Raw genomic sequence first — 288,358 nt, 5'->3', positions numbered from 1 at the left:
TTAGTTACATACTATAAGTTAAATTAAATGGCTCAAACTTTCAAGTCATTTAAAGCGATTCATTTGATATAATTAATTAATTTCAGCCCTACTAGGAAGGCAGAGCAGATCATATATTATTTAGTAAACTTTTTACAAATGCAATTCTATACATGTTACATTGAGTTCAATGGAACTCCCAGGTTGAGTATGTATACTATTCAATAAAGACTGGTCACACCCACTTTTGCACCATGGGCCTCAGCACACTTACCATGGGCTAATGCGGAATGCATCCCAAAAAAGGTTAGCTATCCCTAATGGGCTACTAACATGAGTTTGATCAAACTGCAGGAGGCAGGAGTGCCTGGCGTACTTTGGTCCATGGGGTCACGAAGAGTCAGACACAACTAAACAACAACAACAACCCCCTAATGGATCAGACTGCCATGTTCTGAACCCTGTAAACTGCCCTCATCTCAACTTGAAACAAAAGCAAGTACAGTGGTACCCCGCAAGACGAATGCCTCGCTAAACGAAAAACCCGCAAGACAAAAGGGTTTTCCGATTTTTAGAGGCTTCGCAAGACGAATTTCCCTATGGGCTTGCTTCGCAAGACGAAAGCCCATAGGGAAATCTCCCAGACCTGTCCTGAAGGCTTGTGGTGGGAGGTCCGGGAACAGAGGGGAAGGCGCGCAGCGCTTCTCCTCTGTTCCCGGACCTGTTTTGAAGATTTGCGGTGGGAGGAAGGTTTTCCTCCCCACCGCCAACATTCAGAAGGCTGTTCTGAAGGCTGGCGGTGGGAAGAAAAGCCCTTCTCCCCCGCCAGCGTTCAGAAGAGTTCCCGGAGGGCTGCCTAGGCTGCGGATAGCAGCATGCTGCCCCGCGCAAGGGGCGCTCTTAAACAGAGCGCCCCTCGCGCGGGGCAGACATTCGCAGCTTGGGGAGCCCTGCAGGACTTCCCCGCAGGGCTCTCTAAGCTGCGGATAGCAGCCTGCTGCCCCGCACGAGGGGCGCTCTTTAGCAGAGCGCCCTTCGCGCGGGGCAGACACCTGCAGCTTGGGGAGCCCTGCAGGACTTCCCTGCAGGGCTCTCCAAGCTGCGGATAGCAGCCTGCTGCCCCGCACGAGGGGCGCTCTTTAGCAGAGCGCCCCTCGCGCGGGGCAGACATTCACAGCTTGGGGAGCCCTGCAGGACTTCCCTGCAGGGCTCTCCAAGCTGCGGATAGCAGCCTGCTGCCCCGCACGAGGGGCGCTCTTTAGCAGAGCGCCCTTCGCGCGGGGCAGACACCTGTAGCTTGGGGAGCCCTGCAGGACTTCCCCGCAGGGCTCTCCAAGCTGCGGATAGCAGCCTGCTGCCCCGCACGAGGGGCGCTCTTTAGCAGAGCGCCCCTCGTGCGGGGCAGACATTCACAGCTTGGGGAGCCCTGCAGGACTTCCCCGCAGGGCTCTGCAAGCTGCGGATAGCAGCCTGCTGCCCCTCGCGTGGGGCAGACATTCGCAGCTTGGGGAGCCCTGCAGGACTTCCCCGCAGGGCTCTCCAAGCTGCAGATAGCAGCCTGCTGCGCCTATCCGCAGCTTGCAGAGCCCTGCGGGGAAGTCCTGCAGGGCTCCCCAAGCTGTGAATGTCTGCCCCGCGCGAGGGGCGCTCTGCTAAAGAGCGCCCCTCGTGCGGGGCAGCAGGCTGCTATCCGCAGCTTGGAGAGCCCTGCGGGGAACTCCTGCAGGGCTCCCCAAGCTGCGAATGTCTGCCCCGCGCGAGGGGCGCTCTGCTTAAGAGCGCCCCTCGTGCGGGGCAGCAGGCTGCTATCCGCAGCTTGGAGAGCCCTGCGGGGAAGTCCTGCAGGGCACCCCAAGCTGCAGATGTCTGCCTCGCACCGGGCAGCAGGCTGCTATCCGCAGCCTAGGCAGCCCTCCGGGAACTCTTCTGAAGGCTGGCGGCGGGACAAGGGCTTTTCTTCCCACCGCCAGCCTTCAGAAGGCTGTTCTGAAGGCTGGCGGTGGGGAGAAAAGTCCTTCTTCCCCCGCCAGCCTTCAGAAGAGGTCTGGGGACAGACTGTCCCTGGACCTGGTCTGAAGGCGGTCTCCATAGGAACGCTTTAATTGATTTTCAATGCATTCCTATGGGAAACCGTGCTTCGCAAGACGAAAAACTCGCAAGAAGAAAAAACTTGCGGAACGAATTAATTTCGTCTTGCGAGGCACCACTGTAACTGCATTTGCTCACATTCATTTTTGCCTCTCCTCTTCCTCTTCTCTCACAGTTTGTTTTCTAGTTACAGATAGGTAGCCGTGTTGGTCTGCCATAGTCAAAATAAAAAAATTCCTTCCAGTAGCACCTTAAAGACCAACTAAGTTAGTTCACGAAAGCTCATACCAAGAACTAACTTAGTTGGTCTTTAAGGTGCTACTGGAAGGAATTTTTTTAGTTTGTTTTCTATGCATCTGTGACTGATAAAGATACGTATGTGTAATTTGTGATAGAGAGTCGGGAGAGATTTGTGGTGTTTATGTTGGATGGAAACAGAGCAAGTTAAAGAAGACAGTGGTACCTCAGGGTAATAACTTAATTCGTTCTGGAGGTCCATTCTTAACCTGAAACTGTTCTTAACCTGAGGTAGCACTTTAGCTAATGGGGTTTTCCACTGCTACCACGCCGCTGCCGCGTGATTTTTGTTCTCATCCTGAAGCAAAGTTCTTAACTCTACTATTTCTGGGTTAGCGGAGTCTGTAATCTGAAGCGTCTGTAACCCGAGGTACCACTGTACATCTATTTAGGACAATATATATATATACTGGGGAGATAATATCAAACCAAAGAATAAAGTGGAGGGGGGAGGAAATAATAATGGGCCACCTTTGGAAAACTCAGCTTCATAATGAAAAATGAAAATGTCTCCTCAGATCTGAAAGCTATGCACGCATTCATTATGTGTATATTACCCGTAGTGTGTTATGGAGCAGAGAACTGGACCATGACACAAAGAAACATAAAAAGTTTAAGAACAATGAAACATGCCCTGGAATGAGCAATGTTAGGCACATCATTAAAATAAAGAAAAACTAATAATTGGACCCAACAAAGATAAAAAGTTACAGAGCAAGTGAGAAAGACTGCAAAGTTGAAACGGACACATGCAGGGCATGCGGCAAGAGAAAGCTCAGGTTGATGGAGCAAAAGCAGTGCTGGTGTGGAAACCCTACAATATTAACAGACCATGACGACAGAAATCTATGTGATGGATGGACTACTAAAACTAACAGCAGGGTTTGTGTGGATGCAGCAAGCAAACAACAGAGAGCACTGGAAACAACTTGAAGAGGTGTATACCCAAATATACAGGTGAGATGCTATAGAAGATGTTTGATGGAGGGAAATATATGCCGTATTTTTTGCTCCATAAGATGCACTTTTTCCCTCTTAAAATCTAAGGGGAAATGTCTGTGTGTCTTATGGAGCGAATATGTGGTCCCTGGGGATGGGGGGGAGGGGAAACCGGGCTTTCCTCGCCAGCCCCGACAAGCTCGGGGAGCAGCGGGAAGGCTGCACGCAGCCTTTCCGCTGCTCCCCAACCTGCTCTTTGGGTCGAGCAGCTCTGGGGTAGCCCGTGAAGCCTTCGCAGGGCAGCGGGGAGCCTTCATCCTGCTGCCCTGGGGAGGCTTCACGCAGCTATCCCTGGCTTTTGCAGGAGGTGGGGGAAGGGACAGAGCGAGGCTCTCTCACTTCCCCCACCTCCTGCAAAAGCCTCCAAAAGCCACATATGTATTTTTTCTTGAATCCCCCCCCCCAAAAAAGTAGGTGCGATTTATGGAGTGAGAAATACGGTATATGTTTTCTGTGTACATGTGAAACAAAGGGGTGTGCATGTATGTGTAGTCTGATGCAGTCAGATGTAGTTGGGCAGAGAGGGAGTATGGGGTGTGTTTGTTTGAGAGAGAGAGGAAGAGGAGGTTTATGTGCATGGGCGGTGCGTGTGAGAGAGGAAGACATGTACCTGAGGAAATAGAGACATATTTGTGTGGTTGTGTGTATCTGAAATTGCTTGGTGTGAGAGACAGACATATACACCGAGAGATGCATGTGTGACTGCATGTGCATGCAAGAGTGTGGGGTGTGGCTGCCTCGTACATTTTCCCTGGTGCAGGGAAGGCTGCTTTTTGCTATTCGACAACAGCATCATTGTGTGTGCAAAATCAGTATCCTTTCATCTCCACAATCGGGACCAGCAGGACATAGCTGACTTCCCATGGAGTCCCTATGAAGTAGGGCTGGGGGTAGCAAAGGGGCAATGATTGTACTGTAATCTAATTTATTCCTATGCCACCCCCCCCCCATGGTTTTAATAAAATCTTGTCTATAAGGTGTTGAACACTGTTATTTTATTATGTGTATTGTTACAAATTTTATTTTATTTTTAATTGTTCATAACAAATTCAGTAGGAAAGGGAAGAAGGGGCTTGGAAGAGGCTTTTTAAATTTTATCAAGATACGAGTAGTACTAAGGTACAAAATACATGCAACATCAAAATTGCATGTGCAGATTTTTGTTGAAAATTTGTATTTCAAAAAGAAGCCACATTAACAACTGGCCACTCCAGAATCTGTTAAAACCACTGAAAACTGCCTAGCATGCAAACAAACGTAAGCCATGAACTATGAAATCTGATTAAAACATGAAGCCAAATAAGTTTTAAAAGCTCACAAGTGTAGAACTCTAAGCCGCCAGATTCATGTTTAAATCAAGACCTCAGGCACTATGTAGTACCAGAACAACACTTCCTAGGTAAACAATTTTAGCCTGCCTAAGACCACATTTAAACTGTTCTTCAGTGATATTTTAAAAGGTATTCACTTTAAACCATTTCTCACTCCAGATTCAGCACCAAACCCAAGTACAGGTGCTGTTCAGAAAAAAATCAACACCAAGGCAAAAAAAAGGTAAAGGTAAATGATCCCTGGATAGTTAAGTCAAATGCAACTATGGGGTTGCGGCAGTGGCGTAGCGTGGGGGGTGCAGGGGGGGCCGGCCGCACCGGGCGCAACATCTGGGGAGGGGCGCTCGCACTCGCAGCTCTCTGCCCCTACCTGGCTCACTCACTCTCTCTCACTGCAGTGCTGGCTGTGCGAATCCGATCCGAGCCGCTGGGTCGCCGCCCACTGTGGAGGGGGTGGGTGTCAGGCGTGCGGTGCGGAGAGAGAGCGAGGGACTATCTGGGGGAGGGACAGTGCAGCGGCCGCCCAGCGCAGCGCTGAGCGCGGGAGAGAACCACACCAGACCAGACCAGGCAGCAGCAAGAAGAAGCTGACAGCAGCGGCAGGTTAGGGGTTAGGGGTCACAAATTACTTGCCTTGCCCCGGGTGCTGACAACCCATGCTACGCCGCTGGGTTGCAGCACTCATCTCGCTCTCAGGCTGAGGGAGCTGGCGTTTGTCTGCAGACAGCTTTCCAGGTCATGTGGCCAGTATGACTAAACCGCTTCTGGCACAATGGGACACCATGACGGAAACCAGAGTGCACAGAAACACTGTTTACCTTCCCACCGCAGCGGTACCTATTTATCTACTTGCACTGGTGTGCTTTCGAACTGCTAGATTGGCAGGAGCTGGGACAGAGCAATGGGAGCTCACCCCATCGCAGGGATTTGAACCACTGACCTTCTGATCGGTAAGCCCAAGAGACTCAGTGGTTTACCTTTACCTCACCAACATCACACTCTAAATTGTGTAGACTACCAGAGGGGTCTATAATCCCCATTTATCATACCTGGTGGCAAAGGGACTATGACATATTTTGCTTGTAAGAATGAGATGTGATGAAGGGAAACAGATTCAGGTAAGTCATGTTTCTTGCATCTATGCATATTATTAACACTCAGTATGAGGACACACTTCTTCTAGTGTGTGGAATGGTGGGAGATTCTGTTCAAGACTATGTTTTGGACATTAACCACTGGGAACACAATAAGGTCATAGTTTCTTTACACATAGCCCTGACATCTGATCTACTTAAAAAACTGCCAAGTACCAGGGTGGGATGGGGGCAGAAAACTACACACAGATGTGTTCTTACAAAATTATGAAGAAAGCCTAATATGTATCTGTAGCATCCTGTAAGAAAGGTGAATAGAGATTGATTTCACATGTCAACTATGCAGTAGCAATACAAGAGGCTAGATAATGATGTAAGTCAAGTAATCTTCTTACAAGAGTTATTCAGAAAGGATTTGTAGATAATATGAAGTGATATTCAACAGAAAAAATAGCTTTAGATTGGCATATATGTTGAAAGCAATTTTGTAACATGGAATTCAGAAAACATGCAGATCTCTGAAGACAAGGAAGCAGTGAGCTCTGGAGTTTAACATTACACTATTCTTTTCTTGAACTCCTGCTTCCCAAATCTATCTCAGAACTTCCAAAATAGGTGATCTGAAGATTGAAGTAAATATTCTAAGAATTTTATTTACCACCTTTGTTCATAAAAAGCTACGTCTTACACAAAGTAACACTCCACATACCTGAATGATCAGATATAGCTTGCAAAAAGGTAGCAGTTGCCCATCTTGTGTAAGGGGAGGGAGACTATTAGACAGTATAAAAAGTGTGCGTGTTCGAGTGTGCAGGTAAGAACATTGCTGTTTTCACTTCACTTGGTAGCATTAATGTTAGATATTTTAAACTGCTGTCATCTGCCCTTTGTGACGTTAGGTTTATACTGTATGACTCAATAAATTAGACTTAGTCGAAACTGCCATCTTCCCAAAGAATGCTGCTGTTCCCAAACCACAGCAGCTGCCTGATCAGATTCTTGCTTATCTCTTACCACCAGCTACTGCTTCTAAAGTAGTTTGTAACCATTCAAAGATAAGTAATAGAATTGTGCCCAAATGGGACTTCTCCTGTTTTGCTAAAACTTTAATCAGAATGTTAAAAAAGCACACCACATTTGGGCAGTTTTTTCAGGAATTGTGTCAAAAGGACAGCAGAAATATTAGTTCTGTGATCCATGATTGTGACCTGAATAGGAAGCCTTGCTTCTCTGTAAATGGACTTGATCTGCTCTTAGTGCAGTAAGCAGCCAAGTCTGAATGGATGCACAGGATTGTAGCATCATCACATCCAGTGATCTGATTAGGTGGGATCACATGAGGAGAGTGAAAGGGGGGGCAGCTACTGAGGCAGCAAAAGGCTGATAAACTGCATATACTGTATTTTTCGCCCCATAGGACGCACCGGCCCATAGGACGCACCAAGGTTTTTTGGGGGGGAAATAAAGAAAAAAAAAATATTTCCCCCCCAGGCGCTTGTGGGGCCGGCAGCGGGGGAAAGCACTCTTCTCCCCGCCACCCGCCTTCAGACCAGGTCCGGGGACAGCGGGAAGACGCGCTGCGCCTCCCAGCTGTCCCCGGACCTTGTGGGGCTGGCACTGGGGCTCTCCTGAAGCCTGCATTCGCCCCATAGGACGCACACACATTTCCCCTTCATTTTTGGAGGGGGAAAAGTGTGTCCTATAGGGCAAAAAATACGGTACCAACCCAGCCATGGAGGCTAAAGGTAAAAACGATAGATTTTCAGGGTCTCCCAAATCACTACAGTACTTTTGAGATTAGAAATGAGAAATATTCAGCTCAGCTTTTATAACCACAACAGCAATTATATCTTTGTACAACAGCTATGTGGTGAAATACAGTACGTACACGAGCTCTTAAAAGAGACATAGTAAAAGGAGCAGCTAAGTACAGGCCTAATTAGGTAACACATACATTACAACTTGCAGCAGTGGAGCTTTTAGTAACTGTAAAGTGACAAGCAACTTTTTAAATGTTACATTAGCCAAATCCCCTTCAATCAGATCACTCAAAAAACTCAAAACAGGTTAGTGCTTGCACAGGAGCTCTAAAAGCAATCAAGCTTCTATAGAAAGAAGGATGAATGCAAATGTATTCCATTTACAACAGTAAAAAGAAAACAGTTCTAAATGGGGTGTATTCAGGTTAAACCAAGTACTGCTGTCAATGACAAGTATTTGGTTCACCCATGTGCCTCTCTCATTTTTCAGGTAGAAATCAAACCCTCTCTTCTCCAGGCCAGGGGTAGGGAACCTTTTTTGATCCTGAAGGTCAGATTCTATTGTCGCCATCAATCCAAGAGGAGGCCAGTGATGGGTGGGGTCCAAAAGTTGGTTGGGACCAAAGTTTGCCACACAGATGAACCACAGGCAGACACTCGCACATCTGCACACACACACTCACACACACCCCATCAGCAAAATCTCCAAATGGGCAATGCAGTTGAGGAGGGTTAATCTTCTATTATTATTATTATTATTATTATTATTATTATTATTATTATTACATTTATATCCAGCCTTTCCTCCAAAGAGCTCAAGATATACACTTTCCCCCTTTACATTTTATCAACAAAAAAGTCCCACTGCCAAGAGCGGAACAGATCCCAATTTTAGATGCCCACACAAGCTTAGCTACCAGCGCTGCTTTATCTCTGATCTTCAACTCAGATCCACATTAACTTCCTGCTGCCCTCTCCTCTAAGATAGTGACCCAATGATAGATGTCTCTTGAGCAGGAGATGGCTCCAAGTCTTTCCACCTTGCAAACAAGCAAACATGTGCACTTACATACACACACCCATAATTAACAGTACAGTTAATACTGCTTCTTAGCATCCCAGCCAGAGCATGAACTGCAACAGGGAATTTTGGTGCATCCTTAGCACGTTCCTTACTGCCCATATATTGAGAGAGAAGGATTAAAAGCTGCATGAGCTTCTTCTCTCTAAGTGACAAGGTACAGTGGATGGATTCAACAAGCCGGCATATACTCAACTCAAACACCACCTCAGCTTGAACCTTCTCGTGTATGAACAAGCAAACCATGATTTAGAATTGCTCTGTACTTTCATTTTCATCTGCTGGCTCACCACTCAACTTTGAAAGTTCATTTCCATCCCCATAGTACAACAGCCTCTGGAGGCAATTCTGGGAAGTACTGTATAATGAATACAACATTTTTTCAGTCACTTACAGGAACGGAACAAAAGATACTGTTTCAGACATCGCAGAAATCAGCCCACGTATGGCCCAATGTCTAAGCAATCACGGCCAACCCTCCATGGCTGCCCAGCTGTTAATCATATGACATCAGGGGGCTACAATCCCAAGCAAACCAAAGCAGCTTGCATTCAGCACCCAATTTAACAGTACCAAAGGCAAACCATGCTTGCTAAGGAACAATCAAGAGTGAGAGCCCCACACTTACAGAGGGACAATCAGGAGCCTTCACTCCGAATTGAAGCAGCAATAGGCAACCTTTCGTCTGTTGATGGCTGCCTTTCTTCAGGAGTAGTATGTTGGGGACCACATGCTGTGGGCAGGAGGAAAGCCAGCAGTGGATGAACCAGAACCAAAAGTGAATCAGGTCACCCCATCTCTTTCTGCTCCTTAAAGCCCAGCAGGCTGCTGAGGAAGCAACCAGGAGATCTGATCTGAGTGCTTGTAGAAGACTTTTGAAATTGGGTCAAAGGCTGCATGTTTTCAACCCTTGCTCAAAAGCAGAGAAACAGTAACAATAATTAAGTCAGGGAACTGTAAGATAGCACTGAGTCAGGGAACTGTAAGATAGCACTGAATGGCATTTCAGGACAACCTTGAATGAAGCCTATATAAGGCAAACCTTGCAGGTCTGGGGTTGTTTTGTTGACTAGCTGAACAAACAAACCGTACTTGTCAGGGATTTGTAACATTTTGCAATGCTGATTAATATCAGCTAAAAATGGCAGCTTCTGTACAACTATGAAGAAATAAAGCAAGTCTCTGCTAGCAGACTTCATTCCAAACTGGTCTAAGACTTTGGTCCAACACATTGGTAGAGCCCTCTCATGTGCCTATACCACCACTGAAAAACATCAAAACCTCCATTCATGTGGAAATCAAGGTGGCATGCTACCTTTATACATAGAGAAGCTTATAAAGTGATGTGGGGTGTTTTCAAACACCCAGTACCTGAATACTGAGTTGGTACAAAGCCTTGAGAAGACTGTATTACGTGCTGAAAGTTGCATGTTTGAATTAGCTCTCAGCCAGTAGAATAGGTGTAAGAACAAATCGTAATTTCAAAACAAAAGGAGTCCAACTACTCTACAATTTCATTCTGTCTTACACATTTCTTTTAGTAGGGGCTAGTTAAGGGCTTTTTTTAAAGGCAAGGGCTGCAGCTGAGTGATGGAGCATCTGCTTTGCAGACAGAAGGTCCCAGATTCGTTCCTCGGCCTCTCCAGGTAGGGCTCGGAAAGATCCCTGTCCAAAATTCTAGACAGCCACTGCCAATTAATGAAGAGAACATTGAAGCTTGATGGATCACTGGTCTGACTTAGTATAAGGCAGTTTTGTATATACCCAGGTATGATATATATGGCAGGACATGGGCTATGTGACCCTCTAGATCAGGCTTCCTCAACCTCGGCCCTCCAGATGTTTTTAGCCTACAACTCCCATGATCCCTAGATAGCAGGACCAGTGGTCAGGGATGATGGGAATTGTAGTCTCAACACATCTGGAAGGCTGAGGAAGCCTGCTCTAGATATAGTCAGACACCAACTCCCATCAACTCCAGCCAGCATAACCAGTGAGCAAGGGTGATGGATGTTGTAGTCCAGGAATTTCTGGACTTCCTCATCCCTCACATACGGACAATCCATAAAGTCATTCTTTTTTAAAAAAAATCTACCCAACATGTATATTTTAAAAGGAGATTCAACTCCAGCCGAGAGGGTTTTAGCAAAAGAAGTTGACAACACAATATACTTCTACAGCAGCCATGAACATTTCATGAAGATCTAAAAGCTTAAGACAACAGCAGTGACAGGTTATAGAAAACGGGTTGTGCAAAAGTATGAGATGCTGGTTGCATTTGTACGTAACAATGAACCAGAGCTGACTATCGTTTTTTGGCTTGAAGGCCACACACACACACAGACACACACACACAGTCACTCATGTACACACACATGTGCATCCATGTCCTCATGACACACACAAACACTAAGGCACGCAGGCAGCACTGTTGCTCCTCCCCATTACAGCTGAACCTCTCCTCCCAGCTTACTGTTGCATTGGGAAGAAAGCCCTCCATTTATCCTTTCCTTCTTTTCCCTCTGGTGCAACATCATTGCAAGATATTACAGCTCAGTAAACAGAAAAGAGAGCCAATTTTTGGAGAGGTAGCAGGTCACCGGCCAGATATTATCCATGGGCTTGCCACCCCTGTGAAAAACCAAGAATCTTGGCTTTTAAAAACCATACTGGACTTGAGTTGCAGGCTAATGCATGCAACACAATTGCTCCCACTTCCCTTCTTTTGAATGTGTGGGTAAACAAACCAGGAAGGGTATAATTTAGTGTTACATCCAAACCTGGGAATCCTAGTTTGTTTCTCCCTAACAAGCTGGGGGGGGAGGGGTAGCCAGCCTTGAACCAAGGTTTGTTGTTGGCTTACAAATCTTGGGTTGTTAATGGAAAACAAACCATGATTCTTTTTCCTGAAAGAGGAAAGTGGGAGCATAGACTGCATATTAAGTATGGTTTATTAAGCCAAGGCTCTTGATTTATCATTATGTACAAACATGTACCTTCCCTTTTATAACTTAACAAGTTAATGGCTCATAAAACAGGGACTGAAGCTCATTGCAAACCTATTCTAAACAGCAATCTTTTGTTAAGTGTAATACAGTACAGTACACATTACAATTAAGCTTGCTGTAGTGTATAGTAACTTTGGCTGAGTTTGTTGCTGAGAAGACCACTAAGGCAAATGCAGGGCTAGTTCACACAGTATGCTCACCACTTGATGGTGGTAAACATAATGTGCACATGTGAATGACCCATCAGTGATCACACACAACAGGTAGAACTTCCATATAATCCAAGACACCATGATTTCTCTTTTAAATAGCATCAGTGAACACACTCATTTGTGAGTTACCAAGTGTTCTGTTCTCCACTGATATGCATGTCTGGATTCCCCCAGTCTCATTAATCTTAGCAGATCTGAATACCCACAAGTGCTTTAAAAATGCAAAAAATATTCAAGGTGAGTGAGCATGATGTAGCAAGCAATACAATGCCAGGCAGAGGTTAACAGTTTCTTTGACCTCAGGACTCAGCTGAAAATACCTCAGGGCCTGAAGGGTTCCAGACAATTTGCATTCACCTGCTTCTAATCTTCCATCAGATACTTATTTTCATACTGCACTGTACACTTAACTCTGAAATTCTTACCTGCAAATTTGAGCCAGTTGTTGAAAAACTTAATAGGAGATTTTTCTACACCATGATAGGAGAAATCTCCACACATGTTTTTATTTACTTTTTTATAGGAGTCCAAACCACAATCTATTTTTTAAAACACTGTAGCTTTAGGAAATGCTTTCTGATTCATGGTGTGTGTGTGTGTTTACTCTTTCTTGAAACTTTCTGTGCCATTTAAACATTTCAAATTTATCTAAGCCACTACAACAGAAAGCAAGCCTTGTAGAATCTGCACACTGGAATAGTCAGGAACCCAGAAGCATACACTGGTCACACCAGTGGTTTGATGACTACCAGGGAGCCTCTGGGCCATGTCCCAATACAATTTTGCTACAAAAACTGTAAGAAAATAAATCAGAAAATAAGTCCTATTAACATGAGAGCTAATACTATTGTAGGATATAGATGCTCCACAACAAACTAAGTACTGTTTGAAAAACAAATGGATGTGTGCACCAAGTAGTGCAATAGATAGGCGGTGAAGGATGGGGGAAAGGACCACAGTATCCCCCTAATTTTTAGAAGCCTCAATAGTGTACAAGTTGCAAAGGGAGCAAATCCCACTCCTCCTCCTCTCATGCTCGCCCACTCGCCCACTCTCTCTACACACTCTTTTTGAAACATGCCAGCTTGAGGAAGAGGAGCCAAAGTCTGGGAACATATCCTTATTGAGATGCAAAAATAGCCATCCTTTACACACATGCACTATCAAACCTCATCCAAATCTGTCCTATATTTAGCACAAACTATCGGATTGCTATATTTCATCACTAGTGGGCATTGTGCCAAAAGCTACTCCTGGTGACTGCAAATTTTCTTATTTTGTTTTCCTGAAAGGGCACTAATAATAACAACTGTAGACAGCAGTTATTGTGCCCATCACTGTAGTAGGCAGAAGAAGCAATGCACAAATTCTTCCTATTTCCTTCAAACTCCTAGACATGTATTCAACACAGGTCCTGCTCAGAGAAGACCCAGTGAAATGCAGTTAATTATGTCCATTTATTTCAGTGGCTCTACTCTAAATAAAACCAGCGCTGAATATCAACCCTATTCTTAATGTTTTAAGCATGCAAATAACCATGTCTGGGTGCAGAAGTTTTACATCACTAATTTGCAAACTTTTATTCATTGGTCTAATAGTTCTGTTTCTTTTTACACACACCCTTGGACCAAAGCAATCCAAGCACCCACCGGTACCTTTCCAAAGAAGAAAATTCACCTACAAAATAGGCATCCCATTCCACTCAAACCTGAAGTACTCACAATGCAATATTATTATGGGCACCCAGGGAAAGGTCAGGGAGAAGAGAAAGCAATAGTTCCTGTTCATTACAGATGGTGGTAGGTAAGTATAGAGAGATCAATGGCACAGTGGCAGCTGGGCCACACATCAGTCCTGCTGCAGAAATAGGAGTTATTTAATCAATCACTTGTTCCCAGCAATTCAAACCATGGTACAATGAGGTCAGCTGGCCAAAAAGGCTCAGCAACCTGGCTAAAGCTTGAGGATCAACACCAATCGCTCAGAATCGAGGGCATGTTCAGAGTGGTCAGCTAGGTATGCACACTTGGTAATCATGGACAGGATCTTTATTTATACAAAAATTTCTACCCTGCCCTATTAATACAAATAATTTCTATTTTGCCCTTCTAATGCTTATTCAGCATTCACTGTCTAACCTAGTTACTCGGCACCTAATATATTTAATAACAGTAATGCAGATGACTGGGGCTTCTCTCTCCCATGCCTCAGGTAACAGATACTGATGGGCAGGGACGCCCATGATGGTGAGAGAGTCAGGACTAAACGCATGGACACGGGACTATCTACCGACCAGTCTTACTAACAAACAGCACCCCAGCATTTGCACATTTCTTTCAACAGAACCAAACGATTCCGGCTGTGTTAAAACAAAGGCCAGCTGCCTAAAACTGCAGGCCTCAGAAGCGGGGTGCGCACGTGTACAGCATGCCTAGTAGATGTTAGGCCACTTCCCCGCATCTCCCAACTTCACACACACACACACACACACACACACAGTCTTGCACGAGGATGACTCAAATCCATTCATGGTGAGTCCGGCACCTCGGGCCCAGCAGTGTCTCAGTACGCCACGCCGGGCACGGGAACCGAAAAGGCAGGCCACCCTACTTTCGGTTCCAAGCGTCAAGCGCAAGCTTTTGCAAATAAATAGGGGCGGAGGGTGGCCAAGATAGGGACCCTTACAATTAAGGGAGGGAGGCACGGTCTCCCAGTGCACGCTTCGGAGCCATGTGCATTTGCAAGCGAGGCGAGCGCGGGCAGGCAGGCCGCGCACGCACTTGCGGCCGCCCTCGGAGCACCGGAGCAGGGCCCTTCGCTCGCCCCCCCCCCGGTCTTTCTTTCTTTCTTTTTTAAACATCCTCGGACTGCTGCGCCATCGAAGGCCCGGGCAGCTTCGCAACTACTAGGGCGCCGCCAGTCAGAGTCCGCCCGCCCTGCCCATCCGCAGGAGCAGGAAGGAAGCGAGCGAGATGGTGCGCGCAAGAGGGAGAGCGAGAGAGTGGGAGAAGTTGCGCGGCCGCCCGCGCCGCCCCCCTCTCGGCCTCCCCGGGTACTTACCGTTCTTAGAGTCTCCCGGCGCCGAGCCCGCGGCGGCCGCCGCTCCTCCGGAGCCTCCGGCGCTGCCTGCGGCCGCCGCCGGCCCGCTGGCTCCCCCCGCCGCCACCACGGCGGCCAGCGCTGCTCCTCCGCCCGCCGCCCCCGCCGCCGCCAGGGCTCCATTTTCCTGCTCGTCCCCGCTGCTGTTGGCGCGCTTGTTCTTCTTGCCCTTGCTACTCTTCTGGTTCGGCATCGCCGAGGGAGGAGGAGGAGGAGGAGCGGGTCGCGGCAGCGGGAAGGCGGAGAAGGCGACGGTGGCGGAGGCGGCTGCTGCTGCTGCTGCTGCTGCTGCCTCCTCTCTCGCTGTTGCTACTGCTCGGCTGCTGGGCTCCGCCACCGACCGCGGCTTATTGCAGCTCCATTGTCAGGCGGAGGAGCAAAGGCGCCCTCCCGCGCGCTCTCCACGGCCCCGCCGCATGCACACCCACCCCAGCCGCCGGGCCACGGCAAGACGCGCGAGCGAGGGAGCGAGCGGGAAAGGCGTGTCTCGCTTGTTTTGATTCTGCTGCTCCCCCCGCCTGCTCCGCGGCGCTCCTTTCCCCGCCCGCCGCTGCCTCCTCTTTCTCCTCCTCCTCCTGCTTCTCTCTCGCCTGCCAGGCCTTGGTGACAGGGGAAAGCAAAGAGCAAGTGAAAGGGGAGGGAGGGAGGACGGAGGAAGGCGCGGCTCAGAGGCCGGGCTTAGCGGCAGCGGGGAGGCGCTTCGGCTTGCCCCCCTCCTCTCCAAAGCCCGGAGCTGACTTGAGGGTTGTGCTCGCTGCCCGTGGGGAAAGGGGTTCCTCCTTCGAGTCGGGACGCCAAGGTCTCATGATCACTGTGGGGATATGGTTTGGTTGTGGGCACCCTTCGTGGTGTGGACTTGATGTTCACTCCGGATGCCTCCACACCGACCCCCAGTCCACATTTTGGGGTAAAAGCAGAACTAGAGCCCTGCGGGATCAGTCCAAAGGCCTATCTAGTCCCGCATCCTCTGCTCTCGCAGGGACCCCCAATCGGGTGGAGATTCTGATTGCTTTGTGAGAACAGGACCAGGAGGCGTCAGTCCAGATTAGCGGAGGGCTTTAGAAGTGCGATCTTAGGTGTGCGAAAGAGGCGTTTCCTTCTCCCTGCACAGGTGAATACCAACAGAATATGTCAGAGATTGCCCCAAGCCCAGCTGGAAGCAACCAAGGCAGAATGTGCCAGCATCTAGGGAGGCACGTGGGTCAATGTCTCCGCTACATGAATGCCTAGACGGAGGTGACATGGGCACACTGAAAGCAGGACAAGTAAGACATGTGAACAGTGGGAATGAACATTGATAGAAGGAAGAGTCCTAATTGATCATTCAAATGCTTTAAAATCAGTAGGATAGAGAGCCTGAAGTTCAAAATGTTGTCTATTCTTCAAAATAACTGGTTAGAAAGCCCGCTGCCAAGTCAGTTTCTATTCCCACAAATTTATTATTTTTGAAGCTGTTAGGATTGCTTGCCATAATCATAGCATTTCAGAGGCGTTGCTTGTTCCTAGCCCTCTGGGAAATTGTTGTGGGGACTGAGGTGGGTTTTCTCAGAAATATGCAAAACCTTTTCCTGGATCTGGATCTCAACTTTGCTTCCAGTATTTCAACCTTTGGAATATCTGGGAAGATCTCTTGATGTGCTGCGTGTTAAGGCAAGGGTTGAGATGGGTTTCCACTCTTGTAACCCAAACTGTGCATGCCAATCTTACAATCTGATACCAGTCTTGCAAGGAGGTGTAGGACTTGAGTTGTGTTTTGCTTTATCGTCTTTCAAAAAACCTGGTATGGTAGTCTAGCTGAGCAGTCAGACTTCAAATGTAGAATCAACATGTGTTCCAGATTTCATTCTGATATCTCAGTGTTCAGTGACTTGTCATGCTACAAAGAGACAAAAAGCCACATGGCCAGTGGTACGGGTAAAGAGAGCTGGCTGTCATCTGCATACGGATGTCATAGCTCTCCAAATCCCCAGAAAGCAACACCCACTTTCATATAAATGTTAAGTAGTGTGGGGCACAGAATGGAAAACTGTGGTATCCACCAGGCCAGAAGCTAATGGCCAAGCAGAAATTCCTTAATGCTACTGTTTGGCAGCAGTCCTGCAGATAGAAGGAGAAACAATATAACTTTATACCTCCAATTCTCAATCTGAAGAGCTGTTCCAGGAGGATACCATGGTTGATGGTATCAAAAGCCACTGATATAAATGAAAATGAATAGAGTTGCACTCTCCTCATCTCCCACTCGGTATAGGTAACCAACCAGGATGACCAAAGCCATTTCACTGCTAGCCAGGAGTTGTCAAACACCTTAGGGTTCAGAGGAGGATGTCTTGAGAAGGAACTGCACCACCATCGCTTTCATAAAGGTTGCATCTCAACCACTCACACAAAGAGGTCTCTACTAGCCTCCAGACCCAGGCAGCCAAGTATCACTGGCTAGTTCTTGTTCAAGAAAGACAAGGATCAGGAAGGCAAATAGTCAAGAAACTGATCCCAGTAAACCTGACAAAATATCTTGGACCAGTTCTATGGACAACCAGCTATTTGCTGCTGCTAAACCTCAGTGATGCTAAGTGAATCACTGGTCTGGGCTGTCTAGAAAGAGGCAAGCCCAGAGTAGTGAGTCATGCAGAGAGACACAACAGTTCCTTCTAGAGTGGGTGACTCTGTCGTTTCTTTGCACTAGGAATGATTAAATAGCCCAGTCATTCCCTCTATTTCCAACCTTCAACGGGAGAGTACTGTTGCTTACACAAGGATAACACCTTGTGTAAAAAAACTGTGAAGGAAAGCAGAAGCCACCCAGTGGTGGAGGCTCATAGTGCAATCTTTTGGGGGGAAATTGTGAAGAGTTTGCCAGTCACACACATAATGCATGAACAAAACCAGTGTAAATACAAACAGTTTATGGAGGTAAAAAAATCATGCAACAGGCAATTGCTTGTGATGCAGAAAAAGACGGTGCTTCACGTACACCACACCCTGATCGCTAAGCTCACATAGTCCTGAAGATAATGTGAGCAAGCTGTTGTGTGGGTTGATTGATGCCAGCTGTGAATTGGTGCTGCTGACATGCTGCTCAACCCTTCATTTGGATATTCGCCACTGTCCAGGCACAAAAGCTCTTCTAGGGTTGCCATACATCCTCTTTTTCCAGGATACGTCCTCCTTTTCCAGGACACGTCCTCTTTTTCATGTGTATGTAAAATGAGAGTTGTCATAGCAATCCATAGTTAAAAGTAGAAGCCAACAAATATGTACTATTTTTTGCTCTTCAAAATATGGCAACCCTATAAGTAGTCAATGTCTTGCTGTTTCTTTCCATTTGGGCATCCCCAGCACGTTCAGAGATAACTGGTAGATATGGAAAGCACCCTGTCATCTTGCCTACATGTCAATAACACATGGCTATCTGGTGTTTTGAGTCCATAGCTTGGGTCACAGTTGCAGGAATCCATGTAGCACAAGGGCCATAGTTTCTAACATCCACAAGGTCGTCCAGGGCAAACATGTGCAGGTCTTTGGACTGCACCTGACGCTGATTGTCAGGGCCCTACAATCAAGCAGAGTTGTTAGCCTCCTGTTCTTTAATAGCTCGGCAAGTTTCCTTCCAGTTGTGGAATGTGGTGTGATGTGTTCTGTCAGGAGAAAACTTGCAAGGCAACAGTCTCAGTCACCCTAAAAAAATCAGCTTGAATGCATCCTTTGTTGTCCTGACCATCTGCTGAGACTGGCAATTCAATGCTGAATGAAAAGGGGCTGCTGAAGTGACCTGTCGGATCAGTCCAATGGACAGAATTCCACAAATGTGAACTGGGCCCCGTTGACTGCGACAATGGTGTTTGGCAGCCTGTGTGTTATGAAGAGTCTGCATAATGCCTTGACAACAACACAGGATGTCATTGATGAAACAGAAACCACTTCCAACCATTTGAAGTATGAGTCAACAACAATCAAGAAGGTCTACCCTTGGAAGGGGCATGAAAAGCTAATATGAAGTCATTGAGCATGGCATTTTTGTTGATTCCCATTGTTTCACTGGAGCATGTAGTGGCAGCAGTCTTGAAGCCTGACACCTGTCACACCTCTTCATGCATTCTTTAGCCTCCCTGTCCATCTTAGCTATGTCCAAAAGCCATAGGGAATTAACTGAGACAGTTCCAAGGCTGGCATAGTTTGGGCCCTGCTTGGAGGGGATCAAAGGATTCTGCAGTTCCATAGACTCTGTCATGTCCTAGTGAGAGACTCTATTTCAGCTCCACAACCTGCAGAACACCACTAGCAGGAGAGGAATGGAGAAGGAGCTTTCCACCACCATGCTAGGAGGTTTCTCCAGTGGCTGGCCTCCCTCTCTGAGGGTGGGGCAACCCTTCCACTACTTCCTATGTGGCCCCCATCTGCCCTCTCAGGGAGCATAGGATTACTTTTTGTTTAGAATTAGTATAACACTTAAATTTTGCATCTCTTGCCTTTCCTTGTAGATCTTTGGCTCCACTGTCTGCATTTATTATTTTTTCAATTTCTCTTGCAAATACCGGTAAACGGGTCTCTGTTTGTTGTTGCTGTGGTTCTTATTGGTGCTTGCTGCCAAAGGCAGTGAACAAAACTCAGTTATCATGAAGCCCATAAAATATGCAGCTCAAAATGGGTTATAGCCTGAAATGCAAGAAGATTCTGTGTCTTCTCTTTGATCTACATGTTTATAATTTGCTTTTTCAATAAAAGATTCTTTTTGCTGTTTCACCTGAGCCATATGTGGACTCAAAATCTTTTGAGATTAGTAGAGGGGTTGGTTGCACAATACAGCTCTATATTTTTCATTACACCTTAAAATATATGTACTGTGGTTTTCAACTAGAATAATTAGTTTTATGTGCTGGTATTAAACAACAACCTACCCTTGTTTACCCCTGCGATTGTCTTTTTTTCAATTATCTGTTTAAAACTGCTGCCCAGTTGTAATGCCAATAAAGAAGTTTTATTTCTTTAGCACTGCTACTCTGTGTTTTTTATATCCAAACAACGCCACCTGTACCCTATCGATGGCAGGAAAAAAGCAGTTCTAGCTGCTGCTGAGAAATGATCTTTGAGAGCTAATCCAGGCTAATCTTTCTGAAAATGCACAACGCATTTAGGGGCCTACATGTCTGTGCAGATACTCAGCTAAAGCCTTAAATCTGTTGCAGACAAGCTTGCAAAGCATTTTTGACATATTTCCATATTAGAAGACCAGGGAAGAGATCTAGAAGATAGAGGCCCGTTTTTACTGTGTGTTTGCAGTGGCAGAGACTTGCATTATTGTGAGCATACAATAATTGAGTTTAAAATAAATCCTTGCATCCCTGATCCTATGAATCTACTTCAGCTGTATATCCACTGTTAGGGCTTGTACAAATCTTATCTTTCTAGAGATGTGGAAGCACTAATCCTTTGAAGCAGGCTTTTCTTTCACTAAACTTGCCAGGGCTTACATCTGAGTAGACACTCACAGCAGGGAATGGCTAACGGGTGGTCCTCTAAATGTTAGATTTCAACTCCCAAGGGTGGGATGTGTGAAAGCAGTTCCCGATCTAAAAAAAAATTGCCATAGGAGGCAAAAGTCTGCACTGCCAACACACACACACCACTTTGTGAATGCCAAGGGTCTAAAGTCTTTCTATTTATTTGAATATTTATAATATGTAAAATATATCAATAGCAGGTTGTTTGTTCCCAACTCCTGCTCTCCCACTCACACCCCACCCCCCACCCCAACCATCTAAGCAGCAGCAGCAAGTTAGCTATGTCAGGGATAATGGAAAAGAACGGAGACTTTGAGGATGAACACACACATGAACAAAATGATCCTTGACAAGTTGCAAAAATGTTTCAAAGGAGAAAGACATGAAAGAATCCTACTGAACCTGGTCAATTCAGTTCAAGGGCCGAGGAGTAAATAAAGATGATTACCTGAAAAATAGTTTTGCCATTTGCAGGCTGGCGCGAGTGGGCTGTGTTGAAAAGCAACTGGAGAACCGAGCCACCTGCTTAGCCATTTGGAGTAAGTCTCACCCTAATCAAACCAGCAAGGAACGATTTTGTGAAAGCTTCCATCCAGTAGTAAAGTTGCCTTTGTATCTCCTTTCACATTTTGATCTGTCGTCCTGCAATGTATATGAAAGTTCTGCAACATCTGTGTCCTGTAAATCTCAGCAATCAAATAAACTTGTTTTTTGTTTTTTAAAAAAATTCTTTGGTGTATGCTCTGTAGTCTCTCCCTGGTGGAAGGCAGGGGAAAGAAAGGTTCCAGGCTAGTCATTTTTAAAGACAAGCCCCTCCACAGTGCTTATTTTTTTTAAAAAAAGATGAAAAGCGAAGTCAAGTCTTACTGATTTGAAGGCTCATCTCTTTCCCAGCAACCAACCCAGCTACCTCAGCAGCAAGAAAGGGGCATTCTGCACATGCTCAAAGGCACTATTTTTATATTGACATCACACATTTCAGGGCTGAACATTTAACACAGGTTGTGGAGGAGCTGGTCTTTAACAGGTGTCCCACAGTCACCCACTCAGTCTATAAATTAGATGAATGGGTCATAATTAAATTGAATGGTCATGGCTAGTTTGGCCTCTCTTATCAAAAGGCTTCCCCCCCCCCATTCCCTGGCACAGTGTCAGTAATGATTAAAGTGCAGTAAAGACCACCCATAACCTGTCCAGGGCAAATGCCCTTACAACAACAACAACTATCCTATCCTATCCTATCCAGGCCTGCATGAAAGAACAATACTATTCCAAAATGTAAAGTTTTCTTCTGGAAAAAACATTAAATATTAAGTGTAAACAAAATAAGAAATAAAAATGTAATTATATTTGTCCTTGCATACATCAATTTCAGATCTTGAAATGTCCTCCTTTCTATTTATTAGACATACTCCCAATTAAAAGCTGCCTATTAAAAACACACCTTTTACAACATAGAATTATATTATATTAGTCACTACGGTTAATAATGATGATGAAAGGGATAAAACCTTTTTCCCCCTCTGGTCTAATTTTGGCTAATGTATTCTCAAGAGGAATTCCCATATGCGTCCCTGAAAATTCAGTTTATTTCCTTCCTGCTGTGGAAGGAAATATAAGCCTCTGAATTCCAAGAGAGTGATTGTTTTTAACATTCCCTAATGTGGCGGTTTATTTCTGCTTTCTTTAACACCAGACTCTGCATACCTTGTTAACAAAACAGCAGTAGAGATACCTAGCACATTTTTTCAGGTGACATTGCTGGATGAGATTCTGGAGATACATACCTCTCCCACAAATGCTTCTCAGCAGTCATGTAGGGTAGCCTACTAGGAGCTCGATATTTATTCTGCCCACCCAAAACTGGCACCACAGGGAAATTTAGAGCACCTGTCATGTCACAATACATAGTTGGTGTGTCACATATTGTGCAGACTTGTGTAGCGGGGAAGGGCGGTGCTATAGATCTAGCACCCTGATGGTGGTGTCACTGCATATCAGGACAGTGTAGGAGCAGAGCAGAGCAACAACAAGCCAATCCAGAATTTCCACTGCTGTACCCGAACTGTCCCAACCTCACCAGCGCCCTGCCACGTCCCTGCACCATCTCGGTCTGGGGCAGCAATGCTTCTGCTCAGAGCACTGGTCCATGGTGTCGCCATTCCCTGCCAGCTGCTCCTGTTCAGATACCACTGAGGGAAGAACTAGATTCTATGAAGGCATCAGGGCTGGGATGTGGGTAGCAGTCTGAGGCAAACTAGGAGCCATGGGTTGAGCCAGGAGTCAGGAACGAGTAAGTCAGAACCAACAGGCAAACCAAGAGGCAGAATCAAAGAGCAAACCAGAAGTCAGGGATACACCAAAGCTCAGGAAGACCACATGGCTCAAGGAAGGCTCAACTTGGAACAGGAAGCACTTTATACTACTTCCTGCCTGCTCCAGATGATCCATTTGGCCAGCTTGGGTGGGCAGAGTCCATAACCTGCAGGTATTTCTCCAACAACCTGCAGGTATTTCTCCAACAAGCTGCCACCTGCTGTTTGGCAGTTCACCACACCAAGGAGCACACACAAATTCAGCAACTCCTGATGGAAGGAAACAAGGGGTCCCTGTGTCTCTTCTCATGATGTTATGCAAAGGCTGGGGAGCATTTACAGGGAAGAAACTGAGCCAAGCTCATTGGCTGTGGGGGGGTGGGGAAGTGGTTTGTGGCCAGTGCTATTTTTCGAGACTCCTGAAGGGGAGTGAAAGGCGGGATATCAAATCCAAACTCTTCTTCTTCTTCTAGAAAAAGAGGTGCCAGAACTCACCATGAATGCGTCCCTTATTCTTTTATAATGGCCATGGCACCCACCTGAAAGATGCAGGAACTGAGTTCCTGTGAGTTCTGGCTGGGAAAAATCCCTGTTTGTGGCCCAAGAATGGACAGGCATGGAAGGGGTTCAATGGCCATACTGCTTGCTTGCTTGCTTGCTTGCTTGCTTGCTTGCTTGCTTGCGAATGTTACCCTGGAAGAGCATCCTACTCCTGCATTAACAACAACAACATAATATAGAAAGAAATGTGGGTTGAGGCTGTATGTTTGTTTGTGTAATGACTTGTGTGTCCCTGAAATATGACAGAAATAACTGAAGGGATTCTTGGTTGGGCAAAACAGTATAAGGTGAATACAATGGAAATCAACATTCTTGGAAGAGCTAACTGTGAAAAGGCCAGATAAAACACTTCCTGGGATTGTCAACTGTGAAACAGCACCATTCAGGAAATGTAAGCAGAGACTACAGAGCACAGGACATTACAGCACCATCTGGCTTATTTGTTTTTATTTATTTATTTATTTATTTATTTATTTATTTATTTATTTATTTATTTATTTATTTAAACAACGTATAAACCATTTAACACCATAGTTTCTAAACCATGTACAATGTGGTGACAAAAGAGATACAAAGAATAAAATCACTTAAAATTAAATTTCTTAAATGAGAAACGTTTACCTATAATCCCTGCTGAAATAAAGTAAAAGGCATATTTCATGAAGTCTTTGATTAAGGCAGGTAGATTTTGTTCCATTTCAGTCATCCCCAGCACTGACAGGGGGGCTTTTCTTAGCCAAAAATGAGGGAGGCAGGCAGAATAAATGCTCTTGGCTGGTTTCAAAGCAGCATTTAAGAATGTAGGGGGTTATTCGTTAACCACTATTTTAAAACACACAAAATCTTTCCTGTGCTCAGAGATTTTCCAAATAGATTCTATTAACCACATTTCCTGTGCTCGGAACTTTTCCAAACAGATTTCAGCAGACCTCCAAGAGCATTTTTCACATCTTAGCTGAGGCTTGAATCGATTGAAATGAGCACGGCTTTAGCCTCATGTGTGAAAACACCCCAAGTCTCCACTGTGCGTACTTCCTTCAGTAATTTCATTGCATTTATGTTCTCCAGGGACTACCTGCCAACCCACAAGACTGCTAGCAGTGAAACAATAAGAGAACACAAGGATGGGGGAACAAACATTGCATATACCAGCTAAAACAAGATGTTTCAGACAACTAAAGGCCTCTCAAGGGACTGCAATTGATTTACCCTACATGCGCACCGATAGCTCCTTGCTTTCTGGCAGTTCTTCTTATTTGCTCCCGCGGGTTTTCTACTAGCGAGGTTCAGCTCAACAAGATTTGAAGTCAAGTTATTGTTTATTTATGGAGTAGGGAACTAGAATTTATGAAGGCTTCTTTAGAGCAACTCTGACAAACACATGACTAACACCATAGCCTTCCCCACCCCTGCAATTACACCTTCGCAATATCTATACTTTCTTACTGCTTCTCAAGGCTGGAACATTGTCTATGTGTTCCACTTCCATTGCACATGTTTATTAAATCCAGAAGGCAATAGCTGATTAAAAACTGCTAATCATAGGACATACATATCCTTGTTACCCTGCTCATGTCATCCTTACCACCATGCACCTTTCCCTTTCTCCTTCTCTTCTTATTTCTCTTTCTCAGCAAAGAGATGGAGCCTTTGAAAGTCTCTAACAGCTCAGATGAAACTCAGGGTAGATCCACACCATACATTTAAAGCACATCCAACACACGTTTGACACCCATGACTTCCCCCAAAGACTCCTGGAAGCTGTAGTTTGTTGTGGGTGCTGAGAATTGTAGCTCTGTGGGTGGGAAACTACAGTTCCCAGGATGCTTTGGGGGAAGTCATGGACTTGAAGTGTGCACTGGATGTGCTTTAAATGTATTGTTATGAGTTTGGGGGGATTAGGTTGAATGCCTGGGCCCCCTTCTCATTATTGGACTAGCCAGGCCAACTTCCTGGTGAGTTGATAGCCTGAGTGAACAAAGGGGAACAAAATAAAGGGCAACAAAGGTCTGTGTGAGACAGCAAATGGGTGCGGCTCCTCTCCCTCAATTTGCAGGTAGTTGGAAGGACAAGGGCAGAGTTGGGAGCAGAGAATTGGAGTGATGTGAGCTAGAAGCAAAGCAGAAAGCTAGGAAGCAAGAGAGAGATAGAGCAATGTTTGATTGATGTTTGAATCCAAGGCTGTGGCTGTGGGGGAAGCAAGGCCCCCTTGGGGTATTAATGCTGTGAACGCCTCCATTGTAGGCTGTGTTTGTATATATTATATATACTATATACGCATAAACCATATATCCTAAAGACACCACAGTCTCTGCTGTGCCTCATTTCCAAAAGAAACACAAACCCTGAGTAAAGTGTATACCAGTAAATGCCTAGAATCCCTGGACTCTTGTACTGCTCAGAGACTGGGATGGTATTCAATAGTGTGGTGTAGATCTGCTATTTGGAGTACCGGTACTTGCTAGCTCCCAGTGACCAGCTCAAGTTCCTGCCAGCCCCAGGTCTAGCCTTTCTTGCATTCCAGCCTTGAGATCTCACTCCCACCTGTGGACATGTATGCACAGTACAGATCTGGGGCTGGAAGCACCACAAAAAACACTGACCCAAGGCACAGATCCTCATGGACCTTCATTATTCTTACACAGGATGGCAACAAAAGCACCAACAAATCAGACGAAACATGTAGGCCATAGAGGTAGCCTATGATCAGATGATGGTTTTGAAGGAATTTCTTAGAACAACTACAACAAGCCACACCAGGGATCCTTCCCCGCCCCCCCATCCCAGTGTTGTAACATACTAGATCTGTGGTTTTTACAGTTCAGTTAATGAAAACTCATGTGACTGGTAATTTAATTGGAGGGTGACACTTTTTAAAAAATGTATTTTTATGTGAATGTTTTACCAGATTCAGCCTTCACTCTGGTGTTCCAGCCCCTCCCTGTCTCTGACAATTCCATACACTCTATCTCCCCTGACTCCTGAAGCAGCCCTCTTTCTTCCCTCTACCTGCCACCCTTGGTAGCTCCATTTCTCTCCCCCTCATTTTTCCAGCTGCTCCACTCATGTCACCTAACATGGAGAGACAATATTCCTCAAAGGAAGGAAACGGCATTTTCAACTTCATGTGTGAATCAGCCCTGAGGCTGTTAATATGTGTGTAGAATAGGAGAGGAGGATCTATATAAAACAGAACAAGGTTCCTGTGCTCAAGTGTCTTCCAGTACTGAAAGAAATACATGAATACTGCTGAGATTTGTAGACTTGAAAATATTTATCGTAGAGCAGGGGGAAAGTTGAAACTTTTATTGAACCAAATTCTGCTGGTGCAAACATACAAAGTAAAGTCTCTCGAGTCAAAGCGAAATTATTTACACAGAGAAAGGATGGCAAAAAATAACTATCATGTTTTTATTTTATTTTTTACTATTCTAGCTGGAGCTTTCAGGACTGTTGGAAAGCTTTCACAGAAGACCACTTTGCCACTGATTCAGTAGAGAAAGAAAGTGCAAAACCAACAGACTCATCAGTGCATTTCAAGTTCATGACGGAACTATGGAGAGAAGTTCACCACAGACTTAGAAGGTAAGTAGCAAAATATGGGTGGTTATTGTACTGCCACTTCCTTAAAGCTATTGGATATTCCCCCTGAATGTTTATTGGGACAGAAATGTCATATTAGTTCTCTGAACAAATGACACACGTTTGAAGAACAGTTCAGTTATCCTGAGCAGAGAAGTGGAAGATCATGGAATGTGCTTGTAGAAGAGTTTGGTTTGGTTTGGTTTGTTTGTTTTGGCTGATTCTCCAGTACAACACTTTCTTCTTTCATGAGATGCTCCTCCCATCATTCAAAGCACATTTAAAGCGCACACACCCTCCCAAAGAATCACATAGCATATCCTTCTCAAATCTACAATTCCATGCACCCTTAAGAAACTACAATCTCCACAGAGGCTTCAAGTTAGAAAGAGGGAGCCCTTTCTTCCTTATACACTCATTGGTGTTCTCAAATGGACCAAGGGCTGGACCTCCAGGAACCTGCAGCCTATAGGAGTTCACTCAATTTCCCTGGGGGAAAACAGGTGTGAGTTGCCCATTTTCCCAGACGGGAAGCACCATCAAGTTCTATAGAGGAATCGGGCTCTCTAATAACCGTCCTACACAGCGGTCATTCAAAATGAAAGCGTCATGCAGTTATCTTGTTTATCAGGTCTCTAAGACATTTTCTATCCCTTGCACAACCCCTCTGAAGTGCTACAGACCAGAAAGAGATACATCACATAAGACTACTGTGTTGTGCCTCTCAAATGTCACATGGGAAGAGTCTATTAAATACAGACTTTTTCAAGCTTCTTTGTGTGTCTCTGTCCTTCTGTTCTATTACTTTGTTTTGCCTAGAGTAATTGATGCTGGTTTGAAGGCCTCCTCCATTTGAAGGCCTTGTCCAAGCCTGGCTTCAAGATAAAGGACCATTAAAAATAAAGAACAGGAAGTGCCCTGAAGTTGCCCTTCAGGGCTTAGCACCTAGATAACAGACTGGGCAGTCTTCACTCCCCACTGTGGTGAAAGTTATTGTATTTCTACTTAAATTACAGTAATTATTTCTAAATCTGCAGCTTTGTTTATTTACTTGCTCATACACATCTGTGTCCGGGGGAGGGGGCAATATCTTAGTGGCTACCCTAGTTACAAAGATAAAAAAGCAAAACAAAAAAAGAAACCAACATAAGCATGGCCACTGAGGATTCGTGCCTTTAGCTAGTAAACACAGCTAAATTATTTGTAAAATCTCCTGTTCAAACATTAATAACCATTTGGACAGTTTAAAAATGCAATACCTGAGACAAAAGAAAAAGGGAGATCATTATATCATTTTATCCAACACTCATTTGCAGCAATGCATTCACAAAATGATAGAAGGGAAAGGAAAGGCTTAGGTCCCCAAAGAAGTACATTCATTTTCATTATAATGATATATAACAAAATACACGTTCATGCAAACTTGGCCTTGGTCTGAGAATTCTGTATATTCATTTGTCTGAAAAAATAACGAACGTAGAAAGCTATGCTATTCTTGCAGTAACAAAATGTCAACGTTGTCATGAACACCTTGCAGAAGCAGCTCTCCAGGGTAACTAACAATCTTCCTTCGTTTTGCAGCTTTAAGAGTCCCCACCAAAGCTTCAAAAAGGTTGGCACATTTGTCATCAGCAAAGAGCACACCAAACTTCACACTCAGTGTCCCATCAGGATCTAGACAAAAGAAATAATTACATTGTGATTATAGACAATATTTTTATTTCATCGAGCATTAATTCATTGTCTTTTACATTATTTTCATGCATGATTTTACACTTTTGGTCTTATTATTTTAGTTGTCCTGGTGTTTTTTTGTGCTTTGTATGAATTGCTTTTACTTAGGTTTTTAGAATTGCTGTAAAGTGCCTTGTGAACAGTTTTCAGTTAAAAGCAGATCTGAAAAATACTTTTATGACTTTGGGATGTTAGACTACATGCAGAGACCTTTCTAAGGATACAGCAAGTGTTAAAATCCAATAAAGGCTTCTAATTATTGGAATAGTCAGGCCAGCCTCCTGATGAGGTGATCGCCTGGGTGATGGGCCATTAAGGGGAACAAAAAAAGTGGATCTGTGTGAGATGGCAAATTGGTGAAGCCTCTCCCCCCTCAACTCGCAGGAAGTTAGAAGGACAAAAGCAGATTCGAACTCATGGTCCCTTCCAACACTTCAATTCTATGATTCTATATTGAGTACTATTAATACAACCCAAAATCATTTAGGCCTAGTTAAGCTAAAGTAACTCAGGGGTAACTGTAAAAATTATTGTCACACCTTAAAAACTAAAAAAAAAAGTTATTATGGTATAAAGCAGGCATGGCCAAACTTGGCCCTCCAGATTTTTTGGGACTACAACTCCCATCATCCCTAGCTAACAGGACCAGTGGTCAGGGATGATGGGAATTGTAGTCCAAAACATCTGGAGGGCCGAAGGTTGAGGGTGCCTGGTGTATATCATCCGTCAAAGTTGAAGGACTTTTGTCTTCTGGGTTTCTGGGGGTTTTCCTGTTGTTATTCTGTCTCTCACAGCTACAATAAACCTACCATTAAAATTATGGACTGGTCATTTCTTCGTCAGAGGGCAAACGGGAAAATTTAGCAGGGGATCAAATACTTTTCCCCCTCACTGTAAACTCCACATTTAGGTAGCACAGAAGCCAATGCAGAGCAGAGCTGCCTTTGCCAGTGAAAGCCAAACACACATACTCTGCTAGTCTTCTTAGCATAGCTAGCTAGGAATTTGCTAGATCAGAGCCCAGGAAAATGGCAGCTGGACAAACATTAACTGGAAATGGGGAGTTCTGAAGACACTTCCTACAGTACGTAAGTCATAGGTGAACCCCAAAACAGAGGTGCTAAAGATAATTCTCCAGACTGGAACAAATTTTGTAACCGTATCCTATCACATTTGAATTGTTCTCAGAAAGTTAAGAACAGAAATCTTGACTGATGTGCATCCAGTCTCCCACGGTTTGAGAGTGAGGTAGATGCCTAAACCGTTACCGTCTTTCTTTCTTTCTTAACCACTGAGTTCCAGATACTTACTTTTGGTCCCCAGTCTCCGAATCTCTTCAACTAAAAGGCCGATTTCATGTTCAATGTTCATTGTTGCCTACAAATAAATTATTTAATGGGTTACAACTTGTTCCATTCAGTTTTCTTTCTTTTCTTTTCCAGATCACACCACACTGGATTATTGTGGACTCAGTGCCAGCGGCGGAGAGTGTCTCCATGCCACAAGGGTGCATGTGTGCATGTGCCCACAAACAGAGTCCACTGTGCCCGCCCAGGCCCTACCGCCACTGGAGCAACACCAGTGCTGAGTGACATGGCTGCTGTGCCCTCTTCGTGCCACCCTCTGTGGAGCCGAGCCTTGCAAGGCTTCTTGGAGAGGGCAGTGTGGGGATGCGGCAGCCATGCTTCCCGCGATCCCAGTCTCATGCACAGCCTCAATTACAGCTGCATATTCCTGCATTGCAGGGGGTTGGACTAGTTCAGGCTTCCTCAATGTTTTTGGCCTACAACTAGGGATTGTTGGAACTCCCTATAGCTAGGGACCCCATGATCCCTAGCTAGCGGGACCAGTGGTCAGGGATGATGGGAATTGTAGTCTCAACACATCTGGAGGGCTGAGGTTCAGGAAGCCTGGAGTAGTTGATCCTCAGGGTCCCTTCCAATGCTATGATTCTGTGATTCACCATCTTTTTACATTTTATTTTTTTTAAATTGGCCACCATTAACTCACTTAAATCCATTAATATCAGTGGGTCTACTTGGAGTATGACTTGAGCTGGATACAACCCGCAGGATTTAAATCATTACTTTCCTCAACAAAACACAAGGAAAAACTGGCAGAGTCTTCTCTGATTACTGGTTCTAGATATTTTATGGTCCATGTGCATTTTGTGCTCAGGTTATTGGAATAAGCATTGTTAATTTTGAGACCACAGGTGGTTCAGCTCTGGTCTAAATTGGAGAGACGTGACATATTTAATTCCAGCATGGCTAATTAAAGGATTGTATTCCATATGCTTTCAGAAAGGGCATGTGTGTGTGAACATGCATGTGTGGCACCCAAAGTGCAACAGGTTGTAATACTGCAGGGGTGAAGGTCAGGATGACCAATAGAGAGCCAGGCTAAGAACCTCTGAAGCCATATTATAGGGCCATCTAAAAGCTAAAAGCACAAAGCCATTTTAGAAAGCTAAAGACTATTTCTCTTTCTCATGTTTGTCACTTTGCCACCTTTTGCAGAGGCAGCAAGCATGCAAGCTTGCAAGGATGTGGTTAGGGTAGCTTGCACCTGAGGTTAAGCCATTTCTGAGAAACGACCCCTGACAAAGGCAAGTAGCAGGATGTTTGCTGACCGCCAGGCTCCAGAGATAACGCTTAGGTGTGAAGTGGCTAAACCACAAGGACATTTCTTGGAAGTGGGGGGTTCAGGGGCACTTCCTGGAACTAGTACAGAGGTTAAGTAGATTATAAGCCAGTAGCGCCACCTAGTGGAATAGGCAACTTGGAACCGAAAGGACACACCAAATTTATTCATTGGTTGAGCTTTAATGAATATGTATCAATGACCATAGGAAATTGTCAATCATTGGCTAAAGGGATGCCAAGGGGCTAAACTGTACTTTGCAGAAAGATATATAAGTTGACTGCCCCAAAGGGGGGGCGGGCATTCTTCATTTTCCTGAATGCACCCTATTTGCTTTTTGTCGGACAAAAATCCAAATAAAAACTTTTTCTTTAAGAAACTTTGCTGCCTGATTTTTACATTCCTGGTCTGAATACCGATGTCCCTTTCATTTCTGGTGCCAAAAGTGACTCGGATCAGAAGGACTTTAAGTGTCCTCAGAGACCAGGAGGCAGCTCCCTTGCCCTCTGGGCAGAGGCAGGGGAGGGTCAACAGACCTCCTGGCTTCCACGTGCACACCGAACCTTTTCTTCGGAGGGGGACAGAAGGCAACTTGACCCTCTTGCTGTATCCTGGGACAGAGGACAACGGATTTGAAGAGTCGAGGTTGGGAGGACAGGGCAGAGAAAAGCCGGCTGGGGTGAGTACATGGCAATAACCCCTGAGGGGATAGGAAATCCTCCTTTTAATTAAGGAGAAGGGAGATCCTGATCAAATCTCCAGCGTGGATAGTGGCATTAAGGAGAAGGATTGATTCCTGACAACCACCCACGCTTTGGTATTAGGAAGGAGAAAAGGGGGGGGGCACAGGGTGGATAGTGTGTCGTGCAAGTGTCCAACGAGAGAGGCATTTTGTGCATGTATGTGTGTTACCCCGGGGCATTCCCCTGGGGTCGTAGCAACAAGTACTCCATTTCCCAGTCGGGCGACTGCACCTGGGTGAGAAAAGTTGCGAAATGAATGTGTGAGTGATTGGTGTGGGGACGCTGTACAGGGCCATACTGAAAATGGGAGGGGGGAGGCTTGAAAGGCTTGAAAGGTCCAGTAATCCCCCTTCAATGTATGTTAAACAACTTCAAGGAAGGACCAAAATCAGCATAGACCAGGGGGGACATCCTGACCAGATTCCCTATATAGACAACTGGCTGAAGGTGGTAGATGACAATCACCCCCCCCCCCCCGGTTGAAGAAATGCAGGACTGAACATTGCAAAGTCACTCCCTCATGTCAGGTTTTGGAGAGGGAAGATGTCCAGAAGAAGTGCAGTGTTTATGGAGAAGAGTGTACAGAACAGTAAGCAGTTATTACTGCATTAACAGAGGAAAATAAAAGAAAAGAGCATGAAACAGGATGCTGCTATAGAATTAATGTAACAGGATCTTGAACAGACAAATGAAGGACTTAATAGATTAAACACAAGTCATTTAGAAGAGAGGTCTCAACTAATTCAAGACCTCCAGAGGCATGGAAGAGAATTTGACAACCTCAGAGAGGTTTTAGTTGAGAAAGACAAAGAAATTTCTGCTATTATTTCAAATATAAATGTGTATTCTGAGCAGATTAATATTCTGAAATGTCAGATCAAGTGCAAAGAGGATGAAATGCAAGACAGGGAAATAGTGTTGTCTAAGGCTGAAAGGGAAGTCCAGTTACTGAAAGATCTACAAACCAAAGGTGTGAACAGTGGAGGCAGAAAGCTTTCAGAACTTTCTGAACAGTTAAGTGCAATAAAATCAGAACTGGCTGAGGAAAATAAAAAATTTGAAAAACGCTAGTAAAACAAAAGAGAATGAAGAATTTGTTAGGCAAAACAAAGAGACTAGCCAACCAGTTAAAGATCTTCATTCTGCAATTAAGACTTGTGATGTTACTTACAACAACAAACTCATGGAGTGTGACTCACAAATTAAATTGTTTAAAGAACAAATAAGTAAATCAGCTACAAAATTGCAAGAAACAGGAATAGAATGTAAGGAGGAACAGACCATTTTAAATCCCAGGTCGATGAACATATCTCTGTAAAGGAGAAATTGAACAAGTTACTAAAATTAAAAGAAAAACAAAGAACAAAGTTTTGTGAATGAGCTGAAATCAGTGAAAGATTCATACAACCAGCTCACTTTACAAAATGCAAAAAAGGGATGAAGATTTAGCTAATTTATCCAGACAACTTGCTGAACATACTGACCATCTAGAAATTGTCAAAAGGTCACTGCAAGGAAAGGCAGAGATTGTGATATCCCTAAAAGACAAGCTTAAAGTTGTGGAACAGCAGGCTTTTGCAGAATCCTGATCCAAGGCTTCAGTATTTTAGCAAAACCTCTAAATGAGAGTACCAGAGGAAGAGAAAGAGACCCCTTTGAGTGGGGACCGGCCCAACAAGAAGCCTTTGAGACTATCAAGCAATTAGATTCCACAGCGAAAGGCTGGCCACCCTGTCTGCGCGCTGTCACTGCCACCGCCACACTAGTGGAAGAAGCAGACAAGTTCATGTTTGGCCAGGAGATGCATGTGAATGTGCCCCATTCGGTTCTCACCCTTATGGAATATAAGGGGTACACAGGCTGAAACAGGCTTTGCCCAACCCATTGAGAAGTCTGCAGGCGCAGTGGAAGCTTGTGAAGCAGACGTGCCTGATGTTCTAGAGAGACCAAAGGGTCCTAGTCATTTTAAGGGCCAGCGTTGATTCTTGGCTGTTGGCAATACTCCAAGGGAGGAAGTCCTGGGTAGCGTGGCAGTCACTGAAGACAGCATGTCAGGCCACAGTGGCAGCCAGACCAGAAGGGGCTGTGGGACGCCCAGAAAGCCCAGAGGGGGCTAGAGGATGCCCAGAAAAAGTACCGAGCCCAGAGGGGGCTGAGGCTGTTTTGGGAAGCTGTTTCTACGCTTCAATAAGTTGTTCCTCAGGCAGCAGAGCACCCAGAAGTGGGGGTGCAAGGCAGGCAAGCCGTTCCAAGAGCTCTAAGAAAGCCAAAGTCTCCAAGAGTTGTTTGTGTTTTGAGGCGAAGTCCAACAGCAAAAGGCATTGCCCTGCAATTGGCAGCAGGATGCAAGGCTAATGTCCAGAAGTTGAGACGTTACTGGAAGCAGTATGGGTCCCGAAGAGATTGCCGTGATGCACTGCAAAGCCCATGGGAGAGGCCGGGACATGGTCACTAGGGGCAACCGGAAGGCAGACAACGCAGCTCGTGAAGCAGCTTTGAAACCTCCACCAGCACTCAACGCAGCCCTCATCCCACAACTCACTCCAGACGATGTGGAACCACGCTACACACCGGAGGAGCAACAGTGGGCACGCCAGGAAGGAGCAACACTCCAGGAGGGATGGTTCCGTCTACCAGAAAACCGTGTTTTTGTGCCCCAACATCTGGCTACCGTGATTGTGAAGAATTACCACAAGTCCACTCATCTAGGGGGTCCAGCTGCCAGAGCACACCTTGGGAGACTTTTCTATATCACTAACCTTTCTCAACTAGTTGCTGCTATATCCCAGGGGTGTGTCCTGTGCGCCAAGAACACCCCCAGACAAGGCCACCTCCCCCCACCGGGTGTACAACACGTGGGCTTTACCCCTATGGAAAGCCTGATTGTGGACTTCACTGAACTACCACCAACTAGGGGCATCAAATACCTGCTTGTGTTTGTCTGCACCCTCACGGGCTGGACAGAAGCGTACCCCACTAGAACAGAGAAAGCCCGGGAGGTGACCAAGAAACTGTTGCATGAACTCATACCCCGTTTTGGCCTCCCCAGAAGTATTGGCAGTGACAATGGCCCTGCCTTCATTGATAAAGTTGTGCAAGAAGTGTGCAAGGCGCTGCAGATAAACTGGAGGCTACACGCAGCCTACAGACCCCAGAGTTTGGGGAAACCTGAGCGTATGAATCGCACCTTGAAGACCCACTTGGCCAAGCTGACCCAGGAGTCGGGACTACACTGGATAGATGTCCTGCCCATTGCCTTGTTTCAGATTCGGAGCGCTCCAACCAAGAGACTGAGACTATCACCCTTTGAACTTTTGTATGGCAGGCCACCCCTTTCGTCCGAGACATCCCCGCCAGTTTGGGGCGGGTGGGAGATCACATCACTCAGGAACAAGTGCAATTCCTGTCCCCGTGTGTGTTTGCTTCCCTTTCCAGGTACTACCTCGAGCCTACACCATGCAGTCTCGCTGAGCCAGTCCACCAGTTCCAGCCGGGTGACAGTGTGGAAGCGCAGCCCCCTCATCCCTAAGTGGCGAGGCCCATATACCGTCCTCCTCTCCATCCCGACTGCGGTGAGAGTAGCCGACGTGACTCCCTGGGTGCATCACACGCGTCTGATCATCACCTTGTGTCTGACGCTACCGGAAACGCGTTGGGCCACGGGCAACGTGATCCTGCGACTGATCATCACAAGGACTTTCACAAGGACTTTCCCCTTTTCTCTATTATGTTCTGTATTGATTTGCTCTATGTCCTACTGCCCTTTTTGCTCTATGTCCTATTGTCCTGACCCCACTGAGCCATACCAACCCTATTGGCCTGCGGACCTCTGCTATGACTGGTTCGTCTTGCCAGTGGTAAGAAATGGCGTGCTCATTGGCTATTGGGAACAGGGGTTTGATGAGGTTGCCGTATTGAAACATCCCACTACCCCACTGTGGCTTCTCTTCCACACCACTGTCCAGCGCACATGGGTACTGGTCCTACGGGAAATTGCAGAGACGGTCGAAATCTATCGAGTTCTGGACCGCTCTTGCTGTTGTGAAGGGGGGGAACCAACTGTCACTCAGGGGGTAGAGCACTGTACCAACCCCATCTGGTAGACCAGGTCCTAATCTTAATCCAGGTGTTGCATGGGACGGAGCCTATCTTAATGCAAATATTGCAGGGGAGGGAGCCTGAACCAGGTGCACATTGAAATTGCTGAACAAGTGCCAGTAAATCCTGCAGCCCCACCTGTGGTTGTCGTGGTGGCTCGAGCCTCCCAAAAATCCCAGAATACTGCCTGAACTACTGGGCCTGGTAACTCCACATCTAATACCCTTGAATGTGGTAGGGTATTCTTGTGGCTGCATAAGGGTTGCCACCCCAGGCTTCAGCCTCCATAGGCCCTGGTCAGAGACCACGTAGGTGACCGCTACCCAGTAGGACCAGCCTTTGAACTTTACAGAGTCTATTGCCATCCCTATAGCTCCCGAGGCCTAACAGTGTATCAGTGCCAGGCGGCCACTTTTCCCTGTGTAGAGTGGGAACGTTTTGTGGGTAGACGCTGTTCACGCCGTAGCAGGGCCAGGAGTTAGAGGCCCCATGACCTGGCCTTCGTGGGCCACCATCCCTTTGGCTTGTGGTATTACCCTTTTTGTGGTATTTCTGTGTTGGTGGTACAGTTCTTCGTTCTGGGCCACCGAACATTCCTCGAATCAGGATGTGGATCATACCCTGCCTCCTGATGGTTCTCACCTCTCAAATGGCCACAGGGTGGAAGGAAAACACCTTCCTGAATATGACAACAGCTGTAGCTAAGAGCCTGAACAGGTCTGAGTGTTACAGGCTGATTTGTACCACAAAATTAGTCTAGATGGTGCAGGTCTCCCCAGTGTATGTAGTTGAATTAGTTCTTAACTCCCAGGTTGGTCATGGTTAAAAGAGATTTTGCTTGTGATTTTACTTCTCTTCGTTACCATTTTACTCTTATCATGCTTTTTGCCTTGCCTTATTCAGATTGTACGCCAAATGGTGAGCCGCTCAGTTAATGCAGCAACACGTACCTATATCCTGGCTCTCTATGATGTTGCACCTATAGGTCCATCAAGCGAAAATGGAGAACCGTGACCGGTCAGCATTTTCGTGATGGAAAGGGGGGAATGCAGGGGTGAAGGTCAGGATGACCAATAGAGAGCCAGGCTAAGAACCTCTGAAGCCATATTATAGGGCCATCTAAAAGCTAAAAGCACAAAGCCATTTTAGAAAGCTAAAGACTATTTCTCTTTCTCATGTTTGTCACTTTGCCACCTTTTGCAGAGGCAGCAAGCATGCAAGCTTGCAAGGATGTGGTTAGGGTAGCTTGCACCTGAGGTTAAGCCATTTCTGAGAAACGACCCCTGACAAAGGCAAGTAGCAGGATGTTTGCTGACCGCCAGGCTCCAGAGATAACGCTTAGGTGTGAAGTGGCTAAACCACAAGGACATTTCTTGGAAGTGGGGGGTTCAGGGGCACTTCCTGGAACTAGTACAGAGGTTAAGTAGATTATAAGCCAGTAGCGCCACCTAGTGGAATAGGCAACTTGGAACCGAAAGGACACACCAAATTTATTCATTGGTTGAGCTTTAATGAATATGTATCAATGACCATAGGAAATTGTCAATCATTGGCTAAAGGGATGCCAAGGGGCTAAACTGTACTTTGCAGAAAGATATATAAGTTGACTGCCCCAAAGGGGGGGCGGGCATTCTTCATTTTCCTGAATGCACCCTATTTGCTTTTTGTCGGACAAAAATCCAAATAAAAACTTTTTCTTTAAGAAACTTTGCTGCCTGATTTTTACATTCCTGGTCTGAATACCGATGTCCCTTTCATTTCATAGAACAGAATAGCTGTAATATGTAGCAGAATATCTGCCCATAGGCTGAGAAAAGGTTTAAGCGTTGCTGCTGACACATTACTGTCACTTTAACGTGCTCCACATAGCACATAAAACAACACTAGAGGAGTTTACCATGTGCATCAGGCAGTGCTTATCATGCTACCACGTCAAACTTTGATGATAATTTGCTCTGCGTTAGAGAAATGACCCAATCTGTGTAGTAAGCCCTGAACACAAGTGTTTCATTATATAGTAACGGTAGTCACATGAAGCAATGCAAAGTGAACATGTGGAGGCCAGCCATTAGTTTTATCTTTTTTGTTCCTCTGGTAGGAAAAGAGAAGTTGTTGTTTTTCCAAAAACAATGAAGTTACAGTTGATGGTGGAATTGTGTAAGCTGGTAGCGTGCCATGAGGATTATGCCACACATTACACAGCAGTAAACTAGGATTTGCCACTGGGCATACATTCAGCAGAGAACTGCAGTCAATGCTGTCTCTCTGATTTGTATACTTGTGGAATATAAGTGTTTCCATACATATTTGTCTCATTGGGTATACATTTTTAAAAGAAACATTGCACATGAAGTGGTTTCACAGTTCCTCTGAAAAAAAAAGTGGAAGAGTAAAACGGCCAAACACCAAAAACATAATTTTATCATAGATAGGCAGGTGGTCACAGACCACAGCATCCTGACAACATATGCTGTAACATTACCATCTCCAATGATACTGACCCGCTGAAGCAAATTACTTCTTAAGCCAACCAATGGCATTTTTACTGGATAAAATTATTGTTTCTGTATATGAACCGCATATCTGGATACCGCCCTAACATGTCCTGTCAGCACAAGCATTTCTGCTTACACAGCAGAACTTTCCCTCTGTCTTCTCTCCTGCCCACATACCCCACATCCATCCAAAATCTGTACTGAAGAGCTGGGGGAAAATCCCAAAACAGATTTAGGGGCTGGGGGATTGAGTTTCATTGTGCCAGCAGAAATCCTTGTGCCGATGGGACAAATTAGCTGGATATCTCCCACAGAATGTCCAGAACTAAACCCTTGAACAGGAGTTGACAGACATGCAAGTTCTTCTTCAAGAATCAGTTCACAAACTATTACTGCCCCCAGATGATGTTTCAATAGAGACATTCACCTTATCACTTTTAACACAGAACACAGAACATATTAGAAGCAGGACAGAGACTTTAGCAGACTGTCTCTTAATTTCCTGTCTGTTCACCATAACCATGATGGCTAAGAAATTGCCATATTTTCAGTTAAGAAGTAGAATCCTAAACATGTCTACTCAGAAGAAACATTGAGTTCAATGAGACTTACTGCCCAGCAAGTGAGTAAATGACTGTAGCTGCTACACACATTTAGCACTGTCATGATCCTGCTTCCACAATTACATGAAATGCAACAACTTGGAACAAGTATATTCCCAGTTGAAGACTGGAATACTTGAAATAGAATAAATGTGGCAGGAAGTGGCCAATGTCTCCTTGAATATGTTTCTGTTCACACATTATTCCAAGGTGTTGAAAGGATATATTTATCTCCAAATTTTCACAGAATGCTAAGGCATGAAGTTGGATCCCAATAGATCAAGAGGCTGTAGAATTGCAACTCCCATCTCCCCTGACCAGTGGCCATGCTATCTGGAAAAAGTGGAAACTGGAGCCTGGGGAACCAGAGATTCCTCACCCCTGCAACAGCTAAATGTTAGTGGGGGAGTTGACTTAGGATGCTGGTCCTAGGAGTGCAGGAGAGGCAGGAAATGGGTTGGTTGTGTTTAGGACCACAAATTCCTTTCGTGTGGGTTAGTTCAGCGCTCTGCAAACCAGTCGCTGAGTAACTTCCTTCCTGATGCTTTGCACACCCTAATTTGGCAATGTTGCCTCTGGGTTCAGATCACGCCAAGGGAGCCTTCCTTGCTGCTGCTGCTGCTGCTGCTGCTGCTGCTTCCCTGGGCTCCCACAAACCCTCCTTTCCCAGGCTACCTCGGCAAAACAGCTTTTTGCCTGTGTGCGTCCCCCACCCCACAGGTCACACGCTGCTTTCTTCGTCATTTGCTTCCAAGAGCAGCAGCAAGCCCAGAAGGCGCGCCGCGCGTCAGCTCTTCCGTGAGGAAACCTGTGCTGGAGACTCAATGAGGAGACGGAGGCGGGGCGGACACGGGGAAGTGGGAACTGTTGGCGTGGAAACAACTCGCAGGCGCCGATTGGAGGAAAGCAGACGGCGGCGCACGTACCGCCCCGGGAGCGAGCCTTGCAGCCCCGACCCCAGGCTTTTTTGCTTGGAAGCCAGCCCCACTCCGCCCACCCAAAATGAGCTTGCTTAGGAATGCCACCCTGGTGCTGCCATTATGCTGAGCATTAAGTCCCGCAAAGCATGTTGATTTATTTTATTTTACTAGGGAGAAGATCAGCCCTGATTCCATATGAAACCAGCGCGCCCTTCCGAGCGCTGCTGTTGCCTTATAGGGGTGAGAGCCCATCACAAACCCTTAGCAGTAGCAAAGAATCCGGATTTTTTAATTGTTTAATTTAAGAAAAGGAGGGAAGGAGTCTTTAGACCCCTTCCCCACCCCTTTTTCTTAAAATAAAAAATAATACGTGACGCGCACCGGCGGCTTCTTCCTTTCAGTCCCCAACCGCGTGCAGTAGGTCACGTGGGGGACCCCGGTGCGGAAGTACTGCAGGTTGACACGCCGCCTCCTTCCTAAGCAGGGCCAGGGCGAGAGATCCCCGGGCTCCCCAAAATCGCCACCGGCTTGGATCTCAGCGCCAAAAACGCAGGTTTTACTTAATGGCTGCATGCATTCGCCTGTTCCCCCCATCCATGAGCCCCAGCTCTGAGTCGGCTGGCCAACCACCGAGCCCCTCCATGCCGCCGCCGCCGCCGCCCACCACCGGTTGCCCACCCTCGTGGTGCGCCCCCATCTCCACGCTCACCTTGATCAGATTCCCCTGCGCAGGATTCCTTCTCCTTCCTCCGGTTCCTTTGAATGGTTAGAAAGGAGCCGCCTTCGGAAGCAAAGTACAGGAGGAAGTGTGGCTCTCGGAGGGAGTGTCAGAAGGAGGGAAGCTGCTGCCAAAAAAAAGGCACGAGAATAGGGTAGGTGCCGCCCACAGAAAGGAACAGAAGCTCTCTTGGGAGAGGGAGAGGAGGTGGGGCGAGCGAAACAGGTACAGAAGCCCTGTCCTCTGTTGTTAGTGTTGCGTGGGCAGACTCCATACTTGCGGGATCTGTTTTGGCCCCGCCAGAACCTGGAGATGCCCCAACCTGATTCAAAAGAATTTAAAGAATTGTAAGCCCAGGAATTCATTTTGAATACCAGAACTGAACCAAGCCCACAGTCCTTCCACTCCTGCTTAACCTATAGAGATATATATATATTTTCTCTATATAGTGTAAAGCAGGGGGAACTCATTTTGTTGCTGCCATCGTTAAACTGGTGGGAGTCACATAGAGACCTACTAGTTGATCCAGATCTGCCTTCTGCCCAATGTAAAAGAGGGGATTTCAGCAAAAAAGCTGCTTCTACACAACTGTTCAGCGCACAGAAACCCTTTCATGATTTGTCTCTGGCCACTCTGCTTCTATAATGGGCTTTGGTACAGGATTCACTTCTACAGAGTTCTCCTGGGGAAAGGGTTTGTGGAGTTTTCACAAGTGATGTGTAGACCTACTTTAGGTAAGGTGAGGAACCATCGATCCTGCAGATGTTACTGAACTACAACTGCGTTAGCACCAGTAAGCATGGTCAGTGGCCAGGGATGATGGGAGCTGTAGTTCAGCAACGGGGGGGGGGGGTTAGCAAAGGTTCTCCACACTTGATATAACGGCTGATTTGCACCTGTATATTCATTATATGCTATGGCAGCATCAGTCAATGGTTTGTATGTACAAATTAAAAACTTTATAGATCCAAAAATCATCAACAGCCTGGTGGACTAGCCCCCCTCCCACTTTCCCAGGGCAGGGGTTCCAACTTGAATAAAATATTGGGGGGATAGGTAAGCCCCACCCTGCATAACTGATCACATGATGTGGTGTGCACACACTATTTGAATGGCAATGCCCATCAACTTTGGGGAGGGGACCTGGCCCCCTCAAATAATTTATGGAAGGTGAAGACCCCTTGGGCCCCAGGAGTTGGCTCCTATGTCCAGTGACTTCAGAAGTTACTGTGTGCTCTGAGAGAAGGTAGAAGTGTGGAAGCCCAGACCAGGAAGCCTGTGCCACCAGCTCTTGAAGTTGGCCTGAGAATATTTTGTACTACTTGTTTATTCTAAAAGTTTAAATTGTAATTATCATATTTTAAATTAGTGATGCATACCACCCCAATCTTTGAACAGTGTGGGATTCCAAGGGTTTGGTTTCCTTGGAATGAAGGACAGCAGAGACTGTGGTGTCTTTCTGATAAATGATTTATTTACACATACAGTAGTACCTTGGGTTAAGTACTTAATTCGTTCCGGAGGTCCGTACTTAACCTGAAACTGTTCTTAACCTGAAGCACCACTTTAGCTAATGGGGCCTCCTGCTGCTGTTATCGCGCCGCCGGAGCGCGATTTCTGTTCTCAACCTGAAGCAAAGTTCTTAACCTGAAGCACTGTTTCTGGGCTAGCGGAGTATGTAACCTGAAGCGTATGTAACCTGAGGTACCACTGTATATGCAACTTGAGCCTATGGTGGAGGGGCTCACAGCATTAACAACCTAGAAGGTCTTGCTTCTCCTGTAGTCACAGCCTTGGATTCAAGCAGAAATCAAGCATGGCTGTCACTTGCTGGATTCTGCCAGTAGCCTGCTTTTAACCCAGCTCTAGCTCACACACAATTTGGTTTTTGTCTTTCTCACTATCAGTCAGGTAAGGGAGAGGTCCCTCCCATTTGCAAATTCTTTTCTTATACCAATGACCAATATTTAGGGTCATTACCTCACCAAGAAATCTGTCTGGTTTCATCAACAATGGAATCCCCCAAACTCACAACATCTTAGGTGCCTTAGAAGAAAGGCAACAAATAGATAAATTAACCCAGGCAGACCTTTGATATTGTCTCAGCTACAAAACTTTTCAAAAGGCTATTCCCAGATTCAGCTATGACTTATCAGTTGCTGGGCCTTCCTGTGGCAACAAGCAAGTTATTGACATCCAGAGGACGAAAAAACTTAAACACATTGCAGAGTTCCCAAAAATAGACCAGAGGCAATTGTACTTCATCCAGCAGAGCTTTACTGCTACTGAAGGCAAATGAGCATAATGGTCACAGATCCAATACACTCAGGATTGGCACGGTCCATAAGAAATCCAGTTGCAGCAGACTTAACCTTAACAACTTATAATAAGACTAAACCTTCACACCATAGCATACAGAAAAGAACACCACACGAACAGATAGATAGAAAGAGAAAGTGAAACCCAAGGCTTCTTCTAGCCGTATTTTTATAGTCAGCATGACCTTGACAGAAAGAGATAAGAGAACCAGTTTAAACCAGCTGAAGCTATAACCCAAACAATAACCCAAACATCATGAACTTTCTGTCACACAGAGAAGCTTCTAAAACCCTCTTGAATTAATAATAATAATAGCAATAATAATTTATATCCTGTCCATCTGGCTGGGATTCCCCAGCCACTTTGGGCGGCTTCCAACAAAATATTAAAATACAGTAATCCATCAAACATTAAAAGCTTCCCTAAACAGGGCTGCAGAACAGGAAAGATCTCTACACATCAGATCAATACTTTCTATACTAAGAAATGCAAACTGACAGTTATAGCCCACTTAAATTCTAAATGCAGTTGAGACTAACCATGAACTCCTATGTAAGTCAACTCAGAAGTAACCCCATTGAGTTCAATTAGACTTACTCCCAAGTAAGAGGGTATGGCATTGCCACCTAAGCCCCACTGATCCCAGGACTACTGATTAGACATCCGTAGGACTGCATTGGAAGTGTGTTTTCTGTAGCTCATTCTTCATCATATCACTTAAAAGTTATTAGCCAGTTTCCCTCCTCTTCTGTTTGGCCGAAATAGTACATTTAGGATCAGGGAGAAGTGGAGGGAGGCCTTTGGGTTGACTCTTAACAGCTTTCAGTCTATAGAGAAACATACAGTGGTACAGTGGTGCCTCGCAAGACGAAAATAATTCGTTCCGCGAGTCTTTTCGTCTTGTGATGTTTTTCATCTTGCGAAGCACGGTCCGTCGCAACTGCACCTCTTCAAGCAGCTTTAAGAAAAAAGCGCAAGACGTTTTCGTCTTGCGAAGCAAGCCCATAGGGAAATTCGTCTAGCGAAGCAACGCAAAACCGAAAAGCCCTTTCGTCTAGCGAGTTTTTCGTCTTGCGAGGCATTCGTCTTGCGGGGCACCACTGTACCTCGGGCTACAGACTCCGCTAACCCAGAAATAGTACCTCGGGTTAAGAACTTTGCTTCAGGATGAGAACAGAAATCGCGCAGCGGCAGCAGGAGGCCCCATTAGCTAAAGTGGTACCTCAGGGTAAGAACAGTTTCAGGTTAAGAACGGACCTCCAGCACAAATCGAGTCCTTAACCTGAGGTACCACTGTACATGTCCGAGTGAAGGATTCACACTATCATAGTTTCTTCTCCTAACATTCAAGCATGCAGGTTGGAGGAGTGATAGGGTCCAAAAGTCTCTGTCATGTGATGATTCTTGACACATAGATTGGCTCTAAAAACACCTAGCCTAACTAACTAGCATTCAGCATCTTCCCTAGTCCAAAATCCTCTCTCATTTTTCATCTCACCTGCTTTGCCTTATTCTGAGCATGCTGGGCAAAGCAGCCTACTCAGTTTCAGAAAAAAGCCAGGTGATCAAAGTGTCTTCCTTCCTTCCTTTCTTTTTGATTTGACCAGTGAAGGATCTTTGGTGCCTGAAGTGTGAGTCATCATTTTTAAGTTTATATTATATATTACCATTGCATTTGGGGAATTGAGCATAGGGGTGGGGGTGACTCTATCTCCGGGTTTAGATAGCTTTCTCTGTTTACTTACTCAGACTTAGTATAAGGCAGCTTCCTATGTTCTTTTGCAGAGCTCTTTGTACTGCAGCATAGTAATCAATGGCCTTTTCTAATTCTTTATTTCTACATTCTGCAGGATTAGATCAGGACAGTAAAAGAGATGAAATGCTGTGATCCCTTTTAACAAGACTGGCAAACTGACAGCCCAAAAGGCAGATATCACCCCCAAAACACATTTAACATCTTTGCTCAGTTTCATTTGTAAGAAAAATAGGCAATGAATCACCATATGCATTCTACTGCCAATCTGCTGCTTGAAGATACAGTGGTACCTCTACTTACAGACGCGATCCATTCCGGGGTGCTCTTCGCACCCCGCAAAGTCCATAAATAGAGCGCTGCTTCTGCGTATGTCATGATAGAGCGCTCCTGCGCATGCATGAAGCACGCAGACTGGGTTTGCCGCGTTCGTAACCTGAAAAAAACGCAACGTAAAGCAAACACAACTCGAGGTATGACTGTATATGTTTTAAGGAAGCATATATCCCCTCCTTCGTTCCTTCCATGTCCTCATGCCCCCAAAGTGCAGGGGCTTCATAGTTATAAAGCCTTGATCATAGGTTGTGGTAAGTTGTTTTGTTCTGGAACAATATAATGTCTGGACAATATAATGGCTGCCTGGAATATAGCAGCTGGACTCCCTTGGGATGAAAGTCAGGATATAAATTTAATAAATAAATCTGCCTTGTAGAAAGAGATGTAGCTTTTAGTAGTCTGAAGCTGCATTCCTGTACACACTTACATAGGAGGAGGCCTCACTGAACACAACAGAACTTACTTCCAAGGAAATATGTATATGATTGTGCTGTCAGAAGTTTATGTTAAAAAGAAATAAACAGGGAGAAACACTGTAACAGTGTCTAACTACATGAAGCTGCACAGTATGGCTAACAGTTTTTCGTTTCTCTCTCACACATCAAACCTCACTGTGAAGGAAGTTTGCAGTGCATTTTTCAGAAAACAATAGTTAGAAGTCAACAAAAAAGTTTCTCCCACAACCCAATGCAACATTTACACTTTGGCTGCAATAAATGGCTGGAGGAAAATATTTCACAAGACTCCAAGAGGGCTTCCACCTATGTACGTTATTGACAATGGGTTTATATGGGCGGAGGTTTTGCTTAAAACAGGAGCACAAATCCTAAATGATAGGGCCTAGACATGGGTGTAGCCAAGGGGGACCACCGGGGCAGGTGCCCCCCTAAACCAAGTAAATCAATAAAAACAATTAACTGAGGTTCTCCCCCCCCCAACATAAACCCTGGCTATGCACATGGGTCTAGACCAGGGGTCAGCAAACTTTTTCAGCAGGGGGCCAGTCCACTGTCCCTCAGACCTTGGGGAGGGCTGGACTATATTTTGTTTTTGGGGGGGGGAATGAATGAATTCCTATGCCCCACAAATACCCAGAGATGCATTTTAAATAAAAGCACACATTCTACTCCTATAAAAACACCCGGCAGGCCCCACAAATAACCCATAGATGAATTTTAAATAAAAGGACACATTCTACTCATGTAAAAACATGCTGATTCCTGGACCATCCACGGGCCGGATTTAGAAGGCAATTGGGCTGGATCTGGCCCCTGGGCCTTAGTTTGCCTACCCATGGTCTAGACTAGAACAATAATACAGTAGCTTCTAAATCTGCATGTTGTTTCCCTAAATGTAAATAAGAGCCAACTAGTATTAAAAGGGCGGCAATGGGGATTTTGAGTTCACTGCAGCGGAATTCATGAAAGGCAATTCCTAGGTGACAATCCAGAGAAAACAAACAGAAACCAATTTGATTTTTGTTTTCCCCAAATGTGAACCAGAGCCAAGCAGAATTTAAAGGAAGGGGGCGGGAATTTGAGTTCGCTGGGGACAAATTCACAAGGGGCAGGAATTTCCTCCACACTTTATATGTTCAAAGGATGCGCAGGTCACAGGCTTGCAAATAAGCTACATTCCCGCACTTTGCTCTGCTCTCTTCGCTTCAAAAATCACCAGGGCTCCAGCGCTGCTTCCGCTTCTCAAACGGCACGGCGGCAAAAAAAAAAACACCGGCCCTTATCGGTGCTAGGGAAAGTGGAAAGAGGCTGCAGTTGTCCCTCCACACCGCCAGGTGGGGGTGGGGAGAGAGAAACGCAGGAGCAGATTTATCAGCAAGCTGGAGGGGAACCATGCATGACACACTACGCGCGTCAGCCTATTTTCGCATCCGGGTCCCACGGGCGGCTTCTGGAGGCGTTTCCCCCCCCCCTTTTTTTTCAGCAACAGAGTTAAGACGGGTCCGTAGTTGCGCGCGAGTTCCGCCAGGCCGAGAGAGCGTGGCTACGTCCAAGGAGAGACGTCCGTAAAACTTTTTTTAACGGGAGTCCCTCACACACACACATGCGCGCGCACACACCCCTTCTCTTCTTCTTCCTCCCTTTTGAACGCCACGCCCCCTTCCCCCTGGTGTCGCGGCGCTTCCTCCGCCTTGCCCTCCCCAACTCCTTTAAGGAAGGCTCCGCGAGATCAACAAGCAACAGCTGAGGCGGCGCGCGCGCGCAAGCGAGAGAGCGCACGCGCCCCCTCTCTCTCCTTCCGCCCCCCTCCCGACCCCTCCCCCTCACGGCCGTTTCCTCACGGAGCCGCCGCCGCCGCTGCCAGCGGTGGCTCCCGCGCGTGCGAGCGCGGCCCCGCGTCCGTCCGTTTGTTTCCCCTGCCGTCCGTCGTCCGTCCCTCCGCCCCGCCCAGTGGCAGGATCGATTCCCGGGGCAGGGCCGGGGCCGGGCCGGGCTGGCGTAAGATGGAGGGTCTGACGCTGAGCGAGACCGAGCAGCGCTACTACTGCGACCTCTTCTCGTACTGCGACACCGAGAGCACCAAGAAAGTGGCGTCCAACGGGAGGGTCCTCGAGCTCTTCCGCGCCGCGCAGCTGCCCAGCGAGGTGGTCCTGCAGGTAAACCCGCCGCCGTCGCCGCCTCTCCCTCCCGTGACCCCCTCGATCCCAGGGGCGGCAGGCTCCGTCCTCAAGGGGGCGGCGAAGGGGGTGGGTGGGGGTGGAGAGCGAGGTACGTGCCCAGCTCCCCCCACACCACCGACACGTTCCGTCCCCCACCCTTCCCACGTCCACACACCCACCCTGGGCCCCCTACTCGGGGGTGGCTGCGGAGGGTTTCCTGCCCCGCGATGGGTTGCGCTGAGGGTATTAGCTATGGCGGAATAGGAGGGAATATTTATTTATTTTTTTAAAAAAAGGGGCATACAGAAAAACGTGGTGTAGTGGGGGACTTAGACTCTGGCACCCTCGGGTGCAGGGGATGTTCCCCTTGGAGGTATTCCTTATTTCACTTATTACAACGCATAGCATAGGTATGTACATAACACAGTGTATCCAAGAGGGTTTTGTCAATGGGTGTGTGTGTGTGTGTATCCCATATTTTTAAGTAGCAAGGGGAAAATGAGTGGTAAAACTTGTAAAGTTCAAGGTACGTGATTGCTGCTTGGTTTGTTCTCTGGGAATTTAGATTTCTAGTGGGTGGACTAGATGGCCCTTGTGGTGCCTTCCAGCTCTACAGTTCTAGGTAGTTTGGGCACTGCACAGGAAACAACCTTGTTTGTACATCTTGGGAGGAAGTATTGAAGTGACCCTGGCCTGAAGAAAGTATGGAAATTTGCTTTTACATACATGTGCTACTAGGTCAGTTTAATATTATTACTGTACTGCCCAATTTGGACAACACTAATTTTGTTGTATCAGTTCTCTGAACTCCAGAGCCTTGATACTTTGCTGTTGTGAAATTAAGTTTAGTGCAGCAGTTCTGTTTCCTGTTTTCTAGGAGCTTCCCTGATGGCCCAAAGAACTATGTGGTGCATGCTGAACTATAGTTGCTTCTTATTTTCACTTATGTGACTGATTCACTTTAATGACTTGGACCAGAGTGCTCAGTTGCAATAGCCGCTGTGGTTTCATGGTTAGAGGGTTGGACTATGGCCTATGAGCCTAGGGTTCGAAACCCCACTTGGCCCTGAAGCTCACAGGGTGACCTTGGGCCAGCCACTACGTATCTCTCACAGTTGTTAGGATAAAATGCAGAGGGGAAAGCCATGCACACCAACTTGAGCTCCTTAAAAGAAAGGATGATGTAGGAAATAAATAATAAGAATCATAATATAAGTTATTGGGGTAGTCTATGACTCACATAAGTGTCCAGACACAGAAATGTGTGACTTGGTTACCATTCTAATATTAAACCCTAAATTGCAACAAGCAGGTTATTCTGAGACACTGGCCCCTCTCAAATGTTTCAGTTTGTCATTAATTTGCAATACACATGTTAACAGACATTTAGTAAAGTTCTTTAAAATGTATAGATTTAAAATGTGAGCATGTAGTGGCAGGGTTCTCATGAGGAATACTGAGTTCTAGCTGGGAAGTAATGGCTGTGTTACATTGTTTGAGTATCGTTAAGTCTGCCCTGTGTATTACAAAGCTGTTGGCAAAAAGCACATACAGAGAAGCTATCATGTTTGTAGTGCTTCAGCTTGTAAAATATGGAGAAGGCCTTGAAGCTTGACGTAATTGGAGTTCATCTAATAGATAACTTATCTGGCAAACTATTGCCTGTTTGTCTCTGGACACAGATGCTATGTCCAAAGGGAGTCAGTCTTTAGTTACAGTTGAATGAGACCCACAACTACTATAGTCTGCAAAATGAGTACACTTGTGTATAATCTTCGTATAAAGCACTTCACGTTCATTAGGAGCATTAAGTGCTTTGCTGTCTGGCTAAAAACAATATGCTGGAGGTGGAATTAAAAATCTTTATATTATTAAAACTAGCATGCCGTACTTGGCATGTTCATCACTGTTCTTTATAAGCTTTCATTTGTCAGTGTCTTGAAATGACAATTGTCAACATGGAGAGGTTTTACTAGAATAACTACTTTAGATCATACTGCTAACACCATCTCCTATGTTTCTTGATAATGATAAAACTGTTCACCCAGTGCTCTCAGCTGCCACACTGCTCTATGGAGCCTTAAAAGTTAATATTTCTGTGAAGCACTACTCGTACGTTAGAGAATCTTGGTCTGGATATACATAAAAAGAAATTCATGGGTCCGTAGAGGATGTAACTCCATGCTGTACATCTTACAACACAATCCTGAGCATATTTACTAGAAAGAAAATTCCACTGACATAAATAGGTCTTATTTCAAAGCATGTGTACATAGGATTTTAGCCATGGCAAAACTGGCGACTTTAAGGTCTCTATGTCAGATTAAATTTGGTTTCCAGTATCTGGCCAAGTATCCCTGTATCTCTCCTTTCTCTGGTTTAAAAAAGTAAGACAAGGAATAGCTGACATTGAATGCTAGATACATCCTATCAGTTTAACCATGTGTACAAGAAAGTAACTACTTTGCAATGTATACACATATATGAACATTCTTGTATTAGAGCTGTGCATTTACAGCAAAACTTACACTGCCATCAATTTCACACAGTGTATATGCAGCTTAAAATCTGTTGTAAAAGGTCATATGTGCAGTGACCCTTAAAAGTGTGTGGAGGGTAATAACCTTGTCTTATAGGAAACAGAAGTGGAACATCATAGGATCATTTGTGTGCCTGGCAACAGGATTGCATCAGCAGTTGTACTAGTTTTAAGTCAAGACATTCTGGTTCAGCCTCTCTGCAGTCGGGTGTATGTTGTGAAGCTCATCTAAGTAGAATAGCAAATTAAACAGCTGATATCCAACTGCCCCACCAATTTTAGCAGGCCCAAGTGCTGCCTTAGTGACTCTAACTGTGAGGATCCGTGTCTTAACTTAGCTGGCTGATAACTTTAGTCTCTCTGTATTTCTCTATATTTTTCTCTGAATAGCAAATGTTGTTTTACATTTTGCTGTTAAATTCATGTGTGATGATGTTCCATTGTTTGTATTTTTGTTGTTGGTTAAGCTATTTTAAATGTTAAGTGATTTTAAAATGCTGTTAAATAAATAAGCGAAATGTTCAGTTATCTGTCAGGATCAAGCTCCAAAGGAGGAAGCCCATTATCAGTAAAAATGTAAATCAAGTTACATTGAGAGACAATTGGTGCAGAGCAGCATAAGAGTAAGTAGAATAATCTAGGAAAACTTTGGCCATGATTCTGTTTCAACAGGAGTTGTAGGAAGTTGGTAAGTAAGGAAGTTAAGAAAATAAGAGGAATCCTGCTGGATCGGGCCAAAGGAGAGGCGATTAAAAACCTACTTAGGCTGCTACTCTGGGCTTTCTTTGATCAGGCAGTTGAGCACATTCTCATAGAGCGCAAGAGCTGGTTGTGCCTGCAATTCTTTGACATTTAACAGTGAATTGTAAATAACTAGAAAAGAAATACCAAATACTACGTATTTTTAAATGAGTACAAATAAGTTCTGAATTTCAGTAAGTTCAGTAAGTGAGCTCTTCCTTTAATTTTTAACTTTTGAACCAGCTTATCTTTGACAGTATTTTTAGAAAACTATGTTACTTGTAGAAAGGTGGAATGCAGGTACATCTGGTGCAGCAAGATTGTTTTGTTTTTAAAGGTGGGTCATGTTTAGCTGCTATTCATTGAACTGGAACGTTGATCCATATGTAAATGTATGTGGGTTATCTGCTATTGTAAGCAATAGTTCAAGCATTCTACTAATTCAAGTGACTCAATTAAGCATTTTTAAAAAGTCTAGAAAACATTTGCATTATAGAGGATGGCTGTTAGCATGCATGCTTTACATACCTACAAAACAAAATCCAGAATGTGGAAAACCGAGTTGTCTCAAAGTTTATTCCCCTAAAGGAACTAGGATTACCATAACTAATGGACACTAGACCTGGGCAATTTTTCAATATATCATTCAGAATCGGTTATGAAGTCCACATAACGATAACGGTTTCATAAAATGTTATCTGGCAAACATTGCAATTTTGAGAAAACCGTGTAGGCTTCTTAGTGCTTCTGCTGCCTCCTGCAGCAACTCACAAGAGCAGCTGTAGCAGTCACTATATTTCTTTCCGCGTCCTCTGCAAAAGCAGGTGACTACAGTGGTACCTCGGGTTAAGAACTTAATTCGTTCTGGAGGTCCGTTCTTAACCTGAAACTGTTCTTAGCCTGAGGTACCACTTTAGCTAATGGGGCCTTGCGCTGCCGCCATGTGATTTCTGTTCTTATCTTGAAGCAGAGTTCTTAACCCGAGGTACCATTTCTGGGTTAGCGGAGTCTGTAACCTGAAGTGTCTGTAACCCAAGGTACCACTATGTTACGAACGTAGCTGGGAAAGCAGCAGGCAGCCAGCCAGCAGCAGAAACTTAAAAGACTGGCCATTAGCTTCTGCTTGCTTAAAGTAGGCTAGTAGCCAGCTTGTCAGGCTGGTAGGTGTGATTTACAGAGATGTTGGTCTGAGATGGCTCAGGGCTTTTTACTGCGAGCTCCCTTTCCCCTTCCCCCTTCCCTACCCCCAGGAAAGAAAAAACGGGGGTTATTTTCTTCAGCATAAGAACAAAAAATATTGTCCTGTTATTTAACTCTTTTTTTCTTTACTCCAGTCTTCCCTTCTGCCTGTGTGTATATGTGTGTGTGTGTGTGTGTGTGTGTGTGTGTGCTTGCGAATCGCTTCTCTCTCTCTCCTGCCTGTCCTCCTTCCTTTTGATAAAAAGGGAGAGGTTGGTGGGATGGGGGATTTTGGGGGGCCGGCTTCTGTGTCATAATAGGGAGAAATAAAGGGGGGGAGATTTAACAGTTGCTGCCTTATGCTGAATGGGAGATTGCGTGGTTGTTGTGAGGTGAGAGTGATGGTGAGGGTGGGTGCTTGTCATTAAGCAGTGCAAGCAAATGCCTGTCTACTCAGAAGTAAGCCCTACTGAATTCAGTGGGGCTTATTCCCAGGAAAGTAGAAGTAGGTTTAGTTGAACTGAGTGGAGCTTGCTTACTCATGCATAGAATTGCAGTTGGCCCTCTGAGTGGAGGAGATGCAACTTGACATTAGTAAATTACATAAATTACTCTTAAATTAGTAGAAAACAGATTACATTGTTAATCATAATCAAGTTTAATTAATATTGTTACTAAACCTACTACTTTTGTAAATTTTAAATTTGCCCCTAAAACTGCATAGAACATTAATAGATTCTTCAGAAATATTTCATGGTTTAGTTGAAGCATGCCATCATTGAGTTAATTTTCATATAATTATATATATCAAATTTATTTTTGTTGTTGTTGTTTTCTCATATTTGTATTCTCTGTGACTCACCACTGTATTTTGGATTGTACCATTTGGCATCCAAGCTCAAAACCAAAGTCTTGTTTGGATGCATTTTGGCTTGCCTGCTGATGAAAGTGATGGTTTCATCAGTATGTGGTGATTTAGACATGTAACTTGGTAGCAGTTGCCAGGACATTACCATGTTCGCCTCTATGTAGCTCCATCTTATTTCAGATATCATGATATATTGGTATATCACAATGTTAGCTGGTGATATATCGCAATATTGAAAACCAGATATTGCCCAGCCCTAATGAACACCATAGATGGCACCTGTCATGCTTTATCTATGTTCTGCTGGGGTATTGCTAAGGCTGTCAAAATAATAGGGAAATGTACTGTAATATCTTTCACAGAACAACATGCTCATTGTGTTTGTAGAAAACTATGGGAGGTATCAAGTTGGTAGTGTATTGATAGAATGTATCCATCTGCAGAAGAAGGCGCGCGCGCGCACACACACACACACACACACACACACAATTACCCTTCCAAAACCTGCTCCAGATGATAACTCTCGCAGTGCAGCTTTCAGTCAGCAAATATTGGGGAAAGTTGTGACTGGTTGGTTGCTCATTCTCGATTGTTTCTCCTGTCAAATCCAATAAAACCAGATCCTACATATGTCCTTCCAGTGTTATTATACAAGTACACTTGCTCATAGCATCAGTAAAGATTTATATAGGTGCTAGTGCTAGTAGTAGAATAAAATTAGTTGTAGGTTTACAGTCATACCTTGGAAGTCGAATGGAATCCGTTCCGGAAGGCCTTCCAAAATGTTTGGAAACCAAAGTGCGTCTTCCGATTGGCTGCAGGAAGCTCCTGCAGCCAATTGGAAGCCATGCCAGATGTTCGGCTTCCGAAAATCATTCATACACTAGAACACCCATTTCTGGAATTTGATCATTCGGGATCCGATTTGTTCAGGAGCCAACGTGTTTGGGAGCCAAGGTAGACGGTATTTTAATTTACTGCTTTATGGTTGGTAGAGATGGCAGTATTCAGAGGTACAGTTATGGTTGTGGAACTTCTAGGATCCTAATGCTATTGCAGTTCTAGAGAGTGTGTGTGGTACACAGACCCATGACAGTCTCAAAAAATCCTTTATTTCAGGCCACAGCATACACTTAACTAATTTGCATGGTTACTGTTGCACACAATAGCTTTGTGAAGTGTAAGTTTTGAAGTATAAGCTATAGCTTGCGTACGTGACAATGTAATAAAATACTGTTGTGCGTGTTGTCAAAAATACATCTTCCCATTTACACTGTGGTATGTTATATAGTACAACAAATGGTAATTGGGTGGCATTTTTAATGTGTGTGTTTTTTTAAAAATCAGTCTTCTTATATTGTGTCTGGGACACCATTTTTCTGTCATATTGCATTAAATTTAACTTTTTTGTACCTTACATAGCAGGGGTTTTGTTAGTTATGTTTATATTAAACAGACAATGGCTACAGTCACATATAATGATGCCAGCAAACCATGAGTTGCATGCTGGTGCAGACAGCTTAAGCAGTCCCTGATTTGCTCCTCTATCTCTAGGAGTGAAGGGCTGCTTGAGTTGTGCGTACAGCCTAATTTAATTCACTGTGATTTGTTGGCAGCATTTTGTATGGCTTATGACCCTTTTGTTTCAATATTCCAGTGGGGCAGCTCAGCAGTGAGAACACTCTACAGTATATAACTAATTTAAGTTTATGCTGACTTTTTAAGAGCCTCATCAAGCTACATTTGTCCCTAGCAAACATCATTATGCTGCATACAGACAAACATTTAACATTGTAAATAAAAAATAACTCTTCCTCCCCCACATTTTTTAAAAAATAAAAGCAGAATTGATTCTTAGGAGTTGAACTTTGCACAAGTCATACTTTGATTACAATTGGGTAGAGCAGTAAGATAAATTTGTTCTGAGGAGCAGTTATGGGTTGCTGACTGAAACAAATATTCATATTGGTATTGGGATAGTGTCAGGAAGGAAAAAAACAAGATTTAAGAGGAATATGTGAACAAGGACATGAAAAGCTAGGTGTTCAGTTTAATTTAAATATTGGCCACAGATTGCAATTAAAATGCAATAATACAGTACATCAGATGTTTAATAAGGGAACTGGTATTTGTTATAGTGGGCAAGAGAGAGATCAACCAAAATTATTTGCCATTATAGCAAACATAGTGAAGGTATTGGGAATGAGACCAGTGGAATTGAAGTGAATCACTGTGCAGGAGAATGAGAACATTTTTTCCCCTACCATAGTTTAATAGAAAACTACTGCATTTATGATATTATAGCATAGTATTTATTGGCAAGCATATATAGAGTACAGTGAACTAATGTTTCTACTTCACCAAATTTATTATATTCATTTTGCTGGATGTTTCGGTTTTCTCTAGATCATGGAACTTTGTGGTGCAACAAGACTTGGATACTTTGGAAGAAGCCAATTCTACATTGCTTTGAAACTGGTTGCAGTGGCTCAGTCTGGGTTTCCACTGCGAATGGAAAGCTTGAATTCTGGTAAGCCTTGAAATAAGTATTGAAATATAATTGACTAGGTTATTAAAATATGGCTCTTGTCTGATACTCCTCTACCAGCATATACCACTGACATGATTCCTCTGATGTTTTCTTAAACATCTCTTCCTCTAAAGGAAGTTTCCTCTAATAAGAACTTTTCTTGCATGACTGTTTTTAATGCCATTGCAAGCAGCTCTACTCTAAGGATAAAAAAAAATGATATTCCCAAAGTGGAAAAAACACCAATGTCCCAATTCATTGACAATTTTGGACTTTAAATGTCAGACTATATGCTTTCCTTCAAATAATAGTTAGGTTTTAAACCTATGGTTATATTCTAGGAGGTTTAGACTTCTGATTGAAAGTTAAAAATGAGAAGCTCTTAGTTGGATGTCATCAGAAATTTCGGCTACTTAGGTCTGCCTATTATTTTCACTTGATCCAGTCTGCAGACTGTGTTAACTTAGTGTGTTTATGTCATGTGTAAAGGTAAAAATGAGATAAAGGAACTGAGGCAGAAATAAAGTAATGATGGCTGGTGGCCTTTATACTCATTTTTTGTATCTGTTGGGACAGAAAAAAATGAACTGGGTAATACCCAGGTTAGCACTCATAACACACTCTTTTTTATTGGTGTCAAAAATGTGTCTATTTACCAGAACAAAGAGCTTTGCGATAGGTAGCGTATACCAAGGGGCATTTGAATTTGTGTTTCCTCAACAACAGGACTTAAGTCTGAATAGCTAACTGCTTTTGAAACTTGAAAAGATGGCAAAAAGGTCTGCTATTCTAATAAGTTTTTTTAAAAAACCCAGTTAGCGTAAACAAGCTCTTTTCTTTGCTTAGAATGATCTTTTTTTAATCCTCCTCATGAGGAATAGTATGCTTTTACAACTCTGTATCTGTTTAATAATAATAATAATAATAATAATAATAATAATAATAATAATAATAATAATTTATTTATACCCCGCCCATCTGGCTGGGCTTCCCCAGCCACTCTGGGCGGCTTCCAAAAGAATATTAAAATACTATAATACATCAAACATTAAAAGCTTCCCGAAACAGGGCTGCCTTCAGATGTCTTCTAAAAGCCTGGTAGTTGTTGTTCTCTTTGACATCTGGTGGGAGGGCGTTCCACAGGGCGGGCGCCACTACCGAGAAGGCCCTCTGCCTGGTTCCCTGTAACTTGGCTTCTCGCAGTGAGGGAACCGCCAGAAGGCCCTCGGTGCTGGACCTCAGTGTCCGGGTAGAACGATGGGGGTGGAGACGCTCCTTCAGATATACTGGACCAAGGCCATTTAGGGCTTTAAAGGTCAGCACCAACACTTTGAATTGTGCTCGGAAACGTACTGGGAGCCAATGTAGGTCTTTCAAGACCGGTGTTATGTGGTCTCTGCGGCCGCTCCCAGTCACCAGTCTAGCTGCCGCGTTCTGGATTAGTTGTAGTTTCCGGGTCACCTTCAAAGGTAGCCCCACGTAGAGCGCATTGCAGTAATCCAAGCGGGAGATAACCAGAGCATGCACCACTCTGGTGAGGCAGTCCGCAGGCAGATAGGGTCTCATCCTGCGTACCAGATGGAGCTGGTAAACAGCTGCCCTGGATACAGATTTGACCTGTGCCTCCATGGACAGCTGTGAGTCCAAAATGACTCCCAGGCTGCGCACCTGGTCCTTCAGGGGCACAGTTACCCCATTCAGGACCAGGGAATCCTCCACACCTGCCCGCCTCCTGTCCCCCAAAAACAGTAGTTCTGTCTTGTCAGGATTCAACCTCAATCTGTTAGCCGCCATCCAACCTCCAACCGCCTCCAGGCACTCACACAGGACCTTCACTGCCTTCACTGGTTCTGATTTGAAAGAGAGGTAGAGCTGGGTATCATCCGAAGATGTAAGTCTTCTGCTTGTCAAACAGAGTTGGTGTTCCTCTCTTTGTTACCTCACAATTAAGTTATTATAGTACAGTGGTGCCCCGAATGCCTCGCAAGACAAAAAACACGCTAGACGAAAGAGTTTTCCGTTTTTTGAGTCGTTCCGCAAGACGAATTTGCCTATGGGCTTGCTTCGCAAGACGAGAGTTCTTGCAAGTTTGTTTCCTTTTCTTAAAGCCGCTAAGCCGCTAATAGCCGTGCTTCGCAAGACGAAAAAACCGCAAGACGAAGAGACTCGCGGAACGGATTAATTTCGTCTTGCGAGGCACCACTGTATTTGATGTTGAGGTACCACATATTAGTAGAAGCAAATGCTGAAAACTGCTGCCTTCTCTTATAGAAGTTGCCCACCTTGAACCTCTTAGTGCATTTGACCCATAGAACTTCAAGTGGTTTGGAGCTTGACATATATAAGATGAGCTGCAATTCAGATCAGTACATAACTTTTATTTACTTCCTATTTCAGTAATTTATAACTGACAGTTGCTTTTCAGAACTTTCTGCACAACTGTTAAGATATTTTTTTTAAAGTGAAAACAAGTGAAAACAAGTGGTCAGCATTGCCATGGTCCTGGTGATCACATAAAACAAGTTGGTTTTTTTTAGGGGGGCAGCTCTTGGCTTTCAGGTTGTATGCTCTCATTGCTTGGAGGGAGGTGTATTAAAGAGAAATATAAAAGGTTTCTGTGGGTGTTGAAAAATATCTGTCTATGAAATATTTAGCATGCTAATGTCCATCTGTAGTCACTAAGGTGGAAAATTCAAGTTGGCTTCAAAGTTTGAGCTGTTAATTCTTTCTTAAACTGAATTGTCAGAATCTTGATTGTAATTTTGAATTATTTGAATACTCTATTGGTTTTATATGGTTAATACAGGGATGGGGAATCTTTTTATTTTCAGGGACCAAGCCTTTAGCTGGCCCCACCCCATAGGCCAACTTTGACAAATGGGTGTGGCAAGCTACCAGTCAATCACACAACATAGTTATGTTGTCACATGATTGGCAGGTGAGTTACCCTGCCCACCTGTCAAAACCCTTTGCCACTTACAAAGCCTGCCATGCAATCAGAGCTTGAAAGGATGGGCAGGAAGGCTTGGAAATGCAGGAAAGCATTTTCCAACCCTTTAAAGATCGTTCCGACAGAATAAGCACCTGTTTCTTCATCATTGTGTGATGGAGCAGCTCCTGTCAAAGCCAGTGCCTGCATAGAACAGACATTGGCTGTAGCAGGAACTGTTCCAGCTTGCAACAATCTTGATAGCAACTCTCAAGAAAATAATATTTTAATGGGGAATCAAAACATTTTGTAACTTAAGTGTCTTATAATAATCATGTGTGGTGTTGTTTTAACAGTCAAGGACCTCCCCCTGCCCAGATTTGTCATGTCAAAGAATGAGCAGGAACTGAGGCATTCATCGTTGTATTCTTCAGATCCTGATAACCCATCCTCCTATTCAGGTGCGATTCCTCCCCCACCAGGTAGAATACAAGTTAAAAAAGGCTCTGTGAGCCATGATGTCGTCCAGCAACGTCCAACAACAGATCAACAGGTAATGAAATATAAAGACTGACTAATGTTTTTATGTATCCTTAATGGTTTTTATATTGTGATTCTGTAATTATGTTAAAATACAAAGGGCAGTGCAAGTTTAGCAGTGATTTATTTGTTTTATAAATCTGGCTGTGAAAGCTTAGGGGAAGAAGCTCCAGAACAAAGTGTGTGTGCAGAGGGAGGCAGAAGCCCCATTGTACAAATGAACCTCATTCCCCACATGTGTACCCCATTTAGTGCTATGTTGAATTCCATCCCTGGTGCCAAACAGAATAGAATCACTTATTATACCTTGTAACTTTGCATGCAGGTCAAAAACTAAATTTGCTGCTACAGATTGTGTTGTCAAACTAGTCTTACAATTTTGGCTGCAAGCTGATTTCGCAAGCACGCTAGTTTGAGTATATTGCTCCCCCCCCCTTTATTTAAGAGAAATTACACTATATTGCTCATACTATTGCAGCTAAGTTACAACTAAAGCTCCTTGAGAGGTCTTTGTTAGTGCTTTAGGTCTTTGTACATCTTTTTTTCTTTACATGATGCACCCATATTCTAGAAAAAGGCTAGGATAAGCCAGTCTGGCCACTGCATTATGGACCAATTGAAGTTTCAAAGTCATCTTCAAAGGCATCCCCATGTAGGGGATATGAAACATCCTTGCAAGAGTGGCCTTCTTTGGATTCAGCTCTCTATCCTGTCATTTTTTTCCAGACACTTGCATGCAATTCTGTCTAGGTACTCTTATTTGGAGAGCGAGATGAGATTTCGTTACAATCTTCATGATCATTTTTATAACCAGTACTATATTTTACCAGTAGCATTTTAGTTTGGTGGCAATCATGGGTAGGTACAGTCATACCTCGGGTTGAAGTTGCTTCAGGTTGAGCCTTTTCAGGTTGCACTCCACGGTGACGGTTTCGCCGTTCGTGCATGTGCAGACGGTCAAAATGACGTCTCGTGCATGCACAGAAGCGGCAAATCATGACCTGCGCAGACGTGGGTTGCGTTCGCTTCAGGATGTGAATGGGGCTCCAGAACAGATCCCGTTCATATCCAGAGGTACCACTGTGTTGACTAACAATTTACCATGGCATCCAAAGTCTGCAAGTAAGGCCTGTTTTTCTAAATCTTTTATTTGTTTCCTAGTAATAGGAGCTTTAGCAATAATGAAACGGTTTCACTTTTGGAGATGATATAACAAGCTGAAAATGAGTCCAGTGAATTACACAACTGGTTCTGATAACATACCATAAGTAAAAATAAGTGGCAAAATCTAATATGGCTAAATTACAAGAACTGGCTATTTATTTTCAATATTCATTTGAATGCATGACAAGTTTTAATGTGCCCACTAAGTTTTATTATTTGCCGTGCCCTTGATCTTTTTGTTAGTATTAAAATCCCACCTGTTCTTAAGAAAGAATTTGTTCTTAAAGAAAGTGGTTTTTAGAAGATTGTTTTAGGTACATAGTATAACATTTTTAAAACTTCCTTTGTTTTATTAGGAGTCCACATCTCCCGTTGTTTCACCGCAGCAATCTCCACCAACCTCTCCGCACACATGGAGGAAGCACAGCCGCCATCCCAGCGGAGGAAATAATGAGCGAGCAGGGCCTTTTTGGGCTCCCTTTAGCGAAGCACAAGCAGGTATAAATAAATGTCTTGTGTTACGCTTCAAGTGTTGCCTGAGATTGTGGATTTCTTAATATAGCCTAGTAGTGCCCCATGTATGAGGCAGGCCACTCTAGGGAGGTACAGACTTGAACCAGGGAGACAAAAGTAATCCTCTGGCCCACCTCATTATGTCCTGATCAGTATGTTCCTTTCACGCTAGTAAAAAGTCAACTAGGAATGTGCACCCTTGCCTTTTACCTACCATCTTGCCCCAGTACAACATCCCATCCTTTATTTTGGTCTAAGGAATCATTGGTACAATCCTGTTTTTTGAAAACTCTTAATTTCCATAAGATTTATCTTTGTGAGAATGCATCTGGCCCTGCAATATTATTTTGATCAGTTTTTGTTTGCTTTTGAGGGAGATAACTTAAGTGTTTCAGCTTCACACAAGACTGTTTTCTTTCTGGTCACTTGTACACTAGAGGAGGCCCAAACATTTTATTGTGATAAGGAAATTCAGTAGTAAAAAGTTGCAAAGGCTTGTTAGAATATTTCAGGCAACAACAAGAAGGACATAAAATAGAATGCGTGTTCTGTTTAATGACGCTTCACATTAAAGCTTTAAATTGTGAATTGCATTGAAGAAGGCAATTTTAGGCTAACACTCTAAAGTTGGAATCTTAACCACATTTTTATAGCATCCAGTGCTGTAGGTTACACATGATCTGTTTGGAGGAGACAAGCCCTAAGCCCAACTTCCCATGACTTAGCAGCAGCAGGACCAGGGGAAGAGTAAAGCAGCCACAGTTTTTGCTCTCTGTATCCGCCTGCTTGCTCACTTGTGGTTAACGATAATTTAACTTAATGTTACATGCTAGGTGTGCTTATATGAACATTATTTGGTTTAGACAGTGACCAGAGGAGTAAGAGAGATGTTAAAATAGAGTGTAAACGCTATACTAAAAATAGCACACTATGTAGTGCTTTCAAAAATAGCTGAACCTTGAAAAAGAAAAGTAGCTAAGTGTTCAAAGCATTAGAAAATAAAGGGTATTTCAATAGACTTTTTAATGGAACCCAAATCAATAAAAACTACTTCTTAGACTGTTTTGTGATGTTGGACAATGTCAGGTAATATAGCATCACAGCCAGGAAGGACAAACTGACTAGCATCTAATGTGGTGAGCATCTTTGAGGAGGCCCAGAAGAAAACCAAACCTCCAAATAAAACTATTTTTGGTAGGCAGATACCAAGCAAGACCATGTATATTCTGCACTAAAAATAAATCTGCAACCTGCCTAAATTATGTACTGTTAGTAAGCAATTTGTCTTATTTTGTGTATTTTTTGCACATTTTCTCTTTGCATTATTTTTATCCATATTTTCCTAGCCTGGGTATGGGCAAGTACATTGAAAACTTGCATCTAGCCTCCTAAAAAGCTTATTCTGTCACATTGTGTGCTTCCGAGTTTTCAGCAGATGTTGCCCATACATTGTCAGGTCTAGCTTATGGGCACAAGAGCTGCATTTTATTTTTATTTTTTTAAAAAAGGAGGTTGAACTCTGTGCTTAGTACTATGTTTCATTAAATTATGTCATACTTATATCCCTCGTACTGCTTCCGTATTTGCCATCATTAGGATAAACCTTGGAGCTTGATCAGAATTGTTTCTTGATTTCTGCTTGAGAGTCCAGCTCTACTGTTCCAAAGTATCTTTGCTCAGTTTTCCAGTCTTTGCATGCCTCACTTTTTATTGCAATTAGGCCTAAGTCTTAGGCAAGACCACCTTGAACTCTGATAACTTTATGGACAAATTTAATAATCTATCTTTTTGTTGTTGACTGTTGTAGGATAATGAGGTTTTTATTTCTGCCAGAAAGTGTATATAGTTTCAGTAATCAGTTGCTATTTGGTTGTACCGAGAAAGTCATAAGTAGCGGGCAGTTGAGAACTGCAGCTTGCTTGTGCTCCTGTTCAAATTTGCATTGAATAATTGTTGGGTTGATTTCTTAGGGCAGGATTCAACTAATGGGTCCCATCGGCGCAAGCGCTGTGCAAGGACTTCTCCCTCACTTATCCCCTGAAATTGACTTGGCACGGGGGTCAGGAGAACCTCTGGAACAGCACACAGCGAGAGCAGAGGAGAGTGGGAGATTGTTCCACCTGGCAAGCCAATGCTTGCCTTGACAGAACAGTCGCCTTATTGCAACATTGAATTCCCCATTTTAGGGTGATTTATCATTTGTGACATTCAAATTAGACAGTTTGGCAACGTGTTATACAAATAATCTAGAAAGTTCAAAGAAAGGTATTTAAGGCAGCCAGAACAAGAATATAAAGCGTTCTAATAAAGTGTTCCTTGTTGGAAATAGAACTTCTGGGGCATGTTGGGACATCAGTTGTTAACAGGGAACCAAAGGGCATTGCTTGTCTTGAGAGCTGGCAGTGAATCATGTCACCTCATCATTTGTCCATCGCTACTACTTCACCACTTGCTCCATCTGAACCATCATTATTTCCATACTACTTAGATAGAAGCCAGAGCTTTTTCAGGGGTGTGTGTGTGTGTGTGTGTGTCGGGGAATATTGTTTATACATAAACAACCCAGGCCCTACAGATTGGCAGCCGTGTCAAAGAGTTTCAGATCAGCTGTGGTGAAGAGAGAGAAAAGTTAGCAACAGCAGGGAAGCTGGACAGTAGTGACCATAAGGAAGACTACTATTAGGCCATACTTGAAGTAATAGGGGAAAAGGCTTTTTCTGAGGAAGAAGTCTCCTTTGTCCACTTAGCAGCTGTTGCTGCTTTGCTACAGACTAGATCATTGATAAACAGAGCCGTTTTGAAAAGAATGGACAAGGTCAACTGTCAAATTTTGAGGTAGCGCTTCAGCTTTTTAAAATACTTTAAACAATCTAATTACTTCAATCTAGCGAGTTCATTTGCAAAAAGGTGTTATCATTAAATAGTCCAGAGTACCTCACCCCCGAAAAACTTCAGTAGAACAGGATTTACTTTTGTTAGATTTATTAATAGCACTCTTGTGAATTTAATAATAAAAACTGTTCCAATTCTTCCTGTGCTGGTTCTAAAGAGGAAAAGGAGCTTCACATCTTTCCTTCCTCTACCAAAATAGACTCGTATTTATTAAAGAGGGATTAATTTTCCTTTGCACTGAAAAGCGTGACCTTTCCTAGCAAAAGAATAGTAATCTGTAAGGTATTAATCTAGGAGAATTCTGCTTTTCAAAGCCTTTCCCCTATTAAAATAGTTTTAGTGCTCTGTGTATAGTCCTGCTAAGTATATGCATGAGAATGCTAAACTTTCACTTGTGATACACAGAGATTTAAGTTCCTGATTTTTTTGATATACTACAGTTAGTATTTGTCATCCTTTTCTGGGAAGGGCACAAGTGCTCTTTGAGTGTGGTAGTGGCCTCCTGAATTAAGGAGCAGGCAACAATGCAGCACAGAACAAGAAGCAGACCATAGTCAGGTTCCAGCTCCAATCTAGAATTGTGAAAACCCACTTTAGAGGTCTTTTATTGCATAAGCGGTATATGATATTTGTTATATAATTTTTTTCTGTGATATCCTGTAGATATTGGTCTGTTACAGGGCATCATAGCCACACCATGGTTTGACCATTAGAACCATGCCTTTTGCTCAGTTGCTCATTCCTCAAATGCTTGTATCAAATTCCTTGCATCCTAGTGTGATGGCCAGTTTGTTGCATTCAGATCAGGCAAACAAGTTTGTCACATGGAGTAGTTTGTTTACTGAGTGGAAAGAAAACAGTCATTTGAACTGGGTTTCTAATCCTTCTTTGGAGATAAACTTTGGTTTGTGATAGCCCTAATTTACCTAATTAAGTTGCATGGGTCAGTGGGTTACCATAAACCAGGGAGTAAGAAGGGTAATGGGAGTATTTGTGCCTGATTTATTTCCCAGTTTACCAAGCCCTCATTTGGCCTCATTGTCAGAATTAAATTATAAACCAGGGACCAAAGGGATGCATAGGTTCCTGTGTGGACCTTGTTCTGGTCTGGGGAATTGTTTGTTTTCCTAGGTAAAGGTAAAACCAACCACAGGCTGGTTAAGTTCAGCCAAAGGCGACTATGGGATGTGGCGCTCATCTCACTTCAGGCTGAGGGAGCCAGTGTTTGTCCACAGACAGCTTTCCGGGTACCGCTTCTGTCCCCTGTTTTCCTAGGAACAGCACCCCACTCATCAGTTTTAGGAACATTTTGCAATGTGGCACTGCATTGAATCTAGAATCATGTGATCTCACATAATTTGTCCCATGGTTCCTGGTTATGACTTTTCTTGAATAGACTGTGTGGCAGTCTTGAAATTGAACTGTTTTGGTTTTCAGGCTCCTGTAATACTGGTGATCCCATGTGGTCTGGCCATTCACCACCACCGCACCAAGAAAACTGGGTCAGTTTTGCTGATAACACACCAACCAGTACTATTTTAGCCATGCATCCTGCTTCTGTCCAGGTGTGACATTTTATTGGTATTCTTTTGATTTGCTTCATTCCAATTAATGTCAGTCATTTTCATATTGTCACCAAAGATTCATGCCGTGACTCTAAATGTGAGTGTGTTTAAGATCAGTCTCTGATCTATTCTTCTTTACATAAAATAACCTCTTTCACTGAAGATTCTTGATCAAGCAAATCTTTTAAGTTAACCTGCCAGCATATGCAAAACTAACTTTCAGCTTTACTTTGTCCTTATAATTATTTTAAACTATTCTTTGCATAGTTTTCATAGCTTTGTGTTGCTTACATGAATGTTGCTACTTCTATCTTAAGTATATTTTCAAAATACTTTCTTTAGAATCCCACCTAACCAGCACAAACTGGAAGACTTCTAAAGCTACTTCAATAAATAACTTTCATTTCCTTTCTTAGGTCAATATACAAAATGGTAGGCTATTGATACATTTATATAATGCTGAAGAAAAATGTTTCCTTTCAGGACCAGACAACAGTCCGAACTGTAGCATCAGTTACTACAACAAATGAAATTCGTAGGCAATCAAGTAGTTATGATGATCCTTGGAAAATAACAGATGAACAAAGGCAATATTACATAAATCAGTTTAAAACCATTCAACCTGATCTAAACGGATATATTCCAGGTGAGTTCTTTTAAATACATAAGTTACAAAAGTACATATTTCAATTTCCTACTAGTAAAGACACTGGGTTGATTTCTAAGATTCTATAAGCAGAGTTGCATTCCTGGTTCTTGCTAATGGAAGGGAGAGGCAGGTTTTGTTGATTTCCCATGTGCCCTCCAAAATCTGTTCTAGTGGGTCGAAAGATCCTCTGGAACAGTGAGGCAAGCAGTGTAAGTAATCCTTTAATTTAAAGAATCCTCTGATTTATAGAAAGGAATCTTAGGCACCAACCTCATATTTTCTTGGACTTTATATACAATTTATATGCCATTAAAGTTTTGTGATGAGTGCTACAGTTATATTATTGCATACAGTATGATTCCAGATAATTTTTAAAACTAACGTTAGAAAATAGAACTCTCTTTAGAACCTCACTATTTTCAGTATTTCTGCAATACACTTACATATTTTTTCTTGCAATACACTTATAATCCTTCCAAGTTATAATTTTACAATCAAAGTTAAACGTCATTGTTTTAATATTTCAGGTTCTGCAGCTAAAGAATTTTTTACAAAATCAAAACTTCCTATTCTTGAACTTTCGCACATTTGGTAAGTGTGAAATATAGCTAGGTTGGGGAAGTTCCTTTGTTTCAAATCATATTTCTTTGGTTGTGGAGCTGAAATGCCTAGCATTTAAATTACCTTTCATAATTTACATTAAAACATATCCCCTGCACTGTCAGTGTAACTTTTGCTGCAATCCTATACATGCATACTTGGCAGGAGGTATCACTGAACTTATTTGCTTACATCTGAGTAGATGTGTAGGCTTGAACAGTTAGAAGTGAAATCCTATTCCCATGCAGATCAAATAATAAACTTTCATCTGACCTAATTTTGAAATATTGTGTTATAAATCGCCATATTGCTGAATACCATATTGAAATAATATCATGATAAGTTTCAGCAAGGCAATATACCAGTGAGCATTCAATCTGCATTCAAATATTTTGAATGATTCCTCATGTTTTACTTAAAAGGACATTTAAGAAGTCTAGGCTTAACCCATCTCTCAAAAAACTCACTTTTCTTGTATAGAATAGCAGCCAAACATTTGATTCAGCAACATTGTATATAGTGTCTTTGATCCCATGTTGCTTGCTCTTTCTTTTTTGTAACAGAAGGCTCCCATTGGCTGAAATGGGAAGAAGTGATTTTTGCCAATTCCACCTTCCCCTCTAGTTCCTTGTGCCTACCACCCATGCTATTACTTATGGTACTCCAGTTTTCTGGAGCAGATATTCAGGAAGCATAGTGGATTGTAGTGGGAAGGTGAAATTGCTGAACATTGACCTCGTTTTAGAAGCAGAGTGCCAGACTGTGTGGTGTGAGCTTAAAGCTTTCTCAGTAAAAGTGAAGTTCAATAGAAACATAGTTTAGAAGTAATACTTTCCCTCGCCTTTTCAGGGAGCTGTCGGATTTTGATAAAGATGGTGCATTAACACTGGATGAATTCTGTGCTGCTTTCCATCTAGTAGTTGCTAGGAAGAATGGCTATGACTTGCCTGAGAAACTGCCTGAAAGTTTAATGCCCAAACTGATTGATTTGGAGGACTCAGCAGGTATTTCCTTTCTTCTGTAGAGTTTTGTTCCTTTAAAACTACTGTTAAAAGTAGGATGTCATTAGGCAACATAAAATTTACAGTGTAAATTGTACTAATTTAAGGTTGACTCAGAATATATTCATTGAAATTAATGGACTTAAACTAGTCATGATCATTCATTTCAGTGGGTCTGCACTGAGTAAAAGTTAGTTGAATGCAACACAAAGGCCTGTTAACAAGGAAGCAATTTCTTATTCTTGGGGTGGTTTTGTGTATTGTGAGTCACTGTTTTAGAGTCACTATTGAAAATGTGGTGAGAGATGGTGAGAAAAGTTAGAATGGACTGAACTTGCAGTATGATCCCTCAAGCTAGCAACTACATTTTTGTAGCCAAGCTCCATTTCTTTGGAAACTATAAGTAAACAGATTCAAGGGTGTTTGATCTTAGCAAACTCATGTACCCAAAAGCAATATGTGAAATTCCTATGATTCCACAAATAAGTTAATAAAAACTATATTAATGTTCCTGTCTGAGACTTTAGTATGATTGCCGACATCCCAAGGGCTGCCCTTGAAGGTTGGGACCTTTTGGAATAGAATTTCCATGAGGGTCTGTTACTAGAAAAGACTCTAGCACCTCTCCCAACCTCTGTAGGAGAAGAGAGATTGGAACTTCCTCCAGTTTGTAAATCCCGTTTTCAAGCTTCTGGTTTCTTATTTCAGTATCTGTGTCTTATTAATTTAAATTGCAAGAGTGTTGCTAAGAAAACCTTTTAAAATAGAATAGTGTTACATTCCTTGAGCCCTATAATTTTTAAATTATCACTGCTGCAGTGTATATATTTTGAAAATGTGCATAGATAACCTTGCGTTACAAGCAAGCTTCTGTAATAAGTGAGGTTGATACACAGAACAAATTATGGCTAGTAAAGCTTTGAATTGAAACCTAATTAAGACGTTAACACACGATTGTGCTTGACTTTCATAGTGGTTCCTGTTTCAGAAGCAGGGGATCAGTCTGGTGAGGTAGGTTATGCAAGTTCACCAGCAGAAGCACCTCCAAGCAAATCACCGTCAATGCCATCACTAAATCAAACTTGGCCTGAGCTGAATCAAAGCAGTGAGGTTAGCAAACAGTATCTTACTTTGAAAGTTTCTTATTTTAAAATCTAATGTATGACACACTATGAACTAGATGCCACTGTGCCATAAAAGCTGGCTTATGTACCTCATTTTGAGTGTTCACTTCATAAACTGAGCAGAAATATATGGCCTTGATCCTAAGCCATAATACATAAGGGTATATTTTGAGATTGTCAACAGGTGCTCAAACATTTAATTATTAATCTATACTTCCGCTTAATCATTAAAGGTGGACTGTTCCATCGGTGATATGTCCTCTATTCAGCATTAGGCCTGTTGTTACCTCGGTGGCATAATTTCTTGACAGTAACAGTGCCTGTGCAGAAGACCAAGATTGGAACAAGTTGAATCAGTGTGAAAATATTTTCAGTAACATTACAGTACAATCTAATGTTCCTATATAAACTATTTCATTGTCCACTTAAAAAGGTGTAGCAGTTAATGACGAGACCTTATTAATTGTTACTCTACAAGTATCAGCAGTATCAGACAGGGTTAGGGCCTGAAAATGTAATACTGTACATACTAGAAGTCAGTACAAAATCCAGAATCAGGGTCAACAAGGGATGATGATGAGTGACAGAAGTGGCCCCACAGGTAATTCAAGTAACAGAGCTCCCCACTAGATTTCCCTTCTTAGGTATGAAACATTCTGGTTGTTGTTTTTTAGGTTCCTAATTTGATTGCCAGGTACTGACATAAGTCACAAGCAGGATGGGATGATGTTGTGGCATTTAGCAGCCATCAACAGAAAGCATTAAGATTTAAATCCCTGATACATCAGGCATTATCTTGGGTAGAATCGAAACAGCTGCTTAAGGTTCATTCCAAGGAATTCTGCTGGCCTGGTGGGAACTTCTAATCTCCATGCCATATCACAAACAGCCCACATGCAGTATGGGGAACTCCTTTTGAGGAAACATGTCTAGTTATAATGGATTAGTCATTATATCTAATATTCATATTCTTAGGGTATACAAGTTTTCATGAAGTGTGTTTTTCTAAATGGAGCATAATATTTCTGTATCTGGAAATACTATTTCTTAGGGAGTTTTTGATTTTCAGAGCTCTTACTAAGCAATATGTATAGCAAATCAATGCATATTAATTATTTCATGTGCCCCTTATACATTTTCCCAGCCACATGTGATCTGTTTATCCCTGAGCAGCTGTTTATAGATAAGTGGGCCCATATTACTGGGAAAAGATATAAAGACCACCTGAAAGAGGTTGCTGAAGTGTTTTGGTTTGACTAATAAGTTACTCACCATTCCACTAACGTGAGATACATTAACACCAATCTTCTACAAAGTAATCTGCCTTTCAAATCCTAGATCAAATCTTAATTTCTTTGATGCCTGGTTTTTGCTATTGTGTCCATGTCTTTTTTTTCTTTTCTTAGCATGAAAAACCGACTTGGCAGTTGTGTATTATGCCAGAGCATGTCCTGTATCTTGTTGAAATGATTGCCAAGGTGGACTTCCCTACTGATTTACCGAGTTTGAACTTCTAATCCTTAGCATTGTTTCAATTATAAATTAAATATTTCTACACTGGTATAAAATGTACTCAGATTAGAAACATTTTTGAGGATTGCTTCGGGGATTGCATTGGCAAGTTGTTGGTAATTTTGTAAAAGTGTTATCTGTAGCTTTTATTCCTGATGCATTTTGAGGTGAAAATTAAAACAATGTACAAAAATCCAGGAAAAATTGGAGTACACAGGGTTGTATCCAAAGTAGCACTATGTGAATATTCCATCAGTGCAGGGATTTTTGTTTGTGCAATGAAACATTCTCCCCCATCCCTCCACCAACTTGCCCCCCACATTTCCCAACCTTCTGTTGAATTTTTTAGGATGGCACGGGATGGGGAAGGGGGAGGGAATTCCCATTGCACAAGTGGAAATCATTGCACTGACATGGATATGTTAGCTGAATGCCGCCCATTGTATTTACACATACAGCATGATCAGACATTATAAGAGGTTTCTATTGTCAGTAGCTTGATTTTGTTGTTAAAACATACACACTTACTTTCACAGAAGGGAAATCTCTTGATTTGCTCATACCCTATGCAATACTTGACAGTTAAATTCTTGGTAGCATTGAGAAGCCGAAAGGATGAAGCTCAAAATACATTTTTAAAAATGTGTGTGTTGACAGTTTTTGCAAATAAAACAACTGCCATTGCAACCTCTGAACTACCTTAAATCTTCTCCAGGAAACCTTTACTCCATCTCTCATGCTGACTTGTCTCTCCTCTGTCTGTTCAGCAGTGGGAGACATTTAGCGAACGCTCCTCAAGCTCACAAACTCTGACCCAATTTGATTCTAACATTGCACCAGCTGATCCTGTAAGTCAATCACTTAGCTTGCTTGTTTGAAATTAATTTTATTAACTCTGAATTTTCATTAATTGTATCTTGCCTGTTAATGCATGATTCTACAAAGCTTGGTGGGAAATGGTGGCAGAAGTCATACATTTTATCTGCTTTAAAATTTATTGGAGGAATCATATGTCTGCAGTATGATTCAAGTTTAATTATAGAGCATTTTATGAGTTCAAGAAATAAAATGCAGTCTGTTCATTATTATTTTTTTGAAGTATCTTCAGTGTACCGAGTGTGTTGAAATTCTTATTCATTATGGCTGTGACACTTTTTAGCTGCCTTGTGCTGAAAAACAGGATTGAAATTAGAAAATAAGTATGGTAACTTGCCAAAGACCAGTTTGAACAAGGACAGCCAAAGTCACATGCAGATCCAGTCCTTTCATCCCAAAGCCCACACATAAAGCCCTTTTTTATAGATACCATGTAATCGCATTTGCTAATCTTCATTTTTCTACTTCTCCTAAGTACATGTCACTGCTTTCATGAACACAACCACTGTCCTCTATGGACAACACCATGGCAACAGGCGTTCCTTGTCTGTATAATGGCCCGTATGTGACAATTTGCCCAAGTCATATATACATCCTTCATTCTCCATAGTGTGGTGTTTCTCACAGTTTTTAATTTCAGGACCTCTAACAAACATACTCTGCCCTCATGTACCCCATCCCAATGAGAGCCATGTATTGGGCATGTGATGGTGCATAATCTTCATTCACTGCTTTGTGAATGACTCCCACACTGCCTGAGCAAAGCACTAGAAAGGAACATCTCTGGCTCTTCCTCAAACCAGCCAGGAGTGGGGAAGGGCTCCTGTATATTCTCTTGCTGTCTGCAGTTTCCGTAGTTGGTAAGTTAAATCTGATGAGAGGAAAATCAGTGTGTGCTGTAGGGTCTTCCCTCAGTAGAACTGCATTCTCTCATGTGACTTGTCATACTGTTTTAGAAACACAGTACTAAAGGCACAGACTTTTTTCTTTGAGAGTGCTAAAGCTGAGCAGTAGGTAATGCGGGGTGGGCTATGAAGCATCTTGGCAGGTGGCCTACAGCAAGTGGGTGGGATGACAGCTTTTGTAGAGCCATAGTTTTTCTTGGAGGGCCAGAAGTGAAGTGCTGTTGCACTTGCATCCTGCTTGCCAGTTTTTTATGGACATCAGGCTGGCCATAGCGAGAGTAAGATGATGGACCTTTGGAATCTTAACCAGCCCTGTGTTACACGTACTGCTGTACAACAGAAGCAGTGTGCAGCACAGTGTGGTCTAGCTGCCACTGTGCTGTGACCATATACTTTCATATATACTTCACCGTGTAAATTGCTACAAATTAAGGCACATGAGCTCCTGAACAACTTATTTAGAAACACATATAACCTTGTGCAAGCAGGATATTGTGTGCAAACTGCTTAAAGTGTTTGTTTAATGGGCAGCCAGTAAGCTTTGCTCCAGTGAGGATTTGCCCAATGCAGATAAGCAAATGATAGGCTTCCATGTACTTTGCTAGTGAAAGAGCTGTCATGTACTGTTTTGAGTATCACAACAAAGTTGCAACAGAGTTTGTTTTAGTATTCAACCTTTTTAATAAAACTTTTGATTAAGCTATCAACTTTAGACCAATTAATTCTACTAAGCTAAATTCAATTTATACTTCTTTGTCTTAGGATACTGCTATTGTTCATCCTGTTCCTATTAGAATGACTCCAAGCAAAATTCATTTGCAAGAAATGGAACTTAAAAGAACTGGAAATGGTAAGTTGTTAGGTGGTGCCTTTAGAATAACCTCTACGTAGCTAAACATTAATTTTCACAAGCACAAGCCTATCAAACAATGTATTCATTTTTGTATCCATTGATCTTGTCACTATGGGGTTCTTGAAGCCATTAATAGTTTTATCCTATTCAGTTATTACACTGTCACATTCACATGAAATGCTAAACCAAGAAACAAGCCATTCACTAGCCACATTTAATTGTGTGAATGAGGCTAGGGCTCATCAGCTCCCTCAGCTTCTTCTCTGGTATGGCCATGAGGAGATCAGAAGGTTCAGCTTCTGGTTTTAACTATCTGCAATTTGTTACTGTATTTTTCGCCCTATAGGACGCACTTTCCCCCCTCCAAAAATGAAGGGGAAATGTGTGTGCATCCTATGGGGCGAATGCAGGCTTTCGCTGAAGCCTGGAGCGCGAGAGGGGTCGGTGCGCACCGACCCCTCTCGCGCTCCAGGCTTCAGGAAGCTCTGCGCAACCCTCGGGAGACTGGCTCCGAGGGTTGCGCAGAGCTTCCTGCAGTCCCGGGCTCAGCGCAGTTCTGCGCGGCCATCGGTAGCCCGGCACGAAGTCGCACCCAGCTCCCGATGGCTGCGCAGAGCTGCCTCCAGTCCTGGGCTCAGCGCACTTCTCCCCATCGCCAGCCCCACAAGCTCGGGGGACAGCGGGGAGGCGGAGCGCGCCTTCCCGCTGTTCCCCGACCTGGTTCTTCCAGCCCCGCACCTGGGGGGGAAATAAAAATTATTTTCTTTATTCCCCCCCCCAAAAAAAAACTAGGTGCGTCCTATGGGGCGCAAAATACGGTACATCAGAATTGGGAAAAACTAGCTTGTTGAAACAAACCATCTCCAATCCGTGGTTTGTGAATCTGGCTTTCATAGTCAAAATTAAGCACAGTATAGGGACCCCACTGGAGAAGGAAAAGGGAGCAGGTTGTTGACAGGAACAAGGCTTGTTCATGTGCATCTGAGCCAGGCCACACTTTTCTAGCCTGATTTAGCTTGCACATTTATTGAGAAGCTAAAATTGCAAAGGGGGGTGGCATTGAGTAGAACTCTATATAGAAGTGGTAGTATAAAAATACTGTAAGACAATGCAGAGAACAACAAGTACATGGATTGAGGGTGCTTGAATTTTAAAAAAATGTAATTGTGGCTTCTTATGCCATTTTTCTATAATACAGACTTTTAAACCCCTACAAATAATAGATTGGAATGATATCATTTTATGTTGCATTTGAGCAATTTTGATGTTCTTAAAATTATCGTCTTGTATTTTAATATTGTGTATTATTTATTATTTTGTAAGCCACTCAAAAGCATGTTTTGATGAGTGGCCATTAATCTAGTAATAAAATAAAAAATGCTTTTTCTTTTTCTAAAAGGAACAGATATCCTGTTCATGTAATTTGGCTTTTCAGTCTTCCCTTTGCATTCCCCCAAAATCTGTTCCTGGGGATTGGTGTGTGATATGATGCACATGGAGAGGGGAGTTGATATCCACATATACACATGTGTGGCCAGAAATGCAAGTTATGATCTTAGCTGTTCAAAATTTTAATTTTGACATATTACTATGGTGTCAGACTTTGAGCATTAGGTGAAATTTGCCATAAGAAGAGAGGTAGACTAACTTACTGTTACTAAATATATATTTTATTCCTTTTTAGATCACACAAATCCCACGAGTCCTTTACTTGTAAAATCACCTGATCTTGTAGAAGAAAGTAAAATGAGTTCATCTGCAAAATTTGTAGGAGGAAATACAGTTGGCAAGTATCAATGTTTTCTTTCCTAGTAGGGTGTCAGCCTATTTCGTTTCATTTCATTTCACTGCAAATAGTTACCGTATTTTTCGCTCTATAACACGCACCCAACCATAACACGCACGTAGTTTTTAGAGGAGGAAAATCTGTAGGCATGCCACCCGTAGGCATTTCCTCCATAACACGCACAGACATTTCCCCTTACTTTCTAGGAGGAAAAAAGTGAGTGTTATGGTGCAAAAAATACGGTAAATGACTGTAGTGACTGTAGTGCATTCAGCAGCTACTCTGGCCATCTATGTGCAGTGGGAAACACTTTAAAATGCACATTTATTTTGTGTTTGAAAAAGGATGTGAAGCATCCTTCAGAGTTGGGGATTGAGATGTCTTATTCTTTAACACACTAGCCACTCTGATGCCCTCTTAGACCTCTTTACACATACTTTAAGGATTGTGTCTGGTAGCTGCTAGCCAGTTGGAATCCATTCAGACCTATATAATTTCTCAGATCTTCAGTCAAAGTAGTGGAAATTGTAAAGTACATTTTTGCAGTGCAGACCCCTGGGTTAGTAGGTATTGTTGATTATTCCAGAGTAAAGGGGTATGATCTAATATATGTGAAGAGGCCAGATCCATTGTAGATTCTGGTATGGAAACTTGTTTTGCTTATCAATTTTGTGTCACTTGTGACCAACATACCTTATTTATAGAAAAGTCACTTGTAAGTTTTATTCTGTAAGATTATTCTGTGGAATAATCAAAACATGATTAATCAGTAAGCAATGTATGATTTTCTTTTTCTTATATCAGCAGATGGTTACAGCAGCTCAGATTCCTTCACTTCTGACCCAGAACATATTGGAAGCACTGTAACAAGACAACGGTAATTAGATGCTTAAATATGAATGATGTTAAAGTAGCAACTCCTATCCAAGGGTAAAGTACTCAGCTCCTACTCCACAGTTTGTCCCCCCAGACACACAGCCTGGTAATCTCTAAAAGAAATTCATAATTCTAGAAGGAGTCAATTTCCTGATTGGTCTTTTTGTGTGTGTTTGTGTTGACATAAGAGCTGCTGCGTCACTTCCTAAGTCAGGCATGCCCAAACTTGGCTCTCCAGATGTTTTGGGACTACAACTCCCATCATCGCTAGCTAACAGGACCAGTGGTCAGGGATGATGAGAATTGTAGTCCCAAAATATCTGGAGGGCCAAGTTTGGCTATGCCTGTCCTAAGTGTTTATTGGTGGTATAGCAGTCCATAAGTTTAACAAGCACTTAGTGTTAAAACGCTCACAGAAAAGTGCACTGAGTTCCAGAATAAAAAGGGTGCAGGGTGGTGCTTCAGTGATGGTCTCATTCAGTGGTGGTGTTCTGTTATACATAATTATCGAATACAATGCCTCTTGACACAACTGTTTTTGTCTTGTGTCTTTTCCTGGCTCCAAGAATATATTCTCAAAGAATTTAAGCACTCCTGCAAGCTGTATTCACTTACCACCATTTTTAACTGTCTATTTGTCAGTCATAGAATAAGATTTCCTTTCCTCCATTCTGCAGCCTGAAGTGAGGATGGGCAACATAAAGCCCTCAGGTCAGATCCATGATCCATAGGGTGCTATTAGAACTTTGGAAATATGTGTGTGTGCTGTTTAGCAAACTTCTAGTTTCCAGCATTGTGATGCAAACCTGTAAATTGCAAGGGCAGTGAAGCTGAGTTTTCCAGAATGCAGAAAGATCTAATGATATAAAACTATTTCCCAGTATTGCCACATGTACACATTCTTAAGTATTTATACAAGGATGACTGTATTCTTTCCATTATTTTGGTGAAAAAGGAGCTTGTCTCATTTTAGAATAGAAATTGTTCTCTGGAAACAATAGGCTATCCATTTTCAAGCTGGTTTGATAGATCCATGCAGAAAACAGGCCCTATAATTTGAACAAGGTGACTTCCCCAGTCTAAACAAAATAAAAAAATTCCTTCCAGTAGCACCTTACAGACCAACTAAGTTTGTTCGTGGTATGAGCTTTCGTGTGCATGCACACTTCTTCAGATACACTGAAACAGAAGTCACCAGACCCTTATATATAGTGAGAGGGTGGAGATGGCTATTACTCAGAAGGGTGGTGGGAATGGGTGATTGGCTGATCGGTGTGGTAAACCTCTTGACTACTGTGACTGCAATTGGTCTTACAGGAAAAAGCAAGGGGTGAGATGGCTAAAAATAGCTTATTATGTATAATGAGATCAGAATCCAATGTCTCTATTCGAACCAGATCTCTCCATGGTTTTAAGTTTGGTAATAAGTTGCAAATCAGCAACTTCCCTTTCCAGTCTATTTCTGAAATTCTTTTGTAATAAGACAGCTACTTTGAGATCTAGCTGATCTTAATCTACAAGTGCAGGTCTCTTCATTGTATCACGGCTGGCAGATCACAACTCAGTACTTTTCAGTTATCTTCAGTAGTTAAAGTTTAGATGTCCAGCTTCTTAAAGAGCAAATTTTACTGGTAAGGAAACAGTTGCTGTGTTCTGATGAATATATGGGACTCATGAACTACAGTTTGCAATAGAATTTCTGTAGTTCCATTGTTTTTCAGATCACATTCAGGGACGTCTCCCGACAATATAGCTCCTCCACCACCACCACCAAGGCCTCACCCTTCGCACTCAAGATCATCATCTTTAGATATGAACAGAACCTTCACTATTACTCCAGGTGGGCATGGTTCAGATTCTTTTATAAAGTCAGTTTATTTTATTCATTCTTAAATCAGGGTCACTTGGGTAGTTCTCCTTTCTGTTTAGAACATTACTGAATGTTCATGATGTTGAGACAGTTGGGAGGAAAGGTTGTTTGTTTCAGTCATGTTTGCAATCTTGGGTGGAGGACGGTGTTAATATTTGTGTCCTAAAATATAATTATTAATGGGAACATGTTGCACAAGAGAAATTTTCACAATGCTTTTCAGCAGAAAGCCTACCTGAAGATTTAGATCTCCTGTCAGCTCCTGTCTTGCTTTGTTTGCGGGAATCATCTGGAGCTGCAGCCAGTTTGTTGAAGTGTGCCTTACTTTCTTCTTTCTGCTTGAGGCACGCCATCCTATACACGTTCACTCAGAAGTGAGACCCCTTGAGTTCAGTGGGGTTTACTGCTGAGTAAGCGTTCACAGGATTGCAGCCTGCGTGATCAAGATTACATAGGCTAATCTGTAGGAATTTTATGAGTCAAGAAACTTGCCCGAAGGCCTAGGTTTTGGAACGTGCTGAGCCCTTAAACCATGTAACAATTAAAATACAGCAGCAAGTGACTGCTGAAGCTTGACCCTGCTTACATCCAAACAACTGCTTGTTTTAAAGTACTTAGCCAAAAGTTGTTAACACAGCTGAAAACATATTTAGTGTTCTAAATATTACTGCCTTGTAGGTCAACAGCAAACTGGAGCGATTGCCTACCCCCCTGCAGTGCCTCCAAGACCTCCACCCACACAGGTTATTCTTCGATTTCTGTTGAAATTGTAAATTAATTGCATCTTTTCAGCGGTGGTACCGATTTCTGTTAATAATACTGTAATAATCTCTTCATTGAATAGTTCCATCTCAGAACAGGGAAAAATGAAATGAAAGAAATGTACAGGAAAACGATAATAAACAAAAACTACAGAATCCATAAAAATAAGTCCAATAAATATCCTGAACAATTCCATCATAAAACAGGGTAAGCTAAGCTGCAGTGAGGACAACTGTTAAAATTTTCAATTTAACCAAATATCTGGCTAAAGAAAATGGAACATCCAAGCATGTAAAATCACCTAATGACATTTTGGGATGAGGTGATTGGCAAAATTGACAAAATCTTCCCCCAACACATTACAAAGATCCCAGAATTAGCCTTACTGAATTTGTTTATAAACAAGAACCTGGAGCTGATCACAAACCTTTCTTTAAAAGGCTAGCTGCTGGTGACAGCATGTACGATCATCACTGCCTTTTGGAAATACCTTAAAGGAGCAAATTTAACATCTTGGTACAAGACATGGCAAATACCTCTCACTGAAAAATTAACAGATAAGTTGAGAATGGTGAGAGGAATTAAAGAGATACTTTTGTGAGAGAATGGTGGAAATGTATTGCCTTCACAAACATGCCAGAAAACAAAAGAAAGATATCGAGGGTATATACTAATTTATGGATATCATCATAATTATATTTTATCTGTAATACTGTCAATATTTTATGGGAATTGTCATCTATAGAACATAAGCAGGGGCCTCTCACTTGTTGAATTCTTAGTTTCTATTCATCTACATTCTGTCATGTTTTTATATTTCACAGGACATTATGTTCCAGGTATTCTGGAAAAAGGATTTTAATAATTACTTTAATAGTAATAAGAATTAAGCAATCAAATAACCTTTCCACCACAGCTTGCATCTGGGGCACCCCTTCGCTACCCCTTTGTGAGAGACAATGATGGCCTCACTATGTGCCAACAGACTCTCTCACTCTGTGGCTTCTGAGCAGCTTAACAACTTTTACCCCTGTTCTCCACCCTACCCAAGTTGTCACACTGAGTGGCATGAATCATTGTCTACATGCACCCACAGCAATAAAATATATTTTAAAAATGTTTTTCTCTTATATGTTTATATGGAAGAAAACAACTAGCAAAATAAACATATGTCACTTACATGGTGACAAATTATTCAGAATGTCTCCCCCTGTCATCTTATAAATATTTACCTGAATTCAAATATGCCTTGAATATTTAGGTCAGAAAAGAACTCTGTTTACTTGGTTAGTATCCAAGCAAACTTTCTTATCTGAGCGAGTTTTTACATTCGTAAACTTTTTAAAAGTACCAACATAATCTGTGACATTGGTTCTCTTCCTGTAGGCTGGAGCTCATGTTCACCGTTCATCAGATGCTGAAGGTCTAATAGCACACACCAGTACCTCACCTCAGCAAATACCAGAACAGCCAAACTTCGCAGATTTTAGCCAGTTTGAGGTTTTTGCTGCATCAGGTGTAAATGAAGAAGAGGATGATGAAACTGAGAAACAACCAGAGGTTTTGCAGGTTAGCATAGACATTATATCTTCTGGCTATATTATCTGAGAATCTGTTAATTGCTGTCCAGTTATATTCATGTGGTAGTGTTGAATGCCATTCCCCAGTAGACACTCGATAGTTTACAGAAAGGGCATAGCTGGCACTTGAAGAAATATAAAAGCCTCATACATTAGCGTTTCTGAGGATTCTGGTACTTCTCAGTGTGATTGGGCTGTTAAAGGCTTCACTTTTATGTGAGCTTTGAGAGTGTACATTTGGTCTCAGTTTAAGTATCTGATCTCATACTCTTTCCCAAACCTGAAGATTATTTGAAACATTGCTTGCTTGCCATGATGCATTTTTGAGTTATTTCTGTCTCTAGGTAGAAAAAACACCTGATTCTGCTGGGCCTCTTAGAGTTGCCAAAGGTGATGGAAGACTTGAAGACAAAACAGTTTCTAGTACGCCTGCAAATACGGTATGTAAAATGTGCAACATGAGAACAGGTATTTTCTGTGGTGGCTTCCCACTTGTGGAATGCTCACCTGGCACCTTCGTTACCTATGTTTAGGAACCAGGCAAAGACGTCTCTTTTCCCAAGCCTTTTACTAATAATATTCTTTAAATTGTTTTAATTAAAGTCTATGGCCTTTTAAACTGGGGGCAGGGTATTTGTTGTTGTGGCTGTAATGGTACGTATTTTTGTGGTTTTATTTTGTAAACTGCCCTGTGATCTTCAGATGAAGTATAGAAATTTAATTAATAGTGCTACTACTGATCATGGGTTTCAACCTCCATTTTACCTAAAAAGCACATGTTTCTTAAAGCAACTTGCATAGCAGCATGTTGTAGTGGCAAAATTTTAAAACTAAAATTGACTATAATGTTCCCATAGGGTCTTAACAGATGCTAGAGTTACCTGTAAAACTGGGATTGTTCTTCCTGTCATGGCTCAGTTCTTGAAAAGCAGTGGTTGCACAAAAGGTTTTGTATAATATTGCAGATTGCTGCTTGCTGATGCCATTTTTATGATATATTACTGCTGCTTATTTTGTCGTGGTGAATTTTTTATGTGTAATTTTTTTATGCCTTGGGTAGAAAGGTTGGAAATAGATGAAAAAATATAAGAAGAGTCAATGCTGTAGATTAAATCTACTTTCATTGGCTGAATAAAGCAAAATTCAGTTGATAACCGACTTTCATATTCATTCAGTGCTTTTGCTGTTTGATAGATACATAACTGTCTGCAGCCAAAGGTATCTCTCACAATAATGCACACCTTGCTGAATATGTGAACTAGCTCCATTGAAACAAGGGTCTGAGGTGATTAGAAACAAACTCTTTCTGTAATGGCTCAGCCACCATTGGTTAATGGTCATCATGCGAGGAGCAGGCATGTGTGCACTTTTGATTCTCACTATTGTGCTGGGTTGCAACTCCTATTCATGCTGTAGATTCCCCATCCATGGATGAAGCACACCAAAATCAGTTTCCTTTGGACCCGAGCCTTCACAACATGATGGTTTTAGTTTGAAAGCTATGGAGATCCCTTACAGACTCTTTAAGTCTTTTCAGTACAGAAGAAGAGGAACACAGCCCACACCATATGCCAGCCCTCATTCAATTTACTCTTCATTCTTCAGAGCACCTTTGGGTGCAAGTCTGATTCCTGTACTTGTTTGGAAATAGAGGGGTTGAGCTAGCAGAAGAACTTTGACATTCTCATTGAAACTTAACATTGACCCATTTGTCACATGCTGGGTCAACTTAGCCACAAATGTGGGTTATTTCCCACCACCACCCACTTTGTATTCATTCTGTTGCATTTTGGCAAAGATAAGTAAACTAAAGGGCAAAAACAGTAAGTCGCCCTGTCAACAGAAGCCCTGTGCAAAGACTTGTGTTGCCCATTGGGGATTCTCCTTTATCCTCCCCCCTGTGCCCTCCCAGTTTTCTCTAGGGGGGTTGGGAGAACCTCAGAACAGAATGCTGAGAGAGAAGGGGGTTCATACTGTCTGAAAAGCCGATATGCTTGCATTGATGGAACAATCAGAAGAGTGAAATGTTAAATTCCTCCCAGCATATTGGCATTCCTTTGAACGTTTTTACACTTTTAATGACACACAGGCAGGATTGATATACCTTAGACTTTTCCCCCACAAGTACCTTTGTTTTATGGGACGCGGGTGGTGCTGTGGGTTAAACCACAGGGCCTAGGACTTGCCGATCAGAAGTTCGGAGGTTCGAATCCCAACAACGGGGTGAGCTCCCGTTGCTCAGTCCCTGCTCCTGCCAACTTAGCAGTTTGAAAGCACGTCAAAGTGCAAGTAGGTAAATAGGTACCATCTGGCGGGAAAGTAAACGGCATTTCTGTGCGCTGCTCTGGTTTGCCAGAAGCGGTTTAGTCATGCTGGCCACATGACTCGGAAGCTATACACCGGCTCCCTCAGCCAATAAAGCGAGATGAGCGCCGCAACCCCAGAGTCGGTCACGACTGGACCTAATGGTCAGGTCAGGGGTCCCTTTACCTTTTTACCTTTGTTTTAAAAAAAGGTATCTGGAGATACTGCTGATCCTCCCTTACAACTTAATGTCACTTTCGGATGGTTTGTTATGCATCCAGTGTCAATCCAAGACAGGCAGAGGGTAAAGTCGAAGAAAGCTTAACAAACTGTGTCAGGTGTGCAGCTGACATTCATCTATAACCCAGATTAAATACACAGTTGAAAAGTTGTGGTTGTTTCTTCAATTACCCCAGATGGACAGAGTTTTACATCTGAATGCTGATGCCTTCAAATGTAACAGCATGCTTCCAGGCTATGGATTCCTCAGCTTCATATGCATGGTAGCCAGTTTAAGTATAACACTGAACATGCAGAATCCCAAATGGCCAGTGCTTGGAAGTTTTTTTATATACATTTAAAACAGGCCTAACCATTCTCTAGTGATGCTTCCAGGAGGCTTAAAATATTCCTACAAGTAACTGGCATCACATATCCTCACATATCTTAGTATACCTTCTTACAACACAATCCTATGCATGTTCACTCAGAACTACATTCCACCGTCTTCACTGGGACTTCTACTGAGGTAAGTGTTCATTGGTTGGGAACCTTGATTATGCTGTTGGTAGGTGATTAAAACTGGGGTTTTTAATTAACTAATCATTAGTAATGATTAAATCTGAGTGCTGGTGAAGTTTATTGCTGCATGTATTAAGACACCCTCTATAATCTTTCAGGGCAAAGGTACAACGCCTCTGGCACCGCCACCAAAGCCTATACGCAGAAGGCCAAAATCAGAAGATGAGCTGAGACCGGAAGCTGAGGAGCAAACACAGAAAACAGGTGTCATAGCTGCTGTTCTTGCTTCACAGCCATCTATTCCTAGGTAACCCAAGATGTGTATAAGTACCTCTGATAACAAGGCATTTTCATTTTAAATAGAAAATATAGCCGTTAGTAGCAAAGTATCTATGATATTTGAACCATTGAAATGCTAAGTAAAGCCACTGTGAACAAACTTGAATCCTAAACACAGTATAGAGTTTTAGAAAACTGATGCACAGTGTTTTGCATTATGTTACAATCTGCAAGAAATGTCTTTCCATGCATTTATTAAAATTGCATCAAGAATCTAATTTCAATATTAGGTGTACAGTTCAGTCTGTCACACTCTTGTTGTAAACATGGCTGCATGCACTTGACAATTTCATGGGTTTTCACTAAGCAAAAGAATTCAGCATTTTGCAGTGTTCATCAGAGACCCAAGGGGGACTAGTCAGGCTATTTTGCTGACCAAGGGCTTTGGATTTAATTCCTTATAAAGCTCCCTCTCCCTTCCCAAAGGGTGCTATTTATTGTTCTACTCCCAGGCTAGTCACCTTGTCCTTCTCTCTTCCCTTTTTGCTTCATAACCAGTCCATGCTAAAAATATTCAGAAGCCTTGCGTTTTAGAAATAGAAGAAGAAACCAGCGGCTACATTGCAGCAAAGAGGTTGCAATGTACCCCTGGTATGTGTATGATTCCTGAGCCTATGGCCGATGGGAGTGAAAAACATGAAAGCATCAAGTGAAAAAAAATGTTGCTTTAGTTCTTGAAGGCTTAAAAGTCCAACTAAATTGTATGCAATCAGTGAAGGCTGAGATTTCTGTATGCGGTGAGTATTTGATTTGACCTGGGAGGTGTTCTAAGGGAGTAATTTAAGTAGATGGAACTTTGCTGTATCATGAAAAGTGTGGTGCATTTTTGACTTGGAGTTTAAACCAGCCTCAGCTTATCTTTGACCTGCAGTATTAACATTGGACAACATGTGCAGGGCTATTGTAAACCTAGCATCTCAGCACAGCTCTGCAAACTGTAGGAGGCGTATATTACAGATCTCCAAAAGATTCAAAGCTTCCTCTGAATCTGGTGACACCCCTTTTGTGTGCATGGCTGTTTTGGCTCAGAAATAAAATAGAATATTGTGCAAACTAAATAGATGGTTATGCATTGCACACAAATTGAGTATTACCACTTTTTGTGAGGCCTGGGTCGCTTGGCAGAAAGAAATGTACAAATCTGGATACAAGCTTGAATTTGCAAGACAGCTTAATTCAGTTCAACCTGCGGTACAGGAAACATGCTAATTGATTCTAAACTAGTAAAGAAAGCCATGGACCTGCATAAAAGTATAGTCTTTGTATGCACTGCCTTAGTTTCAAATAGCTTTGAAACACAAGGAAACTTCAAAGGGAGTTTTGAGATGCAATGCAATGGAAAACCTGGGAAGTGTCACTAGGTTCATGCAACGTTTGTTGTAGCTCTGTAGGCTGTGGCTACTGACAGGAAAGGATGCCAGAATTCACATTTTTATTAATTGACGTGCAACTAAATAATACATTAAAGAAACTAAGGCATTGAGTAAAGTAATTAACTGATTTCAGAACAACTTTCTTGAGCCAATAATAAGCACTTTCTGAACGTTGTTTCATGAACTATCTCTTCAGATCGGTAGGAAAGGACAAGAAGGCTATTCAGGCATCAATCAGACGCAATAAAGAGACCAATACCGTTTTGGCCAGACTGAATAGTGAATTACAGCAGCAATTAAAGGTAAATGACATTTAAAAAAAATTAAACACACCTTTTTTCTGCACCAGATCTTTTGATTGGTTACCTTTTGAAGGCTGTAATCTTCAACTTTTCCAAAGTAAAAAACCTTTTATCCCAGCTTTCAACATAGGCCATATTTCTGATCACACCCCACCCCACTTTTTTGGCGATTCTGCAGCTTCCTTCATGAAGCAAAGGCAGGGTTTTTGTTTTTGTTACTGATATGAGTCAAATGTCTGCTATTTTAGTCTTCTCCCCCACCCCCCAGACACATGTGAACACTTCTCCCCTTAAAAATAGCAGAAAATAAGTTGATTTAGATTTAGAAGAATTCTCCAAGGCTGTTTATATAAAATTATTACATAGTATTGAGGATGTAATAGAGTTTTAACGTATTACAAACATTTGTGCTAGCCTATAGTAAAGATTACTGTAACCATTGCAACTAAATGTATGTTTGTTTATCGTGGTATCTCTTCATTTGTTTTATATAAATGGCAAATCTTTCCTTTGTAGGATGTTCTTGAAGAGAGAATTTCGCTGGAAGTTCAACTGGAGCAGCTTCGACCCTTCTCTCACTTATAAGCCAATTGCCATTAACTGTGAATTAATTAACTCTGAAAGGGGAAATTGGGTAAAAGGCCTAATTAAAGACCCATATGTTCAGCTCAGTGCACTCTTAACATTTTTTTGTGATTGTTTTGTCCTCTGTCCACAGTTGTATTTAAGTAACTTTTATAATTTTAATACAAAGAATGGAATAATTGTTTCCTTGAATGTTCTATATATTGGCACTGCCAACCTTCCCATTTTGTTGGGAGGACACATTTTTAATTTGGAGCGAAGTTTGTACAGCTTCAGTGGCCTAGATCCCAAACTGAACTTGATTACCTTATGAATTTTCTATATTTCATGTCAAAGATCATGACTAAAAAACATCCCAGATATCTACTTTTTAAACACAGAAGCACATGCTTTTACACACCTTTCTTTTGATTGTGTAAGAGAAGGTTAACCAGCTGTGGTCATCAGTTTTTCCTTTTCCGAGTCACACTTTGCAATCCATCTGAAATTGCAGGCAGCCATTTTGATTCATTTTGCGCCTTCCAAGTGCCACAAATACCTTTTTTTGTTTTCAGACTACCTTGCCATACCAAATGCATTTGGTTGTCTTTTCTTCTTTATGTACTTTGTATGTGGCCACAGCTTGACATTTGTTTCAATGTTTCCATTCATGACTGTCATTTTTCAGCATGCACGTAAGTGCATACCTTCTGTGAAAGGATTGGGTGTTGATCTCTCTGCCATGCACATTTCCTGAACACCAACCGTAGTTGCATGCTTTGCACATTTACCCTTTTATTAACTGCCACATCCAACAGACTTTACTGTAACACACTATGGTCAATAAATGTGTCAGTACCTCAACTCTTCTTTCCCAGTCCCCTGAAAAATATTTTTGTTCCTCAGAAGGTTCGCTTCATCTCTCCAAGCCTTATTCTTCTGGCTTGCAGACAGGCTTCATTAACACAGTTTCCTGAGTGTATCCTGCTATTCAGGTTGATGTACTGTATTAGGATTTGTTGTATATTGTATAATACACACCTTTTGATCTCATATGTAAATTTGCATTAATGCTGACTAACAGCAGATATTCTATTTAATGGCTTATTCTGGCTGTGGGATCATAGATGTTAAACTGCATGGATGTATCTCAGCAGAATCAGAACTAGCAATTGTGTGATTTTTACACCAATAAAACAGCACAATATTTTAACTTGGGTGAATCCTTTTAGTTTGGCTTAACACACTGAATTAGGTTGCTTTTCATGAGCCTGCAAATAGGATTTTGCACTGAGTATTTGGTTGTGAAGAAACCATAATGCTAAGACTACTTTGGCCACCATGTTGGCCAATTGGCTTGCCCAGCCAGCAGAACAAACTTAACACTCACACAACAGGATTTCTCCCCTTCCCCTCCAGAGTAGATTTTGGTGGGGTATGGAGCTGAGTAGAAAGGGAAGTCCACTCATGTGCTACGGGAGATTTATCGCCCTAAATCAAACATTAGGAATAAGTCAAATACAAAATTCATGGTATGGGTCAAAGCAGGAAAGAGACTCAAAGCAAAGAGTGAGAAAGAATAAACGTTTGTAACTGCATGCATTAATAGACATCTAACAACACACTAACAATTTCTATCTACTGTACAGCAAGAAGAGATACTAAGTCACAGCAAATGTGCTTTACTGTAGGCAGGGGCAGGGAACTAGGTCTAGCCATCTGGATCTCTGGCTTCCCCCATGCTACAAGCCTAAACAGGGTTTGAAGTTTCCACCAATCATCTGATCAGTGCTGACTTCAAGCTCCACTTTCTGCAAGGGGCAGCTACACAGCTGATCCCAGCAGCTTTGAAGTCATCACCTGTCACCTTTGTTTTCTACTGATGCACTACTATCTACAAAATTCTCAATGGGGGGAACTCAGTAGCACAACCAATCCCAGCTGGCTTGCTCTCGGCAAGCTTCCCTTACCAAGATGCAATCAGGAGTGCACTGTTAAGGCTCCGGATTGTGTGTTGGCAGTTTTGTGTCCATTTGGCCCTCACCAGACATCACCCATGACATGAAGTGTCAGGGAAACAGCCTCACTGGCCAAATGAGGCCCTTGGTCAGCCTGATTTCCCCATGTCTGTTGTAGACACTGAACGGTTACCTTTTTCTTTTGGGAGCTGCATGACAGTTACAAGCGGCAGGAAGGTGAGGTAGTAAAGAAAGCTGGGAAATTTTAATAACAATTTACATTATCTTCAATATTGCAGATAATTGCTCTTTGCAGTGCAGAAAGCCATGTAAACTTGTCATGGTCCTCTGTAGAACAAATCATTTGACACCTGGGACTTTGCAGAAGAAAAGCATTCTTGATATCTGTAATAATAATAATAATAATAATCTGATTTCTGAAAGATTATAAATGAGGATCAGTTTTCAAGCTAAGACAGGAGATCATGTAGCAATATGTGCAGTGGTGAAAGTTTGACCCATTTATGGTGTTCCATGCATTGCATTCCCTACAGAAATGGTGACCTGTAAAGCAGGCCTTGTTGCCTTTCAGTAACACCTTTCTTATCCCACTACTCAATTAGTATTGCACTATTTCTCATCCCTAGTTTTAGTCTGCATGCAGATACTGAAAATGAGAAGTTTGTACAAAGTGGTTTGTTTTTCAAAGTGCATCATTCATTGACCAGCAAATGCATCTTTCCACTGCAGCGAATAATGTGGAGATTTACAGAATTCTGTGTTATTTCTGACAGGCATTGCTATGTTACCTGTAATAACACAGTTTGTACTCTTGCATTGCCCTGAGTTCTTCTGATGGAAGGGTAATTCACCAGAGGCTCCTGGAGGGCACAGAGCACCTTTGGAATGGAGACCCCTACCATAGTCCACAGGCAGAGCCATGCAAATTTCCTTCCTCCTGCAGGAGGAGCCAACACCATCTCTCAGACCAGCTGTACCAGTGAGCCAGGGTCTGTTCACTTATTAAGAAAAAATTAAGCCCCTAATCGTTTTGCTAGCCCCTTCTGCCCTTTAAATATAGGGATTACTGGGGCCGCTCACCATCCGTTAGAATGGCAATAGCCTGTCCTTGCACAGAGTTTTGAGAAGTTTGCCTGGAGCAGCTGCTTCCACAGATAACTGCTGATTTCAAGGCATTCGGAAAGGTTGTCGTCTATACTTCTTGGTATAATAGTTCTTTCCCCTTGGATCTAAGGATTCTGAGTCTTTCCTAAACATGCGTTTGGATTGTGGACCTCACCATGCAACATTCTTGGGTATTTATTTTCTTGGTTTTAAAGTAAGCAAGCACTTGGAAAGCCTTAAGACAGTAATGGAGACTTTCCAGCAAAGGAATTCTGGAGCTTCTGTGGATCTCCTAGAAACATAAGATATATATTTTCCGTCTCCAGAAGCTCTGCAGAAAACTAGGATGGGTTTCTGAGGGCAACTGTCATTAACACAAGCTCCTATTGCAGAATTCATCTGCTGTTAGGCAATCAGCTTTGGCAGAAAAAAATATCATCTCATCTGCACTTGATACACATTAACCTCTATTTCCCTAACTATTGCAACTGGTTTTAATTTTAACAGAAGCTCAAGAATATCCAGGTGACCCTGCAATGCTAGCTAAGTATTTGGTATGAGGAGTCATTTTGTTACAATATTACAATTTTAATTTGAAATACATTTTTTAAAAATATCCTGACAGATTTTGTGCCATGTTTATATCATTTTAGGGTAGGGGAAAACTCACATTTGGAATCTGGAATATCTTCAACCAGGAGTTGATGAAGTGTTACCACTGCTAAGAATTGGTGAGTAACATGTGAGATACGTTCGAATGGCTTGTAAGAGATGCTGCACTGTGAGATAACAAGTATATCGTTGAAAAGGAAGAGGCTAAGATCATGGGTGTGCTCATACAGCCTGCCAAAATTGAAAACAAAGGATTAGTCTTCCATATTAGACTTCAGAGAAACTAACACAGATATTAATCAGTAGTATATTAAGCTTTTGAACATGTTTAATAAAAAAAGAAAAAAATCAGTAACCGTGTGCTTGTTAAAGTGTAACTCTTAATTCAGTGTGCTTATTTTAGTCTCAAGCTAATTTTTCTTCTAATTTTTCAGTTTTAAGCATTAGAACTTGTCCTGCAACACATTCCTGAAAGTAAGGGCTCTTTCTTAGAGGATCAATCAATAAGCCAATGGTTAATAAAAATATATTTTTTTCTGTTAGAAGGAATGATCTCTGGGCCACTGATACAATTAAAGCAATATCCAGAGGTATTTAGAAGGCATTAACCACAGAGTGTCCTGTCCTACCCAAAAGCTTAGACTTGATTGCCGGTTAGTTCATCATTAGCACTGTTCATTTCTGAGGAAAGCGTTCACCCAATTTTGTGCAAAGAAAGAAAGAAATCAATGCATCTAAGTGGTAGGTTCTTCTTTATTAACTGAATAATTCATGTGCAAACAATTCATAAACATAACAGTCCTCAGCTACAAATAATAAACTATGCAAAACAAATTTAGCAACCAGTCATTGAAAGGCATCCTTCATTTTTCTTCCTCTACCCTCCTATTATTTTATCTATTTACCTGAACGGCATATGGACTCTCTCTGAGCAGCAGTTTAGCTGGGCTACATCTTGCATCACAATTAGATACCTATTGGCTTTCAGTAACTTCTGTGGATTAAACATGAAAAGATTTAAAAATATTTAGATAAAGTTTGATTATTTTTGTTTAGTTTTCCTCGGTTGCTGATGTATGTTAAATCACACACTTCTGTTAAACATTGGGAGGAAGGTTATACATCTCCCTTTACCCTAATGATGTTCGTTGTATCCACGAAGGCACACAGTTTCACAGACAAAAATTGCCTATGCAGCATATTCAATCTCCTAGAATCAGCTCTTCCCAAATGCATTTGAGTTCACTATGCCATAGCCATGTGTTCTTTTACTACTTATCTTGTGCTTCATTTTTGAGGAAACTACTACTTTTACAAAGCAGTTACTTTTCCTTTGTTATTCACGAGCACAACCTACTCCATGGCAAATTATTCTGCCTTTATCACACAAATACATGCATTTCCTCTATATCACACTATGTTTGTCTATACAAAGTACTTACAGGACATCCTTGGATGCGTCTTTGTGTAGTTAATATCTGATCATCTCTGCCAACGTTCAGTTTTAGCTAGAAATTTAGTATGGTAAACATAAGGTGAGTTAGCTTCCCAAGGATGAGGATGAAAAGAGAGATCTTATCTGTAATGCTCTTATCCAAACATCCTTCAAGGGCGCTCCCATAGGTAGTTCCCCATTTGCAAAATGCCCTCTCTGGTGAGATGTGTCTTGCCTTACTCATCATTAACTTTCTGGAGGAACTTTTTTTAAAAAATAAATGTTTACTCAGGTATTTGATGGCTGAAAGATGCTTTTCCTGGCAACCTTGAAGTAATTAGTTGTGAGGGTGTGTGGATGTTTTTAATTGTATTATTTACGATTTTGGTGTTTGCTGCCCTGAGCCTCTCTGGGAGGGAGGACAGGATAAAAAACTTCCAGCATATCCTATATTCCTATTTGCAACATTTAAGGCGGAGAGAGGAAATTTACAGTGGTGCCCCGCAAGACAAATGCCTCGCAAGACGAAAAACCCACTAGACGAAAGGGTTTTCCGTTTTTGCGTTGCTTCGCTAGACGAATTTCCCTATGGGCTTGCTTCGCAAGACGAAAAAGTCTTGCGAGTCTTGCCATTTTTTTCGCTCCCCCCTTTTTCTAAGCCGCTAATAGCCTTTTAGCCGCTAAGCCTTTAATTGCCGTTAATAGGGTTGCTTCGCAAGACGAAAAAACCGCTAGACGAAGAGACTCGCGGAACGGATTATTTTCGTCTTGCGAGGCACCACTGTACGTCTTCAAGACTCCAAGACCCAGCAGCTCCAGCAGCTCCAGCAGCATCTGGAGGAGCCACAAGTTCCCCATCTATGCCGGCTGCCTTCATTACATACCTTTAGGTGCCAGATGAAAAAAATTCTATATAACCAGGCCTTGAGCTGAATTCTATGGCATTTTAAATGTGTTTGTGGGAGGGGGTTATTGGTTTGTTTTGGTCCTTTTTTATTATGTATTTTGTGTTCTCATTTTGTATTTTTATGTTGTGAACTGTCCTGTGATATTTGAATAGGGGTGGTATTTTAGTAGTAGTAGTAGTAGTAGTAGTAGTAGTAGTCCCAAATCAAAACTTGAATTGTGTTGGCTCTTCCCAATCACAGCTATCCCATGAGAGCGCTTGCTACTGAGTGCCTTAGTGATCCCTGCAAGGTCATCATGCTAAAACAAATGTAGTAGACAAACCTGATCTAAGTAATCCTTGAACTGTTTCATTTGCTTAATTGCAGGAGTCAGCTCTTCACGGTCAGTGTGTTCTGGAGGAGTGTGAAGCCTCAGAGCATACAGGAGCGTGACGTACTCTTCAATCCTCTTAGATGGGCACAACAGAAATTCTTGGAGGCTACGTGTTATATAGATGCACTTAATCCATGCTTTAATTAGAAAAGTAGCAAATTGCATTGCATGTCCCAAGACCAACAAAGGTATGTCAAGCCATATCTTAGGGGCCTAGTTTAGCAGGTAAGACATAGGTTCTGTGGGTAGGAGGTTCACAAGTCCAGGAAGTAAGCAGTTTGCCTGTTCTCGATGAGGTTGCACTCTTTTTGAAGGGACAGTTATGTTGAAGAAACGGGTGGCAGGGAACCCTTAGGCCGTGGGGTAAAATGCAGCCCTCAAGCCCTCCCTATCAGGCACTCTAAACTCTCCTCAGGCCATATCCCTCATGCGCCCTGCTTCACACCCTCAGTGTTTTTTGCATGGCTGGAATGTACCTTTGAACTCAGATAATGCCTCTTTGCTTGTCTAGATGGAGAATAGAGACAAGTGTGTACATAGTAACTAGCCTACTGCACAAAGGTAAAATGTGCATATGTTGCTCTGCCCATTTTTGCCTCTAGCATATACAAAACACCCATGCTTTGGCAGTGTCGTCCTTCCTATTTTAAACTACAAGACTTTACCTTCTCATAGTAGTAGCAACAGTCTTGTCATGTCTCTTCAGAAAGGCACGAAATACTGGAATAGTCTCCCTGCACTGTGAAAGCAAAAGATTTTGACCATCAGTGTGACGTAATCCATAAAACTATGGACCAAATAAGGAGCAAACAGCAGCATTTCCATAACCCAGTTCTGTGGGCTGCTGTGGCACACCTTGTCCTTTGCCTCCAGCACTGAGGCAGACTTGAACCTTAGACTCCAGCTAACAATGGTGTCAGCATCTGGCAAGTAGCTGCTCAGTAAATATGGGCAGCCCAAAGACATTTTGGTAAGGCTGTGAAGCTGCAGACACCTCTTGTGCTGTGGGGTTTAGTCAATGCTAGTTTTACACAACACAGACCCACTGAGATTAATGGACAAGCCTAATTTAGGCACTTAGTTTCCCTTTCAGTATTGAAAGTTGAGGCTGGTGAAGCCCTTTCCCACGATGCACCTTGAACCGTTGTGACACAAATCCTCAGGAGGATAGGGCTCTGAGATGCCAGATTGACAAGGCTGAGTGGGAAGGGAGCTTTCAAATTACATGCTTTATGCACAGATTACTAGGCTATTGCACTCCAGTATTCCCAACCCCATTATATCATACAGTAGAAGAACACAGCCTAGGATCATCATGGAAATTGCATCATGTTAAGACTATCTACAGGGCATGGTGGGCAGAAAGCAGTGAAACAAATACAGGCATGTAATCCAGTTTGCATAAGGTAACTTTATTATTTTCCTGATTGCATCTAATTTTTAATGATGGAAAATATACCAATTAATATAAAAATAAGAACTAAAATCACAGTAAAACAGGACTTACTCAAAATTCAGATCTCATTAATTTCTAATAAACAAACATTCTTATAACTGATTACTTGCTTACAGATCTAAGCTTTACTTTTTCTTTTAACAGAATATAGCATAAATATACTTTTCCAAAGATATTTAAATGCACTTTAATATTTAGTTACTTTTTGTTGTATGCTGCTTGGGATAGGGAGATAAGTGAGCATGGGAATTTAAAAAAATAAATGTTACAGTGGAAGGAGTGTCTGACTTAGAGTCATGAGAGTTTGGTGTGTTCTTACCTTGTCTATAGTTTTCAGAATTACTGCATAATTGTTGAAGAAGTTTGTGTATGTTTGAAGTTGCTGGCAAAATTGAATGAACAGGTCTCCTAATTTTTGGGCTGGGTTCCATTCATTAAGTCTTTGTGTTAACTCATCTGAAAACCACCTGTGTGAAACAGACAGAAGGGTGTTTCTCTCTTCCTATCAGGTTCCAGGCAAGTTCCAACAGATAGTGATGATGACAACATGTTTTCCTGCAAGCCGAGTGACATAAATATCAAGGCTGCAAAGTTACTGTGAAGTTATGCTGTTGTCTGGTCCACCCTAGGCATCCGGCATGAGTAACTTACTATATAGGTATGTTCTGTGGTAAGCTGGCCATCCATAACATCTTCCACCCACAACCACTGAGAAGAATTTCAGCAGACAATCAGAAATATGGGGAACAAGGTGAATGAATAGGATTTACATCACCACTTTAAAAGCTACAAAGCCCTTCTAAAAGTTCAATCCTATGCATGTATACTTAAGCATTCATTCCAATTTTTTAAATGGTGTGTTGCCCCAGGTAAGTGTGTAGGATTGCTTCCTGACCTCCCAAGTGGTTACAATCAGCTCTTGTTGGCCTAAAGTCTCATCATACCCTGCCATGGGTTAATGAAAATTAGAATCCAGCAAGAAAGACATGGAAAGTATAAGGTTCTTTACTCCCTCGGTTACATCAATACTGTCACATGCGGTGGCGCCATTTAGTCACTTCTGATAATATTTCTGTGTGTAATAATAATAATAATAATAATAATTTTTATTTATTCCCCGCCCTCCCCAGCCAAGGCCGGGCTCAGAGCGGCTTACAAGCAATAATAAAAACAAGTTGAATGATTACAACTTAAAAACAAAATTAAAATACAACATTAAAATATTGAAACATTAAAATATTAAAATGTAGCCTCATCGCAGGAGGAGAAGGAAAGGAAAAAAGAAAGAGAGGGAGGGAATCAAATTGGCTCCAAGCCAAAGGCCAGGCGGAACAACTCTGCCTTACAGGCCCTGTGGAAAGAAATCAGATCCTGCAGGGCCCTGGTCTCATGAGGCAGAGCGTTCCACCAGGCCGGAGCCAGAGTTGAAAAAGCCCTGGCTCTGGTTGAAGCCAATCTTACTTCCTTAGGGCCCGGGACCACTAGGGTGTTGCTATTTATGGACCTTGAGGCTCTCCGTGGGGCATACCGTGAGAGGCGGTCCTGTAGGTACAAGGGTCCTAGGCCGTGAAGGGCTTTAAAGGTCAAAAGCAGCACCTTAAATCTGACCCTGTACTCCACACCGGGAGCCAGTGCAGCTTGAAAAGCACTGGGTGAATATGCTCCCATGGCAGAGACCCCATGAGCATTCTGCACCCTCTGGAGTTTCTGGGTCAGCTTCAAGGGCAGCCCTGCATAGAACGAATTACAGTAGTCAAGCCTGGAGATGACCATCGCATGGATCACTGTGGCCAGGTCGGGGCGGGAAAGGTAAGGGACCAACTGCTTGATGCGGCGAAGGTGGAAAAATGTCGCCTTGGCTGTTGCTGTAGCTTGCACCTCCATGGAAAGGGAGGCGTCAAGGATTACACCCAAACTCTTAACGAAAGGCAATGGCACTAATTGGGCCCCCGCAAGAGAAGGGAGTTGGTCCCTCATCCCCATGCCATCCCGACCCAGCCATAGGATCTCTGTCTTCGAAGGATTTAGTTTCAATCGGCTCCCACGAAACCATCCAGCCACAGCTTCCAAGCATCTGGTCAGTGTGTTTGGGGCCGAGTCGGTGTGGCCATCCATCAGCAGATAGAGCTGAGTGTCATCAGCATATTGGTGACAGCCCAGCCCAAAGCTCCAGATAATCTGGGTAAGGGGGCGCATAAAGATGTTAAAAAGCATCGGGGAGAGAATTGCACCCTGCGGCACTCCACACACCAAGGAATGGCACGACGACATTTCCCTCCCTAGTGCCACCCTCTGTCCCCGACCAGAGATAAAAGAGCACAGCCAGTTACGGGCTATGCCCTGTATCCCCACGTCTGCGAGGTGGTGGTCCAGAAGATCATGATCGACCATGTCAAAGGCTGCTGACAAATCTAAAAGGATCAGCAGTCCTGATCCGCCTCGATCCAGTTGTCTACGGAGATCATCTGTTAGGACAACTAGTTCTGTGTTTGATTTTTGGGGAGCCTTCTGCATTAAATCAGCTGTAATAAACACACGTCCTCCTATAAACCCTCAACACATTTGATAACTTGCCTAACCAGCCATTTGTTAAGTCTTTAAATGTTCCAGGCAGACGCCTCGAGGAAATAAGTTACATCATATGTATAAACTGAGTCCTTGCCAATAGAAACTTGTCTTTAAGGGTGCAATTTTCCATTGGCCATGGGAAGCGCAATCAAGGAGATGCCAGTACAACGGGGACACGTGAGGTTGTTCTCATACTATCTTAGCAATGTTCTCATACTGTCTTATGCCTACAGCCATGTCCATCCTACAGATCCAAAGGTGGCTTACTGGGGTCTCTCCAGATGTGGCTGGAGTACAATTACCACCAGAGGTGTCACCATCTCTGGAGGATTGTGGGGACCAGACACAATGTTCTGACATTACACAGGGTTCCCTCTGAACATTGAGGGGGGGGACACAGTGCCTCAGCCCCCAGGAGCTGGCACCCTAGATTACCACCATCCCTGACCACTGGCCATGCTGATGGAAGTTGGACTCTATCAACATCATCAGTTGGTTAGGGAGTGGTGCTGATAACGCTAAGTTTGCCAATCTGATCCCCATATGGCAGAGGTTTTCAACCTTTCCAAGTCCACGGCTCCCTTGACCAACTGCATTCTTTCTGCAGCGCCCCTGTGGGGCTCAGCAGCCCAGTTGTGTCACCCCTTGCCTGCAGAGCTGGCAGCCCCTCACCCTTTTTCAAACACCCTCCCTTGTGGAGTGTTCCCTCAGCCTCCTCTCCTCTCCCCTCTCATTGGGAATCCTCCAGGCAGCTGCTGGTCTCTGAGCTGCTCCCCCTGCCCCCAGAGAGAGGTGCCTTCTCACACTGCCCCACAGGGGCCTGGGAGGCACCCCCTGGCCAGCCCTAGAGGCACCATTTGCCTGGGGAGCTTGTAGCCAGAGCTGCTGCAACAAACAGCTGTGCAAGCCTTTGGGAGGCAGAGACGTGAGAGGGAATCGGAGGAGGGAGGAAGGAAAGAAAGAGGGAGGGACAGAGGCCAGTGTTGCCTGAAGCACCCCTGACCATCATTCAAGGCACCCCAGGGTCCTTCAGTACACTGGTTGAAAACCACTGCCATGTGGGGCAACTGTATATTCCTGCATTGCAGAGGGTTGGATTAGATGATCCTTGGGGTCCCTTCCAAATCTGCAATTCTATAATCATCTGAAGAAGCCACAGGTTCCCCATTCTTGGCTTTCTCTCTCTTTTTTGGTATAAAGTTTTGTATTACTATTTTATAATGTATACAACAAAACAGACATCATCATAATAACCACAGACAAAAATTCAAAGGTGAAAATATACATGTAGAATGAGTAGTTTGCACACCAGCTAAAATACTGAAGTCCAAGTAAAGACTGTCAGCTTTATCAGATCATCAAGTATAGTTCCAGATTTGCAAGGCTTATGATGACCCCAGTCTTGTTTTTAGCTAAATAACATTAGTTCCAGTACTGAATGAAGCTCACAGCCTCTTATGGCTGCTTTTCTCTTGTTGATAATAATGAAATACTGTTAAATGTGTCTACACGTATGTCTGGTCACAGGTATATTAAATGATCCATATCTAATAATTTCAGAAATACTGCATCCCAAATCCCAATCACGTCTACTTTGTTTAGAATTCAGGCCTTAAGTGTTGGGATTTTTTTTTAAAGAATCTAAATGTGCTTCAGAACAATCAGTGAAACTTACCTATTCAGTTGTAGGATGTTCAAGATATCAGAGAAGATGGTCTGAACATTGGCATAGCTTAGGATGACTCGATGTGAGGCCAGCGCGGCCTTTAGCGGTTTAACATAAACATCTCGTACAATTTCCAGCATGTTCACATAGTTCCTCTCACTTAAGAGAAGTTCTCTGGCAAAGCTTTTGCGCTTCTCTGCTATCTCTTTATCAAGTTTTCTGGTCTGAAAGCCCAAGATACATTAGAAACAAATCAGTAACACTTTTTAAAGGGGTTTTGTTTTGTTTCAGTAGCTGGGATATGATCTGAGTATATTTAAAAGTTTTGATTATAATTTTCTAAGGGATCCCAGTTTGTTATTAAGGTAAGCTAAATATATAAATAAGCAAGCAAGCAGAAAAGAAGACCATAAAGGTTTGTGTTACCTGAAAAGCTTCTTAGTCTGTAGCGCTATAGCCATTCACCTGGAAACAAGCCCCATGAACTTGATGCAGCTTACTTCTAAGTAATGTATAAGACTGCGCTGTTACTTTGTTCTCACAGGTAATATCATTAAATCATCTTATGCTGCTACATAGATTTATTCTGGGAATATAAACTGAAGCTATTCTCAAACAGATTCAGAAATACACTTGCTTTATAGCTATAGAAACAGGCTTCATTTGTATTTCACCAGCTAAACAGCAGCCATTGCGGCTGTAAGTTTCTGTACTCAAAGGTCACTCATCACTCATCACGTTACCAATTAGAGCACAGAACCTAAGTGGGAACACTTTTTAAAAATACAAAATTGTACACTGTCTTTCTCCCAGTCGTGAGATATGAGGGAGTTAATAACATATATTAAAATAAAAAAATCGAAAAAACACTATGAACATCATTGCACACGTGAACTCAAACTACTTTATATGCATTGCTTCACTTATCCTAGAGCAAGCTGTTCAATCCTGTCCGAGAATAGTGTTCCAAAACAAAACGAGGAAATATTAAAAGAACTATGGAAGTTGCCCAAAGCTAACAAGCGGCTCTTTTGTACCTTAACTGACACACCAAGGTTTGCTTCTGGATTGCTTTCAGTTGTCAGAACCTGGCTTTTAAGTTCTTCCTTTTTATTACATTTCCTCATCAGGAAGCGTGATAGAAATTCAAAAGGGTTTTCCTAAGAAATCATAAAAGGTTAACGTATGGCAGTATGCATGCCACCCCTTTCCCAAGCATAGACAGTCAATGGTCATATCAGCTCATAAGAGAGAAACTGTAGTCCGTATATCACTTTTAAATTAAATTAGATTTGCACAGTCCCATAGCAATAAATGGAGGCTGCACAACAACAGTGTTTCATGGCCTGGTCTGATAAAGCAGCCTCCTGTGCTTCAGTTAATAGTCAAGAGGCTTTTTCAGTTCAGGAAACACTCAGGAGGCTGAATGCCACAAAATGGAAAGGAAAAACTGACACCCACACACCATCCTCAGCTATCTCTCAACAATAAGTTCAGTTCAACCCCACGCCCCACAAAATTGTAAAGAAATTCTACAGTGCCCCGAGAAAGAACCAGAAAATTGAAACTCACTTCTGCAGGGGAATAAAAGTTTGGAGAAACTGAAGGCCAGGTTTCAGCACAGCTAATAAAAGTTTTTAAAAAGAGGAGACCTCTTATCCATAAGCCTGCCAATTAGGGTCTTGGCAATGAGAATATTCTCTGCTCCCACCAATGTTACAGTCCATTAAATTGGCTTAAATACAGCACAATAGCCTCTGGAATGGCAAGCTTCAAAAATCAAAACTGAGGGCATAACCATTATACTTAAATAGAATAAGCTTATCTTACATCGTTTCCTCTTGAGAGTTCAACTAATCCTTCAACCAAAACCTCGGCTATTCTTTGCTTTTCTTGAACATCTGACCAGCTCACAGCATCAAACATAATTTGACCTGCACATAAATAGTTACACATTAGTCACTTTTAAGATGCAACAGACGTGCCATTAAAGATGGAGTCAATTTTATTTCATCTATTTATTTTGGACAGCTAAAGGGGATCCACAGCAAACTAGATTATCTGATGAGGTGTAGCATGCAATTGACAGCAAGGCCGATACAACTGCTCTGGCTAATCATCAGTTCCAAGGCATCAGCTCACTCCTCAAATACATTATGGCATTGGTGTTGCAGCTGATCATATGCTAGCCAGAGCTTTCCACATGGCCTAATTGCTGGTGGATCCCACCATGAAGTGATGCTAACCTTTCTTAGGTGAAATTGATTATCTTTCACTTTAGTACCCAAGGAATGAATATGACTACATCCAGCTTTAATTGCACTAGTCAATCAAGTAGCAGGAGTAGGTCAGGACCTTCAAGAACTTACAAGACTTAAATTCCACAAACTTCAGGAACACCCAGTGTATTCAGGCAAATTACGCTGCTGTGCAGTAATACAAGTAGGGGTCAATGACACAGTAAGTACACAAACTTACTTCAGCAAACAAGCCATGTGTCTTTATGCAGCAGAGGAAAAACACTGGATTGCTTTCATCCTCAAACAGATTACACTAAACCCTGCTGCTAAGGAGGGACATCTCATAATTTCTCATTAATCTATTTGACCAACTTGATCATATTTAGGAATGTAAGCAAGGTAACAAGAAACTTAAACATTTTGGCTGCCTTACTGACTCCACCTGATTATATGATACTGTATTTTGGTTAACAAAAAACAAAAAACCAAGAGTCAGCAGATGTGGATTAGTATCTTTGAACAAAAGGGTTTTTCCATCCTCTTGAGTGGACATTGCAGCCAAACATATAAGATGCATTTTAGGCTTAAGCTGTGTGCACTTATAAGCAGTGCACACAGGCAAGTTTCCTCCGAACAGAGGAAAATATATCATCCAGGCTACCCATGATCTAGGCCATAGCTGTCAACCTTCCCTTTTTTTGCGGGAAATTCCCTTATTCCAGCGCCGTTTCCCACTGCTTCCCACTGCTATCCCGGATTATTAGATATCCCGTAGACTGTCCCTGGGACAAGTGAGGCTGCTGATCCCTTATTTTCAAATCTGAAAGTTGATAGCTATGATCTAGGCTAACCACAAATACAAGCTCATTGTTCATGATTGGGACTTGACCGAATGGGACCACAATGAAAATTACATAGACGCTCCTCATACTTTGCTGTGTGCACATGAATTCTGTACTTGAGAACAGAACATCAAATAAGAATTGAGCCATGCATATATTATGGAATAGGAAGTGATCCTCAACAGTCTCATAAAAATGCTGAATTTCAGGTGCATGGTATAACCCTTTGCAATAATTCTAATATTTCTAATTTAAAAGTTACTTTGAAGGCAACAGAGAGAGAATTTACCAAGAATCTTGCCAGTCATGTTCTTCTGCAAATCACAAAAATGGGGTCTCAGGTTTTTCCTGACAGCCTTCAGTGCATCTTCCAGCAATTCTGTGAATCTTAGCCACAATTGCAGTTTTGCTTCAGTGAAGTAGATGGATGGGGGAGGAGGACTATCTTTCTGGTTTCCCAACCACTCACTGAGAACTATAACGACACAGCAAGTTATTCCCCATTCTTTGGGTTACTCTGCCACAGATTTCATATTTTTTCCCCTCTAGCAGGGAGTATAATGAGAACACAATTAGCCTCAGTTTTACAAGATAAAACCAGCTGTGTTAATGATACTCAACTGGACTTTTAAATCCCACAGATTTGTACAAACTAGAGCAGGGGCAGCCGGCATGGTGCCGTCCAGATGTTGTTAAGACTCCAACCCACATCAGCTCCAGTCAGCATTGCCAATGGGGTGGCGGAAGCTGGAGTCCAGCAAAATCTGGAGGGCACCATATTAGCTATATCTTAGAGGAACAGATTAGTCAATATGTCTGCTTTTTGTGAGCACAATGTATTTATCCAATATATTTAAGAATATAAACAGCTGCTAATTGTGTTTGAAAATCACACCAGTGCTGCATATACATTAAAATGGTGGCCCAATGTCTCTTCTCTCCAGTCCCCACTAAATCAGTTGTTGAGATACTCAACACTATAAATACAGTACTTGGCCAAGTGTCTAAACAGAGTTTTATCAATAGATGGGAGAGATACGCAGCCATTGCTTTTATATGCAGCATTTTTATTATAATACAATGTATGCTTTACACACAAGTTATTTCTGAAATGCCATTACTTAACAAGCAATAACAAGCAATTTAATGGCCTCCTTTAAATATGTGTGTGCGCGCCTAATATCATGTAAGGGAGAGGTGGTGGGTATTTACAACCATAGTCTAAATATATATCAATTTGCCTTCTGCCAAGTCAGAGCATAGGTGCATTTAGCCGTGCCATGCCTAATTGTGATTTACCCACAATGTGCAAGCTCTCAGTGGCCTCACCCTCCTAAAACCAAGGCAACATTGCTCCTTGCAAGAATCTCTGGCGGTGGAGATTACAAATGCATTTAAAAGTTCGCCCATCCTTGCTTGTGATGGGATGCCAGCATTTCTGCTACAGCCTCTGCTTGTGGCCAAGTGACCACATGGGGGATAGGATTGGCCCTAACATATCTAAAATATGCATTGAAATCAGATACTTTATGCAAACTCTGCATATGTATAGTAGTTTTCACTTACTGTGTTGATATGATCCGGTTGCTATTCCTGCAGGAGTTCGGAAAAACAGTCCAGTTAGATGAGACAGCTGGGAAAGGACCTCCATTCCTGCCTCTGCAAAATTACATATTTCATATTGGTCATGTAATATTCAAACATTTTAAAATTGCTTTTTGGCTCCACCAGCACCCCAGGGTGGTTTACAACACTAAACTTCAATATATTTAACAATGAAGAGTTGGATCTAGACTTCATCTTCCACAGACAGAAAGCCTCTTGTTCACCGAAGGCTTCTATTCTATTGCAGACATCCCTCTGTCAGAAAATGGAGGCGATTTTCACAAGCGCTTCTACCTCAGCCCAACCCACAGCACAATCTCCCATCCCAGGAGATGTCAATGCAGGAGATGTCAATGACTGCTACAGAGGGCAAGGGGAAATCAGCAAAAGTCACCTCCATTTGCGGCCTTGGTTTTAGGAGGGTGAGGCCACTGAGAGCTTGCACATTGTGGGTAAATCAGCAAAGTCTGCATCCAACCCATAGATTATATAAACCAGCATAAAACAATTTTTTAATAGTCACAGCTTACAATTTGAATGCACTAGAAGCCTGCCAGAATGAAACATATTAGCCACCCAGACAGATAAGGAACTAATCTAACCTTCCTTGGCAATTATACATCACCAACATATAAAACATTATAGGTTTTTACTAGTCCAGTGGCCATGAACATCTTAACTTTGTTAAAATCTTCAAGAGGGTAAAAATCTACCCATTTATCAGTCAGTAGTCAAGAAGTTGATTGTTAAAACTTACTCCAATATCAGTCTACATTGCCTAGTTGAAGAAGTGAGGCAAGATAGATTCATTGACCATTTACAGTTTTCTTAACTAACTGCTGCTATTACATTCAGGACATTATTTCTTCAAGTAAAATAGAGAACTGGGTTGCTGCCTCACTCCCCACTGGAGAATACACTTAAGGGACCTTGGGATGCTGTTTCAAAGTCTTGGCCAACTTAGGAGATGACACACCAGTAACACACCCAAGTATATCAGTTTGCGTCATGGTGGACAGGAGGTTCCTGCCACTCCTGTCTATGTTATTCCTTTACACAAGCTGGGAAAGTATCAGCCTGCATTTAGGCCAGCCAATGTCTAGATCCTCACCCACTGTCAAACTTTCTGAGCTGTAACCAACAAATACTTCAGCCATTTTAACTGCCAATTAATCCTACACATAGTTCTTGCTCCTACTCCGTGTGGTGGGAACAAATAATGCTGTGGCCACTAAATGAATATAATTATATGGATGTCAGAGAATTGGGTTTTCCTATTGACTAGACTTTTCATAAGTAACATAGAAGGACCAGCCATTGCCACCAACAGAACTGACCTGAAGCTGCCAGAGGGACAAAGATGTCTATATAACCACCTTCCTGATGCATCACACAGCTTCTTAAGTTTGCCCAAAATTCTTTCACCTCAGGTTTAAGAAGGTTCTTGGTACTGACGCTACAGCCTTAAAGAAATCAAATAAGTCAGCAAAGCGAACTATCTGTTAGGATTTTTTAAAAACACATCTATAATGTAATGTTATATATATCATGCAAAACATATCTCACCATTTTTGCTCACTTTTATAAACCTGCGAAAACCTTTTTAAGGTTTAATCAAGTCTATGTGGTCATATAAATCAGTCATGTATATTTTTAAATTCTGTTGAATTGCATTTTATTGATATTTTACTGTTTTATGCACACCACTTGGGACTTGCTGTTTTTATTAAGTAGTTTGTTTTTTTAAATAAATAAATAAATAGCATACCAATAGTATCAACAAATACCTCATATCATACATAAATACATCATAGATCATGCCATAAACAGTAAATATTACTTAATAATGAGGCACCAACCTTTTTGCAAGTTGGATACACTGTTGTGGCCACCACACACAAATGGCAATGTGCATGTATTCTATTACTTACAACACAATGCTTCATGCAAGCCTAATTTCAGTGGGGGGAGGGAGCCCTGAAGATACCAACCAATGAAGACCTCTGTGGGCAGATCTGTGCTAATGGGCAGAGTGTTGACAAGACTTATATATAACCAATAAATATAAAAGCAGCAAAGTGTATAGATAACAACCGTATTCCTATAATGACATCTTATTAAATGTATACATTGGTAAAATCTTAACCTGGAGGGCATTTGCAGGGGTGAAGTGCCAGTATTAATCATGTGAACTGTTCAGACTTCTCCTTTAACAGTTGTATTTCATATAGCACTAGCCACCTTCTCTCTGAAGGAACTATATTCTGCGAAAATCATTCTGCACATTCAGAACCATGTGCAGGTCAGACTTTCTTCACTGACTACAACATGTCTCAAAGCAGGCTCCTACTGCTAAAGGCTTATTAAAGGAAAGGAAACTTGCCTATTTCATTGATTTTCTCTCTGCAATACCAAATGTGATATGCTCAGTTCAAGTGTTTAACTACTTTAAGTGAATCCCACCTTGAAGCAGGTTAATCCCTCTGGAGTCTCCATCAGTAATAATCCCAATACTCTTTGCTGTTTGGCCATCCAAGGCCTTTCCTACATAATAAAGGAGGCTTTCCAAGGTTGTGCCACTATGATCATATACTATAGGAATCACTCCAGGCTTAATACTGTCCACAATCATCTAAAATAAGAATAAAGAAACATAATACTGAATAGAAAAGTAGCAGAAAAAGTGGAAAACATGGATGGAAATTGGTCTTTGAAAATTATACTAATGGTAAGGTACTGGGCTATTCTTGCATTATGCTATGTTTAAAAAACCCTGTTCCTGGTTATTTGAATATTGCGTTACTATTTTATGACTAAGCATTAAAGGAATTTAAATTATATTCAAAATATTATTCAGATTTTATGAATTGTTCAAAACTACTGTTTTACAAAGTCCTAACTTCACTTGCTGTAAATAAGACAATGAGAATACCTCATAAGCAGGAACATGGGATGATATCAAGATAAGATGTAGCTGAGGGGAATGTGTTTCATTAGGGTCCTTTTGTAAAACAGTCCAATGAACTCTGTGAGGTAAGACAGGATCAGAGCAGCTGCCAGCAGTCTTCTTTCTATAAGAATAGAAGTGAAACTTAAGGTTAAAGTGACATAAAGAATTACTGGTTTTTAATAATAAATACACAGAATGAAAACATGAGGTTACATATGCTAGACAGCCATGCAGACTGGTTGCAGAGGGAATAAGAAGGCACAAAGACCCATTGCCACCCTACATTTTAACAAGCCCTCAGTAGGACCATAACACACACACATTTTGGGGTCTGGCCTTCCTCAAATTTCTTACTTACAATTGTCTCTCAAATGTAAACACAGTCAAAAATTCACCAATATGCCTCTATCCAGGCAAGACAAAAAATATATGCATTTAGTTCGCATTTCGGGTTGCACTAACAGCTAGTTGCTGAATTAATTTGTGCCACGTGATTGGGACTTTTCTATTCTTAACATGTGATACCCCCCTTTTAAACATTTTTCTTTATTCAGTTTCAGTATGAACATAGATACAGATTATGTGATATTATTTTTAAAAAATTGTGTATTAAGACAGATATTCTGAAATCTCGAATCCTGCTTACCTTTTTGGAAGTATCTCAGCTTCCAGACCAATGCGTGGCACAGATTTAGCATCTGCAGAAATATGTTTGAAAGGCATTTCCTTCGGGGAAGGCGTTCCATTCTAAAATCATTGAGAGAAAATATTAAATGAGAAAGAGTAGTTGGTTGTGGTGGTACCTAGTTTAAGCATCAGGCTTCCATCCTCCATCATGGGTGATGAACATTCTGTTTATCAGGTACCTCCACATTCTTTCTGCCAGTTCAGATCCCATCAGTGTCTATGGGAAGCTGGGATTCTCTCTCCCACCCCAAGTGTATCACTTTACACTTAAAAAACTGCAATTGGATCTTTCTGCAGTTTATTTTTCAAGTACATGCAGCTGCAGAGGGATGCCAATTGTGTCAACAATTATTCTGCAGCAACATTGAACCTGGTTTTGGTGTTTTTATTGGAGACTCCCTTTTCCAACTCTGCAGTCAAGCTTGAAACTGACTGAGGAGATTCAGGAAAGTTAGTTTCTCTCGGTCTAACCAGCCAGGATTGCTAAGAGGTTGAAATCAAATATTATAATCTTCCCCTGACTGTGGTGTCTGTAGTCATATCAATCACTGAATCACAGAATTCTATGATTCTCTCATAGAATCGAATAAGAGGCCTTGTTAAAAGAAAAACAAAACCCCTGTATGCTAAACTGGGTTCCTCAAAACTGTAATTTGAATAGGATATGAAGCAATGCTTTGTGGTCATGGTAGTCACAATGGGGGAAATCATGTGAAATATTTACAGTCTCCAATTTATTGGGGAAGTGGTATTGTAATTTAATTGCAGAGACAACTCTTTTTTTAAATCATACATTCTAGATTTGCAACCTTTAAATACAGTGGTACCTCGGGTTAAGAACTTAATTCGTTCTGGAGGTCCGTTCTAAACCTGAAACTGTTCTTAACCTGAGGTACCACTTTAGCTAATAGGGCCTCCCGCTGCCGCCATGCTGCCACCGCGTGATTTCTGTTCTCATCCTGAAGCAAAGTTCTTAATCCAAGGTACTATTTCTGGGTTAGCGGAGTCTGTAACCTGTAACCTGAAGCATCTGTAACCTGAAGTGCCTGTAACCCGAGGTACCGCTGTATATATATTAGAGATACTGCCATGCTTTGAAAATTAAAGGAAATTCTGCTTCTCAGATTCCAGGGGCTAACTTGTGAAGAAGAAAAGGTACTTTGTAGAAGCTCATGGGGGTTTTTTTTTGGGGGGGGGGTTTGCTGGGCAAGATGCTATTACTGGTCTGCCCTCCATCTTTCCTGCTGCCTGGACTCTTCCTCTGCGTTAGATCAGCACAGATTCCTCCCAAAGGGGAGGGAAGGGCAAATCGAGCAGAGTCACTCTTCCTTGTGTTGCTCACTCAATGAGGGCAGATAAACAGGCAGCGTCAGCAAGGAGGATGAGCAGAAGGTCTGGAGCCTTGGCTGGTGCCTCCACCACTGGCCTTCCTGAAATACATTTTTCACCTATTCAAGCACTGAGCCTCATTCATGGGAACTGACAGAGACAAGACTCAAGTCACGTGTCACTGAAACAGAAACAACAATAGCAACACATGATGGAACAATAAATACCTTCATCAGAAACAATGCTGCTGCTGATCTAACTCGGTCATGGACAGTCTGGGGCAACTTTGGTTGAAATCCAGATTTGTAAAATCCCGAGTTCCAAGGCGGGCGAACTTTGATTAATTCCTCTGAAAAGGACCGTGGGGCAATGCTGTTTAATCCCAGATGTTTCAAAAGGCACAGAATATTCTGAAAGCTCCCTGTGTACATTTCCCCAGTTACTGGATGATTTCAATTGGTTCAAAAAGTTTTTATGTAGCCGGGTATAGATTGTAGCTAAGCTAACCTGAGTTGCTGCACACATTACAGACCTGAATAGAAGGTATGTACATGTTTGAATCCATGTGCCAACCTCATGTCACAAGCACATGCTTGTGTTTTTTTCATATATGCATGTCAGAAAGCCACATCTAACAAAACCAGAATTCCACATGTTCTCATATTTAATTTTCATATAAAAAGTCTAACAAATGAAGAATACTATTTATTAAATTATTCCTTCAATATTATTTTTTACTGTAATTGTTCTGACCATTTGCTTCTGTAGGGGTAAACCACTATTTAAACATTGCTTAGAAGGAACACCATTGTGGTTCAGGCACACCATTAAAAACTAAGGGTTGTAGCCAACAGTTGCATGAGTGGAAGGCAGCTTTTGGAAGTCATCTTGTCCTTCCTGTCTTTCCTGCTGTAGCCCTTCCCAGGGGGTCAAGAGGACCTGCTAAACATTGTAGGTCTGCAGAACAATTGTCCAAAACTGGATGGAGAAATATCACAGCAGAAGCTTTTCAGAGGAATGGGGGTTGCCACTCATGCAATCATTGGATGTTACTCTAAAGGACAATCTGACACCATCTACCCTGCAAGTCCCATGGAAGATAATGAGAACTGGTTGAGAATGCACCCACGCTCTTGTGCACAAGCCTTATTCATCACTGTGGTGCTGTAACTTTCTTAGCACTTTGCTGCATGCGTCAAGAAACAAGATCCATCACACAACCAAACATTCACTACTTTCCTGTGTAATATATTATTTTGCTGGTTTGCTTTGGGTTTTTTTAAAAAATATTAGTCCTTGGAGGATAGTTTTATGATGCAATCTTATGTCTACTCAGAAGTAAGTCCCATTAACTGAATCAAGTCACAATTTCATCCAACTTACTTTTGCATACAGTCAATCTCTCTCTCATAATTTTCCGCAGACATCTTTCACGTAGCTTTTCTTTTTGGTCTTCATTTTCTGGTTTAGGTTCACTCAGTGTTCCATAAGACCCAGCAACTCCCCTCGGAGTTAAGTAATCCAGGTCAGTTGCACAAGCAATATAATGTTGTTTCCAAGCACTATACTCATTTTTTTCAGGAAAGTATGGTAGAAACCATCCAAACAAAATGCATTTTGGCATCCACAGACAATCCTTTTGAGTAGGGAAGTAAAAAACAGAGGCTTGTTTTCCAAAGGAAAATGTTGTCTAAACATCCAAGAATCTTAAAGTGTGGCTTATTTAAAAGTGTGCTAAATCCACTTTTCAGGATGCACAACCCCCACAAGGTGATTTTCAATATTAAAATACTCTCACATACAAAAAAAGAGAAGCAGCTGAAGATTTTCTCCCCCAAGTACTGTAAGTACAATTCAGCCAAATGCTACCTTGACTAACCACATCTTCAGAGTTTATTCTGAAGTCCAGGATCATACAGAGAAGTCCTAACTTTCCAGGGACTACACATGTAGGGAGCCTACATGAGAAGAAGCAGGCTCCCCAAGTGGGGCAATTTCCCAACTTGCAGAGGGCAACAATGATAGGGGTCAGAGATCTGGCATGCTCATCCCCACAGCCCTCCCTCACATGTGCAATATCCCAGGTTTCCTAAATGCCCGAAGAGGCAAAATGTAGTTTTGGCTCTGGTGAAGATCATATATACCAAGGATGAGGACCACATTCCCTTCTGTGCAACTGTTTGGAGGCCACATGGAAGAGAGCAGAGCAATGGGTGTAAATGTTATCTAGGCTAGTTTCTCCAAACACTTATCCTTGAAGCAAGAAAAAGGCATTCACGTAGGTTAAGGACACATCGTAGCCAGGCAAAAAACAGGCAAAGAGGATGCAAAAGGGATGGCCAGGGAAGAGAGAGAGAGTGGCCAGGCAGAGTGCATGTATGGTGAGAGTCCCAAGCTTGGAGAGTTAGATTTGGCCACCAGGCCTGAGGTTCCCCCCAGTTGAGATACAGACCCAAAGCTTACCTGTTCACTTAAAAACTTCCAATGCCAGCTGACTTGGGCTACTGCACAAAGGTCCTTAGCGTTGAGAAAGGAGAATATGTACAAAGATATGAAACGTGGCAGTACAGTGGTGAAATCCACTTTGGTCACTGGGATATTCTCTACAAACCATCTTTCAGCAAACCTGTGAAACACGGCAAGCCTAAGTGGGCGGTTATTAATACCCTCTGCTGAGGTTCTGATTACAACCTTTCAGGAACTATGAAAAGATCCAGAAGAATTATTGCCAGGAGACTCAGAAGAATATAAATGTGATACTGGCCGTGTTTGCGTGGCACAGTAAGCCAAACGAAGCCAGACAACATCATAAGGTAAAGCAAATTTGTGGGCCAAGGCAGAAAAGGATTGAGGAGGAACAAAGCAGCTACAAGCTCCTCTTCAGGAAACTACATTTTACAGTGGTCCCAGTAAGTCATAGTTTGGCTTACCATGTCATGCACACTGGGATTTGGACTGGATTCTGATGTTGGGTGAAACTGTGGTTTTCAGCAAAAGACATAGCAGTGTCTGAACTTCCAGACATAACAGGCAAAGCATAGTTTTGATTTCTCTTGTCTGCTCAGCACTTAGTTTCATTAAGTTGCTTTCCATCTCTACAATGCTGCAGCCTCTTGAGGCAGAGCAATCACCTTAACTGTGGTTTGTCAATGGTCTCTGAACTGACACAACACCAGTCCACAGTTAGCACAAGCTGTAATTTACAAACTAACTTCAACACAGTGGTTTCAGGTTCTGGTTTGTCGTCTACAAATAAACCATGGATTGCGGGCAAGTTTGGGTTCAGACATAAAAGCAAACTACAGTTTGAAGTTATGGCACAACCCAGTCATTGCGGGTCACTGCAAAAACTCTGTAGGTATTTATGACACATACACCCCACTGTTCCCTTGAGAAGCTCAAAGCAGCTTCACTACATGCTTGTGGCTTTCTAAATTTAAGGCTGCTTCACAAGTTACAAATTCACAGAAGACCATTTCTGGAAGAATTAGCACTACTGTATGAAGCTTCATGGCCAAAGCCAAATGCAAGCTTTGGACTCCTGCTTAACCTAATCTCATAGAGAGGAGGGATTTCTAGCCTGCCAGAACTACAAACTCACATGCTGAACTACAAACTCACATCATCCCTTATTATTGGTGTTGCTTGGCTGAGGCTGATAGGAGTTGGAGTAAAGTTTCCCCAGCCCAGTCTTAGCAGCAGTTTTTCTGTCATGCAAAAAGAAAAGAAAAAGGTCCCATGTACTGGCCATCGTTATATCTCAATTCTCATATTTTACTGGCCATTTGAGAGAGACAGATTTCTCAAAGCATTAACAGAAATAAATAGGTATTTTGCATTGTTTAAGAAGGCTGCTATGCTTTATTGCAAAGTTGTTTTCTGTCAAAATGCATTTCACCAGGCAGTTTTGCTGTTGTAATACATAGGTCTTAATTTTAAGTACCCATCTTGCAAGAACACAATATGGTCACAGCTCCTGCATTTGGATGTGTACGGGTAAGTGTTTCGCCTTCTGTGAACACTGGACATTTAACTAACACCAACCCAACAAAAATGAAACAGAGGAACCAAAATTGGAACCATTGTCAGCCTGGCTTGAGTTAAAGATCCATTTTGCCGGAGGTGTTCTGTGGAGCCTATTTTTTCTTTTCACAAAACGCAGCCTGGGAAACAACGTGTGGCTTACTTACTTCAGTTGTGACTTATTGCACTTGATCAATATGCCATGGAGAAACTGCTTGCGCTGCTTGTCTGTCCACAGGTCAAACCAGTGACTTATCAGTCTGACTCTTTCCTGAAAGAGCTGGGGGGAAATCACAGGATTCTCTCAAAGGGCAGCTCCCACCATCACACAGTGTTTTCCCCGGCACTCATCTTTCACACCCTGACATAAAGTCATCTTTTGTAAACTTCCCTTTCACTGGGGATTTCTAGGAAGTGCAACTCTGTGGCAAGAAAACACCATTATGAAATCCCGTCAGTGTTACTGTCCCATTGCTTCGAACTCAAGGAGCATTCAGTCTCTTTTCTGAGGGAAGAAGAATGAGCCCAATCTAATTTGGACATTAAACATCTTTCCTTTGAGAGTGTGCCTGCAACTGCCACATAGACACAAAAAAGAGAAAATCAAATAGGCCTTTGTGTGGAGGTGATTGGGGGACTGGTGCAATTCCCAAAACAGGGCTCTCTTTCCCTCCAAAATGGAATGTATGAAATAAGGTACCAGAAAATACATATTGAGGCATCTTAAAGACTGGCAGATTTATTACTACATAATCTGTTATGGACTACTACTACTAATTTATTATTTATACCCCACTCATCTGACTGGGTTTCCTCAGCCACTCTGGGCAGCTTCCAACAAAAACACAGCAAAACATAAAACATTTAAAACTTCCCAATTCAGGGTTGCCTTCAGATATCTTTTAAAAGTTTTATCTCCTTGATATCTGAGGGGAGAGTGTCACTACCAAAAAGGCCCTCTGCCTGGTTCCCTGTAACCTCGCAGTGAGGGAACCAGAAGAAGACCCTTGGAGCTGGACCTCAGTGTCTGGGCTGAACAATGGGGGGTGGAGATGCTCCTTCAGGTATACTGGGCCGAGGTAGTTAAGGGCTTTAAAGGTCAGCACCAACACTCTGAATTGTGCTTGGAAATGTATTGGGAGCCAGTGTAGTTCTTTTAGGTCTCTTGAGCATGTGCTGCTTCAAAACGTTTAGCCTACCACAACAAAAAACGTTTTGGGAACTCTCAGCATTTTCAGTTACATATTTTAAAATCACTTCCCATTGTTTTTGCTCACTTCCTAAACTAGGTCCATCACCGATTGTCAGCCTAACCTACCTCGCATGATTATTGTGGGCAACTGGCTAAAATGCTTTAAAATGTTTTAAATGGTTCTAATTTTGGTTCCTCTGTTTCATTTTTGTTGGGTTGGTGTTAGTTAAATGTTTAGTTGGGGTTGGCGGTTACTTTAATTTGGGTATACAGTGGTACCTCGGGTTAAGAATTTAATTCGTTCTGGAGGTCCATTCTTAACCTGAAATTGTTCTTAACCTGAGGTACCACTTTAGCTAATGGGGCCTCCTTCTGTCACCGCGCCACCACTGTGCGATTTCTGTTCTGATCCTGAAGCAAAGTTCTTAACCCAAGGTACTATTTCTGGGTTAGCGGAGTCTGTAACCTGAAGCATCTGTAACTTGAAGTGTTTGTAACCTGAAGTGTCTGTAACCCGAGGTACCACTGTAACTGTAAACTGTTTATTATTGTTATTGTTATTGGTTTTATTGATTTATTGGTTTGTTTGTTGCTTGTATAGGATATATTGTTTTTTAATGTTTGATGTTTTGTTGTGCTTTATATGTTATAAGCTGCCCAGAGTGGCTGAGGAAACCCAGCCAGATGGGTGGGATATAAGTTTTAAAAATATAAATCAAAAATTATTGTTGCTGTTGTGAAGAGACAGAAGGAGGCATAAAATAGCTGCAAAACGGGACTTAGTATTTCTATCCCCTTTAAGGGGGTTAAAGAACATGTAAAAACCTGTAGTTGGCAGGACTTTGTTTCTCTGTGGGTGTGGATGTTATTGTTTGGACCCATTCTGAGACATAAAGAATGAAACATTGGGTGGATACAAAAGAGCCAAGGACTTGCTCCCAAGGGAGGTTTCTGGCAAATCCTCTTTCCATGTTTGCATTGTACAGGCAGAAGTGGGGGGCTATTTGGTGCAGCCCATTCATCTATGAATACATCACTGATGGAAGTTCCATTAGAAATGTCTTAGCAGATGAGGCTGCCGTACAGACTTAACTTGCACCCATTGGGATCTTTTCTCTGTAGGTGGATGTCCATGGGAAAGGCCTTTATTTCTTTTATTTGTTCTCAGTAACAATTATAGCAAGTTGATTATAAGTTACGATGTAGATACCACTTTTCAAAGATGCCTCAGATAGTCCTGACCTGCAGCGGGCATCATTGTTGACATTTCATAACTTATGCAAGTGCTGTGATATTGCACTTAGTGAGTGGGGATAGGTTTAGGCAAGGCCAAGGATTAGCGGTCAGAACTCCTGTCACTCCAGAATTTGAAGGCATCAGCTGGCAGGCACACCTATGCAGCAATGACATCAATATATATCTGAAAACATGTAAGTCCTTCCTACTCAAATTATGAAAGTATGAATCAAAATGCAAGGGTGTGTGTGTGTGTGTAAGCTTTAGGAGTACAATGAAGGCCGAAAGCACAACAATTAAATGAATTATGTGTGACTGCAGCTCACCTGATTGTTAAGAGATTTGTTTTCAATAGGTGTCCAAGTACTGAACCGTGTCTTCAAAATTTCTGTAGACTGATTTTGATCCAGGCTCTTTGTGCCTCCTGCAAGCAACCCTAAGCTTTCCAAATGCCATTCTTTAACACTGTGTGATGCATGTATTGTGTCAGCTGTGGTCATTGTAGATCTTCCGTGGCTAATAGCGCTGCAGCTACACACTTCATACAGCCATGCTTAAAGGCCTAGAAACAGAAGAGAGACTCTTCTTCCTGGAAAAGAAACTCTGGGTTTAGAATTTCATTGAATATGTATCTGAGTCACATCAGCCTTGGGGGCCACAACTCTTTATTGTTTTTTTCCTGAAAGAGACCAAGACTACTGTAATCCTAACCTCACTTGCCTGGGACTAAATCCCACTGAATTCAACAAGACTTACTTCTCAGTAGACATGGTTGGGATGGTGCTGTAACATGGCTACCCCTCTGTAAATCATTAAAACATGTTGCTCATTAAAAGGAGGTACCAGGCATTGATTAAAATGGGGCAAAAATATAACAAGATGGTGGTTTAAAACCCTCTTTTTTAAAGCTTGAAATTGTTTTCCGTTTGTTTCCATAGCAAACATGTATTTTACTTCTATGATCAATTTAATATTCCATACAGTTCCTTATACTGTGTTTGTCTCTGTTTCCCTCTATCCTTTGTTCTGTTGTCTTAGTCGAGAATCTGGTTTGCATGCAAAATGTCCCCGGTTCAATCCCTGGCATCTGGGTAGGGTTGGGAAAGATTCCTGCCTCAAAGAGAACCACTGCCAACCAGTGTAGACAATACTAAACTAGATGGACCAATGGTCTGACTCAGTGTAAGAACGCTTCACTTGTTTCTAGAACATGGCAGAGATGTGCTAGATTTTTAACCTGCCAAAATTCATGCTTCAGCACCCACAATCAATCTCTCGGCTCCGTCATTATTCCCATTGAGCTGCTCACATTTTCCTCCTTAGCCATGTTACAAATTAATCCTTTGTGCACCACTCTATTAGTGGCACATACTTTATTTTTTTCCTTTTTTCTTCTGGAGCCTGCCATGTTTCATAGGTTTACCGCAGGATGAGAATATCAACTCCTGCAGTTTTTAAAACACAACCAAACAGAACAAAATCTTGTCTATTTTACCACCTCCACCCTATAAAGAAAAACAGGGAACAAGAACAGTATTTACCTCAGTAGAATATCGTTTCTGGCCCGTGAAGAAGCCACTAGAGACCTGCCGTATGAAATGCAAAACTGCTGCAGGATTGGCTGAAGGTCAGTACTTCCTTACATCTCCATAGGAACCAAAGTACACAACACAAGGCACTTTGGGCTTACAGCCAAGAGGACTGAAACAGGACCAAAGGAGAAAGCTTCTTTTATCGTTCTGGGCTAATTCTGACTCGACTTACACTGGCATAGTCAGTTGAGCTGTCAGCTTACATTTCTTAGGATGTCACCTTTACTTCTGGAAGGACTCCAATGCATTTCACAGAAATCAGCCAGCAGAAATCAGCAACTACACACGCAATAATCATAGACTATCTAGCAGGGGTGTTAGAAGAATGACTAATTGATGTGAAGCTCTTTTGACTACAATGCATCTACATTTAAGTCACCTTTTCCTTGCTTCTGAAGAAAAAATAGATGTATATAAAAAGAAACTCCTTTTTATCTGGTGCATCATTTCCATAGCTTAACTGAAATTTGTTGGCCTGTCAGAACCTTTGGTACACTACATTAAAAAAACCAACATCACAGAGTTTTATTCAAAAGTGATTGTATAGGTTTTCTTCTGTTTTTGTATTTTGATATTCTGCAGTTTTGATGAAGGTTAAGAGTTGAAAAAGAATGAATGTCTCAAAACAAGTTTCAGATCTTCATGGCAGAACTTTATTTACATCTTGCTCCTGGTGTTGCTGAGTGCTTCTTACTGGAATTATTAGTTCCTCATGTTAACTGTTGTTCTTGGACTAACTTAATCAATTTCGTGGCTATGTTTTCTTATTTTATTGCTTGAGTTCTTCTTTGAAAAAGGTGTGAAATAAGCTTTTTAAAACAAAGAACCCAAATGATCTTCAGATTCAGGGAGTAAAAACCAACCATGGGCTAAACAAACTCCTTTAGCAACAGATTTGGAAAATAAAACAAGAATTTAAAAGCAAACTGTATGTCATGGACTGGCTGGGCACAGTGATAAGAGGCACCCGCTGGGGAACCCCCAAGGGAAACCCAGGAGGAGAAGGCTCAGAGCCAGGGGATTGGCAGTGGGAGAACAATGAGTTGTCAGAGGGGGGGGGGACTCAGGAGAGGGGGTGTTCGAAGCTGGAGTGGCAACAGGGTTTAGTAAGCAAGAAGAATCTGTGGCAGAGTACAGTTCAGACTTTGAGGCTGAAGCAGAAGCTGGAGAGGAAGGGAGTCAAGAGGCTGCTGAAGAATCCAGGGAGAGTGCCCATCCTGCTACGACCAGCTCCCCTTCCCTGTGTCTCCAAGAACGCACAGAGAAATGAAAAGTACAGAACAGAGTTTAGTCATGTGCAGACGTGGTTTGAGACTGTGCAGGAAAAACCCAGAAGAGAAGCCTTAGAGAAGGGTGGAAAGGAAGAGACCTTTAGTCCTTGCAACTGTGTCATCGGGGCAAGACCTAGGAAGAGACTGCTAAGCCTGAACTTGAATAAAGTTTTAACTTCACTGGCCTTGGGTGATTTATTGTTTTTTGTTGACCTACGCCTGACTCAAGCCCTGATACTGCAGTATAATACCTCCCCTTGCCCCCACCAAAATAAGCCACACTTAAAGAACCTCTCCGTGGTAGACATATAAATTGTTACTGTAGAGAAAAACACTAGCAATCTTTAGAATCATTTTATTGCCGAAATAAATTAAACATTCATTTAACAGCATCACCCGCAAAAAGAAACACAGGAACGTCTAAGCTGATTGTCTGCACTGTGGGAAAGCTAAAGGAACACCACGCTCCATTATTAATTTAATCAAAGTTGAACATATTATATTAAAATTCATACTTATATAGAACTCAAAATCATCCGAACACTCAGCATAAAAACGCACTTTCAAGTTTTTCAAACACTTCACGGTCGATAAGGCAGTAATACAAAGCATAGCAGCAAGACATGGTCATCCTGTACCCTAGATTCCAACCCTGACAGATATGCAGAACTCGCATCTGCTAAGAGGAATGTGTGAATATGTTCACTTGCATATAAATACTTTGCTGCAGAAGCAAGAAAGAGAGTCCACTGGAAATGAAATAAGACACCCTGGGTTTCCGAAACACAAACAAAGACAAGGTGCATTTTAGCTTGTGCTGGTATTCGGAACATCTTGAACATCTGCTAAATGAAGTTTTTGTCTGAAACAAGCAAGTTAAGGAACTGCATCTTACAGGATTGAACTATAAAAACATCAATTTTTCCTAGTATTATATGTACTTTGAAAACAGCAATGTTTAAGGTAATAGCAAGAAAAGCAGAGTATTATTAAGAAGCCATAGGAACATAGGAGAATATGGGTTTGTTAATCTAACACAACCTAAAATAAAAGCTTAAAATGAAAGGTTGCTTGAGGAGTTGAATTGATGTCAGATTGTTTAACCTAGATTCATCATTACAATTTGCTTACGAACTAAGGAGTACAATTTGGACAATTAACACTTGCTTCATCAGCATAGGCCATTTCACAAAAAGGATACATAGATGAATTCAGTTCTTCCAGCTACAATGCAAAAAAAACAGAGAATCAGCATGATAGTGATAAATTAGCCAAGCAATCAAGTTTCAGTTAATTAGATTCAGTGTGTCTCTTCTGCAAGTGGGAGGGCTCCTTTCATTCACAGAAAGGACTGAGATCCAATGGAGTCTTCCACTGGAGGAAGGCTGATTATACCAATGATATGAAAGGAGGTGCCCTGGACCCAAGGGCTTTATAGATACCAAACAGCACTTTGCCCAAAAGAATTTTGATAACCAGTACAGATGCTTGTTCTGGTTCACTGCAAAACTAAATTCAGGTTTACCGTAATTATTGTACCATTTTCAGAATTATTCTGGTTGCCCAAGCTTAGGCTTAGACAGCAGTGGAATTAGCCAGCTTCAGAGTTCTAGTCAGTCAAGAATAGAAGTACAGTGCTTAAGAAAACTAATCTTAGCATCTATAGATGTGGTTCTTATTGTTACAAGAACTTCCATTCAGCTCTTCCCAATTTCTGAATACAGATTTGACTGTGTAGAGCAAATCCTCGTTGTTTATACTTACATCTGACAGCAGCCTATCAAGATTGGAGTCACTAGCTACTTTTCTCTTATCTTCAGGAAGTTCTTCCAACTCCCCATAAAGCTCTAGATTCAAGCGGGCCAGCTTCTCCTGCATTCCTCTTACATGTTCCATTTGCTCTATGGAACATTCATTTCCTGAAACAATCAGAATGCAGAAATATCAAAACAAAGTTCTGACAAAGGTAAAGGAATAGATCCTCTCTTCTACTTATTCCAATACAGTTGTACCATGTTTGCCGAATGCCTTGGAACTCGTACGTTTCAGTCCCGAACTATCAAAAAGCAGAAGTGAGTGTTCCGGTTTTTGAACAATGTTTGGAAGCTAAACGTCTGACCCGGTTTCCACAGCTTCCGATTGGCTGCAGGAGCTTCATGCAGCCAATCAGAAGCCATGCTTTGGTTTCCGAACGTTTTGGAAGTCAAATGGACTTCCAGAACGGATTCCGTTCGACTTCCAAGGTTCGACTATATAAAAGAATTAGAAGATTTACACTGGCAAAAGTATGCAGCATAAGACAATACATTATAGCTCTACAGTACAGTATGCACACCTCTGGTTGTGTGTCTTTCAGGATGCGAACGCGGCAAACCTGTAAGTATTTTCCTGGTTTCACCGCGCACACATGTGCAGAAGCGCTAAACTGTGCCGCGTGCATGTGCGGAAGTGGCACCTTTGGTTGTAAATTCCTCGGGATGCGGCCGGACTTCCAGAACAGATCCTGTTAGCAACCGGAGGTACAACTGTACTTCAAAGTCTGGCAATAGTACCATGATCTGCCCCCTCTGCTACAGATACCCAGATTTAGAGAGAGAGAGATGGTTTATTGAAACACCACATAAGTTTTAAGACACTTAAGACTTTCAGCCATATCCTACACTTTCACATGTGAAAGAAGTGGAGAAGTAGCAGCCAAGTTACCAAATGCTTGAAGTTTGCCAGAGTGGAAGTCATTCAGAAGACTCAGAAGTCCTTTCTCCATCTCCTGAACATCTGATACATCAGTGAGAAATGAGTGCTGGATTGGAGCAGACTGTGCTCCTTTGCTTTCTGCTCCTGGTGCTTTGGCTTTCTCTTTCATGCCCCTGACAAAAAGAAGTTATTTAAATTATTACCATCTTCTTGGTGCTCTCAGTCTTTTTGCTATCTTGAATGTACAATGTGACAAATGCCTTAAAGAAAATATCATCCTGGGACAAAAGCACAAATATATTACAAATGATCCATTATGCTATATCCAGAACTAGTGTTCTAGTTTGCAATTCACAGTATAAACTTATGAAGGTAGTGATACGGTTACCTGATTGTACAAACAGCTTCTCTAGATTTTACATTTCATTAAGAAAGAAAAAAAAGAGCTCTATCTGATATCATGCAAAGATTTCATGGAAAATTCCTAGCTAAGAAAGGCTGCATGCTAATTTCTGAATTAGAGATAACTGCTTGAATGACAAGGATTTAGCTCCTTAAAAATGTTTGACAAATTCTAAATGGAAACTTTTTAAGGGTATCATTGTTTTACTGAAGACTATCCAAACCATGTGTTAGATTTTTTTCTAAAAAGCATTCAACAACCCACTATTTCAAAAACCCTGTATTATAAAATTAAAAGTAGCCTAACAACAGACCTCAGAATTCTGAAAATGTGTAATATCTGCAGTTTAAACAAATTTTAAACAAGATCACATGAAATTAATCAACAATGCAGACTTTATGTCATTAGAAACAAAGTATTTGCTTGAGGAAAAAGTACTGCATTTAATTATTACTCAATCTTTTGTATTTCTGGGTTGTTTTGTTACTGTTTTAGTGAATTTATATTATATGCTTGTATGTAGTCTTGGGTGCCTTGCTGCAGAAAGATAACTGGTAAAACAGTAAAATTCTCTGAAGTACATTTAGTTTGATTACTTTCCCCTTTTTGTGATTTCATTAGAACTGTAGTACAAAAAAGCAATCACTGAAAATCCAAGTCTACACATGTGGCTCGCCGTGCCATAGGGACAAATAAAGAGCCATTGTATCTAATGACGTTTACTGTAAGTTGGTGTAAGACTGCAGCCTAAATCACAGAGAGCCAGTGTGGTGTAGTGGTTAAGAGCGGTAGTCTCATAATCTGGGGAACCGGGTTCGCGTCTCCGCTCCTCCACATGCAGCTGCTGGGTGACCTTGGGCCAGCCACACTTCTTTGAAGTCTCTCAGCCCCACTCATCTCACAGAGTGTTTGTTGTGGGGGAGGAAGGGAAAGGAGAATGTTAGCCGCTTTGAGACTCCTTAAAGGGAGTGAAAGGCAGGATATCAAATCCAAACTCCTCTTCTTCTTCTTCTTCTTTTTTTTTTCTCTGCCTGAAAAGTATAAAGTCTCAATTTGGCCAGCAGCTTGACAACAACAGGCAACATATGAGCATTTACCTTTTAAACTTTGGTTTCTGTGAAGGTGGCTGTGGTGCAGGGTTTGAAAACACTGTACTTTTGCTAGGAGGCACAGAATTTTTCTTATTGTTGACCACTTGAGTGACATGAGAAGTGGATGATTTGGGACTCCTTCTCTTAGTTTTTCTTTCTTCCATTTTCACAGATTGTTGGTACTATATGGTTAATGCTTCTCTGAGGAGGAAAGATTAAATAATATATAGTGTTATCTGTGCCAATGAAGAGCATGGTTAATATTAACAGATCAATTTTAGAGTATTTTTACTTATACTTTAAGTTCTGTGAGGTACTTCAAGAGTGCAGTCAGGAAGAAAGATATAAACATTTCTTACGTGCATTTAATGAAAAGTAATCCCAATTGTTCAAGGTTCTGCTTCCAAATATGCATAGAATTGGAATGTTATGCTTGCAAGCTTTAGCTTTTGTGTGGCCAATGCCATTTAATAATATCTGTGCTTGAAATATTTTTTAATAGGTAGCCTATCGATCACTATTTTATAGTTAGATAATTATACAGGGAAATATATGTTGCCCAAATATGACCATATTTTAAGTGTCTATCCAATCATAGCACAAAAAGTAAAAGAAAAATATAAGTAACTAATATTTAGCTGTGCACAGGTTCCTACAACTGTATCCACCACAGCAATATACTTTTATTATATATTGCAGTTACAATAGTTACCTGGAATAAAGTTCCATTGAACTCGGTGGGATTAACTGCTGAGTAAATATACATTAGAATTAGGCTGCACATTTCTAAGCTAATAGAATCATAGAGTTGGAAGAGACCACAAGGGCCATCGAGTCCAACCCCCTGCCAAGCAGGAAACACCATCAGAGCACTCCTGACATATGGTTGTCAAGCCTCTGCTTAAAGACCTCCGAAGAAGGAGACTCCACCACACTCCTTGGAGGCAAATTCCACTGTCGAACAGCTCTTACTGTCAGGAAGTTCTTCCTAATGTTTAGGTGGAATCTTCTTTCTTGTAGTTTGGATTCATTGCTCCGTGTCCGCTTCTCTGGAGCAGCAGAAAACAACCTTTCTCCCTCCTCTATATGACATCCTTTTATATATTTGAACATGGCTATCATATCACCCCTTAACCTCCTCTTCTCCAGGCTAAACATGCCCAGCTCCCTTAGCCGTTCCTCATAAGGCATCGTTTCCAGGCCTTTGACCATTTTGGTTGCCCTCCTCTGTACCAACAGATTCAGAAAAGGTTGCATGACCACCTATTAACATTCCAATTATGGCTAACTGCAGGCCACCTTATCTATCTGACAAAGGAGGTTTAGGCCATAATAAAATTATATTATTCAAGGTGCCACTAGACTCTTCTTGCTTTTGTTAGGACAAACCAACATAGTGACTCTTTTGGAATTTGTCACTTGGTTGACGTGATGCAAATCTTGTCAGTCGAATTACATCTGATTAATATTGCTAGAAGAATATTTTAAAGCCTTACTAACGTTCATAGACAGCCTAATGCCAAATAACAAATCTTAACAGTGTGCCATTAGATTAAGTATTGCTCTGTTCTGCCTTTGTGAGACCACACCTGGAGTACTGTGTCCAATTCTGGCCACCACAGTTTAAGGATACTGACAAGCTGGAACGTGTGCATAGGAGGGTAAGACGAAGATGATCAAAGGTTTGAAAACCAAACCTTATGAGGAACGGTTGAAGGAGCTGGGTATGTTTAGCCTGGAAAAGACAAAACTGAGAAGATAAGATAGCCATCTTCAAATATCTAAAGGGATGTCGCATGAAATATGGAGCAAGCTTGTTTTCTCCTGCTTTGTAGGACCTGAACCAAAGGCTTCAAGTTACAAGGAAGGAGATTCTGACTAAACATCAGGGAGAACTTTTTGGTGGTAAGGCCTGTTCAATGATGGAACAAACTCCCTTGTAAAGTGGTGGGCTCTCCTTCCTTGGAGGTTTTTAATCAGGCTGGATGGTCATATGCCATGGGTGCTTTAGCTGAGATTCCTGCACTGCAGGGGGTTGGAATAGATGACCCCCAGGATCCCTTCCAAGTCTACAATTCTATGACTGTCTGATGAAGATGGATGGTCCAATTTGCTGCAGGGCAAGCAGCAGCGTCAGGTAAATCACTTTTAATAATAATTTTTAAAAGGCAATTAAAAAATACCAACTCCTTCCCGGCATGATATTCGTTTAAAAGCTGAGGGGAGGGGAATGCAGAATTTAAAACAAAGTTGCTGTTCTACGAGGGCGTGGCAAAAACACAGGAAACAAAAAAATCTCACATAACTTAAAGTCGGTACTTATTCCCAAAATTGCATATTTTTAAAATATGTTTAAGGAACAGATCAAACACCCTGGTAGAGCCTTTTATCACATCTAAAATATCGGAGTGCTAGAAATAATTTCCGGCTGTTAGAAGGCCAATTTTGCCACATTTTTCCAAGTAAAGGTCTTTTCTGACTGACGGAAGAGAACGGAAACCAAAATTCTTCCCCCCATCCCTAGATCCACCTTACCTGGGAGTTCACATTTGTCCGAATTGAAGCATTTCAGCCTGATATTTACGGAAGCAACATCCGTGATGGTCATGTGACCTGAAAGAGCCTCACGGGGGCGTTCCCGTGCCGCGTGATAGTTCCTTTGCATTTTGGGAGTTGTAGTACGATTTCATCCCAAACGGCATGTTTCCGTCGAGAGAAAAAATACATTTCCCACAATCCATTTCGAGAAGAGGGGGAAATAGGCGGGGCGCGGAAGGTGTTTTACAGGAAGGCCGGGGAGCGCACGAAGAAAAAGGAGCGAGCAGAATGAATCTCCTTTTCATATAACGCCGTTCGATGCGGGTAGGGGGCGCGGCCTTCAACGCCAAGAGACTACAACTCCCGTGATCCCCCGCGGCTTAGAGAGAGAGAGAGAGAGAGAGAGAGAGAGAGAGAGAGAGAGACCCTATTAGGAAAAGCAGCATGATCCTGGAAGGGAGAGGGAAGAGGGAAGTGGGCACGAGCCCTTCCTCTGAGAGTAGCACTGCTTGGCTTTGCTAATTGCGGTTGTTCATAATTGGCAAGGGTGGAGCGCGTAGGTAGGCTCGCAATAAGGGCGGGCCCTTGATTAGAGAAAGGGGAGCGCCCTCTCAGGCGGAAAACGAAATGAAAGGAAATGCAGAGATTTCAGTTTTTGTTCCTGTTCAGGGGCTGCGTCGGCTCACCTGCTCTGCTCCTCAAGTACGGAGCATTTAAAAAAGCTCCAGAGCGCTGCTGCTCTTTCTCCCCAATACAGTGATGCACCCTTGACCTCTTTTTCTCTCTCCTCTCTCTCTTTCTTCTGTTGTGCGAATTCATAGCACTCCTCCTTTCTTGCTTGCTTCCAGCGCTGCAATGAATATCCCGATCCTATGCATGTTCACTCGGATGCAAACCCTTCTGGATTCAATGCCAAGCAAGTGTTTAGAGCCAGCTCTCCTACGTTCCCTTACACTAACAGGAAGCACTGGTGTTCAGTTACCGAGTTGCTGCAGGAAAACCCTGACGATGTCCATCTGTTCCAAGATTCAGCTGAAGCCTCTAATTTTTAGAATGAAAGGTGAATGTGAGCGAAGGGAAATGAAACCTTTCTTCTCCTCCTCCCCGTCTTCGCCACACGCTCCATTCCTGCGTACACTTTTCGTCTCAGGCTAACCCTCTTTGGTAGCAGAGCCAGCATGGGGAGAAAAGTGCCTGTAGGGATGGAGCGCAGGGAGAAGATGGGGCAGAGTTCACTTCCCCTCCTCCACAGGCACCTTTTCTTACAAAAAAATAGACTTATCCTCGTGCTTTATGTGCATGGGGCAGATAGATAAACAAATGTGGCTTTCAGTTTGGCTAATCTGTGCTCTTAAGCAGGGCACTGTAGATTCCAAGTTAGCTGCTGCTCAGAATTTGAAACAACAATGCCAAATTCATGTTTATCCTGCTAGAGTGGGAAAGGAGTAGTACTGTCCAGTATGTAATTTTGGGTGTAATTGTGGCTCTCTATGGAAATGATTACTTAGGATTGTCAACACAGTTCTGGAAATTGAACTTGTGGTAGGCCAGCTCTCAGGCAGCCACTTCACTGCACTCACAAATTATTGCCCTTTACTTCACCCTGCATTGATCCTGTGCTGTGCTGCAGCATTGTGGTGGTGTTTTGTTGTTGTTGTTTTACTATTTCTTCCATGCAAGAGTTTGCTTTGCCAGTTTATGCCAATATTGGGAAGGGAAGACAGACAGGAAACATGTGGCAGAAGTGCATTGTATTTTAAAATGGAATCTGTCCCAGTTAATTATAAACCTTATTATGATAATGACACATCAAGAGATAAACTGTGAATTAAATAGTTGTTGCAAAGATAGCACAAACTAACTGTAGTTTTGAGTTGAAGTAAACGTAATGAAATCTATTTTCCAGCTACACACATTGCTTCTGCCTAAACACTTGTTCAGATTTTTCCGAGTGAAGTGCTCAACCATCCCCAAGTATAAAACTGTGGAAGAAGTAACTTCCGACTTGGTGTATCCCTAGATGCAGCTACCACTTTCCAGCAGTGGTTTTCAGGAGGATAGTGTCACATTTTTCAGCTGTTATGCTGGCATCGATTGCTACTGAAAAGTGGCAGCTGTTCTAGGAAGCGCAGGTCAGATATTAACTTTCTTCTGAGAACTGCAGGCTGCTCTTTGTGGAGTGATTTGTAAAGCCTTCTGAAGTGGCCCTGAGACTCATGTACATGGTGGCCAGGGCCACCCCACCCATGAGGCAAGGTGAGACTACTACCTCAGGCGGCTCGATCTATGGGGTAGCAGATCCAGTCTCTAAGGAATGCCTTGCCTGCTGCTGCTGCCACCGCCACTGCCATGGATTTCTTGCCACCTCCTCAGCAGTCCCCACCATGCCACCTCTATAGCAGCCTCTTGGCGAATAGGAGGCACTCTTGGTCTCCTCCCACAGCATGAGACGAAATGGTGGGGGCTGCCCTCTGGGGATTTCTGGGCTCTGCACCTGGCCAGTGTGTTTTAAAGTGAGCCCCTTCCCTACCCATCCACAATGACCTTTGATTCCCATATGGTAATGTTGAGTTGAGTATCATCCCCTTGTTCCCAGTGTTGATCTTTATTCCCCCTTTGTTCCTGATGTAGATCTTCACTCCTTCCCTGGTGGGAGCGGGGCAGAACAGACCATACCATTTTGTGGTTTGCCTCAGGTGCCAAAATGTCTTGGATCGGTCCTAATGGTGGCCATCCTAAAACCTTCCATTTAGTGTCCCCCTCCCTGCCTGTGACAAGCATGTTGTATTCAACCACAATCACACCTAGGGTGAATCTTTCAGTACTCGTTGGTAAGTGTCCAACACAACCAGAAAGCCAAATCCACAACTGACCTGCTATACTTTGGGGAATATTGTTGGGAGAGCAGTGTAATCAATGCCTGCATTTATCATTATTATGGGCCTGTGTTTCCCCCTGCTACTTTTACAAAGGAAACCTCATAAAACACTGATATGGGAAAACATCAGAGAACGCTGTAGCTGATGTTGCCTCACTGAGATTTGGAACATGTTCACAGAATTTCTGTATGACCCCTGAGGAACAGATTTACCGCAGCATGTGTTGAATGTAAGCTGCTGCTGCTTCTCCCTGTCTTTCTCTTTAGACAATTAAGTTTTCTTGTATCAGCTTTATTTCTTGTTTCTTTTTGGTGTGTTTCCACTGGACTTGCTGCTGCTGGTTTGACCACTTTTTTGTCCACTCAGCAGTAATAAAATATGTTTTCTCTCTTAAACAGGGCCTCCTAGCTGGCTTGGTACTTAGTGTCCTCCACTTCAAAAAAAAAGAAAGAAGGGGGGGGGAGAATGGGAAACCTGTAGCACCTTCAGGGGAGTGAACCTGAAAGACTAGAAAATAATATTAGACTTCCAGGAAAAAGGGGGGAAAATGCTTGAATGCATGGGATGAGGTCATACTTAATTGCCTTTACTACACATTTGTCCCTTTTCAAAGCTTTTCTTCACAACTATAAACATTTAATCTCTTTTCTCTCACACAACACACATACATCCACCATTTAAAAGTCATTCCAATACACATTTAAGACCTTTATCCTATTTTAAAGATAACATTTGCTTCATAATTCTTTCCTCATAATAACATATTGATTTCAGTGTTAGGGACCCCTGACCATTAGGTCCAGTTGTGGCCGACTCTGGGGTTGCGGCACTCATCTCGCTTTATTGGCCGAGGGAGCTGGAGTACAGCTTCCAGGTCATGTGGCCAGCATGACTAAGCCGCTTCTGGCGAACCAGAGCAGCGCATGGAAACGCCGTTTACCTTCCCACCGGAGCGGTACCTATTTATCTATTTGCACTTTGATGTGCTTTCGAACTGCTAGGTTGGCAGGAGCAGGGACCGAGCAACGGGAGCTCACCCCGTCGCGGGGATTCGAGCCGCCAAGCTTCTGATCGGCAAGTCCTAGGCTCTGTGGTTTAACCCACAGCGCCACCGGCATCCCATTTCAGTGTTAGCCAAGGCAAAATAAAATGTCAGATCTAGTCAATATACAACATAGGCTTGGATCTTACATTGCCCTTCTGGGGTCCCCTGCTCCACAATTATTTATTTCCCCCCACAGCCTCCAGTGCTACTTCCTGCACTGTTCTGGTGCTAAACTCTCTAGGGCAGATTTCCATGGCTGCATAGGGAAGGGTGAAATTGCTTTCCCACCCTGGCGCTGTGTGAGCAAAATTCTGTTCACAGGAACGTAGCATCCAAGCCATAGTGTTACTGACAAAAATCCACACAGTGTATCAGCAGTAACTATTGCACATGTAAGAAGCCTCTTGAGTATTCATAGGTCAGAACAGCTTATGTCATGTGAGGAGGCCTGATCCCTATGCAAGTTTCTGTTCTATATTAGTTGCTGATGACACCCTGATCTATCACTCCATTCCATCAGAATCAGGTGAGGCACAGAAGCAGTTGGATCAGAGCCTGGAGAACAATAACAGGCTGGATGAGGGACAGTGCCTTGAAATGGAATCCTTACAAGATGGATGTTCTGTAGGTAGGTACATGACATACCTACAGAGCCCCGCTTTACACATTTAGAAACCCTCTTTCAAATCTAAATAGAAGATATATAATGCTGCTATCTGTGTTGCTTCAGCAAACTTATGAAGCAGTGTCCAAAAAATAAAAAAATAAAAATGACATTTCAGTTGTTCAGAGTAAAATGGAGGATAACATTTCTTTTCAACAGATTCACTCCCATCTGACTGAGGTGAAAGGTTAAAGATGGGGCAGAGAGGAAGGTGCAGGGGAGGGTGCCTAACTCGTTTTGCAGGATTGAAGACACTCCCAGTGATAATAGTAATAATACTGCACAGCTAGTTTAAATGACATGAACAGTGGAAGTAAAATGCAGTAACTAAAAAAAATATGGGGGGGGGGTTAAATCTAACTAAGTCATTGTGCGAGTGGAACTTCTCCTCACCTTTCATGCCCACTCCCAAATCAACTCTAGAGGGTTTTGGGAAACGCCAGAGCAAATTTGGGAGGGGGCACACAGGAGAAGGATATGGAAAGTGTGTTCCTCTTGTGCAATTACTTGGTTGCATACAACCAGGACTGGTCCACCCATGAGGCAAGGTGAGGCAACCGCCATGGGTGACAGGATGCATCACTTACTGCTGCCGCCACAGTAGCAGCAACAGCTGCAACACACTCCTTGGAAGCCAGATCTGCCACATGCTCTACAGCAGGGGTCAGCAACCTTTTTCAGCCATGGGCCGGTCTACCGTCCCTCAGACCATGTGGGGGGCCAGACTGTTTTTTTTGGGGGGGGGAATGAACGAATTCCTATGCCCCACAAATAACCCAGAGATGCATTTTAAATAAAAAGACACATTCTACTCATTTAAAAACACGCTGATTCCAGACCATCCATGGGACGGATTGAGAAGGCCTTAGGTTGCCTACCCCTGGTCTACAGCCTTCCCAATGCTACCTTGACATCAGCCTCTTGGTGAATAGGGTGCACTGCCGGTCTCCTCCCAATTCCTAGGGAGGAAATGGTGGGGGCGGTCTCCTGGGCCCAGCACCTGTTAACCATCCCAAGTCTTTTGAGCTTCATGTAAATGTTGGGTGAATGACCAACTATTTTTCAGCTGAACATGTTCTGAAATTTGTCATGCAGAGTGAACCAATAATTAAAGAAGGCAGCTTCTGCTGCCGTATCACTTACAATGCCATGTTGATCTCTAGTTTCTTCTGATTACTGCATTGCAGTGGGTTCACCAGCATCTGAATTTGCAAAAATATTTTGCAGTCATAGACAGAAAATAGGTGGTTGCTAGGCATGCACCCCATGAGTCATATCAACTGACCCTAAATCTATTATGTACTGTTTGAGGTCTTCCATTCAATGTTTTGTTACCTAGAACTAGATACTACACCAGTATAAATTAATGAAGTACACTATTCAACAGCAGGGCAAGCACTTGCCATTCAGCTTTTGTTGATCTATGGGACTCTTTTCTTTGTGTCTTTAATTATTTATCCCCCAAAGTTCTTATGGAATAATAGCTCTTTGAAAAATAAAAGAGAGATTAAAACTTGAATTTGTATTCCTAGCCTCTCCTGAACACTGTGAGAGTGGGGGATAGGATCACACTTGATCCCTCTTTCACTTATGTAATGCAGCTGCTGTGGTAAGTAACACAAGGCATTTGCAGCATGGAACTACAGTCTTGAATCTGGATTAGCCTCTACTGTTGGCTTGTGTTTGTGGATGGACATGCAGAAGTGGGGAGGTAGTAAACTACTTTTTTAAAAGTCCAAATTCAAAAAGTTTTAGAAATACTCTTATAAATTGAACGGCCAATGGTATTATATATTACTACAGTTGAACTGGACTGTCATCTGCAACAACTGGTCTAATACATAATATTAACCATTCTGAATTTTGCTTTGACAAATTTATTTTCATTTACGTGATATCTGTACTAGAGTACACTTATGTATTGAATTTTAATATTTATCTATATTTTATACATACATGTAAACCTATAATGTGCTAGTAAAAGCCATCAAGGACATAGGTGGTTGGTGCTAAAGTTCTAAAGAAGCATCCTGTCCAGGAATGGTACATTTTGTAATAAATTTGCTCCCTGAATGGGTAGATCAGTATCCAATTTCGTACAATCTTAATTTCCTGGCCTGTGAAATCTTATAGTGGAGACCAGACAGGTGAGAGTTTCTCCCTCAGTCCTTGTAGAAGTGGTGGTTTGGCAGGAGCGGAATTCTTAACTATTAATGAAGCAAAGAGAATAACTGTTACGATCTTGGAAAATCTTGGAGCAGACCTACAGAGGGACTGGTTGGCACCATTCTGGCTCCTGCCTGGTCTGTGTATATTTTCTGTCTACAGCAGTTTGTTTGTCCAGTGAGATATTTCCCTGCAGGTAAGAGTGTGCTGATTGCAGTGTTGGGTACTGTTTGATTGCTGGCTGAGTGAATACAGCTGGGGTGTGGGCCAGAGCCTGCCTTGCAAAATGAACAGGCTCTGTTGTGGGCAGCAGGGTCATTTAGCAAGGAGGCACTACCCAAAGGGATTGCTGCTTTGGGTCATCACTTCAGGGAGTAACAGGGGTGCTCCCCACTGTCAATCAAGGTAAAGAATTATAGGCTCGCTGCTGTGGGAGACAGGCCTGTGACCCTCACTTAGAGTGAGAGTCTTCTAGAGGGGCAGTGTGGTTTGGTGAGGTTCCCCCTGAGTGTTAGACAGAGGCAGAAGGGTTGAAGTGGCCTTACCATCTTTCTCCTGACAGTGTGGCATGTGCTGGGCCTAAGTGGCTCTAACTTCCCAGTTATATATGATGTTATTGAATTACAGTGTAAAATGTGTCTGGGTGGGCAGGTAGCGGGGAGTTGCCAATATATTGCCCCAATTTCAGTGGCAGTAGGAAAGGGAAGGTACAGTTGGGGTGGAGGAGCTGAGTCTGACCACTATCTGAGGCAGAGGCTTAGGTAGAATCATAGAGTTGGAAGCAACCCTGAGGATCTCTAGTGTAGTCCAACCCCCTGCAATGCAGGAAAATGCAGCTGTCCCTACGGAGATCAAACCTACAACCTTGGTGTTATCAGCACCATGCTCTAACCCAGTGTTTCCCAACCTTTTTTGGGCAAAGGCACACTTATTTGATGAAAAAAATCTCGAGGCACACCACCATTACAGCCCCGTAACGTCAGCGTGCAGCGTCACGCCGGGAGGGACGCACGAAAGTGTAAGTTTCAATTTTTTCCCCTCCCCCTTGCCGGGGAACCTCCAAGCTTTGGGGGTGGGGGGGAGGAGGCAGCAAAGCGAGGCAGGAAGGAGAGCGCGGCTTGGCTGGGTGAGCTTTGGCAGGGGCAGGGAATGAGAGCCGCAAGGCGGGCGCTGCGGACGGAGGCGCTGCCCGCCGAGCTCGCAGGCAGCCAGGCAGGCAGATGGCGAGAGCCCCGCGCTGGGCGGCCTCTCCTCGCCGCCGCCGCCCCGCCTCTCGCCTCTCGCCGCCCGACTCGCCCGCCTCCCTCCAGGCAACATCTCGCGGCACACCAGGCAACATCTCGCGGCACACTAGTGTGCCACGGAACAGTGGTTGGGAAACACTGCTCTAACCAACTGAGCTATCCAGCTGATATAGGGTCATTATTCTTTGTTCTTGTCTTCTCACTCCTCTGTAAGTTACTGGTAGCTTATCTGCTGAGCCCTAAGGTTTGGTGGTACTGTTTCCAAATGTCAAATTGGTCCATAATAATATAAGACCATACTCATCCAACCAGAGGCTGATCTGACTTGCAGAGAACGAGACAAGCGGAATGCAACCAGGCTCCTGCTTCTTGATCTCACTTTGGCTTTTGATGCCATTGACCATGGTATCCTCCTGGATCAGCTCTGGGGAATGGGATTTGGAGGCACCCTTAGCAGTTTGGACCAGTTTACTTGAGAGATCACCTTACCCCATATATGCCCACTTAACCTCTTTGATCTGCAGAACTGGCACTGTTACAGGAGCCACATAATACTTGTCCCACATTTGTAAGAAATTCATCTTTTAGTGTTTTGCAACTCTTCACCTATTGACACCAGGCAGTGCCTTCACTGTACTCTTTTGGGAGCCTGCTAAAACCACTTTTGTTTAGGCAAGCCTCTCCAAACAGGGAGAACGTGGGCGTGTGCTTTAATCTGGTGTTTAGTTTATAATTGATTTTCTTTTAAAAAAAGTTTTAAATAGTAGTTGAACTGTTTTTACCAAGTAAGTTACTGTTTTACTTTTTTTGTAAACCGCTTTGCAATCAAATGTTATATAAAACTTGGGACATAAATACAGTAATACACAAATAACTAGATTGGGGCAACTGGGCTAGTACGTTTGGGTGCTACTCGGAGTGTGTTGACTGTTCTTTGCTCCCAGCTTGCAGCGGGACACAGTAACACAATCCAGCTTCTAAGGCTCCAATCTTATGTCATTTTCTTTCCCTGGGAGCGAGCTCCGCTGGGTAAAGAGTTACTAGGACCGTAGATAAATACTGCGAGAGAGAGAAAAGGGGGCGGGAGAAGCCAGAGAAAACGTTGAACTGCCACAGCAGTTGCCTCCGTAGCCGTTTCGCCCACCGCTGGGTTCCTCCCAACTTTATGCTCTTATCTCTGTCTCACCTGTTACACAAATCATCCCAGTAGGTGATGGTGGAGGGGTGGGGTGGGCAACCGTGATTTAGAAAATGTGGTTATTTGGGAGCCAGATGATACCTGCCGTGCTTCTTCCTGCGTGTGTGTGAGAAAGTAACCCTCGGACACCAAGCGGCGGAAAGAGTGAATGCAGGCAGAGAGAGAGAGAGGGAAAAAGAGGGAGGGAAGAGTTCCACCTTCGGCTTGCTGGGAGGCAAGGAGTAGCTGGGGCAGTAGCTCCAGTTTGGAGAGCTACAGGTAGGCGGCGGCCTTTATTATTATTTTCCCCCAAAACATTTTCTTTTCCCAGCTTTCTGTGGAGTCGAGTTCTTTTGCGCCACCTCCCCTTCGGCTGCTTTCGTTTTTCCGGGTTGGGAGCGTTTGGGAAAAGCGAGAGCAGGGGATCCCAGGTGACCGCGGGGGTGGGTCGCCTTTCTTCTTCCCCCCGCGAGCTTGAGCTCTCTCCCTCTCACCTCCTGCCCGCGATCCCGCGCGCTCTCCGGCGCCGCTTCCAAGCCCCCTCCCACGCTTCCTCCGGGGGAAACGCGGCTCCTTTTCCTGTTCCTCCGTCTCCGGCGGCGAGCGAGAGGGGTCTCCGGCTGGATCTCCCCCCGCCCCCCGGAGCCAGTCAGGGCAGGGCGGCCGTGTTTCCCCACCCCCTTTCCCCGTGCTTTTTCTTCCTGAGGTAGCAGCACCAGCGGCGGAGGAGCCCGCGGGGCGAACTCGCTCCCTTTTGCAGAGAGGCATTGCAATGTACCTGTGGCGCCTCCTCTTCGGCCCCCCGGCCGGCCGGGCTCACGGCTGCAGCCCCCGCGCGGCCTCAAACAACTACTGAGTCTTCCAGAAAGAGGCAGGAGAACAAAAAGCAGAGGCTCTTGGACTTGTGCGTGTGGTGGATGTAAGTTTTGCTCCCTCCCCTCCGCAGAGCAGCCTTCGCCCCAGAGCCCGCGCGATGCCTTTCCCCCTGAGGACGGTGTCGCCGCTCAGGCTGTGCCGCCTGGAAGAGGACGCGGCGGCGGCGGCTCCGAGGGACAAAGGAGGCTCGCCCGCCGGGCGAGGCGGCGCGGAAGGGCTCCTCTTCGGCTCCCTGGAGGAGGTCTGCTCGCACTCGCTCGTCTCGCTCCTCTGGCAGCTCTCCGACCTCTCCCGCTGCGCCGGCGACGTCTTCGGCGGCATCCAGACCCAAGCGGACAGCCTGGGGCGGCGCAGCGCGCGCCTCCAACACCGCCTCGACTCCCTCAAGGCTCTCGCCGCCCGCCTGGACCACCGCAAAGTCAAAATCCGTAAGTCTCTCACGGGGCTGGAGGGAGCCGTTTGGCCGGGAGGGCGCGGTGGGCGGCTGCCTGGCTGGCTTGGCGGGAGTTCAGACCAGGCTGTGGTGGTGGGTTTGCCCCGGGTCGCCTCCTAGAGCCCCTCGTTGCCGTTTTGTGTTGAGAGACGAGAGGCTGGCGGCAGGGCATGGGGAGGGGGCAGCAAAACGGATGGAAGTCTCGCCTGCAACCATAGGAGCCAAGGGGCCGGGGTCCCTTTGCCTCCCTCCCTAAAATATTTGAGGAGACTGCTCCCCCCCATTGACGAGCCCTGCCATTCAAATGGTCTGCGTGCATTGCGTCTTGTGATCGATTATGCAGGTTGAGGCATACCTGGGCCCTACCGTATTTTATCCAAGTTGACACCCTTGCCTGCAGCTGGGAATTGGAGGGCAGGTAGACCACCCCCTTCCCCACTTTGTAGTGAAGAACTGAGCCCCCCTCCCCCAAGGTTCGGGCTGGGCAACTGATCTCCCCAACTGGACCTTTTTAGTGGGCTGTAGGGGTCAGGCTCTTGCAATCGGTGCAGGCTCCACGGGTTTGGCTGCATTGCTGAAATGCTCTGCCTCTCCCAGGCAGAGATCTTACAGCACAATGTATTTGGGAAAAAACCACACACACACACACACACACACACACACACAGGGGTATTTCTTATGGAGCTGGGCGTTGGCCAAAATGTTCTGAAATTGGAGTCTGTTTTGGGATTAGAGTCTCTTCACACGTTAGGGCAGTCTGCACAACATGGGTACTTGGTCTGTGTGCATTCAGTGAGCTACTGTACATTTATATATGTTTGTCAAACATGATTATCTGCTTGCGGAGTGCATGCTTGAGGTGTGATCATAGTAGAAGGCTTTCTTTTTTAAATCAGGAAAATCTGGCCAGCACCCTTGCACATCTGCGTGCTGTGTATGTTTGTTTTAAAGAACAGTGGAAGGAAAAAAAGGAATGAATCACTGACAGTTCAGATTCAAAATCCATTTGTGTTGCTCATTGAGAAACTCTTTCCAGTTCTTTTAACAACTTCTCAGATGTTAGTGGAAATGTGGTTCTTGTTTGACCTGATTAGTTCAGAGGAAGCTTGCTTTGGTAATGTTATAATTTGAGGAGTGTCTCTTTCATGAATTCCCTTGATAAATCAAACCCTGAGCATAATAAAGCACATTGTTTTGGAAAACATGTAAGTGGGCTTGTAAAAGTGCATTCAATCTCTCTGTAAGAACATTTTTCACTTTAAAGATGTGTTAAGTCTCAGTATTCCCTAAGAATGCTGCTCAGTAAATTAAGAACACATTAGGTGCAACCTAGGTATGTTTACCTTCATTTATGCCCCCTTGAAATCATTAGGCAAGGTTAAGTTGTGCCCAGTCATGGAAATCTTTGGGCAAGGCTAAGTTCTTCTTGATAGGTCTGTCACCACAGACAGTTTCACAAGTACCGTAAGTCTTAATTTCAATATATGTCTTCTCCATGTTAGATAGAACCATGCAGAATTTACTTTGAAGATGCTCAATGCTAGATTGAGCTTTGCCAATGGGCACACATGTATAGGTAGCAACAAGGCTTGATTACTGTATCATTTTATTCATGGGGCTGCCTTTGAAAAGTGCTTGGAAACTTCAACTGGCTCAGAATACTCAGAATAACAGGGCCTTGCCTTGGCAACAGATTTCTCTACTATACATAAAAGATATATCTTAGCTTAGAGACTTAAGCCCAACACATTTAAAGTGCTAAACAGTTTATAAATCCCCAAATAATCTGGGATGTCCTGGATGAGTCTGCCTGTAAACTGAGATGTGCAACTAAAGGTCTTCATTGGGAGCTCCCCCATCAGAGGTTGGTCACTGGACAGACTCTTTTCTATAGGCAGACTCACCTGGCACAACTTGACCTTTACGTCTTAGACACCAGCCCACACTTGTCTTATTTGTCTTAGAATTCATCACTAGTATTATTTTGGTTGTAACTGTATTTCTTATTATTGGATATAATTGTTTGCACTGCTGAACTCATTTTTAATCTACTATTGTTTATATTGTTTTACTGTTTTGAGCCAGAGTTGTAAATTAAAAAACAACAACTGCCTCAAAGACACTTACAGTGGAATGGTTGGATAAAAGGGTTTTTAATTTAAAAAATTGGCTTCAAAAGGTGGTGTGAAAAATCTGCTTAGCTGTCCTTGTTCCGACTTCCATTCATATATTTTAATGAATAAACCTACCACTCAGAATACTTCACTGTGCACCCTTCTTGATCTTACCCATTGAAAAAAATAGTAATTCTAGTCAGGCGTCACTGGCCGCTACTTACGTTTAGGGTTCATATGTTGTAGGTACTGAATTAACAACATACAGAAGTGATTGATTTAAAAAGTACTCTTGATTTAAAAAGTAATCTTATGCACACTTTATTGCGAATAAGTCCCATTAAATATAAAGAGACTTGCTTCTGAGTGTGCTTGCAAATGCATTATTAACACTTTCCAATACGTTGCATTTTTTCAATACAAGTTCCTTGATCAAATGTATGTGTATTAGTGCTTTGCCTCATACTACATGCATCTCACCATCAAATCCGCCCCCCACTCCTTAATTTTACCTTCTCAGACATTACCCACATTTAGCAAACTTTGCTGATGTAGTAGTTTGCTTTTTATGTGTACAGGTTATTCAGAGTTCCAAGGCAAGCAAGAAAAAAATTGCATGATCCATAGAGTTCTGTTTGTTTTGAAAAGAGAACGCTCCCATGGAAATATTATACAAATAGTATTACTGCTTGGTGTTGGGATAGTGCATTTTGACTGTTCAGGGTAGATGCAAAACAAGTCGTACTTCCTTTGTGTTATCGGAGACCCTGCCATCCAAAGTTCAGAGGTAGAGCATGACAAGGTTTTCCCACTGTAAGCTCCAGCCTTATTCAAGAAACTGTTAGCTCCTGTGTGCAGTGTTTGGCATTTCCTGCTAGCTCCGTGAACAAATTTTCAGTCTGTGTGTGTCCTTTCTTCCCTTCCCCCTTCTGCAGTTTTGCTGTTTGTCCCACTCTGTGAAAGGAAGGCTACAATGGGTGAAGGGTAGTGAGCTCAGGAGAGTAGAGGAGCTTGTTTGTCAGCTTTTCTGATGGGTATCAGTTTTCAGCCTTAATTTGCCACATTAGCTGTAGGATGATATTTGGCTGTTTCCCTTACATTACATTAAAATTTGTGTCTCTGTTCACTTCTTAAAATATAATTCTCTTTTTATTTCAATTTGTTGTTGATTGCAAAACAATTAAAATGATTAAAGTATTACAATACAGTCCATTATATTTGACATAAATTTGTCCCAAACAAGCAGTTGGGAAAGTCAAGAACAAACCTTGGCTTTATCTCATGGTTGTTTGAGCACTGGTTCAGAAGTAACATGGCCAGCTCACAGTTCATGCACCATCTAATTCGCTTAATCATGGCTTATGGCTCAGCCAAGGTGTGTTAATACGGCAGTGCATTAGTATATCCTCTAAATTCAGGCTATTAATGCATATTTTCCACAAAGTTGTCTGTCTTACTTTATGTTAATAAAGTGACATAGGGGAGGGAGAGTTTGAAATATACCTGCATAATGACCTACACTGTCATAACTTGGATTGTTTTAAATGTCATATATTTGATTTTATTATGATTACATAGTACTGGTTTATCCTAGCATACAGTTGCAGTATAGGCAACTTGGTTGTGCTTCTGCTTGTGCATCTATCTCTTCCTATTTGACCAAATTTATATGCCTTTTTAACATTTGAAGTTTGTAAACATTCCCTGTGTTAGTTTTAATGTATGCTGTTGGTCCTATCCTTCAGTTAGGGTCCTTATTGCTTGTGGTAGATGCTGAGAGGAGAAAAAATGTATTTGAGGTTGCTGAAAGCCAGTTGACATTTTGTGAGGTCCCGCAGTTGTGGTTAAAATAGTTATGTTTCAGCTATGGACATATTGGGAATAGCATCTTCCATTTGCATTTTCAAACTGACACTTTTGTTGTTGTTGTTGTAAAAGTTGTTTCTTGGAACACTCATCTATTTCCAATAAAGGACTTTTTGTGTGTTTCTCTGAGAATACTGAAGCTGGATTGAATTTACTTATAGAGTCTTGAAAGGAAGTATATAATAGTCTACTAAACTTAGATTTTTTTTTTTTGTCTAGAAACTTGGAGATCTGTTGGCTCCACCCCTATTTCCCCCCCCTCTTAAAATTATAATAAAAATACCTTGAAAAACATGGGCTTTAAATGAGATGTTTCTTCTTGTATTTGAAACCTAGAAATCAGTCATTCTACAGGATGCTGGGAGGATGCATGATTTATTTGTGTACAGAATATATTATGGCTATATAAACATCTTTTTCTGTAGGGAAAACCCAAGTAAAGGTAAATGGTTCTGCCTGTTCACCCGTTCCTGCTAGATACTTTTTATATAAATTGTTGGAGGTTTACAGAAAAGCTGCTTTTTAAATGGATATTTCCTTTTCTATTTATTCCAGTGTCATGCAGTGAGATGACTAGAGCTCATATCTCTTCCATACCCACCCAGTGCTAGGAAGGAAATGCTGTGCAATGCAACCTGTGACTGTTTTTGTTTTATTTGGAGTCAGCTGTTTCCGCAGAGAAGATCCCATTTGGCTCACTGCATCTCTTGCTGCAACAAAGAAAAACACTGTGAGAGGACTTTCCTGTGTTGTTAAATTCAAAACAAAAAGAAGCACAGGAATGGAAGAAGAATCTTCTCTTCTATGCCCATCCTCCACAGCACTTCCTTTCTTGTAGATATTTGCTTGTAAAAACACTCACACAGCGCCGAAGAAGACTGTATGGCATCTGCCATGCAATATAATTCAATAGAAAAACAACTATTTATATTCTTCTGTATCCTTGCTCTTTTGCTGGTTAGTCTTGTCCATTTCCCTTTGAAAACTCTTGCTGACATGGCTATTGAGCATGAGTAAATTATAGAATAATAGAGTTGGAAGGGACCATGAGGGTCATCTAGTCCAACCCCCCTTCATGCAGGAATCTTTTGTCTAATGTGGGGCTCAAACTCATAATCCCGAGATTAAGAGTCTCATGCTCTTTCGGCTGAAGTATGAGACACAGTTAAAGTCAAACTAATAAGTGGTCGTTGGAGATGCCCCATAGGAAGGGAGCAACAGCCTGATTTTAACTGTAGGAGTAATATTCAGCAGTCCTGATCTTAAATCCTTCCTGTAATGCTAAGGTCTTAGAACAGAGCTTTCCAAACTTGTGTGTCGCAAAACATTAGTGTCTCAGCTGCAGTGTGAAGATGTGTCATGCGAACGGTCCCATGCTCCTCCCACGGCTGAAAAGTTTAACCTCCAGTTTGCTAGTAAAACTGAATTACTGTGTCACAAAAGGATGCAGGTCTAAAAAGTGTGTCACCAACATGAAAAATTTGGAAAGCTCTGTCCTAGACCCTGTGGAGTCGCTAGAATTGGTGCTCTGAATGTAAACTGCATTTCTATTCAACTTAACCACAAATTACCTGGAGAGCGTGGTACACGGTCCAAATTACATAAAATTATTTATTGCAAAACCTCAGTAGAAACAAGTGTTCATTGGACACTTAACAAGCTTCTATATGTCCTTAATCTGTAATTATATATTAAGTGGAAGACTAATTATTTGTTGAAATTCAGCTTTTCCTATTGATAAAACTTTGCTAAAAGCAAGAACAGGACAAAAGGTTGCATTCAAACAAAAACCCTTTCTTTCCCAAAGGGAAACTGGTACAAAGCCTTGCTGCACTGAGGCAAGCCTCCATTTGAAATTTAATAAATGAAGATTTGTACAGAAAGGCTTTTATTGGCTGAAATGTGAAAATGCATTATATAATATTCATCTTGAACACAGTTTAATAAGTTGTAAAATGCTTCCTCAAGAGCTTCCATTAATGTACAAAATTGTAGTTTCACCCAAAGAGGCTGGATGTACTTTTTTTTTTAAGCAACTGTCCAATCCTCTTAATTAACAACCCTTGATTTTAGTCCACCTGTGTGTGACATGTTAAATCCATTTTTTTATCAGCAGTTGCAGATACTGATAATTCCTGGAATTGCAGCAGGCAAGGAGGGGAAGCAAATTTTGTTCCTTCCCTGCTATATCTATCTATTGAAACTGCTATATGCTTTGTGAATGATTCCACTTTTAAACGCTTCTTGCCACCTTCTGTGAGTCTGAGATAAAATCAGTGGTGCTCATGTGTGCATGGAATGGATACCTGTTGGAACAGCACAGTGGGATGTCATATTCCTCTTTTACCCTCAAAATCTGCATTGGAGTGTTAGGAGACTCTCTGGAACAGATTTAGGAGATGTGTAGGGAGGAGGAGAGGCAGGAGGAATTATTTTGCACAAGTCCGCTCATGTGATGTTGGGTCCTGCTTTTCTCCTCAGGAATTATCAGTTTTGTTTTGTTTAGTCGATTAGTCGTGCCCAACTCTTTGTGACCCCATGGACCAGAGCACACCAGGCACTCCTGTCTTCCACTGCCTCCCACGGTTTGGTCAAACTCATATTGGTAGCTTCGAGAACACTATCCAACCATCTCGTCCTCTGTCGTCCCCTTCTCCTTGTGCCCTCCATCTTTCCCAACATCAGGATCTTTTCCAGGGAGTCTTCTCTTCTCATGAGGTGGCCAAAGTATTGGAGCCTCAGCTTCACGATCTGTCCTTCCAGTGAGCACTCAGGGCTGATTTCCTTCAGAATGGATAGGTTTGATCTTCTTGCAGTCCGTGGGACTCTCAAGAGTCTCCTCCAGCACCATAATGCATCACAACTGGGAAAACCACCTGATGCTATTTGCATTTTTAAAAACAGCTCTGCCCATTAAATGCAAATACATGTTTAATGTCACGTGTACTTTGGCCTCAATAATAGACACATTGCATTTTATTTAATTCGTGTCCCTTCCCACTGTATGATAATATAGGATGACTGAGGACAGATAATTTCAAGCACAGTCTGTGTTTTGATGCAGAAATTAATTGAACTGAATTGATTGCATCTACTTTTCAATGTCTTGAAAAAAGTGAACTAGGAACTTATATTTTCTGTTAAAAGTAACTCCTTTTCATGTGGGGGTTTTTTTTTGGTCAGTGAGTACTTATCAGGAATATGTAATCAAAGCCATGTTTTTGGTTGCTGTTGACAGATCATACCTAGCTGCTAATTACAGCAATAATTAATGGGTGTAGGTAGGGAACAGGTCTTACCTTTGGCTGTCAGGCACTTATTATATGAAATATTGGAGAATATTACCTGGGTACCTGCAAGTCAGGTATAACAGGTGTGGATTTACTTTTGGAATTTCTGCTGTCTCTTACTTGGGAATGGAGTTACCGTATTTATGTTTGAAAATGCTGTGCTTTCTAAGGGTTATTTGAGATGATATGCAGCACTTGGAGTTAGCCCTGTTGAATAAAGGAGTTTGGTACATAGATGTGTAATATTGTGCCACTGTCTGTTTGTTCAGATACTTTTCATCTTTGCGCTTGGAGAGATGCCTCTGTAACAGGTGTGGGGAACCTCTGACCTTCCAAATGTTGCTGAACTACAACTCCCACCAGCTCTAGCAGGCATGGGATGATGAACGCTGTAGTTCAGCAGCATCTGTCAGGTCAAAGGTTGCCCAGACCTTTGTAGTAACTAAATGCAGAGCTAGAGATATGAAAGTATTTTGCCTTTTCAGATCTCAGAGTGGTATAGCTTTCTTATCTCTGATAAAAAAAATATGAATTGTCAGATGTTTGCTCGTGTCATCTATAGACAACACTGGAAACAGTGGTGCAAGGGAAATGCATGTACCGGTACATTTCTCTTGTTTTCGGATACTTGTTCTTATTGACTTTTATTATGGTTTCAAATGTCTTGACACCTAGGACCTTCATTAATCATAGAATTGCAGAGTTGGAAGAGACCCTGAGGATCATCTAATCCAGGGGTCAGCAGCCTTTTTCAGCCGTGGGCCGGTCCACCGTCCCTCAGACCATGTGGTGGGCCGGACTATATTTTGGAAAAAAACAACAAATGAATTCCTGTGCCCCACAAATAACCCTGAGATGCAGCTTAAATAAAAGCACACATTCTACCCATGTAAAAACACGCTGATTTCCAGACTATCCGCGGGCCGGATTGAGAAGGCGATTGGGCCGCATCTGGCCCACGGGCCTTAGGTTGCCTAACCCTGATCTAGTCCAACCCTCTACTATGCAGGAGTTTTCATTCAGCTGTGCCATACAGGGACTAAACCTGCGACCTTGGCATTTTCAGCACCATGCTCTAACCAACTGAGCTATCTAGGCTGAGTCAGTGTGACTACCCTGAATGACCAATATATTGAAAACTGAGGTATCCAGCTGAGTGGGGAACAAAACAAGCAAAGAATGTGTTTTTCTGTCAGTAGCAGAATTTGCATATGTGTGTGCGTGTAGATTCTTATATGCAGCAAAAATACAGATCCTGTACTATAACAAATGTGGACTTACTCTTCTTTCTTAACACCTATTCTTAAAACATTGCTGCTGTCTTTTGAATGAGAAAATATCCTGTTTTCCTCATTAGTCATACAAGGTTTAATTTAACTGGAATTGCTGAGCAAAGTAATCCCAACCAGGCAGAATCATCAGGAGAAGAGATATATGCTGGCACATCTTTGTGTAAATTAAGCTGCATCATAACTGCTCCTGGCTAGGGAAGCCATGGAGGCAGTGTAAACATTCATTTTCTACCCTTCCAGTGACTCTTGTGGGTAATGTAAATTACACCAGTCTCCATGGATGAAATCAGTGGATGAAATGAGTTAGGAGGCATCATAACTTTATGTATCTCTCTCCTCACCCCCGATGAGCCCATTTCCCACTCCTGAAACCTTTTTGCCCTTTGTACTGCTGCAAGATGCCAACTTGACGCCAGCAGGGCTTTCTGTCAGCCAGGACACTAGGGTAGGTTGTTTATGCTAGTTTAAGGCCAGATCAACTGCTTTGGAGGGCAGATACCATATTTTCCGCCCTATAGGGCGCACCGACCCATAGGGCGCACCTAGTTTTTTTTTTGGGGGGGGAATAAAGAAAAAACAATTATTTTCCCCCCCCAGGCGCGGGGCTGGGGCCGAGCTTCCCCTGACCCCAGCCCCCAGAACAGGCTGTTATCTGCAAGTCTTGGGAACCTGGCGGGAAGCCCGCGGTGCGCTCCGCTGCGCTCCCTGGGTTTCGGGATGCAGGCGGCTGTCCGCAAGCCTTGGGAGCCCGGCGGGAACTCCCAAATTCAATTCAAATACCAGCCTCTTCCACCTAGCATATATGGGGTTAGGATTGCGCTGTTAATTTTTGTTTTATAGTTCTGCTCCTTGTTGCGTTCTGGCACCTGCTCCAGGTTTCCCGCTTGGATTAGTAATGGCTTTGGTAGCAGATGAAATCACTTCAGAGGGAGTTCAAGAGGGCTTAGAAGATGGCTTTGTGGGCTTATCAATTGTTTCAGTTGCATAGTAGAGAAAAAGCTCAAATTACTGCTGCATGCCTTGCCATCCTCATCTTTTTAGGGGCAAACTGCGTTCTGTCAAATCAACCTCAAAATATACAGATAATAACTTGCCTATTTCATTAAAAACAAAACCACAGCATTTTAAAACAAGTTAATAAAGCATATTGGTACTTTAAAACATCACCATTACAGTACATAAGCCAGTTAAAAACTGGCAGCTATGGTTGTGAACACTTATGCAAATCAGGTATATTTTTAGTAAGTGATGAAGGCACACTACCATTGCTGCCTGCCATATTGGTAGTGAGGAGGAGTTTGTTTCATAAAATAGGCACCACAGTAAAGGCTTCCGGCCTCTGTGTTACTGCAAGATGGAGTTTCCAGGTTGCAGTATGGACAACAGAACATCATCTGAAGGCTGTGGTGATCTAACAGATTTGTATGTTCGAAGGCATTATTTTTGGTTACCTGATTCCAAGTTGGAAAGGGCTTTATATTTAATAATATCTTTTAAACATGGCTTGGTGGCAGTCTGGCAGCTCTTTCAGCACAGATATTATATGTGTGGACAGCCAGATTCCCCACTTAGCACCTACTATAGCTTCTGATCGTCAGGGTAGTCCCACCTACAGTAGTCATTACAGTTGTTCAGTTCTGAGGTTAACATGCATGAGTCACACTGGTTAAACCAGGGGTGGCCAGGATAATGCCCTCCAGATGTTACTGGACTAAAACTTTCATTGACCCACCCAGTGTGGCCAAGGGTAAATAATGATAGGAGTTGTACTTTAGCGGTATTTGTAAGGAACCACATTGGCAACCCCTATAATGTTTTACATATTGAGAGAGAGATGCAAGTTTCTTGTGTTTCAGAGAATGAATAACTTGCTTGGTGCACAGAAGAGTAGGGAATATGGGAGATACATGCGAGCAGCCACCTCTCATTCCCCACAAAGCACCCTCACTTGCACACATGTTGGAAAGGAGACAGGAAAAAAATGGCGCTATTTTTCCTTGTGTTGCTTGTTTCCACATGGACCCCCATGCTTATTTCAATAATAGCAAACCAATTCTATTGTGACACAGTGGTGCTCAATTATTTAGTGACTGTAGGAGCTAAAACCCAAAATAAAGCCCGTGACTTGAAGAGATTCTAGATCAACAAAGGAAAATAAAAACAAATTGGATTGATATAATTAAATAGGGTGGCTGGTGTGCACCATATTTTTTAATGTGTTTTAACAGTATGGTATTAATATAATGCCTGCTAGGCTCCATTTGGTTTTTGTGTTGTTACATTCAGCACAAAGGGTAATGAATAGGGTGGGGAAATATATTAATGAGGACCAGGAGGCTTCTATATAAATATGTACATGGGAAACAGATGAAAGATGTGATAGGAAAAACAGGCTTCAGCTGCAGCTCTTCAAATAACAGAACCATCACCCCACCCACTTTCTCTAGGTATTAGCATCATACTAATTAGCACCCGCATAACAAAACCTGTCAGGCAGGATTTGTCAGAGTAATGCTCATAGGGGATAGTTAGGCGAAGTCCTCTGCCCCTTAAATTGTCAGGTGTCTTCTGATCCTTTGCTAATAATTGCCCATTGGCAAAACAGCATCAAGCATTTTTGCTTTTCTGCTTAAAAAAATATGTGTGAACTAGGATCTAAAGATCTTTTTTGCTAACTTGCTTTGGCATCAGATCCCCTCTATTAATCATGCAGCAGGCTTCCATAGTTTTGCAGGTTTATAATACGTCAACTTGAAATTTTCTGAGGTGAGCTTATTTGAAATGCAATAAATCAAAGGGTAGCTAGCTTACTGTGATGAGGTTTTTTTTTGGAGGAAACATTTTAAACATTTATATACTGACTTTAATGATTTTAAGGTAGCTTACAAAAAATAAACAGTAAATTTTAAGACAAAACATATATGCTTGTCTTCATAATTCTGGGCATAATTATAATTATGATAGGCTATTACCTGAAAATATATAGTGGTACTCTATAAATAACAATATTTGAGACTGTCCCCTAGGAGATTTGAGTATTTTAGTTGGCTTTCTGGTAATCTCTGACCCTAATTTGCTTGCTTAGATTGTTGAATATTCCAGAAACTCAAGAATATTGAGACAACTGCTTGCAATCCAGTTCTATGAGGGAAAGCAGATGAAACAGTTCAATAAAGACATCTATTGTTCTACTTCCTCATGCTACTGTCAGTTGCTTTGTTACCGTATTTTTCGCCCTATAAGACGCACTTTTCCCCCTCCAAAAATGAAGGGGAAATGTGGGTGCGTCTTATGGGGCGAATGCAGGCTTTCGCTGAAGCCTGGAGAGCGAGAGCGGTAGGTGCGCACCGACCCCTCTCGCTCTCCAGGCTTCGCGGACCTCTCCTCAAGCAGCGGGAACGTTCCCACTGCTTGGGGAGAGTTGCAGGCATCCCGAAGCCTGCAAGCGCTGACCTCAGCGCGTCCAGGCTTCGCGGATCTCTCCCCAAGCAGCGGGAACGTTCCCACTGCTTGGGGAGAGTTGCAGGCATCCCGAAGCCTGCAAGCGCTGATCCCAGCACGTGCAGGCTTCGCGGATCTCTCCCCAAGCAGCGGGAACGTTCCCACTGCTTGGGGAGAGTTGCAGGCATCCCGAAGCCTGCGCGCGCTGATCCCAGCACGCGCAGGCTTCGCGGATCTCTCCCCAAGCAGCGGGAATGTTCCCACTGCTTGGGGAGAGTTGCAGGCATCCCGAAGCCTGCAAGCGCTGATCCCAGCACGTGCAGGCTTCGCGGATCTCTCCCCAAGCAGCGGGAATGTTCCCACTGCTTGGGGAGAGTTGCAGGCATCCCGAAGCCTGCGCGCGCTGATCCCAGCACGCGCAGGCTTCGCGGATCTCTCCCCAAGCAGCGGGAACGTTCCCACTGCTTGGGGAGAGTTGCAGGCATCCCGAAGCCTGCAAGCGCTGATCCCAGCACGCGCAGGCTTCGCGGATCTCTCCCCAAGCAGCGGGAACGTTCCCACTGCTTGGGGAGAGTTGCAGGCATCCCGAAGCCTGCGCGCGCTGAACCCAGCACGCGCAGGCTTCGCGGATCTCTCCCCAAGCAGCGGGAACGTTCCCACTGCTTGGGGAGAGTTGCAGGCATCCCGAAGCCTGCGCGCGCTGTTCCCAGCACGCGCAGGCTTCGCGGATCTCTCCCCAAGCAGCGGGAACATTCCCACTGCTTGGGGAGAGTTGCAGGCATCCCGAAGCCTGCGCGCGCTGATCCCAGCACGCGCAGGCTTCGCGGATCTCTCCCCAAGCAGCGGGAACGTTCCCACTGCTTGGGGAGAGTTGCAGGCATCCCGAAGCCTGCGCGCGCTGATCCCAGCACGCGCAGGCTTCGCGGATCTCTCCCCAAGCAGCGGGAACGTTCCCACTGCTTGGGGAGAGTTGCAGGCATCCCGAAGCCTGCAAGCGCTGATCCCAGCACGTGCAGGCTTCGCGGATCTCTCCCCAAGCAGCGGGAACGTTCCCACTGCTTGGGGAGAGTTGCAGGCATCCCGAAGCCTGCCCGCGCTGATCCCAGCACGCGCAGGCTTCGCGGATCTCTCCCCAAGCAGCGGGAACGTTCCCACTGCTTGGGGAGAGTTGCAGGCATCCCGAAGCCTGCACGCGCTGATCCCAGCGCGTCCAGGCTTCGCGGATCTCTCCTCAAGCAGCGGGAACCACCGCTGGGCTCCCACGGCTTGCAGAGAGCTGCCTGTTTGGGGGCTGGGGTCGGGGGAAGCTCGGGCTGCCCCAGCCCCGCGCCTGGGGGGGAAATAATTTTTTCCCTTTATTTCCCCCCCAAAAAACTAGGTGCGTCTTATGGGCCGGAGCGTCTTATGGGGCGCAAAATACGGTAATTTATCTGTTAATACTGCAGCCCATACATGATTATGGGCTAGGACACAAGTAACTTAGTGCAGAGGTATTCAACCTTTTTGGCAGGGCTCAGGAGTTCAGTTATGTCACCCTTTGCCTGCAGAGCTGGCAGCCTCTCACCCCTTTTCGAACACCCTTTTGGAGTGTTCCCCCAGCCTCCTCTCCTCTCCTTGGGAGTTCTCTGGGCAGCCGCCACTGCCACCCCTGGTCTCAGAGCTGTCCCCCCCCCTCCAAAGAGAGGTGCCTCCTTACACTGCCCCACAGGGGCCTGGGAAGCACCCCCTGGCCAGGCCCAGAGGCACCATTCACCTGGGGAGCTTGTAGTCAGAGCTGCTGCAACAAACAGCTTTGCAAGCCTTTGGGAGGCAGAGACGCGAGAGGGAATCAGAGGAGGGAGGGAAGGAACCCTGCCCATCATTCCCTGCCCATCATTCAAGGCACCCCAGGGTGCCATGACTCACTGGTTGCAAACCACTGGCTTAGTGGGCTGGCTGAGATTGGGAAGAGATCTTGGGGATCATAGAAGGCCTAGAAGCAATGTGGCTAAAAAAGGGTGTCTAGTAAGCAATATACTGATAAACGTGAACCAGAAGCAGGAAGGGTAGGTGAAGGAAATGAAGGCTTCAGGAAATGGATAAAGGAGATTGGGGGTGGAGTGGGACTCAGTATCTGGATGAGTGTTAATGGAATATGCAACAAGGCATGCCTAAGGTTGTGAAACAATGGCCAAAAAATTTTAGGGCAAGATTTGAACTTACTGGCCAAGTCTCTTTGGTTGCAGACTGCTCATTATTCTAATACATGACTATCACAGCCAAGTCAACTATAGTCTGCACTCTAGAAGAATTTAGTGCATATATTTGTCTTACACTTTTTTCTAAAACTGTTTGGCAGCCGTTAGGGAAATTGACAGGCACTGTATCCCTCAGTCCAGCCTGTCAGGCCTGTCCCAGCAAACCTCACCCACCTGCTAGTCATCCCATTCCCACATCAAAATTTATGGAGATTGTCCTATGTAATTTATGGAGATAGAGATTAACGCTCAGATTTCTGATCTTGGTGCACAACCACAGTTGTAAGTTTGGAGGCAAGCACTCTGCCTGCCCTTTTAAAATAGGTATATACTGTAGACTGAAAATGTTTTTTGTTTCAGAAGCTTGAAAAACAAACAAGCTGAAAGGTTTTTTTTAAAAAAATGCTCTGGTATATGCTAAAACAGATTAAATTCACTACAGCTGGTCTTAATGTATTTTTTGTTAAATTAGCCAGCATATTTTGACTTTGCACCTTTAAAAAATCACCTTTAAAAATCTAGTCTAGACAAGAAATATCTGTCATTGTTCATTGCATCTCTAACGTCAACTAAAAGGGCAACAGAGCGGGCCTGACCTATTTTAGCCTATCTGGCAAATCAAATGCAGATTTATTTATTTATTTATTAAAAATATTTATTTTCAAGAAAAACTATAAAACAGCAACACCTGGTAAGCATTTGACACTGAATGCATGTAACTAAAAATAGCTAGCTGCATACAGACCTGGCTTCAAGATCAAGTTTGAAGCCTAGATGTAGCCCAGCAAGACCACTTCAGGTAAAGTAGCAGATAAATTGAGAAGTCTGACCATTCACTGTTAGAGATTAGTGGCAATCTATTGTGTTTTTTATTGTGTTTTATAAACAAGAATAATGTTATACAAACAAGTATACCAAGTTTTCTCATGCCATTTGTATATCACAAAAATAGCATAATAAATGTGGAAAAATATCTACAACATATGTTTCATTATTAGTGGTCCATGTACATGTTCTTGGTTCATAACGAAAGTACCTCTAAGTTGCTCCTAGTGAAGCTCAATCGCAGGCTGAAAACCTTATATTTATCCTACTAATCTCCTTAACCTTAGCATCAGTCTAACCTATTTCTGCCCTAATACTGAAAATTAGAGACATTATTCACTTAGTTTTTTGTCACTTGAGTCTGTATGTTTATTAGGGCCTTACATGGTATTTTGTACTAAAGTCTGATGAAATGATGAAAGAGGAGAACCTTTTGTGAAGACAGATAAAATTTTATACATGTGAAAGTCAGAACTGGACTTTAATACAGTCTCATTTTGGCAGTTATAAAACAAAAGGTCATCTAAAACCATCAAAAGTTCAAATGAAAAATACCGGTAGCTTCCGACCTTTCAAAGATGAGCTTAATACAGTGTGTTTAACACAAGTGAGATTAAATGCTGATATGTCAAAAAAAGTGGCAACTTAATCAGAGCAGTGAACTTAAACATTTGACTGTGATCCTTATGGAACAACATTAATAGAAAACAAATTTTGCGGACGGCATTGTGCAACACTAAAATTTAAAACAGTTGGCAACTATCTAGCATGCAACATGACCTTTTAATTACTCACACAGATAGCACACTAAGTTGTTATTCATTCAAAGAGAAATTCATAACATCAAGTGAGAGCATCCATTACCACATGTATAAAGCGATACTGGTGGTTAAGGCAGCTGTATTTGATGTTCTCTCAGGGGTTGTATTGCCATGTGGAAGAACTTAGTATTTTCTGATTGGGGATAGGGAGAAGTGAACAAAACTGAAAAGTTTGTGAAGTTGTTTCTAACCCCAGTTGCATGTTCTAAATTTCCTAGGTTATTCATATAGTTCAAAGCTACTTTTCATTCCTTATATATAAGTTCACAGGACAACATAATTTGCATAGGTATTTTACATCTCTGGCAAATAAGTTTCTCTAATTTGTAATAGACTTTGTATTGTGCTAAGTCGAGGGACGCGGGTGGTGCTGTGGGTTAAACTACAGAGCCTAAGGCTTGCCGATCAGAAGGTCGGCAGTTCGAATCCCCGCAACGGGGTGAGCTCCCGTTGCTCGGTCCCTACTCCTGCCAACCTAGCAGTTTGAAAACACTAGGCGTTCGAAAGTGCAAGTAGATAAATAGGTACCGCTCTGGCAGGAAGGTAAACAGTGTTTCCATGCGCTGCTCTGGTTCTCCAGAAGTGGCTTAGTCATGCTGGCCACATGACCTGGAAGCTGTACGCTGGCTCCCTCGGCCAATAAAGCGAGATGAGCGCCGCAACCCCAGAGTCGTCCGCAACTGGACCTAACGGTCAGGGGTCCCTTTACCTTTAAGTACTGAATATAATGATTTAATCCATTTGTAATGCAGGTTGGGGAAGAATAGCTAGAGGCAATTTTATAAATGCTGAAATTTGCGTATTTTTCCCTCCCCGCCCCTCCAGGACCAATAGCTCAGATTTGACCTAACATTAAGACATTTTATTTTACTTTTATTAAAAGTAAATCTGTTTGTATGGTTTAACTATTTTTAAATGCTGTTATAAAAAGTAAAACAATTCAGCTGTGTTAGTCTGTTGCAGTAAAAAAACCCAGTGCCTTGTAAAACCTTAAAAACAAGACAGTTGTTGCAGTTTAAGCTCTACCTGTGAAAGTTTAATGCCACTGTTAGGCTTTTGTTAGCCTTTAAGATGCAACAAGACTTTGTTTTAAATATAAGGATATTTTTTTTAAGTACAGTTTTGCAATTTGTACATGGCAGAATTTTTTAAATCCTGCAAATCAACCCAGATATTTAGTTGATAACTTCTAATGTTGAAGGTATTGAATTAGTTTCTCCATGTGTCTTGTGATCATTAGCTACCAACAAATCCACTTGCCAGCTCTCCAGGGGCAAGTGTTCCTGGTTGTCGAGAGAGCAGGATACATAGGTACACACAGTTCCCCTTTCCTGAGCTGTCATTGTGCTGTGGTTTGCACAATAAACAGCAGAAACCTATTCTGAGAAACTCTTGTCATTAAAAAACCCCACAAATATTTTCCAAGCATCAACACAAATTAGATAAGACACAGCTCTAAGCTCTCTGGTTGTACCAGACGGTTTGGAAAAGAGGCAGGGTTTTCATTTGTGCAGGTGCATGGATAAAGAAAGAAATGGCAGTGATAACTTTGTTGCTCTTTCCCATGTGCAAATTAAGATATATTGTTCAGGTCCTCGCATCTGGCACAGGAGAAAACAAGGTTGCTCCATCTTCCATGTGACAGCCCTTTAAATATTTGAAGATGGCTATCATACCTCCTCTCAGTCTCCTCTTTACCAGGCTAAACATAGGCATTTCCCTAAACCATTCCTCGTAAGGCTTGGTTTCCAGACCCTTTATCATCTTGGTTGCCCTTCTCTGCACACCTTCCAGCTTGCCAATATCCTTCTTAAATTATGGTGCCCAGAACTGGATATGTACAGTATTCCAAGGCAGAATAGAGCGATACTATGACTTCTCTTGATGTGGACATTATACTTCTGTTGATGCAGCCGAGAACAGCATTAGCTTTTCTGCTGCTGCTTCATCACACTGTTGACTCATGTTAAGCTTGTGGTCTACTAAGACCCCTAGACCTTTTTCACATGTACTACTGGCAACCCAGGTGTCCCCTATCTAATATTTGTGCAGCTGGTTATTCCTGCCTAAGTTTACTTAAAGAGCTTTTAGCCACCCCTCCTCAGGGAGGGAGGATTCTCAGAAGTGAGAGGGTTGAGGGTACAGATTTGGTTATCTGAAAGCTGACCCATGCCAGGCCTTGATGGGTTCCTATGTGTACCTCCAAAATCAGAGAGGCATTCCAAAGCTGTGTGGTCTCCTGCCTGAAAGAGCTTTGAGTGCTATACACACACACATACTCAGTATTTTGTTGTGAAGCCCATTTTTGTATTGCCATGTACATCCATTTATGATTTGGCCAGTGCTTGCTTTTTAGAGTCAAACAAACTAATAACTATTATTAATTATTCTTACGTTCCATCTATGCTCATATAATACTGTAGAAGTAAAAATACAGGTTCCAGCCCTGAGGTACATGCAGTATAAAACAAAACAATCTCTAGAAACAGACTGAATGTAAGTATAATGTATTGTGAGGTAGATGAAGTAGATGAAGTTATTTAAAACAAAACCCAATTCACTTTTATATTAGTCTTTCATGGGCTCGTTACAACAGTTTTATAGGATTGCTCTCTGTATAATATTCTTATTCAAACACCATTTTTGCTGGTTCCTGTAAAGTTAATTAATGTGTTTCTTCTAACTCCTTGCACACCATTAGCCACAAACCACCTGGAGCATTGGAGAATTTATCTGCAACCATTTCCAGGATGAGATGAATGGTCCAAGTCATAAATCCTGGAGACTGAATGAATGAGATACTTTTTTTATTGTCAACCAGAATTGCCTTTGTAAAGATGCTAGTTTTTTAAGTGTCTAAAGAGGTAATTTCCCAATTTTACTATTAAATGGCTATTGAGAAAGATTTTACCAGAAAGATTTTGCCACAATGGCAAGTTGCAGGAAGCAGGGAGTAGAAATAAACTGACAGTTTTCCAAATGGAGATATGAAGGCAGTGGAGTCCCCCAAAGATCGGTATTGGGATCTGATCTTGCTAAGTTGTTCATAAACAATCTAGAGTTAGGGATGAGCAGTGAGGTGGCTAAGTTTGCTGAAGGTATGAAATTGTTCCTGCTCCTTAAAACACAAAGAGATTGTGAAGGGCTCCAAAATTATCTCTCCAAACTGAGTGAGCAGTAAAATTGCAAAGGCAATTCAGTGTAAACAAAAGTAAAGTGATGGATGTTGGAGCAACAAAAATTAATTTCACATATACACTCATGGGGTCTGACCAGGAATTAAATCTTGAGGTACTAGTAGATAGTGATGTTTCACCTCCACTGTCAGAGGCAGTACAGTGGTACCTCGGGTTTAGAACTTAATTCGTTCTGGAGGTCCGTTCTTAACCTGAAACTGTTCTTAACCTGAAGCACCACTTTAGCTAATGGGGCCTGCCGCTGTGCTGCTGTTGCACGATTTCTATTCTCATCCTGAAGCAAAGTTCTTAACCTGAGGTAATATTTCTGGGTTAACGGAGTCTGTAACCTGAAGCGTATTTAACCCGAGGTACCACTGTATGCCTCTGAATGCCAGTTACTGGGAATTGCAGGTGGGCAGAGTGCTGTTGTTCTCATGTCCTATTTGTGCTTACATAAAAAACCACACTGTGGTACTTATTACAGGAAAGGAAAAGAGTTAACAGGATATGGGAATGGGGCAGCATGTGGTGTGGGATTGCTGGGTTTTATTCTTAAATGAAGCTTTTTTGTTTGTTTGTTTGATTGTGTGTGCGTGTTTAATTCTGACTCTTAGGATTGGAAGAGCAAACTGTCTAATTGCGTAACTGCAAAAGCAAGAAAGCTGACAAAGAAACAATAACAGTATTTTTGAAAGTACGAATAGATTTCTTCCTCTGTGGAATCCCTTCTATCTCTCATTCAATTGCCATTTCAAGATTACTGCCTGAAAATCACTGCAGGATGACTGGTTCCGAATGTTTTCAGACAAGAACATTAGCCTTTAAATCGGTATGTAAGCTGCCTTTTAAAAAATAAGTGAATGAGCTTGTGAAATAGCGTATTGGAAGCTCAAAATAGGCTCTTGTCTTTTAGAGGTACATCTAATTCAGAAACGGCATCAATATAATTGTCACGATTTTCATTTTAAAAAGAGAGCAAGAAATCTTGGCAAAAGTATAAAAACTTTCTGTTGGTTGCCTGGCTTGCAGCCTAGTGCTAAGTATTTTCTTCTTGGATTCCCCACCAAAGACAGGAAACTGAATAACAAGTAAAATGCATTCAGATTGCACAGGAGATGCACCTTCACTTGCACATGACTTAGATAAGGAATGAAATAAAGTACGACATTTGCCCAACAAATTCCAGGGAAGTAAGATATTAGATGTGGGGAAATCCAGATGGTACATTTGTTGATAGCCAAGTGGTACTTTTATTTTATTGAGAACCAGTATTCTGTTCTGCCCTTTCTTAATGTATGCCTCCTATGTCAGAAGTTGCTTGGTGGAAGTACTTTTACAACTTTTCTCTAATTGCATGCCCAGGTGCTCTGAGCCCTATGACACACATCAAACAGGTACTACCCCAAACAGATTGCCTTAGGAAAAGTGCTGTGGCAGCCAGCCCCCATCTGGGAGGGTGGGTGGGAGATCTGATGGCTGAGGCGCTGGGTGGGAGGCCGGCATTCCTTTTATGCTCAGAGGAGATAATGTGTGGCCTTTGGGCATTAAGTTGCTTCAGGTAACTTCTGTTCTGTATGTTACTCACTATAGGCAGTGGTGTCCAAACTTTTTTCAAAGAGGGCCAGATTTGATGAAATTAAGGGCCGTGAGGGCCGACCAAAGTTGTTGACCTTTTGTTAGGATTGAAGTTGTTGACCTGTTTTAATGTTATTACCCCAAAGTTGTTGACCTTTTTTGATTGAAGTTGGTGAGCTTTTTAAAGGGTTTTTAAGGTTTTTACCCCAGGAAATAAACTGCCACAGGGGCCAGATTAGACCAACCGTCAGGCCGAATTAGGCCCCCAAAACGGACTTTGGACGGACTTAGAGGATAGTATTCACTTGAATTCCTTGGAAAATATGATTGTCTTAAAATATCCTAGACTGCATAATATCCGTTAAGCTATCCTTATCCATTTAATATCCATTGAAATGTCCTTCTTTATGTTTTTTGCCGTTTGTCATAATCTTTACACTCTGTGTTGTGTGCAACATAGCGCTAGGTCACTTGTTTTGTCAGTGTGAGGATTTCTCCTTGCACAAGGGAATGTTTTCTACCTTTCCTCCTTCCAAACTAGAGGAGAAGCGGATCTGGGGACAGCGTAGTGCACATGGAGAGAGGAGGAGGAGAGAGAAAGTGCCATTGTGCTGGCAGCAATCCTTTCCATAGCACTTTTATTTAGTCAAATACAGCCTGATCTTTTTCATGCTGAGTTCAAAAGTGAAGTTTTAAAAGTGTGTATTTTTGAAACTTTCGAAATATTTTTTTAAAAATGGGGATTCTGAGGAGGAACACATTATTTTACTGTTTTAAAGTCAGAGTAGACATTGTGAAAATGGCATGGGATGTTCTGTGAAACTGTGTTGCCGAAAATTATGCTTTGCTATTAGGACACTGGCAAGTTGTGCTAATCATTGCAGTGGGAGAGGGGGAAACTAGATGTGCAACTCTCATTCTTTGGCTGCAGGCCTGTGCTTATCATAATGTCGAGTTCGGCCTTGAGGATGGGTATAAAGACAGTCTCTTGTTCAACAGCTGTATTGTTAGAAAAGGGATTTGAACTAGCATAGTTAACAGAGATATATATAAAATCAGAGGTGTACTTGTCTTTTTAGACCTCTGAAAGCTATATGTATAGAGAGAGCTTTCAGAGATTTAAAAAGACAAGTACACCTCTGATGATACAGTTTTTGTGTGTATGCTTTGAGCTTTAATTTTGGGATGCTTATCTCTGAAGGGCCCTTGTAGTGAACCAGCTGCCTAACTTGTAGCTTATTTAATAGATACGTTTCTTCAGAACAATGCTTTTAATTTATTACCACAGGAAGACTTGGGAGGATGTAGGTTCCTGCAAAGGATCTGTATTGTGCACATGCAACAGAGAATGAGGAAGGAAAGGAAGGAAAGTTAAGGCCGAGAGACCCTGGTATCCTTTGCACCTAAGAGATGTAGTAAACATGCAGTTTCAACCTTTCTTCTTTGTGTTGTAAAGCTTTGATGAGCGCAAAGGAAGTTTACATGTCCAAAAGTGAAATGGATCAGAACTAGAAATAATTAAGAAATGGCTTTCTCTTCCTGGGCACAAGCAGTGCTACCAGGCTCAGAACAGATGCCTTGTAACTTAGAAAATTTGTTTGGAAATGGTTTCCATGGTTATATATAGATATTTTAAATAAAATATTACACTGTTTAATATGATAATTTTTAAGCTGTTTATATCAGAGACAATAAAAATAAATGTCAGTATCAATTCATATAAAAGTACCAACAAGAACATTCAAATTTCATAATAATTAAGTAAAAACAAAACTATGGGTTGAATCTAATAAAGTCATTGTGCAAGTGGAATAACTTCCACCAATGCTGTGGATCTCCAAAACATATCTGAGGGTGGGGGAGAAGGGGGAACTGAAGTTCTGTTGTGGGAGCGGACACCATTCTGCTCAAGCAATGTGTTTGTTGGGTACAACCCTATATATCACAGATAAAGCTGAGTGGTATACAAAGAATGAAACATTAAGAATCCAAATCTAGAAATGCTTGCATAAACATATGTTTTCAAGAGGCATTTAAAGGTCATGACTGTCTTCTACTGTCTCACATACTTGCCAAGTGACAGTCCTCTCTCTGGTCATGGAACAATCAGACCTTGAACTTGGCTTGATAGTAATGGGTGTATGGGATGGCCTCAAAGACTGATTTGCCAGGAATGTGTGTTGATATTCTAGACCTTGAACTCTTTGCATATTTTTAGGTTCTCTATATTATTTCCCCCACCTTGTTTTCTTTAAAGGCTTAGGAACCACTTCTGGTTTTCTGCATGCATGCATAAGTTCAGGTATTGTGAGTGTTTAATTGCTGTCTTCCCCCTTCTTTGCCTTGTAAAATATTATAACTGTGAATATAGTAAAAGAAGAGAGCAAAGCATAAAAATTATACCGGTGGAAAGGAGCTATATTAGTGTTGATTTTTTAATTCAGAAATTGAATAAAGAATGCATGTGTTTCTCCCAACCTATTTTTTGATTATTTGATATTCTTCTCCAATACATCAGTTTAGTAATTTGGGTGATTTCCCACATCTTTAGTAACTATTCTTGTAAGGTTAGGACTCTCTTCCTTTATGCAGCTGAGCAATGCATACCCTTGCTCTGGGGTTGGGAAGTGGGCTCTCTTTTCTTGATCCACTTAACACTATTTTAAAGTTCCAGAAAGTGTAATTCGGAATTTAAATAATGTTGCTTCGGGACCTAAGACTCTTTGTATTAGGATGCTGAGATTCAATGGGGAGGTCTGCCATCTAGTGGAACTGAAGTGGTGCTTACAAACACATGGGAAAAATAGGCCCAGAATTATGAATGAAAACCTAGTTGCATTTCTTGAGTTTAAACTTCTTTGTTTTGTAAAATGCTTTTTTTGAAATAGCACAAATGCAGTTGCACAAGGCAAAGTAATGTTACGTTATTTTGTACCTTGGCTTGGAGGAATTACTGTATGTTGAATCAGTATGGTTGCCCCCTAATTATAAAGTGGCATCTGAGCCAAAATCCTGAGGCTATATGCATAGAGCACCCTTCACCAACCTTTGATGTCTTCCAGATGTGGCAGGCATATGGTTGGCAAACGCCAGGATAGAGAAATGGGAGGGTGGGAACTGGTTTATAGTGGGATGAGATAAAGGGCAAGCCAGGTTGCATCCTGGCATGATGTTGGTTCTCATTCAAGTGAAGAAAAAAATGTTATAAAACATTATGAAATGACCCAGGGTGTGTGGGGCGGGAAGTCTTACACATTTCTGTACCCCATTTTGGACAATTATAATATCAAGAGTTGAACAAGAACACAAAAGCTAGATTCTGGCTCGAAGCCTAAGAAATGTGTTTGTTTGTTTGTTTGTTTTATCCTATTGCCCCATTGATCTGTGAAGCCATTGCCACAACTGGCAGGCTTGGTCTAGCTAACTTTCTGACTTTCTAAACTGATCACAACTTGGTATTTCAGAGTGGAGGGGGGTGTTGTTGTTTGGTATACAGTTTCCTTTCTCTGCAATAATGATTTGCCTAAATTGCAGTGTTGCCCCCAATACTTCAGATTCCACGTATTATATATACACATGACACATAAGCAAAATAAAGTTAAAGGGATGCTCTCAGGGACGCCACGAGTTGCGGGGCAAAACTATTTCTAACCCTTGTTGGATCTAATCAAGACTGTAATGTTCCATCTTGGATTATTTTTCAGCATATTTGAAGGCAATGGAATGTTGGAACTGGGGGGAAATGGATAGAAACACAGATACTGGTAGCAAAAATCAAGAAAGAATAGGCTTTCTTAAAAGTTTCTGCATTATGAGTAGTGACACATTTCAAAAACAGGACAATCTCTTAAACTGAACCAGTATCGATAAATCTAAATTTCATATTTGGACTAGAAAATTCTTTCCATATTTTCTGTTCAGCTATCTGTTTTCAGATTAATTGCTGCAGAAACCTATTGGTCATCCAGTCAGGAAACCTGCAATTCCGGACCATGTAAGAATTTCTGAATAAAGGAGACAAAATATCAGGGCTTTTCACTGTTGGCCCAGTTCCAGTTTTGTTCTGCTCCTTCAGCTAGGTGGCAAATTTTGTAGAGCTGTTCATTTTGCTTCTGTTGAAAACGTGATGTTTCAGAAATACTCCATATGTATATTTGTTTGCACATGTGTTTTATATGTTTATGTAAGTTTATGTGGTTTGTGTAATATTTACTTTGTGTGGCTAAGAATATTTGATGGCTGGCCTGTTTCCAAAGGTGTGTGAAGTGGAAAATTCTGTTCTGTTAATTTTGGACAGGTAAATTGTAATCACTTATAGATAATTTCAGTGTTAGATACTCATGCTATTGTTCCCATTTACCCTTTTTATATCCCTTTGAGTTGTACATCTTGAAGACTATACATTGAAAAGAAAAACAATGGAGGTTAAAATATAATTGTAGTGTATGTATTATTACCACAAATTATAACTAGCAAAGATAAATTAGTTCGGTATGGTAACGTAGTTCTTGGTGTGCAGTATTGCCCATAGAAGATGATGGTGGAAAAACCCCAAATGATTTTTAGTGTAGTTGAACTTTACACTTAGGCTGGAAATGCATATTATGGGGGTAAACATGGGTTCCCAAGATTAGTAGGGAAGGAGGGACCTTTGCAGAGGAGCTGTGAAGGCTATATTTAGGCATTGTCATTCACTCATTTCCCCAAATCTTCTGCCCTTGTTATTTTGTGAAACAAGAATTAGACATAGCCTGAAAATTTGTAGAGTCAGCCAATATATTGCTTACTAAAGACTATAGGATCAGTCAGGTTTTATCAAAGTAGCCAGACAGAAATTGAGCATAGCATTATTTTTTGTTAACTGAAGTTTAATGAAATGTGAAGTATACCTAATCAATTGGGATTGTTTCTTTTAATAAGCACTTAGTTCTGCCCCACTGCCCCCGCCATGTTAGTTTGACTTTATCTGGAAATTCTCAAATCTTCAAACTTCATGGAACTTTTCCCGTATTGATTTGTGTAATGCAGAATTTGTGTTTAGAACACATGTTCAGTTCACGTAATGTTGGCCAGTGGAGAAAGGTAGCTCTCAGGAAAAACTACCAACTTGATCTAATTCTAAACGGTCATTGAACCTGGAATTAATCCTTGGATATATTTTTAAAAAACATATTTTGTTAAGACTTTACCTAATACATTACACACCCAAAACAAACTAATCTAAACAAAAAGAAAAACAGAGAAGAAAAGAAAAAGAAGACTTTGTATTCTTCTTTGTCTAATCCTTGGAAAATTTTCTGATGGTTCACCAGAAGGGGCCAAAGGTTCCTGAAATGTGGATGCTGGGCAGGCACAGACCATAATAGTTTGGCAGTTCAGACAAAATGACAAACTGCTGAGGTGGACAACTGCTGTGCACGAGGGATAGAGAAAGCAGAGTCTTGAGGTCCTGTACAACTCATTCACAGAAATCAAGCAAGCCGTGTGTGGTGAGGGTTTTTGAAACAGCTCCAACTCCCACACCAGAGAGGGTGAGCCTTGGTTGCCAGAGCAGCTTGAAGAGGCTGACACTGCTCCCTCCTGCATATAAAAAGGAAGATGGGTTGGGAGAAGCGAGAGCAACAGCAATACTGTACCAAAAGGAGCTTTGAAACAACCACCACCAGCCGCAGCAAAGAAATCCTAGACAATGTAGACTTATGGTGGGACTTGATAAAACAGAGAGCTTTACATGAAGTAATAGCACATTGGAAAGACCCTGGGTGGAGGAAAAATACATAAGTAAAACATAATAGTAATCTAAAATGTCATTAAGCCTCATTAAGCCTGTATGATGAGAAGATATTTCACCACCTCTAACAAAGAGCCTCACTAAGCTTTCTCTGTAAATTTGAATAGACTTGAGAAATAGGACACCATGTTTGCTATTATTTCTGAATGAGTAGTTGCCTTAACCTAACCTACTTCACAGGGCTGCTTAAAAAAAAAATGTGGAAAAAGAACCATTATGTTTCCCTTGGCTTACTGAAGGAAGGGTGAGGGGAAATGTATTAAATAGATATTCCATTGTTCTTTGTCTTGAAGATTCTACTTTCTGCCTTGCACTGTGATCATGATTTCTTGTAGGTTAACAATTATTGGTAAAAGCAGTGGGCCCTAGCACTTAACTGTCTTACGGATGGTATGCTTCAAGTCTACTAAATTTGCTTTTTCAGATGTAAGGCAGAAGTACATGTTTTCTTTACAAAACTAGTAGTTGACCTTATCATTTGGTGAAGTCTACTTTGATCATTTTAGAAATAGATCAGCTACACTGGATGTATGCCAGGAATCTAGAAAATTGCAAAAAAGCCTATGGGATCACTAAGGGAAATGTTTATGAAGACAAAGCTCTCGTTTCCAAAAAGCAATAACATTCCATTGTAAATGGAATTTTCCCGTTGGATGTAGGGGGAAAAATGTCTGTCAAATTGAAAACATTTTTTTCACATGTTAAATGTGGTACATTAATAAGAATGTTTAGAATTTAGATTAACAAAGTTCTGAAACATATAATACATATAGTTTCTTCTGGTATTTCACAAATGTGGAAAGGTTTCTAAACTTTAGAAGGCACTTGTATATGCTTGAACTGTATTGCGGGGGGAAATAAGCAAGTTCAATGCACTGGGCCCAATTCAGGGTGTGTTAGTACTAGTATAAAAGCCCTAAATGGCTTGGAACCCAGCTACCTAAAAGAGCACCTTCCCCAAAATCAGCAGTCTTGGATCGTACAATTGGCAGGTGAGGCCTTATTGATAGTGCCTTCACAGGGGGCTGGCCTGGTTGGCAGTGACCCAAGATAGGCCTTTTCAGTGGCCGTTCCCTTTTTCTGGAATGTCCTCCCAGTGAGGTGCATCTAGACATTATTATCTTTCAGGAGAAATTTGAAAACATTAGTGCTTCCCCGGCATGGCCGAAAGACCCTGTTTCAGGCAACCCAGAGATTGCAGGTTGAGAATATTTGAGCTGTTTTTAGCTGTTTTTATCATTTCTGCCACCCTAGGCTCCTTCAAGACGAAGAGCTGGGTTTAAAATGGTCTTATAAATAAAGTAAAACTGCTTTGAGGTTGTTGGGGGTTTTTGTACAATCAAGCGGCATATAAATTTTATGAAAAAATAAATAAAATTGTGGGGATTTAAAGAAGCATTAGAATAAGAAGGTCAAGACATAGAATAGTTTTGTTTTAAATACAAACACTTACTTGTCTTGGCTTTTTAAATGACAATTTTTGGTTTTAGACCATTTAGATCATATGCAGCCTACCTGTCATATTTGCCTGTTAACTCAACTGAGTAGCAAGAAGCGGGGTAATTGTGTAAGGGGAAAGGGAGATACAGTAAGGTGGAAAGGGGGAAAAGGAAGGTGGGGAAGGGGAGCCCTGCTTACTATCAGCTGTGGCCCTGCTTCTACCCCCCCACCCCCACCCCCGCACTCCCAATTATCCCTGAGGGATGGCTGCCCTCAGCAGGGAGGAAAAACTGCATTACCTTGTTTTAGGTGAAAAGAATACACTCACTGCATATAATAGATGTCAAAAAGTTTGGCCATAGAGGCTTTGAATATGGTGCATGTTAATTAGAGCACCGTTTTACTTGCTTTTTAGAACTCAGAACAGTAGCCAAACTTAAGTTCAAAACTCGCCCCAAAAACCACACACATTTCCACAAGGCTCACATATCTGATGTATTGAACTGTAGGATGAAATTCCTTCGGCACTGATGCATAGACAGTATTGGTGCAATGATATATATAATTTTCACATTAAGCGCTTTGGATGTGAATTACTATACTTCCTCACTTTTTTAAAAAAAGTAACGCATAGAACAAAAGAGGCAGAGGAAGCAGCCAGGAAGTACAGTATGAAGTACTCTACATCCTTGATCAGTTGCTTTTATTTCCTGGTGGTGGCAGCTGTGACTGCTTTTGAACAGGATAATGAGCCAGAATTTATTCACTTCATTTCAAAGGCTTTATTGCTTGCCTTTCAATCAAATGATCCTCAAGGTGGCTTACAGTATTTTGTAATAATACATAAGATGCAAGATGACAAATGATTGTGAATGATCTATTGCCTGTTTTATTGTAATTCTTTTTGGGGAATTTGCATTAAGTGATTTGGGGTGCGGTGGGGGACTAAGATATGGTAGTGAGTGGTGGTCCATATTGTATTTCGGTGATCTTACGTGGACATGCTGCATTTTATTTACATTTTTAATGTATGGATTTGATTGTTTTCTTTTGTATTGGTTTTAAATTTTGTTCACTGCATGGATACATTCATATTATTATTATGTGGTATAAAAATAGAATGGATAAAATAAATATGTTTCCTATCTTCAAACTGTGGTGCACCCTGAATTGAGCAAAATTAGTGTATTGTTGCTTTAGAAGCAATTGCCTTTTTGTCAGACTGGTGGACATTAATCTCCTCACTAAAACAAGAATAAAAAGAATGAGGAGGATTTCAAAAGTACTGAAATAGGCTCCGCATATTGATCTTCCTTTTCTTCCTTCAGGCAAGACATCTCAAAGTCCCTTGTAAAGCTTCATCTGACTGCAGTTTTTAAAGCTGCTAACTGTAGACATAAATAGCTGTCGCCCGCATTTGATGAAACACTGTTGATGAACATGACAGTGTGTCCCCTAAGGAAAGTTTTTATTGACTCAGATCAAGGGAACATGGAAGCTGAGATTGGCATCAACACGGTGGTACATTTATCCAGCTCTGACAAGAGCTGCCATTGCCACAGCAGGTGACCTTTGCAGCTGTGCTCTGCTGCCCCTTGTGGTGAGCTGCTCTGGCTGCAGATTGAATCTCTTGCTCTGACTTCTTGTTACTGAAAACTCAGTGCTGTTCTCATCTGCCTGTTGTTATTCCTGGCTCTTTTTCTTCCTACAAACCACACTTCATGGTGTTACATTGTCAAGAGCTTGACAGAGAAAATTAAGAAGCATCCATTTGAAAGACTAGGTTTACCTGGGTGAGAACTTCACATCACAGGAGCAGTTTGCATGTCATAGAATCATAGATTCCTAGATTGTAGATTTAGAAGAGACCCTGGGAATCATTCTAGTCCAGCCCCCTGCAATGGAGGAACACCCCACACAATTAGAAAAGGCAGGATATAAATACCTATTTATTTGACAATGATGCTAAATGGAATGGACATGGTACTTTTAAATTTTATTTATATTTTTATTTTAAAAGGTAGAAATAATTGGCCACTGGGTCATTGATTAGTGCTTAATATTTCTATTTAGAGTCTCTCAATGCTTCCATTGTAATACCAATCAGGTTTTAATTTTGTTACTACTTCTTCCGAAAATGAATTTTATTTATTTTATTTATTATGATATGGTGTATGCAATTTCTGAGTAGAAATAAAAATTAACATTTGTTCAATCAAACCTACAACCTTGACATTACCGGCACCACTCTCTAACTAACTGAGCTATCTACAACTTCAATGTAAGATACTGGAGTGGGTGTGTTCAGCTAATGTAGAAAATACAAGTCATTTTTTGTGAATAAAAGGAAAATGCCAAGAACTGCCTTGTCTGGGCTTGCATTAGATTGTATATGTATAAGCAAGCACACTCAGTGAACTGTTTTGTCCTTTTGTTGGGCTATTGTAATGGTTTTATTGTAGTGGTAGTGGGAGTCAGCTATTGTTCTTGTTCTTGTTTTTTTATAATGTTTTTTGTGTTTTTATCTTGTGAACTGCCTTGAGATCTACAGATGAAGGGCAGTATACAGATTTAATTAATAAATAATAATAATAATTACTAGAGACACGCTTAGGCCCATTTCTAATGGATTCCTGGGGATTGGTGCTTCCTGCTGCCCATGATAGTGGCCCTCCATTTTGCCCGTCGCCTGGCAACGCCAGGATCATGTTTGCAAGATGTAAACCAATTTTTAAAAATGAGGATTTAGGTCACAGGAGAAGGTCATAATCTAGTACCTGTTTGCATGCAGAGATTTGTAGTGGACTGTTATCTATTTGTTTTCCTTGCAGGTGCTTTTGTAAGTCTTCCCTTGTCCCCCTTCAACCAGTGAAAATTTGGTCTTTTGCAAATAATTAATTTACATCATCATCATCATCTATTAATTAAATGTGTATCACTGATTTTCCCCCTTTTCCTTTTCTCCTTTTTTCAGCGAAGTTATCTAAATGTTCACTGACTGAAGTTTTTGCTATGTTCAGGAAGTCTTAGCAGATGTAATAAATCAACATTCATAAAAATAATATACAGAGCAATGTTCAGTTAACATAATTGACACAAAGTGTGTATACTTCCAAAGCATCAAGGCAAAGTTAACAGCAGTTTGGATTCCCTTGAGGATTGGGAAGAAAACACTGTTTGTGTAGAGACAGCACTATTTCTGTATAGGCAGCTTGGTATGAAAGGAAAGTTCAGTAGCTTTTGCTCATTCATTGTGTCTTAGAAAACAGCTCTGCCTGCCAGTTGTTTTTTTCAAACTTTGAAAGCATTAACTTGCATTAACTCTGATAGTGCTGACTATCTGTAGCTTGCTGTCAGTGAAGAATGTGTGTATTTGCTGTGTGAGAATTAATGGTGCATGAAATTAAATACGCTAACAGGTTTCCCCCCCTTCTTTGATACTTAAATACGTGTGGCATTTAATTTTCTTATCTGTTTCTAGCTATAGAAGGCTGTCTTGTAAATAGCCACTCAGCTGCAGGGTGGATAAGACTTGTGCTCAGAAGGGTTACTACCTTTTCTCCTCCCCATCCCTGACCCCAAATTGATTGATACAGGTATGTGAACAGAAAGGCTAATGAAAATGTTCTGGACTCATCACTTCTGTGGATTCATTCGATGGCCAGTATAAGCAGGAGATTAGATCTAATATCTTGGCACTATAATTTATCCACTATACTTGAGTCATAATCTTTACTGTTCCAGTCCAACAAAAACAGGCCATTTATTACAAAAGGCAAGCAGATTGTTTCCCTCTTCTTCTGCAACCTTATTCTCCTTTACCAGAGAGTAAAGCCCCACTTGAATTTACTTTCAATCCAAGCCATGCTTACTTAGGAGAAAATTTCATTGCTAGATTCAGTGGAATTTTAGGAAATTTCAGATATTAAGATTGTAACCTCAGTAACAAAACAGAGAAGCGGGAAATTCATTGTCTTTACATTTTAATGAGAAAGCTGTCTGCATGATTATGCAAAAGGCCTTTTAAAGAAGAGACATTGGTTGTATAAACACTGCTTAAGTAGACATCTGCTCACACAACTGGGATTTCTCCTCTCTCCCTCTGCAGCCCCACCTCCCCCAATAGCTGGGTCTATGTATTACTTGGTGCTGAGATGCACACTAATGTTTGACTAGAAATCCCATTTAAAAACTTTTGTATGAATAGACAACAAACTTGATGAATAGAAACAACTGCTTTGCATTTAACAAGTACATGATGTAATGAAGATCAACCAGAATAAAAGACACTTATCATTTGCTAGCAATATTAAGAGGGTTTAATGGCCTCCATAAGTCCCACATACTTTAGTAAGGTTTGTGAGAGTAGAGGGTTTAAGAATTGTACTGAGAGTTTCAAGATAATGAGCTTAGATTTACAGCAGAGCCAAATTAGTTTCAGGATTCCTGTATTAATCCATTCCATATGGAGAAAATTATAGCGTGAAGTATGAGTAGAAGCTGTTAAGAAATGAAAGTGTGACATATTTTCTTAGAAATACTTGCTGCATTTGATTTATTGGTTCTTTTAGAGCGAAACATAATGGCATTTAAGGTGTTTTATTTGTCTTGTTTCAATTAGAGGTGGAGCTGGCAATGGGAAAGCATCTTAAAAGTGATTTTGAATCAACATTATTTGAGTGTAGTATTCAAATTGCAAATTATTTTACGTATTTGTAAACATTCATGCATTATTTAGGCATGATCAGGTGTACAGCGAGAAGATAGAAAAATGTACATTCATTTTAACACAGTGGAGCTATTTACTTACATAACATAATTTCAATGATATTTTCAGTTTTCTTGACTCTTTTGATAGCAGAAAATGCAGGAATACTTTTTTACATGAAATTTGGTTAGCCAAATGTATCTTTTGAGTCTGTTTAAGAAATAAAATCTAATTTATTACAGTTTTATCATTTCCTGCCTCCAAGAGGTTCAGGGCAGCATTCTAGCCCTGTGTGACAGAATACAGTAACTTTGTTTGCGTACAATACCAAACCATAGTTTTGTGCCTCATGACCAAGCTGTAGTGAGCCTCGGACCCACAGCCTTCTCCTTTGCCTGTGCAGCCAAGAAAAGATAGAAACTTTAGTTTTTTATTAAGAACAGCTTGCTGTACCATCTGGACCCGGAACTGTTAGTTTAGAGAAGTTTATTGCTTCAGAAACTATAGTTCCAAGTCAGTTTGTTTAAAACTAACCAGTTAGTGTTTACCATTGCTTGGTAGTATGGACGACACAACAATGGTGAACCACAGTTCCAAACTCATTCCTGTTTGCTCAGGTTGCACTAAATTATGGGTTAGCCGCATGACATGTGAAACGTGGCACTGAGAGAGAAGCCCCCAATTTTTATAGTTTGAGCTTGCTTCTTCCTAGTCTCAGTCCGTCAAGCCCTCTTCAGGCATTTGCCTGGACACATGAGGCAGGTATAGGCAAACCAGGCCCTCCAGACGTTTTGGGACTACAACTACCATCATCCCTATCTAACAGGACCAGTGGTCAGGGATGATGGGAGTTGTAGTCGCAAAACATCTGGAGGGTCCAGTTTGCCTATGCCTGACATGAGGGCCACATCTGTGTCAAGAGAGTGGGGTGCAGATGCTGGCTCTGTCTCCTATATCCCCATGTATGGGTATCTCACAGACCTTAGTGCACTGAGATGTGGGTTCAGCTTAGACGACATGGAGTCTTCTAAGTACAACCAGAAGAATGCACATATATTACCCCTTCATACGTTCCTTCTAAACACATGAACGTCTGAAAATAAACTTCACGTGTGGGGATATTGGGGAGATGAGGCAGTGACCTTTGTTCGTTGTTAATTGTTAGGAGAATTTATAAGATTTATAAGATTGGAAACCTACACATTTTGGAAAGTTATGGGAATTTTGCATCGTGACACAGCTATTATACTATATAGTCACTAGGCATTACATAATTAGCTTTGTGTAGGATGGTAGACATTCCATATTAATATTTTCCAGATGTAAGGAGCTGAGGAATTATGTGTTTGGGTATGTATGGCAGGTGCATATTATCTGGTTAGTGTTGGGGTTTTTTAAAATATTTTTTCAGATATTGCATTTCTACTGCTACCAGCTTACATGATAATTGAAGCTGCCTGTCAAAAGCAGTCTAATACTACAGAAATATTTGGATATTCCTTAATGGCTTTTCTGAGCAAACCTTTCATATTTGGGGGCAGAAATTTCTGGCATGTGAAGGTACAATTAATATATCTTGTGTGATTCTCATTATTAGGAACAGGACAGTTTTGCTATATTAACACAGCACACACATTCCAGAGTTTCTGTTTTCATTGTATCCATTACAATGCTTTTCTGACCATGGTATACCCTAGAAAATTTAATACTGTTCTAAGCTTTTAAAAATGAGTTTTCAGCATGACTTTATAATCCTAACAAGCATATCTGTTTTCTTTAAAGCCTTTGCTTTCCAAGACACATTATCCTTTATATGCCTATAATGTTCCTAAATTTCCTGAGATCTTCCTGCTTGAAACAGCCACATTTTAGACTAAAATCTTAGCTGATGTGTTGATAACCCGCAAATGTCATAAATCAACTGGGGAAGGGGGATTAAACACTGTGCATGGCGTTTCCGTGTGCTGCTCTGGTTCGCCAGAAGTGGCTTAGTCATGCTGGCCACATGACCCGGAAGCTGTACGCCGGCTCCCTCGGCCAGTAAAGCGAGATGAGCGCCGCAACCCCAGAGTCATCTGCAACTGGACCTAATGGTCAGGGGTCCCTTTACCTTTAATAGAATCAGAAGAGATGAAGAGTTGTCAGCACTACTTTGGGGTTTACTATCACAATATTGTTTGCTTTCTTAATTACATGGTGCACATCTGTCCTGTGTGTTTATTTGCATGATGCAAGTATCATTGTCTTCACTGGGAATTACTAGTTGTTAAGTAATTATAGCATCTGTAAATTCATATTGTGAAACACAATGGTTCTGAGGCTACTCAAAAGATTTCAACAATAGCCATCAATCAATGTTGCCAATAAAATTTGGAGTTAAAAGATTTGTACATAGTTTCTGGAAACTAGAAAGGAAATAGGTTTCTGCTAAATTTCAAGAGACTCTTCCAGAAAATTGCAGTATCTAACTGGCTGCCAATATACAAATCAAACTTCTGCAGTATTTGTCTTGGCTTCAACATGCTCTAAACTGGGAAGCAGCCTAGCTGTGCTTCCTTCTTTGTGTTCATTTCTTGCATCGTATTTGGATACAAAATAAATCTAGTTTGTACAGGAAAAAGGATGTTCTCTAGCATAATATAGCCAAACTTTTAAAGAATTTGTTAAAAAGCAAGATTGCTTTCTTTATTTTTATTATTTTTTAAGGAAGCTGTGGATTGCTTGAACAAACATGTCTGGATTTGATCAGGCACTTTATCCTTCTATTGGATGTTGATAGAGTAAGATTTTGGAAAGATTGATGCAGCCCCCTGTGTACATTTTTCTGTTCTTCATGATGTCTAAATGGCTTTGTTTTCAAACAGTGTGAAATCTATAAAAAAGAATGTGTTATGTGTGAAGAACAAAAGTGTGCCATTCATGGTTGTAAAATGGGAAACCATTCCTGAAGTTTGGATTTGATATCCCGCTTTATCACTTCCCTAAGGAGTCTCAAAGCGGCTCACAATCTCCTTTCCCTTCCTCCCCCACAACAAACACTCTGTGAGGTGAGTGGGGCTGAGAGACTTCAAAGAAGTGTGACTGGCCCAAGGTCACCCAGCAGCTGCATGTGGAGGAGCGGGGACGCGAACCCGGTTCCCCAGATTATGAGTCTACCGCTCTTAACCACTACACCACGCTGGATCTCAATACTCTCAAGTATCCCAAACAAGGTAGTGTCTGCATTTACCAGGCTCCATCTATCACAACCTCAAATAATTCTGGAGCACAATAAATCTATGTGCTATAACTGGATTGTGGACCAGTGTTCAGATGTCTCTACTGGTGACACTGGATATTGTTCTATTGCATAAATATGCAATTTAAGAATATATATATATGCTTTTGAAATAATGCAAGTTAAAGTGCTGAATAGTCAAATAAAAAGTGATGAACTTGTACGTGTGAACCAGCATTTCCCCTTGATCAGATTTTGAGAAATCACATGTCATTAATACATGGTTTGTGAAGACCCATCTATACCTCTTTTTATGTGCACATATTATATCTTAGATCTAAAAAATATTGGATTTTCTTCAGGTGCTTTGCTTAGTGTTGATAAGAAGTGTGTGTGTGCATTTTAAAGCACTTTGCCTTAATGAAGATACCTGTATTTCTGTATTTGTGCCTAGATGCCACCAGTTGTCTGGTCTGAAATCCATGTGGTGGTACTAATCTCAAAGTAATTTGGGAGCTAGTGCTTGTAGAAACCCATAGTTAACTGGGGAAAATTTAGGCAAGAATTCCCATAATTATAAAACATAATACTGATGGAGCCTTTCTCATTGCGGTTTTTCAAAGAAGGGCTTTGAGGGTAATGCTCCTGTATTTTGTTTGCATTGAACAGTATCTTTGGATTAATAAAATCCCCATTGTACATATTGAGCAATAGTGGAGTTGCTTTTTATATGTTAACATTTTTAATTTGAAGAAGCAGTGCATAAATAAAACATGTGCCTTGTTTGCAAAATAACCATTTTGTAAGAATACTGACATAAAAATAGCAACAGGGGCATCCCCTTGCTTGTTGTTTTGTTTCTCTTGCACTTGCCAGTTAAACATACATTGGCATTTTAAATATGTCTGTATCTGCTGCCCCCCCCCCCACTTTGCCTGAAGGTAAATATTTTATCTTCTTGTCTTCCCTACTTTGGAATGAGTGCTTGTAATACAGAAAGTTCCCCAAACGACTCCCATGAAACCTGTGTATCATTTATCAGCTTGATTACCATTTTGTAGGAAAACAAGAAAACATGTCATTCAGTACAGTCTTATCCTGCAGCCAAATTATTTAACTCCTAATGTGTCCTTCAGATTACTTGTACTCTGATTTCAACAAAGAAAATAAATGTTAGCTTCTGACAACCTCCAGAATTTGGGGTAGGTGGCAAAATGAGAATGAGGAAGTGTTTGTGAATCAAAAGATCTAAGAAACGTCAGTCAATATTTTATTACCATTATACAAAAGGCATAGGAGACATAAGAGTGCTTGCCTGCTAATGCAAGTACAGTGGTGCCCCGCAAGACGAATGCTTCGCAAGACGAAAAACTCGCTAGACGAAAGGGTTTTGCGGTTTTTGAGCTGCTTCGCAAGACGAATTTCCCTATGGGCTTGCAAAAAACGTCTTGCGTTTTTTGCAAGTTTGTTTCCTTTTTCTTAACACCCTTAATACAGTTGCGACTTGACTTCGAGGAGCAACTCATAGAACGCGGTGTGGTAGCCTTTTTTGAGGTTTTTGGTGATTTTTGAAGCTTTTCCAAAACTTCGCAAGACAAAAAATTCGCTAGACGAAAAAACTCGCGGAACGAATTAATTTCATCTTGCGAGGCACCACTGTAAGCTTGTCTTCTAAAGCCCCACTGTGTTGAATTATCATTGGGAATAGTGTGGGATATGGCCCTGGAGAATTCAGATGAAGGGACAGTTAGCTGGTATTGTTGGCAGGTATCTCTCTTATGTGAATGGAGAAGCAATTTAGAATCCAAACAAAAGTTCTCAAAGGAAACTAGCTTGGTACAGTGGTACCTCGTGTTACGTCCCGTCCCCCTTACGAATGCTGCAGGTCACGTGCTCCGCTAACCCGGAAGTAGATGCTCCTTGTTACAACCTTTGCCCCGGGATGCGAACGGAAGTCGCGCTTCGGCGGCATGGCAGCAGTGGGAGGCACCATTAGAGAAAGCACGCCTCATGTTACGAGCGGTTTCCGGTTACAAATGGACCTCCGGAATGGATTAAGTATGTAACATGAGGTACCACTGTAATAGAGAGTTGCTACACACACACACACATACACTGGCATGGGATGGAGCAGACAGTCAGGGAGAAACTCTCCAGTGCTTTGTCCTCTGTACTGAAGCCTAGACAACAAGTGAACTTTTGAGTCATAATCCTTGTTAGTAAAATTAAAAATATAAAGCTGACCAGTGCAGTATGTTTTCCTCAGTAGAAGAATGCTCATGAAGAGGTATAAAAAGTATACATCTGCATCTCCTGAGAAACAAGGCAGCAAGTTGGAAAGTCAGAGAGGCAGAGAAATGGTGGATCTCTGCTTTAAATGCAAGACTGTGGCTATGGGAGAAACAAGACCTTTTTGGGGTGTTAATGCTGTGAACCCTCCCATCACAGGCTCAGGTTATTTGTTGTTTGTTGTTGTTTAGTTGTTTAGTCGTGTCCGACTCCTCATGACCCCATGGACCAGAGCATGCCAGGCACTCCTGTCTTCCACTGCCTCCCGCCGTTTGGTCAAACTCATGCTGGTAGCTTCGAGAACACTGTCCAGCCATCTTGTCCTCTGTTGTCCCCTTCTCCTTGTGCCCTCCATCTTTCCCAACATCAGGGTCTTTTCCAGGGAGTCTTCTCTTCTCATGAGGTGGCCAAAGTATTGGAGCCTCAGCTTCACAGTTATATATGTGTGTAAATAAACCATATATCATAAAGACACCTGTGCCTCATTTCCAAAAGGAAATACAAAACCTGAGTAAGCCTGGAACCTCTGGAATCTTGCACCTCTCAGAGATTGCAGTGGCATACAAAAGTATCATTCTCCTTTTTTAAAAAAACTAGTTTTTAGTTTCTGTAAAAAAAAATTCAGTAGCTTTTAACGATAGAATTGTAATGTTTGCAATGTTAGGAGCAGTGTTCCTATAGGTGACATTTTTCTTCTTTGAAGTCTCCACCCTATTGGTCAACAACATTCAAACCACATGTTCCTTGATGCCTTCTTAATTATAGAAAGTAAAAAGGTTAATATTGTGCCTTCACAACTAGCATTTTGTACTGAGTTTCATTTTAAACATGCTGAGTTAAGCATTTTGATGTTAAGTATGCATTGTGTGTCCTGCATAATATGAAGCAGAAGACAGTTCCAACATATAAAACAAAGGTGTTTTAAAAATTGTGCTATACTGTTATCTGCTTGATGTTTTATACAGAGGATGAAAATTACACAATCATCTGATGTCCATTCTTTGAGAATGGACATGAAAGTTAACTTCCTTTCTCTCTCTAAAAAAACATCCAAAACTCTTTCCTTTTAGCCAAGTGCTCCTTATAAAGAAAGGGAGAAGTTATTTGTGGTTAAAAGGACAGTTTGCTGTAGAAGATTTCTGCATTATGAAGCCACAACCACATCCACACCCAGTCTTGAAGAACATATGTGGAACATGATACACTAACTCAGCGGAGTCTTAGATGTGGTACTTTCTCTTGAGATTGTTGTTTGGAGAGGAGCAATGTTTGAGTACAAAACCCCTCAAGAGAAATTCGATTAAATTTAATCACTAGGTTGGCTGAAGGAGTTGGGGCTCAACAGTTGCTGAATTCGGGGTCACTGGCAGGGAAAGCTTAAAAACTGGAGTGGAACTCTTCATTTATGCTGTGAACATGTGCACCTCCAAATGCACCTCTGATGCGATAACCGGAATGGGATAGGGTCATTGGTTTCCTGTTGATTCTTACTGGCAAATGCTTCTTCTTCCTGGCTGCCCCTCTCCCCCTCCCTCTCCCCCCACCCCAATTTCTAGTTTAGGAGCTTGGCAGGAGTGGAGAATGTTTAAAAATGGACCTTCGGGAAGATCAGCTGGCAGGACTGATTTTAGGGGGAGGTGATCCAAGCTATGAGGTTTTAAAAAAACCATTTTTAGCCACTATGTAAGGATAGGGTAGAAGCTGGTAAGTTTTACTTATTTTACAATGTACAGTATTTTTGTTTGTTTGTTTACACCTCATAATATAATAAAAAGCGGTTAATGTTAAAAAAATAAAAAGGCGATAATGATGTTCAGTAACATTCCCTAAAAACTAGATAAAAACAGAATGATATATATCACAGATAAAATTGAGTGATGTACAGACCAGAGAATTAAAAATGAAGCGTCTCAGAATCCAGGAAAGCTCTGTTTTCTGTAGCACAAAGTATCTGAGCCTTTCATCTGTATGGGCAAGTCAGTTGTTTCACACTGCCATCTTGTGGCCATACCTTTCAATTTAATGCCAGATACACTCTCTACACTAGAAAAGTGGCAGCCTCTGACTTTTTATATATATTAGGAATATTTTATGAGCAGTTGAACATGATTCAGAAGCAGATACAGGATGATTCTATGATTGTTTTCTATCAGTCTTTCTAATTTCAATGGAAGCCTTCCAGAGAGAGGGGGAGAGATGCATGTGAGCTGTTTATGTGAGATGGGGAAGTCTGTATGAAAGTGTCATCTGTGTGAGAGAAGAAAAGGCGCACTCGGGCAGGGAGATAAGCGGTGTATGTGGTGTTTGAGGGAAAATATGTATGTAGTGTGTGTTTGTGTATGTGGTAAGTGTGTGTGCAAGAGAGAGTGAGAGAGAGGTGTTGCCACTTCATATATTTTTCCTGGTACTGAAGAATTAGCCCTGTTGTTTATAGATAGCACAGCATGTATCTGTGTGTAAATCAATATTTTGTGATTTCCACAATCAGGACCAGCAGAACATAAGTGACTTCTCATGGCAAGCATGCGATTGTCTAGAGAAGCAGTAATGACCGCATGTTCTCTAGTTTTCTGTTATCCTGTACCACCATGGCAGCCATGTTGTGTTGCATTGTTTTCCCGTCTCCCACTCCGCCCTCCTCCATGGCAGCCATTCTGTGCCTGGTGCTCACAGGACTTACTCAAAGTTCAGAATGGTCCAAAAAGATTGGCAACTCCTGTTTTGGATTATTTCTTTCCTGGTTCGTATTTAGAAGCTGCTTTCAAATGTCTCCAGTGACATAAATGAAAGTATCCATAGACACCCATGAAAAAGTAAAATATCTTCATGCAGCCAGGATGGGGCACAAATGTGTCCACTGCAAAATGGAGAAAAAATTTCTGACATGAATATCCTTTCTGCTCCCCCTCTTCAGTGCTGACTCAACATTCTAAGTAAAGGTAGAATGGTAGTATATGTGGGGGTGGTTGGGAGGAATGGAACGGAATGGAGAGGCTAGGGCCCTGAACAGAAGCAACCCACACTGCAACATTTTGTTGCAGACCCGCCACTTATGACTTGTACTGCATTACAAACCTGATTTTTGAATTAGCAGTTCCACGTTAGGATTCATTTAGATAATTGACTGAAAACATATGGAAAGACAAAACGGTGTGTGTGTCAGCTTGCATGAAGGAGAGCTGGGGACACCTCACCCACCCGCCCCAAGGGAAGGGCTAGAAGTTGTGCTGCAGCTACACCAGCATGTTGTAGCTGGAAAGGGGCCCTGTGAGCTGTGAGCTGCTGGACAGGGATAAGGAAGATGCAGGAGAAGATGGTGGAACTTCCTCCTCCTGCTGCTGCTTTTGTGAGGCAGCCCAGAAGGCAGCAGAATACAGCCCCAGCCTTAGCAGAGCCACGCGTCCAGCCTGGGTGGCAGGCCCCCCCCCCCAAGCTCAAGAGATGGTGCTTGAAGACCTCAACAGAGCAGTGATTCCAGAGGCCAGACAGGGGTGCAAAGGTGGGGAGGAGACCTGGAGACCTCCAGGGGTGAAGGACCAAAGAGGCTCCCAAGGAGGGGAGACGACCCCCTCGCCGCCCACCCCAGGAGCCCAGAGAGAGAGAGAGAGAGGTACCAGAGGAAGGCGAGCACTTCATGTCCTCCCTGCCGTGTGCTTTGCCTCAGAAATGCCTGCGTGTTCCTGTCGCACTCTCTTCCCTCCATATGGTGGCCATATGGTGGGCAGGGCCAGAGCGGTGGGTCAAGCAAACACACCAGGAGGCGGAGGACGGGGCCAAAAAGGAAAGCCAGTGGTGGCTGAAGCAGGACAGAAAGCCTCGGTGGCACACACACAGACACACAAAACAAGAAAACGGGGGGGGCGGGGGGCGGAATTACTTGCTATATGTGCAGGAAATTCCAGACATGTCTTAAAATTCCGGTTGCCATTTTAGGTGTCCAATTTCCGTACATGTCTGGAATTTTCCGGACATATGGCAAGCCTAGGTTTACTCAACCATTTCCTCACTTGCTGACAGATGGTTTGGGGGTGGGTTGTACTGCTACATCATCAGTTGTACTGTTTGGATAGCTGCGCTTCTAAGCAGTTTTGTGTCTGAATGTTTTTCTCATGAAGCAGTGTCTGATCAGTCATGAGTTGTTTTGGACAACTATTCTCAACTTACAGATACTGTGTAAAAAGCTGTGCCTAGTAACCGGACAAATTATTTCAGTATTATTTAATGTGGCTGGACTATGTCCCTTAATTGGCTAAGAATGAATTCTGATATCTGAAGAGAAAAGGCTGAGGAAGTGGATTATTTATGAGAATGTATGATCACTATTTTTTAAAGCAGACTGCCTTAGGGAGCAACCGTTTTGAGTCTTTTAATTGTTCAGCAGTTGCTGTGCTGAGTCATCAAGGATGAAATTATAAGGATTGCAGGGATAAAATTAGCATGAGAGCAGTTCCAAAACACAGATAAATCAGTGTCTGTTTTGCTCACTGAACAGAAACTTTTAAAACCTTAAGCTAAAATGTGTGGGAAAATATACTTTGTTCATAAAGAAATATTAGAGCTGCCAAGTAAAATACTTGTGGACTTTTTTTTACATAAATACAAGGGACAGCATGTATGACAGGAGTGGGGAAAATGTGGCTCTCCAGATGTTGTTGGTCCAGTATTCAGTGTGTCTCCCATTCTTCCCAGCCCCGCTGAAAGAGGCGGTCATTAAACTGCTTCTTAAAAAAAACATCCTTGGACCCAGCCAATATGGCCAACTATCGCCCAGTCTCAAATCTTCCATTCTTGGGCAAGGTGATTGAGCGGGTGGTTGCTGAACAACTCCAGGCATGCCTAGAGGATGCAGACCATTTGGATCCCTTCTAGGCCTCATAATGGGACTGAAACTGCCTTGGTCGTGCTGGTCGATGATCTCTGGCAGGCTAGAGACAAAGGTGAGAGTTGTTTCCTAGTTCTGCTGGATCTCTCAGCGGCTTTTGATACCATCGATCATGACATCCTTCTGGACCATCTAGAGGAGCTGGGGGCACTGTTATACAATGGTTCCACTCCTTCCTCCTGGGCCGTGTCCAGAAAGTGGTGTTGAGGGATGAGTGTTCAGACCCCTGGGCTCCCACTTGTAGGGTGCCTCAGGCTTCTGTCCTCTCCCCCATGCTTTTTAACATCTACATGAAGCCACTGGGAGAGATCATCAGGGGGTTTGTGCTGGGTGTTCATCAGTATGCAGATGATACCCAGATCCACCTCTCTTTTAAATCAGAACCAGTGAAGGCGGTGAAGGTCCTGTGTGAGTGTCTGGAGGTGGTTGGAGGATGGATGGTGGCTAACAGGTTGAGGTTGAATCCTGACAAGACAGAAGTACTGTTTTTGGGGGGTAGGGGATGGGCGGGTGTGGGGGACTCCCTCGTCCTGAATAGGGCAACTGTGTCCCTGAAGGACCAGGTATGCAGCTTGGGAGTCATTTTGGACTCACAGGTCAATTCTGTGTCCAGGGCATCTGTCTACCAGCTCCAACTGATATGCAGGCTGAGACCCTACCTGCCCGCAGACTGTATTGCCAGAGGGGTGCATGCTCTAGTTAGCTCCCGCTTGGACTACTGCAATGCGCTCTACGTGGGTCTACCTTTGAAGGTGACTCGGAAACTGCAGTTAATCCAGAATGTGGCAGCTAGACTGGTGACTGGGAGTGGCCGTCGAGACCATATAACACCAGTCCTGAGAGATCTGCATTGGCTCCCAGTACATTTCTGAGCACAATTCAAAGTGCTGGTGCTGACCTTTAAAGCCCTGAATGGCCTCGGTCCTGTATATCTGAAGGAGCGTATACCTGGCCTAGCTGATGATATAGTGTGGCCTTGCAAAGTCTGGAGGCACTTCCTCCCCTACTTCCATGGGTGGAGTCAGGGACTGACTGGGGAGGGACCTAGTGATTTGTGTTCAGATCATTGGACCTCTGTCCCACCCTCCAAACTTAGACTTGCAGTTGTCCCACAGCCATCTCAGAAACCACTGTGGCCATCTATGGGGAGAACCCTGAAGGGGTTGGTTAGAGTCTTGGTCGTCTCTCATTTATGTAGCTCTCTGGATTGCTGCCTGAATGATGCTGACTAATACTGTATGGACACTGCTGCTGCACAGCTGCTCAGTGGGTGTAGGAAAGCGGTTGGAAGATGGCCAGTGTCCTTCGGTTCCTGGCTTCATATGCCTCTTGTGGCCTGGAAAAGTGCCTGTCCTTCTTCTTCTAGTGCTCCAGAACACCACTTGTGCAGCAAGGACTGGGTGTTTATTGCTGGTGTTTTCAAGTGTAGAGAAGTTAGGATGAAGGGGTCCACTGTTTTCAGGCTCACCTTTTATTTATCTGGCCTGTTGGACTTCTGGGAAGAGAGCTGGAACTGGAGTGTGAGCATTTCATCATCTAATCTTCCCTTTGTTGTCTTCCCTTTTACTTTCTTTACTGTGATTCTCATGTTAGATACCTCTCACCTTGAGGCAGGAAGTCAGCTGGCCTGGATGTCATGGTGGGAGTTGTGCTTCAGAAAGATTCTGGGGACTGTTTTCTGGTCCCAGAACATAGTTCCTTCCCATCTAGCTGATATTGTTCACTTGTAAAGAACAGAAATTCACTGTTAAGTATGGAATTTTGTTTCTGCATATTATTCCATTTTCTTATATACAGTTTTACAGTCCTGTGTTATATTGTGAAATTGTCAGTTAGAATTCCTAGGGCATAATCTAGTTAAAGTTAAATACTCTTTGGTCTCACTGATTTCAACAGATTTAACATGTGCTTAGCTCTCTCACTGAAATAAATAGGATGTAAAATGCATGACTGGCTGGATTGCACCCTAAAGACTGATGTGATTCCCTCCTCTTGGGACTATTTGTCAGTACAAATAATCCAATGTGGGATAAATCCAGTATTTTTCAATTTCAATTTGTGTAAATTATATTGGAGAAATAATGAGATAAAACTGACATCTGTCTGGCAAAATAAATTTCATTTAAATTTGAACAGTTTATCTCTTTTCTCTACATCTACCTTAAGTTTTTATTGTAAGAGAAAGTGTTATGAAATAAAATACGGACTACCAGGTACATACTCTGAATTGTAATTTTTGCTTCATGAACAGGGACTGCCATGTAACTGCTGACCTTATCACAATAAATTGAGTTAACCTCTTCTTCCTCAAATAAATATTATGGCAAAATGACACGGTGCTTTAAAATAAACATCACATCATATCATTGCTTTTTGTGTTGCAGAAATGGGAGAATTCTCAGTTGTTAATCCTAATTTTCATGTTCAGTTCTGTTCATTTTATCAAGCTGTGGCATGGAGTCAATATTAGTATTTGGAATATTTGAAGTTTTGATTTCTACCAGAAATTAGGAATTGTGCCTCTGAAATTTGATTGCCACTTAATTTTCCACTTTCTCTAGATTCTTATCCCATAAATTGAAGTCATCTAGAGAGTATTATGCTACAATCCTGTTTACCTGTTAACTCTATTATTTGAAGGAACATTTAGTGTTGTTGTGGTTTAGTCGTTTAGTTGTGTCCGACTCTTCGTGACCACCAAAGCACGCCAGCACATTTAGTGTAGTTTTGTTAATTGCATTGCTATATTTATTTGCAGGTTTCAGTCAAATAACTTCATATGCCATGTGCTTTACTTCTAGGGGTGTAGAATTTTTTTTTAGTGGGGTGTATGTGTTGCCTTCAAAGGGGACAATATAAATACAGCCTATTAAATTATTTACTGAAGACAGTTGGCCAATCCATTGTTCAAGGAGCCAAAGGTCATTTTGGTGTGCCTAGCTGATTCATAGGTAATCTGATACAGTACTTGGCTGTTTGTTTCCCAGGCAGACGATGAACTTTATCCTTCCATTATGAGTCACACAACTGTAACTTTACAGGGGAGAAGGAATTACTTCTGAAAGGTGCTGAAGAATACGTATGCATGCTGAAGTAATGATGTCTCTCATGAGACAACAATTGCACCATAACCGGTGGCACTTCTTTGCCAGAAATGCATTTTTTTTGTCTTTAGCTGTTTTTTGTCAAGTTTGCTTTGTTTTGAATTAAAAACACAGGGCCTATAGTCCTGGAACTAGTCTTGCACAAGAGGATTATTATTGGTTTATGTGAATGGAGGGTGGGGTGGGGTTATTGGTTCTGTTCTGTTCTTGTTTTTATTATGTATTTTGTCTTTTTTATCTTCTCTTTTTATGTTGTGAAGCACCCTGAGATCTGTGGATGAAAGGTGGTATACAAATTTAAATATTAATAATAATGGAGTCAACTAGTGTTGGTTTCTCATGCTTACAGAGTGAATTGGTATCATGTATTGTGGTTTATGGGGTGTCTTCAATGAGTTCCTTTTTGAGCTATAGTGCTTTTGTTGACAAAACCCCTAAATATAAATCTATTAGCTCCGTGAGATCACATTCTGAGAAAGTGGTCAAAATCATTGGCTCTTTCATGGGGGGATGGGGTACATTGGAATTTTGTGGTGTTTTCTCACTCTTTTCATGCAGACTTCCTCCAACAGTTTCAGGAAAACTGAATACAATGTACTGTGTAGAATTCAGTAGTTAATTTGCTTTCTTATCAAACATTTAATCTAATTTAACAATGGCAATCCTATCTGTGTGCTTCTGTAATGAAAAGTGAAGGTGTTTAAAACACAGCATAAGTGAAATTTGTAATAGGAAAGTATAGGAGAAAAGTCATGTATGTAACTGTATATTGAAAACTTCCTGTTTGTTTGTAGCTCTTGTTCTCACTACCAGTAAAACTAGCAGTGTTTGACAGACTTACAACATCTCTCCTATGTGTAATGTATGCCCATTGTAAAATAAAACATCATGTGCCACTTAAATTTGAGCTTTTTATTGCTCCTTGTATAAGTTGGCTGAGGTGCCCTTGAGTTATCTACCCTGCTCAGAAGTTTGCACTGCTGTTAGCTGTCTGCCACAGAAAGGAGGAGTTTGCTGCTTCTACAGCTGTGCCTTTGGGAGAGAGAGAGAGAGAGCCTATCATATTTCACCCTAATCCTAAGCGATTGCTTTAGGCAGCCAGTCTCTTTTATTGTTAAAGAGAATCCTTCTGAAGATTGTTCCCCAGGCTTTTCATTTAAGGGCAAACAGGATGGACGGACTAAAGAATCAGAATGGCAGTGCCATTTCCTTTCAGAAAAGAGAAAGCTGTTCCAATTTGTATCCTGGTCTGGCAACTTGTTAGCAGCATGTACATCTCCCTGATCCAAGAAGCTGGTTTTTTTGTTTAAAGAAAATGTGATAGAAGAGAAGGCTGGATTACAAGCATATCGGTGGAGAATGTTACTGAGCAGAGGAGATGGACTTTGGTTGAAACCTGGAAAAAACGGAAAGCTGTGTCCCTCGGTGTTGTGCTCCTACACAATCCTCATCTGAAGGTTGTTTTCAGGGTGCCGTGGTGTTTTTCTTTCTTCCGCTGTGTTTTGTTTGGCAGCTCACAAAGTACTGTAGGCAGAAGCAGCCTCCGGGAATTGTACAGGCACAATCGCTTGGTTCTGTGCGCCATGCAGATTTAAACAGTGCATGTGTTTTCTTTAAGTTTAAAGAAACATGGTTATTTTATATTAGATAAAAAGAAAAAGGAGAAGGCTACGAGGGTGGTTTTGAAAGTTGCATACTCCAGTGGATTTATTTTTTTTTGGGGGGGGGGAGAAATGAAAAAAGAAAGTGCCTCAAAGTCATTCCGGTTTAAACATAATCCAGGATCCCTCTCGCGTGCTGTGAGCTGGATAAACTTCTCTACCTTGTCCAAGCAGACAAAAAGGCTGTTTCGCAGCGATGGTGAACTCACATCTATATGTGGGCAGCAGGTAGAAGAGGATGAGAGCTGGACCTACAGACCCCAGCACAGAAACGGTGATTTTTTGTTTTGTTTTCAAATATGCAGTTAATCATTTAATTGTATTATTGCTAATAATCTTTTGCTTAATTAAATCCCTTCCCCCTCCTTCCATTTCCCCCACATGCTGCCTTTCATTTGACCTTTTGGTTTCTGTGGCAAGTGTTTCCTCATAGTGTATCCTTCTGCTTTGTAGTATGCTACTCAAAGCCCTCATTCCCACCAATCGGAAACAGTGTTCTCATATCAAGGCTTCTTAACATGGCAGCTGTATTGTGATAACTGTCCAGCCCACAGCAAGGAGTTGCATAGAGATTTAAAACTGTATAAATGGGTTAAAACAAAGCAGAACTATGGTTTTACCAAAGTAATTTATTTTCCATACATTTTTGGAGTGCAGGGGGTGGTGGTAGGGCTAGATGGATATGTGTAGAACAGAGATGAACAGAAAGCTTGTGCACGTAAGGGTGGGTGTCATAAAGCAAAAGGTAAAAAGGATTTTCCCCCTTTTCCACCTGTTGTAGGGGCATGAAATGTGCTGCAAGGCGGGAAGAAGGGAGTGGGCATGTATATGTTGATAATGGTGATGACATAGCAGTAGTAGCTGCTGATCTGCCTGTATTTTGCTATGCAGATGTATCATATATTCTGTGCATTTCTGCAGATAGTGAAATATACTTTTCACACAGTGCAACCCTGCACACTTATCACCAGAAGCACCCACTCATGTTGTATCATACTGTTGTGGTGCACTCAGCTTATGGGGACTTTATCACCTGATCCTCCTCCTAGTCCCTTCTCAAACCCTAGCTATATACTTCTATCTTACTAATCATATGTATTTTGGAAGTATGCCCGATATTTAATCAGAACCTGGCAGTACAGATGCATGAGGTTCATTGCATGTTGAAGTAATCATTATCCATTTTGGCAGATTTTGAAAGAACATATAATCCAGCGCATTACCAACTAGTCCATCAGATGGTGATGGATTGTCTTCCTGATAGCCTTCTGTGCTTAGCAGGTGATAGTCCTGTTGGATGCAGCTTGTTGACACTTCCATTGGAAATAGTAGATTCCATAAAAAAACAGTGAGCAAATAGCACACCAATGTTCAAAAGTATGTTTTAAAAGCGCGCATTGTGGGTGGTAGTAAGGTACTTTTATAAAGTTTTCGTAAAGAACAACTCTGCTGGATCAGACCAAAAGTCCTTTTTTTAAAGCTTCCTGCTCTTGGTTTAGAAAGTGAAAATGGGAGAACATGTTGTTTTGATGCTACATGTGTTCGTGAAAGGGGCCTCAGGACAGCAAGACCCTTACCTGGATCCTGGCTTTGGCTTTGGTAGTGGTGTTTTTTGCTCTGAAACTTGTTGTACTCTTATGGATGGCTAATAGAAGTGCCAGGGATGCGGGTGGCGCTGTGGGTTAAACCACAGAGCCTAGGACTTGCCGATCAGAAGGTTGGCGGTTCGAATCCCTGTGACGGGGTGAGCTCCCGTGGCTCGGTCCCAGCTTCTGCCAAACTAGCAGTTTGAAAGCACGTCAAAGTGCAAGTAGATAAATAGGTACCCCTCCGGTGGGAAGGTAAATGGCGTTTCCGTGCGCTGCTCTGGTTCTCCAGAAGCGGCTTAGTCATGCTGGCCACATGACCCGGAAGCTGTCTGCAGACAAACGCCGGCTCCCTCAGCTTATAGAGTGAGATGAGCGCCGCAACCCCAGAGTCGTCTGCGACTGGACCTAATGGTCAGGGGTTCCTTTACCCTTTAGCTAATAGAAATGCCAGCAAACTGCACTATTCAATTTCTGAGATGCTTATCCCCTTCTGTGTCCTGTATTAGGTACTCTTATGGTCTGTTTTTATTCTGTTTTGTTCCTCTCTTGTTCAACAGATTTGAGTAGGGGTGGGAGAGAGTAAGTTTGCAGTGACAGCTGATAAAGTCAGACCTGAAATTTCAGGCTCTGTGACCCTTGGATGTCACTCTTATGAGTAAAGGATACTGTGAGGTTTTTTTTTTTTTTTTAGTTGGGACGCACCCTTTAATTATGAGTGCTCTCTTCTTAAATACATTCACCGTTAGTCCAGCCAAACCTCAATAATCATACACTGAAACTGAATTAGAACACAACAAGCTAATGATGCCTACATTCTTGTCCCTTTATGTGGAGCTAACCACTCAATTAGGTGTGATTATCTACTGAGCTGCCCTGTGCTATGTTTACATTTGGAAGTTGAAAAGCCTTTTAAAGTTTTGGCAGTATGGAGAGGTGTTTGGTTAAACCTCTCAAAACTATGGGGCTCCCAGGGGAAAACTTTCAAGGAGTAAAGTGGCCTGGCAATGTGTATTCTGTGCAGATTAGTCTGCTATAAGTGACTTGTACTGTACCAGGACCAATGTGAAATTCATTGCTACTCCTTGTGAAACCTTTGGATCTTTAGTCAAATCGGGTTAAAAACTGTTGATTATTTTCAACAAAAGACATTAGCAGCTGGCCAATGTAAATAAGGTTGCATTAAGAAAGGAGTTCTTGCTTAAGCATCTTGAGAGTATTTTCATGGCCCACGTTTGGACCAATCACAAGTACCTCTGTATAGGAACATTACATGGAGGAAACAATGTTTCATGGACATGTTTGCAACAGGATCCTAGACTTGTGTCCTGTGCACTGATTCATCAGCAGAAAACTGCAATAGATGACTAATCTTTCTCATCTGCTTTCTCATATGATTCCTTTAAAAGGTCTGTTTGTGAGCTCAGAGCATTATGTTACACAAGGGCCCTAAGGCAAGTCTACCACGCTATGGGAAACTCCCAGTGTAGTCCTGGCTGTAGGAAATTCCCAAGTCAAGCGGAAAAACCTTAGGACTAGAGTTGGTTGGGTAAAGAACAGCAACTCCAGATGAGAATGGCAAGTCTGAGTAAAGCGTGCAAAGGTGATGGGAGGTTATTTCTCTTGTGAAAAATAGCCAAAAAAACACCCAACCCATGTGATATAGTGGATTTGGTGCATGGAAACTTGAAAGTTCAAATTCCCACTTGGATATAAAACTCGCAGAACCATAAAACTAATAATTGGACCACTTTTCAAGTCTAATTCACTTCAATGTGTTGTTCTGAAAAGTTCTGAAAATAAAATGCAAATATAAGAAAATGCACACATGCTCTTGAAAGAAACGTACATCTACAAATGTAATTAATTAATCTCTTCCAGTGTTCCCCCCTTTGAAGAGTTCATATATTCTGAACAAGATCCCCATTCATGGGACTGACTGCTAAGTTGCAGGCTAGACTTAAAAAATAAATAAAAACTTTGGCATAAATGAAGGATCAACAAACACTTGTCCCTCTTTTTAAAGCACCCCAACACTGATTGTGCACTGATGCTTGGTGTGACAATAATAATAATAATAATAATAATAATAATAATAATAATAATAATAACAATAATAATAATAATAGGTACATGCACCACTTTTAATTTGTAGTGCATTTTTTCAGATTGTATGAATAAATTATACATTTTTCTCGAAAAAATGTTACATTAGTTTTAGTGCTGATTGAGAGTGAGCAAATTAGTGCAGCTGCCCTCTGGTTTAAGAGTTTCCTATATACAGTATTTTACTGATTTTGGACAGAAAACTCTGGCTTGGATTTAAGTTCAAAAACACAAAAATGGGAAGAGGGGAGAGAAGGAGACAATTTATTCAAGATTTGCTGGAGTACTATGAGGATAAACCCAGATAATAGCTTATTTGCTTGAACACTGCTGCTTCAATACTTCAAAAATTGTATATGGATCTTCTGTAGGCAGTTTACTTTTTTGATTTTAATTTTAAAGGGATGGCAAAACAAATGTTCTCATGTGTAATATGTTACACATCGGTATGTTATGTATTGTCCCAGTAAGATTTATATTCTCTCTTGTTCATTACAATTCCTCTAGCCTTTCTTGCAAGCCCTAGTTTTCCTTTTAATGAGCATTCACACAGTCAGACAGTGGGGGGGAGGAGGTGGGGTGTGTGAACATAATGCATTGATTTTGATTGCAGCATTATTCTACACTCGACTTATATAAAATAAAGAAGTCCATTGTATAGAGCACAGTAAGGGATGGGAGGAGAGAATCATTTTTTCCCTGTAATTGGACAGCAACTATAAAAGCTTGAATCACTTGTAATAATAGAGACTGCAGTGCATGGTGGATTTTAAAAAAAAATAGGGTTGTTTTTTTTTAGTGTGAAGCAGGGGAAGGATAATTAAAAAACTGGATATGGGTGGGACCAAGTGAGTTTGTACACTTGATTTTGCTTGTAATATATCTGAATTATAAGATCTATAACTGAATATTGCTATTCTATGGCCTATAGATGTCATACATGACAATCTTTTACATTCATTTTGTCTCGTGCAGATAATATAACTGTACCAGGAAGCCATGGAGAATTGCGGTTTCCATAAAATCTGAGATGTCTGCCTGTGACAGTCTACATACAGTACTCCTTCCTGAAGAGAATCGTTTCTTGACAATTTAGTAAAATTTGACATGGTTTCAAGTGCTGCAGAACTGTGAAAAGGGAGAAATAGGTTGCTTTTGATAGCCATTGAGATGAATCTTTGGGCTAGTGGTGGGGTAGGGAGAGGAGGCTATATCTAAGCTACTTTATGAGTTATGCATTTAGTAAACCGTAAAAAATTGAAACAGGCAAATTTTTGCAGAGCAAAAATAAATACACCATAATGACTTTGCTTCCCTTAATCAAATGTATGTGTAATGAAATTTATCCAACTTGTGTTCTGTGTTAAGCACTGGTTTGAGGTATCTGTTGGCTGCCACCTGCTTTATTTAATACAGGCAAAAACCATTTTGCATGGGGGTTGTGTTGCTGAGCCCTGCATGCATCAGCAGAGCGTGTAAAAACCTGCTCCTCCCAGTTCCACACCCTCCCTGCTCTGTCCCACCCCCATTACGCTCCCTTTCACTGCTGTTTAGAATATTGCTTGTGTTGTAAGACTTCCAGGTACTACAGTGGTACCTCGGGTTACATACGCTTCAGGTTACAGACTCCGCTAACCCAGAAAGAGTACCTCAGGTTAAGAACTTTGCTTCAGGATGAGAACAGAAATCGTGATCCGGCAGCGTGGCGGCAGCAGGAGGCCCCATTAGCTAAAGTGGTGCTTCAGGTTAAGAACAGTTTCAGGTTAAGAACGGACCTCTGGAACGAATTAAGTGCTTAACCCGAGGTACCACTGTATATGACTTCAGCTACTGTAATTGCTTAAGAAGGTCTTTATGCAGGAATAAGGAGTCATTGGTTCAAACTGATGAAGAACAGCTTTTATATTCCCAGTTATATATCACCTTTTATATTATAACTCCAGATGTAAAAGTTTCCTGATACATCTAAACTTACTACAGCCCTGGCATGGAAACCCATTGAAATTAACAGACTTAGTCATGCTCATTAATTTCAGTGGGTCTGCTTTGACTAAAATGTTGAATACCCCCCCCCCCAGTGCTTGTTTGTGGTCTAGTAAAGTATGGTGTAGTGAACCAAGATCATTGCATCTGAACCACACCTCTAAGTAAGACCAGTAGTTAAAGATTCAGCAGTTCTGTTTGCTATTCTCAGTGTACCATCGGTGTCTGGTGAGGGTGATGAGCAGCCGGACTGCTAACTTTGAAGTAAGTCAGTCGAATATACCCCAAAGTTGGGAGGAGAGCTAGGGAGTTTTTGACGGCAGTATGGTGGGGTCCAGGTTGTTTGGTGGAAAATCTTGAAGATGCTTGGCCACATTGACAACCTTCTACACTGCCCTTTCATTGTCTGAATAGGGAAGATGAGCAGAGGATGGGGACAAGGAAGCTTGGTCACTGCTGCCTGAAAGCACTTGGGGTGCCTTCAGTAAGCATCATCTCAAGCCAGCACACCTACTTCTCTGCCAATTTTCTCCTGGGTAAAAGCCGTGGGGGCAGGAGCTGGTGGTCAAAGAAGAAAGTAGTCAGGCATTTGACAAGTGCTTGTTTAGCAAGGCCAGCCGAAACTTTTGGATCTGTACATATTGACAATAAGCTTACATAAGTGGATTATAACAACTATTGGAACTCAATTCATATATGGTTTCTGTCATTAAGTTGTAAATTTAGGGAAGTACATAATGTTGATAACAGCAGGGATGGGGAACCCCCAGCAGTTATTGGACTCCAGTCCAATCAGCCGCAGCCAGCATTCCCAGTGGTCATGGATGATGGGAACTGTAGTCAAGCAACATTTGGAGGGCCACATGCTCCCTCCCCCTGTTTGCAAAACTGTGTAGGGAATAGTTTTGTCTGTCCCTCCTTCCCTTATGTGCCCACACCCATCTGATGCAAATTTCAAAACTCAAATCATTTTTAATGCTAGCAATTGCTTAAAATTCCAGAGTAATAAGTACTTGTGGTTTGGTATGCAATGCCATAATCACATGGCTAGTTTGGATAATTATGTTGTATTGACAATAAATGTTAACTTAGACATGCTAAAACTATGGGTTAGGCTTGCGGTGGTTTCAAAGAGTATATTTCAGTCTTGATTTGGACTGTTATCAGCATGTTAAATTTGGAATATGCTTGGGGGAAAAATATCCTCTCAACTAAATTAGCAGTATTAGTGCTTTCCCCTCATATTTTTAGAAACTGGCATGTCAATACTGTTCTCTCTGTGATTTATTCATACAACTGCTGGAATTGGGCACTGGCATTCCAAGAGTTTTCAGAATTCTAGGAATTGTTTTTGGGTTTTTTTAAAGCTACTTTTAGGTTGTATCTTAGCTGGTCATAGTGATTTGTTTTTGTTTGATTCCTTTGAACTTTAAGATTTCTTTCAAAAATGTCACTTAGCAGAATGCTTGAGGATAAAAATTCCTATATAGAAATATTCTGCGTATAGATCTGATTTAACTTGTTCTTAGCTTAAATTGCAGTCAAGTTGATCTTAATAAATGTGGGTGTTAGGTAGAGCTGCTGTTCTGTGTGTCTATGTATATAGACATAGATATAGACATATAGATACAGCTGTCTGCATTTTTGGATTCTCCTTAGGAGTGTAGATAGCTAGCTGGGCAGTCATAATGAGCTCCTTTACTTCAAAAAAAATGTACCGCTATACCACTGAGCATTGGGATGGTTGTTTAATGACTGGATGGCCCAGAGAGACCAATATGAATATTTAGCACTAGATATTTAAGAAGAGCATGATAGGCAAGTAATTTTTAAGTGCCTCCATGTTGTATGGTTAACTTTGTAATAGCAGTAGATTTCTTGGCTTTTCCAATGTGTGTTTGTGTGGTTCACCATTAGACATGTGATAGATGGAGCACGTCTATTTGCCATACATTAAAGGATCATGCTTTTAAATTGGCAGGCCTGATTTAATGATTACCAACTTAAATCATGTTCCCCTGCTGGAAGACAACACGGTCAGGCACAGTAATATACTTTGCCTGATTAGCTGCACCTGCTGACCCGTCCCCAGGGCAAAAGAAAGGCCTTTTCCTGCTGGTATAAATCTCAAATGATGATCACTGTCTCCATTTCTTCCTTCCCTTGCATTTTTTGTCTGCTTGCCCTACTCTTTTGGTTTGGCATGTGTCTAAATATAAATGAGGTACCGGTATATGAATGGCTGTGTTTTTTTGTTGTAGTTATGCATTTAGCAGATTTGGTAGATTACTGTCATACTTTTTCTTACACTGTAGTTAACTGCAGTTAAGTCATGGGAACTACTCATCCATAGTGCTGCCATCTTGCCAGAATTTCACCTCAGCTTGCTTTTCTCTCATCCATCTCACCACCGCGTCCAGGCTCTCCCGATTCAGATGTTATGGAGAAATAGAACTCGGTGTCATCAGCATACTGATGGCGACTTGTCCCCAGACACCAAACAACCACTTCTGTGGCTTCATATAGATATTAAATAGCATTGCAGATAAGGTTGTGCTCTGTAGTACCCGGTAACACAGCTGCCAGGGAGCTAAAATGCAGTCTCCCAACGTAACTCTCTGGACATGGTCCTGAAGGTAAAATTGGAACCTCTCAGAGCTAGCCCAGTATGATACCATAGTTAATGGTATGAAAATCTGACAAGCAAAATAAGAAACAAGAACAAGGTTGCATTCCTCCTTCCTTGCTCTCTACAGGGGTCATCTCTCATGGTGACCAATCCAACCCAATCCCACGGCCAGGCCTCAATCCAGATTGAAATGGATCTAAATAGTCTGCATCATCCAAGAATGCTTGTAGCTGCCCCACCACAACCCCTCTCCATCACCTTCCCCCAAAATCGAGTGTTTGTGACTGCAATACTTGTTCCAGTCTAAGGGGTCTATGGCCAGTTTCAAGGCAGCAGGGGACCCTTACGCAAGGAAGCATTAACTGTTTTCTGGACCCAACCAGTCAACCCTCTGCTAGATTTAGTAAGCCAGGAGAGACTGAGGTCAGAGGGCATGTGATCATATGTATTATCGCCAGCACCTTATCTACATCATTTCTCAATTTCACTTCAGCCACATAAATTAGCCTAGCACATTGGTTGTCAGCTAATGGATTGGAACCCATTACTGGGTCACAACCTGACCTACTACAATGCAAATGTATGGTAAAAAAAAAAAAAGTAGGAAATGAATCCTCCAATGCATGTTTGTGTTAAAGGTAGGCCACAGGGCTGAAACATTAAAGGCTACCGCTAGCATGTTCAAAACAGGAAGTCATACAAATCAACATTTTAAAAAGATCGACAACAGTAGTACTATGACAACTTTACTTTCACTTCTATAATGTAACAAAATTACAAAGTCCAAAATACAGCATTTCCCTACAAACAGAACATGGGGAAGAAGAAACTATAATTATTCTCTTGTGCCTTTGAACTTGGTTCAAAATTTCACCATATCTACACAAACAGGGAATGCCTTGGGCTGAAACTTACAAACCTGTTCGGAACCGTGAGCTTGCACATATCTTTCTTGACTTATCACAAACTCTCTGAGGCATTACTCTTTGTACGCCTGATGGCTTTTGTTTGAACTGTTCTTATTTAAAAAGTGGTGGGTAGTGGCAGACCTAGAGGCTACTTGTGGAAAAATGGGGTAAGTTCAAGTTGGATAGGAATAGAGAAGTCCTAATGATAGGTCAGTCAATAGAGCATGAGACTCTTAATCTCAGAACTGTGGGACCTACGTTGGATGAAAGATTCCTGCATTGCGCGGGTTGGACTAGATTATCCTCGTGGTCCTTATCAATTCTACAATTCTATTATTTTACTACCACATCCCAAAATATAGACACATCTATGCATATCACCACTTTATTTATTACCGTCCCTTTACCCTAAGGTCCCAGAGCTCATCCTCACCATACAATGCATGCATACAATATGAAAACTAGCCAAATAAAGCACTTCAAAAGTAACACATTCCAGAGCAATTAAAAAAAAAAGTTACAAAGAGCCAGAATTTGGCAATTCATAGGAAACTGCTGAGGTAGATTAAGGGTGATTTATTTTTCCTGATGCTGACCAGTAGATGAATATGAGCTGTTTTCAGTGCGAAAGCGCTGACAAGGGAGATAAAACAAATGTATTTAGGTTTGTATTGTGCTAGGCGTGGTTGAAGAGGCGCAGTTGTCTTTCTCTCCCTTCTTAAATAGAGTGGCTGGCCCCCCCTTTTTTTCTTTTTTGGAATGAGAGGAGGTGGGAGATGGGGACGTTCCACAGTGTTGTTTAGAAATCAGTGGGTTGGGCAGCAGCTTCCTATAGCAGCAGGAGTTGGCTCGCTGCCATGCTTCTCGGCTGTGCGCTTGAATGGGGCGGACTGGGGAACAGCTGTACCTAGCACTGGTGCACTGCACTCTCTGCAAACAGGACCCTTTCACTTCCCTCCATGGAACAGTCCCAGGATGTTTTGCCTGAAAGGTAAGGGGACTTTTTGGAAGTTATGCAACTCTCCTGTATAGCTGTTGCTGTCGTCCCCCCCTCCCCCGCAACCACAGGCTAGCAGCCCTCTTTTACAACTCTCAGAAGTTTATGAGAAGTTTAATCTTTAGTCTTGTTCTTGAGTCAGAGGGCAGCACAGATCTACATAACCCTTTGTGCTTTATTAGCAGAGAGAAGACTCATTCCTGCTTGGAATCCTTCGAATGCTATGTGTAATCCTTTCCCATACAAAAGAGCAAGCTTGCTCTGTAGGTTTCAATTTGCTGAGCCTACCAAGCATTTGAAAAAGCATTGTCTGTGTTGTAGGAACTTTAGGAACAATTTATTGGATGAAGCATGTGCACTGACCATGCTAGTTAATAGGATCTGTCAGACAATACCTTCATTTAATTATTTTCAAAACAGTATGAGGTCTAATGAATGCCTGGAGAGAATGATGAATTTTTTTGTCATTATATAAATGCAAAACCAAACTATGCCAGTTATTTCTTTTCATGGTGAATGTTGATAAGTGTGTTAATGTGATCAAGGACAGAGGCAACATTACTACAAGTTAGTTTCTTTATAAAATTTGGTATTAACTTTGAGTCCTATTTTAGATTAAGTAGTAGCATGTGTGTGCGCGCGCGACACACACACACACACACACACACACACAGTATGTTCACCTTTCTAAAAAAAACTCCTGCCCAAAGTATATGTGAATTTCCTTAGGCTTGGTGCTTCTGCTATTGGAATAATTCAGAGATGTTAAATTGTTAATAGAAAACAGTGGCTCTTCACTTTAAGTGTGTGTGCTTTTTGTTGATGTGACTAGAAGTAAAGATAATAATTTTTACAATGTACTGAATTCAAACTTATTTCAAAATATAACCAAATTACTAGTTAAGCTGATAATAAAAGCTCCCTTTTATGTTTCTTTCTGTGCTAACAGCTGTATATGATATATGATGTTTTCAATGGAGGAAAATATTATTATTAATGACCATGGATTTCAGAATTCCTGTGTTCATTGTAAGCTAGGGCATTTCCTCATGTTCAGTGGGATGTGGTGCATATTGTATGTGTGTGTGTGTGTGTGTGTGCGCGCGCACACACACACACACACACACACTGCCCTATACCCAGAGGTCTAAGGGCGGCTCACAGAACAAAATAAAAATAAAAAACCACAAAATATATAATAAAAACAGTCTCCCCAAAAAACCACATACTTGCCTCCATTTTCCCCTAATTTATACCAATTTATATAAAGCATTATTAACTGATGATCTCAGAATGCTAAGTCATCACAGTTGTTGTTGCTTTTTAAAATACATTTTTATTGTTACCGGATTATTTTTGTTTATTTTTAATATAAAAAAACACCTCTCTTTTCTTTATTGGCCTGACCTGAACCCCTAGCTACACCTCCAAAATGTTTGCACAAGGATCCATCTGCACCTACCTCTTTAAAAACAACACTTTTGTTTGCTGCCTTGGGCACTTTAAAAGTGTTCACGTATGCTAATACTTGCTCCTTTGTCCCTTAATAATGTGGCCGGGGACCTCAGACTGCTTTCAAAGAGGACCAGCAAAGGCAGCAGGAAGCATCAGTGATTTGTGCTTCCTGTTGTATCATCTTCCCCACCCCCCACCCCTCATCAGTGTTTGCAAGGAATCTCTTGCATCTCCCTTGGCAGGCTCTTTCCCACAAAGATTCCTGTAGGGAAATTGGTGGGTAGACTGTTTGCAGTTGGAAATAACGGAGCCTTCATTATGGTATCCCTCCATGTTGCTCTTGCCAGGTAGACACTTTTATACAGTGGTACCTTGGGTTACATACGCTTCAGGTTACAGACTTGGCTAACCCAGAGATAGTGCTTCAGGTTAAGAACTTTGCTTCAGGATGAGAACAGAAATCGTGCTCTGGCGGCACGGCAGCAGCAGGAGGCCCCATTAGCTAAAGTGGTTCTTCAGGTTAAGAACAGTTTCAGGTTAAGTACGGACCTCCGGAACGAATTAAGTACTTAACCCGAGGTACCACTGTAGTTGTATTTAAAATCCCTGTCACCGGGGGAGGGACGAGGACGTAGGTTCCAATGAAGGCCTCCATGTGCACCCACAGGTGCAAATACAACAACATATGTATTTTAATCAAGCTCATAAGCGGATTTAGTAATATTGTAAGCTTCAGCTTCTGTGAGGGGATATTTCACACTGGATATTGTAATATACTAGCATTTCTACTGGAATGCTAGGGCTGTCATGATGCTGGAATTTAAAATGTCTATACAAGAACCACAGCTATGCTCCCTTCTAAATGTTTACTTTGTGTAAGGTTTGTTATTATTCTTTGTGAAAAAGATTGATAAATACTATATTTTTTGAAATCAGGCAGCTGAATAGACTGGATTAGGGAGAATGGGAAAGGAGAATTGAGGTGAAAATATTTTTTTTATTTCCAAAGTTACTTTCAAGTAAAGTCAAATTAGACACAGTATGTTAGCCAGGGTTGAAGAGAGAGCTTCTATTTGACTAGATCACTTAATGACTTCATTGTAAAGAAAATGCAGAGGGTGCTGTAAAGAAGGTATGCAAGCTGAGTGACTGCACTTAAAGACACATATGCCACAGCCTTACATATTTTACAGCTGTGGATTTGGGGAAGGAGGACAGGAGGAATATTTTTCTGCTAATAATAGTAAGAAGTTATGTTGGAGGCCATCCCTGAAAAATCCAGGGCATGTGGTTATTGCTCCCTAGAGGAAAGATCTGTACTAGAAATGCTGATTTATCATCTCTCTTTTTTAAAAGACATCAATGGCTTGCTCACCAGTTGTCTTGTGTGTAGTATACATGTAAGGACATTCCTTGGATTCTTTTCTTGGCAATGTTCTTAGCAAATATGTAAAGTTTAGAATCAGAAACAGATTTCCCCCCTGATGTCTCAAAGCACATGCATTTCCTAAGTCAAGCTAGGCAGCTTGTACTCAAAGGTGCGTTGTTTTGTTCCTCCTAAGATGAAAGAGAATAAAACTGTGCCTGCTTTTATAGTATGAATCCCTCAATTTAAATTTGTGGTTGTATTTTAATTAGGCTAGGATTAATGAATCCAGTTGTGCTTCTTGTTCTCAACTCAGTAAGGTAAAGGGACCCCTGACCATTAGGTCCAGTCGTGACCGACTCTGGGGTTGCAGCGCTCATCTCGCTTTATTGGCCGAGGGAGCCGGCGTTTGTCCGCAGACAGCTTCCGGGTCATGTGGCCAGCATGACTAAGCCGCTTCTGGCGAACCAGAGCAGCACACGGAAACCCCGTTTACCTTCCTGCCGGAGTGGTACCTATTTATCTACTTGCACTTTCACGTGCTTCGTGCTTTCGAACTGCTAGATTGGCAGGAGCAGGGACCGAGCAACGGGAGCTCGCCCCGTCGCAGGGATTCGAACTGCCGGCCTTCTGATCGGCAAGTCCTAGGCTCATTGGTTTAACCCACAGCGCCACCCACATCTCAACTCAGTAGTAAAGCTATAATTGTTGTTAATATTAAGACAAGGATTGCAACCAGAGTTTTACTAGCAAATAATTTATTTTGGACAACCTATATGAAAATTTATTTATTGGCACTAAAGTTTTCAGATGGATGTGGCAAGCTCAGTTTCCCCTTAGCTATCATTTATCACCATAGTTTTATACTGTTCCTATAATCATAAGTTAGACGGGCTCTTCCCTTGTAGGTTATTAGGTCCATTTGCTTACTTGATGGAGAAAATCTGGAGTGAGAGCATCTTGGACAGATGACTGCCCACGTTCTCCTTGAAGACCTTCAGTGAAGCCCACCACTGCCGAAAAGATTCTCCTAATGTTGAGCTGAAATCAATCCTCTTGTAGATTAAGCCCACTAGCCCTGCCCTCAATGGCAGCAGAGAAAAAAAGTATTTTTGTTCTCTGTGTGAAAGCTCTTCAGGTATTTTTTTTAAAAAAACAACTTTTTTTTCAATTTTCAAATACAAAAACAAACAAACTGAAGAAATACAAAAGTAAACACATCCAAATTTGTAAACATAATTTGTTACTCCAGATTTAGATATACTACAGACAGGCATGCCTTTTAAGTATCAGAAGTTAGTGTGTTGTCATGTTCTCTCTCAATCTTCTCCTTTCTTGAGGACAAGAATGTTTAATGTTTCCTTGTAGGACATGTTCACAAAACAAACAATTTCCATATAAAGAAACAGTACTCTAGGGGAATTATTGGGAATCTGTGGACCTCCGAATGTGATGGGGGAGTTGTCATCAGCCCCAAACAGTTCGGCCAGTGGTCAAGACATCTACATTCCTGCTCTAGAGGAGACAAATTTAAATTTACAAAAAGAAAAAAAGCAGGGCTAGAGGAGCTTTAACTCCTGCAATTCTTAAAAAGTCTTAATGTGATCTCACATATGAATGAAGCAAATGCCATAGAAATATGTACAACTGTTCAATCTGTAGGTATGGGAAGAATTTTAGTACCGAAGTGAGTGTGAAATTTCAAGCACATAGTTTAAATAGTGCACACACAATCTTTCTTTTACAGGCTTTTAAAGGCTTAACATTATTGGGCATTGATTTATTTGAAATGTTTCCTAACTGCTCTTCATCAGAATTTTTTATTAAGTGTTGGATTACTAGCAGTCTCAACAAAAAAACATCTTTTTCACAGTATTGCATGCCAAAGGCAATATTTTCTTCAGGTGATTTTAATGGCTTAAGTTTAAACATGACTTTGATAGTGCTACGAGTTCAGGGGTGCCAGACTTCTAATCCCTGGATCCAGCAAGTGTTAAAAGCTAATCAAGCCAGGCTAGCCTCCTGGTGAGGTGCAGAGCCAGAGTTTGGAGTTGAGAGTTGAGCAGTAATGTGACCTAGATGTAAACTGCTGGCTTGAAAGCCAGAGAACAATGTTCAATTTCTGTTTGAATCCAAGGCTATGGAAGAAATAACACTCTTTTGGGGTGTTGATGCTGTGAATCCCTCCATTATAGGCTTAGGTTGATGTATAAATAAACCATATACCATAAAGACACCACAGTCTCCACTGTGCCTCAGTTCCAAAAGGAGACATGGAGCCTGGATAAGCACCGGGACTCCTGGAATCTCACACTGCTTGGAGATTGGTGTGGCATGCAACAATAGCAAGATTTTGATATTTTAACTGTTTTCTTTATTGCCACTTCCCTTACTGCACATTCACATTAAGCAACCATCACATTAAGCCACATTAACCGTTTAATGATGGTTTACTGAGAATGCGCAGTGAGTGTATGCCCATTGCTGAAAGTCTTCCCTGCATTATCCCCCCATTCCAGGTGCTGCCATGCCAATGGGAAACAAGCTAGAGCCTCAAACCGGTCTCATGATTTTGTTTTCCCCCAAACAAAGCTTGAGCAGTAACCAAAGTTCTGCTTTTGTCTTACTGCTCACAATTTGTTTGAGGGTAACAAACATGAGCCCAGGTTTAGAAGTCACAACATACCAGACTCTGGCTTGTTTCCTGGTGGCATGGCAACAGAAGTAATGGTGGGGGGGATGCAGTGAGAAGGTTTCAGCAGTGTGTGCCAGCAAGCACACATTCACATTAAACTGTGGTTTTCATGTGACATGCCAACTAGGCCATTGAATAGGAGTGGATGAATTGGTCTGTCACCACTACTTTCAGACATGTTTCACCAGTAAGGTCTGTTGTATCCCGTTTGCATTTGTTGTTTCTTGAAAAAATCTGCATTAAATGATGCTTTTAAATACATATCTTTTAATACATTTCTCTCAGGATACGTCTCTAAATTGTTATTGAGCTAAGAACCAGGTCAGAACATTCAGGAAGTGTAAGAGTAAGTGGATAACTAAGTTCTGATCTAAACATTAATCTGTGGTGTGTGGACCAAGTTCTGTTTATTCAGAATGTGCAAAGATATTGTTTGTGAAATATCTGTAATTTTGAAAAGTTATAAGGGAGTAGCATGGCATTATGTTTTGTATTTATGTTATGTTTACTTCACCTAGGGGTTCCCTGGCCCAAGTCCTATATTTAAAGGATTTGTTATGCATTCAACCCTTTTCAAGGAGCCCGTGGTGGTGCCTTAGCCTCACCAAACCTTTAAGGTAGACAGTGCTGAGGGACACTGATGTTCCCAAAAATACCTTGTGAAGCTTTGTGTCTGTGTGTGAGAAAGGGGGGGGGGGTTTAAACCTGTGTTTCCCATTCCCAACCTAGCATGACATAAAAAGGTAAGTTATAATACATTTAGATAAATAAAAACCCTAGCTGCCTTTTCAGACTTTTCAGAATATTTTTTCTATGAAGCTGGATTAGAAATATCAATTTCTTTTTGTTTTGTTTTGTTTTGTTTTGTTTGCTATCAGGTACTCAGGAAATTCTGTTATTGTCATATAAATGCTGTTATTTAGTACAAACAGTCATGTCACAGCCAGAGATACCCTAACTATAACCTGCTGATATTATTTGTTCACAATAACATAGTTACTGCCCTAAAACCATTGCCTCTAAATGCTAGGGACCGCTGCTCAGAACTGCAATTTGTCATAAAGACTCACAGTGTGCATCGACTTAAGAGAGGAATTGCAGAAATGACAGATAAATGCTATAATTCATAGCAAATCATGATATGCTACACTGCTGTGCTGCATTCGACCTCTCGAGTGCGTTGATCTTTTTGCAGGTTTTTGTTGGTTATCACTGTAGTTTAATTTAAACTTCCTTATTTGAAATATATTACGCAGCATGCCTTTCAAGCGGAACCAGTTAGCTCATTTTATATTGATTACATTGCTGTGTAGTTAAGACGAGATGGTATGGTGATGGTTATTTGTAGGAAGTCACTGGGTTTTAACTATCTGTACTTTAACTGGTGACCCCTGTACCATATAGGCAACATGCCAGCAGGAGAACTAAAATACAGATTTCATTAAGCTGTAAATAGTTTTGTTCACCTTTGCTGTCCAAAGTAAGATGATAAATTGTTCCACTTGGCAAATTCAAAACAGAGCTGTAAATAGCAAAGAACTGGAAGTAGAAGGAAAAGGCAATGTGGTAGACAAAAGAGAGACCTTTCTTAGTCCAATGCATTTTGGACCCTACTGGTGGTTCTTCGGGGAAAGAAATACAGATTCAACATTTAGATGTGCTACTGCAGCTTTTCTTTTGCTAACTCTGAATCTGTATTTCTTTGAAGAAGAACCTGTAGGGTCCAAAACATGTCACACTGATAATGTGGTGCCCTCCACACAATTTCTGTTCTCATCCTGAAGCAAAGTTCTTAACCCGAGGTACTATTTCTGGGTTAGCGGAGTCTGTAACCTGAAGCGTATGTAACCTGAAGCGTATGTAACCTGAGGTATCACTGTATATAATTTAGTTACAGTGGCCTCCCCGCGTGCTTGATTTGATGGTTTGATTATTTTCTTGTGAGGAACTCAAACTATATCCTTGTTGTTCCTGTGTGTGGCAATTATTCTGTTCGTTTTTCTTCTTCTTGTCCTTGTAAGATGTCTTTCTTTTCCCTGATTGTTGCTGTTATGCTTTGGGCAGAGCTGATAGCCCATTGTTGTTCCAGAAATTTCTCCATTGCTCTGTCTGTGGTTTGTTGTTTTACACTGAGAACTTTAGCAAGAGCTGCAAAAGTCACTGTGCCCCAGTAAATAAACAGTTGGCACCATTTTTCTCTCAGCCTGGGAAGAAGTGTGGTCTGTCAAACTGCAGATGACTCAGTAAAAACCTTATCAGTTCTTTGGCAATTCACAGACTCCTTTCATTCTTCCTTCCAGCTGAAAATATATGAGCAGTTATACTTCCAATTAAATTAAATTCCAAGTCCTCTTAGCATTATTCAGTCCACTTCATAAATAATAAAGGATGGGGAAGAGTCAGCTCTAAATTTCCATCATAAACCTTTTGCAAAATAGAGCTTTCCTCCTTTTTTCCTTTTTTTACACACACAATTCTGTTTGATTTTATACTCTGTGTTTATAATCCTATTTCTTCCATCCTCACTTGTACAAATATAATTTGAACTAACTTTCAGAGGAGGACTGCTGAATCATAAATGTAGAGAAGAAAACTTTAAATAAAGAAACTGTAGTCTCCCCTCTCCCCACCATCTTTTTCACTGAATGAAGTCTTATCTCAAGTTCAAACCTTAAAGTCCTTGCAGTTGGTTTGTTCCACAGTTTGTGATCTCCTGTTTTCTAGAACATGCCTGTACTTTAGTCCAATTAAGCTCTAATGAACAGGAGAACCTCTGCTTCTTAATGGTGGCGTTGGAGGGTTTTCAGCAGGTGAAGTGTTTTTGTACTCGGCGCCTCTCTGCCCCTCGCATTCCATACCAGAGCGAGAGCCAGGTACCGAGATGAACTGTGAGTGAAGCTCCCTCCCCCCCATCCCTGGGGAGAATTTGCAAGGATGATTATCCTCAATCATCCTTGTTTTTCCTTCGCCAATGATCTTCCGCTGTCATGGGGGCTGTGGAACCGGAAGCCCATCCAGAGATCTCGTATGGATGTGTCCTTCATTGTACACTTGCACATACACCAACACTTCTTCTGTTTTACCTCTCCCAAGATAAACCTTGCAAAGGAACAACATTGCAGCCTGTTCCTCCATCACTTGTGTTTCCATTCAGTGTCATAAGACCTTAATATTTCAAGAACACTACATTTCTTAAACAGAGTTTGGCTTTGGGGGCAGATATAGCTCCGAGGACCTTCTGGCAGTTTCTTACTGTGAGAAGTGAAGTCTGAGTGTGGTGCTGATAACGTCAAGGTTGCAGGTTCAGTTCTCATATGGAATAGCTATACATTCCTGCATTGCAGGGAGCTGGACTAGATTATCCTCAGGGTCCCTTCCAACTCTACAGTTCTGTGATTTTACAGGAAACCAGGTAGTGGCAATCCACCCTGTGGAACACCCTCCCATCAGATATCAAGGAGATAAATAACTATGCAACTTTTAGAAGGCATCTGAAGGCATCAGGAAGTTTTTGATGTTTGATGTTTTATTATGCTTTTATATTTGTTGAAAGCTGAATCGCTGGGGCAACCCAGTAGGATGGTCGCGGTACAAATATAACAACAACAACAACAACAACAATTAATAAAATAAAAACAAATAAATAAAAAAATAAATATTGTTGTTACAGTTCATGTCAAACAGGGCATCTCTCTTTGGCTCGTTTAAATTGTTAAAGGGATAGTGGAAGGCTGGTGAAAAAGGAGGTGATGCTTGCTTTTGGTTACCAATGGTAATCCAGGATTGTAATGTATCTGAATTGGCAGGCTAACATTGCTAAACTTGTCTGAACTGTATCTGAATTGCTAGTTAAAGCAAACTGTAAATTTTGCTGCTTTTCACTGATGTAAAGAATGCTTTGCTCTCATAGTGCTAGGATGTACCAGCCTTAGCAGCTTTGTCATTCCATTGTTGCTGTAGATTAGAGACATTTCTTTTTTATTTTTGGCAGTACATCTTTGGTCCCATGTTTTTCAGATGCCTCAGCAGCTGCATGGGATGGACTGAAATCCTCTAATATCACACACATAATGGCTTTTGTTTCAACATCAGCAACAACCTTTTTTTTTGAAGAATGTATTTGTATACTTTTAATTTATAGCCCACTATATCCCAAGGGCTCAGGACATGTGACCTCAGTTTTAAAAAGTGGGACAAGCCATAGCTCTGAAAGACATGTAACATTACAGTCTAAATTTGATGAAAACACAAAAAGGAGCACACAGTAAAAAAGATGGGAATCAAAACTTAAATGACGTGTTCTATTTTTAGGAGCATTAGGAAACTGCCTAATGTAAAGTGTACATTTAAATACGTTCAGGAGCCTGCCTGCTACTGTGAACTCTGCATTATCAAGGTTCTCAACTGTGAGGAAACTTTTAAGAACATAGAGATATTTTATTTCTTCCTTATACCATCCTTCATCCCAGGGTCTTTTTGGTTGAATTTATCTTTGTTTTCTTGGAGAGTTTTGATTAATCAGCATTTTTTTCTGGATTAAAGGACTGAAGCACACTTAATTCTTGGGTCAAAAAGACATATGTGTTCTCAGCTTCCAGAACAACTGGTCTTACGACTGCAGGATAGCTCTGTTAATATTTATTCCCACTGCTCTGTTCTTCCTTTATCCTTTCAGTCATGGATCATAGTTAAGGCCATCTTCAGGGGGTGGGGTGGGAGGTGATAATTCTGGGGTTCCTTCTAGCCTCTAAGCTATAGCATTGGATACATCAGAAAGTCTGCCCCCTTTCTTGGGATGTTGTTGCAGAACATTATAATTAATAATAGAAGGGGATTGAGGTGGCATGGCCAGCTGCAATGTACCATAATGTGTGGTGTAGGATCACATCCTAAGTGAAGTTATGTTGGTAATTTTAATTCTATAATGTATTATAGAATAAATGCTCATTGAACTGCTTATTTTAATATGTAACCTCCCCTGGAATCATTGTGGGATGAAGGATGGTATAGAAATAAAATATCTATGTTCTTAAAAGTTTCCTCACAGTTGAGAACCTTGATAATGCAGAGTTCACAGTAGCAGGCAGGCTCCTGAACGTATTTAGATGTACACTTTTAGAAGTTATCACCAGACTTTCTACCCACTCAGCATGGGAAGGTTAGGAGTAGTTGGGAATGGAGAATTACAATTGGGAAAATATAACACTGGTCCTAAAGGATCTTGATTGGCTCCCAGTGCATTTCCGAGCCCAAATCAAACTGTTAGTGCTGACGTTTAAAGCCCTTGACCCAGTATACCTGAAGGAGCGTCTCCACCCTCATCGTTTGGCCCAGACACTGAGGTCTAGCTCTGAGGACCTTTTGGCGGTTCCCTCACTGCGAGAAGCAAAATTACAGGGAACCAGGCAGAGAGCCTTCTCGGTAGTGCCGCCTGCCCTGTGGAACACCCTCCCATCAGATGTCAAGAAAATAAACAACTGTCTGACTTTTAGATGACATCTGAAGGCAGTCATGTTTAGGGAAGTTTTTAATGTTTGATGTTTTACCTTGTTTTTACTGTTCTGTAGGGAGTCGCCCAGAATGGCTGAGAAATAATAAAATTGTTCTTCTTCATGTTGTTGTTACAGTTGGCGCTGCAAGGGATAGCACTCTTTTTAAAAGACCAAGTCTGTAGTTTGTGTGTGCTCCTGGATTCACCACTGACTGTGGAAGCCCTGGTAGACTTGGTAGCCAGGAGTGCGTTTTGTCCACTTTGGCTGGTATGCCAGCTACAGCCCCTCATTTAGATAAATGATAAATCATTGATTATTTAAGCTATAGTTTATTAAACCATGGCTTTGTGTCATGTGTGAACACTGCCCAGCATCTTAACTATGATTTCCTTACTGCCCCAAAACCCCAAAATCTCAAACCATGATTTGTTGTTGACTTATGAACCCTGGGTTCTTCTAACTGTGGTCCGAGTCCAGCACTCTTCCTAAACTGTGGTCTGTTTGGTGAGTGTCTGGGGTGAGTTGGTCAAAGTACATAGGCACGAGGCAAGAGTAGTTGGGGGGAAAGCCAAGTTTGAGAGAAACAAGGCACAGTTTGTTTGATTGTCAGTGGCAGAACTCTTGGTTTATTAAACAAACTATAGCTTAGTGTTATTTGTCAACTGGGCCTGTGTGGCAGTTTAGTGATGCACAATCTAATACTGCCCCTCTACTAATCCAGTGGATATTATTTGAAGGTGTGAGTAATGGTTACTGTTTTATCTGCTATGGAATTATAATTTAGAGATAATACAATTCTGAATATAGGAAATCTTCACCCTTTTATTAGGAAATGGAATACTGAATATTATTATTGGCATGCTCAGGAAACTTACAACTTTGCTATGGATTTTGTCTTGGAATCCCTGGGAGTATCGTCTAATCCTGGCTTTTACACTTAAACCGTAGACAACATGCTAAACCTCTTTTGAGTCTTTCTGTCTCATTTTTTAATAGGGATAATGCCTACCTCCAGAAGGTGCTAAAGGATTCATTTGCTCAGTATTTATAAAATGCTTTACAACTCTGTTTGCCAGTAGATTTAACTAGAATCAATTTAGTGGATTTTTTTTTTTTTACGAAACCCTAATAAGTATTTTTAAATACTTTCATGTCTCTCACCTCATTCCATTTTTAATAACTGTGTTCCAGTCCACACAAACACATTTTTTAATGTTAGTTTTCTCTCTTTCCCCACCTTTCTTTGTAGTAAGAAAATAAGTTGCAACACACTTCTGCAATGTTCTGATATTGTATCTCTCTGTACTGCAGTGAACATTGTAACTTAGCTTTAAATAAGCTTTTAAGATACGGCCATCTGTGTGGTTGTACCTGTTGTCCAAAGAGTAACAAATAATCTGGGATAAAGCTTAAGAGAAGCATCAGAGTTCAGCTGGAAAATAAAGAGGCCAGTCTAAAATCCGCCTTGGGTGGATGTTTTTACAGGTCTGGTGGATATCTTCGGGTCTCAGTTGAAGCCTGGATCTGGGGCTGAAATGGCACCTGCTTACGCAAATCAGTTCAGATGATTTTATGCTAAATAGCTCATTAATTGGATTGGTCCATTTAGACCAAACTAGCCCAGTGAGAAGGGAAAGATCTGTAGTGCACCAGAAAGGGCAAGATCTGTAGTGCCTCTTTTTACCGGAAACGTTTATAGATAGGTTATCATCACAAGTACCAGGGATATTGTTTGGAGCTGTATCTTAAAATGATTGCCTATGTACACTGCCTGCCTTCTGATCCAGTAGTTGGTTGCCTGCACAGAAGTAAATGGCAGGCCAGCTGTGATGACGATGAAGAACTTCTTCCACTGTATTCCAACAAAAGGGAGATCAGTCACACTAAGGTCCATGAGCACTTCAGGAAAAAATGGCTGAGCAAAGACAACAGTACCTTGTGGCCAAGTAAGATTGCATCGTGTCTTTTACTAAAACAGTTAAAGCAGGGTGTTTATAATCTTTGTTCTGGATATAGATAAAGTGTTTTTTTTCCCCTTTGGCAGTATACAATCAAATAAATTTCAAGAGATGTATTGTTTAAAGTCATAAATAGAATGCCTTCTAGAGTGAAGACAAAGTCTGTGATAAAATGTTGTGACTTCACCATTGTAGAAAGTCTGCTTCATCTTAGTATATCCATATTTTTATTCCTTTACAGCACATTGTAGTTAAATGGAAATGTGTTTGTCTTAAAATGTTGAATGACTAAATCAGTGCTACTCCCACTCAGTGTTTATGTAATATAGTTTGGTGCCATGAGGGTATCCTGTATTTCCAGTAGGGAAAATAATACTGGAGTCATAATGGCCCTTTGAAAATAAAGTTTTCTAATCTTGCATTTGTTTGAAGCTAGGTTCTGTTAAGCATCATTGTTTCTCACTTTTCACTTTGCCTACCCAAGCAGGGACCCTCCCCTGCTTAGAAAAGTGAGAGAGAGAGGAAAAACAAACACTATGTATATTGTAAAGGGAACTTTCCTTTTGAGATTGTGCCATTAGCTTTGTATTTTATTTTTTACAATGAGTAAGTTAATTCACCAGCGGCTGGATTTTATTTTCTCCTTTCCATTCATTCTGATATTCTGTAGTTGGTTGTCAGTTACTTAAATAATATAGTGCCTTATCTTGTTTTGCTTGCTTGCTTGCTCGCGCGCGCACCCACACACCCACACCCACATCCACACACACCGCTGCTCTTGGTACTCCTTTTGAGGGGATGGTAGATAGTAACAGCCTTTGAAATTAGGCTTCTAAAATCAGGTGACCAAGGAAGCATTTCATAGGAAAGTTTGACAGTGATGAAACTAAAAAAAGCACAGCATTACTTTGACCTTTAAACCGTTCTCATTTAACATTCAGGTACTTTAAATGTAAACTCACTGTATAAAGCAATTACAGTTGTTGTATACCCTTATTGTGAGCCAAAATACGGTAACCTTTCACTAGAATTATAACTGTCATATATTTAATTGTCCAGTATTTAGATTAATTCAAATGCTTAAATAGGCATGTCCTGCTTTATTATAAATATTGTTGTTTTTGTTTTAATGATGTCACTGAACAAGTTGAATAGTTTTGCTTTAAAATGATCAAACCACTAGTTCATATATTAATGTTTCCCCATTAAATATTGTGTGGAAAAGTTATCCCCCATTCCTCAGCATGTTTTTGGAATTTTTGCAAACTTTCAGTAGGTTGAACTACCCTCTTCCCTGATTTAAAATCTTAAAATAGTATATACCAATCCACATCTGAAGAACAGATTCAATTTGTTATTGCAGAAACAAATTATAAAGTGATTTCCTTTGGGAAAAGATGGTTGCTTTCCCAATGAAATTTGCTAACATTGTTTTAATGAACAGAACTGCGAAGTATAAAGTAAGATCTATGAGCAGCCTAAGTGATTTCTGGATGCAATATGTGAATATCCTGGCAGGATTCTTATTCTCTCTCTTTCATTTTGGCTTTGTTTCTAAGCACTGAAGAACAGAAACTACTGAAAGCTTTCTTTAATTAAGAAAAAAACAAAAACCCAAAACAAACCCCCGAACTCCCAAATGTCCCAAACATAAAACGAAAATAACTGCTTATTCTCATTCTAGGCCCAGTAGCAGGTGCAAATTAGATAGAAAAATGTACAGAATAGGTCAATATGGACTTTGAGAATGCTTGAAGGCAATGTTAATTGTAGGAATGGCCATTCCCCTTTGACCTCAGGGTCGCAAACAGTCCCTGTTCATCTGTTGTCGCCTGTGGCTACTGGTTTTGCATTCCCTATGGCCATATTTTCTTTATGCATACAAGTATTTGTTAGGGATAGTAGTGGGTGAGAAAGCTACGTACTGCATGCTTTCTTTTTTAAAAACCTGGTGGCTGGATCTTAGTGATAGAAAAGTTGGGAGAGGATCAGTAGTTCATAACAATAAGTGGAGTTGGCCAGGTATCAGTCAGCTTGTTTGAGAAGCTTGGTGGGTCAATGTATTTTTAAGGCTGTCTAATAAGGAACAGGATTGTAGAGTGTGAGTCTTGTACATAAAATGAAAATCCTATCAAAACAGGTTTCCAGTACTTTCAGTCAATACATGATTGCCTAAATACATGAAGCTATTGGTCGCACATAGCATGACTATGTTGCATTCTCCTCCTGTTTGGGTTGAGGATTCATTCCTTATAGGTAGGCAGTGTACTGCCACAGTCCAGCAGTGAGGGAGGAACAGAATGGAAGCAGTAGGCCGGCAAAGTGCCCTGCTAATATTGTTTTCATCATTACTTGCACGTCCACTGTGACACACAAACCTAGCAACCTAGATTGACTGCTGGCAGATGGCCAGCCATAGTACATAGTCAAACAGTATTTCATTTCATAGAGGCATATGTTTGTCGCCGGTATTTGTTCAGTATAGATTTACGCAGCTCTCTTAGGCAAGGTCTTCCTAATAGAATGTATGCCATTTATTGTCGAATTAGGAGATTCCAGAGCTTGATCAGTCAGTTGTTGCAGCTAAACTCGATTAACTGCTTCAATAGTTTTGTAAGGAAGTGAATTAATAGAGCAACGGAAACCTTTTTTTTTTTTTTACTGAGAAAACATTTTACTTTTATTAGTCCATTTTTAAACGCAGTATCAGAAACCTCTTTATTTCTTATTTAGTGTTGCCCTGCAGTGTCCTTCCTTCATTGTCATGTTATTTGATCAAAAACAATTTTTATTAATCCCTTCAAATGAAGTATGTTGAGAAAATGGAATAAATGCAAGGATGCTCATATGCAGTTCGGGAATATTCTGGGCAGAAGTGGTAACTGGCATTTTTGTAAATAAATCATATTTATTTTATTTTATTTAAAAGGTTATGCAGTGAAAGGTTAAACCATTGCACTATAATGCAATGAAAAGTTAGACATTCTAGCTTTACATTGCTTGTTTGGTTTTATATGCTTTCAGTGTGATGCATCCTCCCTCCTATGCTCCAGAACCATTACCAAGCCTGTGTCCCCCATATATTGTTGGGCTACAACTCTTCTAATTTCCAGTCAGGATAGCAAATGTCAGGGAAGATGGGAGGTAGAGTCCAACAGCATCTGGGGACCCAAGATTGGTAAAGGCTGCTCTAGAGGGTGCTCTCTTGCTGGAATGGCAAGTGTGAGATAGAAACTGTTCTTGTTAGTTGCTAGTGTCTTCCTGTGGGAAGTGGTGAGAGGACAGCCATTCCTCTTCTTTTCCCTAATGCAGTGGCTCAGACAGGGTGGTATACTTATTCCCTCGGTGCACGTTGTTCCATTCTTTGGAACACAGTTTACCATTAGCCTGTTCCAGGAACCCTCTAATGGCAGGGAAGTGAAGGTTTGTTTCCTCCCTGCAATCCAATAACTTTATCTTAGTCGTTAATTATGATGGACATTTTGCTACTTTTATTATAAAAGAATTATTATAAAAGAATTGTTATAAAAGGATTTATTACAAAAGAATAACAACTGACTAGACTCAATGGCAATGGAAACTGCTGAAAGAATGTATGTATATCCTACTTTGTTAACTAACTAGAGTAAACCATGGTTTTCTGAGTTTGCACAGAATGTGGACAGTGGTTTAGTCAAAACTGAAAGCAAAAGCTTTCAGTCTTTCGTCTTTCACACGAGAAGAGAAGAAAGGGCAGCCAGCCAAAGGTTTATAGCAGCTTGTTCCAGATCATCTAAGCCAGAGCATTGTAATCTGTTTAGTTTAATCACCATGGAACCAGTGCAGGTTGTAATGTCTGTTTGGAATTCTACTTCAAGGAACTGAATTCCAGTCCTCCTCATCATGGATCTAACTGGTCAGATATAAATACATGATGGCCCCAATTCATTGAAGCTGTCAACTCAACTTGGCAGCAAATGTGTGCACTCTCCCATTTACTCTGCAATTGCTGCGCATGAGGATTTGGTTAGTGCTATCAGCTCTGACAGTGATTATTAGTATGTGTTGGTCAGGAAGTGCTGATGAGGGAGAAGGTGCTTTGATCCCTTCCCTGATACAGAAATCTGCCATTTCTGATGAATGAAGCATAAAATCAGTACCAAAAGGCAATGCTATTAACAAAAACAAAACTATTGCAGCTCTTCAAGTCTGAATTTGAGTGAATCTCCAAGATCATAGAATTGCACAATTTTGGAACTGTTACTAGGAGCACCGTTGCCTTTGGACATGACACAGAGAGGAAGCATAAACAAACCTCATAGAGGCTGATTGATGTTTTGTTGTGACTTCAAAAAAAAGTTTGGGGAAGCTTTTCACTAACTGAATGCACACGACCAGCAGCAGGATTTTCAGAACTGTGAATGTTTCAGGTAGAACAGCTAAGAGCACCCGACTTTCTTTCTTTACCAAACCGTTTGACAAAAACAAGGCAGTTTCGACAACTATCGCAGAAACCACTTTCCCTGATAGTAGTGCCACTTAGAGAAGTGATTTACTAGCAAAATGGTAATCTTAACACTACCTACTGTGTATTTTGTGTAGTGTAGTAATCACTTCTTTGCTCTAAAAAATAATAATTAGCCAGGTACTTTCGAAGTCAAAACATTTCTCACAACAGAAAGGAAAAAGCAGGAAAAACTTCAGTATTTTGGAGTCAGCAAATAGCCTCAGAACTTGAATGTTTCTTGAAGGAATAAAGCAATTTTATATCTTTTCCCACACCCAAATTCAACTATTGTTCTGTAGTTCATACATTTCCTGCTAGACCAAGAGAGAGTGTCAGGTTCCTTCTGTATATTAAATAGTACCCCCCCCCTTGCAGGAAATAAGTCTTCTGCTATCCCATATTTGCTTTCTTTATTGACACCCTTTTAGAAGACTTAAAAGGATTGGCTACAGTAAGCTATCAGTTCATCACAGAACAAAAGTGGTTAATCTTAATTTGTCTAATTAGCATCTGATATGTGTACCAGCTGCTTCCTTGAACAAAAGCAGATGATCAAACCATCTTATTAATTGCATATTAATTCTTGCATGCGTCTTAACCATATGGGAGACCTCTGTGAATGTACTGAGGCAAATTCATTATGAGAGCTGGGGAAACGAAAGAGCAATTGTATCTTCAGAGAACAGAGTGTAGGGACCATGGAAAATGTGTGTGTCATCCTAACATGACCCATCTGTGTTTCCTGTGCTCTTTGTTACTAACATTGAAAACGATTTAAGAATAAAGCTAGACAACTGAAGCGACATGTGTGTTTGATAGCTGGAGTTCTGTGACTGGGGAACCTATATTATCTCACTAAGTTATTCTTGTCATACTCCAAAGAAACCTTCCTTATTTATATTAGTTATATGGCTAAATTTGTAAGTCAGATATGACCGCAGATATTTTTTTTTGTTCTATGTTCATGAGTTTCTCCAGTTTTAATTTAAAAAGAATTCTAGAGCTGCATCACAGACTGTGGACATCACAAAAATCTTTGGTTCAGCACAGGGGTAGCCAATGTGCTCCAGGTGTTGAGCTCAGCCCTAGCCAGCATGATCAGCGGTCAGGGATCATGATGATTGTAGTACAGCAACATCTGGAGGGCACCTTGTTGGCTGCTCCTGATTTAGGAAAACATGAATGAACCTAGCCCTTTCGCAGGCTTGGAGGCTTCCCCTCCTCGCTATCTCCTTGTATAGCTGGGAAGAGGCAGTTCAGAAGCTGTTCTGCTTTTAATTAAACATAGTTTGCCAGATAGACCAGGTCTGTGGTTGATGCTAATTATATTGAGAGCAATTCAACGTCACAATAACGTGATTGTTCTGCCAGAGCAAGCATTTTGGCTTGCCAGATGGAACGGTCCTCCTTTCCTCCCCCCTCACACTATTCCAGGAGTCTTCCCGAATTCCTGCCCCCCGGAGCTGGTTTTGGGGGTGGGAGGCGGGGGCAGGAGAAATCACTGTTGCACAAGTGGGAGTCCCTATGTTGAGCTACACAGATAGGACTTATTAGTTGAATCCTTCCTGGTTAGTTCAAAACAGTTCAGCTTCAGAAACCATGGTTTGAAGATGGTTGGTTTTAAACTGACACTAGTTTATGTTACCCACAGTTTGTCAGTCTAGATGTTATTACAAACCATGGTTGACCAGAGATGCAAATAAAACTTTACTGATTCCTCCAGGCCACCAGGAAGGAAGTAGCATGCAAGCCTTGGAGGAAACTAGGTTTGTTTGTACCTAGTTCTTGCAGCATTGTAAGCCAAACTATGGCTTCCTAGGACCACACAAATATTCTGGCTCCTGGAACAGAGTTCACACCCACTTTGCTTCTCCCTAGTCTTTTTTAGCTCAGCACAGCATGGCAGCTAACCCAAAGTCTGGCTTAGCATGTCATTAGAACCCAGGCTCATGGTTAAGCTCTCTCCTTATTAACCATGAGCTGTGGCCAAGTTTTGTTCTTGCAGAAGTGCAGTGTAACAAAGACATCCTGCCTAGCACCACACATATTTGGATGTTTGTACTAAGCTATGGTTTGGAATAGTGTTGTGTGCAAATGCAGCCATTGTCTGCATACAACCATAGTGATATGCACAACGAAATACATATATTGAATCTGGTGGATGTTATTATGATAATCATTGTCACACAAAAATGGTTCTGTGTGTTGCAGCAAAAACAAGACTCTTGAAGCACCTTAAAGGCTAACAAATTTTATTATTTATTATTTATTTATTACATTTATATCCCACCTTTTCTCCCAGGGGCTCAAAGTGGCACACATGGTTCTCGCTTTTCCCATTTTATTCTCACTACAGCCCTGTGAGGTAGGTAAGGCTGAGAGTGAGTGACTAGCCCAAGGTCACCCAGCAAGCATCATGGCCGAATGGGGATTTGAACCCTGGTCTCCCAAGTCCTTGTCCAACACATTAACCACTATGCTGCAATGGCATAAGCTTTCATGAGCAAGCGTGTGTATCTAAAGAATTGGTCTCTAGTCCCCAAAATCTTTCGCTGTAATAAAATTGGTGTTTAAGGTGTCAGTGGATGGCTTTTGCAAAACATAGAGTGTAGTTGAGATAAGAAGTATGAATGGTTACTCTTTTTCTGGTTTCATTTTGGCTAGTAAATTAAAGTTGATAATTTTAGTCAATTCAGTTAAGAACATAAACATACAATGGAATTCAATCTTATAAAAGTTTGCCACCTAACCTAGGCAGCTTGTGATTCAAGACAAAGCAGAGCAACAGGTCTCTTCCATTAAAAATATAAAAAAATATTTGATGGGTTCATCCTCTGAATACGTGTTCTTTAAATTAAATGACTACTGAAATATTACACTACGTTTTCATTTAATAAATTCTGAGTAAGAATATGGTTATTAGGAGATAGTTGGCTTCAGCTCCTGAAGTATGGTATTCTTTTCTTGCCACCAAAAGTAGCTGTAACTAAAATTAGGCTAGTATGAGTATCACTTCAGTGCTGTAACTCACATCAGAGTTACAGATTCTTCTAGTGAAGGGAACATAATATTGTTTACCTTTGTCAGTAGAGACAGAAAGATAAACTGGAGAGTACTGTTTCTGTTTCCTGCAGATGGCAGCATTTTGCCTTCTTGCAGGTATTCCAAGGCTCTACTGCGTTGGGAGGCATCTAATTATGTTTTTCTCCCACCCCCAACCATCTGTTTTGATTTTTTGACTAAATAAAAATGTCTATTATACCTAATTCATATGTTAGCTTCTTTTGACAGTTCTTAAAATCATTTTGTTTCAGCACAATGTCTTCACAAAGCACCATGGGTGAATCAAGGCATCCATATAGTTTTCTGCTCTTCCCTGATCAATGGCAATAGTTCTAGACCACTTTATTTCATTTTTTTTTGTTGCTAATAAAACAGATTTTAGCTATTCACAACAGACAAATATATAACATTGAAATGCTGCCAGTGAGATATTTGGGTTCCTGATTTGCTTGGGTGAAGCAGTATTAAGGTGAGCCTCACAATTTTTTTAATTTGTAGAGGATAAGGAGATACATGTTGCAATAGGGATGAAAACACATCTTTAGCTGTTAGTCAATCAGTGCACAACACAGAATCCCAAGTCTTCATATTCAAGGAAAAGATGGGTGATTGCATGCCTAATCATTGTTCTTTGTCTGTATAGAAGAAGGTTAAGAATGTCCACAGTCTCAAAGCGGGTTGCTTATGTAATCCTAAAACTGGCAATCTTAATGTTCAACATCCCAAATGCTGAGTATAAATGGTTGCCACCAGTTGTAACCAACCAGCATCTTTTATTTGGTTCATTACTAAGAAAAATGAGTGCTGCACATAGGCAGCTGCTGAACTTTGGCATGCCTCTTCTCTCCTTCCTAACGACTGAGTGTCTGCTTCTTGTCATGTGTGACACTTCCTTGTGGAAAACTCGGCACCTCCTTCGGTACCATCTTTCCATGCTCAGAAAAAGGCATTACATTGCTTAACTCTACTGCTTGTAATGGCAAGCAGCATCAGTATAGAATTTAAGAAAGAAAGAAAAATGTGAATTTATTTTTCCACAACAACAGAAGGATGATTCTTCTACCAGCTGAACTTCCAGGGGACCAAAGTTGAAGATAATGAAATTAAAAATTAAGTGAAGGGTGTGTGTGTGTGTGTGTGCAAAGTGCTTTAAAAAAAACCCTGTGCCTGTGCTCAGGAAGAAGGAATAGTCTGGTGAGAGAAAAGGGAGAAGAGTAGAAGTGATGCATCTTCTTTTTCTGGACCCTATCATGATCTGCCTGCCAGTGTGAACAGGAAATAGAGCCATCCAAGTCCAAATTAAAATGGAAAGTTTTATGATAGGGTGGAAGGTTCATTAAAGTTTACAGCCAATAAAAAAAACAAAACAGACCTATCTGGGAAAAGGCCTTTATCTGGAAGCATCAAGAGATCAGTCAAGGGTAGAGGGTGTTCTAATACAAAATATTTTTCTTCCATGTTAAGCAGTATCACTGAGGATAAAATTGTGAGGTGTCTAAAATTATAGAAGTGACAGGGCAGGGGTCTTTGTATTCAGAAATTGCAATCCAAATGGCTTAAAAAAATGGGGGGCTTATTGATTGGGTGGGATTACCAAACACACAAATCTCTACTTAAAAGTAATTGGGATGTGTCTGGAACTCAGTGCTATACTTGCTCAAAATGTTATTGATTTCAGGAACTGAAGTGCCCCAGTCTTAAAGCTACTTTTAGTGGCTCTAAGGGATGTCACTGTAGTGACTGTAAAAATTGTGTACAATTCAAAGAATTTGTTAATTGGACAAATAAGGAAAGTAGATTCTCCAAGATTTTTACAGTTGTAATACAGTAAGCCTGTAACTTTGTTGTTGTTTAGTCGTTTAGTCGTGTCCGACTCTTCATGACCCATGGACCAGAGCACGCCAGGCACTTCTGTCTTCCACTGCCTCCCGCAGTTTAGTCAAACTCATGCTGGTAGCTTCAAGAACACTATCCAACCATCTCGTCCTCTGTTGTCCCCTTCTTCTTGTGCCCTTCATCTTTCCCAACATCAGGGTCTTTTCCAGGGAGTCTTCTCTTCTCATGAGGTGGCCAAAGTATTGGAGTCTCAGCTTCAGGATCTGTCCTTCCAGTGAGCACTCGGGGTTGATTTCCTTAAGAATGGATAGGTTTGATCTTCTTGCAGTCCATGGGACTCTCAAGAGTCCTCCAGCACCATAATTCAAAAGCATCAATTCTTCGGCGATCAGCCTTCTTTATGGTCCAGCTCTCACTTCCATACATCACTACTGGGAAAACCATAGCTTTAACTATACGGACCTTTGTTGGCAAGGTGATGTCTCTGCTTTTTAAGATGTAAGCCTGTAACTTACATGCATTTAACTTGTGCTCATTCAGCTTTACGTGCTTGGAAATTTTTTAAAAAATGAAATAGAAAGGGGACAGAAAGGGAGTGGGTATCTAGGGGGAAAGTCTTTAGCAATTCCATCCACCATTTTCCCCAATGTTCTTTTGATTATATACGATTTTGGCTTTAGGCGTGATCCCTGGAACGTAGCCCTCACGTAAGTTGCAGGCTTACTGTACCACTAAAGGAATCAAATATGTGTCTCAGTGCCCCTGCAATACCATGTTTGTGGTAATGGCAATGAGATAAAATGAGGATATATGAGCATAAAAGCTGTGTTAGGAATTACAGAAGAACCAATTTGGGTGTAAGTTTTTAGTTGCTAAGCTCTTGTAATGTTGACCTGCTGGAATAAAAAGACTTCAAGATGAAGATGAGCCAGAAGTTTCTGGTCCAATGGAGAGGCCTTGAACTCCTGCCTTTCCTTCCATTATAGCCTGATTGAATGGCTGTTCTAGATGAGAGTTGAAGGAAGCATCTGATGGAGCTGGTCTCTCAGCAGTGTTTTAATCTGTTTGGGAAACCTCCACAGAAGCAGCAGGCTCCCTGATACCCTTCAGTACATGGGAAGGCAGCTTATATGTCAGGCATAGGCAAACTCAGCCCTCCAGATGTTTTGAGACTACAATTCCCATCACCCCTGACCACTGGTCCTGTTAGCTAGGGATGATGGGAGTTGTATTCCCAAAACATCTGGAGGGCCGAGTTTGAGGAAGCCTGATATATGTGATGGATAGTGGTGGAGCTATTTAGACACCTCTGCTTTTTCCACCTGTGATTCTGATTATATGAGCAGGAGAATGCCTGGATAGTGTTAGGGAGACAGTAACTTGCAATAGGGCTCACCCAGTGAGTTCATTTGTAATTGGAAAACTTATGTCTTTGTTCTTTAGAATGCTATTCACTCTGATGCTGTGAATAAGGTAAAGGAGCACTAGCTTTTCACACATCAGTTACAGGAAGCCCACGATTCTGGGCTGTTACTGGTTAATTTTACCTAAGGGAGTTAGTAATTCATTTGTATTGATTGTTTTATTGACTTCTTTATACTGTAATCAAATTTTCTTCTTCTAAGGTCATTTCTCCCTTTGACCTTACAGTAGATTTCTTAGTAACATAGCTGGCTTTTCCATGTGCTGCTGACTCAGATGTTTTCTGTTCAAACTAGACTTATTAATTAAGTGGCTACTTTGAATAGCATTTAATTAAAATCTATTTTTGTATGAGAAAAGTACATATAAACCCAAATTCTTTTCTAATAATTGCTGATTCGTGCAGTTATTTGTCCTATTGACATGAAAGTGGAACCACTCTGAAACTACTTTGCATGCACAATGTGCTATCACCTGCTGTATTTTAGCTCATTTGTCCTTCAGATTATTTGTAAAAAGACACTCATCATTGCTTGGCAAGATATTTGGATGAAGCAAAACTGGATTTCCAGTAGTTTCACTTTGTAAATATGTTGGGTTTTCTTTTTTAAGTTAATACAGTACTCAAGATCATGGCAAACTTACAGTCATGAATATTAATTGAATGCATGGTTACGCCATGGAAACGGAATTGTTTCATTCAGTTGAAATGCAAATACCCTGTAACAGTTATTCATACTAAATTTGGCCACTATAAAATAGTAATTTATTATTTATATCCCCTTCTGTCATGATCAGAATCCAATGAGATACAAATCCACATTCATTTGCATAACCTTTCACATTTTGAAAATTTAATTACCATAATTTGATAACCCGATTTTTAGATTGAAGGCTTGTAGAACAGTTTACATATTCTAAAATAAAAAGTAGCTACTGAAACTGAAAGTGCAGCAAAGTCAGCATAAAATCTGAAAAAATCTAAAAGTTCTAATAAAAGGCCTAAAATGGGTGGAGGATGTTTGGCTATACTGGAGGGCTGCAGGTTTCCCCTACTCTGCCCTAGGCAAAAGAACTTTTAGCACTACAGAAAACCCTTACTAAATCTGACTTGCTAGGTGACCACAATCCAGCCTAAAGATACTATTGGCTTTTGGATCAGCTACTTTGACCAGTTTCAGTTGTTTTGCTCTATGAATCCTGACATTGCTATTGGGAGTAAGCACAAACGTGTTCCAACTAATTAAGCCAATGGAGAAAATGTGTCCAAATTCAGGCGGACACAAGTAATGGTATCATGAGTAGGAAAATGTCCATCCTGCAGTTAAGGAGGCAGTGATTGAACTCTTAAACTTCCCTAGTAGACAATATCAACCTATGTTCCTTCTTAGGAAAACAAATTGGGAATATGGTTGCTGCACAATTCTAGGCATTATTGGATAACCTCATTTCTTGACCTGTTTTTAATCAGGATTTCAGCTGACTGTGGAACTAAGACAGCTTCGTTGCACAAAACTATAATATAGTGGTACCTCGGGTTAAGTAAGTACTTAATTCGTTCCGGAGGTTCGTACTTAACCTGAAACTGTTCTTAACTGAAGCACCACTTTAGCTAATGGGGCCTCCTACTGCCGCCGCGCCGCTGGAGCACAATTTTTGTTCTCATCCTGAAGCTAAGTTCTTAGCCCGAGGTACTATTTCTGGGTTAGCGGAGTCTGTAACCTGAAACGTATGTAACCTGGAGCTTATGTAACCTGAGGTACCACTGTAATAACTTAATTAAAAGCTTTAATAAACTGGGTGGTGAGAAAAATTAAAGTTCCAAAGGCCTCCCCAAACAGTAGGGTTACCCTGGATACTGTTGGCTATGCTTGAAGTAGCAGTTACAACCTGAAGACTACTATGAATACAAACCCTGACACTCTGATAAGTATGGGAAAAGATGAAGGAATCTCAGAGAGGATGGTCATGGCAAGCAAAGGCTCTTGGCAAGTGGCACAGGTTCACAACAGAGAGAGCTCTGTGCTGATTCAGACTTGGCACAATTTAAAACTGGATTAATTTGAACATCCAACAGATATTCTTCAAATTAATCTGTTTCCAAATTAGATAGGGAGATTTGATTTGTTGGTGATGTGAACTGGTCATGAAACTTACAAAGTTACTATGAAGGCTTGGAATTTATACAAGATACTCTGTATGTTTGATAAGCTAACTTTTACTGAATGTAGGGCAGATTTAAAGTTTATGACATCTAAATTATTTCCACATTTGAGCCAAAATGCATTTGTTTTTTCTGCATGGCTCAGTGGTGGATGGGACAAGGGTTTGTTTGTTTGTTTGTTCCATTTCCTATCCCAAAGGCTTGGCTTGGTCAAATGCAAAACTGAGGTCCTTATTAGCATCTGAACTCCACAAAACCCTGTTCCTTGTTCTGGTGGTGCTTGTGGGGTTAGCTCTTAATGGTAGAGATATAATGAATTAGAAAATAGGGAAAGAGCTAATCAATATTTATTATGTTGTGGTCTAAACAAGATTGTCATAATAAGCTCTGTTTTCCCTTTTTATTTTTTTTTAATGCTTCATTGTTTCTTCACCGTATCCTTTCTGCTCCTCAGTTCCCAACCTCCTTCCTGGAGTCTTCTAGTCTCCTGTGTGCATGGATAATGAGGGAGCTGCTGTTACCTACTTAATAATCTTTGTAAAGCCCCACTTTATGCATAATTCTCGCTTTGGATTAAGTGGTGCACAGGTCTTTTCCTTTCCTTTACAGCTGTTAAAGAGTAAAATAGGACTTTTTTTCTTATTCCTTTCTGGATCCTTAGTTTAATTATCACTTCTTAGTAACCAGAGAAGTATCAAGATTCAGGAAGGCTGAGATTGCAGAGTTGAAAGAGACCATTGTGAGTGAGCTGAGTTCAAGATGGGAGGGCAGCTGAATTCATTGCCTCTCAGGACTGTCTTTGTGGTGGGAAGTCACTTTTGTTCTCGAGGAAAATGCCAGGGGATGGCTGAGCCTGGCTGGTTTGAAAGGAGAGAAGAATGCCTCATAATTTATAAATTATTTATCATTCCTTCTTGTAGAAGAACCATTTGATGGCAATATCCCAGTGAAGCAGGTTGATTGAGTTAATTGAATCTGAGCGTAAGTGTGCAAGGCTGGATGACTTTTTTGTACCCTTTTTTTAGGTTCTTGCCACAGAACTAATGGAAGGAAGTGTAATTTCTAAAGACTTTGAAAGAGAGCTCTTGAAAGTACTAAAAGTTGGCAACCTCCCACATGTGAGAAGGGGTTCAGTGTTTCCTAGGATCATACCCTTAAATAGTTTTCTTTTGCTGTATCATTCCATGTGTTTAGGGAATCTATGGACATAAATACACCTATGCCAAGTGAAATGTGCCTGTTTTTAGTCCCTCATACGGCTTCTTGCTCAACCTGGCAAATGCTTTTGCTTTGTAAAGAGCCTTTCAACGACCTAATTGATTTTATGTACATGCAGCATAAAATCTTTAAAATATATAGCAAAATCAAAAGCCCCTGTAAGTTCACTGAGTCTGACTCTCAGATAAGTATACATGTGATTTTTTTATTTAGGAGGTCATGGTGCTGCAAATAGTTCTGATTGTATCTTTGTCAGAAACATGTGAGGTAGGTTAGTCTGTGAAATAGTGACTGTCCCAAGGTCACCTAGCAGACCTCATGGTTGAGTGCTGATTTCACTCGTGTGACCTTCCTACACTTCACTACACTGGCTCTCAGCCTTAATTTGTAGATCTGTTTTTCCATTTGCCAGACACACTGAAAAAGCACAGATGTCTGTCTGTTATCAGTGTCTTCTTTTTTGGCGTGGGGAGGACTTTTTCTTTTAGACTTCTAATGTTTGAACACACCTCCTTATTCCCCCCCCCCCCCAATGGATTTGGGAGCATAGATTTTCTGAGATTTCCACCACTGGTGTTTTGGGATTGGCCAGTTATGCAACTTTCTTGACTTCATAGTATGTATTACAGTATGTATCTATTTTGATAAAGCATTGGCTAAACCTTGGAACAGCCTTCCATGAAATTTAGAAAAGGTTGAATCCAGCAGTTACGTTAATAGAATTTAATTTCAGAATCACTGGGGCTAGACTGGTTGATTAGTGATGAATAGATAACTCAGGAACATTCGGTTAATGTCTTCACCCTTGAACTCTTCCTGTAAAATTGCATTCTAAAATGTCATTCATGTTACATTTTAAACCATATTCGGAATCGTGTTTTGAACAGCAGCAATAGATAGTATAAAAGTTTTCAAATTCTTTACATAGTGCAAGAACGATTCCTAAGGAGTCTTTGTAGCTTAATTTGAGGAGGGCGGAAGGATGTTTCCAGTTGTTTCATGGCTCAAATCCTTTAATGTGATTCTGATTGTCATGGACCAGGTCAACTGGAAACATATATTCAAAGTGGGCAATACAATGGGCTGGGGGGATGGGTGGAATGCATGCTGCAGGCACACCACATAAAACTGACCACATGCCTCTCCTGAAATATCAAGCAGTTCTATGTAACATGTACAAATCCTTAAAACCAGCAGCATTGCATTTGTAATTAACAGCTGAAATAAGTTTTGGTAATGACAACATCTGTACAGCTGAATAGAAACAGTCTGTTCTAACATCTCATCTCAAATGGGTAATTTTACTGATAAGAGAGTATTATGGTGATCATACCTTCAAAGATTCAGTGTGTTTCATTCACATTCCGCAAACCCTTTGGCCCCTTTCAAGGGTTTCTCCCCCACAGCACCATCTTGGAATTATTTATCTTACTGGGTTGCTGTTTTCTCGATAGCAGGATAGAGAGTTGCGGACAGGAGGATCTTCTTCCTCCTGACCATTTGCTCAGCTATGCACATAATCCAATCTAGTGCTGGGTCACATACTTTTCTCTCTAGCAAATATTGTAAAACAAAAACAAAAAAACTTTGTGGCCTTATTGCATTCATTTTCCAAAGTAGCGTGTAAGAAAGGTTGCTATTATGCCTGTTGATAATGAAAATTGCACACGGAGATGAATTGCCCCCCAACTCAACAAGTGTGTTCCTACAGCTAAGAAGTCAAGGATTTGAACTCTGGTCTAAGTCCATTCCTTCAGAGTACATTGTTAGAACAATGTGGCTTAAGTGTACCACTTCTGATTTTAGCTTCTTAATCTTCTACCTGTGATTTAGCAAACAAGGCACATAGGCGATTCAGCCTCATTTAACGCAAATATTAGTCTTCTTGCTTCATGATAGTGCTTCTGAAACCAGTACAGAGAAAACTATTCATGAAGTATTCCTTCAGCATAGAGGGAGTTGCATGCCAAAGATTAGATGGTAATCTTCCATATAAATGAGGAAAGACAAATACAGCTGTTTATATATATATATATATATATATATATATATATATATATATATATATATGCTTTCGTAGATTTTCACGGGTACAGGAATGTAGGTTTTGGTGTCTTCGGGTGTCTTCCCGTGTAAGAGTTGGGGTGTCTAGGCGACGTTTCGACGAGCACCAGCCTGAAGATGACGAGTGAGACCTCGTCGAAACGTCGCCTAGACACCCCAACTCTTACACGGGAAGACACCCGAAGACACCAAAACCTACATATATATATATATATATATATATGCTTTCGTAGATTTTCACGGGTACAGGAATGCAGGTTTTGGTGTCTTCGGGTATCTTCCCGTGTAAGAGTTGGGGTGTCTAGGCGACGTTTCGACGAGGTCTCACTCGTCATCTTCAGGCTGGTGCTTTCGGCTTCTTGTTACTAGAACAGAGCAGGATCTCAGTGTTTGAGTTCCTATAAATACTGTTGAGGGGGTGTGGTGTATGGCCTCCAACGTTCTGGGCAGAGAGGAAGTTCCCAGGTTATTGTGCCTTTTCTTCTTTTGTTCATTAATTACTTGAGGGATATCTTGAGTGATTTCTTGAGTGATATTCTGAGTACCACTTAGGAGGGTCATTAGGTGTGGATTAGTTGCTAAAGCTTTCGTGTCTTGACCTCTTGAGCTTGTAAAGAGTTTTTCTGAGAAGATGGCTGTACTGCACTTAGTTGTGCTCTGGCTTGGCTTCGTGTATAGGGGCGAGCTGTGGTTTTGTGCCCTGTGCCAGCCAGATCTGTGTTGGGATTGCAGGGGGGTGCAGCATCCGGAGGTGCCACTATGGTTTGGCTACTGGATGGTGTCTGTAATTTATCTGTGGAGAGGGTCTGGGTTTGGGTCTGGTGTGGTTGATTGGAGATGGCAAAAGTGAAAAAGTGATTGGAGATTTCAGTGAAGAAATCCAGCTAAGAATCATCCCCAGAGAAAAATCATCCAGATGCCCCAAACTCTACGGTCTCCCCAAGATACACAAAGAAGGAACACCACTCAGACCAATAGTCAGCTCCATAGGCTCACCTCTACAAAATCTCGCTAAATTCCTCGCTAAGCAACTTCAGCCCTATGCAGAATCTATCGCTTCACACGTTACAAACTCCTTCCAGTTCATAGAAACAATAAAGAAGCAAAACCTACATCCCGATGACCTACTTGTGAGCTTCGATGTTGTATCTCTCTTCACACAAGTGCCCATTAATGAAGCCTTGACAGCCATTCAAAACAAATACAATCCCCCCGAATACATCCTGGACCTGACCAACCACTGCCTAACCAACACGTACTTCATCCACAATGGACAAAGATACAAACAGATAGAAGGAGCACCTATGGGATCACCCCTCTCACCGGTCATCGCAAATCTGTACATGGAACACTTTGAAACCAATGCTTTAGACAAGTCAGAACACAAACCCAAACTTTGGCTCAGATATGTTGACGACACCTTTGTAATTTGGCCACACGGGAAGGAAAAACTAGATAGCTTCCTCACACATCTCAACAGCCTACACCCCAAAATACAATTCACTATGGAAATAGAAGCCAACAACCAACTTCCCTTCCTTGACGTCCTAATCTACAAAAAACCTGATGGCTCCCTAGGACACACTATCTACCGGAAAAAAACACACACCAACCGCTACTTACATGCACAATCACACCACCACCCTGCACAAATAAACTCCGTAGCCAAGACTCTCATCTCCAGAACCAAACGCCTGGCTGACAAAGACCACTTGACAACTGAGTTACAGAATCTCTCAAATGTGTTAATCGCCAACGGATACCAGCAAAACAGGGTTACGAAGCTAATCCAAAAAGAAACACCCCCCAAAAACCAAGACACAGAAGAAAACAATGGCATGGCCCTCCTTCCTTATATCAAGGGCACTACAGATAAAATTAGCAAAATCCTCCATAAACACAATATCAAAACAGCCTTTTGCACCAACCAAAAAATAGCCAATATCCTCAGAAACCCAAAAGATAAAATCCAGTTAGAAAACCAAGGGGTCTATGAAATACCCTGCAAAGTCTGCCCAGCCACGTACATTGGACAAACAAACAGACGAATAAATGCACGTATCGCAGAACACAAGAATGCCGTCAAAAAAGAAGAAAAAACTTCCTCTCTTTACCAACACATGAAAGAAACAGGACACGAAATTAATTTTGCAGATTCCAAATTGCTCTTTAACATGGAACATCACCACAAGAGAATAATCATGGAAGCCATCGAGATAGAGAAACCCCCTCACAACATGAACAAGCGTGACGACACGTCCCGCCTGCCAGACATCTGGAAATTAGCCCTCCCCACAAAAACCGACACCAGAACCAGAGGCACACAGAACGCCATCTCCAATCAACCACACCAGACCCAAACCCAGACCCTCTCCACAGATAAATTACAGACACCATCCAGTAGCCAAACCATAGTGGCACCTCCGGATGCTGCACCCCCCTGCAATCCCTACACAGATCTGGCTGGCACAGGGCACAAAACCACAGCTCGCCCCTATACACGAAGCCAAGCCAGAGCACAACTAAGTGCAGTACAGCCATCTTCTCAGAAAAACTCTTCACAAGCTCAAGAGGTCAAGACACGAAAGCTTTAGCAACTAATCCACACCTAATGACCCTCCTAAGTGGTACTCAGAATATCACTCAAGTAATCACTCAAGATATCCCTCAAGTAATTAATGAACAAAAGAAGAAAAGGCACATTAACCTGGGAACTTCCTCTCTGCCCAGAACGTTGGAGGCTATACACCACACCCCCTCAACAGTATTTATAGGAACTCAAACACTGAGATCCTGCTCTGTTCTAGTAACAAGAAGCCGAAAGCACCAGCCTGAAGATGACGAGTGAGACCTCGTCGAAACGTCGCCTAGACACCCCAACTCTTACACGGGAAGATACCCGAAGACACCAAAACCTGCATATATATATATATATATATATATATATATATATATATATATATAAATGTTTTTTATCATTATTTTGACAGATAAGGTGGTGGATTGTCAAAGTTTAACTAGAACCCATTATTTACTGTTTAACAATATTATAATCCTGTTTGTTTTGTATGTTTTCATACGTGTCTTTGAGTTAATGGAATGTTACATTTCTTTAAGGTAAAAACATATTCAGACCTGCATGAAGTTCCTGTTTTTTATGCTGCATAGGCTAGTGACAGGGGCCAATGAATCTGTGTGCTTTTATATTGTTTGACTTCTATACATGTCTATTCAGATGGAAGTCCCCATTGAGTCTTCTCAGTTAGTAGGTATATAACTGCAGCCTTAGCATTTGTATACTCTTTGGTAGTCAGTGGGTTTTGAGGAGTGCACTTCCTGAAGCTAACTTCCCATTAATTTATGCTAAAAGTAGTTTGTGACATTAAATGCCAAAACTTTGTTCAATTTTCAGACCCTTCAGAACACACAACATTGTCAAACAGAACTATTTTTATTTTTCCTAGATGTCCTCTTGTAGAAAAGGTTTGTGCATTTATTTTTTGTTCTGTGTACCAGTGATTTTTGAAAAATTCACTGAGGCTGGGAATGTTTCCCAAGAGCACCTCCTTCTGCATGTGCTACTTCATAGATCTGAACCTATGTGGCCTCCTTTGGAAAAGACTGGGCAGGCAGGCCCCTGCTGTTGGGGTTTCTTTGGAGAAGTGAGAATTCCTTTCAATGTCAAGCCAAGACATTGCTTAGCCTTCCTTTGAAAGGGCAGACTGACTTCTTGAGCCTCAGCATTCTGTTGCAGGCATGCCCTGCTGAGCACATTGATGCTGTAGTTAGCATTTTTCTCTCCAAATATTGTAAATCATTTCTAATGGAAGGAGATAGATGTTTTCATTACAAAGGCTCTTTGCCTAGCCCATGAAAGAGATTTTTTTTTTTTACTTACATGTCTAGGTAACGTGTTAAGCCATATAGACTTAGTAATTAAAGTACTTTTTTGTAGCTTCCTTTAAGTTAGCTTTAACAAAGCATGTGAGTGAAAGAAAGAAAGAAAGAAAGATGGTGTGTGTTACCCTTCTTTGCCACCAAATTTGTGGTTAATGGTGGGAAAGGGGGGGGGAGATGTATGACTCGAAAGCAAGGTGATGTGAAGGAAACCCCCGTCCCTGCATGTTGGGAACAATTAAAATGCAATCCTTAAGAGCTTGCTAAGCATAAATGTTGGGAAAGAGGGGGGCAGGTTTGGAAAGCAATAGTTGAAAGTCTCACTGTCCCAGGCAAGTTAAATTCTGTATATTCATTGGAGAGGGTTATACAAAGCATGGCCATGAAAGCATCCACTTCATATTGTGTCCAGTGGAGGATTTTGAAGATTCTTTGAGAATAATAGCAAGGGAAATCACTTAAAATTACTCATCTTTCTTTGTGGAGTACAACCTGGCGTGGTAGGAAAGGGAGGGGGAAACTGTTGATTATTTGCTAGGGGGAGGGGACAGAGAGGGAGACATGCACGCATGAATGAATGAATGCTGAAGCAGAAATCTCCATCTTGCTTCCATGCAAACATGAACAAAGATTGGCTCCCCCCCCCCACGCTCTCTATGTTGTAACTGGCTGTTGCAGACACCCGCATTATGTTTCAGAAGGAAGCTTTCAGGTTCAAGGACTGTTAATGGTTTCTAATCGCTAGGACGGTCCCTGAAACTCTGAGCTTGCTCTTAAAGAAGAAACAAAAGGGGGGAGGGGTGGAAGCAGGAGGCAAAAAGTTAGTAAGGGTTGCAAGGACTGTTGGGGAAGCTCTGGAAATTAGTTTCTTGCATTGTACCCTTGCTTTCTATGGGATCCAAACTGCAGGAACACAGCAGGCTTTTCTGAAATGGTGGTGTTTATCAATACAAAGCTCAAATCGTTAATCAAATTTTTCAAGAAAAAGAGTAAGTAAACGTGGCTTTTAAATCTGTTTAGATATTTTGCAGAAAAGCTAAATCATGTTGCACAAATTTTAAGTAATGTGCTTTAATTTATTGAATTGCATAGCATTTTTACGTTGCCATACTTTGGAGGGTGTAGAAGCAGTTTCTTTAAAGGAAACTGCTGAGCACCTGCACTTTTTGTTGTTGTAAACTTTTGAATCCCGAGTCTGCTAATTTTCTTTGGTCTTCCTGAGAAAAGCAGGGGCCCCTTTCATGCAATAAAATCATTGCAGAGCTTAAAGCTTTTGTTTAGGTAACTTGATTCAGGTAGTAGATTTGTGTGCTGTAATGTTTATCCAGCTAAAATGTTGTTGAGCCCTCAGCTCCACCAACTATTGTGGACATTCAGAGCCAGCTACAGGCAGAAACCTCTGTCTGGATCCTTTGCTTTATTGCACTGTCACAAACTTGCAACAAAACATTTTTTCTCCTAACACCCAGAATGATTATTGGAACAGTTTTGAACAGCAAGCTGATCTTTCTTTAAGTTGCTACTAGTCTGCATGCATATTTTCTGTTAACAACGATACTCTTCCTCTTGCCCAAAACAAAATTTTGGGTTAAGAGCCTAGAGTCCTAGGTACTTATTTCAGGGGGGTGGGGGGCTCAAGATAATTCTGCATGTAGCATCTGTCACCTTCCCTGTAAGTTATTTTATCCCTGGCAGTAGTTTAATACAGCTTTAATTTTTTCTGGAAGGCTGAGAACGATTGCATTTTCTGTTCATTATCTTTAGACTTTGACCTCTGATTAGGAAGGACAGCAAAGACAGTCCTGTATCATGTCAGCATTATCTACCTTGCCGCATGAAATGTTCCTGATCATTTTCAGTGTAATGAATGTAGGTGCCCATAAGAGTTCCTCAAGCGCATCCTGCTGAGGATGTGCTTGATGAGCTCCAAGGGCAACAATGTCATGTTCATGCTCTTAATAAAGGAGGGACTTGTACTTAGATATAGCATGTATATAGCAGGCATAATACGATAAGAACTAGTACATATAGTTGGCTCACTGTGGCAAAAGGCAATGGTTCCCCCCCCCCATTATAAAATGTTTTTGTATTTCCCTCCATACTTCTTTTGCATACAGAACTCTTATTGTGTAGGAGCATGTTCTGTGACCATTGTGTGCAATAGCAGGAGACATTGACTCAGTCTCGCAAGTGCCTCTCATCTTGAGTCATCCTACATGTGGTTAAGAACCCCTTACCTGATATCTAAATGTTGAGGGCATTGCTGTTTCTTTTTTAGCAGTTTGGACTTTGCAGAGGTAGTGCTCTTTTAACAAGGCAAATAATAAAGTTGAAAAATCTCTTAATTCAGGGCAATAAAGGGATACGGTCTCAGTAATGAGCAACTAAGAGGCAATGAAAATCAGGCAGGGCAGTGAGGTAGTGACTACGGTCTTAGGTAAGTTCACATAAACTTAACAAGTGCTTGGGGTGGGGGCGTGGAAGCACAGATGTAAGGTTTGTGCTTGGGAGAGCTAAGAGCAAAGAGAATATCATGTGGGCTGAAGGCCAAATACTGCCTGCCTGGGGGATAATACAGATCTCCCCTCCTTGACACACTTATCACTTTCCTTGATGGCCGCTACAGAAAAATGCTACTAAAAATTGACCATGGTGATGTAAGCATATGTGTGCTTTAATTTGGCACAGGTATTTCCAGGTATTTCTGTTAGGTGGTATGGGACAATATAAGGGTAGAAAGGAAGAACTTCCACAAGAAACCAAAATGTCATCTGAAGGCAGCAAAAATACCACTGTTCTGTTTTTGCAGTTTGCTATATAATCATGCAACATTAGGAATGCAGCCCAGGTTACTTACTGCATTTAGATTTAGAAATTGTGGGTGATATTCCAACTAAGTGGGAGACCTATTTAAATTAATTAACTGGGGCATTTTGAGTACCACACTGCACTTTTCTCAGTGTGGTACTCAAAATGCCCCAGATAATTAATTTTCTCCTTAAATTACAATATTAGCAGCATCCTTTTCGTTTCTCTTCTAAGTCTTTCCTCATACCTTTATCATACAAGTTACCCACTATACACCTTTTTTGTGCAAGCAGGCCACAAGTAAGAACCCATTATACAAATAAGAAACAAAACCTATAGTAATTATCTGGGGTGATGTTTCCTATTGCGCCACCTGAGGTGAAACGGGAAAGTGTAACCCTACCCTGTTTCCACCAAAGCAACCCTTCCTTGGGTCACGTGGCACAGCAAGATACTGTGAGGTGTGGGCAAGATCGCGCCAGAAGCTGCCACTGCTGCTTCTCCACTGGTGGGCAGGAGAGCCATGCACCTCCTTCCCAGAGCCTGGCACCTTTTAACTTGCTTTGGGAAGGCAGTGCAATGAGTGGAGCTGGGCATCAAATTTTGGCCTCCCCCACCGCCATGATACAAGGCAGTATATGGTCCATGGGTGCCCTGTTGAAGTACTCTTGTGACCTGCTTGGTATGAAAAGTTGGGCTGCCCTGAACTGAGGTGTCATCGCTATGCTGTTGCTATCCAAATTGGATCACTGTTAACAAAGTCTAAATGGGCTTTGGAAATTACAGTGGTACCTCGGTTAAGAACTTAATTCGTTCCGAAGGTCCGTTCTTAACCTGAAACTGTTCTTAACCTGAGGTACCACTTTAGCTAATGGAGCCTCCCGCTGCCGCTGCGCCATTAGAGCACGATTTCTGTTCTCATCCTGAAGCAAAGTTCTTTACCTGAGGTAATATTTCTGGGTTAGCAGAGTCTGTAACCTGAAGCTTCTGTAACCCAAGGTACCACTGTATTCAGAAACTTCAGTTGGTACAAAAAGCAATTATAATACTGATTTATTACTTTACAGATCATTTCATTCTACTTCTCTTCCATATGCACTGGCTTCTAGTTTGTTTCTGATTATAATACAGTTCAGAGTTCTGGTTCTCATCTACACATCCCTAAATGGATTGGGACCAGGATATCTGAAGGACCACTGTCTTCCATGTGATCCTCCCTCCTATGCATTCAGCATTGGGAGTACTACTATGTGTCATGCTGAGATCTTTGTATTTTGTAGAGCTTTCAGTATGGTCCAGTGTCTTTTATCCAGTGATAAAAGCTTTCAGAGAAAATTAGAAATGGAATTGTTTCTGGAAAACTTTCACATGCAAATTAGAGTAAGTTGCACCATGATTTTTTCCTGATGCTTCAGAGAGTGATCTTAATTTTCATGTTTATTTTTCTTGTATGTGAGAAACAAAGCTAAAAACTTGGAAACTGCCTAATAATGAATCTGCAGTTGACACCTGTCAGAGCTGCTTCAAGATCCTAGCTCACAGAGGATCACGCTAGCCAGCGGTCATTAAGTAAAAGTCTTTATTGAATTACAGTTTCCATTCTCACGCTGCTGTCTGCAACTCTACGTCTACTAGCTAGATCGGCGAGGCTCCGTCTGAGTCTCCGCCCCGTGCGCACCAACTTAATATCCTAGCCTTGCTCCACCTTTTCCTCCTGACTGTCCTCCTCTGGGTCCCTCTACCCCCCGGGGCTTCTTCCTTCCGGGATTCTTCTGACGCTGACCCGGACCCTTCTGCCTCCTTGCGCCGGGCTTTAGGACCTGGTTCCCTTTCGGGGCTGCTCACTGCGCCGCCTTCCTCTGCATTTGAACTTGGCGCGCGCGCCCAACCTTCCACTTTCCTCTTAACCGTTTCTTCGCTCCCCGATGGAGGTGTGGCCACTCCTGACTCCTGCCCTCCCTCCTGTGGTGAGCTGCCAGCGCTTCCCCCCTGGCTCCCTTCCTCTTCCCTGCTTCCTGGCGGTGACGCTGGTCCCGACTTCCAGCTGCTCCCCCCTGAGTCTCCTCTGGCTCTATCTTCCTGGGGTGCCTCCCTAGACTCCCCCCTTGCCCTGGCCACTGGTGCTCCTTTCTGTGAATCCTCTGATTCACTGGAAAGACTGGGAGATCTCGGGTCGTCGTCATCACTCATCCTTTCCTCTGTCTCCTCCCCTTCGCTCTCTGTTTCCTCCCTTGCCCGTGCCTCTGCACCTAAACCCCTGACATCCATCCCCCCCTCGAAGCCCCCCAGTCCCCCCTCCCCTCCTTCCGGTGCTGGAGCTGGGGGCTGCTGTTGCAAAGGGACGAACGTCGGATATCGGTCGCTTCCCGTGGCAGGCCTCCATCGGAACTCTTCCGGGTCTTCCTCTCTGCTCTCGTTGACGACAGTCACCTCCTCTTCCATCTCTGTGCCGCCGTGCTCGAAACCAGGGTCGTCCCCGAAAATGTCCATGTCCGTCTCTCCCGCACTTCCTCCAGGCGGCGTTGCTCGGCCGGAACAGTCCAGCCACTTCCTGCGGAACTGCTCCTCCGGCCTATCGTCCCACCAATACGAGGGTTCTGAGACAGATCCCGAGGGTGACCCCTCCGGGGAACGGACGTCTCGTGTTGGTTCCTCGTCCGAGTCGAACCCCCTGAACGTGCTGTCCGAAAGCGTGGGCGTGAAAAGCCAGTCGTCGAAAAAGTCTGCTGGCATAGGTCTATGTGGGAAGAGGGCATGAAACTCGTCTTTGAGCAGAGGTTCGTCTAAAGCGTAGCCCGGCACCCAGCTGTTCGCACTGGCCGGGGTGCCTTCCCTGGCGAGAAAGTATTCTACTCCCTCTTCCCCCCATCTGGAGTCCAAAATCTCCGTGACTTCGTTGATGCGCTCCTCCTGTGCCACTCCCGCGTGCCCCGTTCCTTCTCTGAGCGGACTCGGCGCCGTTCCGGGTTCCTGGAACCTGTGCGGTGCCTTGTAGGGAGTGAGCACCGATCTGTGGAACACCGGATGCATTCTGGAACCCTCCGGAAGCGCCAGCCTGAAAGCCACCGGGTTGACCTGCTCTTCGACTTGGTATGGCCCCAGTTGTTTATGCCCTAGTTTCTTCTTGGCCAACGACCTGGCCGGCACTGCGTGGGCTGCTAACCAGACCCAGTCTCCCACGTGGAGCTCTTCGCCAACCCTTCTGTGTTTGTCCGCTTGTACCTTGTATGCGTGTTTAGCCAGCTCCAGGTGGCGCCGCAGCTGATCGTGGACTTCCTGTAGCTCCGACGCGAACGCATCTGCTGACTGCGGCTCCCCTTCTCCCCTGCATTCCAGTCCCGGGAAGGTTCTAGGGTGCCGCCCGTTGTTGGCGAAGAACGGCGTGACGCCCGTGGATACGTGCTTCGTGTTGTTGTAGGCAAACTCTGCAAGCGGCAGGTAATCCACCCACGTCGCAGGCTGTTGGTTTGCATAACATCTCAGGTACTGCTGCATGATGGCATTGGCTCGCTCCGCTTGCCCGTTGGTCTGCGGGTGTCTCGCCGACGCCAGATTGATCTTGACGTTTAGGAAGCCCATCAGCTTCTGCCAGAAGTTCGAGATGAACTGCCGCCCGCGGTCGGACAGAATAGACCGTGGCAGACCGTGAACCTTGAACACGTGGTCTATGAACAGTTTGGCGGTTTGCTCTGCCGTGGCCACCTTAGCACACGGAATGAAATGCGCCATCTTGGAGAACAGGTCCACAACCACCAACACTGCCGTCTTGCCCCTTGAGCTGGGCAGATCCGTGACAAAGTCCAGAGCCACCCTTTCCCAAGGTTCGACCGGAGTTTGCAGCGGCTCCAACAGTCCAGCCGGCGGTTTGTGCACCGGCTTTGCCCTCTGGCAGGTGTCACACCTCGCCACGTAGTCTGCGACCTCCCCTCTCATTCCAGGCCACCAGAAATCCCTGGCTACTAATTCCACCGTCTTCTCCTTGCCAAAGTGCCCGGCCGTGGGTGCGTCGTGCAGCTGCTGTAGCACCTTGGCTCGAAGTTCGTCACCCGGCACGTAGATGGCCCCTTTACGGATGAGCAATCCATCTCGTAGCTGGAAACCGTCGGCCGCTGCCTTGCCCCCTCGCACCTCTGCCATCTTCGTTTGTGCGAAGGAGTCCCCCTGCAACGCTCGCCGCACCGCCTCTAGGTCCACGGTCGCCGCGGCGCACGCCCACACTGTCGGTGCAAAGATGTGCATGGCGGCCGCTGGTGTTGCGTCCTCCAGATACTGTGGCTTGCGGGAGAGAGCGTCTGCCATGATGTTGGTGTCCCCCGGGACATACTCTATTCGGAAGTCGAAGTCCGCAAAGAACTCAGCCCAACGTATCTGCCTCTGGTTCAGGAACTGTGCCGTGCGCCAGTGTTCCAGATTCTTGTGGTCCGTGCAAACCTGCACCGTGTGCTTGGCGCCGATCAGAAAGTGCCTCCACGCCTTGAACGCTGCATGAATGGCCAGCAACTCCCTGTCCCATATGGTGTAGTTCTGCTCGGACTTGCTGAGCTTCCTGGAGTAAAACGCTCCCGGCCGCCACACGCCCTGCGGGTCCTTCTGCAGCAGGACCGCCCCCACTGCTCTGTCCGAAGCGTCTGTCTCCACCCTCATCGGCATGCTGGGGTTGACATGAAGCAACTGCTCTTCCGACGCGAAGAGACGCTTGAGGGCCTGAAAGGACTGCTCCGCCTGCTCTGTCCAGATGAACTTCTTCTTCTTGGAGCTAAGGGTGTCAGTGATGGCCGCCGTCTGCATCGCGAAGCCCTTGATAAACTTGCGATAGAAGTTCGCAAAGCCGACAAACCGTTGGACCTCCTTCCGGTTGCGTGGGCTCTTCCAATCCAACACTGCTCGAACCTTGGCGCTGTCCATGGCGAGCCCCTTGTCAGACAGCTTGTAGCCCAGAAAATCCACCTCCGGCACGTCAAATTGGCACTTCTCCAGCTTGGCGTAGAGCCTGTGTTGCTTTAGCCTGCCCAGCACTTCCTTGACGTGCTTGTCATGTTCTTGCTGCGACTCCGAAAAGATCAGGATGTCATCCAAGAAACAGACGCACGTCTTGTAGAGAAGTCCCGCCAACACGTGATGCATAAATGCTTGAAAAACGTGAGCGCCATTTTGCAGTCCAAAAGGCATAACTCTGTATTCGTAGGTACCCAGTGGCGTGAACATGGCTGTCTTCCACTCATCACCCTCCCGCATGCGAATGAGGTTGTACGCCCCCCGCAGGTCCAACTTGGTGAACACCTTTCCCTTCCGTACCTTCGCCAGGAGGTCGTCGATGCGGGGCATGGGGAAGTCCGACGGCTTGGTCACACTGTTCAAAATCCTGTAATCCACTACGAGTCTTTTTTGGGGCGTGTCTCGCTTCTTAACAAAGAATACAGGACTGCCCCCCGCTGCCTTAGACTCCCGGATGAAACCGCGCTCCAAATTATGATCGATGAAGTCTTTGAGTTCCTGCAGTTCGTCCTCAGACATGGAATACAGCTTCCCTTTAGGCAGCGCCGCCCCCGGCAGCAGGTCAATTTTGCAGTCATATGGTCTGTGAGGGGGTAGCCTGTCCGCCTCCTTCTCGCAGAAAACTTCCAGAAATTCTGCGTACTTGTGGGGAATCGCTTGCAGCGTGCCTAGCAGCAGCTGTGACTCCTCTTCCTCTCCTTCCTGCCTGGGTACGATGCAGTGTTCAGCACAAAAGGAAGAGCCGAAGACCAGCTGCCTCTGGAACCAAGCCATCGTTGGGCTGTGCTTGTCCAGCCAACTCATGCCCAATACAATGGGCGTGTCAGACAGTTGAGTGACGTTGAAGCTGATGACTTCCCTGTGATTCCCAAGTCGCATCACCATTGGTGGCGTCTGCTTCACCACTTGCCCCCCTAGCAGCTCCCTGCCATCCACCGTGACAACCTGCAGGGGCAGTGTGGCCGGCAGCAACTGCACAGCGTGCCTGTCGACAAATTCCTGCCCTATAAAGTCCGCGTTGCTGCCGGAGTCGATGGTGATTGGCACGTCCATGGTGATTCCATTTGGCAGCTGGAGAGATGCTGTGAGCCTCACTACTGGTTTGGGCGGGAGGGGGTTCACTGGCTGTAAAATTTCTGGGGACTGCGTCACTAACACGTCTGGCTGGGCCCCAGGGCCTCTTCCTCCAGCCAGACATCGCCGTTTCCCTGCTGTGGTCCTCCCTGCTGCGTTGCTGCAGTCACCATTGCTGAGGCTGCAGTAAGCTTGTGGGGCCTCTGGGGACACTCTTTCGCCATATGCCCTGGCTGCTCACAGACGTAACACTTCCTGGTCCCTCTAGGAGGCTTCGCCTTCACTGCTGCCGGTGCTAGGGCTCTGGTTGCTGACTGAGCCCTTGCACCTCCAACCTCCATAGGTTCGGCTCCTCCTCCTGGCGGAGGCGTGGATTGCGCCCGCGCTGCTTCTCTGGGAAAGAAGGAGGGGCCCCCGGCTGGTTCGCGCCCTCCACGTCCTTCGTCCTTGCTCCACGGACGTCCTTCCAGCCTCACCCCCACTGCCAGTGCCCTCTGAACGACCTCCTGGGTGGTTCGGGGTCTCTCCCCCCTCGCTATCTCATCTTTAATCGAGTTGTGCAGTCCCTCCCAAAAGAGGTCTCTTACAGGAGCCGAATCTCTGTCCCATTCCAGGGCGCTGACCAAGGCGAAAAAGCGGGCATGATACTGTCTGACGCTGGCCCTCCCTTGTCTCAGCCCATGCACCTCCTTCCGTGCAAGATCAATGTCAATACTTGATAAGAAACACCCATCCATCGCTTTAATAAAGGCATCCGCATTCTGGAGCGCCGGATCGTTATCTCTCCATAAATTGCGCAACCATGCTTTCGCCTCCCCATGCAGATGGGACATGATGAACCCCACTCTCTCCTGTTCATCTCTAAAGTCTTTATGCAACAGTTGCAGTGCGCACAGTACGTCGGCTCTAAAGTTGGGATACTGTTGCAGGTTCCCATCGAAGTGAGAGAGTAGCCCGCCTGTCCGTCTCGCCAACCCAATTCCCTCCTGCCGGGGTGTTTGCTTTGCCAGTACGTCTAACCTGACCTGGAGATCCCTGCAGGCGGCAGCTGCCTCGTCCTCTCTCTTCCTGGATGCGAGAACCTCGGCGTTCAGTTGTGCCACTGCTTTTCTGAGGTCCTCTATCTGCTGCTCAGCCGTCATGTCTCCTGCCGTTCGTGAGCTCGCTAGTGGGCGCCTGTTTCTCTCCCCTCCTCGAGGCTGCAGATGCCCACAATGCAGAGACGGAGCCTACTGTCAGAGCTGCTTCAAGATCCTAGCTCACAGAGGATCACGCTAGCCAGCGGTCATTAAGTAAAAGTCTTTATTGAATTACAGTTTCCATTCTCACGCTGCTGTCTGCAACTCTACGTCTACTAGCTAGATCGGCGAGGCTCCGTCTGAGTCTCCGCCCCGTGCGCACCAACTTAATATCCTAGCCTTGCTCCACCTTTTCCTCCTGACTGTCCTCCTCTGGGTCCCTCTACCCCCCGGGGCTTCTTCCTTCCGGGATTCTTCTGACGCTGACCCGGACCCTTCTGCCTCCTTGCGCCGGGCTTTAGGACCTGGTTCCCTTTCGGGGCTGCTCACTGCGCCGCCTTCCTCTGCATTTGAACTTGGCGCGCGCGCCCAACCTTCCACTTTCCTCTTAACCGTTTCTTCGCTCCCCGATGGAGGTGTGGCCACTCCTGACTCCTGCCCTCCCTCCTGTGGTGAGCTGCCAGCGCTTCCCCCCTGGCTCCCTTCCTCTTCCCTGCTTCCTGGCGGTGACGCTGGTCCCGACTTCCAGCTGCTCCCCCCTGAGTCTCCTCTGGCTCTATCTTCCTGGGGTGCCTCCCTAGACTCCCCCCTTGCCCTGGCCACTGGTGCTCCTTTCTGTGAATCCTCTGATTCACTGGAAAGACTGGGAGATCTCGGGTCGTCGTCATCACTCATCCTTTCCTCTGTCTCCTCCCCTTCGCTCTCTGTTTCCTCCCTTGCCCGTGCCTCTGCACCTAAACCCCTGACAACACCCATTCATTGTTACTAATGAACTTACGTAATGTAAAATTTTCTGCAGAAAAATAAAGCACTAAAGTTTCTCCCCATAGCTGAATGAGGAATCAAAGCCTGTTGATGAGCAGCGCTATTTGCAATCCTTGTGTGGTGCTTTGAAGTCACTTATTCTTCTCCCCATCCCCCCAACAACAGACAACCTTTGACAGGCGGGGTAGGAGAGCCCACCTGTCAATCACCTCTCCTCATTAATGACATCAGATGATTGACAGGTGTGTTATCCTACCCATCAGCTAAACATAGGCCATGGGGAGGGGGCTGATATCTGATCCGGCAGAGCAAAATTCTCCCCCACTCCTGTTGTAGAGCATAACTTCAGGTTAATAGCAGCATTCCTTTTTAATTTGACTCTCTCTTATTTACAGCTGTCTCCAATCTAGATGAAGAGAGCAGATGGACAGTCCATTACACTGCACCCTGGCATCAACAAGAGAACGTGTTTCTACCCACCTCAAGGCCACCCTGTGTAGAGGATCTGCACCGCCAAGCCAAGCTGAACCTGAAGTCGGTACTAAGAGGTAGGAAGTTGACAATAATAACACACCATATCATTACAGATTTTTTTCTTTAGCAGTAAAACTATGTGCCTGCTTGCATCTGCCTGCTTTCACAGCCCTGTGACCTCTTGTACTTTTATCAAGGAACTAAACAAGTCAAAGAGGGAAGAAAATATCACACCAGTGTTTCAGATGATTATACTCTTCCTGCTGTAAAGTGGTCTCCATAAACTTATTTATGCAACATGCAGCTCTAGTTGGTTTCAGCCAGACACAATAATATCATCACAAGTTCCAACTGTAGCTGAAGAGGAGGCTGGAAAAGAAAGTCTGAAGAGCCATCCTAGAAATGAGATTGAACCCATCCTGCTGACAATCCTGTTTCAGGACAATCTCTGATATATGGAACATGTGGAATCAAACAAAGCAGTTTAAACATTTGACATTGGAATATTCTGATTTTAGAGTTCAGGTGTAAACTGCTGAACAAATATATTAGGTCAGTAAATATATATTTGTCAGAGTGCATACTGCTTCTGTCCTTTCTTCTCAAAAGTGTCTGAAATATATTAGTAAAAATAACTCAAGCTAGGTTAATCCAATAACTCATAAAAAGTACGATTGCATTTAACCTGATTTGAGTTTTTTTATTTTAAATCATACGTTTTTGGGTGATATGGAGGTATGTTCAATTGGGCCACATAGAGGGGGAGAGGTTGCTAATGACAGCTTCCCTTTGAGGCAAGATGGCTAAACAATAACCATAGAAACAATGTAAAATACAAGATAATAGCTAGCTTTTATGCTTGTTCCTGCTTGCATAAGGTTTTAATTTTAACCTTGCTGCAATTTCCCATTTAATAAAAATGCAGCAGAGGTCAGTTTCAGACCTATATATGTAAAATTTGCAGCCTCTTTTGTTTTCAGTAAATATTGATTCTCCATCATCAGTGCATTCATATATACCATTGCTTTTGTTGCTGCAGGGCCCCAGTATCTGTGGTGATTCATTAGTTATCCCAGCTTATTGGCGCATTGGTTTTGTAGACTAAGGTTGGAGATGTGTTTCTATACTGTCCAGGTTCCAAACATAGCTTAGGAAGCAATGCTTTAAGTGTTTGAATTAAATCCCAGAAGACATCTGGTTAGCATGTAAAATAAACAAATTAAAAGATAAATCAGCAGACCTTCCTACATGTTCCCTAATCTTATACAGAGAATAACATGTTATTGCTCAGGCTTTGTTTTTCCTATGATTCATTGGATCAATATGTTGATGAGAAATATGGGTCATCCCTCGCTGGTGGTTAATTTCTGCTGAGAAGATTACTTGTTTTATGTATTAATCATATGTTCAATTAATGGCCTGTTAAGCAAAAGGGAACCATTTAATATGAGTAACAGTTTTAGCCCTGGATTTATGTTGATGCTGAGATGTGAAATTTATATCAATTCAGAATAATGAAATAAAAGATAGGCAAGAGGCAGCATGGTTAAGCTAGGCTGCCTTGTTTCCAAGGGAGAAAATAAAATCAAGACTGTTTGCTAGCGCTGGTAGCTATACCCATTTATTCTTTATAGTTTTTAACTATTTGAAGCCATTCACAGTTCATACGCACTTAGCTTTGGGAAATGTCTGTCTTTCAAATGCTCTTCTGAAGATTTGCGAGGAGTCCTATGCAATGAAAATCTTAAAGAATATATTCTGCGTTCTGTGCGTTCAAGGTGCGTTCACCCGAAGAGCCTTTGGGTTCCTTTCGACCTGCTCTTTGGGGCTGGCGGGGGGGGGGGGGAGCGCTGCTTTCCCCCACCGCCAGTCCAAAGAGCAGGTCAGGGAGCAACGGGAAGGCGCACTCCACCTCCCCGCTGTCCCCCGAGCTTGTGGGACTGGTCTTTAAAATGGAGTGCCACTCCATCTAGGACTAGCTGTAAACTGTCGTGCACAGGAAATAACCTCCCAGTTCATAGTGTCTCCAGTTTGCTTTGCTGTAACCCCTGCTTGTTCACAGTCCTCCGCTTCTGCATAATTATAGTATGGAAAAATTTCCTAAGTGGAAATGTCTGTGCTCTGTATTCTCTCACCTCACATGATAATAGTTGCTTACAAAAGTACATGCTTGGAGAGAATGGCTAGGAATCTCAAGTAAGCAGAGCAGTATTGCACAAACTAGTTATACATGAAAAGAGCATCTGTGGTCTGAAATGATCTTTGAGGAAAACCTCAGTAAGATGTTGGACCCTACTGGTAGAATGGGATAAGCTGCTAGTTGTAGCAGCTGCTACCTCTTACTTCTGTCAGGAGAAATGGCACGGTTTTGTTTAGTCTTGTATGCAGTGCATTTCTAGCTCCTGTCTACTGTTCCTTTTTCTACAAAGAATATTTAGAATGTGTTGGTTTAAATGTGCACGCATTTGTTTTGTTTCAACAACACAGCTGCTGTGTGATTTTCATCCCTTGTTCAGCATCGTAGACAAGCTGATTGAATGCTTAAAATAAAAAAAATCCAAAGATTAGAGAAGAGAAGGAACACCTTGGAAATCCAAGTTGAAAGTATAATACATTACCATATTTAAGCACATCCTTTATCTTATTCTCTCACCATTCTCTAAAGGAGAAAATTCAAGGAAAGTGGTTGAAAAGATGCTATCAGCATGACTCAGGGAATCCAACGGGCTTTCCAGTGGCATGAAGCTGAAACAGGCATTACAAATGATATTTGTTAACAGGCTGTCACTGGGGAGCGCTCAATGTGATTATCTCCATTTGTCTTGGGCTAATTTGGATTTCTACGGGGATGTAATCTTAGTACACTTGTGGATGATAAATCGCGATTGCTTCAGTCATGCCTGCTTATCTCTACATTTTGCAAGCTGAAAGACAGAAAAGAAAGGCCTGTGCCTGACCCTTTTGCTGTTAATCGAAATAGATTTTGAAAAAGAAAATACCCACAAAACTATTTATGGCTTTCTGTCCAAGTCATTTCATAGAATCACAGAACTGTAGAGTTGGAAGGGATATGCTGCTATGCTTGCATCCTGCTATGCAAGAATCTCAACTAAAGCATCCATGACAGATGACCACCCAACCTCTACTTTAAAATATCCAACGAAGGAGAATCCACCACCTTCCGAGGGATTATGTTCTGCTGCAAGCTCTTATTGTCAGAAAGCTCTTTCTGATATTTAGTCAGAATTTCCTTTCTTAACTTGAATCTGTTGGTTCAAGTCCTACCCTCCGGAACAGGAGAAGACAAACTTGCTCCATCTTCCATGTGACAGCCCTTTAGATATTTGAAGAAGGCCATCATATCTCCTCTCAGTCTCCTCTTTTCCAGGCTAAACATATTCAACTCTCTCAACCTTTCCTCATTAGGTTTGGTTTCTAGACCCTTGATCATCATGTTTGGGCTTGTCAATATCCTTCTTAAATTGTTCTGAGCAGGACCAACCTAACAGTTCTGTTGCAGAAAATTCTAGAGGAGTGTCGTCCTGTGTGATGTGATTTGAAAAAGGAATCTGCCATTGGCTGCCACTTTCTCTTCACTTGAATACATTTGGGCCAAAAAGGTGGCCAGTGTGTAAGCAGTAGCTTTCACTTGAATCTATTGAATAATGCTTGACAGTTTTAGTCTCAAATGGACAGCACTCTGTGATAAGCCTGGGGGCGGGGGGCTCTATGTTTGAACAGAGATGAAGAGATGTTACATCTGAAAGATTGTGATAGTGGTACAAAGAGCTATTTTGGAAACAGCAGGAACTCTTGTAACCAAAAAGGTGAATTTCTTCTTAGCCATGTGGCAGAGTCCTGGCTGCATGCTTGGTTCTCACATGTACATCAAAGCCAGTTAGTTTGCAGAATTGATATATATAGTTGAGTTATGCCATTTGCATGTAAACTGTTCTGTGGACAACTAATTTCCTGTTGCCTTTGGGAATGTAATGATGGAAGAAGAATAAGCATCTCTTAAAAACCTACTTGCCTACTCAAGCTTTCCTGAACGCTTGACTCTAATGGTTTTGTTTGTTTGCTCCTCTGTTTTATTTGTAACATTTTGTTTCATTTTTTAAAAGGTTTTTTCCGGTAAATTTTATTAAATGTTGTTGCATTTTTATTGTTTTTATGTAAACCTCTTAGGTACACACACACACACACGGACAAAATTGGCAAAATCAGCTAAATTCCGTTAAACCAAACATATTTCAGTTAATCTGCTCTGGCAGTACATCTGTTGGAATTCCTGACTCAGTAAAAAAAAGTAAAAGGGTTTCCATTTCCAAAACTACACTGAACTGTATTATTGATAAAGTTCATGAACCTGCTTTATAGTCCATGCTGGCTGTTTTTTAGCAACAGTCCAAAAGCTGCCGCGGTGTTTCTCTCTAGCATCTTTTTAAAACTAAGCTTGACATGGAACAGTCCTTGTGATAACTCCTTTTTGCAGATGATATAAGGGGGTTTTATCTGCAGAAATGGGTCCTGTTCCAAGTCAGATGCCTTCTTGTGTGGCTCAATGGCTGATGCTTGCCTTATTTAGACGGTGATACAAAAATAGAACCTTCATCAGGATCTAAGTGAGAATTGTATTTTGAAGTCCTGTTATGATACAGATAGCTGCAGAATCTAGTTGTGTTGCCAGCTGGTCTATTCTTCCATAGCATGCATTGTTGATAGATTCTAAATGTCACTTTCAAATGTCATAATTAATTTCCAACCCGTCATATGGATCAGTAGGATACGATGCGGTCGAGATGCTTGTAGCTAGGCAGATTCTATGCAACAACAGTCCCATTAGGAACAGAACACAAGCTGCTGGCAGGTCATATCAGTTCAAATGATAAAACAGAGAAGAATTTAAATATATTTTAGCAGAGTACTGATAGGTGTAGACTTTGACAGATGAGAGGTTATGAAGGTCCTGAAGACTACCGGCATGTGCATTTATGTTCTGCTACAATCTACTTGTTCTTTCCTCACCACCACCATACCTTTAGCTGCTGGCTCTAGCTAGGTTTAAAGTCAAGAGAGGCAGGTTGGATAATTCCAGCCTAAGTCAGATGTCAAGGTAAACGGTGTCACATCAGTCGTACAACTGCATATGTGCACTTTTTCTCTCCTTCAGGCAATATGTGAGACCATCATCTTTTGGTGGGCATCTTGGAACATGAAATGAGCTGTGAAGTGAGTTTTCTGAGCTATTCCATTATGTCCCCAGGTGGTATTTGAAGGTTGGGCAAGAGCCAGTATTTGCTTCTTTCTACCTGAAATACACGGGTGGCGCTGTGGTCCAAACCACTGAGCCTAGGGCTTGCTGATCAGAAGGTTGGCGGTTTGAATCCCTGCGACGGAGTTAGCTCCCGTTGTTCGGTCCCAGCTCCTGCCCACCTAGCAGTTCAAAAGCACAGCAAAGTGCAAGTAGATAAATAGGTACCTCTCTGGCAGCAAGGTAAACGGCATTTCCGTGCGCTGCTCTGGTTTGCTAGAAGTGACTTAGTCATGGTGGCCACATGACCCAGAAGCTGTCTGCAGACAAATGCCAGCTCCCTCAGCCAGTAAAGCAAGATGAGCGCCACAACCCCAGAGTAGTCCATAACTGGACCTACCTTTACCTTTACCTTTGCCTGAAAGTTGGTCTGAATTAGCATTTGCAAATTTATTTCATGTAGACTTGGCCCCCCGGGTCTTGTTAGCAGTGTCCCTGGTGAGCAAAACAAGCTTCGAAATTCCACTGAGATCTTGTGCTAGAATGACTGCTGTATGAAAGATAGCCTCTGCTTCTAATTTATTTCTCCTGAGTATCATGAACAGTTAGGCCAAGAAGTCAACCTGAATTTAGCGAAGCTGATCATTTCAGACATACAAATGCTTGCCAGTAGGTTTTCATTCTTTACCTACTTCCGCACATCTGCCAGAACAATGACAGCTCCTATATGCTGTTCTACCTTTTTCTTTTTTTCTAGCCCGGATGCTGCCCCCCCATCCGGCCACTTGGAATTGGTTCCATACAGATCCATCTGCTTTGCTTATCAGTGTGCCAGCAGAAATTACTAAGTGCCAGCTGGCTTTTTAGTTCTGGACTTACACCAGTCTGGAATTCTAGTGAAATTGTTTCTTTATTGAGATAAAGGGGAAGAAATGTGATTTGTGGTTTTCAGAGAAATAAAATAGTAAACTGCTTGGTTTTATATGAAAGACAATGTATAAATGAAATATTCAGACCATGGACATATATGCAGCCTTTGCACATATAAAATTCTTGAAGGAACTGAATCTGCCCAAATGTCTTTCCAAAAACTACCCAGTTCTTTAATAAGTAGCCTCCTCCTTCGGGGTGGGGGAGGGTGAGCAACACACTAGGGATAGTACAGTCATACCTTGTGTTGTGTTAGGTTCATGTTGCGTCTTTTCGGCTTGTGAACACAGCAAACCTGTAAGTGTATACTTCCGGGTTTCGTCGCACGCGCAGAAGCGTTCTGCGTGCTTCACACATGCACAGAAGCGCTCTATCGCACGCACTCTGCGCTTGCACAGAAGCGCTGCTCTAGTTGCGGACTTTTTGGGGTGCAAACGGCACCCCAGAACAGATCCTGTTTGCAACTAGAGGTACGACTGTATTCAACTAAATTTTACTCAGAGTAGCCCCACTGAAATTAATGGCCCTAGCATAGTGATGTTCATTAAGTTTGATAGGTCTACTCTGAGTAGCACTTAGTTGAATACTGTGTTAGGCTTGTCAAAATGTTGTTCTTTAAGTTGCTCTTGGAAACCTAAATAATATCTCCATGATCTTTATGCTACAGAAAGGTCCTACTTTGTCTTTGTCTTGTTTTTAATGATGCCAGCTTGCAGATTTTTAAAGGCAAAAGCTTCTAAGCTCTGCAATAGAGAGGCTTGTTTGAAAGGGAATCCTGTGATCTGCTGCATAACACAAAAACTTAAGGAGTTTAAGTGTGTGTGTGTGTGTGTGTGTGTGTGTGTGTGTGTGTGTGTAGGTGTGTAGGAGCCCTTGAACCAGTGCAGCTAAGGTGTGCCAAACCCAATGTTGCATAGGTGTAGCACCACATAGCTGCTTCGCAGACACCCACAACCAGCAGTGATGTAACATGGTCTGATCTGTGCAATCACATGCACAGGGCCAGATCATGTGTCTTTTCTAATTTTCCCACATACATGATTGCTACAACTCACAAGGCACTACATGGCTACAGGTGTGCATAAAGAGGACCTAAAAGAATACCTTGGATTATGTGCTAACATACTTAACTAGTATACAGATAATAAATGTAATATATCAAGTGTTTTGTGAGGCTAGTGAATTTTCTCAGTTAGCCTGAATTTAGACAAGCAGAAATCATACCTTAAGAAAAGAAAGTCAGTATGACTTTTAATAGCTGCCTTTTTGCTTTTGTTAGGTGGTCATACAGCCTCTGGCATCCTTTGTTATAATAATCGTAATCTTGTAAAAGATTCTTTCTGCTAAGATATTCTGTATCACTTGCTATATGCTGTCTTTAATTAACAAAAGATTACTTTGAAGTCTAGAAACCTGCTGACTTTTTTGCAAGAACGTCTCAAGTTTTCTGTATCGTTTTAAGAGATAAGTAACCATGTAACATGATTTCAGGAGATGAGAAAACAAAAACCTGGTTATCTGCCATAATCTTGCACTTCTGAATTTAATCATGAAGTTTGGCATTATACTCTATTCAGAGCATTGCAATTAAAAACTCTCTTTGTTACATGGAATTCAATTCCTGATATCAACAAAAAAGAGCTTTCTGTTTGTAGAAATAGACGTATAGCATGTTTTAATTTGTTTTTCTTCACCAGTGATTTCTTGCTTTTGGGGAAAGCTATGGAACTAGGTAATAGAGTTGCTGAATAAATTTAATTACAGAAATATTGGGTCTGAGTTTGCTAGACTTCAAGTTCTTGTAAGAGCAAAACTTTCTGGCAAGCCAAAGGATATATCTGTTTCCAGATATACTTCTATTCAGCCATTTCTTACAGAAAATTTATTTTGAAATATAATATTGATATTCTTATATGGTAGTTGTGTGCTTTTGTAGAGGAAATATCACAATGTGCATTCCATTAATTACTTAATGCCAAAATAGGTTTCTAAGCAGTTTATGATGTATAAAAATCAATTAAACATTAAAATATCAGCATCCATTACTGAAATGCACAAAGTAACAATTTTGTTAAAACAATACAACAATTAAGGGAGGAGACTAAGATCAAGAGTATATTCTGAGTTATTTCCTCATAGGATTACTTTACATGCCCCTGATCATCTTTATTCTTTGTACTTGTTCCAGTTAGTTGATACCTTTCTGCAAATGTGAATGGAAGAACTGGCTCATACTGCTGGATGTGTAATTCAGATTAAATATTATGAATTAAAACAAGAAAAAAAATATTTGATTCACAAGGGTTTGGTTTTTTTATAAAAGAAGTGCACCTGTTATGGAAGTGTTGTTGTCTTTTTTTGATATATAAAAACCTTGCTTAAACTATTCAGAATATGTGTATGTATGAATCATGATAGCATCATGATATGATCTGTATTTAACAGATAAAATTTAATTTCTTGAAAATTGATGCTTAATGTATTTTCCACTCTGTGCTCCTGACAGATTTTCTGGAAAGGTAAAAGTAACAGTTGGACTAGGCAGCTTAGCATGTTCATCCACATCTTGAAGATTTCATTTTTCCCTTATGTTCCAGCGTCTGTTGCTCTTTAGCTGTATTTCATTGAATATCAATTAAGGAAGAAGACAGGGATTGGGAAACAGCTACAGTAATGATAAGGATTTTTATCTAATTTTAAATTCAGGGCATGTTGTTTGGAAGTTTCATGGAAATATTTCAGTTGAATCAGTTTCTCAGCAATTCCTATTTATTCTGAAGAAGGCCGAGGATTGTTATTTTGATAAGTGTTTTGTTCTCCATTGGGGGGAAATGTTAGTTTTCTTCACCCCATGGAAGGAGGTTAGCTTAGTAGTCTTTGCCAAAGCTGCTTAGCAGATGGTGATTGTGTAGTGAGCAACATCCCTACTCAGATTCAAAGCATTTTATGGGGGTCTACCAGACTGGTGAATAAGACCCCTATCGCTAGTGTTCTTCTCTCCCTATATCTCATGTTTCTAGCAATCTTCCACCTAAATGGTTCAGTAGACAGCCATCTGTCAATCTAGACCACAGTTTGTCCATTTCTCTCCATCAATTTTGACAACTTCTGTTTTGAAATAAGTAAATGCACATGTGCCTTTTAGTACAGTGGTGCCTCGCAAGACGAATGCCTCGCAAGACGAGTTTTCCGTTTTTTGAGTCGTTCCGCAAGACGAATTTCCCTATGGGCTTGCTTCGCAAGATGAAACGTCTTGCGAGTTCTTGCGAGTTTGTTTCCTTTTTCTTAAAGCCGCTAAGCCGTTAATAGCCGCTAATAGCCGCTAAGCCGCTAATAGCCGTGCTTCGCAAGACGGAAAAACCGCAAGACGAAGAGACTCGCGGAACCACTGTATAGCACGTTCCCTGTTACCCTGTGTAAAGTAAATATCGTTTTACTTTCTAAATTGTTCAAAGAAAAACAGAGTTTGATTTCGTACTGTGTTTCCTTAAGTCTATTTTTCACAAAGTGATATAAATGTAGATAGGTAGCCGTGTTGGTCTGCCATAGTCAAAATAAAAAAATTCCTTCCAGTAGCACCTTAAAGACCAACTAAGTTATTTCTTGGTATGAGCTTTCGTGTGCATGCACACTTCTTCAGATACAGGTATCTGAAGAAGTGTGCATGCACACGAAAGCTCATACCAAGAACTAACTTAGTTGGTCTTTAAGGTGCTACTGGAAGGAATTTTTTTATTTTGATATAAATGTGTCTACTGATGACATGCAATATATTAACATTTGATAGTTTTGAATCTAGGACTACTTTATAGTCTAGAAACTATAGATAATTAAATTTTGGAGTAGAGAGATGTATGGGTAACAATGGAGAGGTCACACTTAGTCTCCTGGGTTCCAAAATGGCTCAAGACTCTGGCGTGTCTACTTCTGTCAAAGAATCAAGATTGAAGCAGAACAGCAGATGATGACATTTAATGTGTATTATATGCATAATTTAGGTATTAAATATGTCCGTTAAAATATTCTGGTTTTTTAACGATAAAACCCAGAAATGTCCTTTAACCGGAAGGGACGGGCAGCAATATAAATGTGGGGTTCCAGTGAGCCTAAACAAATATGGAATTTGGAGCAGAATTTAATATTCAGAGAATGTCAGCATGCATTTTTATATGTAACACGTTTGTTGTTCATTCAGCTGCAAAGGTGGGTTTGAAAGTGTGGGCCTGGTGGAAACTCTGAAGCCAGAGTTAGATTTGAAAATGTTGTCGGGGAGATAAAATACATTCATTCATCCTCAGGACTGGAAAAAAGACAGAATTTATTAAAATAGCAAAACATATTCATAGAACCATAGATCGGTAGAATTGGAAGGGTCCATGAAGTCATCTGTTCCATCATCCTGCACTGTAGGAATCCTTTGCCCAACATGAGGCTCAAACCCACAACCTTGAGATACACAATTTCCTGTTCTACCAACGTGAGCTATCCCAGCAGTTAGTTGATTGATGGGATTTACTTTGGCCAAAAGTCCTTTTCTATTCTTGAAGCAGAATTACGGTCACATTTTTTCTTTTTCTTTTCGGCAAAGAATATAAGGCTGTGGTAGCTGGTTGTGTGTTTTGGTCTCACACCACTTTGTGCCAGTTCTCTTGGGAACTTTGTCACTTCTTTAGCTGAATGTGTCCCAAACATTGGTGGGTGGATGAAGTTGTATATAAATGAACAAATTTGACACTGGCACAATTTCACCCCTGTGCTTTAGTCTGCATATGTTGGTTTGTTGAGGCCCATTTTCCACCAGGGAGGGGCAGTCTGCCAGGGGCCACATGCCTATATGATAGATGGAGACAGAGCTGAAGATAGGAACATAAGGAACCGCCTTTCATGGAGTCAGACCATCTAGCTCAGTGTTGTCTGAATGGCAGTGGTTCACCAAGGTTTCAGATTGGGGATATTCCCAGCTCTACCTGGAGATACGTACCACAAATTGAATTTAGGACCTATGAATTTGGGAACTTGAGCTATGACCCATTCTGAAGATGGATGGATTGAAAGTGGAAAGCAGGATATAGAATACCCTGCTTCAGTTTTCATCACGGCTACCTCAAATTAGAATTCCAACTCCTATGCAGATTTACTCAGAAGAAAGCTCACTGGGTTTGAATGGACAAAATAAAAAAATTCCTTCCAGTAGCACCTTAAAGACCAACTAAGTTAGTTCTTGGTATGAGCTTTCGTGTGCATGCACACTTCTTCAGATACACGTGTGCATGCACACGAAAGCTCATACCAAGAACTAACTTAGTTGGTCTTTAAGGTGCTACTGGAAGGAATTTTTTTATTTTGACTATGGCAGACCAACACGGCTACCTATCTACTACTGGGTTTGAATGGGTTAATCTCAAATAAGCATACAGATGCAGGGAACAGATGAATACAACTACTGTTCTGGAAAGCAAGCAAAACTAATTCCTTTCTGACTTAGGCTTCTGCCATGAGCTTGCATCCAGTGAGTTTGTTTCGAGACAGTGGGAGTTGGGAATGGAACTTCTTTCACCAAACCATACAATCAGAAAGAAAGTTTTAAAATTTGAATATAATATTTCTCCTTTGAAAGGAGGAGAAAATACTTTAAAAGGCCAGGAATAGTGTAGCCATAGGAGGTTTTAGGGGTCACATGAATTGAGTTTGGGTACCACATGTTGCCTGCAGGCTGCCTACCTTGGTATCTAGCAACCAAAACACTAATGTTTATTTTTAATTTTTTTCCTCTCCATGATGTACAGAATGTGACAAGCTGCGAAGGGATGGCTATCGAAGTTCTCAATACTATTCTCAGGGCCCAACTTTCTCATCTTCTTCCAGTGCAATCTGTGGAAGTCACCACGATGACTATGAAGAAATTGAACAAAAGGTGAGGTACCAAGCGCCCTAGGAAGTAATGTAGTATAATGCACATATAAGCCAAAATTAAATCAACATAAAACTATAGTAGTGCAAAATACAACTCTGCAAAATATTTAGAAAAATATGGGCCTTTAAAGCTATGCTGTTTTTAAAAACACCACCTATAGTGTGGTTCAACTCAAAGAAGAAAATTGCAATGCAAACATCTCTGGCAGGCAGAAGTACAGATTTTGAAACCGGTTATATCAGTGCTTGCTGCTTTCACGAGCAAATAGAAAATAAAGCCATTATCCCTTTGTGAGCACTAGCTTTGTTTTTTTGTTTTTTAAAGTGTTCAGAGTTCACCTTACATTTTATTTCAAGCAAGCTTGATGTGTTCAAAGTGGACTTAGTGCAGTTCGGTTCTCTGGAAGGAAATAAACGTTGCACTATGTCAGAGGTTTTGTCGGTGCAAGCATTGCAGCTTGCCTGATGGACTGTTCCCCACTCTCTCTCCTTGCCCCATGCGTTATCCTGGGGGGTTCTCCTGCCCCTGCACCAATTTCAGGGACCTGAGAGGGAGGAAAACCAGAGTGTGCAGGCGGAAGTCCTTGTGTGAGCGTCCCCTGACAGAACTCAGTAGCTGAATCCTTCCCTCTGTTCTAATTGTGCATTTGTTTCTTCATTGTGATTTCTGTATAGTATCCACTTGAGTAATACTTGCCCCTTGTGCAGGAATCTGTTATGTGCAGTGGCGTAGCGTGGGGGGTGCAGGGGGGGCTGGCTGCACCGGGCGCAACATCTGGGGGGGGCACTCGCAGCTCTCTGCCCCTACTGGGTTAGGGGGTCAAATTACTTGCCTTGCCCCGGGTGCTGACAACCCACGCTACGCCACTGGTTATGTGCACTGTGTTTCATAGCTATCAGCTCCTTATCCACCATCTTCTTTCCTTTCTCAGGATCAGCCATGAACTCATAGCATATGTATGTGCTCAACCACTGGCCCTGTTCTCATACATGTGTGTACAATATATAATAATACTTACCTACCTACCTTAAAGGGTTATTGCAAAGATACAGTGGTGCCTCGCAAGACGAAATTAATCCGTTCCGCGAGTCTCTTCGTCTAGCGGTTTTTTCGTCTTGCGAAGCAACCCTATTAGCGGATTAGCGCTATTAAAGGCTTAGCGGCTATTAAAGGCTTAGCTGCTATTAAAGGTTTAGCGGATTAGCGGCTAAAAGGCTATTAGCGGCTTAGCGGCTTAGAAAAAGGGGGGGAACCGGAAAAAACCCAGAACACTCGCAAGACGTTTTCGTCTTGCAAAGCAAGCCCATAGGGAAAATCGTCTTGCGAAGCAGCTCAAAAATGGAAAACCCTTTCGTCTAGCGGGTTTTCCGTCTTGCGAGGCATTCGTCTTGTTGGGCACCACTGTACTGAATTCCTTGAACAGTAAAGACAGCACTGTTCGGATGGGAAGTTGTTGTTGTTTTCACCCTTCTAGCTCATTTAATCTTGAAGTTAAAGGCTGAATAATGATACTTAAAAAATAAACAAACACAGATGTGATGCATTTTCCAATAGCCTCCTCACTCCACTCCTTCCCTGTTGGTCTTCAACCATGAGTGTGTGCACTTCAATATCCCACCTGGAGAGGGTGGGATTCATGCATGAAGATCTTGAGATGGTATTATTTACTTTCAAGTAAATGTATTTAGTACTGTGTTGGTTTAAATCCCAAAAAATGATCTTAGCTAGTTTTTGGACTATGAATTTTTTAGTATTTATAACAGAAAATATAGTGCAATGTCCTCAGCAAGTCAGTATTTCTTAATAGTCCTGCAATTTTGTTCCTGTGTAGGAGAAATTATTATATAGGTGTTATTTGCACAATCAGTGAAATATTAAAATTGACTCAATAAGTGGCATTATGAGGAGATTATAGAACTGCTGAGGGCTAATTTATAGTGAAATACTACCTAATATTATAAGCAAAATGGCATTTTCCTTGAAAACTACCTTCCCATAAAAATTATCTTAGAGTGATATTCCACTTTTCTTTATTTTGATATGGTATGTACTGGTGGATATCAGTCCTCAGTGAAAGACACAGTGAGATGTACTGTTGGGTGAGGCTGTTGTTATGGTCCCTCTAGAACTAATATTGTGGAGAAGGTGGGAAGCCTGAAGCTGAGGGAGGTTTTGCAGAGAAGTAACTTGGTATCTGAGAATAATTGTTCAAAAAACAGCAGTAATATATTTAGGAGAAGTGTTAGCCTCAAGGGTTGGAGAGGGGAGGTTCCTTCCTTCTCTGTGGCTCCTTCCTGAGATGGTCCCAGAAGGGGGTCTTTCAGGGTTCTTGTTGCCCCAGAACTTCAAAGGAAGGGGAAAATGAGCATTTGATGTAAAAGTCTAATGTGCAAGTCCAGATCAGGATGCAGATGGTATGAAATACATCTACTTAGGACCCTAGAAATTTTCTGGAAATCAGATCAGATGGTTAATATGATCGACTTCATGCATATTCCTGTAATTTGGTTCATACTGCCCTCAGATACTTCTGTGGGGACAGTTTGGGGTGGAGCCATCTTTTTAATGTGATAAATGGCCCTAATTCATGGCAGCATTTCTGACATCCTGTACTGAAGCATATTTCCCTTTTGTGAGTCCACTGAATTGGCTGGTTTTTATTATTATTATTATTATTATTATTATTATTATTATTATTATTATTATTAAAACCCTTTGATTAAAACACGACAAACTAGTATGATATTTTCTCTCTTTCTCTTCATCACTTAAGCATGTTTTCCTTGCATGGAAAATTGATGTCTTCAGATAGCAACTCCTCTCTGCTTTCTGAAATTATGTTTATCTTGTTGCTACGTTTACTGTGTCTGTTGTGTCTTTTTATGTGTGTGTTTTTTTCATTCTCTTTTCTTTGCCACTCATTCGCTTTCTTTTTTCTCTCACTCAACAGTCTAGTCTGTTAGACTGCCTCCCTCAGTCTTGCCTTAGTGCCTGCTGTTGTTTGATTCCATGGAAGATCAAGGTATCTGGCTCCAAAATGGGATCATCCAGCTGTTATGTATATATACAGCTTGATGTTATTGTGATGCTAGAATATTCTCAAATCTTACTTTTACATTTTCACCTATTGTTGGTTTCACTTTTTCAAGGTAAATCTTGTACTAACATTGTGTGCTTCTATCCTTATCTCAGTAGTTGTCAATCTAGAACCCTCAGTTTGTATATTTAATGGACTAACTCCTTTTTTACTGCTCATACTTTGTTAATGTTTTCTGTTCTCGGGGAATAGTTACTAACTTTACAAACTGTTATAAATGTTCTTGTAATTTGGATTGTTGTGCTGTTTTACAATAATTTATTCCAGATCAAACAAACTATATATTGATTTATATATGAAATGGAAAACAAAACATCTTAGTATTGAATCCGAGAGTGAATGTGTCTATTAGGTTCCTATTAACTCACATGTTTTACGACAGGGGTGGCTACCTTCCAGTTCAAGGGCCTAATCCAGCCCCCCCCCCCATTTTTGTCTGCCCCTCAAGACTCCATCAACTTTTGCAATGGTTGCAAATGTAAACTTTTTTAAAAAGTAAACACAGCATTTGGATGAATGGCATCCAGGGTCTAGATGTGGATGCAAGTTATCCCCACTCTGATAATGAGATTTATCATTTGATGAGTGGGAAGAGGATGATAATCCCTGTTTACTGGCTTCAACAACCAAAATGCCACTAATCTCATTTCTGAACATTCCTTTTTCAATCCTTACTATATGCTTTCTTCTACTGAAAACAAATAATGTTTTTGTTCCACCGTGTTCTATTCAGAGATCATGTAGAAATCCAGAAATCTCAGATGACAATCTTAAAAGATCAGTTTACTGAAATGAAATTTGAAACTTTTAATAACTGCTATTATATTTATTGAGCAATCCAACCATCTCAGTATAACATTGGGAAAAATAATATTTAGTAATACAATTAAGCATGAAAACCAAACTGTGCTACTCTTTGTAATACATAAGAATAATATTAATTTCGCTTCCTATTCATTCTCATTCCTTTTCTTCTAACACTAATCTTTGGACTGAGTTTTAAACCACCACAAATCTGCATACTATTTGGTTTCTTTATTATAGGCTTTGTTGGAGCAATGAATTCAGGTTGCTGCTTATTCTGAAGAGTTGTTATTTCCTTTGGGACTTGTGCCTGCCTTTGAAATAGTCATTTAAGAACATATTGTTACACACCACTCCAGTTTTCACAGCAGTGCAAGATTCCAGGGGTTACAGCGGAGTCTTTATGATATATGGTTCATTTACAACATGAACCTACAATGGAGGAACTCCCAGGATTACACTCCAAAGCGGGTCCTTTTCGTCCCATGGGTGTAACGTTGGATTCAAACTGCCCACCCCATTCTGCTCTAACCCACACTTTCCAGCTTTGAAACTGCTTTCTAAATGCAACTATTTTCCCTTCAGCTTACATAACCCCTCACTGCAGTTCTGAAACTTCCTCCTCACCACTCTGGCATTGTCTTTTGTTAACTACCCAGAGCCCAGAGTGGGGGGTTCACCCCTCTCCATGACTTTCTTGATGAGTCATCATTCTGTTTTTGCTTGCTTAATGGCTAGGCCATTCACAGTCTCACCTGGCTATTTTGATATAAATCCAAGCACCCAAAAACTCTGATACCCGAAGACCTATAACAATATTCAAAGAGTGGATTCTTCATTCCCAGCTGTTTGTTGGGGAATGCAGCCAGAACACAGGAACTCTCTGGGGCAAAACTAGGGACTGTGGCAGGGTGGGGGGCCGCATCGTGGGATGCATCCATTGCAAGAAGTTAGTACAGTCGTACCTTGGTTCTCGAGCGCCTTGGTACTAGTACGTTTTGGCTCCTGAATGCAAAAACCCGGAAGTAAGTGTTCCGGTTTCCGAACATTTTTTGGAAGTCGAACGTCCGACGCGGCTTCCGCTTGAGTGCTGAAAGCTCCTGCAGCCAATCGGAAGCTGCACCTTGGTTTTCAAACACTTTCGGAAGTTGAACGGACTTCCGGAACGGATTATGTTCGATAACCAAGACACATGCACACCTTTCAGACATACACAGGTCTTAGAAATTCTAGAGCTGATGTTTTCAGGATGTTGACTGGTAGATAGTGTCAAAGCCCTACCTCAGCTGCCCCAGCCATAAACATCTACAATTTTATGATTCTGTAATTAATTTCACCCTTGGCTGAGATACTTTTGAAATGTTGTTTTCCATCAGGGCTGAGAATAGAGCCAGGTGTGAGTAACCAAGCGATCCCAGGACCTGGAGGATTTTTTAATGCATTAAAGCAGGCTTTGCCAACCTGGTGCCCTCCAGATGTTTTGGCCTACAACTCACATTAACCCCAGTCAGCACAGCCATTTGGCTGGGGCTGGTGGGAGTTCTAGACCAAAACATCTGGAGATCACCCAGCTGTACACAAGAGAAGGAAACAATTGCTGCTTGGATTGTATCAAAATGTTTGTATGCACTAAAACTTGAACAACATTTGAACAGTGTTTTGTCAGAGTAGCTGATCTGACTATTTAAATCAGGCATAGGCGAACTCGGCCCTCCAGATGTTTTGGGACTACAACTTCCATCATCCCAGACCACTGGTCCTGTTAGCTATGGATGATGGGAGTTGAAGTCCCAAAAGTCTGGAGGGCCGAGTTTGCCTATGCCTGATTTAAATGGTCTATTATTTATTGGCCATCGGATCAGCTGATTTATTTTCCCATGTGTTGAAATTGTGAATTTTGTTTGTTTTGTATAACAAGGATTCAGACATAAATTTACCTGTCTGCCTATGTGTGTGATTTGTTTTGCTTCATGCCTCACAATTGCTTTTAAAATATGCTTTATTTGCAGTTTCCTTGAAAAAGAAGGAAAGTTATATTGTATACATTTATGTCTCTGTCTCTTGTCATGTTCGAAGAGCCCCTGGTGACTGGCTAATGGCAGCTGGGTTTCCAAATACGATACACTGGGTCAACATAACATGACAGTTATTCATTTTGACAATGTCAACCAACCAGATAAAAAGTAGGTTACTGGGGCTTATCACACAGCACCATGCTTGAAGTATTACTCCCTTGGCACCTGAGCCTAGAGCAAGCTTTTTTTCATGTGTAATAGTAAGATAAACAAAAGCCACACACTAATGAACCATTGCATATCATTTTGGTTTGCATTTCTATCTCTGTGACTCAGACCTTTTAAAAACTGATTTGGTGGAGTCACAGTTGCAAATTTCCCCTTTGTACAAAGGAAGAAGATGGCACAGAAGGCTTCTTATCCTAATACTAAGGTCAGGGATACCAAAAGAGGGGCCATTTCCCCTAAGATTTGGTCATTGCATTGAAGAATCTCTTCTGACATTTCAGTTGTAAATGTTTTACAAGATTTGTAAATCCATTCTTTCATATTTGGGATTTTGGGCAACTAGAAGCACTGTATTTTATAGCACTGTTAAAACTCCTACTGAAAATAGTAGAGTTCTTGGTATATCATTAACAGACCAGTATTAATTCCTATGTTTTATACGTAAATTTAGTATATGGTTCTGCATAATGTCCCTTCTTTTCCAATGAGAAAAAGAGTTATGTACAAGTTTAATAATTAGATTTTATGCATGTTTACTCATAAGTATTCTGTATTCAGTAGTACTTACTCCCAGGTAAGTGTGCATAGGATTGCCTGTCACATTGAATTCAATTCCTTAACATGTGCTTAATTGGGTTATACGTTTATTGATTTTTTTTTTAAAAAAACCTATTGGATGTTGGATGAAATCGGTTCAGTATTTGTAATTACTGCTAAAGAGGATGTACAAACCTTTCCTTATGTACAAATTGGAACAAGGTCTGTCTAATTCATATTTTGCTAGATGTAGCCAAGGCAAAAGCATCACAACTATTTTGAGTGCTTTAATTTATATTTGAAAGATAAATAAGTAAGGTAAATATATTTGCACTGAATTTACAGCGTACCTTTTTTTAATAGTGTTCGACCCCTTCTCCTGAGGAGGAGAAGCTCATTAGCATCAAGAGACCCAAAACACCAGTTTCAAATGAATTCTCTGATATCAACACTCAAACAAATTGGACCAAATCACTTCCATTGCCAACCCCGGAGGAGAAAATGCGACAACAGGCTCAAGCAGTCCAAACTGATGTTATACCAATTAACGTAACTGGTAGGCTTTTAATTTTGTTTCTGTGTGGTGAGAAAGAGCAAGGGATCTCAATTGGTTATTGGTTTTTATTTTGTCTGAAAATACGTTTTGCGAACCGTTGTACTGATGAAACTTAAAATGAGAGGCTGATTAGATTGAAAGTACTGGTTAAATTACTACTACACTTTTCAAGAGCAGGGTTCTTTGCAGGAATTATGAAGAATATCGGTAAGAGCACACATTCAGCCTTAGATCTTAAGTTTAGTGGGTCCCCAACAAAAGGATTCTTGTGGCATGGTCAAATATATACTGAGATTTAAAAAGAGCACAAAACCCAAAATGTTTTCTACAATAACTTTCTCTTAAGATTTTAGGATCTCTCTGCTTTTCAGTCTATGAATAATATTAAGAAACTTGCCCAAGCCAGCAGATCTACATGCTCATCTGTGGCAAAAAATATTGTTGTATGGAATATTCTTCAGGACCTTTGAGATGAAACCTATGTTAACCTCTTTCTCGGTCACAACGAAATGCTCTGTGTTAGCTTCAAAGATGAAATGTTCATATTAGAAATGGTTTGCTGCTATATTAAGCTTAAAAGGTTTCAAGAAGCCTTAGATAAGATCCACTTACAGTATGTGAATATCCGCCTCTTTTGTACAATGACTGTACTTCAGTTATCCACTGGAGGAGGAAAGTGAAATGCAGAACTGTACTCCTGTTCCATTAACAAAGAAGATTTGTCTTTCTCCTGCAGCATGGTTGTTCTTCACTGGTGCAAAAATGACCCCAAGGGCCATGGCACAATTACTAAATTACAACCACATTGCCACATTCCAGCTGGTCTGAGGCACAAGAAGTTAACTTCAGTTATGCCGCATAGACTTCCATTGTGCTTTAGGCTTTCAATTAGATATTTTTGATTACATTGTTAAGGCAGCTGACTTTATTTCATTAATAATCACTTAACTTGGGCACGCCTTTCCCTTATGTGATTGCTAATAACCACTTAGCGCTGGCATCCATCTTATTTTAGCAAGATTTTCAGTATAAAACAGTTGTCTGGGATAAATAAGAAGCTCGTGAAAGTAATTAGAAATGCAAAATGAAAAGATATTATTGAATGCCACAACTTAAAAGAGAAATGGTTTTGCGCATTTAATTCATTACACAAATGAACAAACTGGGGTTCCTCCCAGTCCAAGTTGCTGCCTTTCAATTGCATAGATGTTAAAAGACAGAGAAATAATCAGTATGCTTAATCATAAGAGCGCAGTATATTTAGAAAAGTATGCAGTTTAATCTTCTTTAACTCTCAAAGTATGTAAAAACAAAAGGTTGGACATGAGATGGGTGAAAGGTGGGCAATTCAATGGATATACTGAAGCTGAGCCATATTGCTTTACACTTTAGAAACTGAGGTTGCATTGTGAGCTCAATTGAACACAGTGTGACTTCCTTTTGAATGAATATATGTAAGACAAAATTTGCAGTGAAATATCCTCTTTGATATGTACTTAGCTGGGAGAGGAAAAGGGGAAAAATATATTTTAGTTCTAACCATATCTTTAAATTGATGTAAGCGCTAGAAATCAGGTATTTGTATACTTTCCTCTCCCCTCTCCTTTTTTTGAAATGGCAAGATAATATTTTTGGCTGTCTAAACCAGCAGTAGTAGATTGGGCTATTCGCCACAATAAAATATTGATGTGTCTGAAATAAAATATTAACCCTAGATGTGCTTTTTAATAAATCAAGTGCCTTTTTAAAAAGATTAATTAATAATGAACACAGACCAAAACCTTTCACTTGGCTGCACAACAGATGAGACCTGCTTTGGTTTCATTTGGCAGCGCTCTTTCAGTCGGACAGATTGTAGTACTGTAAATCTGGCGAGTAACCTGAAGGTGCTGGGGCATTGCATTAATCTGAAAAGCTGCTGACTGGCTATCCATGTTTGGGAGTGGAATTAGTTTCTTGGGTCATCAGGAGCTGAGCTTGCTCTGGAAGGGATAGACTCAAAGTTTTAGTCTTTAAAAAGCATATGCTGCCAATCTATTGAACACCATGCTCTAATTGTTAATCCAGGAACAGGTGGCGTCGTCGGGTGTGGGTCTTACCCAGATACAAAGGAAGATAATAGGAGCTGGTGCGCATCTAAGTCATAAATAAAAGATAAAGGGCTTCATTCTGCAAATTACTGAAACACAGACTTAAGTACCATTGACTTCATTGGGCTGTTCCTTGATGAACAAGATAAATTTAAGCAAGTGCATAAATTGAATTGTGGCCAGAGAAGGCTACTGAAAAGGTTGTTTTTTAAAAAAACAAACCCACCACAAAAATTAAATACAGGTTTATTTTTAAAAACTAAAACTTTCAACCAGTTTTTGCACACAAGTTTCCTAACAGGTTTTATTTGATTTTGGATGAATGCAGACAGTTGTTTACCAAGTGGTAACTTCTCAAAGTATGTATACAGAAACTTGGTAAACCACTTACCTGTAGCAACCTGCTAAATGGTGAGGATAACTTTTTTATCACATATGCAAGCTGAGTCAGAACTCTGGTGAAGCAGAAGAGCGGTAAAAAGTATCCTTACTACGTGAAACAATATTACTTCCTTACCAACTAATTAGCGGTTGGTAAAGAATAATACCTATAAATATGCTGACTTAAAAAAATATTTCTGTACAAGTTGACTTTGTGCCTTCGCTGATAGATTTTGGTACAAAATAGACAACTTTGCCACTATTTCCATGTGCATGATGGGGCTTTTGATCCTCTTCCCAACAAGGCTCAGTTCTTATCTCTCTCAGGGTCTAAGCTACACGGTGAACTACTCAGAGGAGCTTCAGTAGCTTTTCCAGTGTGACATAGGAGGGCTGCGGTTCAGCGTAATAATTAAATAATTAACCCCCTGGCATGCCTAATAGCAGGCCATTGGTCTGAAACTCTTAATTTTATAACTCCCAGTTCTCCTCACTAACCTCATCTACTATTAGAGTTTCAAAGGTTTCACTTAACAAGCACATCGTATCTTTAAACCCAAATATGATTATTCAGGGAAAACGCAATTATTTTCATTTGGCAACTAGGGATGGAACATTTCTCTTCTAGTCTTTGTTCCTGTAATCTAGAAATGTCCAAGTGCATTGTTGTATAATTTTTAAAAGTCATTTTCCTTATGCCATACAATCTAATGGAAGCGTTCTGGTCCAAGACTCCTAGGACGTCACATATGATGCGCACAGCAATGTCTAGCAAATACCAAATGCACTGTTCAATGAGAAATAACTTGGCTATCTAGATGTTTAAAATAGAATTCGGAAGAATTCAAATACCTACCTATTTCCCAGAAAGAAGCATAGTGAAACAGAGCTTTTCCTAAAGGCACTTCTATATTTACCGCCCTAAGGATTTATAGGTTTGAGAAGAATATTAGGAATGTTAAGTTTGTTAAGGGGGAGAAAATAAAATGAGATTTTAAAATCACTTGTATGTTTTAGATAATTTGTAAAGCATCTCAAATGAAGCAAGATGCAAATTTTAAACAAATGGAAATGGCCAGGTTATTACTTCATTGAAAGAAGTGAATTTGTTTGAAGCTGTTCAACCTGTAGAAATGCTGCTGGGTCCAGATATGATACAGCAAATGGTCAACTATAAGGCTTTCTTGTTTTGCGTGCACCACACAAACTTTTAATGGTGGGTTCAGTCAATTGCGAAAATGCAGTATCACCCAATGATAGATTATTATTATGATGGTGATGATGATGATGATGATGATGATGATTAATTCATATACTGCTTACATGCCAAAATTACTTTAAAGACTAAATATAGCCAGGGTGCAGTTCTGTGACACTGAAGTCTATATAGAGAATTTATGTTCAATAAATGTTACTGGCATTTGGCATGGCTCTTTGGTACCAACCAAAAAGAGACAGTGAGACCTCTGTCAGGGTTTCACAGTATGATGGAGCTGTTTCCATCTGCATCAGTCTCTCTCTGTCTCTTTCTCTCTCTCCCCCCTCCCCATATAATGTTGTATTTAAATATAGTAAATTTTCAGAGGTAACAGACATCAAATTTTGGCTAACCTGAAAGTCAGAACATTGTTTAGACTCAGTCATGTTTGTTATTTAATATTTTAATTTTTCTCCCACTGTTCCAAGGCTGTTCACAACACTGCTAACATTATAAATTCACTGCAAAATACAGCAGTGCTTACTGAAACACTGTTTCAGTTCAAATTGTTTGTTCATTTTAAAAATACCTAAGACATTCAGATATTATAAAACTTCATCGTAGTCATATAATAAATAATCTGCAATCAGTTCCTCTGAAGTTTCAAATGCAGGGGAGAGTAGCCAGATTTCTTATGACTGTCAGTATAAAAAGTTTTGGATGCAGAGGTATCATCTTACTTTACTTATGCTTAGAGTCTGGGTTTCAAAAAACTAAAACACACATATAAGGGCCTACATTTGGTGTTGAACAAAAGAGGCAGTCTAGGGATGTTCTTAGTGTATGTCCACCCTGCTGCTTAATAGCAGCAATAAACCAAACTTTTTGTGTTGTCACCCCAGTTCTGCCAATAGAGGTTCATCAGGCATATTCTGTTCTAACTTTTGAAACACCTCCTGAAAACTTTTCCATGCTACCGAGCTAATGCAGTCAATTAAGAAAATATATTTAAATGTTAAATGATTTGTCATTTTCCAAATTAACAGCTTACAATAGTGGAAAAAAGAGAACCACAGTCCCTCAGAAAATATCTTTGTAATAGTTCTGATGTTTTTATGAATAGTGATATACAGTTTTTAAGTAAATAAATAAGCAATGAGGCCTCAAACCTCTGACATCATTCCAGGAACCCACTTATCCAAACTGACCTCCACACCTTACATCCACTTCCATTAGCTTCATATCCGCCTCATGTCCACTAATTTAAATTAAACCTCCAATTAAGCATATTTAGGATTGTCGTTGAAGTCATTAGCCATGCCAAGCCATGCCATAAGAAAATGAAGAAAACGAAATGTACCTATTCAGTACATTTCTCAAAAACAAAAGCATAAATTCTCTCTCCCCCATTCCTCAAAGTTCATAAGAAGGTAAGCTGGGACATAATGTAAATATAAATGTCCAACGCTGCCATTAATGGCTCACTGATATGTTTAGATTAGATGAAGATTTGGTGTGATGAGACAAATGTATTTGATAGGAGCATGTAATCCCTTCCATTGTAAAGCCTTAAAGTGACAGTATGCTGTATCTTTTCCTTCTATGTATATCCACTCTGTATGACTGAGCTAACATCATATATTAATGCCTTTTCTTCATTTCTATAATAAGCAAGTGGAAGAAAGTGCATGATGTCAGCGTGCTTGAAAGTAATGGTGCTTTGCTTGTTCTACTGTACATCAGGGGAGAATTTTGACCGCCAAGCCAGCATACGGAGGTCTCTAATTTACACAGATACTGTGGTAAGGCGGCCGAAGAAAGTGAAAAGGAGAAAGACTATTACAGGAGTCCCTGACAACATCCAAAGAGAGCTAGGTATGGCTCATCAGAACTGTATTCCATTACAATTAATAATTATCTTGCTTACTGTGACTAAACTCATAACATTTACCCCACGCTCATGAAGTCAATACAGTCTGATAGCCTATTAAAAGTTAAAATGAATGTATGCCTGACCACTAGGAAAGAATAAATAGTGTATGCTTAAACCGATCATTTTGCCCGCCTGGAAATTAAAGTTCCATCTTTTTAAACAAACAAACAAACAAACAAACAAACAAAAAAACAAACAAACAAACTGAATTTACTGAATGCCATGCAAAGCTGCAATTTTCTGAAATCGTGTACTGGGACAGTAAAAATCTATAAGAATTTTAGGGTTGTTTTCAGTTGTTTTTATTCCTTTGGTCTTAAAGATATATCTTACAGTTACCAGTAAATTTGAGCACATCAGTCTCACATTTCCTTCATTCTTCACTGAAGACTGGATTTTACTAGGAGGAGTAGTACTGCTGTCTAAAATTAGTTCCAGAATCTCATCAAAAACTTCCCCATTTACCATCTGATCATAAGTCTTATCAGTCAAATGGCTCAAACATTTGTGAAATGCTATAGGAGAGTCCATATTTGGAACATAAATATTCACTACGCAATTATCATATTTGAGGTCTTCTGGATTTGTCATTTGTTTAACCAAAGAACTTAACCATAAATAACTTTCATCCCCAGCCATTCCTTCTTGGCAAACATCAATGTAATGGGCATAAGCTAAGGCCCTTTTTAGGCTAGACCCTTGTTTGTATTCTGTCACTTCAATTTTTTATCATTCCTAACAACAACAAAAGTGTAGATAGCTTTTATTCTCTTCATAGCCAACTTCAGACAATGATCTTCCTGCTTGTTCACTTGAATGCTTAGTAGACATTCTAGGCTCCCTGAAATCCTGCTTGAGGCATCTAGTTTGCATATTCAAGTAGCTGTGGCATGGCTGTTTTGAAATCCATGTATTTGTGGCCATCTCCCAACATGGAAGCTTTGATTTTACACCATAGCACCACAAACCCACATTTAGGAAGGCTTGTGCTGACATACTGAATTGCTATGCAGAAATTACTTGACACACCCATGCACAGTGCAAGTTACAGTGTTCATCAAATGTCTTAGAAGTTTTATTGGTGTCTGCAATGGTGCCGGTGAAATTCTGCCCTCATTTGGCATGGAGTCATGCCAGTTGCATGCAACTTGATGGCAGTTCCATTGGGTTGTGGGACTTAAAGGAACTTCCTATACATTTTTCCCTAGCCATGATGTCTTGTGTTCCTTCTGTAGCTTCGGTGTAGGTGAGCTCCATTGGCCTACAAATTAGTGCAGGCAAACCTCTGGTTGCTCCTTCTCCTCTAAAACCTCTACCCACCTGACCTTTGGTATTTGAAGAACCCAGTAGTCTTTTTCCTGACCCCCAAACTTCATTATATTGGCAGCTACCGCCCTTGGCTCCCGCTCTTGTGCTTGCATGCTTGCTTACTCACATTCAGAAGAGACAGTTTGCAATATAACCATCATAGCTCTGTGCTGAGTTTTTCTGGCTAGTGTAACTTCTCTCCTTGTTTTAAAGGGTACTGAAAGGGTGGGCGAATCCCCACTGCTCCTGATAGCCTATTATGGACTGCACTGTTGGACTTTATCCTGTAATTTAAAGCAAGTGAATGATATCTACCATGGTGTTTTCCTATCATTCAACATGGAAGGAGCACAACACTATTTGGGCTACTTGCCCTAGCATTAAAGGGCAGGGTAAGGCCCAGTATTGCAGCCAAGAAGGGATCTGAAGGGAAACTGGCAGTTTGCAATTTGGCTTCTTCTTGAGGATTGTTCTTCAGCACAAGATATCTTATTATACTTTCCCAATTAATAATATCTTACATAATTTGGCATTTAATTTTCTGTTAAAGAATTTGAGACGAATCTCTGGTTTCATAATCTGTCAATATGAAACTCACAATTCCCCTGACAGGTTCTCGTGATTCCTCATACAGTTCTGTGAATAAGAGAAACATGAGTAGAATATTAAAAGTATCCATTTATGCCAGAAATACTTTTTGAAAAACATTACGCTACAATATATATTTTAAAGTGCTTTGAGTCTCTTTGAGTAGTGAAAAAAAAAATGCCACAAATAAATACATTAGTTTAAGTACATATTTAAGCAGTAGTTACAATGATAACTTGGAATTTAGTAACTGAAACTTAACTTACGGACTGACAACTTTTGTTGTTGGAAAAATCTGAATTTGTATCATATTCAGGAAACTGATTACATTAGAAGATCACACAGAGAAGGTGTTTATTTTCAGTTACAGCTCATGCTGATCAATATAGAATAAATAAACCTCTCTTACAAGTCCTCTCTTTCTTGCTTGATTGGCCTTTGTGCCTATAGTCATTTTGATAAAACTCTGCTTTTGAGAATTATCAAGCTGCTTGCCAGCATTGAAGGGACATAATGTAATTTCTTACTTGAGCCCATTGTGGTAGAAAGAAAAGTCTAAAGGTCAAATTCTAGCTGCCTTGAAGTTCTAGCTAAAACCACACTGACTTCGCTGAAGCAGGGCTTCAGTTTATGCTTTTTGGAAAACTTTAAAAGCAGGCAAAATGCACAGAAACATGTGTAAAGGTTTGATTTTATTTGAAAGCAGGTTAATGTTTCATAAATGGCATTGTCCTTAACTTTCCCTCCATCCTCCATTCTCTCCAATGCCAGTGTTTTGTTGTATGCCAAGAAAAACAAGAAGTGAATATGACTTAAACAGCTATTAAATTTTATGGGGAAGAATGACCTTACTCTTCACAGTCCACTTGCATTCAACAATTAAGAGAATTGAAAGGCTCTGGGAAGGGAGCTCCTTATCTGACATGCCATAAAAAACCCGCAAGAGCTGCTCAGAAGCAAGCAGTCCAAAATGGCTGCATTTTTCAATGGCAGAGCTGCAGCATTTCAGATACCAAACTTTCCCCCACCTCTTTTTTACATCATTGTAGCATAATTTGGACAGAAGAAAATGCTATTTTGATAGAATTTCAGTGCAGATATATATTTAAGTATATAGTGCAGTGATCTCAAGTGCATTCAAATCAGTGACTTTCAAGCTTGTTGGGGTAATAATAATGGTGGCAAACAACATTCCTTGAAAGACAGTTCACTAGTACCGATCTCCTTCAGCAATGGACAACATCAAGAGAATGTCGGTTCATGGTTTGACTCTCAGTTCACCATTGGCAATGATGAGATCAGCATTCCATGTGAACTGTTTGTATGTACTTGGGCATGATTCTATAATAACTTGTTTTCTTCGGCAGGAATAAAAGCATTCTCCAGCCGATATCGCTAACCTGGTTCTTTCTTCATTTTAAACCATAGTTAAGATTTAGCGTATAGCATGCTGGTGCACAGGACAAAAATCTTGGTCAATTTGCACCTTCTCTGTTCCTAATGTTGCTTTGCTACTGGGAGCTAAGCCATGGTTTGGCTCATGGTTTGTTTGGGGAAAACAAACCACTAGTCCCCTTTTGGACATAACACTTAGATTTGCATGAAACCAGAAAACTGCAAGCAACCCACATTTTTAAAATGTGGAGAATTAAAAAAAAAAACACAACACACAGGAAGTGTGCCTGTCAATAGTTAATTGGCATTATAAAATCAGCAAATCAGAAGGCAGGGACAGCCATAAAAATTCAAATATGGGCAAGTGTAGACTGCTTTGAATGGAGGATTCACAGCTAAATAATGCTCAAATGTGGACAAACCCTTTAACTATGGTTGAATGCTGTGCAAGCACTTGCCACTGGGGAAGGGGCAGCCTGAATACAGGAAGTCAACTTCAAATTATGAGAGTTGGATTTGCTGTGAGATGACTCTCTTGCAATTCTGTCTGTACCTTGCCTTGCGCTTAGTCTCCCTCCACCTGGATCGCAGACAGAAGCCATTGTCTAATTAGGCAGTAGACTCTGCTTCAGTAGGTGAGCAACACTATTCTCCCTGCCTTTTGTTCTTCCTCAAAGAACAATGTAGACGTTGCTATGCTAAGTATTAATACATAGATGAAATAGTTCTTAGAAACTTGGCCAGGCCTTTAGAATTTCTTCATTTAATGTGTTTAAATATATTTCAATTTATTCCTTTAAAGAGGTCAGTGGTTTTAAAAAGCAATTGTTAGCACTTTATTTTTCTCCTGTGGTATAGTGCAAGGTCCCAAAAATAAACATTTCATGAGTCAAGTAGATAATAATATAGAAAAATAGTTTGTGTGGAATTGCTTGAATTTCCTGGAATCCCATGGTGCTTTTGAATGGAAGGTGCAGCAGTCAAGGCATAGTTTGCAAAGAACAAGGACTGAGACACACTTTGCTTGTTCTTTATTTTCTTCATTTTTCACACTGGGGATAGGGTAATATTATATATATATGTAACATAAATAAGCTCCTGTGCATTGTGACTTAAATTATGGTCTGCTGAGTGCTACAATAGCTGCAGCTGCTATTATTTAAAGTGAAGTGTGCAGGCAGCCTAGTAGGATAGTATTGATTGTTCCCAGTTGGCCTTTAGCCTGTTGGTTAGGTAATAACAGCTATTCTTGTCTATCAGGGGTTTTGTTTGTTTTTTATCTGAGTAACATGACTGGAGAGTAGTCCTAGTTTGAATGTAAACAGACCCAGGTTCTTATTTATATTTGAAACAATGAAGCATATTTGAAACATCCAAGGAAACAACTTTTTGATACATGTTTTGTTAATGAACACAGGAGCTTAAATGTGAAATCTTGATGTGTATAATAATTGTTTTATTTTAACTTCCAACAGTTGGCACTGGTAAAAACGACTTCCGTGGCCATTCATTATGCGTCCCTGACCACTATTCCACGCTAGGAAGGCTTGATAGCTATCACTCTTCCATGCAGCAGTCTGACACCAAGGACTCCGGCTGTCAGACGGAGGAAGTCAAAGTGGTGCCACCTTCAGTCAGGCGAATACGTGCCCAGAAAGGTCAAGGAATTGCAGCCCAGATGTCACAGTTGTCCAGTTCTTCTGGAAACATGTCTGTGATGAGTGATTCCGCTGGGGTTGTGTTTGCCTCCCGCCTAAACAATGACCTGGGTTTTCATAGTTTACCTCGGTCTGGGGCAAGGGTGTCCTTACAGTTCCTGGAACGTAGACATAGCCTGTCTAAGTCAACAGAAGGTGGAGCACTGTCACACCAGATAAGCAAACTGCAAGTGGATGATAGCATAGACCACATGAGGAACAACAGTAGGACAGGTATGCTTCAAAGGCCAAAGTCCCAAGAGGTAAAGGGCTCTGAGAGTGACCAAACAGAAAGTCTAGCATGCATGGTCTCTCCACATAGTATGTATTCAACCAGCATTATACCAAATGCAACCCTATCATCCTCTTCAGAGGTTATTGTGATTCACACCACACAGAGTGCGGGCGCGATGGATAGTAAAATCACCCACCCTTCTTCATATACAAAGCCTAGAGACAATCTTGTTGTCAACAGCATGGTAGGCACAAAAGATCAACAGCATTCCTCTAGTGGGACCTGGAGCGAGACCAGTTCAACACATCACTCGCGTTCCTCAGACACTGCTGTTTCATCGAATACTGCAATGGTGCTCAGTCTTGGAGATTCAGGAGTCTCTCTCACCGGTGCAGGAGCTGTGGAAAATGCCCCTCAAAGTATGACCTACAGCAGTAGGAATAATCTCAGTTTTCCAACGCACTCTCAGGACAGTGACAGTAGGAGTGAATCAAATTACTCTGTTGACAAAACACAGAGCCAGGTTCAGAACAGCACAGAGCACTGTGGTTTGAAGCGCTCTGGAAAGGAAGAGGTGTTGTTACACAAACTAAACTGTGCCACTCCAGGCTGCTCCACGCCTGTGAGCAACTTGAGTACCAGCAGCCTTGAAAGAGTCTCTGCCAAAGAAGACTCAAGCTCTTTATATTCTGTGGACCATGATGGCTATTACACTTCCATGCACATGGACTCGGGACTCAAGTCTGGCAAAACTTGCAATAGCAATAACGGCTTTGGAAACCCCAGGCACAGTGTCATTAATGTGTTTGATGGCACCGAGAAGAAATCTCTGGGAGACTTGTCGAATTACAGCGACAAATCCCTCTCACGAAGCATATCCTTTAAAAAGGCAAAGAAACCGCCTCTGCCGCCATCCCGAACAGACTCTCTTAGAAGGATCCCCAAGAAGAAAACTCAGTCCAATGGGCAGGTATTGGATGACATGTTGATTGCTAGCCTCCAACACTCCCTACAGTTGAACCTCAAGTGTAAAAATGGCAGCTCACCATCTCAAAGCCCCTGCAGTGATTATGATGACCCTTGGGTGCTACGCTCTCGTAGTCAGAGCTCGGTGAGCGCCAGTAGCAGCATGATGTCTGGAACAGGCCTGAACATGTACTCCATCTGTACTGTCACACCCTCCCAGAGTGAGACAAGCAGCATCAGGTCAGAGTATGCTGACCAGTGGGGCTACTACAGCGATTGTCCTGGGATGCCGGAGGATCAGCTGAAATCCCCAGTAGTTCATTTGGCTAATGCTGGACCCAGGCTAAATGATTATAACGTCAGCCGCCTTAACGATGGGTCAAGGGCTTCTACACCACAGGTGCCCAGCGGGTTGGCCAAACCAAAGACCACTTCTCCAGAAAAGCCACATAGGGTTACATCACCATCTAGTGGGTATTCTAGCCAATCCAACACACCCACAGCAGTTACACCAGTGCCTGTCATTCTGAAATCTATGTTAACAGGAAACGGGAAACCCAAGATGAAACCTAAAGTGCCTGAAAGAAAGTCATCCCTTCTGTCTTCAGTTTCAGTGTCTTCCTCCTCCACATCCCTCTCTTCTAATACATCTGCTGAAGGGAGTGGGAGTGTGAAGAAATCTGACTCTGGCCCAAGCTTCCGTCTGGTTTCGTCTCCAGACTCTTCTGAGTACCTTCTTCCACCACCACCACCTCCCTCAACAGATGTTATGGATCTGCCGCCTCCCCCTGGATCTCCCAACTTCCCACCGCCTCCACCAGAAGCGGTTATAAACATATCGTTTTCTCAAAGTATCCCATGGTTTAATTACCTACCGCAAGAACCTTCGTTGGATCATTTCTCTCCCTCATCACCTCCTGTGCCATCTCCTCCCCTTCCACCTCCTGTCCCTTCTTCAGTTCCTCCACCAGCACCCCCCTTGGACCCCAAACTCACAAAAGGTGCATATAAAAATGCACCATGTTCTTTCAAGAAATATAATCAGGAAGGTTCTTCTCACAGTACAATAAAGAGAGCTTCCTTGAAAAAGGAGGATCCCGCCAGGCCTTCAATGCCTCTAGTAACCACCCAAGCACTGCAAATGGTACAGCTGAGGTCCGTGAAGAAAACTGTGGTGTCAGAGGTTGAACAGCCAGGTGAATCTACTTCTGACATAAATTCTCAGGAAAAATCAACTGATGTGCTTTCAGGACAGCTGCCTATAAAACCAGGTGTAACAGTAGGACACTGCGACAGCCTGGAAGAAGGTGAAGTGAAACCCCATGGTGCTTTTGACAATACCTTTGTTTACAGTCCTAATCAGAGATCTTATCCAGGACTCTGTGGTAACTATGAACTTTCGAGTGGTACAATGCCTGGAAATGCAGGCAGTCTAGCTAATTCCTTTGCCAGTGATTTACCACCAGCCAGTGTTGAAGAAGCAGCACAGGGTTTTTGCTCTGATCTTGCAAGCTCATCTCTTGAGGGACAGCCAGGATGTCTCAACAAGCCTCAGGGTGTATCGCCAAACAAGAAGCCGCCACCTGTTTCAAAGAAACCCAAACTGTTCCTGATTGTGCCACCCCCACAACCCGATGTTACAGCAGAAAAAATAGCTGGAGGGGGTGAAACAGTCAGAATCGCTCCAGGGGATGCTGCCATTGCACAGTACAGCCAGGCTGAGGATTATCCTACAGATGGACTCTGCTCCTATGAAATGGACGCTGGCAGCCTGGTTCCAGAAGGAGGAGCTGCAGGTTCCACCTCCTGTGAGACACTGGAAGTCAGTGTTTCTGCGCTGCAGCCCAAGCAGGAGGAGCAGCCTTGCTTGTGCGAACGAAGCAGTTCCAACAGAATTGGAGACAGTGTCTCTAGAGGAGACAGGCATGCATCTCAAGGGGATGAAAGTGGTAAGTCTGTTTTCTATTTTCATCCAGTATATTTAGTGACTAGACCTATTTGAGAGTAGGATAGGGAGGGCTGCAGCATTGGCATCAGTGTAACACTCTCGGTGCAAATGCATGCAGATCCTAAGGGAAATAATAGAACTTGGGCTAATGGTGTGTAAAGAATCTGCACTGCCTTCTTTATTTAAGGGAAACAATTGTCAAGGGGGATTTCTCAACCAAATCTCTGTTGTGTTGATTTTTAAACTGAGACAATAATGATGGCCATGGGGTGGGGATTAGGGAATCCAGAAATGTCAGTGTTGTGTTCCTTGTAAGCAAATAAATAGCTTTGCACAGAATGTAGTTACTCAAAATAATTTTGTTGTTGCCATCAGTAAAAAGGCAGAAGCATGGCTGTGTTGTGTATTTTTAGGGAAATTTACAGTCTTTATTGCCCTGTTGGCTACTTAACTCTTAATTCTTCAGATATTGCGAGTTTATAATCCCACATAATTTTCTTACTTATTGCATTTTAGCTGAGGGGTTTGAATCAGATGCAGCAAACAGCTTTTTACTGCAAAGCCCTAGTTATGGAGAAGACAGTGAGGTGGTGGCAGTGCCAACCAGACCAAGGACTACTGAGGATCTTTTTGCAGCCATTCACAGGTATTGTTTAATTGCCTTATTTGTGTTGCTTTATCCATTATCCCTTAAGAGTTTTAAATATATCTTACATAATATGTAATGCTAATGCTAATGATTATTATTTTATTTTTCAAAGAAATTCACTTTAGTTTCTGGTAATACGTAGTTAAAATAGATTATCCATATATGCACCTTTTATTGCTTTGCAATCAACTAATTCTGAAACTAAACTTTGCTGGCAGCAAAATCAAGTTTGGTAAAATTGTCAGCCTCTGGCCCTTGTGTGAATGTCAAGTGAACCCTTGTTTGTATTGTACTGTTTCTCTCAACTTTGCTTGATTTAACATATACTATTGCTTTCTTTGTGTATCTTTTTGTTTTCATTTCCTCTACCCTCCATTCTTTCCCCCCCTCTTCTCTGCTGATTATATGGTGCAGTTTGGGACAGAGGCTCAACTCTAATGCTTCATGGCAAGCTTGGCTTAAACTGGCAAGTAAACATGATCTATCCGTCATATGGCAAAACATATGACAGTAGCTGGATTATAGATTGCCATAATCCAGTTGAAGATGAGCTATTTCTGTGACACACTGATCTGTCGTTTCGAATGTGCAATACAGACTAACCCCAATCATTCTCTCCTGATTAAAGGAAGCAAGGAAGTTCAATGGATGAACACATTTCACAAGGCTAAACAAATGCAAATGATTCTCTACAAATAATTATGGTTCTTTAGATGATATCTTTGATTACAGATCTTCAGAATGCAACCCATTTTTAAAAATACTTTAAGATACCTTTAGCTAGAAGGGGCAGACAGGAAATGCCCTAAAAAGAAAGTGACATATCTTGACTTGGAATATCTAATGTGTGTTACTGGTGCCACCTTGTGGTGATTTTTCTCTCTCCACGAGTTGGAACATCTTTGGGGAGTGTAATTGAAAGTGGCACAAATGTGTTCTCATTATGTTATGTGAGTAGAGGTTGGGAATGCTCTGTGTTGGGAACTTTGGATCATGTTTATATATTGTACAGTTTATATATTGTAGTGTTAAATATTGCAGGGTAGAAAAGTTTTGCTTCTAGGATGATATCCTTTCATGGCAAACAGTTGTGCATTTCAGAGTAACGTGTTTCCCACTACCCTACATATTTCCCATTACTAAACATATATATAAACCAAGACTGAAGACACCACTCAACTTGTTCCAAAAGGCACTGAAAGGAAGTGAATTGCAATATGGCACAGGAGTCTGCTATATTTAGAGAAAAGTAACAATTCCCACCACACATGGCAAGTCCATGGATATAACTAAATAACTCTTGGATTCAAGAGAAACATTCATCTTTGTGTGGGAAAAGAGCAGTGTGTATATGTGAGACATAGATTGCATTTGTGAGTAGGGGAAGAGTGTTTACATTCTTCTCTCACCTTTCCTCCCTCAGTCTTCCTTGTAAAAGAACAAATAAGCCCTGAGCATGTTGACTACAAAACTGGCAAACATCCTCTGGAAACACCTGAGATGTGATTACACAGCCACTTTCAAATTAGATACTGAGTGAGGATACATCCCATGGATACCGACATGCATTAACTGATAACACCCCAAGTTGATGTTTACTTTTCATGCTGTTGTGTGTCACAGTGCAAACTTCAGCTGTGAATGTCGTATGACACTTCCTATTATGACTGGAGAGAATCATAGAATAAAATAACATGGGCATAATTTTATAATGTAGTTATGTCCCATAGTTTTCAGTTGTGTTTAAGGACATCTAATTTTCTATGGATGGTGTTCTTTGTTTTTCGCAAGGGGCTTGGTCTGTATTGCACAATTATACAGACTGTGTATTTTGTGTGAAATGTACATAAGAATAAGTCCTGAAAACATGTTTTTACTAGTTACATAGTACTAGATATCTTTCATCTGCTGACCCCAAAATTTTCAAATTTATCTGCTAGTCCACATTTGTATAGCTCTCGTTTTTCTTCTGCACTTTAGGAACATAGGAAGCCGCTTCACACAGAGTCAGATATTTGTTCCATCTAGCTCAGTGTTGTCTACACTGGCAGTGGCTCTCCAGGTTCCAATAAGGAGTCCTTCTCAGGCCTAGCTGGAGATGCCAAGATTTGCACCTGGAACCTTCTGCATGCAAAGCCAATGCTCTACCACTGAGCTGGGGTCCTTTTGTGATCTTAAACCAACAAGTTGATCTCATTCTCAGTGAACTGAAATAAACATGGAGAAGGTGGTCCTTCCCTTCCCCTAATTTTTCTTGAAATCCCAGCTTTGTCTTGGCCATTTTCAGTTTGAAAATGATTTTATCGGTACCCCAACCAGGGGTAATGAACATAGCATCCCCCATCCAACATGGCCAATGATAAGGGATAACGGGAATTGGATTCCAACATCTGGAGGGCATTTTGGCTACTGCTATGCTAGACTTTACTGGAAACTCATTTTCAGCATAGGCACGCATGTCCATGTGTATCATCAAATAGTTTAGGCATGTTTATTTTAACCCAGGAAAGTGTTTACCCCCTTTCCAGTATTTGTTTGTATGCAGTATCTCTGCAACCCCCTTTAAAAAAAAAACTTACTGCATGGTCAGCTATATATATAGAATTTAAATAAATATAGAACAGCCTAGCCCATTTATGTTCTCCCTCTGGATAGGCAAAGGGGCACACAAGAGTCCAAGACCCTTGGGTTGAGGTTTCTTCCTAGAGACTGACAAGTGAACATACTGCTCAGTCTTTTCTTCTAAACTGTGAATCTACATAAGGCTTTCTTCAAAAGTGATATTATTTTGTTATCAGTACCATTTTTAAATGTGTTGGGAGTGTTTGGACGGCATTAATATATGATTGGTGTTAACTTGAAAGGAATACTACATGTACTTTACCATCTTTGTTAATCACTTACCAACTCCTTGTTTTATCCTATACACTTTCTGATTTCCCCTGTATACAAATTAATTTGTTGTTTTTAAGGGATGTCCTTTCCCTTCTTTGCAGGTCAATGCAACTGTTTTTAGATGAAGCTTCATAGTATGTCCTATGTGCTAATTACTTTTGATACAGTAAAATGCTTCTTATGTTCCTAGCTCCCCACAGAGCATGTGGATTTCATTTAGGCTTCATTAATTTCACGCCCTTTGGCAATTTCATTTGGAACACCTTGACAAGTGTAGCTAGAATATATTAATTTGGAAGATGCTACTATATTGGAAAGCTGTTTTAATTAAGAAAATACAATTTAGCAAGATTCAAATATTTGCTTTGCAAAATATTAATGAGAAATGAAATATTGTAACTTGCAAGTAAATTGGATTAATTCAGTTCTGTACTGGAGAATACAGTTCAGAACAAGACTCCTGTTATCAGAATGTCACCATTCCTGTTTCCAGTATCTTCCTACTCATTTCTGTAATAGCTTATATTCATCTGCTTGCTTGTTACAATATTCATATGTGAAATAGGAAAAGCATTGAAGTGAGAGGCTAATACTGATTTTATGTTTTTCTTCTACATTAAAATCATAGATCCAAAAGGAAAGTCCTTGGCCGCAAAGACTCTGAGGATGATCATACCCGAAATCATTCGCCATCACCCCCTGTTACACCCACTGGTGCTTCTCCAAATCTGGCTTCCCTTAAACAGGCAGGATCAATTCAAAGAAATATTCGCAAAAGTAGCACCAGCAATGACAACTTCAAGGCACTTCTGCTTAAAAAAGGGAGCCGTTCAGATACCAGTTCTCGCATGTCAGCAGCAGAGATGCTAAAAAACACAGACCCAAGGTTTCAAAGAGCCAAGGCAGATTCTTCCTGGGACCCCACTGACAGCAGCACAAGTTGTTCTCCTACCAAGAGCAGACGGGCCCAGGAAGAATGGGCCAAGAGCGAAGGCCTGATGCCAAGAAGTCTGTCCTTTTCCAGCGCCAGGTACGGCAGGTCTCGAACCCCACCATCTGCTGCAAGTAGCAAATACAATGTTCGAAACAGGATCCAGAGTAGCCCTATGACTGTTATCAGCGAGGGAGATGTGGAACCATTTGAACCTGCAGAAAGCAGAACTTGTAGGTCTTTAGACGAGGAACAATTTGATGTGTTTGACAGTGATGAAATGGACATTAATGAAGATGTGGGCTCCAGTGAGAACAGTACAACTCACCCAGACTTGATAACTGGTTGATAACAAAATTATTTTAATATGTATGCCATCAACTGAAAAAAGGGTGAGGATTAAGAAGGCACTATGATGTCACAGCTTTCATAAGGTATACAAAATGATCCAGACTTAGCGGGAAGCCCTAATCAGTACAGTTTACTTCGCCAAGTATTTAGAATGTGGTAATTGATGCTACAGTACTGATACCTCTATGTGGCTCGATGGGATGCGATTTTTAGTTTAAATGGATGTGACTTTTAGTTTAAATGGAACTAAGTCAGATCAGTCCATTAAAACATTAAAATCCTTTAGATAAAGGAAGAAACTAATATTTTCAGATTCTGGGTTGTGTGTGAACTTTTTTTTTTAAAAGAGTGTAGAAAATTAAAGTAAGCCTACAGAGAAAATGGGGAGCTTCTGTGGTACAGGGTGGCAGCAGTTTTCAAAGTGTTATATTTATGAAACCTAGTAATCTCTTTTGAGCAGGGAACAATAGAATATGTGGCCTAGTAGTTAGCCGTGTTGGCTGTTGTCCCACTGTTTCTTCTAGTTTGTGTAGGGGGGTCCTCTGCTGGTCTAACCATGTCATGATAGCATAACAAACAGGCTGGCCAGATTCTGAATTACTGTTTTTTAAAAAACGCAACAGGAAAGAAGCACTATTGTAATACAGAAGTGAATGCTGTGTGGGTATATTACAGTCCATCTATTGGGTTCTTAAGAAAAAAGACCTCATAGGTGAATTTGTTTCTTTGAATGGAAATTATGATGTCCTACAGAAGACCTAAAAGAAATGGCTGCCGATTTGTAAAGAAGATGTAGGTAAATCTGGGATGGGGTGAGGCATAATAATAATAAGGAAATGGCCATTAACTTCTCGATTTGAGAGCTTAATAGTATATAACTGCAAATGGTACCCTTTTTTTCAATTAAACTGGGAATTACCAGTTTTTCTTATATTTGTCAAAATGGGAAAGTTTTAAGCAACATATCACTTGGAATATTGAAACACTTGCTAACTTTTGGTTACCAAAGAATACACTACAATTAGTTTTACTTTTTTGTCTACAGTCAGCATCTCCTTGATATGGGAAAATAAACTTAACAATTTAGGAGACTTTGCTTAATTTTATTGAGTCTTTACCAGTGTGTTTAAATATATAGATATATATATATAACTTTCTTATTTGTAAAGAATATAACTGATAGCTAAAATATCAGCTGTGATTTTGATCACAGGATTGTTGGGTTTTTTGGGAAATGAATTTTGAATAAGTTGCTACTCTTCTGTTTTTATAATGTTTGTACATAATACAAGTTCTTGAGGTAGCCTTTGCCCTACCAGTGTTGGATTTTTTACATTTTTTAAAGAAAAAAACAACCCTCCTCTATGTAGATAATTTATTTTGATGAAAAACACTTGGCTCTTTTTCTCTCCATCTCTGTTCTTTGTTAGTTCTATAAATTTTAGTGGCCTTCACTCAACTCGAGAAGGGGATGGGGACAATCCTGTGACTGCGTCAGTAAACAAGGCTGCCATTTGTCATCTTGTGGCTAGAGTTAATAATGCAACACTTGAAAATCTGGGGGTGCTGTTATACTGAACGCTAGCCTGGCAGAGCAAGGGTTTGTGGCAGGCTTGAACATGAGGAATAGGTAGGTCTGAACACAAGCTTATGGTCTTACTAAAGGGGGTAAGAATTGATCAACCACAAGGAGGCTTAGATGCGACTGAGCCTGCTGGTCAAAATCCAAAGCCCCTAACAGTTTTCTATTCAAGAGAAGCTGTTTGTGCAAATACGGTGATTTCCTATTAGGTGTGCCTCTCTCAAAAAGGAATGGTATCTCCCTGTGTGTAAACTGAGGCCACTGGATCACAGCTATTAGATTTAGTGAATCATGCCCTATATAGTTCCATGACTGAGCCTCCGCTTCCTAAGCTGCACAGCAATACGTTTTTTCTGCTCTCCTTGCTCAGGGAGGAATTCAATGTCATACTCTTCTCATTGTTCCATCAGCACAAGCATTTCTATTTGCCAAACAGGAGGATCCCGCCCCCATCTTTGCACCCCATATACTCTTCCGGGGGTTCTGCTGATCCTCCAGAGTGGATTGGGGGAGGCATGGGGGAATGAGGAAGACCCCATTGAGCTAGCAGGGGCTTCTGCTAGTGTGCTGCATTTGTTGAATCCAGCCCTAAGTGTGTCTAATGGTTGTTTTCAGGGAACTACACAGTTGCCCCTCTTCTCTCCTCCAACTCATGTTGTGTCCTATATGTTCTAAAACATGTAAATTGTTACAAAGTAAGGGCGGAATTGATAAATGAACACTTTTTGCTTCCCAAAGCCTGATGTTTATGGATGCTGGAAAAATACACCATTATGATATCCTCAGAACAAAGGAAACTATTTTTTAAAAAATTAGTTGTATTTATTAATGACAAATTTTATTGGCGACAATGGGACACATTATTTATATTATTACCACTGAAATAGGCAGCTTTGTAGCATTTCTCTCTGCAGCTGAACAAAGCTGCTGGTTTCTGTTAGAGCAGGTGCTAAGAAAACATCCATTGTGTTTTCCATTCATCTGTCACAGCTGCTAGTGTAAATAGATTGCACATACTATTAGCATCTCGCATTAGCAGATACATTAACTGGCAAAAAAATTTTTTAAAGCTAAGTGTATAAGAAAGTAACAACATTCAGCCTTTCCTGTTAATTCACATGTTCCCATAGATGCTATATCTTTCTAAAGACTGACAGCCTGTCAAATGGTTTCAAGTCCAATTTCAAGCTCATCTATGTGTTCAGTACAAACACAAGGCTTTTCTGGCTAGCGACATTTCAGAGCTTAAAACTTAAATGTGCAAGTAAACACTACCCCTTCATATTATTTTTGATACGTCTTCACGTATATGATCTATTTGCTAGGAGCAGCACTACAGTTTGGCAACATCAGCGTCGGTAGTTTTCAGTGTCAATTATTTGATTTAACATTTTGGTTTTACAAAAGTCACACTTTATACAACTTAAAAATTATTATATAGCACTTTACAAAATTCCAAAGGCGAAAAGCCCTCAAAAGCCTAATAACTGAATATTTTAATGTGCTGAAAATTACACAGTTTGTCCATTTAAGTACTGGAGAATGGGCACCACATGTTGTCTTCCCCATGAAAATATGCCCATGTAAGTGGCTATTCCAGCACCACCCTCCAGTTGACCTACACTGCATCTTCACTGTGGCAACATGGCACATAGGTTTCTGTGAAAGATCTCTTGATGTATCTATAATGTGAGAAGGAACATTAAGGCAGGCACATCAAATTCCAATTGGTTGGAGGGCCATTTCCCCCTCCTTTCAAGTGCCCAAAGGCAAAAACTTAAAACTAATGTCAGCGTGATCTAAATTAGTCTCAGTTTAGATATCAAAATGGTAAAGGTTTTAAATGATTCCTGTAACTTTGAGAAGTAATATGGATAAAAAACTACAAAATATTATTAAAAGAATTACAAAGGTTACAGCAAGCCCCTTTTCCCCATTAAAGCATCAGTTTCCTACCCCAGAATCTGATTCAGTAATTACTGAAGGGGCAACAATGGAGGTCCTTAATGCCCTAGTAATTAGGCCATTGAGACCATAACTATTACAGGACATCTGAAGAGGCCTGGCTTCCTTCCTTTTGAAATGGACCCTTTAACTACTGTTTTTAAAAGGCTGCAGTAAAAAGGAACTATAATCACAGAATTGGAGAGATTGAAGGGACTACGAGGGTAATCGAGTCCAATTCTCTGCAATGCAGGAATCTTGTGCTCAACATGCGTTAGTTAAAATCAGAGATCAGGGCCTGTGCATTCCTACCTTCTGCTACCCTAATCAACTGAGAACTGCTTATGTCTTGTTTCCTACCCGTGCCCTAGGAGTATGGAATCTGCATAGCAGTTCAGAAGCTATAATGTTCCCATACTGACGTCAGTGGAGTTGAGCCAGCTATAAGGACAGAGAAATTGCCTGCAGAAAGAGACGGTCTGGTCACATGTTCACTGTGATGCATGGCTGAACATGCAGCCACACTATAGCAACCTATACAGCCATCTTACATTTTTGTAAACCACTTGGAAGTTTTATTATATAGTTATATATAAACATTGCAAAACAAGTATTATATTGGCACTGATAGATATTAAGGCAATGGGCTAAGTAGGAAAATATTAGGAAATATATTTAGTTAAGGACACTTATGGTTATTAAGGCTATAATCTGAATTGTTGAGGTTTTAGCTTTTCCTGATAAGCCAAACTTCATTGTGTCTGTTCAGCAATTTAAATGGACTATCATAGCCAGCAGTATAATAGACCTTTTCTTGAAAAGTTTTTCCATCCCGCTTCAGACTTTCAGCAAGTGCCAGTATTTCATCCTGGTTCTTTTTAGCATTGGCAAATCCTCCAAAAGATCTGTTGAGAACAAAAAAACAAAGTATTCTGTATGTGTTGAGACTACTGTTTTATGTTCTAAGTAGAACACCTCTGTACGTGATAGACAAATGTAGGCAAGCCACATGGAATCAACACTCATAAACCAGTATTAGTAAATTTTTCTACCTACGATGGTCCAAATCAGTGATTACATTTATATGTAACTAAATTTATGTTGAGGAAACAGGAATCCTTTCCATTTCATTGCAGAGGGATTCAAAGATTCTTGCTCTGCAACATTCTCGTGTATACATTTTGAAAGCTGCTGTGTGGCAACTGTTCAATCTCCTTCTACAGGCAAGGACAGCAGTAACTTATATGGCCTGCATTGTGGGAACATGGGAAACTCTACAAGCCACTTCACATGCATGGCTAGATCCTGTGACAATGCCACTGAGCTTGAGTTTGGGCAGTAATTTCTTGGACACAATGTTTGTGTGAACCAGCGTAGCTACATGGAAGCTGTCTACACAGCGGGTTATGATTTTAATAAATAGTGTCTCAAAAAAATCACTGCAGTTCTTTTGCAACCTGGGCCAGGATGGAGCACCGACATGAAGGCACCAGTTCATTCATATATATATGAATTTGTGGAGACAAAACCACCCATCACAGTGCCTCCTCATAATGCAGACATCGATTTCCAAGGTTTTTGTAGAGCCTCTCAGTATATATCAAACAGCTTTTAATGTCACAGACACTACATATGTGAGCAAGAACATGCAGGCCCCAGTTTTGAGTTCACTTTTAAGGGAAAGAAGAAACGAGAAGGCACTGGAGAAAGCTCTTGTTTACACAAATACATTTCACCAGGACTGTATGGCTCGCCTGAAGGCAGTTTGGATTTTTACAGCTCCACAAAGCAGTAAGAACTGTAGCAGAAATATTAATGGGGAAAATGGCTCATCTTCCCTATTAAAGCCTCCAAGAAGGTTTATTGAACTTCTAATTTCAGCAGTTTTTCTTTCCAGTTTCTTCCACCTCCCATATATGCACCTTCATGAAACACATAAAACCTTGACAAAATACAGTTACCACAAGGTGGCAGTCAAAGTTAGCAGACATTTTCCAAGATAAATTACAAAAATGGTGTTGGCCACACGGAGGTAGTCTTGGGGTTGATGGGAGTTACAGTTCAGCCAGCATGGCCAATGGCTAGGGAAAGTGGGAGCTGTAGTTCTCCACACCTGGTGCAGGTTACAGACACACATGCTTACCTGACAAACACAGTAATTGCTGGCCTCGTTTCAATGAAGACATCTGCCTCTGATGGCTTAGGTGGATTTGCCTGGTGCTGAGGTGGCACGTAAAAAGAAACGGTTGTTGTGGACTCACAGAACGGGCCAGCGCCTGGCTGCACATAGCATGTCACTGGAGCGGTCATGTCTATCTTTACTCCTGCAAGAGGCAAGATATTACTAGCTACACTCAACACATTATCAAAACATTACAAAAGAAAGGATGGAATAAAACTGGAATAGATTGCTAAGATTGCAGGGGGTATGAAGGAAGCAAGAGCATCTCTCATCCACACCAGAGTGATCAGGACCTCAACCTGAAATAAGGCTGAACTAGATGACATCACCTGTGCTTTCCAACACTAAAATTCCATTGGGATGTTGGGTTTTTAGTTAGAAATTTGGATTCTTTCCTTTACTATTTCTCCCATCCCCCCACCAAAAAGACACACCTGAGGTATATTTTCAAGATGATGAAGAATGTGTGCTTAGTGTTTGTCTCCCGCCAAAGAAGCTGATTTCAAGGGAAACACAAGTAGAGCAAAACACACCTTACCTTTTTCATTCTTGCCCTTAATATAATTAAAGAGCTTAGTAAAACCAGTATTGATAGCTGAATCCCAGTCCACAGTTTTAACAGATGTGCAAACCCATTTGGCTGGTTCATACTGTCGAATTTCATAATCAGAAGCCTTAAGAAAAAAAACCACGGGAGACAAATCAAGACTTGTTACCTGGTAATTTTCATACAATAAACTCTGCATAGTTATTGAACTCTTTAAAAGGAAAGTAGGAACAGCAACTAAAAACAAGTAAATGAAATTGTGTTCCCTATTGTCTCTAGACCAGGGGTTGTCAACCTGGTCCCTACCTAGTGGGCGTTTCAGGATTCTAGGTGGGCGGTAGGGGGTTCTATGGCACAAGCTGAATCCTCCTTCCATTGAGCACTGGTGGGCGGTAAGGGAATTTTACCATCAAGAAAGATTCATTAGTGGGCGGTAGGTATAAAAAGGTTGACTACCCCTGCTCTAGACAGAGGAAATGCCTATCACAATGCATATTGTGATAAGGGCTGCGAATTGTTACAAAAACACACAAAACCAATCTCTTTCCTCGATTTTATCTCACTAGTGGCATTTACCATTGCTATTCTGCAAACTGATCCCATACACACTCCTTCAGATCAAGAGCTTGGGGCCAAAGTAGACTCCATATAGCAGATGCAGTTTGCTACTGCTTTTATTTTCATGAATAGGAGCTTGCCACCCAGAGCAATTGAAGGGGGGGGAGGAGGAGGAGGAACTGATTAACTTTTTCTCCTCTGGTCAGTTTCCCATTCAAAATGGCCTTCCTACTGTTTTTCCAACTAAATAGTGAAAGCTCACTGTTCTCCATGATGGAAAAACAGCTTGTAGAAGACAATTTTTGAGTGGGGAAATTACCACTAACCTCAGGCACTGTTAATCCCAGGTAAACAAGTCATCTTTGAGTGTCCCAGGTCCTCTCTTTTTAAAAATGTATTGTCTGGTCCCAGCATGGTTGTGAGGGTGAAATGGGCAGTGGGAGAACTATGTTTGCCACCTTGCAGGAACTATGGTACATAAAGAGTAGTAAATAAATAAAATAACTTTGTTATTCTCAGTGAATCAGGGCCTCACTCCTGATATGTATATTGGGGGCAGGAGATGCCACAGAGCTTAGCAGCATTGAGAAATAAGGAAGATGGTGGTGGAAACAGTGACTGCAACCGCTTTACCCCCAGCACTATAAAGGAAAGCACTGGGCCCACCAGCACAGCTGCTGAAGAACTTTGTAAGTATTTGAAGGCATTTCTGCTGCAGCATCACGTGGAAAAGCCAGGTTCAGTCCTTAAGTGTATTTGGGCAGGAGGAGGAGGAATAAATGTGCCACAGAGTTTTTTCTTCATCCATCTTGTTGGAAGACCACAATCTGCTTGACTGTTTGGGTTGCCACTGGAAGTTTTGCATGGCAATCAATGGTTTGAAGAAAAAGGGAAGCAGTAATCGGGGAGTCTGGAGGAGACCCAGCTGCCCCTTAACAGTTGGGGCTCCCTTAATGCAACAGTTGCCCTCCTGGTACGTCTTAAGGGGACCAATGACAAATCCTGGAGAATATTTACTTATTTATATCCCACATTTTTTCCTAAGGTTTTCCCCGCTCCTTAATTACTTCCCACAACAGTCCTGTGTTGGTGGTTAGGCCAAGAGGCAGTGACTGAACCAAGGTCATCCAGTGAGCTTCATGGGGTGAGTGGGGATTTGAACCCTGGTCTAAAATTTGTTTGAAGTATAGGCATTCTGCCTTTTTGTGACCGAGTCTTTGAGGCGGTTTATAAAACCACTAACAATGATCAAATAAAAACTTAAATCAAAATTCATCCAGCCACACAGCCCAGTAAAAGAAATAGCAGAAGCAACATGGTAATTTGGAAAATCCCATGAAAGCACCTAAAAAACAAGAGCAGGTGCCAGCTGAATATTTCTGAACATTCAGCTCCCCACCACCACCACCACCACCCGACCCCATTTCTCATGAATAGAGAGGGTGGGGAGCTTCTGCATTGTGCTCTCAGAGCTTTTAAATACACAGCAAGGCCCCTGCAGAGGGAAGAGGGTTACGTTGTTCTTCACCCCAGCGGTCTTCCCCTCCCCAACCCCAGCCGATCTTCTTTTTTAAAAAAAGTTGGGAGAAATGTTACATGAGCTTGCTGTTTACTTTGGCACTAAGGAAGTGTTTGTGGGAATTGAGCACCAATGTTGCAATACACAATCGGATGATCCACTTGAGAACAGGATCCCAATATCTGGCTAGCTTTCCTCTCACAGCACCTTAGCATGCATTTCTCCCTCCTTGCTTTCCTAGCCCACTGTTTTCAACCTTCAAAGGCTGAAGACCACACAGTTAGAAGGATTATAAGCCAAAGTTCACTTCTACAATCTTTTGTCCTAGAAGAGATCTGCATTAAAATTTGTTTCTGAACACATATATTTCCTTCAGCCACTGATGAGTAAACATGTTAAGAACTTTTAAACCTGCAACATTCAACATTTTAAAGATGTGTAAGTTGTAAATTTGCAAATATTTATTTTTACCAAGAAAAAATGCATGGTGTTCAAGACATATTTTCTGGAATGAGATGAACAATTTCCTAACATTTAAATCTTCAGAAATGACTGCAGTATGAAGCCATGTTAACAGACTTCAAACCAGGTTCTCTCAGTAATGCAAGGTTTTCCTTAATCAATGACATAGATTTAAATAGCAATCTGAAGGTATTTTCAAAAATAATACTAGGTTAATCAAGCTCATTTACACTGTTGCATTACTCAACCACAGTACCTCAAACTTTGCTTTCAAAGCACTCCTTGTGCATTAAAAAACCCTTTACATCCACCTACTACATTTGTCAATACATAGACAAAATGTGGAGTCAACAGAGGGGCTTAGGCTAATACCCAGGGGAGGGGACAATGCTATATTAAATTATGCCTGTTGGATGTTTTCATGTTATTTCCCCTGGGATACTTGCATTAGTTCTTGCATCTTCCAGTGAAGTCTTGCTGAACCCAAAATTTAGACTTTTTGGCAACAGTGATATTTCCAGCTGCAATAGGGAACTCTCATACCTAATGAACCCCTGCTTAGGTGTCGCCCACTCGATCACATATTTCAAGCAATTTGTGTTTAGGACTCCGCTCAGGGACGTGTGTATGCATGTGTGCAAATCTCTTCCCCTTCCACTTACTGGATGTGATCAAGGATTAAGCGGAAAGTCACCTTCCAGTCATTAAAAACAACAACCATAAACGCTGGTCACCTGGTTTGGCAGTGCTGTCCATTTGGGCATCTCCAGCCCAGTAGAGAAGAGGGCTTGTTTTATAGTCTTCAGCATCCTGGGTGGAGAAAAGGAACGACGTTAGAGCTTCCCTTCCACATTTTGCATGGCATGTGCACCTGCACATCTCTTCCCTCGGAGCCGGTCCCTTTGTATTCAACGGAGTATGCAGAAAATCAACTGGTGCAAACATTTTCCCCAGTATGGAAATGTATTGCAAGAAGCTGCGCCTAGTATTATTTTTATTTTTTAAGGCGCAGCTTCCCTAAAGCAGAAACCAAAGCGCAACCTTCGCAATCTCCCCTCCACCCCGTTGCCCTTTCAAATCCCCCCGCCGCATCCCCTCTACCCATATCCCCCTTCGCTCTCGGCTCGCCTCCTGCCTCTCTGTCTGCCGGCGATACCTTCCGTCTCTCCCTCGCTCTCCTTGCATAAGGCCCCGGCGCCTTGTGTAACAACATTTCAGGCGACGCTCTCCGCGGTGTCGGAAACACCCAGGGCGGGGAGGGGAGGCGGCTTGGGACATGATGCTGCGAAGGAGGGGAGCAAACAACCCCCCCCCCCGCTTGCAAAGTTGTGAGGAAGAGCCGCTGACGGCATTGTGGGGTGGGGGGGGGCACTTGGCCGCCTTTCCAGCCAGCCTACGAGAGGCGTCCGGATTGGCTGCCCTCAAAGGAGCAGCTTCGCACGTGTGAGAGGGTGTGCGCGCGCGCGCGAGGGGTGGGGAGCGAGGAGCGAAAGAGGCTGTTTTGCTGGCGAGGGCGGTGGGCGGGGAACGGGCGCGCGCTCCTTCTGGCCCTGCAGTGCCGTTTGGTGTCAGATGCTGCTTGTTGTGCTGGCTGGCTGGCCCCCAAGCCATTCTGGGGAATGCGGGAGTGAGCTAATGGCAGATTGTCATATGCCTCAAGCGGGAGGAGGGAAAAGGGGGGGGGGCGGCCGAGATGACAAGGGCCCTTTGAAAGCCGAAGGCATTCGCGCGCCTTGGCTCTCTTTTCCTCCCACTCCCAACTTTGTGAGGAGATGCATCGCCTCCTTTAGGAGCGCAAATGTGCCCCCCCCGTACTATAGAATGCGCGGGGGCGCCTTGTTGGCTCGTGCTCCTCCGCATATTCTCATATTCTGAGGCTCCTCTTTGAGGAAAGTGGTCCGCAGAAGCAGAAACGCGGGCGAAACTTTTGGCACGCGAGTTGCTCTCGGAGCGACCCGCAGATTAAATGTTTTCAGTCTGAGAAGCAGCACTGACAAGTGTTTTGTGGATTGCAGACCAAAGAGTTTAAGTTTTCAACACCCTCTCTTGTGCCCCTCCTGCAGAATTGCATTTTTTTTTGCGGGGGTGGGGGTGAGAAGCAAAAAATGCATTCATAGTTACCTGACACAGCATCTCCACATGCTAGGAATGTTCTCCATAGCAAAAATGGACCAGAGCCCAGGTATTTATTGGTTGCTTTCTAGAAATGAAATGGTTGAATTGAAGCTGGTAGCTCCAGGTAAGTAAGAAAAGTATAGCCCAGGAATGGAGAGGTGAAAATATAAATTAATTTGTGGCATTGCAAAATCACCAACTGTCCCTGTTGCGACCTTTCAGATAAAGATGTAAACAAATAAGATCTAGAAGTGGGCATAATGGTGACACACACTGCAGAAAGCAACCCTAGTAAAAATTTGCAGTCGCCCACTTGTGCAGTGAAGCCAATAGGCAAAGCCTTTATAACACTATAAAAGGCTTTTCAAGCACAGACACAGCAGCCAGGAGCTGGGGAGGGAAAAGATCATCCTTTGGTAAGGAAGACTGACAGGGAATTAGAACCAGTGGATACAAAGTCGCTGGTATATTAAGCAATTATGTTGCATCTGCTTTCATAAATGAAGGCCCAGACTTGAGTGGAAATCAGATTTAGGGAGAATTAGTTGATGCAGAGATAATAGCTAGAATGTGGATTTTTATTTTTTTCCCTTAAATGGTTTGATGCTCTTTAAACTGTAGTTGCTCCAGAAGTACATGACACACATTTCAGGCATTAAACTGGCTAAACCTCTGACAAAAAATGTTTATGAAGGTCACATAAATGAGGCCTGGCTCTGTAATGTGATCAGCTCTGATAATGATACCATACGTGGTGGAAGAGGGAGAGGAGAACAAGGGAACATTGTTGCATAATCATCATTGCCTGCTTAAATGAAATATCACATACTGATGTGGCATTAAGCAGGTCTCTTCTCCCATCTGCTGTCCGTGACAGTGCTAAACTTCCTTGCAGTTCCACAGAAACAGTTGTACCACCGTAGCACCTTACCCCAAAGAAGACAGCTGTACATCTGCACCAGCGATCCTCTGTTGCTCATGTATTGCTTTGTTTTGTTCCTCACAGTCAATACCATTGCATGGAATGTGTATAGTGTGGAATCCTGGCCCGAGATAGGTACTGCCATGATTTTCACACCAGATCGGTACATTAGGACTGAGCTACTTGAAGGAGCATTTATACCCATATGAGCCTCTGGAGGTCTTGAGATTAGCCTCAGTGGCTCTGCTTATGAATATTCCATCTAGTATGATAGACTGACTGACAGGCTCACATGATAGGGCATTTTCATTTTTTCTTCCTGCTTATGGAACTTGTTCCCCCGAGAGTTGTGTTTTGCTGCCGCCCAGAGCCTTTTCTTTTTGGTTTTTGGTTCAAGTAACCTGAGTGTGGCAGTATCTTGTGCTGGGAATGAGGAGGCTGGCTGTGGTGCTTTTATATGGTTTTATTTATTTCCTACTGATTTATATTTAATGAGATAAATTATGTAATGATTTTAATTGTGCAGTTAATCATCATCATCAAAGCAGTAAAGCAGCATTATCATTAATTCAATTTATACCCTATCCTTCATCCCGAAGGAATTTAGGGCAGAAAAATCCATCAATAGTAAGCAAAGAACGAAAGAAAAATTATAAAAGCATTCTAAAAACATTTACGAGAATAATCTCAGCCAGTGATTTCAGGGATCTCAGCTGGGAGCAATATCTTATTTGTCATCAAATACTTGGATAAACAGTAATGTTTTTAAATTTCTCCTGATAGTAATGAGGGAGGGCATTCCACAAACAAGGAACCAGCACTAAGAAGGCCCTGTCACATGTCAACACTAACCAGGCAGTGCCCACCAACAAAGCCTCATGGAGTTTAGACCTCATAGACAACTAATGAAGTGGTACGCCTATGTCCACATGATGCCACTTCAAATTGCAGATGGGGGCCTCGCGTGAATGAGTTCTTCTTAAAACAAACCCCACCCCATAGAAAAGTAGATATCACAGAGAAGCTTCTACCTTAGCTTTGTGCAAGTTTTCTATGTAGGTGGATTGATTTTTTTTAACATGGAGGTACATTCAATCATGTGAGCTCCTGCTGGTTGTCTCAGGCTAGTTTATGTGAATGATAGACTAGTGGCAGCCAGGAGACCAAGCAACCTTTTGGAGAGATTCGTTGCCCTAAAGCTTGGACTACTACAAGAACTTAGAAAGGAGTTCTGAACAGTTAAATTTATCACACAACTATTCAGTTATCCTGATTCTGATAATGACATTACTTCAAGTTTCTGTTAAACGTTATGACAAAAAATACAACAAATATGTATTTTTTTAAAGGTTTAAGGTTTACTGCTTCAGCTGCTACTTGTGATAACAAGGTCACTACCTTTTCTGCACCTTTGTTCTCTTGTAAAGTAATTTGTCCTGAACAAGTTGGGTTTTTTTTTAAAATTCCTATTAGGAAATGACACATGCATGCTTTAATCTGAGAGACTGAAAAAGTCACTATATAGAATTAAGGCTGCAGCTTTTGTATTCCTTTTTGTGTATCTGATGTAAAAGTTAATTAAATAGACTGAGAGATAGTTGGAGATTGGGAAACAAGGGAGGGGAAAGCAGGTTCATAAGAGGCTTACTTTTGACCTGGTCTTGTTCTCTGTTATTACTTTGCATCCCTGATTTCACCCTTCTGTATTGCCTCCTCCCTGTTAAGACGCTCCACTGTGCTGGCCGATGAGTAATGTTAGCTTTATGGAATGGGTTCTTCTCTCACATCTCATCTTGCACAAAAGCTCACTATTAGAATTGCCAGTAATAATTGCACCATGCCACAGCTGTGGCCAATCTAGAAATAAAACTCCACCCCTTCAGCAAATCCCTCTTCCTACATCACAAAAGCAATATGGACAGATTCTGAAGAAGGATCAATGGTTCTCCTCTGCAATAAAATTTGCCACAGTTTGATAGAATAAAATGTGAGAGAACAGAATAGGAAGAAGATGACTAATGGCCAGAAAGAAAACTGTATTTCATCATTTATATCCTGAGTAGTTTTGCATAAGCTTGTATCAGTGTCATGTCAACTGTGAAAATGGGAGACCGAGACAGGAGGGAGATGGCAGATGTTGAGAGGTGCATCAGTAGTTCTCAGGATCACCTGTGCTCTAATTTACCATATGTAGACTATCACATGTTGTTGATTCACAGGACCTGTGGCAGATGAGGAGGTTTGAGCTAGTTGTGCTAGTTCAAGCTGCATGGCTCTCACAGGCCACTCTTAAGTTCCTATGCCAACAATTTAGGAACTCTCACCACTTTGGAACAAAACTAAATTTTGCTGCCTGCACGACCTTTCAGACTGATGTATGGAAAAGCATATGAGTCTGGCCTTTGGAGAGTTTGTAAGTACACCCATTTTAACTAATTAAATATGTGTCCTTTTACTATGCTGGGGAAAAAGAGGACTGCTTGGAAAGATGCATTATAAACGTTTTAACAGCCTATATTTCCACACTTTACTTTGCTGCATACTGTGTAGTTTTAACTCTCTGCTGGAGTTCTCTC

At 41.9% G+C, this 288,358-nt stretch overlaps 7 protein-coding genes and 1 long non-coding RNA gene across 27 annotated transcripts in view; 3 read left to right on the top strand and 5 right to left on the bottom strand.

Moving 5' to 3' along the window:
* The window catches only part of HECA (hdc homolog, cell cycle regulator), a 27,286-nt gene extending 11,732 nt beyond the window's left edge, over positions 1–15,554 (bottom strand). Inside the window, exon 1 of the mRNA XM_081187489.1 lies at positions 14,910–15,554. Coding sequence (XP_081043615.1) covers positions 14,910–15,141 — 232 coding nt within the window. The 5' untranslated portion in view covers positions 15,142–15,554. The remainder of the gene's footprint in view (positions 1–14,909) is intronic.
* An 11,062-nt stretch (positions 15,555–26,616) lies between these two features.
* ABRACL (ABRA C-terminal like) lies at positions 26,617–41,060 on the bottom strand. The gene is made up of 3 exons (XM_081187907.1): positions 40,852–41,060; positions 29,952–30,018; positions 26,617–28,581 (listed from the first exon to the last, which is right to left on the bottom strand). The coding sequence occupies exons 2-3, from the start codon at positions 30,010–30,012 to the stop codon at positions 28,397–28,399; spliced, it is 246 nt and encodes an 81-aa protein (XP_081044033.1). The 5' UTR covers positions 30,013–30,018; positions 40,852–41,060; the 3' UTR covers positions 26,617–28,396.
* Positions 41,061–47,205: 6,145 nt separating this feature from the next.
* Positions 47,206–86,575, top strand: REPS1 (RALBP1 associated Eps domain containing 1). Of its 6 annotated transcripts, none has more exons than XR_014006345.1 (20): positions 47,206–47,882; positions 55,619–55,742; positions 59,028–59,224; positions 60,732–60,873; positions 65,218–65,345; positions 65,829–65,991; positions 66,522–66,585; positions 67,444–67,598; positions 68,569–68,705; positions 70,999–71,079; positions 72,775–72,862; positions 74,550–74,651; positions 75,456–75,528; positions 77,249–77,367; positions 78,076–78,140; positions 79,546–79,728; positions 80,084–80,179; positions 82,943–83,048; positions 84,693–84,798; positions 85,315–85,358. XR_014006345.1 is itself a non-coding variant. In XM_081187877.1 (20 exons), exons 1-20 carry the CDS (start codon positions 47,730–47,732, stop codon positions 85,381–85,383), a joined length of 2,391 nt encoding a protein of 796 aa, XP_081044003.1. In that variant the 5' UTR covers positions 47,214–47,729; the 3' UTR covers positions 85,384–86,575. The 6 variants fall into 6 exon arrangements, 5 of the variants coding, with proteins under 5 accessions (XP_081044003.1, XP_081044005.1, XP_081044004.1 ...); XM_081187877.1 differs by having other exon boundaries at positions 47,214–47,882; positions 71,002–71,079; positions 82,943–83,091; positions 85,315–86,575; XM_081187878.1 differs by having other exon boundaries at positions 47,216–47,882; positions 65,218–65,282; positions 82,943–83,091; positions 85,315–86,575.
* Positions 86,576–86,713: 138 nt separating this feature from the next.
* Positions 86,714–115,444, bottom strand: ECT2L (epithelial cell transforming 2 like). 5 transcript variants are annotated; one of them, XM_081187866.1, is made up of 22 exons: positions 115,109–115,440; positions 113,894–114,156; positions 111,307–111,419; positions 109,580–109,742; positions 108,500–108,752; positions 107,344–107,465; positions 105,747–105,847; positions 105,083–105,221; positions 104,614–104,782; positions 103,488–103,613; positions 102,112–102,204; positions 100,835–101,020; positions 99,294–99,397; positions 98,501–98,623; positions 97,473–97,687; positions 93,549–93,696; positions 92,439–92,512; positions 91,723–91,879; positions 90,500–90,565; positions 89,963–90,051; positions 89,116–89,288; positions 86,714–86,853 (listed from the first exon to the last, which is right to left on the bottom strand). In XM_081187866.1, exons 2-22 carry the CDS (start codon positions 114,065–114,067, stop codon positions 86,846–86,848), a joined length of 2,796 nt encoding a protein of 931 aa, XP_081043992.1. In that variant the 5' UTR covers positions 114,068–114,156; positions 115,109–115,440; the 3' UTR covers positions 86,714–86,845. The 5 variants fall into 5 exon arrangements, with proteins under 5 accessions (XP_081043992.1, XP_081043989.1, XP_081043990.1 ...); XM_081187863.1 differs by having other exon boundaries at positions 86,714–87,725; positions 115,109–115,439; XM_081187865.1 differs by lacking the exon at positions 86,714–86,853 and adding an exon at positions 87,735–87,987 and having other exon boundaries at positions 115,109–115,444.
* LOC308583700 lies at positions 89,041–94,301 on the top strand. Its single transcript, XR_014006359.1, has 3 exons — positions 89,041–89,176; positions 91,767–91,961; positions 93,739–94,301. It is a non-coding gene; the product is annotated as an uncharacterized lncRNA (long non-coding RNA).
* A 1,327-nt stretch (positions 115,445–116,771) lies between the features above and the next one.
* On the bottom strand, positions 116,772–123,296 carry CCDC28A (coiled-coil domain containing 28A). Of its 2 annotated transcripts, XM_081187905.1 has the most exons (7): positions 123,154–123,241; positions 122,208–122,353; positions 120,625–120,819; positions 119,134–119,297; positions 118,195–118,349; positions 117,632–117,654; positions 116,772–117,292 (listed from the first exon to the last, which is right to left on the bottom strand). In XM_081187905.1, exons 3-7 carry the CDS (start codon positions 120,780–120,782, stop codon positions 117,238–117,240), a joined length of 555 nt encoding a protein of 184 aa, XP_081044031.1. In that variant the 5' UTR covers positions 120,783–120,819; positions 122,208–122,353; positions 123,154–123,241; the 3' UTR covers positions 116,772–117,237. The 2 variants fall into 2 exon arrangements, with proteins under 2 accessions (XP_081044031.1, XP_081044030.1); XM_081187904.1 differs by lacking the exon at positions 122,208–122,353 and having other exon boundaries at positions 123,154–123,296.
* Positions 123,297–132,519: 9,223 nt separating this feature from the next.
* NHSL1 (NHS like 1) lies at positions 132,520–275,471 on the top strand. Of its 10 annotated transcripts, none has more exons than XM_081187845.1 (10): positions 132,520–132,610; positions 133,278–133,635; positions 235,973–236,125; positions 248,022–248,149; positions 251,100–251,171; positions 255,194–255,386; positions 260,799–260,930; positions 265,755–269,126; positions 269,642–269,771; positions 273,298–275,471. In XM_081187845.1, the coding sequence occupies exons 2-10, from the start codon at positions 133,305–133,307 to the stop codon at positions 273,947–273,949; spliced, it is 5,163 nt and encodes a 1,720-aa protein (XP_081043971.1). In that variant the 5' UTR covers positions 132,520–132,610; positions 133,278–133,304; the 3' UTR covers positions 273,950–275,471. The 10 variants fall into 10 exon arrangements, with proteins under 10 accessions (XP_081043971.1, XP_081043970.1, XP_081043969.1 ...); XM_081187844.1 differs by lacking the exon at positions 132,520–132,610 and adding an exon at positions 270,189–270,240 and having other exon boundaries at positions 133,153–133,635; positions 273,298–273,470; XM_081187843.1 differs by lacking the exon at positions 132,520–132,610 and having other exon boundaries at positions 133,153–133,635.
* Positions 275,472–276,333: 862 nt separating this feature from the next.
* HEBP2 (heme binding protein 2) lies at positions 276,334–284,045 on the bottom strand. Its single transcript, XM_081187903.1, has 5 exons — positions 283,902–284,045; positions 283,480–283,555; positions 280,198–280,333; positions 279,621–279,801; positions 276,334–278,382 (listed from the first exon to the last, which is right to left on the bottom strand). The coding sequence occupies exons 1-5, from the start codon at positions 284,021–284,023 to the stop codon at positions 278,205–278,207; spliced, it is 693 nt and encodes a 230-aa protein (XP_081044029.1). The 5' UTR covers positions 284,024–284,045; the 3' UTR covers positions 276,334–278,204.
* Between the last annotated feature and the right edge of the window lie 4,313 nt (positions 284,046–288,358).

Source organism: Podarcis bocagei, assembly GCF_964188305.1.
Source record: "Podarcis bocagei genome assembly, chromosome: 3".
NCBI lineage: Eukaryota > Metazoa > Chordata > Lepidosauria > Squamata > Lacertidae > Podarcis > Podarcis bocagei.
This window is presented reverse-complemented; position numbering and strand designations above follow the sequence as displayed.

Bases quoted from the DNA above. Each gene is read 5' to 3' on its own strand.
- NHSL1 (XM_081187845.1), top strand. From the start codon at position 133,305: ATGCCTTTCCCCCTGAGGACGGTGTCGCCGCTCAGGCTGTGCCGCCTG. The intron at 260,931-265,754 runs GTATGGCTCATC...AACTTCCAACAG, and splicing joins CAACATCCAAAGAGAGCTAG to TTGGCACTGGTAAAAACGAC. The intron at 269,772-273,297 runs GTATTGTTTAAT...TTAAAATCATAG, and splicing joins CTTTTTGCAGCCATTCACAG to ATCCAAAAGGAAAGTCCTTG.
- CCDC28A (XM_081187904.1), bottom strand. From the start codon at position 120,782: ATGGAAGAAAGAAAAACTAAGAGAAGGAGTCCCAAATCATCCACTTCT. The intron at 119,298-120,624 runs GTAAATGCTCAT...TCTTTTTGTCAG, and splicing joins CAGAAACCAAAGTTTAAAAG to GGGCATGAAAGAGAAAGCCA. The intron at 117,655-118,194 runs GTAAGTATAAAC...TTTGCATTGTAG, and splicing joins TTGATAGGCTGCTGTCAGAT to CTGGAAGAACTGAATTCATC.
- ABRACL (XM_081187907.1), bottom strand. From the start codon at position 30,012: ATGAACATTGAACATGAAATCGGCCTTTTAGTTGAAGAGATTCGGAGA. The intron at 28,582-29,951 runs GTAAGTATCTGG...TCTTTTGTCTAG, and splicing joins TCGGAGACTGGGGACCAAAA to ATCCTGATGGGACACTGAGT.
- ECT2L (XM_081187863.1), bottom strand. From the start codon at position 114,067: ATGACCACAGCTGACACAATACATGCATCACACAGTGTTAAAGAATGG. The intron at 90,566-91,722 runs GTTTGTCTACTA...CTAAATTTCTAG, and splicing joins TCAAGGATTACTTAGATCAG to CTAAAACTGAACGTTGGCAG. The intron at 89,289-89,962 runs GTAAATAGATAA...CAATTTTGGCAG, and splicing joins AGAGTCCATATGCCGTTCAG to GCTGTATGAGCACACCCATG.
- HEBP2 (XM_081187903.1), bottom strand. From the start codon at position 284,023: ATGTCCCAAGCCGCCTCCCCTCCCCGCCCTGGGTGTTTCCGACACCGC. The intron at 283,556-283,901 runs GTATCGCCGGCA...TTCTCCACCCAG, and splicing joins GAGCGAGGGAGAGACGGAAG to GATGCTGAAGACTATAAAAC. The intron at 279,802-280,197 runs GTAAGGTGTGTT...TGCCTCTTGCAG, and splicing joins TAAGGGCAAGAATGAAAAAG to GAGTAAAGATAGACATGACC.
- REPS1 (XM_081187875.1), top strand. From the start codon at position 47,730: ATGGAGGGTCTGACGCTGAGCGAGACCGAGCAGCGCTACTACTGCGAC. The intron at 67,599-68,568 runs GTATTTCCTTTC...TGACTTTCATAG, and splicing joins TGATTTGGAGGACTCAGCAG to TGGTTCCTGTTTCAGAAGCA. The intron at 80,180-82,942 runs GTATGTAAAATG...ATAATCTTTCAG, and splicing joins CTAGTACGCCTGCAAATACG to GGCAAAGGTACAACGCCTCT.